Source organism: Trachypithecus francoisi, unplaced genomic scaffold (genome assembly GCF_009764315.1).
Source record: "Trachypithecus francoisi isolate TF-2019V2 unplaced genomic scaffold, Tfra_2.0 Lachesis_group5, whole genome shotgun sequence".
NCBI lineage: Eukaryota > Metazoa > Chordata > Mammalia > Primates > Cercopithecidae > Trachypithecus > Trachypithecus francoisi.
The window spans coordinates 28,106,559-28,342,956 of record NW_022681470.1 but is presented as its reverse complement, the minus strand read 5'-3'; the positions used below and the strand labels follow the sequence as shown (position 1 = coordinate 28,342,956).

At 40.6% G+C, this 236,398-nt stretch overlaps 1 protein-coding gene, 1 long non-coding RNA gene, 3 other non-coding genes and 1 pseudogene across 19 annotated transcripts; 3 read left to right on the top strand and 3 right to left on the bottom strand.

The window, feature by feature from the left end:
* Positions 1-4,288: 4,288 nt before the first annotated feature.
* On the bottom strand, positions 4,289-110,651 carry PRRC2C (proline rich coiled-coil 2C). Of its 15 annotated transcripts, XM_033198270.1 has the most exons (36): positions 110,421-110,651; positions 86,195-86,362; positions 85,227-85,404; positions 83,755-83,864; positions 82,306-82,431; positions 80,008-80,231; positions 75,509-75,591; positions 74,402-74,535; positions 74,233-74,320; positions 72,799-72,943; positions 69,988-70,041; positions 65,214-65,826; positions 61,630-61,799; positions 60,951-61,200; positions 59,750-59,960; positions 55,051-57,300; positions 51,846-52,054; positions 47,482-47,636; positions 40,451-41,348; positions 37,490-37,575; positions 32,101-32,289; positions 31,679-31,930; positions 30,173-30,265; positions 27,067-27,168; positions 22,967-23,168; positions 20,457-20,660; positions 18,656-18,768; positions 18,155-18,291; positions 13,922-14,153; positions 13,567-13,689; positions 10,689-10,907; positions 10,156-10,259; positions 9,401-9,527; positions 8,276-8,512; positions 6,692-6,744; positions 4,289-6,236 (listed from the first exon to the last, which is right to left on the bottom strand). In XM_033198270.1, exons 2-36 carry the CDS (start codon positions 86,304-86,306, stop codon positions 6,164-6,166), a joined length of 8,556 nt encoding a protein of 2,851 aa, XP_033054161.1. In that variant the 5' UTR covers positions 86,307-86,362; positions 110,421-110,651; the 3' UTR covers positions 4,289-6,163. The 15 variants fall into 15 exon arrangements, with proteins under 15 accessions (XP_033054161.1, XP_033054153.1, XP_033054167.1 ...); XM_033198262.1 differs by lacking the exon at positions 6,692-6,744 and having other exon boundaries at positions 110,421-110,650; XM_033198276.1 differs by lacking the exon at positions 8,276-8,512 and having other exon boundaries at positions 110,421-110,650.
* Positions 77,907-78,010, top strand: LOC117076997. Its single transcript, XR_004434599.1, has one exon. It is a non-coding gene; the product is annotated as a U6 spliceosomal RNA (small nuclear RNA).
* Positions 110,652-113,860: 3,209 nt separating the features above from the next.
* LOC117077091 lies at positions 113,861-113,963 on the bottom strand. Its single transcript, XR_004434675.1, has one exon. It is a non-coding gene; the product is annotated as a small nucleolar RNA U13 (small nucleolar RNA).
* A 51,769-nt stretch (positions 113,964-165,732) lies between these two features.
* Positions 165,733-170,884, top strand: LOC117076136. The gene is made up of 3 exons (XR_004434253.1): positions 165,733-165,776; positions 168,295-168,468; positions 170,528-170,884. It is a non-coding gene; the product is annotated as an uncharacterized LOC117076136 (long non-coding RNA).
* A 3,632-nt stretch (positions 170,885-174,516) lies between these two features.
* LOC117076971 lies at positions 174,517-174,623 on the top strand. The gene has a single exon (XR_004434579.1). It is a non-coding gene; the product is annotated as a U6 spliceosomal RNA (small nuclear RNA).
* A 25,270-nt stretch (positions 174,624-199,893) lies between these two features.
* Positions 199,894-201,597, bottom strand: LOC117074044 (annotated as a pseudogene).
* Positions 201,598-236,398: the final 34,801 nt, after the last annotated feature.

Below are 236,398 nucleotides of genomic sequence, written 5' to 3'. Positions count from 1 at the left end.
CAATACTGTGTCTCAGGGAATAGTGAGGCCTGAGAAGAGGGAGAGAGGGAACAGCCTGTTTGTGGGGCAATCAGAACACGTGCATTTATGTTCACCATCTTATGGGTGTGGTTCATGAGGCTCCAAAACAATTACACTAGTAACGTTCAAGATCCCGGATCACCATAACTTGATAATTTAAGTCTGAAATAATTTTGAGTTATTAAATGTGACACAGACAGGAAATGAGCACACATTGTTAGAAAAATAGCACTAATGAACTTGCTCAACATGGGGTTGCCACAAACCTTCAATTTTTTTTGAAGAAAAAACCCTGCAGTATCTGCAAAGTGCAGTAAAACGAGGTATGTCTGTAACTTCAAGTACAGTGCTTTCACAACAGTGTAGCTTAGTAAAGAGCTTATGCTTAAGAATTAGACTGTCTGGACCAAAAATCCCTGCCTCCTCTGCTTACTGTTATCATTGGGCAGGCTACCACACCTCATTCTCTGCATGTGTAAATAATATTACCTACCTTATAAAGGTGGGGGGTGGAGGGAGCAAGTGGGTGATATTTATGTGTAATTTCCAGTTTTTCCCTGTAAAGTTCTAAACTGGAGATACAATTCTGATAACCGAGTCATGTAACAGGAAACTTTATAGCACCCATTCATATTCCCAGGTTATAGAAAGCTAAGGCCCAATCAGTCTCCTCAATGGGTATCACTACCAGCTTCTACGAAGAGTGTGGTTTTTACTCCAAGTACAACCTTCTTTGCAGCTTCTCATACTAGAGAGGGTGTCTCCTCCCCGGAACCAATAAACCTTATTCATATCGGTAATTAAAAAAAAAAAATAGCCACTGAATCCTTTAGCCAAGCAAAATTTTAAAGTGGAATTGCTTCTGTTTAATAGTGTGTACTTCTAATCTGAAAACCACTGCCCTAAGTAAACCAGATTTTATCAGTTCCACAGAACTGTCTGAAATTAACTATTTCGCCTCTTGACAAATCTAACCCTGGAGGGCCAGAATGCATCTCTGTCCCTCTATACCATCCTTGAACTTAAGACTTATTCACCTGGAACCACAGGCTCTGCTTATTGAAATTCCCTCTGTTCTCCACTGAACATTAGTGCATTTTTCAGCTCAGATAAGGAAATTATTGAATTGCTTTCTTTGCTCATATACCAGTAAGACCCAAATTTACATGCAATTCTACTTATTAAATATTAGCTAGTATGTGAAGAAATGGTGAGAAGGCCAGATTGGGACTAAAAACTTCTGGAAGATTTTAATCATATTTAGAAGGTTAAGTAGTACAAGCAAATAGATTAGGGGGGAAAACTCAGACTGAAGATGGGGTTTGAGGCATCCATGAAATAAGGGCTAGGTATCTATCAGTGATGAAAACCTGAAAGGCCTCAAAGCTACCACATGTATCTCCACTCACACCCCGGACTGTGTTAAGAAACTGTCCTCAATATTCCCAGCACCTGACACATACAGAGTTAATACTTGACTCCCTGCCTGATTATACCAGAGACTCACCTCTTGCTTAAACTCTCTGTCTCAGGTAAGTTTTCCTTTTCCGGTAGCACATTATTCCTTTCTGTTGAGGGAAGTTTTTAAAAAAATAATTACATTACATTATGAAGTAAATTTGTGGCTCCTAACCAAACTCTATTTAAGCACTTCCAAGGTAACACATGCTGACTGATGACTATTAGCTAGTAGGTAGTTTAGTTGTCAATATTACTTGATTTCTACAATTTTTACTGTTAAAAACTGTGGTCAAATTAAGGGTATGAGCAAAGCTGGAAAACTGAGGGAAGGTATCTGTGAGAGTTCAAGGGAATTCTCTATTCAGATTTCTTTAAGACAAAACTGAAAACTATAGATGATGCATATGTAATAGAATCTAGGCAGCAGACATCTCAAAGAAATGGTGTAGACCTTCCTCTAAAAAAAGCAATCAAAGTATCTAGACTCTGTGACTTTCCACTTTAACTGACCAACCACCAATTCTAGTTCCACTTCTAAAGCACCTACAAAATAATTAGGTCTGTCAAACTATGATATAGTTTTATATTTATTCATAAGATGGAAAAAAGTTGCAGGGGAATGTGAAGTTAGTACTGAAAACGGTAAGCATCTATGAAATATGCTGCAATGGCAACATGAAAAATCACTTTACTTGTTAGAAGAGACACACTTAAATAGCTTCTGACTCATTCTACCTTCTGTATCTTGCCTCTGGCCAAGAGTCTGTTGGAACTTTATAAACGATACCCTCCTCTCATTCCCCAACCCTCCTCCCCCAATCACTCTTCTATCATAAACACAATGTTATTAACTAGGGGCAAGGACCTGGACTCCCCTTACCTTCTACCAGGGCAGCTCAAGGGACAGAGAATGTTCAGAAGTTTATGTGACCAAATATCTACAGTCAACCATTAACTGCAACACCTTTTGGGTTATTCTGTCACATGTCAGAGAAGCCAGAGACAAAACTGCATGGCCAAACTGCAGAGAGACATTAATATACATTATCTTACCTTCATTCGATATGCTTTTGGTGCCATTTTTCCACCACAGGTTCTAGCAAAGTACCCAAGGTATTAGTGATATTTTAACAGTTAATACAACCAAATAGCACATGCCTGCTGGTTTGCAAGTGGGGGTAATGCAAGCTGTATAGCTGGTCACCTACTAAGTCTTAAAATTTAGGAGGATTAAACTGAAAAACTAGAATATGAAAAATACCAACAATGGCAGTGACTTGGTAAGGCAAGTATTTGATTCCCATTCTTACCTATCATACCTCTTCCCACAATTCTCTGCAATAAACCACAGCTTTTAATTTAGAGCATATCTTGAGAAAAACCCTAGACTGAAAACTTGGATCAAGGCAGAGCCTATTAATAAGTATCAGATCTGGTGCAGTGGCTCACACCTGTAACCCCAGCACTTTGGGAGGCTGAGGCAGGTGGATTGCTTGAGGTCAGGAGTTCAAGACCAGCCTGGGCAACATGGAGAAACCCTGTTTCTACCCAAGACAAAACCATCAAAACTTGAGTATCTTATGTTTAAGAACTGCAGTATCCATGATTTAGAAAGGCACATGTGTCATTAGTGACTGAATAACTAGTTTTCTTAAAGCTGGGTCTGGAAGCAACACGTTCTGAACATGGGATTTTAGGATAAGTACTACAATCCCTCAGTACTTCACTTCATAAATTGAGTAAATGATAGAACAAATGCCCTATAGCCTTTTAGGGCAGGTGATGATGTTCATAAGCATGCCAACAAAGCTATGAAAAATACAAACGTAAATAATACTGAGATCTATTTTTGGTCCTTCAGCTTCTGACCGAAAGATGGTGAAACTCTTTTCGACATCTGGCACTATGCATCAAGACAACTTATTTCTCCTTGACATCTGCTTCGGCCTCCCAAGCAGCTGGGACTACAGGTATGCGCCACTATGCCCATCTAATTTTTGTACTTTTAGTAGAGACAGGGCTTCACCATATTGGCCAGGCTGGTCTTGAACTCCTGACCTCAGGTGATCCGCCCACGTCAGCCTCCGAAAGGGCTGGGATTACAGGCATGAGCCACCACACCCAGTGGATAGATTTGTTTTCAATGAGTTTGGCTACCTCAGAACAGGAGCCATGACTATCTGCCACTGACAATAGTTACTTTAGTTGAATAATTTTCAGAGTTCTTCAAAGCGAGAAATCAAGGCTTTGGATGATAATCCTTTTCTAGAGTATAATGTACTTTTTTTGAGACAGAGTTTCACTCTTTCGCCCAGGCTGGAGTGAAGTGGCATGATCTCGGTTCACTGCAACCTCCGACTCCTGCCCTGGGTTTGAGCAATTCTCCTGTCTCGCTTCCCAAGTAGTTGATATTATAGGAACCTGCCACCAGGCCCAGCTGAATTTGTATTTTTAGTAGAGATGGGGTTTTGCCATGTTGGCCAGGCTGCTCTCAAATTCCTGACCTCAGGTGATCCACCTGCCTTGGCCTCCCAAAGTGTTACGATTACAGGCATGAGCCACTGCTCCCGGCCGTAAAATGTACTTTTTGTTTTTTTGTATTTTTAGTAGAGATGGGGTTTCACCATGTTGCCCATGCTGGTCTCGTACTCCTGAGATCAGGCAATTCACCCACCTCGGCCTCCCAAAGTGCTAGGATTACAGGCGTTTGAGTCACTGCGACTGGCCGGTACTCTTGACCACTATTTTTAATACATGACAAACCCTCTTGCTTTGGATTTTAGGAAATGATTAGAGGTTCCAAGAATCATTATTTAGAGAATACTTTATTAGTTTCTGTAATCAAACCCATGTAGATAAGACCTTACATATTTAATACAGTGCGTTACCCCTGTACAAATGGAAAAAATTAAGTTTAACGTTTCTAGACCAATATGGCTGTTAATTTCTGTACAATGCCAACTCAACACAGTAAACTGGGATACTTTTTCCAAAGTTGACAGCACAGCTAAAGTTTCCAAAAATTCAAATTATATATATATATGTATATATATATATTTATATAAAAAGACCAATAGCAGTATGTTATGCATCAATAGCAGCAACAGCTTTTCCAGGTTCTGCAGTCATCTGAATAAAATTATAGAGACATCCAGCACACTCCATTTAAAAAAAAGGGGGGGGGGTAAAAAACAAAACCCCAGAAAATTGCAAAGTTCTGTTACTGTTGTGGTACCTGGCACCATTTTTTAAAATTAGCTTCTGAATCATCATCTGGAAATAAAACATTCTAGAATAACATCATTAAAAACAGCTCTGATAAAGCACGGTCACTACTACGTATCATAAAGCAGGTACAAGATATTTTACATTCACAGAGGTATGATACAGTACTGTCCTATATCTATAATACTAGAGGATACAATTAAAAAGGCATTATTTGAGACTTGATTCTACTTTTCCAGCAGAGGGCCCAAAGGATGGCATGACACAGCTCTGTAAAGAAATGCACCTTCTTAGGATTTCCTTTAATTAGTGGCACAGTTCTAGGTACTCACTATTCTTCATGAACACCAGCTAAAAACTGGTTTAACAAAAAAAAAAAAAAAAAAAAAAAAAAAAGGAAAAAAAGAAAAAAACCCCAGAACCATGGGATTCATACAAAGGTGACTGAGTGGGGCAAGGAAGACTCAACCTAACTAGCATTTTACCAAATCTGTCATGTTTGAATGGTTAGAGCTCCATGGAAGAAAGGAGATGCTAAGTAGCGCTTCAAAGCTTCGGACCACAACCAAAACACAGCATCATTTCAAACAGAAGCAGTAGCCAAACACTGCTCACTATGATATGGTTCAAGGATGGTGACATCAATATTTACTCATCTGCTCATTCATCCAGGAAGAAGGGGAGATCAGTTACTACTGTACTTTGATTGTGTTCAACTCAATCACCATGTTATAAAAATAGCAAGCTGCCATAATAAAAAATAAGGCTCCTCTATCCAGCACCAGTTATCTTCAGTTCTTCACCTCCAAGCCTACAAATGCCATAACCATATCCAAAGAACATAAGGGAGCAAAAAAACCGCATCTGATGTATTAGCTGGGACCATCACACTGTTCAGGCTGAGCTATTCCTCTGCCGTGTTATTTTCCTTATATTTTTGGTGTTTCATCTAATCATAAGGATTTTTAGGTCTAAATTATATGCACTCAAAAAAATGGGTGCATATATTTATATATAAATTCTGACTGAAGATGCGCGGCCATCAACCGAGTACATGTTATATAGTAGGTACAAGCTTGCAAAGCCTCATTTTTACTGGTACAGCAGCTATGTGTCAGTGTAAATTGCTCCTATGTCCCTTGTATATCTCCAAGCTCTGAACAGGATAATGTCACAGACCATTTTGCCCCTTTGGCTGCTGGCATCATCTGACTTAATTCTCCATGTTTTCCCTCCCCCCACCCCCAATCCCCTGCAATAAACCATAGCCTTTAAGATTTTGTTTCTTCGGTTTTGATCGCCTGAGGTTTGATTGGTCCAGTTCTAACAGGTTTGGTGGCTATGGAGGGTGCAGGGGGTGGCTTTTCTTCTACTTTTTCCTGACAGACACCAGGAGGGTCGGTCAGTGTTTCAGGAGGTTTACTTGAATCACTGTCCACTTTCTGGGCTTTGCCTCCTATCTGTTTGCTCTGTTGCTGTTCAGAGAAGAACCGTTGCGTGGACTGAAGAACCTCTGCTCTCTGCTTTGCCTTAAAAAATAAGAAAGAACAACTGAAAATACTGCAGCATTACCAAAGCCTGTCAAATCAATCTTGGTTCAAATTCTTTTACCAATCACAAATCAGATTTCCCCACACTGGTATGGCCAAAGCCAAAAGTACCTCATTGATCTTTGAGCTTTTAATGCATAGATTTCTTCCTATTTTTGAAATATTCCATGTGATTAAAAAAAAAAAAAAAAAAAAAAAGGAAACCACAGGACCACCTCCCACCACCTTTTCAAGGTTTGCCCTCTCATAAAATAATAAAATATAAATTGCTGCTGATTTGTATCTTTTCTGGAACAATAAGCTTATTGATATTAAATTTTATTTAGGGAACCTGCTTGCAAATCTGAAAACATACATGTAACACTTAAAACTTCTAGTTATCAATATGTGGTCTACAATAAAATGAAAAGGAAGCACTTATATTGTGGCATTACCAACACCTAGGACCAAATGTCTTGTGGCTGAGTCCTCTTCCCACAGCTCTCTTCTGCAGGGGAAGAGCATCAGAAATTAGTAACTACAACTTCACTTGATCACTAAGTTCTGATAGCTCCTACCACATTCTGAGCTGGTAAATAATTTCTTAGTTTTGACTATGTGCCCCCAAAAATATACTTACGTCCATCTGTAAATTTTACCACTGTAACATTCACAATTAAAACTTAAGTTTCCATTCTTCTTGCATATAAAAAAAAAAATGCTTCATGTTCTACAGGTAACCTGTACTATCCAAAGATCTGAAGCAATTTTCAAGAAGCTTGTACCCTTTCCCATCCCATTACGATTATAAAGCTCTAATGTTATTTCCAACATGGGAATATGTGAAAATCAAGAGCCAAGGAGCCAGAAGCAGAACTGGAATCCAAGGCCAAATAACTTCCGAAGATTTTTACTCACACTGGTATTTCTAATTATAACAAACAGATGGAAATCCTAGGCATACAGCCTTAATAAAAGTAGATAATTATTTAATAAAAGTTTTGCTGCTGGGTAGTCTTTAAATTTGATTACTCAGGATCAGAAACACTAGGGATGTCGCCCCAGAAACTTCAATCAATCCATCAATCAAATTTTCGAATAGGATTATCATAAACATGTTTCTAATTCAGAGTAAAGCATTACTATGCACATTTCCCTGTTTGAAAGCGGTAAGCTTTTCTTTGTTCTAGTCTGATCTCATGACATATAGTGACAAAACAGGCAAAATTACTAAGATCCCTGAAAGTCAAGCCTAAAGTAAATATAGAAATAAATGGATTCAACTGGCTGTACTGGCAGACATGTAAGGTTTATGCTACAAAACTGTCCCCACACAGACTCCTAAAGGCACTCTTTCTGCATTAGCAAACCCCATGTTTATCAGTGCCTTTCATCATGAAGGATCCCAAAGTGCTTTTCTGAGTTCTTCATCTAAAACTGCACACTCCACTGTGGAATACAGCCACCTCATGTGGTAGGCCAAAAAGGGTATGAAAACAGTTTGAGAAGAAAACTGTACTTTGATGACTCATAATGGAAAAAATACCAAGACAGGTAACACATCTTACCCATTCCAGAGTTTTCATATAACCATGATTTATATTTTAAGCTGCTGGGAGGAGGAGAGTCAGGGGAAAGGGGGGAAGAAAATTAAAAAAAAAAAGAAAAAGAAAATGGGGAAGTCTATAATAATTCATATTACTTCTTTGCTATTCCAAAAAAAATTTTGCATCTAAACTCAGATCTCCCTCAAATATTTATCTGATAACAATTCATTTGGCCACAGTTTAAGACATTAATTCATTTCCTGACTACAGTTGCAAAAAAAAGAAAAAGAAACAAAAAGAAAAAAAACATGAAAGGAATGGGAATGGGGCAAAAAAAAAGAAAAAAAAGGGGGGAAATGAATAAAAGTAGTTAGCTTGGTTAAGTCTGCTAAGACAATGAATGCCTGGATATACAGTTATGGGTCCAGAGGCATTTTAAGACATGGTTCAGAGACAGATTCTTGATCTGTTGGCTGTTAACACTGTACTAACCTTCATGTCTTGTTCAGCCTTCAACGCAGCCTGGGCCTGATTACCTCTGACTCCAGATAGTGATCCACAAGGACCCCTGGCTACATGTGGCAAACGAGCATGGCTCATGAGGCCTGTGGTCAGCGGAGGAGGCATCTGACTGGCCAGTGCCATTGGTGGCCTCTGAACAGGCGCTGGGAAGGTGTTAGTATGTGGGGCTCTTACCAATGGAGGGACCAGGTTAGGCTGAGAGAGAATCTGAGTGAAAAAAACAAAACATACAACATTGAACTGTTAAAAAAAAAAAAAAAAAAAACCAAAAAAAAAAAACCAAAAAAAAAAAACTGCCAACTAGACCAGGTTGGCTCACCCCAGAGTAAATGTGTGCCCATCCTACCAGTGAAAGGAAGTGTATGGATTGTGCCACTTCATTAACAAGCACAAAGAATAAACAGGCCATGCTTGGAGAGTTTAACAGAAAAATTAGGCAAAGCATGCTATGGCACTTCAGTAGGTCCTAGCATCTCAGTTGTAAATTCTGAAGGGGGGATAAAGACTTTTAATTAGGCTATCTTTTTAAAAGGTACAGTTACAGAAAAGGCACACACCTGTAACAAATGTAATCTGAAGATAAATAAAATCAATACTAATTCAACAAATGTTAATTTCTCAGGAACCAGTTCTAGTTTGTGAGAGTTCTTAGTCCTTTTATATGATCAGCAAGGGGAAGAGAAGCCAGTATTTTTATACATATATTAAAATATCTTCTTGGAAATTTTATCTCAATTGCACATAAATATCTTAAAAACAAAAACCAACTTTAAACCTAGAAAACTTCAAGCACTGGGACCCTTCGCTGAAAAGTCAACTCCTTAAAAAGTTAAAAGGAAAAGGACTCAAATTATCAGAGCTGTGTGGGGAATCTTAAAACTATTTCTCTTGTCTGCTTTAGAACTAAACAATTACTATGTCTGGCTACAAATCGCAGACTATCTTTATAAAATAAATTTATTGTTAAATTCAGAAATTATTTTTTATTAAAAACTGTACTTCTTAACTGGCTAACATAAGGCAAGATCACAATTTATCCAGATTAGCAACTATTTTTAAGTAAATAATACTCATTTCTTAATTACATCTGCCCACCTGGGGTGCAAACTGTGTAGGAAATGGTTGTGTCATTCTCACAGTGGCAGGGGCTGACTGGAACTGCTTCTGGTAGACAATACTGTTCATTTTGCTGGACTGGCTGTTCGGACTTGTAGAAGTAGCCCTTAGGAAGAAGCCGTTACTAGTCAGTATAGTAATACCAAGTAATTAATGCTGTTAGATTTTTGCAAACACTGTTCTTAGTATTTTCATCATACTTGGTAGTTGGTAAAAATTTACTGTGATGAGTTACCAAACATTCTGGTAGAAGAGAGACACTGGAGGAGCAGAGGTAAGAAAGGATACCAGTTACCAGTTAAGACTGCCTGGTTCGAAACCAGCTTGGACAATATTTTTTTAAAAATTAGCCAGGTTTGGTGGCACGTGTATGTAGTCCCAGCTACTCAGGAGGCTGAGGCAGGAGGATTGCTTGAGCCCAGGTGTTAGACGTTGCAGTGAGCTATAATCATGCCACTGCACTCTAGCCTGGGTAACAGAGTGAGGCTCTGTCTCAAAAAACATAAAAGAAAAAAAGATTTGCTCTGTAACAAAAGAATTTACTTAAAATATAGTACAATAAACACATTTCAAATAATTTAAAAGCTTAATATTTTAGACAAAACTATCAAAAAGAATATCTTAATAATTCCTTTTCTGCTTGGAAAAGGGATTATGTCACACAGGACTGATAAGTATTTAACAAATAGTGACCAAATTGGAATTTCATAAGCAAATTTAAATGCCCATTTTACCGGAAGGGACTAGATGTTGGTGTGGTGCTTCTACCAGCGATTGGAGGTGTGCCTGGTTTTATATCAATGCCACTTCCAAAGGCTTTTAGTTCCATTTCAGACATCTGAGGAAAAGCATAAAATAAACTTAACATTTCTTTAATTCCATAAGCTAAGTGCTGTGTTTACATGTCCTATATGTGAAGACGTAATCTAGGAAAGGGCAAAAAACCTTAGTACAAAACTCCTATAGTTAGGCTTCAAGTATTATGGAATTATCAGACCAAAGAGACTTGTAATAAAATAAGCCTAAGAGACACTATAAATCCAATTCTTCCAATAAATTTGGGAATTCTTTGTTATTAGGTAAAAACTAGATGGGGCCAAACACATTAAAAGTAAACAGATAAAATGTAAATACACTGGGGTTTGAGATTTGTTCTGCAGGGTAGTAAAAACTGACACATTTTAGTTTTTTAGATAACACAAATGTATAGATCTGAACACACTACCTTAAATTCTCAAATAACCTGTGCAAATGTCTCTTTACTTACTTTTCCTGTGGTTGCAATCATGCTATGCTGTGTTCCAGCAGGAATTAATCCTCTGAAAGGCTGGCTTACTTGTGCAGGACGACTCAGACTCTGAGCCTGTGCTTGGGGAGTGGTATGCTGTAACGGGGGCTGAAGAGTCTGAGGCAAAGCAATCAGAGGTTGCCCTGTAGATCCAAAATTAGGCAAGGAAAGCTGGGATCCTGGTAAAGGTACTGTAACCTAGAAAATAAGTAAAGAGAAACTGAAGCAATTTGTTTCTGTTTACTACAGACATATCCATACAACCATACACAACTCTTCAAATACTTCTGAGTAAGATTTAAAATAGAACACAGTGGCTGGGTGCGGTGGCTCATGTCTGTAATCCCAGCACTTTGGAAGGCCAAGGTGGGGGCAGATCACGAGGTCAAGAGATCGAGACCATCCTGGCCAACATGGTAAAACCCCGTCTCCACTAAAAAAAAAACAAAACAAAAATTAGCTGGGCGTGGTGGCGTGTACCCGTAGTCCCAGCTACTTGGGAGGCTGAGGCATGAGAATTGCTTGAACCCAGGAGGCGGAGGTTGCAGTGAGCCGAGATCACACCACTGCACTCCAGACTGGCGACAGAGCAAGACTCTGTCTCAAAATATAAAAAATAAAATAAAATAAAATAAATAAATATAACACATCCATCTACTAATATATTTCACATATTTCTTTTGCTTAGTGACTACAAGTTGAGTATCTCTAATCTGAAAATCAAATCCAAAATGCTCTAAAGCTTTCTGAGAGGCTGATATGACACCACAAGTAGAGAATCTGACACCAAGTCTGGGCACGGTGGCTCACGCCTATAATCCCAGCACTTTGGGAGGCCAAGGTGGGTGGATCACTTGAGGTCAGGAGTTTGAGACCAGCCTGGTCAACATGGGGAAACCCTGTTTCTATAAAAATAAACAAATAAATAAATACAAAAATTAGCCAGGCATGGTGGTGGGCGCCTGTAATCCCAGCTACTCGGGAGGCTGAGGCATGAGAATCGCTTGAACCCAGGAGGTGGAGGTTGCAGTGAGCTGAGATTGTACCACTGCACTCCAGGCTGGGTAAGGGAGACTCCGTCTCAAAAAAAAAAAAAAAAAAAAAAAAAATAATTCAACACCCCACCTCATGTGACAGATCAGTCGAAGTGTGGTCAGAACTTTGTTTCATGCACAAAGTTACTTAAAATGTTGCTTAAAATTACCTTCAGGTTATACGTACAAAGCATATATGAAACAAAGGAATTTCATGTTTAGACAGGCCCCACACCCCAAGACACCTCATTATGTATACACAAACATTTAAAAAAAAAAAAAAAATCTGAAATCCGAAACACTCCTGGTCCCAAGCATTTAGGTAAGAGACACTCAACCCTCAACCACATCTCCATTCTTCTATTAAAGGTACAACATAGTTTAGTTAATGCTACTTGTAGTGAAGAAAATAGAAAGTGAAAGAATTAGAACTATCTTTGAATTTATCCACAAGACATGTCAAATAATCACAAAGTACATGGGGACATAATATAAGGAGTATTCACAAGTTTCCAAACAGATATTTTACATAATGTTTTCAAGGCTGGTCAAAATGAGCTACGAGAAGAACAAGAATCTCTGTTTTCATATAAACACTGTATTTAATATGAATGTCAATAAGATATTCACGAATTATCACTCCCTAAAATAGCAAACAAAAACAGTTATAAGAAAATGACTAATGACTTGTTCCCCCACCAGCCCTCCACCACTTTTGAAGAATAAGCTAATGAAATTATTAGAGGAGTTTTAAACGCACCATACACTTTTCACTGAAAATTATTATTGCATTCATACACTTAAGTATTTGCCATTTATACTCGATCACACTCTGCCACACTGTTGTATGTATGCTAACCTGTCAGATGGGTCTTTGGGAGGCTTCTCCCTAGCACTAATGGGTAAGCCACCTAAATCACACTTATAGGTAACTATATTCTGGACAATGGTTTTCAAAATTTTATATTCATGGAATCCTTTGTTAAAATAGAATAAATAATTACACGGAAACCTAGCAGCCAAGTGTGGTGGCTCAAGCCTGTAATCCCAATACTTTGGAAGGCCGAGGCAGGTGGATTGCTTGAGCCCAGGAGTTCAAGATCAGCCTGGGGCAACATGGCAAAACCCGGTCTCTACAAAAAATACGAAGAAAAATTAGCCAGGCATGATGGCACTGAGGTGCGAGGATTGCTTGAGCCTGGGAAGCTGGGCTGCAATGAGCCATGATCACACCCACTCTGGTGTGGGTGACAGAAAAAAATAAAACCCCCCAAAACAACAAAAAACCTAGAAGATGTAAAAATACAGGAATGACTGAAGTAGGGGGTGATGGTGGTGAGAAGAGGGGTGTCATGAACCTGAAACCCCTTCTACGTGAACCCAATGGAATTCTTTTTTTTTTTTTTTGAGGCGGAGTCTCGCTTTGCAGCCCAGGCTGGAGTGCAGTGGCCGGATCTCAGCTCATTGCAAGCTCCGCCTCCCGGGTTCACGCCATTCTCCTGCCTCAGCCTCCCGAGTAGCTGGGACTACAGGCGCCACATCGCCCGGCTAGTTTTTTGTATTTTTAGTAGAGACGGGGTTTCACCGTGTTAGCCAGGATGGTCTCGATCTCCTGACCTCATGATCCGCCCGTCTCGGCCTCCCAAAGTGCTGGGATTACAAGCTTGAGCCATCGCGCCCGGCCGACCCAATGGAATTCTTTATGACATCTCAGTGAACAGTTTAAAGACCACTCCTCCATCTTTCCTTCATGGTTCAATTTAAATTCCCAAACAATCACAAAAGCCATAAAAATAATAATAAAGAAAATTGAGGAAATTTACCATGCCATAGTTTACCTGCTGGAGAGCACTTGGTGACTGGGCAGTGTTATAAAAATTTGTCTGACCAGGCTGTTGTACTTGTCCAGAATAAAGATTTGAAGCCTGGGTAAGATTTGCTCTAGCCTAGAAAAAATTTTTTAAGAAAACATGAGTAAAACTGAAAAAAATTTCAAATTCAGAGACGGAGATTATGACTTCAAAGCAATGTCTAGCAACTTTCAGTATTAGATAAAATGAAAGGACTTTGTTTTTCTCATTGCATCTTTTAACATGTTTTCTTTTAAAAATGTTTCCTTAAAATGATCCGCGGCATAGGAATACAATGAGTGTGCACTGTTCTAGTCCCCTGACTTACCTGGAGAAGATGTGTGTCAATCAGCTGGGAACCTCCTAGTCCTGATGCCTGCCCCAGTTGATGTTCATACAATATGGGAATAGGCTGGGTATTTGATGTTTGCTGAAAGGCAAGACCAGATTGCGCCTTGGCAAGTTCTTGGTGTTGGACAGTTGGAAAGTTGTGAATAGCAGTCCCAGAAAGGACCACAGATGGCTGGGATAAACTGCTTTGCATAAAAGCTGGCTGAGATCTACGTAAGGATTAAAGAGAAAATAGTGTTAGAATCTCATCTGGAATCTGAAAATCTTAACAATGCAAATCCCAAATGACCCAATACAGTCATGTGCTGCATGACATTTCAGTCAATAGGCCACATATATATTGATGGTCCCGTAAGATTACAAGGAAGCTGAAAAATTCCTATCACCTAGTGACATTATAGCTGTTTTAACATCATAGAACATATGACTCAATTGTTTTTGCTGGTGCTAGTATTAAATATAAACAAACCTACTACAGTCATGTAACAGTTCAGTACATAGTTATATACAGTACATAATATCTGATACTGATAAAAAGAATTATGTTACTAGTTTATGTATTTACTATACATTTTGTTACTTTAGAGTGTACTCTTTCTACTTAAAACAAAAAACTATAAAACAACCTCAGGTAGATCCTTTAGCGGGTATTCCAGAAGAAAGCATTGTTAACATAGGACATGATAGCTCCGTGTGTGCTACTGCCCCTGAAGACTTCCCAGTGGGACAGGATGTGGAGGCAGATGAGAGTATATTGATGATCCTAGCCCTGTGTGGGCCTAGCCTAATGTGTGTTTGCATCTTAGTTTTTAACAAAAAAGTTAAAAAATTAAAAAAAAAAATTTAAAAAACAGAAAAACATTAACAAAAGAAAAGGCCAGACTTGGTGGTTCATGCTCACAATTCTCAGCACTTCAGGAGGCTGAGGTGAAAGGACTGCTTGAGGCCAGGAGTTTAGACCAGCCTGGGCAAGAGAACAAGACCTCATCTCTACAAAAAAATAAAAAATTAGGTGGGAACGGTAGCAAGTGCCTGTAGTCCTAGCTACTTGGGAAACTGAGGCTGGACAATGGCGTGAGCTCAGGAGTTCGAGGTAGTGAGCTGTATGTGTCACTGCACTCCAGCCTGGGTGATACAGACCTTGTCTCAAGAAACAAACAAAAAAACAAAACAAAAAAAAAGAAAATATTTCTGTGCTGATGTACAATGTGTTCGTGTTGTAAGCTAAATGTTATTACAAGAGTCAAAAAATTACAGTAAGTTGAGGTTAATTTATTAAAGAAAAATTTATTTTTACAAATATAGTGTACCCACAGTGTACAGTGTTTATAGACTCCACAGTAGTGTACAGTAATATCACTCGCCACTCACTCACTGACTCACCTAGAGCAACTTTCAGTCCTGCAAGCCCCATTCATGATAAGTGCGCTATACATGGTAAGTACCATTTTTAATCTTGTATGCTATCTTTTTATTGTACTTTTTCTGTTTAGATTGTTTAGATTTCTATGTTTAGACACAAATATTTACCACTGTGTTACAACTGCCTACAAAATACTAAGTACAGTAAAATGCTGCATGCATTTATAGCCTAATTAGACACAATAGGCTGTACTCTATAGCCTAAGTGTGTAGCTGCAGGTTATACCACCTAGGTTCCTGTAAGTACATTCTATGATGTTTGAAAAAGGATGTATACTTCAGAATGTTTCCCCATCACTGACACTTGGCTGCATTCTAATTAGCTCAGAAATCAAGAAAAGAGGCAGAGAATACAGACTGTGTCTAAAGCAACTTATTTCAAGATTTAAAGCCCTGTATACAAGGAAGCTTCACGTGTAAAAGTCCTGTGAAAAGGCCTGTTCTCCCTGAGAAGTGGATGGCTCTCTCCTTTTGAATAGTGAGAATAATTCTCTTTTTGTGTTCAACACAAAGTTGAGAACAAAATCTCTTTTTCTCTTTGGCAACTTTCTAATTTATAGCACCAATAGCCCCAACTTTTCTTATTTGTATTTCATTACTTCCCCACATATATTTTTAATATAAATGGCCTAGCCTCAAGATCTTTATGGAATAAAGCACAGTAGTAGCTCACGTCAGAATTACCCACAAAGATCAAGCAAGCAAACAAACAAGAACACAAAACAAAATCAAACCAAGCCAAAACACACCCCCCAAAACAATACCATAATGCCAGAATCTAACTCCAGACTTCCCTATCATCTCTGAGATGGATGCCTCCAGTCTACACTTTCAAGATGCAGAGATAAAGAATAAGCAACTAAATCAAAAGTAGTGGGTTAAAGAACATTATGCTTTGTTGTTTTGTTAAAACTGACCTATGTGGCAGGAACAAAATCCACTAAGAAAGAATGCTAGTCTAGGATCACAGCAATCTTCACAATATCTACTTACAATTTATGTTTCAAACACAAGGTAAGAAAATATGAATATACTGCTATCAACTGTCCTGTCTTTGTAGAAACCAATTCAGAGACTCCCTAATAAATACTATGCTGATTAGGTTAAGGAACAAGCAAGGAATGTTTAGGGATAAAGTAATGGCTTGCGAAATCTAAACCCATACTTTCCAATATGGTAGCCACTTGCCACAATTACATATGTGTCTTACATTATATTTCTATTGACCAGGTCTGGTCTTAAAAAGTCTGTCTTCTAAGACAATTAGTGAAATGGGGATTACAAATATAGTACATTGCTACTCCACCTCCCATGGCCTGCGGAAGACATTACTAATTAATCACTGTACTCCTTTTCACAGTACTGAAAAGTGGTTGTAAACTTTTCAACAGTGTTTCAAGTAGCCAATACAATTAAAAGGAGACTGGCTTCTGAGGTTAAATCTAGCTGCTATGCCTATGTCAGAAATTTTCAAGTTTTATTTTTAATATAAATTCCAAGATAATCCCAAATACAAGACTTCCTTTAGCTTCTAGTTGGGGCAAATAGTTTTACTTCTAATTGGAGAAAATAACGAAACCACCTGAGAGTAAGATGAGGCGGGAAGACCTACAACAGCTATATAGGTAACGACACAGGTGTATTAAATTTTACTAAAGTATCTTTAATCAAGTAAAAATAAAAGCCACATTTATGAGGTTTACTAATGACTCAGCTCTGTTAAGAAAGTTTCATTAGCTGAACCTGGTAGGAGTATCATTATGGTAATATAAAACATACTGTATTAACTGATGACAAGTTTAATCTGTAAAGTATGGAAATTCTATCTGAACCCACTTCTGAAAACAAATTCCTAAAAACAAATGCACAGACTTCCTAAACCAAGTGTCCTGAATGTAACTTATTTTTCTTTCTGATGATTTAAGGACACCATTAAGAGTATGGATGACAGCTATGCCATGATGCACTGCTCCTACTATCTGACTCTTACTCTCACTCTTCTTCCCTCATTAAATTGGAAACCAGAGACACTGAGGGTTGAATCCAGGCTCTGCCACTTTATGTATAACCTTAGGTTAAAACAAAACAAAACAAAACAAAAAACCCTCACCCTCTTCAAGTCCTAACATCCACATGTTAAATGAGGATGACTTACCTTCACACAGGTGGCTGTGTGAAGACTAAATGTAGTTAATATATGTGAAAGGCTGAATAGCTATCACACATAAGGAAAGTTCAATAAAAATCAGTTTTCATTATTTCCCTAATTGCAAAGGTAACTTACAGTGCATCTGAGTGAATTTTTGGAAAAAATGCTTTCTTCACTACATAGCATATTTGTCACCATTACTTCCATGCTTTGATATTCTACCTCTCTCTGTTCTGTTATATTCCACCCTGTCCTACACCCCCTAACACAATGTAGTTAACTGCCATGCCTCAGCTCGTACATAGAGGAGATTCAGATATATATAGTTGGTAGCCAGATGGCACACAGATTTTTAGGTTCTTTAAGCAGCTATTTTCTGTAATTTCTAACAGTTTTGGGGCTGCTGTTGTTCACTACTTCAAAAGGTTTTGAAGCCTGGCTTTCTTTAATAAGGTATGGTTGAAATTACCAGAGGCTGAGGTTCATGACATATAATCAACATGCTCAACTAGCCAATGTGGTTTATAGCAGAGTCACCCTAGGTTTTTTTGGGAAGGAACAGTTGTGGATTAAGGCAAGGAGGATCAGTAGTTACAATGTTTTCAATATCACTACAAAAGTAACTTTTAAAGCATTTACCTATATGGTTGAAGTGAAGAGCTGAACAATTCCTGAGCCTGGGAAACAGCAGGTCCAGCCCCCAAACTCAGTTGGGCTTGATGCTGCCCTTGCAGTGGTGCATAAATAGGGATTGGAATCTGCTGAACTGAAGTTGGCTGCAATGCATTGAAAAAGTATGTAAACATATTATATATCAACATCATACAAATAAATCATTAACACTGGAATATAAAAATTTGAGACATGAAAAGAGTAAGATGAATACTATATATCAGCTCCATTTTAAAACAAAACTGAATGTAAACATCTAAATTTCCCTTTCAACCCACTACTTATTCTACATTGTTAATATTAAGCTCTGGTAAATTTGGGGAAATTTTTAAATTTTGCTTATAGAATATCAAGGTAATCATGGGTAGCTTGTAATTTCAGAGTTTATTATTTATGTTCCAAGGTAACTATTATGACCACAGAAACGCGAAGGAACAAATATAGGATGGAAGAAGTCTTTGATATTACCTGAGAGAGACCTGGTTGGAAACCCTGTTGTTGAGCCAACGATGGTGGAGCCAATCGTGCATGTTGGGTATTAAATAAATGACTTGTGTCCATATAGAAGGCTGGGATTTGAGCTGTAGACCGTCAGGAAAAACAAGCAGTAATAAGTGTCCTAATTTCAGAATTTTCCAAACAGTAAATAAAAACCCAGTTTTGTAGCAGAGTCCAAATTAAGTGCACCCTCTGAAAATTAATACAGCCATGGAAAAACTAAAAATGTGACAAGAGGCAAATATGAAAAGATGGAAAACTTCTAGTAGACAGGTAACTAGTACTTGTGAAGGCATGAAAAAAATTTATATACTGCCAGTGGGGTATAGATACTCAGATTTTGTCAGTAGTAAAATTTCACATAATCTACTAAAATTGAAAACGAATCTACCCATTGAACCGGCAATTCTACTCCAATTTTAAACCTACCTACTAGAATCTAGCAAAATATTTAGAGGATTGACATTTAATTTTAAAAGTTTGGTATAAATTCTAAACACATTTCTATGTATGATACATACTACTTTGTGACTTGCTGTTTTTTTTTTTTTTTTTTTTTTTAAACAGTCTCGCTCTGTCACCCAGGCTGAAGTGCAGTGGCACGACTGATCCCAGCTCACTGCAACCTCCACCTCCTGGGTTCAGGTGATTCTTGTGCCTCAGCCACCTGAGCAGCTGGGTGTGTGCCGCCACGCCCAACTAATTTTTGTATTTTTAGTAGAGATGTGGTCTCACCATGTTGGCCAGGTGGCTCTTCAACTGCCGGCCTCAAGTGATCTGCCTGCCTCAGCCTCCCAAAGTGCTGGGATTATAGGCATGAGCCATGGTGCCTGGTTGACTTGCTGTTTTTATATAGTAGTATGTTCTGCAGAACTCCACATATTATAATGACGAGACAGGGTCTCACTCTGCCAGGCTGGAGTGCGGTGGCATGATTATCACCTGGGCTCAAATGATTCTCTCACCTCAGCCTCCCAAATAGCGGGAACTACAGGCATGTGCCACCACATCCAGCTAATGTTTAAAATTTTTTTGTAGACGTGGGGTCTCACTATGTTGCTCAGGTTGGTCTTGAACTCTAGGGTCAAGCAATCCTTCTGCCTTGGCCTCTTGAAGTGCTGGGATTATAGGTATGAGCCACCACATCCAGCCTATATATTGTTTTTAACTTGTCATTATTAGAAATAATACTGCAATGAATATCCTCACTTAACCTCTGATAGGTTAAGTGTATCCATATGAGATTCCTAGCTAAGAAACTGTTACTACAGTACGTATGTACACTTATATTTTCCAAGACACTTTTAAAAAGAATTACAGTCAATTTAGGCTGGGAGAGGTGGCTCATGCCTATAATTCCAGCACTTTGGGAGGCTGAGGAAGGAGGATCACTTGAGCTCAGGAGTTTGAGGCCAGCCTGGGCAACATGGTAAAAAAACGCTGTCTAGACCAAAAATGCAAAACAAACAAACAAATTAGTTGGGCATGGTGGTGTGCTCCTGTGGTCCCAGCTACTTGGGAGGCTGAGGTGACAGGATCACTTGAGCATGGGAGATGGAGGTGGCAGTGAGTCAAGACTGTGCCACTGCAATCCAGCCTGGGCAACAGAGCCAGACATCATCTCAAAAAAAAAAAAAAATACGCGAATTTAAATATTTACAGCAATGTACTTTAAGAGCCTTATGCTTAGCTGAAAGGTTAAGAAGAGATAAAAATAAGCATTACAGTCTTCAATTTCTAAATTCCTTATATTCAAGCCTAAAAACATTACCTGCTGCAGACTGAGACACATAAACTTGTGGACTCTGTTGTTGCTGGGCAATAAGGGAAGGCATACAGCTTAACTGTGAAAAATGACTTGCAGAAGGCAGGCTGCTTGTCTGCAACTGCTGAGGTTTCACTTTACAAATATTTGGAGGGTCTGATGTGGTTGTAGATTTTGTGCTCAAAGAAGAGGTAGTGTATGTACCAGCTCCTATATTTGGGGAAGCAGAAAAAGGGGAAAACAGAACATATTTAAAAGTGTTGCTATTGCTCACAGTACTAACCAGAAACTGCAAAATTAATGTTTCTACCTATCACGTACTTATATACTGCTTCAGGCCAAAAGTAGATGAGGTAGCTTACAAAACGAAAGAGTAATTATCACCAAATGCAAATATGACTAGAAAATATGGAACAATAAACAATAGAAAATTAAAACAAGAAACAAAATACAAAATTCATAAAATGAGGCCGAGAGCCTATATAACTGTTATAGTTTGGCCAGAAACGATTTGTTTTTTAAACATCACAAAGAAGAGTAGGATATATAATCAAGAGCTTCATACACTTATGACCATAGATACAAGGACACAAAAGGGAAAAGTGCTATACCTTAGAAATAATTATGACTATACATGGGCCTTTAGAGATCTCAACTGGTCCTAAAATGCCACATATACTTAAGGCTGGATTTCTCTCTCCTGCAAAAACTGGCCCATGTTGAGGGCAGGAGTATAAGACCAGCCTGGGGAACACTGTAAGATCCCGTCTCTGCACAAAATTAAAAAATTAGCTGGGCATGGTAGTGCCTGTAGTCCCAGCTACTCGGGAGGCTGAGATGGAAGGACTGCTTGAGCCCAGGAGTTTGAGGTTGCAGTGAACAGTGATGACATCACCGCACTCCAGCCTGAGTGACAGAGCAAGACATCATCTCTTAAAACAAAAAAATACAACTCCAAAAACAACCAAAAAAACAAACAAAAACAAAACAAAACCACCTGGTAGATAGTAGTATCTTTAAAACAAATGAAATAAACTACTTAGTAAGTAAACAGAATTATAAAACTTAGATGTTAGGGTCCATTAGTTTTATTGATTAATGAGCTATTATGACTGTATTACTGACCCAAAATGTCAATACTGGTATTTGTACATGTAATATGTACAAATGTACATAGTAATGTACAGTTATCATTATCTTCAGATGATGCTCCACCTGAGAGTGGACCAAAATTCAAGTGCTTCTATCCTTCTAGTAATTATCTACCAGTAGGATGACTAGGCAACAAGGGCCTTGTTTAAAACATTATCCTAGTCAAGCATAGTGTAGGAAATCTAGACCTGGGGAAACAAGTTAGTTGGGTTCCAAAGAAAGAACTAGGAACCATTATTTCCAGACCTTCCTACCACACTCTCCTGTTTCCTTTACACCACCTTCACTAACCCCTCCATCTCCAAGTAGACTGGGGCTCAAGCTAGTCTAGTAAGCATAAGGGAAGATGCCTTGGCAAACGAGTGGTGGAGGAATGCTAGGAAGGGTTTTAAAGTGAAAAGAGATATAGTTGGAACACAGTTTGATTTAAAATTTTAATGCAGCGTAGAATCACGGGAGTTTGTGTTAACACATACTTCTGATTACAGACAATATCAAAATAACTTGTATAACCTTAAGACCAGCTTTTTGGTAACTAAAAATAGCACGGTGGGTTGGAATACTGAAAAGCAATATTGAATGAGAACAAGTCAAATTAATTTATATCACTGGAAAGGAGCTTCCTACTGCTTTGGAAGCAGATAATACTGATAAATTAATACTTGAAATTAAATTTTATTTTTTCAACAGAAGAATCTTGGTTCTACATATGGTAAAAGGAAAAGGGTGTACTTTCTAGAGTCAAGCATTTTGGAAACATCCGTGTTTCTTTAAGAACTGTAAGGCCTCCAAATAATGAAGTTCAGTGAAAAGATTATGCAATAGTAAAAAATTTAAGAAAATCTAAGGAAAAACAGCAAGAAAAGCACCTTCTAACTTTGGGCACCAATGGACTCTCCTAAAAAACAAAATAAAACAAAAACCAAACCAAACTAAAGCCAAATCCAATGGATTACATCACTCAAATAGCAGAGGCTGAAAATTCTCCAGCCCTAACTCTTTACCAGAAAACATGTTATCCCAACAGGTTTAGGCCAATAGCACCTTCAAATTAGATACAGATTGTGAAACATTTTAAAAAGGTGTGATTCTCTGTTATTTTTGAGCTGATCTAGTTAGTTGTATATACATAAAAAATGGCAATCAAAAGGTGAACTTCCTAGAAAAATTTAGAGGAAAATGACACTTTAAAAAGCAATTACTGGCCAGGCGTTGTGGCTCATGCCTGTAATCCCAGCACTTTGGGAGGCTGAGGTGGGAATACTGAATACTACTTTTTTGGGAGAGCTGGATAAACAAGAAAAGACCATAAAAACTGTTAAATAATGTAAGATATTTAAAGAAAGAGTACAAAAATGTTCTACCTGATAGTGATGTTGTAGGAGTGACTGAAGCAACAGGAATCTGGGGCATAGATGCACTTGAGAACGAATTATAATTAGCAGTGCTTGGTGCACTGGCACTACTGCTGACTCCAGTTGCAATTGGAGGTGCTGTGGAAGTTACTGGAGACCCCTTTTCCCTTACATTTGGAGAATTCTCCCATGCCTTGCGTGCAGACTCCATCTGCAATAAAATGGACATTTCTTATAGTAAAAAAATGATGTTAATACACAAAATACGTACTTATATACATGTATCAGTATTTAAGTGCCAAATATAATCTTTCAAAAACCACACACACACAAAGATATTTAAAGAAAATCTAAGACTCTAAGACCCTAGGGATTTCAGACTTTCCATCTGCCTCTTTATCTTTGCTCCATTACTCAAATTGGGAGTGTGAGAGTGGGGCTTAATTATATTTCTACAGAGAACTTGTTGATGGTTTTAGAAAACAAGTCAGTGTACTTTAAAGTCACAGCTCCTGTATCATTTAAACATGAGCCCCTATCCCTACCAGTGAATAATGAAAGGCCCTTCCCAGTAAATATCCATTTTCTCCATTCTTTCTTTTTACTCCAATGCTTCTTAAATGGCAAATGGCAGGCACCTTTTGGTTGGCTGCTTCATGCTCACAGTGTTTTAAAAGGCGAGGTAACAAGATAGGTTTTAGATTTGGGTGCACTAGAAACGCTTGTGTTTCACATCCAGATCTCAAGCATTTCATGTACCAGATGTAACCATTTGCATTTATGACCCCTGGTTTCAGGTGTCTTTTCTTCTCCTAGTTTCTTAAAGGGCAGAAAATGGCCTTATTTCAATCTAGAGCAGCACTATTCAGTAGTTTTCAACAGATACATATGTAAGTGCAGATCAAATATGTAATTTTAAATTTTCTACTAGCCACATTCAAAAAAGTAAATACAGAGATTATATATTTATTTTGAAAACATTTAACCCAATATTTATAATATTATAACTAAAACACTAATGAACACAAAATTGAGATATTTTATAAATTTTTTATATTAAAATTTCAGATGCAGTATATATCCAACATAATCTGTAAGATCCAGCTGCAATGACTTACGTGAGAGGAACTTTTTCAAGTTACATATTTAATACCACTTTGTGGGTCCTTAAAGTATCAGTTTCTAAAATTTTATTTTGGTTATAAGAATTTTGAGAAATAGAGGCTGGGTGTGGTGGCTCACGCCTGTAATCCCAGCACTTTGAGAGGCCGAGGCGGGTGGATCATGAGGTCAGGAGTTTAAGACCAATCTGGCCAACATAATAAAACCCCGTCTCTACTAAAAATACAAAAAAAATTAGCTGGGCGTGGTGGTGTGCGCCTATAATCCCAGCTACTCAGGAGGCTGAGGCAGGAGAATTGTGTGAACCCAGGAGGCGGAGGTTGCAGTGAGCTGAGATCGTGCCACTGCACTCTAGCCTGGGCGACAGAAAGAGGCTCCATCTCAAAAAAAAAAAAAAAAAAAGAATTTTGAGAAATAGTACATAATTTACCCTGCCTTCCTTTAAAAACACACTATTCATAATTTAACCTTTTCTTAAGACTAATTGTTATCATTGGATATTTAAAATTTAGAACACTTTTATATTTGAGAAAAATCTAAAATCTTTTTTCTCAAAATCACCTGGTTGATTTCAAATGTGTTTTATTTTAAAACAAAAGTCTTGGGGGAATTTAGGAAGTAAGCTATAACATAATTTACCTGGACCATCTGACATTTTGTGGTTTAGGGCAAGTTGACAGAGTACAAGGTCTTTCATGCCAATTTTGTTTTACTAAGAACATATAAATTAAGTTATAGCTAATCAAACTTACATAACATATAGGCCACATGTATGTATACAGGCCACAGTTTGACTTGATTCCATTCCTTAAGCAGAAAGATAATTTAAAGTTTTTATTTTTGGAAATTCAGTGAAACTAAAAGTACAATTAGTTAACTATACTCACTTTTTCATATTCTGTCAATGATGTCCATAAAAACTTAACATCGTCAATAGGTTCTTGGAAACTGTGACTTTAAGCACAACAATGTATAGTCAATATTTTTTCTCATAAACTTTAGAACAAGTGGCACTGAACCAAATGATGCTATTCTATGGATCCATTGTACACTGTTTGGCTTAAAGTTGCAGTTTCCATGAACCCACTGATAATAAGTAAGAATTTACTGTGTAATATAACTTTTCTATGCTGTATATATTACTACAATAAAAAGGACATGGCAGAGGAAGTAAAAAATAAAGAAATCAGAGGTTTTAAGCTAATGCAATTTGATTTAAATTTAATTCTCAGTGTATATATTTCTTCTTGGAATGTTAAAAACATGAGTGAAAGGCAAAGTTGAATAGGTATTCTAAAGAAATAAATACTGGCTTAAAAATAATTAAAGATGACACTATATTTGCTTATGTGAAATTAGATTATTACCTTGCTAGTATAATGACAAAAACCATATAAGTAAGACTAAATAAGGAACGCAGATTGAGACAATCATTCAAGCCAAAAGACAACAGAAAAGGCTGAACAGGAATTGGAAGTAAACAGTAAAGACTAGGCAAAGACAGGGATGGCACAAAGCAGAAGCTGTTGTCTTATAAAATTTTATGACCTCAAACTTATATTTGTTAAGCCTCTTACAAAGAAGTTGGGCAGAGAGGGGAGAAGATAAGGGGACAAAAGTAGTATGCGTCCAAAATGAATACTAGCCACATTGTAAAATAACAAAGTTCCTGTGACCCCAACAGAAGACCATCAAAGAGATTGTCAACCAGTGCAACATCAGGAAGCCCTACCATATTAGAGATTAAGAACTTGCCTGGATTATGAACAAAGAACACCAATGAGATAAATAGACTTAAAAAAATCTTCCCTTGGCCAGGTGTGGTGGTTCACACCTGTGATTCCAATACTTTGGGAGGCTGAGGCAGGTGGATCGCTGGAGCCCAGAGTTCAAGACCAACCTGGGCAATATGGCGAAACCCCATCTCTATTAAAAAAAATTTTTTTTTTAATTAAACAAAACCTCCTTTAATTCCATGTTTGCACTTTTTTTTTTTTTTTTTTTTTTTGAGACGGAGTCTGGCTCTGTTACCCGGGCTGGAGTGCAGTGGCCGGATCTCAGCTCACTGTAAGCTCCGCCTCCTGGGTTCCCTCCATTCTCTTGCCTCAGCCTCCGGAGTAGCTGGGACTACAGGCGCCCGCCACCTCGCCCGGCTAGTTTTTTGTATTTTTTTTAGTAGAGACGGGGTTTCACCGTGTTAGCCAGGATGGTTTCGATCTCCTGACCTCGTGATCCGCCCGTCTCGGCCTCCCAAAGTGCTGGGATTACAGGCTTGAGCCACCGCGCCCGGCCTCCATGTTTGCACTTTTTTAAACGACTGACTACTCCAAAGATGAACTGATTTAAAACACTCTCAAACAACACAACTGTAAAAAATCATTAACATAGCTCAAAATTACAATAGATTAAAAAAAGGCCAAAACATTTTGACATCAAAAAGTGCTGAATCTCTTTTGCCCTCTTATTATCCAAAAAATATCAACTGAAAATCTTCTGATGTCAATTATAAAGCATACGTGTTAATTATCTTCCCATAAAATAATCATACAATGTTCATTCAATTCACACATAACTTACAGGGAAGACAAACAACATTCTTACTATTATCAGTACTTAATATTTTGGTAACAATCATAAAAACATGAAATTATAAGATTGCATTTTTTGTATACAAACCCATATATCCAAAAATTATTAAGATATCTGGGAGGAACTTAACACAAACATGGAAAAATACTCTCCTATATTTTTAAGAAAAAATTCACAAGCATAATAGGTCTCATTTTAAATATGAGGATATCACATCACCACTTAGTGGTATCAGAAGCTAATAAAACTTTAAGGTATAATTTGACAGCACTCTAATTCCTCAGCTTAGTATTGTTGCTTACCACATAAATCTAGTAAAAATACCACATGAATATTGTTAACTTATGTACCCTTGCATGCAACAAGTAAGGACTCTTAGAGATGGATGTTGTACATACCTTGAAGGTGAGGCTGAAAGTAGTGGGAGGAACTGAAGTTAGGCTGGAGCTCTGTTGTATAGTCTCTCTCTTAGGGAGGGGAAGGGTGTTAGGCAGGGGCACCTGAAAAGGTAGGCAACACATATCACAATCTAACTATGTGTCTACTATGACAGCCCCATTAAAGACAATGTTAAGGTGTTCTAAGGGTAGTGTTTAATTTTCATCAGAGCTAACAGAAATATGTGATTACTTAAGAGTCACATTGTGTTTATAGTAGTTGGTAATTAAGGATATCTAAGATAAAACTTCTGAAGGGAAATTATTATCTGTCTTTTCATACGTAAATTGGCAGAGTCTGCACCAGATATAAGGTGTATACTCAGAAGGCAGTGCTTCTCATGTTTTAATATGTACATAAATCACCTAAGGATGCTGATAAAATGCAGATTTTGATTCAATTGGTCTATGCTAAGGCCTGAAATGCTGGGTTTCAAACAAGTTGCCAGGTGATGCTGATGCTGCTGGTCTACAGGCTGCATAGCAAAGCTCTAAAGAATGAAACCTTCACCCTATCTACAGGCTCCAACCAAAAGTATTTAACATGACAGCAAAAATAGAAAACATTAATCTCTTTCCTGCAATATAAACTTTTTTATAACAAGATTCAAGAACAAAAGTAATCTTGGGAAGAAAGTATGGACTATTAGCACCACCTCATTATAACAAAACTGTTCTGCTATAGTAATAAAATTATGGCAAATATTGTTAGAAACTCTAAGATATTAGAAACTCACTGCCTTTATCTCCGGATCTTAGGACTTTATTATATATTACGTTTTGGATGGTTCATTCAGTTGTTCAGTAAAAATAACTGGGATACTTGAGAGTTTTAAGATAATTACTTTGTGATACTATGGACTACCTAATGAAGATTCTTTCACACATGTTGAAAGCAGCTGTGCTATGATAATCCAAAATGCCACCTGCATTTAATCTTCAAGACATTCAAGATACAAGATGACTGTACTATTAATACTACTAACCAATATGTATCAGGTAAGACCATAAAAAAAGTGTATTAAGCCCCAATAAGAGAAATAAGCCATTTTCAAGTATAATTTAAAAAGACAAAAGTTCTATGTACAAAATGGAACCCCTAAACAGACAAGTGAAAGAAAAAAGGACATCTCAAGAGGTCCTAAATTTTTTCCCATGTAGGACATTTGTTTTTAACTCGACATTGAGCTCAGAATCACCAACACACTTGACACAAGTAAGCAACACTGTGAAATCCTTTGAAACTGATGACCATTTATAATGCTCCCTGACCCAAACTGATCTTTCTGCGTTCAAATATACCCTGGCTACACTGCTAACAATTGCATGCAGACTATTCACCTATATATGAGACTAGGTCTCTTGCCTCCAGTAGTTATCAGTATAGAAGTCGCTCAATTAATTAGCCTTATAGATCACACAGAAATCATCAAAATGCTCATCTGGATATTTTCAGTGAATTTAAGGGTTCTGAGAATAGTAATTTTTTCTTCCTTATTCATATTTTGTAAATCATTTTCAGAGGGTAGTTTGGCAAAAAGCATCATATACTTTAAAAACTAATATCGTAGAAATATTCTATATATTTTTAAAAATGAGAAAAGACACAAAGTATAATTAAACTTTATTGAGATTTTACTGATTGAATATTTCATAATCTAGACAGTGACATCACAGCACTTAAACTGAAAGGAAGTCTTTTCTTCCTTCCCAAGTCTTCTATTATTTTTCACAGGAGGTATAAGGAGTCAAAAAAAGAAAAGAAAAAAAAAAAAAAATATATATATATATATATGTGTGTATATATATATATATTTAAACCACTCTCATTTTAAAAAGTCGGGGGTGGGTGGGGTGGGGAGGAAAGTTGAACAAATCACATTAATCAGCTCCTAGAGAGCTCTCAACACCAAGAAAAAATGTGTGACTCACTCCTTTCTACTCCTTTTCTCAGCTACATATTTAGTACAGTCCTTCAGCTGAACTACAAAAATTGGATCAAGTGACCCCTAACGCAGCTCACCTTTCTAAAATTCCATATACTTGATGCTAGAGGGAAGAATAGAAAGCATAGAAAAAAAGAAAGAAGATAATAAAGATTTTTGTACTCAAAATGATAGTTAAAGCTCTTTGTGACAGACCTTTAAATAGTTATCTGTAAAGGATTTTTTTTAAAAAGGATGATCAACATTTTAGTCTGATAGCCTTTGCTTATTATAAAAGGTGATATTTAAAACAGAGAGCGCTAACCAAATTTCTATCACACCTGCTCTCCAAAATAAGGACCATGCAAGTAACCTTTAAAACGTTCTTCTAAATAAATGACACTGTACAACTATGGCAAGCTACCTAATGTTTCTGGGCTAACAATTTTTCATCTGTCAGTCAGTGAACTAAGCAAAATGATGAACTGTACAGACTTTTAAACACAACCTTGAATTATATTAGTAACATGGTTGCTCTAGAAAACTAGGTCCTAAGTTACAACATGACTTAACATCACCTTATATTAGAGCATCTCAGAGTGTTTGGTGTACTTATGTATACAATACATTATAGCTCAATCTACACAACAGGAATGTTAACACATTGGTATTTTTTCTTTTTTAAAGACATACTTGATTCTTTGGGAATTCTATAGTTGTCTTTTAATTCTAATTTTAGTCATCTCAAATAAGTTAAGTTTCACTTAATTATAAAAAGGTTTTATGTAAGAAAACAAAATCACCAACCATTCATGTTGAATTTGTAAAATGTGAGAGCTAAAACAACTTCTTACCAATACCAGGTTAATAAGATTAGTATTTATATGAAACCAAGCCCGCGTACCCCAAACCTTCATCTTAAATGGAAAGCAGATGGCTTTCAGAGGAAAAATAAAAAAACTCAGCTTTGATTACTTTTACTAATTATATTACAGCGCTCCTACAAACAAATTTACTACCAACTCTTTCCCTGAGCTAAATATTGATCACTACACTACAGTAAATGAAACATGAAATAATGTACTAGATTATAATAGCCAGGTTCCAATCCAAACTTGCCACATCTCAAACTGATTACTTACATTATTAACCAAAGTATCCTCCATCTTTGTGTTATTAGTAGCCACAGTGTTAGGCAGAGAAGAAGAGGGTGTAGTATAGTCTGTTACAGACTCCTGCGAAGTAGTAATAGAAAAAGAAAATACATTTTAAACTGAATTAATTGCTCACTTTTTTTTTTTTTTTTGAGTCTCGCTATCATGCGGGCTGAGTATAGTGGCATGATCTCAGCTCACTGCAACCTCTGCCTTCCAGGCTCAAGTGATTCTCGTGCCTCAGTCACTGAAGTAGCTGGGATTACAGGCATGAGCCACCATGCCTAGTTAATTTTTGTATTTTTAGTAGAGATGGGGTTTTGCCATGTTGGCCAGGCTGGTCTCGAACTCCTGGTCTCAAGTGATCTGCCTGCCTCAGTCCACCAAAGTGCAGAGATTACTGGCATGAGCCACCACACCTGGCCAAATTGCTCACTTTCTAATGATAGCCTAATAGTTGTAAAGTTGTTCTGGAAGAAAGCAGAAGACAGCAGACTTTAAGACTCAACTCATTCAATTAATTAACTAACAATGGAAAAATACGACACAGACTCACCACCAAAATGACAGCATTTCAACTACTGCTGCATTCTTGTACATTTAGTACTAGGAGACTCTGTCAATAGTACCAAATATTTATTTCTGTGGGTTATTAAAATAACCTTTTATGTGTTTCCCATGTTCATTCTATAGCTCACTATCAATTACCAAGATCTTAGTTGTTGTAATTACTTAGGTTTTAGGGTATACTCCTTGTTTCCTGTCACAAATCTCATTTTGAAATATGGCAGAGTAGGACCACATAAGCTATTATTTATATGATTTCAGTTGCATGGCAATTAAAAAGAGAATAATATTCAGATAATATAAAAAATTGCATGTAACTTTTTTCTCAGTGAGTTTATGTCCCAGAGTCAACATAAAATGGCAGATAGGTTTGCTATTCCCACAAGTGTCAGTTCCCATAGTTAATCAACATATCTTGTCTTAATGAGTATTTTTAGATACACGTTTCATTCAATGTGGCCCCTAAATGTGAGTTAACAGCCTCTAGTGCTCAACCAAAGAAACGGTTATCTGTTCTAACTATGAAAGAAAACTGACTATACTGGAGTTACTAAAAGTCTGCCTTATTTCCTGACTTTAGAATGTCACCAGTGGGCAAGATAAAGCTCCACGGTAATTCTATTTACATTAAAAGTCATATAGAGCCATCTTTCAAAGCATTCCGATTTTGTGTAGATGTTTTTCACTTTAAACTACTCAAATAGTCCAGAATTTAGAGTAAGTTTCCTCAAAAAGAAATATAATTTGCTATAAAGAATTTCTTTAGATTACATATGCATACTAGGAAATAAAATCTTCTTTGTAGAAATAACCTCTAGAGTTATATGCCTCAGCAGGGAAAATAAAAAGCAGACTGTTGCTGTTCTTCTCATTCATTTTAGACATGGTTTGCATCTACTGAACTGGAAATCCCTACATGTGGCTTACCTTTGCATTAGTACCATATTCTGCAGATGATACCGAGATCATTGTTCCTATTTCAGCAGACATTTCTGAGACTGCTTTAGTTTCCTTTGTTGTGACAGGATCTGTGCCTCTGACTGTAGCTGCGCTTGGTTTCTCTTGTCCTTCTGGCTCCACCTGTTGGGCATCTTTTACTTTTCTATTTTTTAATGAACGTTCCTTTCCAATGGGACCAGGTTTATGTTCTTTGTTTTCTACTGGACTCAAATCTGGAAGCTAAAGTCAAACGTTTATGATAAAACTATGTTTATGATAAATGAATATCTTTCATCATTGCATCATGATCAAAGATATTCATTAAAACTAAGTTCAATTTTAAAACTATTATTTGCTCTTCATGTTATTGGCTTTCATAAAATTTTATCTGGATTATAAAGTATATTTACCTTCTGGGCTTTGATAGGTCCTGCCCGTGGCTGCTTCTGCCGCTGTTCTTTAGGTTCAGGTATCTTGTCAGCAGATTTTTCCAAAAGCACAGGAACAACTTCATTTTCATTTCCATTTGAAGCTGGAGCACCAAACTGAATTGTATCAGCTCCAATTTCAAGTCCACTTTCTTGACCATTCTTCGCTCCCTAGTAAAAGAATATTTTAAAACTTGCTTGCAAAGCATAGTTCAGATGTGACCGATTTATGAAGTACTATATAGTTTAAGTACAATAGAAGGTTTAAGGCAATCTACATATTAACTGAGATTGACATTAATTATATTTTAGGAGAATTTTCTCTTAACTGTTGTTTATCTGAACAACTGATAAATGAAACTCGCATAAGACTGAAGTTTTTAAAGTCCTGGCTCTCCTGAGTGTGATCATGGGCAAAGCACAGCTTCAAGCTGTTTCCTCATTTAAAACAATCGTAAAAGCAACACACAAAGACACCACTACCAACAAACAGATGAATGAACTGGAAATAAAAGACAGTAGTTAAGTGTCACCTGCTTCTCAGAAGTCTGCTTTGAAAATGAAATTTAAGAAATATAATACAAACTTTGTGATTGGTAACGTAGAGCACACATCTAAGCAACAATCCACCAATTAAACAGTTAATTTGGGCCGGGCATGGTGGCTCACACCTGCAATCCCAGCACTTTGCGAGGCCGAGGTGGGTAGATCATGAGGTCAGGAGTTTGAGACCAGCCTGACCAACATGGTGAAACTCCGTATCTACTAAACACAAAAATTAGCTGGGCGTGGTGACATGCGCCTGTAATTGCAGCTACTCAGAAGGCTGATGCAGGAGAATCACCTGAACCCGGGAGGTGCAAGTTGCAGTGAGCCTAGGTTGTGCCACTGCAATTCAGCCTGGGTGACAAAGCGAGACCTGTCTCAAAAACAAACAAACAAACAAACAAAAAACCCCAGCTAATTTGTTGAGCACCTTCTTTGTGCTAATCAGATGTGCTAATCAGTCTACCTGCACAATTTGCATTCTAGCAGGGAAAGCAAATAAAGAACTAAAAAGTCAGATAAGCAATATGCAAAAAGGGTTAAGAGACCAGCTACTAGACTGGTAGACAGAGAAAGCCCCTGAGGAGGACACACTGACATTGAATCTAGAAGACAAGATCAGTGGAAAGAGTTTAGGGAGACCACATACCTAGGGTAAACGTCAAGAACAAAAAAAAAGTCAGTGAGGCTGAAGCATAGCAGGTATGGGGAACAGTTGTAGCAGACAGACAAGCAGGAGGTTAGGTGACCTAGGGCTTTGCTACAATTAATCTTTTCATGAAAAGACAAAAAAACAAAACAAAACTAGTGTCAAAATTCAACTAAAGCTTCTTTTAATAATTGAATCACTACTCCATGTCATTTTTGGCATTCCCAAACCTAGCATGGTCAATTACTACATAAGGTTAATGTTGTATCTACCAGGATACAATGTCAAGAGTATGAACAAGGCATGTAATTCAGATTTATTTTTAATATCTAAATAGTCACCTTCAAATACAGTCATGTGCCATAATGATGATGTTTAGCTAACGATGGACCACATATACAAGGGTGGTTCCATAAGATTATAATATCGTATTTTTACTGTACCTTTTTCTATGCTTAGAAACACAAATACTTACCATTGTGTTACAACTGCCTACAATATTCAGTATAGTAATAAGCTGTATAGGTTTGCAGCCTAGGAGCCATAAGCTATACCATCCAGGTTTTGTGTAAGTAGACTCTATGATGTTCACACAATGACCCATTTCTCAGGATGTATCTGTGTTGTTAAGCAATGCATGAATGTATTGGAAAATACTGATGTAAATTAGAATAAAAATTTCTTTGCTTTAGTCAATGTTGAAATTCTACAGTCAGTTAAGTGTACAGTTGGAAAAGAAAATGATGCAGTAAGTAGATTGTGAAGGTTATTAACTGTATGTACAAAAATGTTAAGAACTTGTACATATTGAGTAGAAAAACAGAAAAATAACTGTCAAGTTAATGACTATTAGAGAATGTTATATCCCTTGAAACGAAAGTGTTTATGAAAAATACATAATACAAAGAATGATAAAAGTTTAGACAATATTACAATATCAAGTCTTTGTAAGGCTAGTTGGTGTAACTAACATTGATAACTTTAAGTAAAATAATCATTAAGAGCTCTATTTCACCAGAATAATCCAAGAAAAAGTCCTTTAGGGAATTCTTTCCATCCTATGAAATATCAACTTTGCTAATACAAAATTTTATCATGAGGAAAAACTCCAAAATAATGTATGACATTCACAAAATATCATCTTCTATACAGAAAACATAAAGAACATAAAGACAATGAAGAAAAAAGTATGAGAGAAAAATGAGACACCACTAAAATATTTTGCTCCACCACTGACTGAAGGTAAGTGTAAACACCCAATTCATCACTGTAAACTTGTAGAATGCCTGCAAGAAAAATCTTGCAGTTGGGAAACAATCTTCCACTCTGTACTTCATACCAGCATGAAAAATCCTGAAATGCTCTCTATGACTAATCATAATGCTAATACCAACAGGCAGAAGAAAAAGTACTAAAGTGAAACTCTTAAATATTGAATGCAGTGACTCTTGAGCTGTACAGAGTTCCCTGAAGAATCTGTAACATCAAAACAGATGATGAAGTCTATTCTAGACCTACTAAGTCAGAAAACTGGAGTGGAGACAGAAGTAGCAGGAAGACTTCTTTAACAACAACAAAAAATCTTTTAGCACCTATAGGCTATACAAAAATTAAAATAAAAAAATTAAAATCTCAACTATATTTTCTTCTACTGCCCTATTTTTTTCTGTACTCCTTTATAGCAAAATGACATTCATATACAGTTGGCTCTCCTTATTTGCAGGTTCCATATCTGTGGATTCAACCCAGTATGGATGGAAAATATTCAGAAAAAAATAATAAATGGTTGTGTCAGTACAAGAACAGACTGTTCTTTCTTGTCATTATTCCCTAAATAATATAGTGTAACAACAATTTACATAGCATTTACATTGTATTAGGTATATAATTAATCTAGAGATGATTTAAAGTACACAGGGAGGTTGTGAATAGGTTATATGAAAATACTGCTTCATTTTATATGAGACTTGAGCATCCCTGGGTTTTGGTTTTTATGGTGGTGAAAACCAATCTCCATAGATATGGAGAGAAAATGGTACTCATCTTTCCTTTCATTTTCTCTTAAACTCACTCTTTCATCCAGGCTTTCATCCCTACTACTCTACCAATAATGTTCTTATCAAAGTCATCAGTGACCATCATATAACTCCAACTATCAATTGAACACCTACATTAATTGACCTGCCAGTAGCCATCTGACACACTTACTCTATTCCTTCTTTGAACTTATCTTTCACTTGCCTTTTAGGATACTTCTCTAATCACTTAGCTTCTCTAATTCCTACATTTCCTGGAGTCAGAAAGCCCCAAGACTTAATTTTTGATTCTCTTTCCTAACTACTCTCATTCTCCCTTGGTAACCTTATACAATTCTATCACTTTAAACATCATCTATATGCTAACGATTTCAAATTTGTTATCTTCAAACCAGATGAACTCTTCTGAACTACAGACTCATATCCAACTACCTGACATTTCCACTAAGAGGTATAATAAGCATCTTAACTCTAACATGTCAAAAACTGAACTTCTTATCTTCACCCCGAACCAGATCCATTTAGAACGTTCCAATCTCAGTTACTGAAAATTCTAATTATTTCCTACTGTTCAACCCCAAAATTTTGGAGCTAACTTTGACTCCTCTGTCCCTTCTCATACCCCATTTAACATTTTAGTGAATCTTGTCAGCTCAATCTTTAAAATACTCAGAAACCAACTATTTCTCATGACCTTTCATGCCACTTCCCAGGTTTTAAGCTATCATCATTTGATTATTGTAATATCCTAACTTCTACTCTTGCCACCTATGGATTATTTTTCACAGACCACCCAGAATAATTTTAGAAGTCAGATCCTGTCACTCCTTGCTCAACACCCTCCAATGTCTTCCTACCACTTCCAAAGGCCCTGCAGGATCCACCTGCTACTCAGGTGTGACCTCCAACTTCATCTATTCTCTTTCCATCTCTTACTTCACTCCAGCCATATGAACTTCCCTGAACTTCCTCAAACAAACCAAGTGTGCTGCTGTCTCATGGCATTCGTATTTGCTATGATCTGAACTTGGTATCTCTTTTCCTAGGACATTCGAATAGCATGCTCTCTTATCTCCTTCAAATCTTTAACTCAAGCATTATCTAAGTAGGCTTTTGTGGTCACCCTATATTAAACTGTCTTTGTGAACCTTGGAAAATTCCTTATGTACCTTCCCTGCTTTGTTTTTCTCCACAGTGCTGATCACCATCAAACACACAATATGTTTTTTTATTAGTGCTTTCTCCTCACAGGACAATGGAAGTTCCATGAGGGTAGGGCTTTTTGACTGTTTTTAGTCCCAGTTTTGTAAGCCCACAGGTTAGAACACTACCAAGAATAGTGTGAGTGCTTAATAAATTTTCGTTCAATGAATGAATGAAGAATCACTGACCCCTAATAGTCATTTACCAGTATCACATTTGAGAAATTATGTCAGAATAACAATCTGCTATAAAGTTTCTAAATACTTATACTACTTAGGTCTCAAGATAGAAATACGGGAGAAAAGTCCAGAAAACAATAACTGCACTTTTATTTTCTGTATCATTAAGATCTTTCTTGAGATTAAATTGAAAACAAGTGTTTAATGTCTAAAAGTGACACACCTTATAAATGTAAAGATGTAGCAGCCAAAGTATCACTTGGGAAATTGTTAGAAATTTATTCAAACCTCAACCCAGACCTAATAAGTCATGAACTATGGGCATGGGGCTCAGGAATCTTAAGTTTTAATTGCTCTCCAGGTTAATTCTGAGGCATGCTATAAGTTTTGTTTTGCTTTCCAGATGGGGTCTTGCTCTATCACCTAGGCTGGAGTACAGTGGCACAGTTATGACTTTACTGCAGCCTTGACCTCCCAGGCTCAAGTGATAGTCCAACCTCAGCTCCAGAGTAGCTGAGACTACAAGCACATGCTACCACAACCGGCTATTTTTTGTTTTGTATGTAGAGACAGAGTTTTCCTACATTGCCCAGGTGGGTCTCACTATGTTGCCCTGGCTGGTCTCAAACTCCTGGACTCAAGCAATCCTCTCACCATGCTAGGATTACAGGTATCAGCCACCACACCCGGCCACAATGAAGTGTTAGGGAAAACCCAGCACACTGACCCCACCAATGCTGTTAAAAGCCTATTCCTACCTCCGATGAAGCAGCTGATCCAAACGATGTTAAGGGCTTATTCCATGCACTGACTGAAGGTGGCTGTGGTGGACTAATGGGACCTACTGGAAAGAAGAAACCATAGGAAACACGATTAAGATTTAGAGTCTAATAATCTCTAACCCATTTAACCCTTTCCTTAATCTCCTATTGTTTGGCTATTACTAGCCAGGCAATAAAACAATCACTTTTCAAATCACACTTACAAAGATTATGTATCAATATACAGGCATACCTCAGAAACATTGCAGGTTCAGTTCCACACCACTACAATAAAGCAAGTACTGCAATAAAGCAAGTCACACTAATTTTCTGGTTTCCTAGTGCATATCAAAAGTTCTGTTTACATTATACTAGTCTAATATGTAACAGTATCATGTCTTTAAAAAGGTACATACCTTAATTTAAAAAAAAAAACCACCACTAAAAAAGAAGCTACTCATCATCTTAGTCTTTGAATCGTAATTTTTTTGCTGGTGGTCTTGCCAGTGGAGATGTCGATGGCTGCTAACTAACCAGGATGGTGTTTGCTGAAAGCTAGCATGGCTATGGCAATGACTTAAAATAAGACAACAATGAAGTCTGTAACATTGACTATTCCTTTCATGAATGACTTCTCCGTAGCATGTGATACTGTTTACCCATATGGTAGAACTTTCAAAACTGGAGGCAATAGTCTCAAATCCTATTGCTGTTTAATCAACTAAGTTTATGTAATATTCTAGATCCTTTGCTGTCATTTCAACAATGTTCACAGCATCTTCACCAGGAGATTTCGTCACAAGAAACGACTTTCTTTGCGTCAGAGTTATTTCCTCCACTGATGTCTTGAATTCCTCCAAGTCATCCGTGAGAGTTACAATCAATTTCTTCCAAACTCCTATTAATGTTGATATCCTGAAATCCTTCCACGAATCACTAATGTTCTCAAAGGAGTCTAGAACGGTAAATCCTTTCCACATGGTTTTCAAATTTCTTTGCCCAGATCTATCAGAGGAATCACTGTCTATGGAAGCTATAGCCTTAGAAAATTATTTCTTAAATAACAAGACTTGAAAGTCTAAATGCTCCTTGATCCATGGGCTGCAGAATGGATGCCATGTTGGAAGGCATGAAAACAACATAAATCTTCCTGTATTACCTTCATCACAATTCTAGGGTGTCCAGATGCCCTGTCAACAAGCTTATATTTTGAAGGAAAGCTTTTGAGCATTTTCCCCCCTGAGCAGTAGGTCTCAACAATGGGCTTAAAAATAATAGGTATGGGCTGGGCATGGTGGCTCATACCTGTAATTCCAGCACTTTGGGAGGCCGAGGTGGGTGGATCAACCTGAAGTCAGGGGTTCGAGACCAACCTGGCCAACATGACAAAATCCTGTCTCTACGAAAAATACAAAATTAGCCAGGCAGGGTGACGTGTGCCTGTAGTCCCAGATACTCAGGAGGCTGAGGCAGGGGAAACTGCTTGAACCCAGGAGGTGGAGGCTGCAGTGAGCCGAGATCGCGCCACTGCACTGCACTCCAGCTTAGGTGACAAGAGTGAAACTCTGTCTCAAAAAAAAAAAAAAAAAATTAGGTATGCCATTTTGTAAACAGATGTGATGTCACCTAGGCTTTGTTGTTCCATTTCTAGAATACAGGCAGAGTAGATTTAGTATAATTTTTAAGGGCTCTAGGATTTCAAACATGGTAAATGAGCACTGGCTTCAGCTTCAAGTCACCAGATAAATTAGCCCTTAACAAGAGGTCAGCCTGTCCTTTTAAGCCAGGCATTGACTTCTCCTCTCTAGTCATGAAAGGCCTAGATGGCATCTTCTTCCAATAGAATGCTGCTTCATCTACATTAAAAATTTATTATTTAATGTAGCCTCCTTCATCAATTATCTCAGTTTTGGATCTTCTGGATAACTTGCTGCTTTACCTTGTGCTTTAATGTGATAGAGGTGGCTGCTTTCCTTAACTTCCTGAACGAACCTCTGCTAGGTTCAAACTTTTCTTTGGCAGCTTCCTCACCTCTCTCAGGCATCACAGAATTGAACAGAGATGGGGGTCTTGCTTCGGATTAGGCTTTGGGTTAAGGGAATGGTGTGGCTGGACTGACCTGCTACCCAGACCACTAAAACTCTGTATCAGCAATAAGAATGTTTTACTTTCTTATCATTAGTATTGATTACTGAAGTAGCACTTTTCTTTTGACCTATCGTGGCTTTCACCATGCCTTCTTCACTGAGCTTAATCATTTCCAGCTTTTGATTTAAAGTCAGACGTACATGACTCTTCCATCCACTTGAATACTTAGAAGCCACTAGAGGGTTATTAATTGGCCTAATTTCAATACTGCTGTGTTCTTAAAGAATGGGGAGGTCCAGGAGAGGTAGAGACCAGGGTACAGCTGGTCAATGGAGTGGTCAGAACACACAAAACACTTATCAATTAAGTTCACCATCTTATTTGGGTGTTCACGGTACCCTGAAACAACTACAATATCAAAGATAACCGACCACCATAACAGATAAATGATGAAAAATTTGACATAGTCCAAGAACGACCAAAACATGACACAGAACATGAAATGAGCACATGCTGTTGGAAAAATGACACCAGAAGACTTGCTTGACACAGTTACCATGAACTTTTAATTTTTAAAAATGCAGTGTCCACAAAGTGTAATCAAATGAGGTATGCATGTACAAGTCTCCCCCAAACATTGCCTATTATTTTCTCATCAACACAAAATTATTTCCGTAAAATATAATATGCTTGTTAAACATGCTTGAAACAAACATTTTAAGAAAGTTAAGAGAGGATTACTATTACTTTTTCCTACAATAAAAAAATGAGATGGCTAGAAAACACTTAATGAGTATATAAATAAAATTGAAAAGAAACCTCAGTATTCCCATGCCATTCCCCACCCCTCTCTTCTCTTTTGTAACTTACATTTCTTAGAGATATCATTCAGCACAGCTGGTGGGGCCACCTTGTTATCCCATAATTCAGCTGTCAGAGTGCCATGTGACTGTGGGGTCTGGATGGATTTTCCTGAGGCTACGTAATCTGTGCCATTAGGTGTTTGAGCTGAAGGCAGCCTAATTGACGGTGGTGGCTGTTTTGAAGGCTGTGATGGAGTCTGTAGTGGATTCTGGACTGGTTTGTGGGTCTGTGCTTGAGTCTGGGCTGGAGCAGGTGGAGCGGAAGTTGGGGCTGCGACTGGGGTGGTGGCTGGGGCTGGGGCTGAGGCAGGGACAAGTGGGACTGAGGCAGTTGGGGCTGAGGCTGGGATAGTTGGTGCTGTGATGACCGGGGCAGCTGGGGAAGAGGCTGCTGGGGCTGGTGTTGGAGCTGAAGTTGGTGCTAGGGCTGAAGCAAGAATGGGAATTGAGGCTGAGGCAAGAATGGGGACAGAAGCTGGGGTTGAAACTGAGGCAAGGATGGGGGTTGGAGCTGGGGCTGAGGCTGGAACTGAAGAAGAGGTTATAGCTACAGCTGAAGTAGAGGCTGGAACTGAAGCTGAGACTGAGGCTGAGGCTGAAACTGGAGCTAAGGGTGAGGCTGGAACTGGAGCTGAGGTTGAGGCCAGAACTGGAGCTAAAGTTGAGGACGGAACTGGAGCTGAGGTTGAGGCTAGAACTGGAGTTAAGGTTGCTGGAACTGCAGCTGAGGTTGAGGCTGGAACTGAAGCTGAGGTTGAAGGTGGAAGTGGAGCCGAAGCTAGAGGTGGAACTGAGGCTGAAGACTGTGCTTGCTGGATTCCTGTAGCCTGTTTTTTGGCAAATCTTGGAGGAAGCTTAGAAGTCTGGCTTCTTCCTTTTTCATTTGCATTCTTTTTGTTCCAGACCTTAAAAAATTAACAGGGATAATTTTTGTCAAAAATGCGGCTGAAAGCAACAGTTCATAAATGTAACTTTTAACAAAACTAACTTCCACTAACTTGGCTGCTTTACTTTGCACAATAGGTACTCAAACTACAAAATGTCAGCGTTGCTAATAAGATTTTAAATGATGAGAAGCCAAGATGATATTGAGACAAAAGACAAATAGGTATTGTACATTCTCGACATACAAGTACACAATTCTGAAATTCAAGAACTAAGAAAGTTTGCAGTAAATTCATTTGGCAACAAACCTTAACTAAGCTAACAAAATGCGACTTATAGTCTTAACTCATATATTTGCCACAGACATTAATTTGGGCAGTGTGGCTGTTATGATACAGGGGAGATGCACTACTATTTTACCTTCCTAAATAAATGACTTCTGAAAATTTGGTTCCAAGGGTTATATGCAATTAAACGAATAATTTATCTTGATTCACACTGTGTATTTAAATGAACTAATATAGATTACAACAGATACTTTTGTAGTCCAGGAATCCAAAATCTACTGGTTCGTGACATTTGTGTTCATTAGCTTTCCAAGATAATTTAAAATCAACTCAACTTTGCCTTGGGGCAAATAAGGTATCCCTAGTATACAATATGTTGTTAAAGTAAAGATGGTCTTGAGGAAGCAGCAGTTGCCATTCCAAGATGGTCAAATAGGAAAGGCTCCGGTCTTCAGCTAGCAGTATGATCAATGCAGAAGATGGGTGATTTCTGCATTTCCAACTGAGATACCTGGTTCATCTCACTGGGTCTGGTTAGACAGTGGGTGCAGTCCAAGGATGGTAAGCCAAAGCAGGGCAGGGCATCACCTCACTCGGGAAGCACAAGGGGTCGCGGGATTTCCCCTTCCTAGTCAAGGGAAGCCATGACAGACTGTACTTGGAAAATTGGGACTCCCGCCCTAATACTGCACTTTCCCAATGGTCCTAGAAAACGGCAAACCAGGAGATATCCCGTGCCTGGCTCAGTGGGTCCCACGCCCACGAAGCCTTGCTCACTGCTAGGGCAGCAGTCCAAGATCAAAGTGCGAGGTGGTAGCTAGGCTGGGGGAGGGGTGTCCGCCATTGCTGAGGCTTGAGTAGGTAAACACAGCGGCCGGGAAACTTGAACTGGGGAAGCCCACCTGCATTTCAACCAGGTCTGCCTGCCTCTGTAGACCCCACCTCTGGGGGTAGGGCATAGCTGAATAAAAGGCAGCAGAAACTTCTGCAAACTTAAATGTCCCTGTCTGACTGCTCTGGAGAGAGCAGTGGTTCTCCCAGCATGGTGTTTCAGCTCTGAGAACAGACAGACTGCCTCCTCAAGTGGGTCCCTGACTCCCGTGTAGCCTAACTGGGAGACACCTCCCAGTAGGGGCTAACACCTCACACAGCCAGGTGCCCCTGAGACAAAGCTTTCAGAGGAAGGATCAGGCAGCAATATTTGCTGTCCTGCAATATTTGCTATTCTGCAGCCTCTGCTGGTGATACCCAGGCAAACAGGGTCTGGAGTGGACCTCCATCAAACTCCAACAGACCTGCAGCTGAGGGACCTGGCTGTTGCAAGGAAAACTAACAAACAGAAAGGAATAGCATCAACATCAACAAAAAGGACATCCATACCAAAACCCCATCTGTAGGTCACCATCATCAAAGACGAAAGGTAGATAAAACCACAAAGATGGGGAGAAACCAGAGCAGAAAAGCTGAAAATTCTAAAAAGCAGAGCGCCTCTTCTGCAAAGGATCGCAGCTCCTTGCCAGCAATGGAACAAAGCTGGATGGAGAATGACTTTGACGAACTGACAGAAGTAGGCTTCAGAAGGTTGGTAATAACAAACTTCTTTGGGCTAACGTAGGATGTTCAAACCCATCGCAAGGAAGCTAAAACCCTTGAAAAAAGATTAGACGAATGGCTAACTACAATAAACTGCGTAGAGGAGAACTTAAATGACCTGATGGAGCTGAAAACCATAGCACGAGAACTACGTGACACATGCCCAAGCTTCAGTAGCTGATTCGACTGAGTGGAAGAAAGGGTATCAGTGACTGAAGATCAAATTAAAGAAATGAAGCGAGAAGAAAAGTTTAGAGAAAAAAAGAGTGAAAAGAAACGAACAAAGTTTCTTACAAGAGACATTTAAAGCAGCGTGTAGAGGGAAATTTATAGCAACAAAGTTTCGAGGAAAGATGGGACTATGTGAAAAGACCAAATCTACGTTTGACTGGTGTACCTGAAAGTGATGGTGTACCTGAAAGTGATGGGGAAAATGGAACCAAGTTGGAAAACACTTTTAAGATATTATACAGGAGAACTACCCCAACCTAGCAAGGCAGGCCAACATTCAAATTCAGGAAATACAGAGAACACTACAAAGATACTCCTCGAGAAGAGCAACCCCAAGACACATAATAGTCAGATTCACCAAGGTTGAAATGAATGAGAAAATGTTAAGGGCAGCCAGAGAGAAAGGACGGGTTACCCTCAAAGGGAAGCCCATCAGACTAACAGGAGATCTCTCGGCAGAAACTCCACAAGCCAGAAGAGCGGAAGCCAATATTCAACATTCTTAAAGAAAAGAATTTTCAACTCAGAATTTCACATCCAGCCAAACTAAGCTTCATAAGTGAAGAAGAAATAAAATCCTTTACAGACAAGCAAATGCTGAGAGACTTTGTCACAATCAGGCCTGCCTTACAAGAGACATTTAAAGCAGCATGTAGAGGGAAATTTATAGCACCAAATGCCCACAAGAGAAAGTAGGAAAGATCTAAAATTGACACCCCAACATCACAATTAAAAGAACTAGAAAAGCGAGAGCAAACAAATTCAAAGTTAGCAGAAGGCAAGAAATAACTAAGATCAGAGCAGAACTGAAGGAGATAGAGACAAAAAAAAAACCCTTCAAAAAAAAAATCAATGAATCCAGGAGCTGGTTTTTTGAAATGATTAACAAAATTGATAGACTGCTAGCAAGACTAATAAAGAAGAAAAGAGCGAAGAATCAAACAGACACAATAAAAATTGATGAAGGGGATATCACCGCCTATCCCACGGAAATACAAACTACCATCAGAGAATACTATAAACACCTCTACGCAAACTAGAAACTCTAGAAGAAATGGATACATTCCTGGACACGTACACCCTCCGAAGACTAAACCGGGAAGAATCTGAAACCCTGAATAGACCAATAACAGGCTCTGAAATTGAGGCAATAATTAATAGCCTACCAACCAAAAAAAAACTCCAGGACCAGATGGATTCAGAGCTGAATTCTACCAGAGGTACAAAAAGGAGTTGGTACCATTCCTTCTGAAACTATTCCAATCAATAGAAAAAGAGGGAATCCTCCCTAACTCATTTTATAAGGCCAGCATCATCCTGATACCAAAGCCTGGTAGAGACACAACAAAAAAATACAATTTTAGACCAATATCCCTGATGAACATCGTGTGAAAATCCTCAATAAAATACTTGTCAACCAAATCCAGCAGCACATCAAAAAGCTTATCTAACAAGATCAAGTTGGCTTCATTCCTGGGATGCAAGACTGGTTCAACACACGCAAATCAATAAACGTAATTTATCACATAAACAGAAGCAAAGACAAAAACCACATTATCTCAATAAATGCAGAAAAGGCCTTCAACAAAATTCAACAGCCCTTCATGCCAAAAACTTTCAATAAACTAGGTATTGACGGAATGTATCTTAAAATGATAATAGCTATTTATGACAAACCCACAGCCAGTATCATACTAAATAGGCAAAAAACTGGAAGCATTCCCTTTGAAAACTGGCACAAGACAGGGATGCCCCCTCTCTCTACTCCTATTCAACACAGTGTTGGAAGTTCTGGCTGGGGCAATCAGGCAGGAGAAAGAAATAAAGGGTATTCATTTAGGAAAACAGGAAATCAAACTGTCCCTCTTTGCGGATGACATGATTGTATATTTAGAAAACCCCATCGTCTCAGCCCCAAATCTCCTTAAGCTGATAAGCACCTTCAGCAAAGTCTCAGGATACAAAAGCAATGTGCAAAAATCACAAGCATTCCTATACACCAATAACAGACAAAGAGAGCCAAATCATGAGTGAACTCCCATTCACAATTGCTTCAAAGAAAAAAATACCTAGGAATCCAACTTAACAAGGGATGTGAAGGACGTCTTCAAGAAGAACTAGAAACCACTGTTCAACGAAATAAAAGAGGACACAAACAAATGGAAGAACATTCCATGTTCACGGATAGGAAGAATCAGTATCATGAAAATGGCCATATTGCCCAAGGTAATTTATAGATTCAAAGCCATCTCTATCAAGCTACCAATGTCTTTCTTCACAGAATTGGAAAAAACTACTTTAAAGTTCATACAGAACCAAAAAAGAGCCCACATTGCCAAGACAATCCTAAGCAAAAAAACAAAGCTGGAGGCATCACGCTACCTGACTTCAAACTATACTACAAGGCTACAGTAACCAAAACAGCATGGTACTGGTACCAAAACAGAGATACAGACCAACGGAACAGAACGGAGGCCTCAGAAATAATACCACACATCTACAACCATCTGATCTTTGACAAACCTGACAAAAACAAGAAACGGGAAAACGATTCCCTATTTAATAAATGGTGCTGGGAAAACTGGCTAGCCATATGTAGAAAGCTGAAACTGGATCCCTTCCTTACAACTTATGCAAAAATTAATTCAAGATGGATTAAAGACTTAAATGCTAAACCTAAAACTGTAAAAACCCTAGAAGAAAACCTAGGCAATACTATTCAGGACAAATGCATGGGCAAAGACTTCATGACTAAAACACCAAAAGCAATGGCAACAAAAGCCAAAACAGACAAATGGGATCTAATTAAACTAAAGGGCTTCTGCACAGCAAAAGAAACTACCAGCAGCGTTAACAGGCAACCTACAGAATGGGAGACAATTTTCGTAATCTACCCATCTGACAAAGGGCTAATATCCAGAATCTACAAAGAACTTAAATACATTTACTAGAAAAACAAACAACCCCATCAGAAGTGGGCAAAGGATATGAACAGACATTTCTCAAAAGAAGACATTTATGCAGCCAACAGAGACATGAAAAAATGCTCATCATCACCGGCCATCAGAGAAATGCAAATCAAAACCACAATGAGATACCAATTCACACCAGTTAGAATGGCAATCATTAAAAAGTCAGGAAATAACAGGTGTTGGAGAGGATGTGGAGAAATAGGAACACTTTTACACTGTTGGTGGGAGTATAAACTAGTTCAACCACTGTGGAAGACAGTGTGGTGATTCCTCAAGGATCTAGAACTAGAAATATCATTTGACCCAGCTATCCCATTACTGGGGATATACCCAAAGGATTAGAAACCATGCTGCTATAAAGACACATGCACATGTATGTTTACTGCAGCACTATTCACAATAGCAAAGACTTGGAACCAACTCAAATGTCCATCAATGATAGACTGGATTAAGAGAATGTGGCACATATACACCATGGAATACCATCCAGCCATAAAAAAGGATGAGTTCATGTCCTTTGTAGGGACATGGATGAAGCTGGAAACCATCATTCTGAGCAAACTATCGCAAGGACAGAAAACCAAACACTGCACGTTCTCACTCACAGGTGGGGACTGAACAATGAGAACACTTGGACACAGGGGGGAACATCACACACCGGGGCCTGTTGTGGGATGCAGGAGGAGGGAGGGATGGCATTAGGAGAAATACCTAATGTAAATGATGAGTTAATAGGTGCAGCAACACCAGCATGGCACATGAATACATATGTAACAAACCTGCACCCTGTGCACATGTACCCTAGAACTTAAAGTATAAAAAAAAAAAGAAAAAAAAGATGGTCTTTGATATAAGTCAAAATACAAGGAGCTGCAGTCCTTATATTTTATTTAAAATTTCCTTTGATTCCAGTCAAAATGATTTAAAGTTGGGAAGATGATGTCACTCTTAACACCTGAATAATGAATACAGTCTTGACTTTACAAGTAGATAAAAACCTTGAACATTTGCTGATACACTTTGGGCAACAAATCTAAATAACTAGCAACAAGTTGAAACCAGATTTAAACCTGTATGACTTGTTCTTCCTTCTTTCGGCGTTCTTCATCCTGTAAACGTTTTTGTTGTTTTTTGGATACCACTTCAGTAAAACCATCATCATTCAAATTTGACTGGGGATCTTCAATTACTGTTACTTCAGGATGATCATCAATTATAACAACACCTGTGGGTGTGGAAAAGGATTTAAGATATTTTCTGTTTTTCAAATGTTTCCCACCCTATAGCATGGCCACTCATTGTAAAGATTTGAAAAGATTTCATACACTTAAAGTTAAAAATAAAAATCCTAAAACTGGCCAGGTGCAGTGGCTCACGTCTGTAATCCCAGCACTTTTGGAGGCCAAGATGGGCATACTGCTTGAGGCCAGAAGTTCAAGACCAGTGTGGCCAACATGACAAAACCCTCTCTCTACTAAAAATACCAAAATTAGACGGGTGTGGTGGTATACACCTGTAGTCCCAGATACTTGGGAGGCTGAAGCACAAGAATCATTTGAACCTGGGAGGTGGAGGGTGCAATGAGCTGAGACCATAAATGCCACTGCATTCCAGCCTGAGTGACAGAGTGCGACTCTGTCCAAAAAATCCTAAAAATATCTGTTTTAAACATAGATCTTTTTTTTTCCTTAAGTAATATAGTGGTAATGCCTTAAGAAAAAAAATCAAAATTTTCCTATGAACTAACCTCTATCTCTTAGCCTTAAAAGAGATTTGAACCTAGGCATTCTGAATCTTAACTGCTACTTTATAATGCTTTAAAAGATCTACAAAACATTCTACCTCATTTGCATCTAACCATTCTAAGAGGTGGCTGTTACTATTATTTCTCTTTTTCAAAAAATGAAATAAACTGGCTTAGTGCTTCAGCATATTGGGAGGCCGAAGTGGGAGGATCATGTGAGGCCAACAGTTTCACACCAGCCTGGGCAACATGGGGAGACCCTGTCTCTACTTTAAAAACAAACATATAAATAAATAAATAATGTTTTAAAAAATGAAATAAACTGATTTAAGGTAAGATGACCGGCCTAGTTGGTCTTATGACTCTTAATGTCTCTGTTTTATGTAGACCCTTGTCTACAGCGTGGAGTTTTTAAAAATAAATGTGTTATGGGCAACGCAGTAAAACCCTGTCTCTAGAAAAAATGTAAAAATTAGCTAGGTGCACGCCTGTGGTCCCAGCTACTCGGGAGTCTGAGGTAGGAGAATGACTTCAGTTGGAGGGGTTGAGACGGCAGGGAGCTGAGACCACGCCACCGCACTCCACCCTGGGAGAGCGAGACCCTGTCTCAATCAATTAATCAATCAATTAAAATAAATAAATGTGTAAGCTGTGTGTAAATGTAAGATGGCATAGGTGAACACATACCAGAATCATCTAGGTGATGAATAACTCAAGATCATTTTTCAACCTATTTTCCCACTAACCATTACTTTGTCTATCTTAAAATTATCCTATATCCCAGTCAGTATGTGAAATATAAATCCATCAAATAATATTTCCAAGAAAAATTAAATTACTTCAGGTAATGTAATTTTTTATTATAGGTATAATGTCTGAACAATAACTGTAAGTATCAAAACAGAGTGAAGCAATTTAAAGAAATTATTTAATTTTCAAACAATATACAATATTTTAATTGGAAATTACACATACAATAAAATACTTTTCTTGGAAACAATAAGTATACAATTCAGGATGGTGATAACTTGTTAGGTACAGCAACAAGGAAGGTGATAACTTGTTAGGTATAGCAACAAAGGTATGATCAGGGAAGTGGTCACAGAGAAACTATCTACAAACAATTCTAAAATAGTTAAAACTTAGCATTAACATACACTGAGAGATGAAATGAAAAATGACTACTGGCTTTCACTCCTTAGAAACTGGCTGGGCATGGTGGCTCACACCTGTAATCCCAGCACTTTGGGAGGCCGAGGAAGGCAGATCACATGAGGTCAGGAGTTCAAGGCTAGCCTGGCCAACATGGTAAAACCCTGTTTCTACTAAAAATACAAAAAAAATTAGCTGGGCATAGTGGCACGCGCCTGTAGTCCCAACTATTCAGAAGGCTGAGGTAGGAGAATCGCTTGAACCTGGGAGGCAGAGGTTGCAGTGAGCCGAGATCATGCCACTGTACTCCATCTTGGGTGACAGGGCGAGACGTTACTGTTACTCCATTTTTCTAATAGAAACTTGATTTCAGGCAGGCATGGTGGTTCATGCCTTTAATCCCGGCACTTTGGAAGGCCAACGTGGGCAGATCACTTGAGGTCAGAAGTTTGAGAGCAGCCTGATCAACATGGCGAAACCCTCTACTAAAGCCTCTACCAAAAATACAAAAAATTAGCTGGGCATGGTGGCACGTGCCTGTAATCCTAACTATTAAGGAGGCTGAGGCAGGAGAATCATCTGAACTGGGGAGGTGGACGTTGCAGTGAGCTGAGATTATGCCACTGTATTCCAGCCTGGGCCACAGAGTAAGACTGCCTCAAAAAAAAAAAAAAAAAAAAAAGGAAACTTGATTTCAAAAGAAAAAAAAACCCCAGTTGATTCTGATTTATAAGACAAGTCTACTTGTTTTTAAAATCCTTTTAAAAATCATTAACTCTGTAAAATGAAGCATATTCTCATTTCAATGAAATGTCTAAGTCAAACATTTCAAAGGATGTCATGCACACATTACTTCAGACTGATGGAAAGACCTCATCATAATTCTAATATCATCTCAGTGTTTCACTTACACTAAAATGTGTGTGCATAAAGCCTATCTTATTATTTCAACTTCCTTATTTCACCCAACTACATGTTAGCATTTATCGAAAATTTGAACACTACATTTCAGTTTCCAGTGCCCTCTTCTTTTTACCATTTTAGGTTAGGCATATTACTTAAAAACAATGTTACCAGGAAAAAGAACTAAAGGCGACTAACTCTTAAAGATAACTTTAATGAGTTGAAGTGAACAGCTTATTTTCTATCACCACTTCAGAAATATAGTTTTTATCTGTTTTTGTTATGTCTTTTTTGCTTTTTTTTTTTTAACAGGCATGCACCACCATGCCTGGCTAATTTTGTATTTTTTGTAGAGACGAGGTTTCTCCATGTTGGTCAGGCTGGTCTCAAACTCCTGACCTCAGGTGATCCACCCACCTCGGCCTCCCAAAGTGCTGGGATGACAGCCCTGAGCCACTGCGCTGGGCCTAGTGGCTCACGCCTGTCATCCCAGCACTTTGGGAGGCCAAGGCGGGCGGATGGCTTAAGCTCAGGAGTTCGAGACCACCCTGGACAACACGGCGAAAACCCATTTCTTTAACAACAAAAAATTAGCTGGACATGGTGGCTCATGCCTGTAGTCCCAGCTACTGGGGAAGCTGAGGCTGGGGAATTGCTTGAGTCTGGGATGCAGATGTTGTAGTGAGCCGATATTGTGTCACTGCACACCAGCCTGGGCAACAGAGTAAGAATCTGTCTCATAACAAACAAACAAATGAAGAATGTGCATTGCTCACTAATTTCCAGGTAATGCTGATGATGTGGGGACCACGCTTTGAGAACCACTGGTCAAAAAATAATGTTCATGAGCTGTGCTCAAATCAGGGCTTAATATGTACAAATAACCATTAGGCAGATGAAAGAAAAACCTCATCTACATCTCTCATACTAGAATAACTGCAACTAACCCAACTTTCCTATTACTACTACTATTACTACTATCTGAGCTATCTGGTCTTAACTTAGTAAATATCTCGATTTTATTCAGTATTTCCAGTTTCATCCAAATGAATGGCAAATAGTACATTTTACATGTACAAATGTCTATACACAGATACTCCTTGTCTGTTTCCTCATCTAGTATTTTCTTGTTGCTTGTATTATCCTTCACATTTGATCCTCTATTACTTCATGGCTTTCCCAGTTATCCAGTGACACTGCCTCTTGTCCTATTATTTTGTATTTGTCGTATCTTAGACACTAATTTTACCAAGGACATAATTCACCGAGTTTAACATTTAATTTCTTTTGTTTTTAATCATACATCTATACCAATATAACTAAGAATCAAATTTCTGTGCTTTCTCAAATCTGGCAAACTAGAGTGTTTACTTAATTTTCTTCCTCTTTTTTGGAAGAACAGTGCAATGCTATTGGATTATTTTTAACAAAAATCTTATTAAGCATTCAAGGCTACACTAAAAGCTGGAGTTATTTTAGTTTAAGTTCAATCACTTAGTGTTTCATAATCAGCCACTATGTATACCTTGAATGTCCAACTCTTTCCTTCTTGGAAAACTTCTTTAATTGTGGCATCTACATTTTAAAATGTAACAAATAAATAAATAAATAAAATGAAAGAAACCTAAGACATACTTGCATAATTGTTGAGATCAAACTGTGACAGAGCATCCACTTTCTCTTTAGGTTTTTTAGGACCTGGTTTGGGGTCTTCTCTTTTTTTCCCAGTAGAATCTTTGGAGTTCTTTTGTCCTGTACCATTAGGTACTCCTTCCTGATGGTGTGCAGAGCTGCCATTGACAAGGTCAACCCCAGTTGTGCCTGCAGGCTGGTCATCAAATGGCCTACAAAAAGATGACTTGAGGTATTACTATTTCCACCTATCTGAACAAAAGAAAAATGCTCTTATTGGCAGTTTCTAAAGTTCATTCTAAGATGAAACACTGCTGGGATAGAAAACTCTAACTGTAACCAAACAAGCATTAGTGACTTTTGTTGAATACAACCTTACTAAAACCAGGTTTCCCAAGAAAGTAGATTAGCTCCCTAGAGTTCTTTCCAGCAATTAAATTCTAGAATTCTAATTATACCAGAAGTTCTTAGAGAGTCTATTTGTCTATCATATTATAAATGAGCTAATTAACACTGTTTATAGCAGAACATTTCTGTGATCCAAGCAAATTCAAAGTATTCACAAATGGATGCCCTCTAAAAGTGGGCAGCATATGAAAATAAAAATTTTTAAAAAGCATTCTATATTTACAACTATGTAGATTTAAAAAATAATCAGATTTACACATTGATATAATTATTTTAAAAACCTTAATATAGAAATAATTCACTTCACAAACCAAATGTATCCCCTACAGTTCTTATTTCCTAAAAGAATAATTTCAGGTTGATTTTTTAAAATTTCCAAGTGAAAAGGATCATGGGAAATGGGTTTACTAATACATTTTCATCCTGGCCTATAGTATTACTCAAGATAAAAGCTTACCATGTCCCTGGCCATAACCTCAAACATTTTAAGAATGAGTTCATTTCTTCTACATGGTGCTCTTATAAAACATTTAATTATAATCGTCACTGCCATTTCTATAGATTCAAAGTTGTTGCTATCTATCTAGGTGGCACAAAAATCTTGCTACTTAGTTGAGATTTACATGGCACAAAAATCATATCAAAATTTTCTTTGAGTATTGTTACTTAAAATTCTAATTGTTTGGTTATAGGAAATAAACTATTCTATTTATTTTGGTTATGTTGATTATCCTGGAATTTTAAGGGAATGTTCAAATTCCAAGTAAAAACTTCCTCTAAATTATCTGGAACAGCAAAAATATCTTCTCTAATGCTGTGGTTTGAACGTATCCCTCAAAAGTTCATGTGTGGGGCCGGCACTCTGGGAGGCTGAAGTGGGCAGATCACCTGAGGTCAGAAGTTCGAGACCAGCCTAGCAAACATGGTGAAACCCTGTCTCTTCTAAAAATAAAAAATTTAGCTGGGCATGGTAGTGCACGCCTGTAATCCCAGCCACTAGAGAGGCTGAGCCAGGAGAAATGCTTGAACCCAGGGGGGTGGAGGTTGCAGTGAGTCGAGATTGTGCCACTGTACTCCAGCCTGGGTGACAGTGAGACTCCATCCCCCACCTGCCCCATCAGAAAAAAAAAAAGAAAAGAAAAGAAAAGAAAAGAAAAGGTTCATGTGTTGGAAACTTGGTCCCTAATGCCAGTGCAGCAGTGGTGAGCGGTGAGAACTCTGGGAGGTGATTATGTCATGAGGGCTCTGCCCTTCTGAATGGATTGATCCTTAACAGGTTAATGAATGGGTTATCAAGGGAGTTGGTTAGTTATCATGAATGAGTCTGTTATAAAAGCCAGTTCTGCCATCTCTTGTGAGCCCCCTCACCATGTGATAAGCATGGTGTCTTGGGACTCTGCAGAGTCTCTACCAACAAGAAGGCCCTCACAAGATGTGGTCCCCTCAACCTTGGACTTTGCAGCCAACAGATTTGCAAGAAATACATTTCTTTTCTTTATAAATTACCCAGTCTCAGGTATTTAGTTATATCAACAGAAAATAGACAAATATACCTTACGAGTATAGTAACCTGAAATGCTAAGTATGTAAAACTAAGGAACTCAGATTAATACCATACAGTCCAAATAAATTCTTAAATTCTTATCAGCTCAGGCTGCAAACCTGGCAATTGCTCTAAAAGCAGGGCACACATAATAATGCTTACTTACTGTATACCAGGTATTAAGTGCATCACAAGTATCATCTTAGTATCTTCACACATTAAGTGCTACTATTTTCTCCCCATTTTATTGGTGAGGATGCAAAGGGGAAGCAACTAGAAAGTATCAGAGCCTAGATTTGAACCTAGGCATTCTGAATCTTAACTGCTACTTTATAATGCTTTCTAATACTAAAGAAATCAATACTAGCTTACTATAACCAACATCTTTTTTTTTTTTTTGAGACAGAGTCTCACTCTGTGGCCCAGGCTGGAGTGCAGTGGCACGATCTTGGTTCACTGCAAGCTCCGCCTCCTGCCACCATGCCTGGCTAATTTTTTGTATTTTTAGTAGAGAGGGGGTTTCACCGTGTTAGCTAGGATAGTCTCAATCTCCTGACCTTGTGTGAGGACCTCGCGCTTCGGCCTCCTAAGTGCTGGGATTACAGGTATGAGCCACCGTGCCCAGCCCAACATCTTAATACTTAAAAAAACAGGCCAAGTTTAGCTTACTTGAGAAAAATTCTTCTTTAAAAAAATCCATTGCCATGGCAATTATGTTACTGGTGTCCTTGGCAGTAGAACAAGGATTTGCTTTCTGGGCCTCTCTATAGATGATTGTTGATTATAGATTTGCAACTCAAGATAAGAATACAATTTATCCTTAAGGTTCAACACTAATTCTCAAGAAACCAGTATAGAGTGATAAAGTATATGGTTATAACATTAATTTAAACCTCAAAGGACACCTGTGTAGCACTAGAGGTTTATAAGGAGAAACTGAGAAAGAAGGGAGGGTTACTCATCAGATACTTACCAAATAAGGACACTGTACATGTCCCTCCCTAGATGCGTACATTTTCCCAAAGCTACAAGTTTCCAAGAGGACTCTTCTGGAAAATGTAACTTAGCAGGCAAAGACTCCTAAGACACCTTAGCCTCTCTTCTTTAAGCACCCTTACACTTTGAGAACAGAGAATAAAGCGTTTGGGAAGAACAATGTTTTTTGGTCCTTTATCTAGACTGGCTCTTCAACCAAGAACTCTACTTTTAGCTTCTTTAAAGGTACAGAAGCAACTATATTTAAAACAAAGTACTCACCCTCTCTTCCCACTTTTTGATGGTGGACCACTTCTCCTTTCATTTCTAGGACCTGAGAAATTCCTTCCTGATTTGGGTGGACCATTGTTGCCACGTCGATTCTGACGATCTACTGGTCTCTGACTTGAAAAACTTCTCTTTGCAATTTCCCTCTTTGGAGGTAAAACATTCTCTCCAACCTTTACAACTGTTTGTGCATTCAAGTCAGCATTTTTTTTTTCATCCCTCTCTCGCCTCTCATTGAAATCACTGCTTTCAGAAGCTGTTTCCCATTCTTCATTTGCCTGATCTGAAGAGTTCTGATTAGATAAATCTGGTGTCTTATTCCCCGAAATATCCCCAATCGTATTAACTGGTTCTTGAGCCACATTATTAACTGTGCCATTTGTGGGCACTGCTACCACCTCATTTGATTTTGAAGCAGCCTCCCTCTCTCTTAGCCGTCTAAATCGAGGTGGTTTGTCTTGCCTTGGTGGTCGGGTAGGACGCTGCCTTCGAGGCCTTTCTCTAGCTGGGTCAAATTTTCGCTCAAATTTTGGGGGTCGTTTATCTGCTGCTATAGGAATAAACTGTTCGTGTCTTCTTGGTGGCTCTCCATCTTCTGGTTTAGGAACTTCTGACTGCCTTGGGTTCCACTGATTGTCCCGATAAGCTGGTCTTCGTAAAGTGGAAGGGCGTGATGGACGGCCTCCAGGATCCCTCCCACCACGCCTGAATGTTCCCCCTCTGCCTCTCCTTGTAGGCTCTCCTTTAGGAAGAAAGCCTGGTTTAGATTTATCATCATCCCTTACATAAGGCTTTTCTAGCAGTCTATTATCTATTCGAACATGATTATCAGGCTTGAAAGAAGACTGCGGCTTTATAGGTTTTTTGTTTTCAGGCCGTTCCTCTCTTTTGGGAAGTTTGCCTTTACTTAAACTATCCTTGTCACTTGCACTTTCATGAATTTCACTGTCTGTGTCAGTCTCTGAACCCCGCTGTCGTCGTCTTTTGGGGACAACTTCAAAATCGGAGCTCTCACTCCGTGTTTCACTTTCTTCTCGCTGTCTGAGAGGCCCTGAGGGTACATGTTCTGCTCTTGGCTTATTGTCTCTATACTGAGGATAATCTCGAGTATGTCCCCTACCACCCCTGCCACGCCCTCCATAAGAACCTCTATAGCTTCGACCTCTGGAGTAATATTCACCTCGGCCTCGACCTCTGTATCCTTGATCTGGAAACCAATCTCTATCTCTAGCTTCTTTCCAGTAGGTCCTGGGAGGCAAAGTTGATTCTTTTTTAACTGCTGGTCTTGAATCTGGTCGAGGCCTCTCTATAACAAGGTCTTTGCTGATGACTTTCTCAGGTTGTTTTTCTTCTTTGACTATTGGTGCTGCCACAGGCTGTTGGTTTACAGTCTTAACTGCAGGCTCTACCTGAACAGTACTCACAGGTTCCAGAGACTTCTCAGCATCCTGAGATGGTTTTTGAGCCAAAGTTGCAGTTTCTGTTGAAGGAAATTTCTCTGCTTCTGGTTGAATTGGTGGTGGAACTGACTGTGGCTGAATCAGTGCTGGTGGCTGAGGTGGTGGTGGGGGAGGAGGAAGATCCTTCTTTTCAGGCTTTACAACTACTTTTTCAGTCATCTTTTCGGTCTTTTCTCCTTCTTTCTCCTTCCTCTGTTCCCGTTCCTCTTTCATATCTCTAAGTACAGGTTTTTTAATGGGACCTGATCTTCTCACAGGTCTATCATTACCTTCTTCCCTTCTGTTGGAGCTTGGTCGTGGGCCCCAACGAGTTTCTGATTTAGATTTATATACTTTTTCAGGTTTTGGTCCTTCAGAAGATCGCATAAAGCCTTCCTTTTTTGGTTTCTCCTCTGGCCTTTCTGTTGGTTCTTTTGAATCAATGCATCTGCTGGTTACTTTAGCAATGCCTGCAGATGGTTCACTTCTCTGCTCATCTGGTTTTTGCATATGGTTAGATCCATGGGAAACACTCCTTTTCCGGGAAGGCTGACTTTCTACAGCTGAAATCCGCTCCTCTTGTGGAGTGGGTAAGGTCTTTTGATCATGTGCTTCAAAACAAGCAGATTGATTATTTGCATCAGTATGGTGAGGTCTAACATCTTCCACAGATCTGCTTAAAAACTTTTGTACTTCTGCCTCACTTGATTCTCTGACAAAGTCTGCCTTTGGATGGGCCTCTAATTGATTATGTTCTACAGAATAAGCAGCAGTAATCTGTTCCTGGTCCAACGCAGCTTCAGACCTATGATGATAAGAATTCAAAGGTATAACCAACAAAGCAATCTTTCCCACATGAAGTATATAGCAAAATAATACCTCTAAAACAGAAAGCAAGGACTCTTAACCATAATGAGAATCTTTCTCTCACTATGTAAAAAGTTTAGAGGAGAATTACTCACAATAGCCAAGAGGTGGAAATAGCCTAAATATCCAATAGCTGAATGGATAAAGAAAATGTGGTGCACACATACAACAGAATATTATACAGGGATAAAAAAGAAGGAAATAGTGTCATATGCTACAACATGGATAAACCCTGAGGACATTATGCTTAAGTAAAGTCAGTCAGTCAGGACAAATACTTTACATGAGGAACGTGAAGTAATCAACCTCATCAAAGCAGAAACCATAATGGTGGCTGCCAGGGGCTAGGAGTAGGGAGAAATAGGAAATATAGGTATAGATATAATATAGGAAATACAGGTAAAGGTAAAAATAGGAAATAGGTATAAAGTTTCAGTCATGCAAGATAAAAAAAAGTTCTGGAGATCTGCTGTATAACATTGTGTTTACAGTTAACTACATGGTACTATATAATTAAATTTTTGTTAAGAGGATAGATCTAACGTTCTAAGTGGTTTCTACCACAAACACAAATGGGGCTGGGTGTGGTGGCTCATGCCTGTCATCCCAATCCTCACTTTGGAAGGCTGAGTTGGGCAGATCACCTAAGGTAGCGAGTTTGAGACCAGCCTGACCAACACGGAGAAACCACGTCTCTACTAAAGATACAGAATCAGCTGGGCGTGGTGGCACATGCCTGTAATCCCAGCTACTCAGGAGGCTGAGGCAGGAGAATCGCTTGAACCCGGGAGGCTGAGGCTGTGGTGAGCTGAGATGGTGCCACTGCACTCCAGCCTGGGCAACAAAAGTGAAACTCCGCTTCAAAAAAAAAAAAAAAATAAAAAATAAAAAAATAAAAAAATAAAGGGCCTGGAGTAGTGGCTCATGCCTGTAATCCTTGCACTCTGGGAGGCAGGAGCATCACTTGAGTCCAGGAGTTTGAGACCAGTCAGGGCAACATGACAAAACCCTGTCTCTACAAAAAATACAAAAATTAGCCTGGTACGGTACTACATGCCTGTAGTCCCAGCTACTCAGGAGGCTGAGGTGGGAAGATCACTTGAGCCTGGGAGGTCAAGGCTGCAGTGAGCTGTGATTATATCACGGCACTCCAGCCTGGCTGACAGAGCGAGACCCTTCTCAAAAAATAAAAATAAAAAATAGAAATAAATAAATGAAGTTCATTCCTTAAGGAAAAACAAAGTTAAGACCATGCTGATGTGAATTTCTAATCCATCAAGACTAGTAATTTCCACATAGAATGAAAGAGTACACTAGAGTAAGCTTATCTGTCCCAATTAATTACAAATAATTATAAAACATTACAAAAAAACACACCCCATTAAAGGGCAGGAAGTTCTAACTGGATGGCTATAAATTATTACAGTCATCACCAATTGTGTGCCATTTCAAAGTCAACTTTGTATATTATTATATTTCTCATCTTGGCCTTAAAAATGTTCCCTAAAATACTGTTAAAATGGAAAAATTACATCTAGCTAGATTATATAAGCATTGTAGATACACTTAAATTTCTTTACACCTACTCTACAATAAAGACATCCCAAATGGCTGCACACGATGGTTCACGCCTGTAATCCCAGCACTTTGGAAGGTCAAGGCAGGCAGACTGCTTGAGCCTAGGAGTTCAAGACCAGCCTGGGCAACATGGCAAAACCCCATCTCTATAAAAAATACAAAGATTATCATGAGGTCAGGAGATCGAGACCATCCTGGTTAACATGGTGAAACCCCGTCTCTACTAAAAATACAAAAAATTAGCCGGGCGTGGTAGTGGCCGTCTGTAGTCCCAGCTACTCGGGAGGCTGAGGCAGGAGAATGGCGTGAACCTGGGAGGCAGAGCTTGCAGTGAGCTGAGATCGCACCACTGCACTCCAGCCTGGGAGACAGAGCAAGACTCTGTCTCAAAACAAAAAACAAAAACAAAGATTAGCGCGGTGTGGTGGTGTACGCCTGTAGTCCCAGCTACTCAGGAAGCTGAGGTGAGCTGATCACTTGAGTTGGGAGGCGAAGGCTGAAGTGAGCCAAGATCACACCACCGCACTCCAGCCTGAGAAACAGAGCAAGTTCCTATCTCAAAAAAGAACCTACCAATTTCAACATCTAATACTAAATTACAGCATACAATTGAGTACAAAACCAGGTTACAAAATGCCCTAATGAATACGGAGAATATGTCCAAAGAGTAAGTGTAGTATGCTAAATTAAATAGAAGGAAACCAGATTTATGCTTCAGTCCTAAATTGGAATGATCTTCAGAAACACTACACAGTTTTCCTTTTACCAAAATATTCTGTATAGTCTATTAAATTGAAATAATTTATTACCTTACATCCTCAGGCTCTTCTGCTGCTTTGGGAGTAGTTGCTTGTTGAGGCTCAGCATGAGGATAGGGATCTGACCCCCACAGCATACGAGGCTCAGAAAGGGAAATTGCGTGATCTCTTGCAGATCGAGCTATATGCTCAAATGACTCAGAACTGTTTGGTGACCCTTCCATCTGGTCTCTTCTCATTAACGGTTTAGGAGGAATCATTCCTATAACAAAAGTTCAGAAAAAGGTGAAATGAGGCTTTTGAAAAATAAAAGAAATAAAACCATGATAGACATATCAGATTACTAATTGTTACATGGAATTCTCCATATTAAAAGCATTTTTTTCCTGAGTAAAAGATTGGTGGAAATTACATAAGGGTTGTTCTGTGAATGAGATTTTATCACTGCTGTTAAATAAAAATTGCATTTAAGAACTGAGGAAGCAAAATCAGCAAAATCACAATAGCAGCTTCAAAAGTATAGCAGTTATACTTCAAAAGAAATAAAATATTATGCATATAAAAATCAGACACCAAGTATTGTGACTCTGGATGTCAATACAAACATCACGAAAATTATACCATAACTTCCAGAGAAAATTCTTTCCTAAATTCCATTAACCTACCTTAGTTGGTCAATATTCTACAAAATATGCCACTTAAATTTCCAAATACCAGTATAAATTTAAAAATCATGATTTGTGGTCAGCTTATCATCCCTAAATTTTCCTCTGTAACATTCTGGTAATAGATTATCTAGATTTATTCTGATGGATTCCATAAAAGACTATTAATTCACTTTTTTTTCCCCCTCTAACCTATAAGGAAATCCAAGTGTTAGGTTGGTAAATGATGGAAGAGGAACTTGAAAAAGAACATATATAACATATGGACAAAATTCAAATGCCGAAAACACTTTAAAGAAGAAAAACAATGTAGCCAATAACAATATACTGTTAATAAGACATAATTATTTCCATCTGAAGTTTTAAATAATACTCACAAAACAGAAATGAACTAGTATTTTGTTCTTGCCACATAAGCAATACGAGTGTCAGATATTTAATTACTTGATGCTGAAAGTTACATAATTTTGATTAAAAATCTAGAGGTTTAAGTTTTTCCTAGATTACAACTCTCAAAGGAACTGAAACTCAAAGTAGGGGAAAAAATATTTTGATCCTGTAAAACTATAAATGCAAATTCAACTGACCAGGATGAATGGGTGGAATATCCATAGCAGGTCTGCCTGACATCATTCGAGGATCCATGTAGGACTGCATCATGAGCCACCTTGGATCAAAACCCATAGAAGCCAAATGCTGAGGATGAGGCTGCATAGGCTGATAAAGAGGTCTGTGTGGTGGAGGAGGGACAGTACTACTGGATGGTTGTGAAGGAACAGTCTGTGGAAGTACACCTTGCTGTTGCTGCTGCTGCCACTGCTGCTGTTTCATCTGTTCCTGAAAAAGTAAGATCCCATATCTTGAGATTTTAGTTCCACATGACAAATTAATCTAATCAATCACATCACAAAATAATGACCTGTTTTGAATCCTTGAAGGAAAAGTAAGAGTTCAAAAGATATTTAACAGTTAGAGTTGGCAAGACAAAAGACTGAAAGATGAACTGTAACATTTTACCTTATACTCAAGCACTGTATAATCTATCTCCTAGAAATGGAAGATGGTGTCTATAAATGAGGCAGAAGATCAAAAGGAATGACACAGAAGGTCAAGGTAAAACCCATATTAACTTTTATTTACAAAGAAAAATAATTTCAAGGGAACTTTGTGTCCTTTATGCATTATAAGTTTTATGTCTAATTTCCCAGATTATTGCATAATAATTATTTCAATCAGACATACATGATAAAATATTTTTATCATTACCTGCTGCCGCTGGAATCGTGGAGGTAAAGACTTCTGAAACTGTTTGAAATAGCCAGATAATACAGCCGGCCGAGGTTGAGACCCTGATTCTGGTTCTGTTTCATGCACCACTGGTGTGGCTTCCTTTTCACTGCGATTGCTGTCTTGTCTAGTGAAAACGGGTTCCTCCTCTGCTCAAAGAAAAGGTGAAAGGTATTCATCTACGACACTTACCAAACACATAGTTTTTACACAGACTGACGTATAATAAAAGTTAATGAGTCACTTTGGGAGGCCAAGACGGGTGGATCACGAGGTGAGGAGATCGAGACCATCCTGGCTAACACGGTGAAACCCCGTCTCTACTAAAAAAAAAAAAAAATACAAAAAACTAGCGGGGTGAGGTGGTGGGCGCCTGTAGTCCCAGCTACTGGGGAGGCTGAGGCAGGAGAATGGCGTAAACCCGAGAGGCGGAGCCTGCAGTGAGCTAGGATCCGGTCACTGAACTCCAGCCTGGGCGACAGAGCGAGACTCCGTCTCCAAAAAAAAAAAAAAAGTTAATGAGGAAGAAAATATCCTTGGCCGGGCGCGGTGGCTCAAGCCTGTAATCCCAGCACTTTGGGAGGCCGAGACGGGCGGATCACGAGGTCAGGAGATCGAGACCATCCTGGCTAATACGGTGAAACCCCGTCTCTACTAAAAAAATACAAAAAACTAGCCGGGCGACAAGGCGGGTGCCTGTAGTCCCAGCTATTCGGGAGGCTGAGACAGGAGAATGGCGTGAACCCGGGAGGCGGAGCTTGCAGTGAGCTGAGATCTGGCCACTGCACTCCAGCCTGGGCGGCAGAGCAAGACTCCGTCTCAAAAAAAAAAAGAAAATATCCTCCACACTCTAAAACATTATTTTCTACTTTAACATTGGTAGTTATCAATGAGGTAACATTAGATTATCAAAACCTTAGATTTCCCAAAAGCTGCATTCTTAGAGATGGAGAGCAGAGATCCAAATGCTTCATCATATAAAATCTAGGTTTGATTTTTTTTTAAATAATGAAACATTTCCAACTCTACCTATTTTTTGTTTCAATAAACATCAATGTAATTGTCAGTATTTACTGGTAGTTCATTAAAATCTACATGAAAACACAAATGGCCTACAAACACTTAAAAAGACAGCATGTTGGTTTATTTAGTTATTTATTAGATAAAGGGACTATAATCTATAAGGAAAACTAATGAGTTTAGTTATTTATTGGATAAAGGGACTATTATCTATAAGGAAAAACTAATGAGTTTAAGTCTGAAGACAACAGAGTGACCACCAGTTATCTTCAAACATAATTCATTCTAGAATGTCATTTGTCACAATTACAAAGCCATGCTTATTACAAATTCTTTTATCAAATGACTAGTAATGAATTTAAAATGGAAGATTATCTCCCAATGTAAAAGCATGCTGTTAAGAATCACAAATAACATTTTTATTGCTCGGATTATATTCAATATTAAGAATGTTGTAAAAGAGTGAGCAGGTCATGGTGGTGCACGACTGTAGTAACAGTTACTCAGGAGGCTGAGGTGAGAGGACCACTTGAGCCCGGGAATTTGAGACCAGCCTGGGCAACACAGTAAAAAAAAAAAGAATGTTGAAAGGGAAAATAATACACTAGAGGAAAAAGAGCTACATAGGCACTGACTTTAAAATCACATGTGTCTTGAGAACATCTCAGAGAGCATTAAAACAAACAAAAAAATTGTATGTGTCTAGTATCAGAATTGAGGGGGAAAAAAAATCACATGGGTATATTTCACTGTTAAACCAAGCTAAAATTAGCTTGCCATGAGAATATATAAAATGTGAATGAAAATTAAAGCACAAATAAAACTTATTAAACTATGATAATGTTTTCCTTTCTCTTGTGAACACTTTATTTCACTATTTTGGTGTTACGAGCAATCTTCATAAGTACTTATGTAACATAAGCCCACTATCAATAGCAGAGTTTCTCTACATTGATTACTACGAAAAAAATCTGAAATCTTAAAGTCTTAACAAATGATCCATGCAGGCCTTATTTCATAAAAAAAATTAAAGATAAAATACTCATACTCTTACAGTTACATTAAGAGCCAAGTTTGAAGGTAACCCTGCATATAAATAAAAACTTTATTTTTAAAAACACATTATTATTTTAAGCAGCAGTGCCTTGTAGAAAAGAGCATGAGAGGTCAGGTTAGAAAACTTATAATATTTCCACATCAGAAAATACACTGAAATAAAACTGCATTTCTATTTTAATTCAAGTCGTTCATTAAAACTAAACTTTAGGTCAGGCGCGGTGGCTCACGTCTATAATCCCAGTACTTTGAGAGGCCGAGGCAGGTGGATCATAAGGTCAGGAGATCGAGACTATTCTGGCCAACATGGTGAAGTCCCGTCCCTACTAAAAATACAAAAATTAGCTGGTTGCAGTGAAACGCGCCTGTAGTCCCAGCTACTCGGGAGGCTGGGGCGGGAAAATGGCTTGAACCCGGGAGGCAGAGTTTGCAGTGAGCTGAGATTCCACCATTGCACTCCAGCCTGGAGACAGAGTGAGACTCTGTCTCAAAAAGCAACAACAACAAAACAACAAAAAAGGCCGGGCGTGGTGGCTCAAGCCTGTAATCCCAGCACTTTGGGAGGCTGAGACGGGCGGATCACGAGGTCAGGAGATCGAGACCATCCTGGCTAACACTGTGAAACCCCGTCTCTACTAAAAAATAAAAAAAAAAAAAAACTAGCCGGGCGAGGTGGCGGACGCCTGTAGTCCCAGCTACTCGGGAGGCTGAGGCAGGAGAATGGCGTGAACCCGGGAGGTGGAGCTTGCAGTGAGCTGAGATCTGGCCACTGCACTCCAGCCCTGGCGACAGAGTGAGACTCCGTCTCAAAAAAAAAAACAAAAAAAAAAACAAAAAAAAAAACAAAACAACAAAAAAAACCCTGAACTTTAACTTTGCTAAGACTTTATACTACATTTGAATGCCATTAATCAGTCTACAAGCCAACTTGGAGAAGAACAAAAAAGCTGATTAGATCTAGAAAAAGAATTTTATTTTAAAGTATAATTACTCTAGGAAACTACAGTTTAATAGCATATCAACTACACCATGGAAGCTTGCATGTTTAAACTGATTAAACAGCAAACCTGAAATTATGAGCTAGGTGCAGTCATTTAATGATGATAATCCAACATTCTCATTAAGCTCTATGCCAGTTCAGTTTTAGAGGTATTCATGCACGTGAACAAATGAGATTTTGTTTAGTTAAATGTCCTGGAGTCAGAAAAAAGCAGGTGGAGAATCAGTACATGTGACTAGGAAGTCAATACAATTCTGCAGATAAAACAGAAATGAAGCCCATCTAATAACTGAGAAACACTTCAGGGATATCTGTTCATACACAGAATTAGAAAACATGGCTCTAGCCCATATTTTCTACTGGAAATGGTATCATAAAACAATCATTTTTATTTTGATGACATATATTTAAAATATACAACCCCCAAACTGTAACCAACAAAAAGCTTTGTAAAGTTTATAAAAGAGAATGAAGAAGACTATCAAACCTTTATTAGAGTTGTTTTCACTTTCTTGTTTCTCTATCATGGGCTCCAAATTAGGTTCTCTGGGTTCAATTTTCTCCTCTAATTTCTCCCTTTCCTTCTCCAGCTCACATTCCTTTTCTTGTTCTTTCATCTTTTGTAGTTCTTTTTCCTTTTCTTTCTGCCGTTCTAGTTCTTTTTCTTGCTTTCTTTCTTTCTCCATTTCTCTTTGTTTTTCCTGCTCCTTCTCCAGCTCTTTCTCCTTTTCCTGCTGTCTCTCCCTCTCTTTTTCCCTCTCCTTCTCTCGTTCCTGTTCTTGTTCTTTTTCAAGTTCTTTCTCATGCTCCCGTTCTTTTTCTCGCTCCCTTTCCCTAATTTCCTCTGGAGATGGTTGTTTTTCCAGGATGCCAAGCTTCTCATCCAATCGTTTCAGTTTCTCTGCACAAGCCGCTTTCCTCTGTTCTTCCATTCTTCGCTCTTCCTCTTCACGCCGTTTACGAGCACGTTCTACTGCTGCAGAAATTTCTGACTGTTGTCTTCGTCTCTGCTTCCATATTTCATCTTCATCAGCTACTTGCTGCTTAGAGGGAAAGGGGCCTGGTCTTCCAGGTACTGCCTGTCGATCTGGAGGTGGATGCTGAAACATTAAGGTATCAGATGAGTATGACAACTCTATTTCTGACTAACATTGGGTATCAGGCATGGAGAAGGAAAAACCCCACAAAAGTATCAGAAATTTCTCTGATGAACATACACATTAAAATGAAAACACGTAAGATGGGAAATATATTACATCTAGATAATTCACCAAACTAAGACCAGATTAATCCAGCTCTCCAATGTTTACTGGGTATGTACCTATTTACTGTGCCAGACATTGTTGCTCATTCAGTATTTGTTGAATAAAATTAGAAGCACAACAGTGAATCTCAAAATCTAGTTAGAGACAAAGGAAATTTAGCATGAATGCGTTAGAAGCAGCTGCCACAGCTGGAATGCCTAAGAGAGAGAAATGAAGGTATTAAATATCCAAAATGATGGCATGTTAGCTCTGAGAAAATTAAGATACAGCTATAGGTAAAAAGCACAAAGCCAAAGAAGCAAGGTGAAGAAGACAGTAGACAGTGCTGTAGTGATATCCCAAAGGAGAAGAAATTCCTACAAATTAGTCTGGGTGAAGAAAAGTTCTATCTTTAGACTGAAAGATCCAGAAAAGCTATCTAGAACCCGGAGTGGAGAATGGGAGGATCACCTGAAAGATCCAAGTTTCAATGACTGAATTTTCATTAATGTGTTATAAAACAAACACAGGTTTTAAAATCACTGCTTGCAACAATGCAAAAACAATAAAAGTAATAAAAAAATTTCTTTAACATACTGATTTTAAAAGCTACTAGGGTGAAGAAATCTTAAAAGCCGTATGTAACCCAGCTGGAATGCTTACAAAAAGATTAAACAATGATACAACGAAAACACTTGACTGAATGTCTCTTTAAATGAATGCAGACTACCATGTACTAATAGTGCTATCACATGCAAACTACTTCAGCTCTCTGGTGCTGAGTTTCTTCATCCACAGCTCAGAGATAAGCTGAAAAACCAAATATATAAGTACCTAATTTACACAATTCACTTCATAGAAGTAAAATTTACTTAAAACGTGCTGCACATATTTTAAGTGTATAGTCTGATGAGTTTGGACAAATGATACACCTGTGTAATCACTGCTCCAATGCAGACACAGCATTTCCATCACTCCTCTGCCTCCCCCTGTGGCCCCAAGCACCCCAACTCTAACCTTGTATAGTTTTGTTTGTCCTAGAATTTCCTATAGATGTATAAAATTATACTTTCTTTTGTGCTAGCTTCTTTTGCTAAGTATAATGACACTGAGGTTATTTTATGTATGAGTAGTTTGCTCCATCTTACTGCTGGATAGTATTCCATTGTGGGCATGTTGTTTCATGTATGATAGACATGTGGGTTGCTTCCAGTTTTTAAACTATGAATAAAACAGCTATGAACATTCATGCATAAGTCTTTGCATAAATGAACATTTTCATGGCTGTTGGATAAACAGCTAGAAGTGGAAATCCTGTGTCATATGGTAAATATATATTTCATTTACAAGAAACTGCCAAACTGTTTTCCAAAGTGGTTATAAGGTTTTCCAATAGATGAGGTTGCCAGCTGCTCTGTACATCCTTGCCAACACATGGTGTCATCAGTCTTTAATTTTGGCAGTGTAGTAAAATCTCAGTGGTTTTAACTTGCATTTCCCTAATAACAAAAGATACTGAGTAACTTTCCATGGGCACATTGGGCATTCTTACATTTTCTTTTGAGAAATAAATGTTCAAGTCTTTTTGTTTAACTACTTGAGTTGTAAGATATTAAAAAAAAAAAAAAATACGGCCCAGGCTGGACATGGTGGCTCACATCTGTAATCCCAGCACTTCGGGAGGCCAAAGCAGGAGGATTGCTTGAGCTCAGGAGTTCAAGACTAGCCTGGGCAACACGGCGAAACCCTATCTCTACAAAAATATAAAAAAATAGCCGGGCACAGAGGCGCATGCCTGTGGTCCCAGCTACTTGGTAGGCTGAGGCAGGAGGATCGCTTGAGCCCAGGAGGTTTAGGCTGCAATGAGCTGAGATCGTGTTCCAGCCTGGGGAACAGAGCACGACCCTGTTGCAAAAAAAAAAAAAGCTTAGATACAAGTCCTTCGTCAGATGTATTAGGAATATTTTTTTCTGTAACACATCTTTGCATTCTTTGGGAAATGTTCTTCAAAGTCCAACTGACCAACTGTTTTTCCTTTCTAATTCGTGGCCAAGGTCTTATTTATCAAAGAAAACTTTGTCAGCTCCAAGTTTATGAACACTTGATCTTCTATACTTTTTTCTACATGTTTTAGTTTCAGCTTCTGTGTATGCAGAAATGTTATAAAGAGCTTTCAGTGGTTATGAGGAGAGGGACTGCTGGAAATGATGGTGATGGTTGTGATACGTGCAGATATCCCAGTAGGGTGATTAGAGAAGGTCTGGAGATCCTGATCATAACAAGGATTTCAGGAGGAGAAAATCTACTTGTAAGAAAGAACAAGTAAAGAAGTCAGGAAGAGCAATGTGTATGTGGTGAGAACAGCAGATGAAATTAGAAAAGTAGACAGGGATCTGAAAGATCATGAGAAGGACCTGAACAAGGAGAAATGGACCTAATACATAGTTTTAAAAAGACAACAACTACTACAGGAGAATATGGGATGAAGGTAGCAAGTGAGCAGGCAGCATAAGGGGCAAGCAGTATCTGTCAAGAACCCATTCCAATAGTTCAAAGGAAATGTAAGAGGTGGTAGCAAGCAGTCAGTGTATATTTTGAAGGTAGAGGTGACATTTTGCTGATAAAGCTAGATGTAGGGTAAAAAAAGAGTTAAGAGTAACTTCTCAGTTTCAGCCTTAGTAAATATGTGAATAATAATGCCATTACCTGCAATAGGAAAGACAGGAGAAGCAGCACTGTGGATATGTAGGGTAAGTGGGGGTGTGTGTTATGGTTTGGACATATTTGAGCTGTTTACTAGAGATCCAAGTGGAGATGTTGAGTTGATTGTTGAATATATGACTCTTAAAAGTCAGGGCAAAGCTTTTCGGCCTAAATGTACATTTGAATGCCATCAGCTCATAGAAGACATTCCCAAGGAAAAGGATACAGATTTTTAAAACAGACTGAGAACAAGACTTAGTTCTCCAACACTCGAAGTGTAGGAGGCCCAGAAGGAATACAAAGCAAAGAAAAACAAAATAGTGAGGTGTCTCAGATGCAAGTAGGAAAAAAAGTGTTTTAAGGATAGGCCAGGGATGGTGGCTCAAGTCTGTAATTCCAGCACTTTGGGAGGTCAAGGTGGATGGCTTGAGTCTAGGAGTTCGAGACCAGCCTGGACATGAAGGCGAGACCCTGTCTCTGCAAAAAATTAGCCCGGTGTGGTGGTGTGCACCTGTAGCCCCAGCTGCTGGGGAGGTGAGAGGACCCCTTGAGCCCAGGAGTCCAGGTGGCAGTGAGCTATGATTACACCACTGCACTGCAACCTGGGCCACAAAGCAAGACCCTGTCTCTAAAAATATATGCATATACACAAGAGGGATGGAGTAATCAACTATGTCAATGACTCAGCTGAGATTTAAATGAGATGAAGACAAGAAAACTGAATTTGTCAAGATGGAAGTCATCATTGACTCTGATAATAATAGTTTCAAAGGTAGAGTGGGAAAAGAAAGCATGCCTGGACAGGGCTAATGAGAGAATGAGCAGCAAAAGACGGTAAGTATAAATAGCTCACTACAATAATTTCACTGATGGAGAACAGAGAAATAGGATAGACACTGCAATGGGATGGAAGGTAGTGGGATGGAGTAATGTTAACAGAGAGGTTTTTGTGAAGTTGTTTTTCTGAAAAGATGAGAGAGAACATAATCAAAAGTGGAAAAGGATACAAGGAACAAAGTAAAAAAGTGTCCTTAGTAGCAAAAACAATAGGAAGAAAAAGTATACAGACAGTGAAATGGAAAAAAAAAATTTATCTCCTAGGTACTTCTTATTTTCTTAGTGAAACTTGGAGCATGCTTATCAACTGAGAATGAAAATGAAAAGGATGAAGAGTAAGACATGTAAGAGTCACAAGGTAAAAAGTAACTGTTTCATAAAAGTTTTAAATACAAAATTTGGTGTCTTTCCACCAAAACAAAAGAGAAGGTCAAATAAAACATATAATCCATAAACAAGCATTTAGTTAAATTTTACCTGCTGTGCAAGCAACTTTGGAGGTGGTGGCAGATGTGAAGATGTTCCACGTTCCTATTATAAAGAAGAAAGAATTACTACTATTATTTTGGAGACAGGCTTGCTCTGTCGCCCATGCTGGAATGCAGTGGCATGATCTCGGCTCGCTGCAACCTCTGTCTCCCAGCACCAAGCAATTCTCATGCCTCAGCCTGCTAAATACCTGGGATTACAGGCGTGTGCCAACACGACCGGGTAATTTTGCATTTTTAGTAGAGACAGGGTTTTGCCGTTTTTAGCCAGGCTGGTCTCGAACTCCTGACCTCAAATGATCTGCCTGCCTCAGCCTCCCGAAGTGCTGGGATTACAAGTGTGAGCCATTGCACCAGCCTGAAAGAATAACTTAAAAATAAACATATAAAAAAAAATATATCGGCCAGGTGCGGTGATTCATGCCTGTAATCCCAGCACTTTGCGAGGCCAAGGCAGGCGGATCGCCTGAGGTCAGGAGTTCAAGATCAGCCTGGCCAACATGGCAAAACCCTGTCTCTACTAAAAATACAAACACTAGCCAGGTGTGGTGGTGGGCGCCTGTAACCCCAGCTACTCTGGAGGCTGAGACAGGAGAATTGCTTGAACCTGAGAGGTGGAGGTTGCAGTAAGCGAAGATCGTGCCACTGCATTCCAGCCTGGGTGACAGAGCAAGACTCTGTCTCAAAAAAGCAAAGAAAAAGGAAAAATATATCTATTGGAAATATTTCAGTAGGGTGTGGTAGTTCACGCCTGTAAGCCTAGCACTCTGGGAGGCCAAGGCGGGTGGATCACAAGGTTAGGAGTTACACACCAGCCTGGCCAACATGGTGAAACCCGTCTCTACTAAAAATACAAAAATTAGCCAGGCATGGTGGTGGGCACCTGTAATCCCAGCTACTTGGAAGGCTGAGACAGAAGAATTGCTTGAACCTGAGAGGCAGAGGTTGCAGTGAGCCGAGATCATGTCACTGCATTACAGCCTGGGAGTCAGATCAAGACTCCATCTCAAAAAAAAAAAAGAAAGAAATATTTCTGAATGTGCTTATTTTCTCAATATCGCAAGATTCCTAAACATCTCTCTCCTTCTCTATTTTTAAATGAAAGCCTATCACTCATTACCAGATTACTTTTTATGGAATCACTCTGCTATTTCAACAAGGTTAGAATCTCAAATGCACTTTACAACAAAAATTTTAGCCAGGCATGGTGGCTCACGCCTGTAATCCCAGCACTTTGAAAGGCTGAGGCCAGTGGGTCATTTGAGGCCAGGAGTTCAAAATCAGCCTGGCCAACATGGTGAAACCTCTTCCCTACTAAAAATACAAAAATTAGCCGGGTGTGGTGGCACACCACTGTAGTCCCAGCTAGTCGGGAGGCTGAGGCACAAGAATCTCTTGAGCCCACGAGGTGGAGGTTGCAGTGAGCCAAGATCGCACAACTCCACTCCAGCCTGGGTGAAACAGCAAAGCTCTGTCTCAAGAGGGAAAAAAAGAATTTTAGTCTAACTGTTCTGGAATTCTGATCCAGAAAATCTGACTGGGGAGAGCTATACCTCTAATTACTAAATTTTATTTATGTAAGCTCAATTCGTTTCTAGTGGCAAACTAAAAATATGAGATCTTAAAATCTAAAACATAATGGAACAAAATATATGAAACATTCACTTGCTAATATACATAACACTGTCACAAAAAAAGTCAAAGACATATTCCATCTATTCCTCTATTCTTTCACGAAAAATTCTCATTCCCCATTATGCCAGTAAGTAAAAAGTCACACAAAACATTTTATTAAAATGTTATTTTAAAAATTATTCTTTTTCAGTTTTCATAAATTTATTCTTCAATGGATCATCAACGCCTTAAGATTAAAACCCTCATATAGCATACATTTTTAAGAAGTGGTTCTTATATAGTCTACCTCTCTCCCATATCAAACTACTTAGAATTTCTTGAATGTGCCATGTTTTCTCATACTTCTCTACATGTGTTTCCACTGCTTATAATAGCTATATTCCCTTTGTATACTGGCTAAATCATGCTTAAGAATTAGCTCAAGTACTTAGTCTTCTGCAGCCTTCTACCTTAAATGAATTCTCGAAGAATTTATTTTGTACCCTCTATGATTATGCCACTTAGTCAGACTTCTTATTGACTTTTTTTCCTGTCAAAGAAACTGTTAGCTACCTCCTTTTAGCCCTCAGAAGGGACAAGTTCCTCCATCTATTTTGTATGAATCCAACAAATACATGCTAACTATACTGATTCCTTAATAAAGAGATAAGCGGACTCCCCTGAAAGTAGCCATTTTTATTCCCAGTTTATAATGCAGCTTTTGCAACCGTTTACCATCTCAGAGGTAGGTTCAAATAACTGTTGCACACATATTTCCCTTCATTCACAATGTTCTTCAAAATAATTCAGACTTTAGATGTCCCTACTCACTGTGTGATTTCCCTACAGATAGTGTACCATTCATACAAAAAGAATGACTAGTATTTAAGTATTCAGTAAACTGTAAAGCACTTCAGCAATGCTTATTTTATTTTAGGAAAATGTCATCCCTACACTTTGCTATGACTGAGCTGTATCATAAAGGGTGATGCTTTAGTTTTCACTTGATAATTTTAGCTACTGTACTGATAATTCTGGTTAAATGCAATAAAAATTATGATAGATTCAAGACTATTCAAGAAAAAATACACAGTTCCCTTTTCCTAAGTCCCATTCCACTCGGTGATAAGACTAATTATTCAAGATAATCCTTGAAATAACAAGGATCTCCATGAGTCCAACAAACCTGATTAAATGAAGGTCCTTTCCCAAAGGGAACTTTTGCTACTGATGGTTGGGCAGGTATTTGAGAAGATGATTTAGCATTGGAAACTTCATCTGTTTCTTTTTTGTTTTCATTGTTTTCAGAGGCTTTTGAACCTTGATCCTCACTGAAAAATCAAAATGCAGAAGAAATAAAGTGGACCAACTGTATCATAAGTACATACATTTTTTTTTTGCAATTAAAAAAAATTATTTTGGTATGGTTTCCGGGGGGGAATGTATTAAGGAATGAGATGAGTGTGTGACCTACTAGTGCTAATTTCTTCTTTCAATAAATATATACTATGAAAGTGCAATACAGTAGTTGTCAAATCTCTAAACACACATGTCAGGCATATATCCTGGCAAAAGAACATAATCACATAATTTCCTATCTCCTCTATGTAAGAAATATAATCCAAATATAACTGGGTAATATTGGAATTATTATTTAACTGCATTCTAATTTATCCTGATTTAATAAAAAGATAAACTACAGTATTTTTTCAAAGCCACAGCAAATCACAGGTATCTCTTAAATGACCATAAAACGATTGTTTGTCACAATGCCATAACTGAAAAATTTATACTAAATGTGCTTACAAACTTCCATATATTTTAAAAGCCCAACATTTATGATATATAACCCGTATGTTCCTGACTGGTGCTCCAATATTCCAGAATGAAAGAAAAAGAAATAAAAAACTCCCCATTTTCTAAGGCCCTAATGCAGTTCACTAAAGTTTAAGAAATCGAGGACCTGAAGCATCTGTAGTTACCCAGGGAATTATTCTCCATTTTATAAATATGGATCAGGCCAAGCAAGTAACAGTTTGTTCCTAATACCAATTCTCAAAAGATCTCCAAACCAGGTGCCAGTACCTAAATATCTTTTTTTTTTTTGAGATACAGTCTTACTCTGTCACCCAGACTGGAGTGCAGTGGCATGATCTCAGCTCAATGCAACCTCCACCTCCCAGATTCAAGTGGTTCTCCTGCCTCAGCCTCCTGAGTAGCTGGGATTATAGGCATGCGCCACAACACCTGGATAATTTTTGTATTTTTGGTAGAGACAGGGTTTCACCATGTTGGCCAAGCTGGTCTCGAGCTCCTGACCTCAAGTGATCGGCCTGCCTTAGACTCCCAAAGTGCTGGGATTACAGACATGAGCCACTGCACTCGGCCCTAAAAGTTTTTAAATCAACTTTCTTGAGACGTAACACATTTTAATTAACTGATTAGCTGTATACTGTATTAATCTAGCTCATTAATCACCCTCTATTTAGTAAAACTTCTGAGAATATATAAATTCTATAAATAACAAACAATTGTCTATTAATAAAGCCTCTCTGCATAAGTAGTTAATATTGTATCAACAAATTTCATACTGTTATTAGTAAAGCATACCACAACTTACCTGTTATTCTCTTTAGGACTGTTACTTCCTTGTTCATCATCATCACTGAAATTCAGTTGCTCTGTATAATCTACTTCCATCTGAGCACCTATTAAATTAAAGAAAACTCAAGACTGGCTGCTTGAAAGCATCTAACAATTTAAAGCACTTAATTAATTTTGCCTCTTACCTGCCCAACCCTCATCAGCTTCAGCATCTAGGTTATCAAATTTATCAAGCTCCTTCAGTTCTGATGCACTAAGAATGGATGGGCGTTCAGGCTCTGAGGCCCATGAAGGAGGTGGGCCTCTTCCTCTGAGGCCTCTAATGAAAGGCAGGTCATGGAAAAGACACAAAAGTTTATGATACTAAACTGGGAGAATACTAAAAGATTGGAATTTAGTTCATTTCGACATTAGTGTTTTCTACACCAAGACACATAATATGTTCTGCATTGACGTGTATGAAAAAATTAATATTAATACGTAATTATAGGATAATATGTAACTCTTAAGTAACAGCTGACACAGTTTTTAAGAACTCTCAAACATTTAAGATAAAACAAATATATGCTAAAGGATAACAATATAAATAAAACTAACTTCAAAACACATAATTTTGAGGAAAATAATTAAAGAGGATGATCAAGTCTCACATAATAAGCAAAAAAAAAAGGGGGGGGGAGTCCATAATATGAAAGGCAGAGGAGAAAAACAAGTGTCATCAATTTTAGGACCATGGTTTTCAGTTTTCTTTCTTTTCTTTCTTTTTTTTTTTTTTGAGACAGAGTCTCGCTCTGTCGCCCAGGCTAGAGTGCAGTGGCACAATCTCGGCTCACTGCAACCTCTGCCTCCCAGGTTCAAGCAATTCTCCTGCCTCAGCCTCCCGAGTAGCTGGGATTACAGGTGCACGCCACCATGTCCGGCCAATTTATTTATTTTTTTTAGTAGAAACAGGGTTTCACCATGCTGGCCAGGCTGGCCTTGAACTCCTGACCTCCTGTGATCCACCCACCTTGGCCTCCCAAAGTGCTGGGATTACAGGGTTGAGCCACTGTGCCCGGCATGGTTTTCAGTTTTCAAAATCCTATGTAAATTAATTTAAATGTTTAAAAGAATGAATTATTTCTGGTCTGTCTTATAAGAGTTAGCCAATTATTTATTAATGACAACTGTACTGTGAGGACAGGAAAACGATCAATTATACAACTCAAAATCACACAATCCACTCCACCTTTAAGAAATCTTAACAAGCATATATACATTCCTTATAGACTTTAATCATTTAATAGCCTTACTTGTTTCCTTCAGATAAAGAAGGTGGGAATCTCATGGGACCATGTAGGGGAGGATATGTCATCCTTGGATACTGTTGAAACATCTGAATGAAGGAAACAAAAAATTTTGATAAATTTAGCAACCCAGTTATTTTTAAAAATTATATATATATACACACACACACACATATATATAAAAATCTGAGCCTAGGCCTGAAGTTATAATTTATAGAAACAATGATTAAAATGAATAAAACTATTAATAACTGTTACCTGCTAGCATAGATCATCATTCATCCTCAACAGCAACCCATTTCCAAGGCCATCGCCTCTACCAACTCTTTACAAATAGAATAACTAGAGCACATCATATGAAAGACTTCTGCATTATATTGATAAAAGTACATTAAAGTAATTGTATCAACAAGATATGTACACATTAAAGTAACTGTATCGAGATATGTAATGTAAAATTGCATTAAAGTAACTGTATCAATAAGATATAAATTACATTAAAGTAAATGCATCAACAGGATATATACACACATGTACCCCAGCAAACAGCAAAGTGAAAATATTTGAAAAGCAGATGCTGTAGGCCTTCCTCCACAAGCAGGAGTAGAATAATTAGACGCAGATTTGTGGATAAGGAGGATAACATCAGTCCCCAGCCCCAGCACCTCAAAAAGAAAAAAGTAGGGGTAGCAGGGGTAGGGAAGAAGAACTCAGTTCAGATAAAATTAAGGGACAGTCCACGATCCAAGGAACTGAGTTGGAAAAGGGGGATAGAGAGCTATCCGGAAATTTTCTACGGATATGGCATAGGTGAATTCTCAATCAAATTACTGCACAAATGATCATTATAAACAGTCCCAAACAGGTCCAGATATTGTTCTCTGTAGGAACTTGGCTCTGGGAAACTAAAGAGAAGACATAAGATAGATTCTGAGAACAAATAACACCAAGGGATTCATCCTATGATTTTGAAGGGAGGGAGTGTCAAAGAATAGCTTAGTCATTTACTATTTGCTTATATCCAAGTAAAATGATGTAAATAATATGAAATTATATTACTGTAAAAACATAATTTATATCCTAAAATAGAAGACTAGTTTTTCTAAAAAGACAGTAGTAACTATGTGTTAGATAAGAAAATTACCTTATATTTGAAGCAAGGATGTTTATATGATTATGCTGTCTAAAGATGAAATTTCTCAGCCAGGTGCAGTGGCTCACACCTGCAATCCCAGCACTTTGGGAGGCCGAGGTGGGTGGATCACTAGGTCAGGAGATAGAGATCATCCTGGCTAACATGGTGAAACCCTGTCTCTACTAAAAACACAAAAAAACTAGCTGGGTGTGGTGGGTGCGCCTGTAATCCCAGTTACTCAGGACGCTGAGACACGAGAATCACTTGACCCCAGGAGGCAGAGGTTGCAGTGAGCTGAGAGCACCACTGCACTCCAGCCTGGCGCCAGAGTGAGACTTCGTCTTTAAAAAAAAAAAAAAGAAAGAAGAAGAAGAAGAAGAAGAAATTTCTCTTAAGTCAGGTTGAAGCAATGTTAATTAAGCCAAGCAACAGCTGAAACTCAGCTGGGGAAACTTTGAGGGATACTCTGGAGAATTTTCAGCAGCATCACACTTCTATACTGAAGTTAATAAAGACACTACTGGAGGCATATGTTCATAGCTAAAGCTGCATTAAATCCTTCATCTGGTCATTCCAGGCATAATTTCATGTGGTCTTAAATGCTTAAAGTCTAGGAATTTGCCAGAAAATTCATTATAGAAATAAATTTTAAATTCTCAGTATATAGTAGTGATATTTAAATGTTTTTGTTAATTAGCAGAACACATTATTCAAACATAATCGCTGATGAAAGTGGGAATGATGCCCACTTGGTCTCCCCTCTTTCCTATCCTACCCTCTCACCTGAAAGTTCAGGGATCTTTGGTAGCACAAATTGAAAATGATTAGAAAAAAAGTAATTTTTTTCCTACCCATTTCTAATGGGTATAAATCATTTTTCAAGGCCAGGTCAGCATACTCCTAAACTTCTCTTAGGAAAACATTTAACGGTCAGGCACGGTGGCTGACACCTGTAATCCCAGCACTTTGGGAAGCCAAGGAGGTAGATGACCTGAAGTCAGGAGATCAAGAGTAGCCCAGTTAACATGGTGACACCCTGTCTCTACTAAAAATACAAAAATTAGCTGGGTGTGGTGGCGTGCCCCTGTAATCCCAGCTACTTGGAAGGTTGAGGCAGGAGAATCACTTGAACCTGGGAGGTGGAGGCTGCAGCGAGCCGAGATGGTGCCACTGCACTCCAGCCTGGGCATCAGAGCAAAAAACATTTAACAAGTAATTGTATTTAATCATTCATTTCCCTCTGTTAGTCTAGAATGATTAAAAATAGTAATGTATATGCTCACTTTGGCAGCAAAATTGGAAAAATATAGAGAAGATCAGCACAGTCCCTGCATAAAAATAGCATGCAAATTTATGAAGCATTCCATATTTTTAAATAACACCACCAATATGAAGGAATGGAAAGTATGATGGATATTTAGGATTCAAATATTAGGAGTTATACAACAAACTAAATAAATATGACCTAGATTTTTGTTTCCTATGAGAGTAATGAGTCTCCTGGAAAATTAAATGTATGTATCCAGGCACATCTGACTTGCTTTACAACTTTACATTGGGCTGAAAGTAAACAAATAACGAGGACACCAAATCTAACTAATAATTTAGAAAATGTGGCAGGAGGGCAGGGGTGGGTGTAAGAGTATGTATTAAATGAAACTAAAGATAGAATCAACAAAATCCAAAATCTGAAGAACTTTACAGGTTAACAAATTAAAACAGATAAGTACTAAAGGAAACAAGAGATGGAGATACCTGTAGGTAACAAGATTCTTAAAAGAAATATGAAACAATCTCAAGGAATGGATGTTGCCTGGATCCTAATTATGAGACAATTACTGGAACACTAACATATTTGAGAATATCAAGGAATTAGTTTTCCTTTTAGGTACGATAACAGCATTGCAAACTTTCTCCCCAAGTCTTTATCCTTTAAAATAGAACTTAAAATATTTACTGATGAAGTATCTTGGATTTGCTTTCGTAATCCAAAGTGGTAGGAAAAGAGCAGGCATGGTGACTCACACCTGTAATCCCAGCACTTCGGGAGGCTGAGGTGGGTGGATCACTTGAGGTTAGGAGTTCAAGACTAGCCTTGCCAACATGGCAAAACTGTCTCTACTAAAAATACAAAAATGAGCCAGGTATGGTGGTAGGCAGCTATAATCCCAGTTACTTAAGGAGGCTAAGGCAGGAGAATTGCTTGAATCTAGGAGGCAGAGGTTGCAGTGAGCCGAGATCATGCCACTGCACTATAGCCTGGGTGACAGAGTGAGACTCCGTTTCCAAAAAGAAAAGTGGTAGGAAAAGAGGCAGATTCATTCCACTGTTATCTTTATTTTTGCAGATGTTTAAAATTTTCCATTAAAAAAAGTTTAAAGGCCAGGTGAGGTGGCTCATGTCTGTAATCCCAACACTCTGAAGGGCCAAAGTGGGCAGACCACTTGAGGCCTGGAATTCAAAATCAGCCTTGCCAACATGGCAAAACCCCAACTCTACTTAAAAACAAAACAAAACAAAAAACAAACAAACAAAAAAACAGGCGTGGTGGCACATGCCTGTAATTCCAGCTACTCGGGAGGCTGAGGCACAAGAACTGCTTGAACCCAGGGGGCAGAGGTTGCAGTGAGCTGAGATCATACCACTGCACTCCAGCCTGGGCAAAAGGGCAAGACTCTGTCTCCAAAAAAACAAAACCAAAAAAAGTTTGAAAAAAATATTAAAAGTACACAAATAAAAACTTTGAAACTACAGCAAGTGTTCTTTATCTTTTTTTCCATGAACCACCCCTTTGGCAGTCTGATGAATCCTATGGACTTCCTCTCAGGAAAACATTTTAAATGCATAATGTAAAATACAAAAATATTGCAAAGAAAAACAATTATATTAAACAGAATTTTAGTGTAATTGTTCTCTGTATTTACAAAATAAATCTGTAGTATGGTAATGTATGTGCTGCTTTATTAGATCATTATCTACGGGTCTAATAATTATTTTGAAGTAATGTTGAATGTAATGTGATATGAAAATATCTACAATCTCTGTTAATAATAAAGACACTGCTGATAGTCCTGTGATTTGTTTCCTATATGGTACAACTACACTTACCCAAATAAAACAGCTAGGTGGTTTTGCTAAGAAACACTGCTTGGTAACCAGTTTCCCGGATAGCCCAAACGATCTCTATCTTCTGGTATTTACACCACGTGTAGTCCCTTCTCACAATATACCATACAATAAAAGAAAATGCTAATTTTTAGTTAGATGTTAACGAAAATAAAGACCTAAACTTTTCCCTGTAACAATTCGTTCCTCGGACCCCAGATCAAAAGCCTCCTGTTTGACTGGTTGTTCATTTAACAATACTCACATAAGGAGGCATCATAGCTCTATACTGGGAAGCGAGAGCAGCCTGCTGTCCATTCAGTTTAGCCTGTGGAGGACCACAAGCTATCCTCTTTTCCACCACTTTGAGGATATCATTTTGCTCTGATGTTCCAGCTATGCTTTCATCCTGGCCAGGGAGCTTTTCATCTTGATCAGATGATGAAGGTGAGCCAGCAGCCTTACCACCATCTCTCCAACAAGCAACATCTAGTATGAAGGCAGAGAAAAAAGGAAAAAGATAAAAATCTGAAAATGGAACAAAGTGAAACCAAACCAGGCACATTTCAGGAAAATGAAAGCAAGTAAGCAGAGTGAAAGAGCAGGAAAAGTCTAATCCAGGTCCTACTAATGCTTTCAAGGTGTTTGGGTAGTAGCGGCTTCCAAAGTGGAGAGGATGTACCTCAGAGGGTGTCACCACAAGCAAATACTGGGGTGGGAGAAGAAAATATTAGAACTTCTCTATGAGGCTTTAGCAATATTTGGTATAGAGATTAAAATCACTGCTCTCCCTATATCAGATGGCCATGTTTCGGAGTGACACACCTGAGGTTTCCTGAGGGAAAGAAGATGGGACTTCTACAATCTGTAAGGGTTGACAGTGATATTCTATTTGTCTGTTTCCAGTATATCATTGCTAGTTACAGGTGCCCCCAAGTGAACGGACTGCATGAAATTATCTGGTGTAACTACACTTAACCAAATAAAACAGCTAGGTGGTTTTGCTAGGAAACATTGCATGGTAACCAGTCTCCTGGATAGCCCAAATTATCTTTATCTTCTGGTATTTACACCATGTGTAGTCTCTTCTCACAATATAGCAGGATTGGTCTGTGTAACCTGTAGAATATGGCAGAAGTGATAGCATGTCCCTTTCCAGATTAAGTTATTAAAGACTGTGGGCTTCTGTCTTGGGTGGAGGATGTCTGTCTCTCATCATTTATTCTGCAGAAGCCATGTCATAAGCAGCCCCACTAAGAGACCATGAAAGTAAAGAGCCAATAGCTACACCAGTTTGGAAGTATAGCCCCAGTCAAGTCATCTTCAGACAGCTTAACTGCAGCTTTGAGAGGGAGTCCCTTGGCCAGAACCTCAAGCTAAGTTGATCCTGGATTCCTGACCTTAAGATCCAGTGGGATATCATAAGTATAGTTCAGTTTGTTGTTTTACATTGCTAAATTTGTTATGCAGCAATAAATAACTGGTGAAAATTCAACTGAACAAGAAAATAGAGGAGTTGGCACATCTATTTCTAATACAAATGCACCAACCACATTATGATGCTTGAAAAATAAAATTTAGATTTATTCAGATCTGATAAGAGCCAAAAAATGTGAAATATATCATATTATTAGAAATACGGAATTTGTGCCAGGCACAGTGGCTCACGCCTGTAATCCCAGCACTCTGGGAGGCCGAGGCAGGTGGATCACGTGGTCAGGAGATCGAGACCATCCTGGCTAACACGGCAAAAACCCCGTCTCTACTAAAAATATAAAAATTAGCCGGGCGTGGTGGAGGGCGCCTGTAGTCCCAGCTACTCGGGAGGCTGAGGCAGGAGAATGGCGTGAACCCGGGAGGCGGGGCTCACAGTCAGCCGAGATCGCGCCACTGCACTCCAGCCTGGGTAACAAAAGCAAGACTCCGTCTCAAAAAAAACAAAAACAAAACAAAACAAAACAAAAAAACAGAAATATGGAATTTGTAAACACTTCTGTCATAGATGAACCTCTCCATGTAAAACAAGGTCCTTTAAGATACTTGGTAATGACAATATGAAGCTATTACAATTAAGACGACATTTAAAAATCCCTCTAATATTTTATACTTCTATTTTTAGTTTTTGCTTTGTAATGTACATAAACTATCCCTCACTATCCAAAATTACTTGTTTCCTCAGTTTGAGCTCAGAAAGTGAGAAATCACCAAATATTAATACAGTAGTAAGTAAATAGTTATATATTAGGGAAGCTTGCTCAAAAACGTACTAATATAAAAAAGTCCAAATATTGATATACATGAAAGTCACCTGGACATCTTGTTAAAATGTAGATTTTGATTTAGTAAGTTGGATGCAAGGCCCAAGATTACACATTTCTAACATGTTCTCAAGTTATGTTGATACTGTCGCTGCAAAAATCACACCTGAGTAGCAAGTGACCATAGTACTAAGTCTGCCTTTTCAAACTAGGCAAATCATACATACAACAGCAAGCAGGAGGTTGTATTGCAAGATAATATACAAATATGATCTCACTTTGTATTAAAGAGAAAGTACTCTTACTTGGTGGGCGTAAACTGGGTCCAGGTCCATAGTTGTCATCATTTGTTTCTTTTTCTTTTTTTTCCTGATCCCCAGCTGCCTGCAGGCTGGGAAATTCTTGCTGAAACTGACTATTCACTTGGATTCCTATAGATTTAAAAAAAAAAAAAAAAAATTAAAGGTAACTTTTATACTGAAGATAATACAAGCCACCCTTCCAGGATAGAGCTCTCTGCCTCCTTCTCATAAATTATTCCACATTTCAGTGATGACTGTTCATAGCCATAAAACTTTAAAATTCATCTAGATTCCTTTGAAAAGCTAATGATCAGCCATGAGGAGATGAAAGTCTAAGACAGTAATCTTCCAGCACCATTCCAGAGGACTCATTTAAGATGACCATGCAAGTGAAGAGCTTCTCTTGTTTCTCTTTCATTACAACTCCTTACATTTTCAATACCCATCAAATTCCTTTGCTAAGAATTCTCAGAATTCGTTCAAATCGTATTACTGAAATAGTGTTTGATGAATAAAGGCTCCAAGCTCAAGATGAGGCTAAAATGCCTTTATTTAATTTACTGCTTCATTTACTTTACTTTGATTTAATTTACAGCTGAGATGATTGCACCTCACTATTCACCCAACTTCCTATCTACCTATTTTTTAAAATTAAAAGAATTAGTTTTATTAGCTTGAGGTCCCAGATCGGTTCTTCCATAGAATGTTTTATAGACAGTCCCTGTTGTGAAAGTAGGAAAACTAAATTCTGTTGGGGATTCCATCATTCCTTGGGGAAAAGGGTAATATTACAGCAGTGGTACTTTATGGCTACTTTCTAGCTCTTCTCTCAGGAAATCGTGGCAGCATGTCGGAAACAGGAGAAGTTGGGGACACAGTTGAAAAATGAGTATGGTTTCTAACAATCTATGCAATGGCTGGATACTTTGAAGGTACAAGCTTTGCTTGGATATGCAGAGGTAAAGATAAAATAATGTGGGGCAGAGGGTATCTTAAAGATTCCTTTTCTTTTTTTTTTTTGAGACGGAGTCTCGCTCTGTCACCCAGGCTGGAGTGCAGTGGCCGGATCTCAGCTCACTGCAAGCTCCGCCTCCCAGGTTTTGTATTTTTTAGTAGAGACGGGGTTTCACAGTATTAGCCAGGATGGTCTCGATCTCCTGACCTCGTGATCCACCCGTCTCAGCCTCCCAAAGTGCTGGGATTACAGGCTTGAGCCACCGCGCCCGGCAAGACTCCTTTTCTTAACCAGTATCATTCACTCGTGCATGGCTCTTGACACTGGAATTTAGCTAGCCCAAGAGATTTTTTTAAAAAACCTTTTTAAGAGCCTCGAAAGTATATCCTTTAACAATGCTTTATGGCTCTACCAAAACATAGTTCACACTTTATCTCCTGCATGGCTGTTCAGTAACTATCAAGCCTAGGCAGTTTCCCCAACTAATGTCCACTTACCATCTCCTTGCCCACCTTGCTTGTTACTGGCCCATGATTTGGGAGCAGGTGCTACTTCTGGGGGAGCTGCAACCCCAGGTTTTGGCTGTGCTGGTGGCACTTCTGGTGTTCTTAAAAAAAAATATGAATCCATTATTTCAGATACTGTACGTTTAAATAAAATCAATATTATATTTAAGGTAAATCTGTGTACAAATTATTTTGGCTATATGTTTATTCATTGGTAAATCTCCTATAAATGTTTTCTCTCTGCAACATTCCTTTAAATGATTTATGGCTATTTTTATCCCCTTTCATCTCTGCCTTTGAATAACCCAATGAGATGAGCTTTGCTTGTTTTCCATTTTGTTTAAAAACACACACACACACACACACACACACACACACACACTTTTAATGGAACATAGTTACCAAATATCTGCTTTGAAGAAGTGAACACTTATAATTAAAAATAGCAATATAAACATACATACAGTCTGGAATGGTGAAATTAGCTGAGGGCTAAAGCTAAGCAAACTCTCCACCTGGAAGTCAACAGGATCACCACTGTACTTATTACTGTTATTCAAAGAGGTAACAGCAATATGCCTAATACATTCACGTGAGTAAAAGGTATTTTGAAAGGCTGTACAGTTTTATTCAATTCTTGTAATGAGGTAATGCTTAAAAATAAGAAAGTAGTTAAGAGGCTCACAAAATGCAATATATTTCTGGTACACTCATACCTATAACTGATTCAATACTATAAAATAATTTTACTACAGCTAACAAGCATAAGTATTTGATAAATTTCTACAGAAGTAGTCACATTTACTATACAAATCTCCCCAGGCAGGAGTACAGAATTTTGATAAGAGACAAGCAAGAAAACATCAAGTATCCAATGGCTTATCTTATTTTTTAAAATTACCACTATTTAGGCTTGGTCATTCAATTAGCTAAGAGCCTGGCAAAATCTTTGACACACAGAAGTCTAAATAGTTGTTGAAAGAACGATGACTAAGACGGACACTATTAATTCTATCCTAGCTTTCTTGCTAGAGTATATACAAATTATTACTTGAGCACCTATGAAACATCAGGCAATTTCAATGCCAGAGATACACAGTAAATTGGCAGACAGACATCCTTAGTATCATGAAATTTAGGTATCAGAGTCAACTCTTAATCATATTGGAAAGTGATTGGAATACCGGAGTTGGTGGTAGTAAGAGAAGGGGGAGCCTAATAAAGGCTATGACATAAGCAAGGTTGTGATTTGCAATTCTGTCATCTGTTCTACCCTGACAAATAGAAATACTTTTAATAGGGAAAATTAACCAAAAGTTACTATAGTAAAAAGACTTTAAAGAGTATAAAATATGTAATATGTAATACAGACAGCATAACACTTAGTAAATAGCAGGTACTCAAACATAAGTTCCCTACAACGAAAGGGGAAGGGTTTCATTCTTTAACAGACTTTGACTCACTTTTCTTCTTCATGTTGCTCTTGTTTTGATGCCCACCCTGTGCCATCTTTAGGTACAATATTTACATTAGGATCATTGCCTTTGTTTTCTGCTTTAAGACTCGGGAGGTTAGCAGGTGGAGGCATACGCCGTGAAATACCGACTTTTCCAAGACTCTGTAATCCATGCCGAGCTGCAACTAAAGATCAATAACATCAACTTTCTTAGAACATCTATTTTATTACCCACATTATTCCTCAAACAATATAGAAAAATAGGAATTAATGCAATCCCTGAATGATTTTCATTCATGTATTTTAAGATAATAAGTTTAAAACTAAGCTACACCTGCAACACAATTTAGTGTCGAAATCAAGCCATTTAACAGCATTTAACAGATTCCTTAAAAATTCTAACAATGCAATTCAACACACTACAGAAAACACTGATAATGCTGATATTTTTTCAGAGAATCTATTTCAAACTCAAAACTTAGAAAGTTAGAGAATAAATGTATTGACTTTATGTTTATAAAGAATACTGTTAATATGCCATGCATGATTTTCTGTTTTCATTATACTCACTAGGTCACAGTATCTAACACACACACACACACGCACACACACACACACGAAACATAGGACTTTCTCTAGTCTATAACTAAAAAGATAATAAATTCCCACTAATATATAGGTCTGTGCCTATCAATCTCATTGACTGAGTTTCCCCTTTAGAGCCATACAGTTCTTTTTTCCTGCTGACAACAGAGAAAAACAAAAATATTTTTAAAGGGCTCTATGAAAGTATAAATTTTCCATTACAAGATGTTTATCACATATCCTCTGAAAAACGTGTGCATGCATAAAAAGGCAAATGTAAATAGGGTGGTATTAACTTGGGTACATTCTAGTTTCTCATAGCAGCATGTGTAGCACTTATAGTAATCTACAAACCACGAAAAACATTAAGTGTCACTTGATTTTACTCACCTGTGGTTTTCTGTGTTTCTAATGATTTCCCCTTGTAAGTATTAAATAAACTGAGTGTTGCATACTTTTTCCCATCCTTTGCTTTTGTGCTCTGGCCTGACTTCTCCGACATTTCGGTGGAAACTCATCGAGTCCAAAACCTCCTGCCACACCCCTTAAAACCCCAGTCTGTAAGATGTACATAAGAAAGAAAAACAAAGATGAAAAACTCAGTAAATTCAAATGTTCACAGAAATTCAGAAAAAACTTCCCATATCAATAATTTCATAGAACTTTTTAATACTGTCAAATTCCAATAACCAATACACAACAAAATTGATCATAATAAGCTATCATACACTTGTGAAATATATCAGTTATATATGGTTTATAACTGCTTAACTCTATTATAGAGAATAAGGGTTACAATTCCATGCTGACATGAATAGTTCAAACACAGTGAGCCTATTGAGACTATCTTAAAAAGACATATTATCCATTTTAATATGCTTGAAATGACTGACATCAACCTTTGCACATGGAATCCAAATGACAGGAGGACATCTTCATTCCCCTACATATTACATTCCTAAATCATCAGGCAATATGTGCCCAACAAAGCTCTATTAATTTAACAGATTAGAACAGAAACAACATTCTATGTTCTCTTCATTTTATAAAAGGTAAAACATCTCACAAACACAAGCTACATAAAAATAACCTATTTCATCGCTGTGGACTAAATATTCAAAAAACAGTATGCCTTTTTTTCAAAGCATATATAAAGTTCCCTTACATATGAGAAGTTGTAGAAATAAATAATATTTTCATAAGCATTCAAATACAAAGAGAATCCTCATCTTTAGAGCTAATGTACCCTCATCTTGGTGATACACCCTAACTTAGATTACTAATAAATAGGAGAAAAAGACAAATTATGTCTCATACTATTTCCCTTCAATTTAATGAAGTTGTAGACACATATCAAACTAAGGGCTGTTTTTGTTTTTGAGGGGTTGGTGTAGCAGTAGGGTAGAAGATGGCTAATTCTACAATAGAAACAATCAATCGCTAAAAACATTGAAAACTGAAACACGGGAGCCAAAGATAGTATAGAATAGGTATACCACGCAGAAAGCATCAAAATAACGCCTATATCTACTTTACTTTTATAAATTTCGTTTCATCTGTTAGTTTTATATTTGTCAATTACAGAATCAGCAGAGACGTCATTTTATATGCATGTAAAATGCCACCCAACATTTGTATAGTTTCATAAAATTTATCAGGCATTCTCACATCTATTAACTCATTTCAGTCTAACAACTTTATGATGTAGCTACTATCTTTTTACACATACAGACTAAATTAGATTGAATTTGAAACTAGGGTGTCGGGTTCAATCCATTACACTGTGCTGCCTCCTCCCACATAACTATGTAGATAACCATTTCGCTTTCCATGTATACATTTACAATAAACCACCCTTCCTTGAGACAACTGGCAACCTGAAAAAAGACTGACCTGCAACCAAAAGGACTACACTAATACAATTTGCCACTACATGTAGAAGAACGTATACAATTAATTATACCCCAAGAGCACTAATGATGATGATGATGATGTTGTGAAAAGAGAATGTACTACCAAAATCTATCCTATTGGCAAATTTACCAGTAACATGTACAAAGATATAGAAAGAATATTCATCTACAGTGACAAAAGAGGACAGTAAATATTCACTACCTGACAAAATTAAAATTCAAAGAGCTGTTTCATCAGGTGAAAAAAAAAGGAACTGATGTATCAAGAAAAACAGTCAACTTGCTCAAGTTATTTAACTAAGGATCCTCAAATCTTGGACTTTTCTGAATACCATTACTACTCAAGCAACACTCTTGGTGGCGACCCTTTCTGTATGTTAGAGAGAAAGCAACATCATGAGAAAAGAACTCCTTAAACTTTCCAGGAGCAAATCTCCAAACCAACCTGTATCTAACATCCAATCTTTCCTTCCTACACCTACTGCTACTGTGGTTCACAGAACCATGTTTCTGGCCAGGTGCGATGGCTCACGCCTATAATCCCAGCACTTTGGGAGGCTGAGGCAGGCGGCTCACCTGAGGTCAGGAGTTCAAGACCAGCCTGGCTAACATGGTGAAACCCTGTCTCTACCAAAAATACAAAAATTAGCCAGGCATGGTGGCAGGCGCCTGTAATCCTAGCTACTTGGGAGGCTGAGGCAGGAGAATCACTTGAACCTAGGAGATGGAGGTTGCAGTGAGCCGAGATCATGAGTACAGCCTGGGTGACAAACTGAGACTCCGTCTCCAAAAAAAAAAAAAAAAAGGAACGACGTTTCTGAGACGTGATTCTACAGAAACCATGTTTCTCTAGAAATAGGATAAAAATGAAAATTCTCAGGTCCCAACCCAGACCTACTGAATCAAACTCTGAGGAAGGGGCCCAGCACTCTTTACAGCAAGTCTTCCAGATTGATTCTCAGACTTACAAAAATGTTAAGACCTACTGACTTATTATAAGCAGATATATTCTAAGCAGTGATTCTCAACTCTTGCTGTATACAAATCTGGAGGCAGGGGGGCAACTGGGCATCAACTTTTTTTAAAAAAAAATTCTTCGGGTGATTCTAACTGAAAGTAGTTTGAGAACCACTGCAATACTAAAAACGCAAAAAATTAGCCAAGCATGGTGGCGGGTGCCTGTAGTCCCAGCTACTCACGAGGCTGAGGCAGGAGAATGGTTTGAACCTGGGACGCGGAGCTTGCAGTAAGCAGAGATCGCGCCACTGCACTCCAGCCTGGGCAACAGAGCAAGACTCTGTCTCCCCACCCCCCCAAAAAAAAAGAAAAAAAATTAAATTGATGGTCAGTGTAGACAATAATCAACACTTGACAAAATGTAAATATGCTATAAGAACTCAACAAATCAAAGAAGCCCAAAGAGTAAAGCTATGAACAGACAATTCACTAGAGAAATATTAGTGAGCAAGCGTATTAAAATGTCCAATGTTACAATTAAACAAAAATCAAAATAAAATGCCAAGTTTAGCTTTTCCATATTCTTACAAAGGAAAACAAAGTAGTAATACACAATTTAACCACAGGGTTATAGAATATCCGATTTAACTCTAGCCATCACAGAGCACTCAAGCTTAAAAGAATCATAAAATGAACCTTAACTTCCCTACTTAAAGACAATACCAATCCTTCTCAATAACACGTTAAACCAATTAAATACCAGGACCAAGTTTGATTTATCCCTAGAATGCAAGACTGGTTTAAAATATGCAAATCGGCCGGGCGCGGTGGCTCAAGCCTGTAATCCCAGCACTTTGGAAGGCCGAGACGGGCGGATCACGAGGTCAGGAGATCGAGAGCATCCTGGCTAACACAGTGAAATCCCGTCTCTACTAAAAATACAAAAAACTAGCCGGGCGAGGTGGCGGCGCCTGTAGTCCCAGCTACTCGGGAGGCTGAGGCAGGAGAATGGCGTCAACCCGGGAGGCGGAGCTTGCAGTGAGCTGAGATCTGGCCACTGCACTCCAGCCTGGGTGACAGAGTGAGACTCCGTCTCAAAAAAAAAAAAAAAAAAAAAAAAAATATATATATATATATGCAAATCGATGGGATATACCACAGTTTAACAGAATGAAAAGTAAAAACCAAATGATCATCTCAATAAATGCAGACAACCGTGTGACAAAGTTTAACATCCTTTCACGATAAAAACTCGCAACAAAATAGGTACAGAAGAAAATTCCTCAACATAATAAAGGTCATTTACAAAAATCCCACAGCTAACATCATAATCAATGGGAAAAACCTGAAGGCTTTTTCCTGCAATCTAGCACACAGTTAGAATGTCCACTTTTACCATTTCTATTCAACACAGCGTTGGAAGGACTAGCAACAACAATCAGACCAAAAAAAGGAATAAAAGGCATCACAAATCAGAAAGAAAGTAAAACTATCCCTGTTTGCAGATGACATGATCTTTTAAGTTGAAAACTCTAAAATTTCACAAAAACTGTTGAAACTAATAAATGAACTCAGTAAAGCAACAGGATACAAAATCAACATACAAAAATCAGTTGCATTTCTTTTCACCAATAACAACCTAGCTGAAAAGGAAATCAAGAAAACGATCCCATTTACTAGAGCATCAAAAAGAATAAAGTACTTAGGAGTAAATCTAACCAAGGGAGCAAAATACCTGTACACTGAAAACTATAATTGATACAAGAAACTGAAGACACAAATAAATGTAAAGATAGCCCACATTCACAGATTGGAAGAATTAATATTATTAACAAGGCAGCAAAGAAAGACCTGAGAGGATCAGAGGGGAACAGTGCCTAAAGTTCATAAAGGGCTGGGAATAGTACCTGTTTCACAAACAACACTAAAAAGATGACATGACATGTTTCACCAGGCATTAGGTAGAGTTGTTCTTTTTTTGGAGACAGAGTCTCACTCTGTTGCCCCGGCTACTTAAGTACAGTAGTGCGATCTCAGCTCACTGCAACCTCTGTCTTCTGGGTTCAAGTGATCCTCCTGCTTCTGCCACCCAAGTAGTTGGGATTACAGATGTCTGCCACCATGCCCAGCTAATTTTTGTATTTTTAGTAGAGATGGGATTTCACCATGTTGGCCAGGGTGGTTTCGAACTCCTGACCTCAGGTAATCCACTGTCCTCGGCCTCCCAAAGTGCTGGGATTACAGATGTGAGCCACTACACCCAGCCCAGGTAGAGTACTGAGCACAGCTTTGCCTCCAGCAGTGGGTGAAAATTACCCTCAGGTAAATACTGCTCCGATCTTGTCTAACAAATCTTTTCTTCTTTTTATGTTAAATAAATGAGATGGGATCTCACTACGTTGCCCAAGCTGGTCTCAAGTGATCCTCCCAACTCGGTTCTTCCCAGTAGGTGGGATTACAGGCATGTGCCACCACGTCTGGCTTGTCTAACAAACCTTAAAGCTACACTTGAAAAGATCAAATGGTTTCCCAGTAACTTAACTGAATCCCAGAATCAAGTGGGGTTGGGGTGCGGGGAATCAAGCAAGTGAAACCAACCCAGTCTTGACTATTGATGTTAGAATTAGTGGACAAGAATGTTAAGTTATTTTTCTTATGTCACCTTGTCTAAGAAAAAGCTACTTTATAACTGTATTCTATATGTTCGACAAGCTAAAGATTGAATACAAACAGACATAAAAGACATCAAAACGTAGAGAAAAAAATTCACCAATTGGTATTACTAGCATTTTAGACACTGCCAAAGGTAAGAATACTACAGGTTGCAATCCTTTATGAAAAAGAAAACTCCCCTTTCCAAATTAAACATTAAACACACACATACACACGCATGTGCACGCACACACACACACACACACACACACAGGAAAAAAATAGTGAATCTGAAGCCATCAATAGAAGCTATCCAATGGGAAAGATAAAGTGAAAAAAGCTTAAAAAAAAAAAGGACCTTAAGTGAACCTTAAGACAACTTCCAAAAGCCTAATCTATGTGTAATTGGTGTTACACATAGAGGGGCTTGACAAACTGAAAAAATAATGGCCAAAATGGTACAAATTTGATGAAAACTGTAAACCCAGACCCAAGAGACTCAACAAAGCCCAAGTCTAAGAAGCATGAAGAACCCACACCAATATCATAATCAAAGTATTCAAAACCAGTGATAAAATCTTAAAAGTAATAAGAGAAAATAGTTACTTTACATATAGAGAAACTGAGTAACAGCAGAATCCTCATGGGAAAAGGTGCAAGCAGTAGAGCTACATGCTTAAAGTACTGAAAGAAAAAATAAAAACAGAATTCTACATGCAACAAAACATCTTTCAAAAATAAAAACAAAATTGGCTGGGCAAGGTGGCTCATGTCTGTAATTCCAGCACTCTGGGAGGCTGAGGTGGATGGATCACTTAAAGTCAGGAGTTCGAGACCAGTCTAGCCAAAATGGTGAAACCCTGGCTCTACTTTTCACCAGTGTCATCATAGTGTGTACTTACAAATGTAGGTGGCATAGCCTACTGAACACTGAGGCTATATGGTATAGCCTATTGCTCCTAGACTTCAAACCTGCACAGCATGTTACTATACTGAATATTGTAGGCAACGGTAACAAAAGGTGAAATATTTGTATATCGAAACATGTCTAAACATAGAAAGCGTACAGTAAAATATGGTATTATAATCTTATGAGGTCACTGTCATATATGCGGCCCACTGTTGACTGAAACATCATTATGTAGTGTATGATGTGGATGCAGAAAAAGCAACTGACAAAAACCAACCCAGTCCTTATTTGAAAAACAGAAGCAAAACAAAAATCCTCAATAAATAGGAATAGAAGGGAACAGTCAAAAGTTTGAATATGCTTGCCCTTCTGTTCCTTTCAATGAAGAGAAATGAGGCAAGGATATCTACTCTCTCTTAACACTTCTGTTCGACACTATACTAAAAGTTCCAGCCAGCAAAATAGGAAACAACAAAAAAAATCAAATTGGAAGGGATAAAGTAAAATTGTCTCTAATAGTTAGCACTGTACGATCACCTATATAGAAAATCTGATGATATCTTAAAAAAACCTACTAGATGGGAGCTTACAAGAGCATGTAAGATCAACACACAAAATTCAATTGTATTTCTATTCAGCATTAAACAATTAGAAACAGAAATTATATATAGTTGCCATTTGTAATAGCAATAAAAAATGAAATACGGTCAGGTGCGGTGGCTTACGCCTGTAATCCCAGCACTTTGGGAGGCCGAGGCAGGTGGATCACCTGAGGTTGGGAGTTTGAAACCAGCCTGACCAACATGGAGAAACCCTGTCTCTACTAAAAATACAAAAATTAGCCAGGCGTGGTGGAGCGTGTGTAATCCCAGCTGCTCAGGAGGCTGAGGGAGGAGAATCGCTTGAATCTGGGAGGCAGAGGTTGCAGTGAACAGAGATCATGCCATTGCACTCCAGCCTGGGCGACAAGAGCGAAACTCTGCCTCAAAAAAAAAAAAAAAAAAAAAAAAAAAGGAAAGAAAAGAAAAAAGAAATACTTAGGGATACATCTGACAAAAGATATGTAAGACTTACACACTGAATACTACAAAACATTATTTAAAAAGCTACATAAACATGGCATAAGAACATATGCCATGTTCTTGGATCACAAGACCCAATATTAAGATGTCAATTATTTTCAAATTTATCTACAAATTCAAAGCAATCCCAAACAAAACCTCAGAATAAATTTATTGGAGGAAAAAAGTTGTCAAGCTGATTCTAAAATTTATAAAGAAATGGTCTGCCTCTAGAATAGCACCACCACCCCCACCCCCACTCCCACCCCGCCAGCTTTGAAAAGAATGAAATTGAAAGGTGAATACTACTTGCTTTCAAGACTTAAGGCACAGCAATGAAGACAGTGTGGTACTGGTGTAAAAATAAGACAAATAGATCAGTAGAGCAGAATAGAGTCTAGAAATATAAATATATATAAGCATTTGATTGTTGACAAATGCAAAGAAATTCAGTGGATAAAGGACAGTCTTCCCAAAAATGATACTGGAGCAATTATATGTACATAATATTAAAAAACACTGATTCATACCTCACACCATATATGAAACTCAACTGAAAAATGAACCATAGACAAAATGTAAAACTTGAAACTGTAAAACTTCCAGAGAAAATACAGGAGAAAACCTTTGTGACACTGGGTTAGATAAGGATTTCTTAGATACAACACCAAAAGTAAACTCTATAAAAAATTAAATTTATAAACTGGACTTTTGCTTTTTGAAAGATACTGTTGAGAAATAAAGGACAAGCTAGAGTCTGGAAAAAAAACTGTCAAATCATAAATCTGACAAAGAACTTTTATTAAGAATATATACAAAACTCTCACAACAACCCACTCAGTTTTTAAAAAGAGGCAGGAGATTTGAAGAGACACTTCACCAGAAATATACAAATGGCAGGTAAGCAAATGAATATACTCAGTGATATGGTTTGGCTGTGTCCCCAACCAAATCTCATCTTGAATTGTAGCTCCCACAATTCCCACATGTCATGGGAGGGGACCCGGTGGAGGGTAACTGAATCATGGGGGTGGGTTTTTCCCGTGCTGTTCTTGTGATAGTGAATAATTCTAAAGAAATCTGATGGTTTTATAAAGGGAAGTTTCCATGTAAGAAGTGGCTTTGCTTCTCCTTCTGCCATGATTATGAGGTCTCCCCAGCCATGTGGAACTGTGAGTCAATTAGTCTTGGGTATGTCTTTGGCAGTGTGAGAACAAACTAATACACTCAGCATCATTTGTATTTGGGAAATGCAAATTTGAACCAAAATAAAATACCTCCACACAATTAATACAATTGCTAAAACTATAGAATGATTATATGAGGTTTTGGCAAGAATATGGAAGAACTGGAAATGAAAATAGCACAATCACTTTGAAAAACAATTTGGCAGTTTCTTTTCTTTTCTTTTTTTTTTTTTTGAGATGGAGTCTCACTCTGTTGCTCAGGCTGGAGTGCAGTGGCGCGATATTGGCTCACAGCAACCTCCGCCTCCCGGGTTCAAGCGATTCTCCTGCCTCAGCCTCCCAAGTAGCTGGGACTACAGGCATGTGCCACCATGCCTGGCTAATTTTTGTATTTTTAGTAGAGATGGGGTTTTGCCATGTCGGCTAGGCTGGTCTTGAACTCCTGACCTCAGGTGATTCACGTGCCTCAGCCTCCCAAAGTGCTGGGATTACAGGGGTGAACCACCATGCCCGGCCTACAAACACATTTACATGAACATTCACTGATCATGTCTCAGGGAGACAGGCAGGAGATGAAATCAGAGTAGGCAAAAGTTACATTTTGCAGAGCCTTGGATTAGAAGTGTTATCCCTGAGTTTATTCCAAATGCCACAAAAAAAGCTGGGTATGGTGGTGTATGCCTGGAGTCCCAACTACTGAGAAGGCGGGGTGGGATTATTACTTGAGTCCAAAAGTCAAGTCCAGCCTGGGCAATACCAGCAAGACCCCATCTCTCATTTGAAACAAAAAAACAAAAAAGGTTTTAAGGCCAAGAAAACCCACTGAAGGAAAAAGCTAGTAAAAAAAATCTCAATTGCTGAGTAGGCACAGATGCACTCAGCATAACCACATTTAAGTAACAAAATGGTACAATTTACATAATTAGTAATCCCAAAACCCTTGAAACAGCAAGCTCAGTAGCATTCATCTTCAGCTTGCCAGCTCTGATTTCAAAACCCATCTACACAGTTATAGAGGATATCAAAAGAAGTATATCCTCTACCTATATCATTTTTAATTTTGAAAAGCTTTTTTATTACTTTTACAATGTTAATACTTTTTATATTACTGTCCTACTTGCCATGTATCTAAAACTCTCAATCATTAAGGGCAGAGGATCAGCCTGTAAAAACAAAACCTTCTGAATAACATACCTTTCTTTCTCTGTTTAGGGAAGAGAAAATCATCTTTTAAATTCAAGGGTCTATGACCAACTAAGCAATGCTGGTAAGAAACCAGCATTTTTCACTGTAATTAGATATATCAAAACAGGTACACCTCAGCTAGGAGTGGTGGCTCACATCTGTAATGCCAGCACTTTGGGAGGCCAAGGCATGCAGATCACTTGAGCTCAGGAATTTGAGACCAGCCTGGGCAACATGATAAAACTCTGTTTCTACAAAAAATACAAAAATTAACAGGGCGTTGTGGTGGGCACCTGTAGTCCCAGCTATTCAGGAGGCTGAGGCAGGGAGGACTGCTTTGAGTTCAGGAGGTCAAAGCTATAGTGAGCCCTGTTCACACAGTAGCTCATGACTGTAATCCCAGCACTTTGGGAGGCCAAGTCAGGAGGATCACTTGAGCCCAGGAGTTCAAGACCAGACTGAACTGGTAGTGAGACCCTGTCTCTACAAAAATAAATAAATTAGCTGGGTATGGTGGCACACACCTGTAGTCCCAGCTACTCAGGAGGCTGAGGTGGGAGGACTGCTGGAGCACAGGAAGGCTTCAGTGAACCATGATAGCGCCACTGCACCCTACCCTGGGCCAAGAGAGTGAGACCCTGTCTCAAAAAAACAAAACAAGACATGTGCATCTGTATTTTCCATATTTTGAACAGCAAATATTACCTTGTAACAGTTTTGTTTTTGTGGGGAAGAACAAAAAGTACTGAAATGAAAGAAGAAGTTTAGGAGGAAAAAAAAAGGAAGCCAGGTCTTTTAAAGCAGACTGTTTCCAAAAGGTCTAAAAGAAATTTGGAAGGCAACAGTTTATTATAATATATACATTAACCTTTTAAAATCAAAGAATGACACTTAACAGTGATAACAAAAGGACGTTTTGCATGAAAGGATAGCTATCATAGATTGAAACTCTGTGGAGATAACCTGGGCAACACAGTGAGATTGTCTCTAACAAAACAACTAAAAAGTAGCCAGCATGGTGGCGCGCACCCATAGTCCAAGTTACTTAAGAGGCTGAGGTGGGAGGATAGCCTGAGCAGAAGTTCAAGGCTGCAGTGAGCTGTGATTGCACTAGTCCACTCAAGCCTGGGTGACACAGCAAGATTTTGTCTCTAAAAATAAAAAAACTTAAATTAAAAAAAAAAAAGAGAAAATCTGGAGGAAAAAATCTAAGTGGTTTCCACATTTGTTAAAGAGATTAGCTATGGTCTCTCAAATTCCTTTGGTACTCAAAACTATAAGATTCTAGTTTTAATAAAGAAAACCTTAATTTTAAGTAATACTGAAAATTTAGTATATTTGGAAAAATAACCCCCATACTTCAGCAAATTGCAATTTGCTAAATTCAATTAAATGACATAACTTTCTTTCTGGACACAATGGGTTTCTAAATATCCAAACTGCTTACCATTCTTTCCTCATTATTCTCATGATGAGTTCAGTTCCCCTGGAAAATACAGTGTCCCCCAGACTTAAGTAGTTAACATTAAAAATAAACTACAACAATTTCCAGAGAAGTATACTCTAAAAGTGTTTTACAGAACATTTGTAAATCAAGAAATAATGTGTATTAACTAATTGATAATAGTCAAGTATCACATATAAATATAAAAGGTAAATAGCTTCTGTATAAACCATTTTCTCTGGTTTCCATGACTATGACAGCTTTCAATCTCGTTACTTTTTTTCTGTCTCTTCTTGCCATCGCTCCCTTTTCTTTTTTGTCTTTTTTTGAGTCTCACTTTGTCGCCCAGGCTGGACTGCAGTGGCATGATCTTGGCTTACTGAAACCTCTGCCTCCTGGGTTCAAGCGATTCTCCTGCCTCAGGTGCCAGAGTAGCTGGGATTACAGGTGTCTGCCACCATGCCCGGCTAATTTTTGTATTTTTAGTAGAGACAGGGTTCATCATGTTGGCCAGGCTGGTCTAGAACTCCCGACCTCAAGTGACCCACCTGCCTCGGCCTCCTGAGTAGTAATCCCAAAGTGCTGAGATTACAGGCATAAGCCACGGTGCCCAGCCCATCTCTCCCTTTTCTATTAGTAAGTGCTTTCTCCTTTGGCCATCTCATCTGCTGTTCACTGCTTCAAATATTTTCAGTAAGGACAATTCCCAAAACTTTCCTTCAAGCTACAATCTTTAGATACACAGTTTTAATGGTCTACAAAACATCACTTAAATTTCTTGTCGGAACTTCAAACTCAAAATGATTAGTTCCACTATTCGATCACACAAATATTTACCATATATCTACCATATATCACGCACTGCTAGGAACAGATGAACAAGAGACATGCTTTCTTCATCCACTGAGTGGAGGTAGAATTTAGAAATTTGAGGAGGCTGGAAAAGGTTTGAAAAGCAAATGGGAGAATGTGAAAGACAGCCAAGACATTGGCAAGAAGCACTGAAAGACTAGTAGGGCTGAGTGTCATGGCTCACGCCTATAATCCCAGCACTTTGGGAGGCCAAGGAGGGAGGAATGATCAGCCTGTGCAACTTAGTGAGAGATCTTGGTCTCTATGCAAAATGAACAATTGGCCGGGTATGGTAGAGTACGTCTATAGTCCCAGTCCCAGCTACTCAGGAGGCTGAGGTGGAAGGGCCATTTGAACCAGGAGTTCAAGGCTGCAGTGAGCGATGATCGCAACTGTTGGGCAACAAAGCAAGACACAGTCTCCCCTTCAAAAACAGAAAAAAAGCCTAGTAGAAGCTGGGGAGCAGGGGTAAACAGTATTCCCAAGTTTGTGCAGTTATGATTCTCTTCAATGTCCAGTAGGACATCTAGGGAGTCGGGAGTGGTAGAAAGCACAAAAGTAGCTGGACTGAATCAGAGATTAGAGTTGCACCAGTAATTAGTAAACCAGTAAAGAAAAGCAAGGTGAATGAAGATATTGCCAGAATTTCTGGAGTAATGTTTTACTGAAGTCTAATCCAGATAGTAAAAGAAAGTGGTTTGAATGCCTATGTTTCTTCCAAATTTCATGTTGAAACTTAACCCCCAATGCAACACTATTAAGAGGTGGGGTCTTTAGGAGGTGATTAGGCATGTGGGCTCTGCCCTCATGGATGTGATGTATGCCTTATGAAAGGGCTGGAGGGGAACCAGCTATGCACTTCTGTCACCTGAGGACATGAACAAGATGCCATCTTGGAGGCCGAGATCCTGCCTGTCAGTACCTTGATCTTGGACTTTTCAGCCTCCAATACCAACAGAAATTAATTTCTGTTATTTATAAGTTACCCAGTCCCAGGCATTTTGTTACAGCAGCATGAATGGACTAAGAGAGGAAGTCAGAAGAGAATGAGGAGGAGAGCAGAAATGACTGGTGATTTCAGTAAGGTTGACTAAAAGCTCTAGCCATAAAATAGTAATTACTGGCAGGGCATAGTGGCTCATGCCTGTAATTCCAGAACTTTTGGAAGCAGAGGCAGAAAGATGGCTTGACCTCACGAGTTCAAGACCAGCTTGGGCAACACAGCAAGACTTTGTCTTTTCTTAAAAAAGAAAAAAAAAAGAAAAAAAGAAAAATTGGCCGGGTATGGTGGCTCCTGCCTGTAGTCCCAGCTACTCAGCAGGCCAAAATGGGAGGATCACAGGAGCCTAGGAGGTTGAGGCTACATTGAGCCATGATTATGCCACTGCACTGCAGCCTGGGTGACAGAGGGAGACCTTGTATCCCCCCACAGCCCCACCAAAATCTGAGCTCTAAAGACATAGTATAACATAAAAATACCAGATTAGGGCCAGGTGCAGTGGCTTACACCTGTAACTCCAGCTCTTTGAAAGGCGAAGGTGGGAGGATCACTTGAGTCCAGGAGTTCAACTCCAACCTGGGCAACATGGTGGGGCCTCATCTCTACAAAAAATAAAAGTTAGCCAGGCCTGGTGGCACATGCCTGTAGTCCCAGATGCTCAGGAGACTGAGGCAGGAGGCTTGAGACTAGGAGGTTGAGGCCACAGTGAGCCATGACTGTGCCAGTGTATTACTGCCTCGGCAACAGGCTAAGACCTTGTCTCAAAATAAATAAATAAAAATAAAAATAAATACCAGATTAGGACTAAGAAGGTATATAAAGCCTAAATCACTGAAAATTACCAATGAAGAAGCAATCTTAGCGAAGTAAAGATTTGCTCAAAACACACAGAGCTGGAAAGTGGTAGAGTCAAGATTAAATCCAGGCTGACTTCAAAGCCAGTGCCCAACACAATCTCATTATTTAAAAAATCAGGATTGAACTTTCATTTTAAGAAATTAACAAGCCGGATGTGGTGGCTCATGCCTGTAATCCCAGCACTTTGAGAGGCTGAGGTGGGTGGATCACGAGGTCAGAAGATCAAGACCATCCTGGCTAACATGATGAAACCCTGTCTCTATTAAAAATACAAAAAAAATTAGCTGCGTGTGGTGGCGGGTGCCTGTAGTCCCAGCTACTTGGGAGGCTGAGGCAGGAGAATGACGTGAATCTGGGAGGCAGAGGTTGCAGTGAGCCGATATTGAGCCACTGCACTCTAGCCTGGGTAAGACTCCGGCTCAAAAAAAAAAAGAAATTAACAAGCTGAAATATAAAACAATAAAAGTCACTTAAGAGACCCTAAATGATTCATGTTTTCATTATCAAATGTACTGCATTACAATATAGAATAAGATACCAAAGATAAAACACAATAGCAACAAAACACAGCAATATCTCTATTAACAAACGTACTGGTGGGGCATGGTGGCTCATGCTTGTAATCCCAGCACTCTGGGAGCCAGAGGTGGGAGGATGGCTTGAGCACTGGAGTTTGAGACCAGCCTGAGCAACATGGAGAGACCTTGTTCCTATCAGAAAAACAGCCAGGTGTGGTGGCACATGCCTGTGGTCCCAGCTACTCAGGAGATTGAAGCAGGAGGATCACTTGAGCCTGAGAGGTTGAGGCTACAGTGAGCCAATGATTGCACTACTGCACTCTAGCCTGGGTAACAGAGTGAGACCTTGTCAAAACAAAAAACAAAACACACACACACACACACACACACACACACGCGCGCACGCTCCAAATGTATCGATTTGTTGCTAGAAATGTCATTTTGTAGTACAAGTAATAATAAGAGCTTGTGAAATAAATTTAAGGTTTCTGGTGATGACAGGGTTTAGACAGCAGACATTAAAAACCAAGCACACAGAGTGTGTGTGTGTGCCTATGTGCATACTATATAGAAAATAATAAGGTAAATATGGTAAAATATTAACAAGTGGGGAATCTGAATGAAGGAATATGGGAATTCTTTGTACTATTTCTGTAACTTGTAAAAAACAAAACAATCAGGCCAGGTGTGGTGGCTCACGTCTGTAATCTTAGCACTCTGAGAGGCCAAGGCAGGTGGATCACTTGAGGTCAGGACTTCAGGACCAGCCTGGCCAACATGGCAAAATCCCATCTCTACTAAAAATACAAAAATTAGCTGGGGGTAGAGGCATACACCTGTAGTCTCAGCTACTAGGGAGGCTGAGGCAGGAGAATCGCTTGCACCTGGGAGGCAGGGAGGGACCCCCCGCAAAAAAAAAAAAAGGGGGGGGCATAAGAACCAATGCTCTACAAATCATAAAGAGGGTAGGGGTGCTGATGGACTGATGGGTGTCCCCTGACATTCATATGTTGAAGCCCTAAATCCCCTGGGCTGATATTTGGAGATGGGGCCTTGGGGAGGTAATTAGATTTAGATGAGGTTTTGTGGGCCATGAGGTATTTCTTATAAAAAGAGATACCAGAGCTTGCTCTCTTCTCCATTAGAGAATACAGTCAGAAGGTGGCTGTGAGCAATCTAGGAAGAGCCCTCACCAGAACTACCTGTCAGAAATATTATAAAGATAATTCTTACTTTGAGTAAGAAGTTGAATTGGCCACTTACAAGGTCTCTTCCATTTCTAGTAGTTAAAATGAACTAGCAATTCTGAGGTCAAATATTTTAAGAGTACATTTGCCACTATAATAGTAAAGCTAAGAATACCACCATATGTTGAATTCTTTTACTACAAATAGCAGTTCAGCAAAAACATCCAAAATGGTCATTTTTAAAAAAACAAAGTGTAATATAAATAAATCTGTTGGAGTTCTAATTAGGATAGTGGAAGGGCTCAGACTGTTCCTGGAACCTGAAACATGTGAATTAAGTTTCCGGAGCAGGATAAAGCCTTATCAGAACAGAAATGTAGCTATCAAATTTTCTGTACTAAAAACTGCTATCCTTAAAAATTATAGCTGTCTGTCTACTGATTACTTAATGAGGTGATTGCCAGGGCATTCTTTTTAACAACTTACGTATTTTAAAATTGTTAAAATTACACAACCGTTTCTCTTAAAACTGTTTTTGTTTAAATTCTAGCTCTAATATTTAGTAGCTAGGTGACCACTGGCAAATTACTTAATCTCAACAAATTTTTACTTCCTTACCTGGGTGGGCTATAATATCTACTCCAACACTATTATAAGATTTAATTAACAAAGTGTGTATAAAGCTCTTAGAATATTGTAAAGCCCATAACAAAAGCTTATTTAGTGGTAATCAATATTTGCAAAACTAATATATTAAAAAGAAAAACCCAAACATAGGTAATTTCTTCTCTTTTTTTTTTGAGACAGAGTCTTGCTCTGTTGCCCAGGCTAGAGTGCAGTGGCAGGATCTCTGCCTCCCAGGTTCAAGCAATTCTCCTGCCTCAGCCTCCTGAGTAGCTGGGGTTACAGACGCCTGCCACCATAACTGGCTAATTTTTTTATTTTTAGTAGAGATGGGGTTTCACCATGTTGGCCAGGCTGGTCCCAAATTCCTGACCTCAAGTAATCCACGCACCTTGGCCTCCCAAAGTGCTGGGATTACAGGGTGAGCCATCGCTTCAGGCCCAAAGCACAGATAGTTTCTTAGTCAACCTTTATGTATTGTTTTTCTTTTCAAGAGTTTTAGTCTATCACCCATGCTGGAGTGCAGCAGTGCCATCACTGCAACCCTGAACTTGAGCTCAAGTGATCCTTCTACCTCACCCTCCTGAGGAGATAGGACTACAGGCACATGCCACCCCATCCAATTAACTGAACTTTATTTTTTGCAAGGCCAAAGTATGTTGAATGTTATGGGATTGAAAGAGAAGTATTTGCTCCAAGATGCTCACCTAGCATCATGAATTACAGTTAATCTTTCGGATGACCAAAGGGTTGCCTTTAAAAGTTAGAATATTAATTTTAAATTTATTAAGTGTAGAGAATTGGTTAACATCCCTCCATATCATTGGCTCTCTTCTTCTACCACGGAAATATCCAATCTTAAAACATGTAAACCTATTTCCTTCCTTCTTTCTCTCCTTCCTTCCCTTATTATTTTATTTTATTTTATTTTTTAAATTCCCCAGTCGGGCATGGGGACTCATGCCTGTAATCCCAGCACTTTGGGATAGCAAAGCAGGTGGATCATTTGAGGTCAGGAGTTCAGGACCAGCCTGGCCAACACAGTGAAACCCCATCTCTACTAAAAATACAAAAAGTAGCCAGGCATGCTCGTACACACTTGTAATCCCAGCTATTCAGGAGGCTGAGGCAGGAGAATTGCTAGAACCCGGGAGGCAGAGCTTGCAGTGAGCCGAGATCGCGCCACTGCACTCCAGCCTGGGCGACCGAGAGAGACTCTGTCTTAAAATAAATAAATATATAAATAAATAAAAATTTCCCTACCTCCTTGCTTTTGATAAGAAACAGGGTCACCTTAAATGTTGTCCAGACTGGAGTGCAGTGGCTATCCCACTATTGCTCAGCATGGGAGTTTTAACCTGCTCTGTTGCCAACCTGGACCAGTTCACCCCTCCTCAGGCAACCTGTTAGTCCCCTACTCCCAGGACACCCTATTGATGCTGAATTTAGTGCAGACACTCAATCCATATGTAGCACATAGTGTGCTACCCTCCAAAACTCCCGGGCTCAAGAGATCCTTCCACCTCAGCCTTCCAAGTAGCTGAGACTACAGGCACATGCCACCACATCCAATTCCTTTTTCTTTCTCCTTCTTTCATTCTTTCTATGTTCAAGTTTGTCATAAATATAACAGTATAATCAAAGTATTTTTTCTTTCTGATCAGAAAACAAATCAATCAGCATGCGTAGGCCATTCTTGGCTTTTTCCATCCCCCTTTAATAGTTATTGCTTCAAGAGAATTTCCCTGTCTCCCAAATGCCAGAAGACTCTAGTTCTACAGTTGGGAGATGTTTTATCTTTCCATATTCTGTATCCTAGTTGTGGTGGGGACTACAAAAATCCGTATGTACTAAAACTTATAGAACTGTACACCACAAATCAAATTTCTAAATATAAACTTAAAATTCACCTGTCTAAAGCCTCCTTTGTTTTCAATGTCCTCTTTCTGGTTTCAAAATAAAATTCCTCTGTTCCATTTTCCTAACCTTCAGAAGTAACTGTGTACCTTCCCTACTGTGCTTCTTCAATTAAGAGCTATAAAATTTATATAGCTTTAATTGTAAAACCTAACATTAAAAAGTTACTTATAGATCAAACTACTTGCCACATGACCAAAAATCTAAATTTTAATTTAAACCCCCAAATTACAAAGTTTTTGGGTAAGATTAAATTGTGTTAAGTATTGTTTTACTCTTATCGCTCCTCTTTGAAATTATCAGATAAACTATGATATTTAGTATAGTTTCTTGGTTAATAAAAATATTTAATAAACTACAATACATATCTTTAAATAAAGTACACTGGATAAATTAGAATTCTGTGCTTGCCCAACCACCTAACCCATCTTAGCAAAAAGTTCGAAGTTTTTTTGTTCCTTAGTGACCATTTCTCCAATTTCCCAATTGTTTTTGATGTTGTTCTAAATGTATCCTTAATATGTCTCCTTAAGAAGTCTTTCAGAGCATCCATTGGTCTCCATAGGGCCTTTATGTAACTAGGAAAAATACATCCTTCTGGGGAAATACAGACACTTTTGGCAAGGAGCCGATGCCTTGGAGAGAGAAGTGGAGGCAGTTTCCTCTGGGAGGCCTAAGCTAGGACACAGGACTCTGTAAGCAGAACACAGGCTGACTTGTTGCTTCCTTCAGTCCGTCTTTGGGCAGTACACAAGCTGCACAACCATATATAGCAGCCCTGTACCTTCAGATTGTTCACTGGCAAACGGGGAAGAAAAAAATGAATTATTAACTTGGATACCCATTCTCCAACCACATACATGCATCCATCTCTTATCCTTCAGATTCAAGATTTATTAAGAAGGGATCTTCCAACCTCATAGGGAACCTATCCTCCCTTTATCTTTAATTTTCCCTTTTCATGGTTCTCTTTTCTGCTTTAAATATGGTCAAGACTCATGTCTTGATATTGTGTAATAGTAAAGAATATTAAATTCAGAAGATATATAGAAATACAGTACAGTCCTCTGAGATAGGGGAAATGGATATTATCCTTGTATCACAAACCAATATATTTAAAACTTAAGCCAGGTTAACTTGCCCCAAAATTAACAGCTGGCACAAAGTGACAAAAAGGACTAAACCTAGGTTTAAAACAATTAGTCCAGAGTCCACTTTGAGTATTCAATATATCTAAAAATCAAGATATTTTTTTCCTCCTACCCCTTTAACCTTTCACCTTTGTAACTTGACCTAGATTATTTTAAGGTCACCAAGGATCTCACAGCCAAATCCAAAGACTACGTGTCAAATATTTTTCTGAACTCTGCTACATTTAGCTCTAATAATCCTGTTTTTAGATTATTCTCTTCTGCCCCGATTTCTATAGTGGCTTCCTTATTTTGTCTTGTTCTTCCCTTGCCATAGACTGTCCTAGACATCCTATTACATTTCTCTATCTAAATAAACCTACTCCTTTGCAGTTTATTATGAAAGTGGTTGTCTCAAATATGTAGTTAAGACTCTAATTCATATCTCTATTCCTGTAATGCTGCCATTTCCTATTTTATCAATCTATTCCATTCTAGGCTTTTGACCTTCATTAACTGAAACTGTGGCCTGATCCTATCCAGTATTCATTTCTTATAGGAGTAATGTCCCAAAGGGTGGAATACAAACTGTGGCCTGATCCTATCCAGTATTCATTTCTTATAGGAGTAATGTCCCAAAGGGTGGAATACAAAGACTGGTAGTATATTGGATGATTTTAAGTGATCCACAGAAAATTACGTAAAATCATGTTTATTTTAAAATACACTGGGGGGAAGCTAACGCCAAATAATCATAAAAATTTTCTTTTAAACGGCCAGATGCGGGGGCTCATGCCTGTAATCCCAGCACTTTGGGAGGCCGAGGTGGGCGGATCACGAGGTCAGGAGTTCGAGATGAGCCTGACAACATGGTGAAACCCCATCTCTACTAAAAATACAAAAATTAGCCAGGCGTGGTGGCGGGCGCCTGTAATCCCAGCTATTCAGGAAGCTGAGGTAGGAGAATCACTTGAACCCGGAAGGGAGAGGTTGCGGTGAGCCAAGACAGCGTCACTGCATTCCAGCCTGGGCAACAGAGTGAGATTCCATCTAAAAAAGAAAAAGAAAATTTCTTTTAAATTCATTCAATTAAAAGACAGTGAATTGAGTTGAAGAAAAATATTAAGTAACAGGCAGGTGGTTTGAGACGAAGCAGAAACTGTGAACGATTTAAGTTTGGAAAACACTGGCCAGTAGGAAACCCATGTAGTTGAGTGAGGCACTGAAGCTCTGGATCAATAATTCACATGCCATTTCTACCACTTAGAAGCTAAGTAACTTTGAGCAAATTACTTAAATCTCCTCCTTTTAGGCTTTCTGCAGTATGGATTTAAATAGATCATTCACAAAATAGTCTTAGTTTAGTACATGGCATAGTAAGTGCTCAAGAAATAATAATCACAATTATTCTTGATTTTTCTTAGCCATCACTGTTTCACTTATAATCAACTAGGCACTCAATCTGTACTATCAGTAATTTTCTGCACCAAATTTCCCTTACCTTCTTATACACCTTTTTAATCTCCTAGCATGAATCCAAAGATTACAAGATAACTTTTAACATTAATCCTGAAGGCTGTGAACACCTTGGAAGTGGACCAAATGCCATATTGCTCTGATTCACTGGGCCTTACAAAATTAAAAGAATATTTAATCTTTGTTGAATAAGCTAAAAATTTTAAAAATCAGATGTAAATAAATCTCACAATGCATGCTATGTAACACAAACTCTTTGAAGGTTACCTGTGATACTATTCTTAGAGGTAAAGGAAAAAAACCTGACAGCATTTTCTTTCGCTCCAAAAAGATATTTATCAGTTAATCTTGTGGGTCTATTCTTTTGTGTTTCTGACCCTCATTCATTCAATAACATATAAACTCTAGGTATACGCTAACCACCATACAAGGTGATGAGGACATGGAAACAGTCTAGTAGAGGAAAACAAACTGATATCAGAACACAGAAAATAGAAAAATTACTAGGTACTATGTATTGCTATGTAGTATGCTACATACAAAATATCCAGTAGTTTCTTTAAATACCAGACGTGCTCCACAAATGATATCCCATCTTCCCTTAATGTTGAGGACAAAGCAGCACCACACCGGGGTGAGTATATCACACTGACTATACTTCACATAATAATTTCATTGCAATCTTTTGTTCAGACTCTTAGATATCAGCCAATCATGTCCGCCAATCAGACAAAAATTTCCTGTTGAAACTAAGTAACAGCCCTTGTTTGACTGGATTTGCCAGCAAATACAAGTAGTCACAGGCCCCAAAACATGCTTTCTGATAACTTGGAGGAAAATAAGGACTAGAAGTGTAACTGGCAATGCTGGGAGCAATGGTAGGCACTTCTAGTCCCAGCTACTTGAGAGGCTGAGGCAGGAGAATCTCTTGAGCCCAGGAGTTAGAGGTCAGCCAGGGCAACAGAGTTAGACCTGTCTCTTAAATAGAAAATTTACTAAAGTTATCCTCTCTCTACAGAACGCATTTATCCACAAAGGTGTTCTGGCTGATGCATCAATGAGATTAGCCAGGAATTTAAAATGTTGTGACTCAGAAAACTAACATAGTAACTCTCAGACTTGTAAGCAACAATTAACATAGACTGAGATAAGCTTTCATTGTGTTGTCCTATTCATAAGGTGACAAAATCACGCTTTACCGAAGTGAAAGTATGTAATAACTCAGACACAACTTTTGTATCTCCTTCACTGTAAGAATACAATTCTGTACTAACTTATGCAACATTTCACCAATCATCAATCCTTGTCATTTACAAATATGACATAAATAGCATCCAAAACACAAGTTACCTTATTTAACAAACTGAAGCAGTGTTTAGGGGTGACACTTGGAGGGAGACAGGGATATAATATAATCTTCAAAGACACTTTATCAGTAAAGAGTGTGGGGTGGGGGTAAGAAGAAGACAGGGGACTGGAATGAGCCAGAACTTCTGCATTTTCAGCTATGAACAAGATACTCATCCCAAGGATATTTACTGTAGAGCATAAAGAAATCGCTAAGAAGCAAAATCCTGCATATAAATAGATATATTAGGGATAAGGGGAGGTGAAATTTTCTTATGTACCTAAAGAAATATACACATCACCCTGAGAATATACAGATTATTTATTGCTTGGAAGAGAGTATTTTCTTCTACCAATATCCTACCATTCTCCCCCCATTATTAGTTGACCTTTTACGATGTACTAAGCATAGTAATAAGTCCTTTACATACATTATCCATTATCTTTTTTTACTCCTATAATAAGCCTTTGAGGGAAGTCCTATTATCATCACCATTTTACAGATGAGGGAGTATTCTACCAATAATACGTCAGATGCTCAAATTTAAAAATTATATCTATGACATAGTAGAGTTAGTTTTAAGTTATCTCTAAGCACTCAAATAGAAAAGGGCGCAAAAAAATTAGCCTCTACCCCACCTCCAAAGTGGATATAATCCATTTTTACAACCTGCAACACTTTAACCTTAGCATGCAACAATGTTCATATACTAGTGAAGCTAAAGAAAAACTACCAGTTAATAATGCTTTATTTTATTTAGTTACTACAGTTTATAATTTACAAGGCAGGCTGAAGGTTTAGAGCATCCCCTTTGGGTTCAGACAGTATGGAATTGAACCTACACAATACTACCAATAACCGCTGTGACCTTGGTCAGACTACTCTCTCAGATTTCATTTCCTCATCTGTAAAATGGGGATGATCATAATACCATTTCCCTCAAAGGTCTGTTGTGGGGATTAAAAAAAAAAATGTATGAAAAGGGCTTATTACTGTGCTCAGTGTATAGCAAAGGGTCACCTAATGGAGAACAGCCACACATAAGCTAAGCAGAGCAAACAAAATCACTTAAAAAGGCTATATTCTGAAAATCCATTTACAGAAAAGGAGAGAAATACTATTTGACTACACGCTAAAGACAAAATTCAAATTCAATCTATTCCTAATTTTTTAGGGGATCAACGCATTTGGGGTGAGCCAGAAAAGATGCTGCAGTGCATCTGTGACACACACCTAAAAATGGCTCCAGTCAAAGCAGCATCTTAATTACCAATATGGGAGGTGAAATCTAGTTTTGAAAAATGCTGGGGTTAGGCTTGTTAGGTGCTTAATATCACCGTATTATTTTTATTTGCTGGAGTAAGCTATTAAGTACTCAACAATCAAAAATCCTCCGATTTTTCTGGTGCATTCCAAATGAAAATCTTACAGCAGAGCCGCCTACTGTACAATTCTAAGTACTCTAACGAGGTATGAATATGAACCCAGGCTGAAGACCAGCCAATGCGGAAATCCGGGTAGCTTTATAAGTCAGCAAAGATCAGGCATGTCAGACCCTCAAAAGATCCCAAATAATGTCAAAACACACATACATCCCTTTAAATTAAAGGTATTCCTCTCATGCAAAGGCAGGAAGCCTCTATCAACGTTTCCATTGGCCCCATGCCCTTTTCTTCAGTCCTAAAACGGGGCCTTTACCCTAACACCACCAATACCAACGCTATCTCAAAGACAGGGAGCTACCGAGATTTACCACGCAAGTTAGAGGATGGAGCGGCCTAGAGTGTGAAAAGACTACCCAAATCCTCCTCTGGAGTTGGGCAGCACTTCCCTAGCGGAAGTAGGGTTGGTCTTGATTCCCCGAAGAGCCTCTCATCTCATCAGGTCTTTAATCCAGACCCTCCTATACATTGCTCATTGCAAGTCCCACCCTCACTACACAGGAAGAGGTAGAGAGTGAAGGCCCCGGCTGAGTCCTTCAGTTGTTTGGGGGAACACATACCCTACACTTAAAAAAAAAAAAAAAAGAAGACTGCACGTCCGCCAGTCCAGGAAGACGGAAAAACCCTTCGCTTACCCGGCAACATGCGTAATCCCCTCGCAGGGCCAGGAATGGGGTCTGGGTGGTAGCAAAACAGACCGGTCCAGAACTCCCGCTGCAGACCACATGGGGCGGGTCTGACTCCGGTTTCCCGCTCCCCAAGCTGGAGGCCGACTTCCCCAGACACAGAGATGATGGTAACCAAAGAGGAGATGCCCGGACCCAAGGCCCTCTCCACGCGGCCCCCTAGCCTCCGGGCGCCAAGGTCTGGGTGCGCTCCCACGCCCCAGGCCGCACGCTAGCCGTTCCCGAAGGGCCCTCTTTGATCGCGGCCCCCACACCCTCGCTTTCCTTACCGGTCAGGGTGAGTGTCAAGTTTGCGCACTTCTAGGGTCTCCGCCGATCTTTGATCGAAAGAAGGGGGAGGGAAAGCTGGGGTTAAAGGGGTGGCCGGAAGGGCCACCGGACTGGAAAAGCCGAAGCTGCGAATGGACAAACCGCCAAAGCACTTTCGCAGCTTCCCGTGAGGGAGCGAGCGAGCGAGAAAAAGAAGCAAGATGGCGGCTAGCCAGCCCCTACGTAATACGTCATGGCGCTGAGTACGTAGGGCAAATCTCCGCAAGACCACGCTCCTGCGCAGAGACGGCCGGATCACGTGAGGCCTCCGTGGCGACCTGATCCCGGCAGAGGGTGCTGGCGCTTCCTGCTGGACGGAGGGAGTTTCTGCAATCAGAATTATCTTTTCAGGACAAAGCTTCGACCTGAGACCTTACCAAGAAGTCTTAAATTGAGCACATTTACAAGATGATAATAAGCCTCAGTTAAATGAGCACTCTTATGTCTGGTGGGTGGATGTGTAAATGGTTGAATCAGCATTTTGCCAGTATGTTCTCAGTGAATTTGGGGGCAAGCTGAGAAGTCTTGGTGTATTGAAAAGTTATCACAGAGAGTGAAAGTAAAACTAATGTGAGGAACAGAGTAACATGGGCTACTGAGAGCACTTTTTAAGTTCCTGATTATGGATGTGAAATAAGCCATTCAGTTTATTTATATGATCTCTGCAGCACAGTGTTCAGCTCCTTTGAATAGCAGAGTTCACCCATGCTGGCTTTTACCGCAAGTGTAACATAGGCAGATGCGTGTATCTGGAAGTGGGAGATTATAATGATGATAATATTATGTCAGAACAGGTGGTGAATGTTTAGTAAATGATATCTTTTGTCCTCTTTGTGAACTACCTATGACTTATTTAAAATTCAAGGATTTCTTACCACTTCTGGTCTGAACGATCTTCCCCGCCAGTAGCTAGTGTATGTCCATGGAATTGTCACTGTAGCAATGTTAAAATAAATGAAATAATAAACAGAGGTAAATTATGAACACCTCCCTCCCCACTGATTTAATTTGAAGTAGAAAAGTCTGGACTTGCTTGGTGGTTCATGCCTGTAATACTAATACTTTGGTAGGTCAAGGCAAAAGGATTGCTTGAGACCAGGAGTTCAAGACCAATCTGAGCAACATGGCGAGACCCTACCTCTGCGAAAAAAATTAAAAAGTAAAAAAGCTAGCTAGGCATAGTAGCACATGCTTGTAGTCCTAGCTACTTGGACTCGGGAGGCTGAGGTAAAAGGATCACTTGAGCACAGGAGGTTGAAGCTGCCGTGAGACTCTTTCTCAAAAATATTAAAAAGAAGAAAAGAAAAAGTTTTTCTTATTGATATAGGGTCATTGCCAGGGGAAAGCCCACTGATCATCCACAAGAGGACAAGGAAGCATTACTTTAGTGAATTTCTACAATCTTCTAGGATCTGGTCTACAGTGCCTGGTCACAAAAAACATCTTTCTTTGTTTTTTGGAGGCAGGGTCTCACTTTGCTACCCAGCCTGGAGTGTAATGGCATGATCACAGCTCACCGAAGCCTCAACCTCCCAGGCTCAAGCAATCCTCCTGTCTCAGCCTCCCGAGTAGTTGGGACTACAGGTGCTTGCCACCACACCTGGCGTTGTTTTTTTTTTTTTTTTCCCAGTAGAGACGAGGTCTTGCTATGTTGATTGGGCTGGGTTCGAACTCCTGAGCTCAAGCAAGCCTCCCGCATTGGCCTCCCAAAGTGCTAGAATTACAGGCATGAGCCACCACGCCCAGCCAAAACATCTGTCTTGAGCAATGGAGAACAACTTCCGCAATCAGATGAATTTAAATTAACCAAGGTCATAAGACTGACATGTATTAAGTTATTAATTTCCAAGAGCTTTAATTTATATGCTTGAACACTCACAACTGCAAAGCCAATACTTTTTTTTCTTTCTTTTTTTTTTTACTTTTTGCCAGAAAGAGAATGTCTCCAGTGTTCCAGCATAGACCCAAGGTGTTGTCTTTTCTTGAGTACATTTTCTCATTCTCTTCCCTTCCTCCCCCGTCCCTTCCCCTCCCCTCCCCTCCCCCCCCTTCCTTCCTTCCTTCCTTGCCTGACTGCCTGCCTTCCTTCTTTCCTTCTCTCTCTCTCTCTCTTTCTTTCTCTCTCTCTCTCTTTCTTTCTTTCTTTGTTTGAGATGGAGTCTCACTCTGTTGCCCAGGTGGCGTGATCTTGGCTCACTGCAACCTTCACCTCCGAGGTTCAAGTGATTCTCTTGCCTCAGCCTCCCGAGTAGTTGGGATTACACAAAGGCGCCACCATGCCAGGCTAATTTTTGTATTTTTAGTAGAAACGGGGTTTCGCCATGTTGGCCAGGCTGGTCTCAAACTCCTGACCGCATGTGATTTGCCTGCCTCAGCCTCCCAAAGTGCTGGGATTACAGGTGTGAGCCACTGTGTCTGGCCCCCCTGAGAGCATTTTCTGTGTAGCCAAACCTATTCAGACAACCAAGGTATCATCAGAAGGTTGCTTGATGAACACCTATTCTGAACAAGTGGAGTTATATGTATAGACTTTTCTTAATTCATCTATCTTCACAATAGGACAATTTTGTTCCGAAAATAGAAGTTCTCAATTTCCAATGGCTGCACTGATCTCCAATATGGTGGGGACATCCTGCTGAGCTGTTGATTTGTACTCTTTCTCTCCTTAGCAGCACTTGGATGGCCACTGGCCCTAAAGTGCCCCCGTACGTCACTTTCTCTGTTTCCATGGCTACCCAAACCGCTTAGCAATATTATTTCAAGAAAAATCAAGTTACAGTTAAATCAAACCAGTGTATGTTTTAAAGGTGGCTTTGCTTATTTCTGCTCCTAGCTATGTATGTGATCTTAAAGTTTAACTTTTAGAGAGCAGTCTTACTGCCTTTGTTTCCAATTTATTGGGGAAAATGTGACTGAAGTCTCCTTGTACTGGTACAATATCCAAAGCCAACTAATACTCTTGTATAGTTTACTTTGACTTGGATTATTTGCACTTCTCCTGACACTCCACCCTTGTAGACAAATTTGTTATAACAAAAATGTCTTCATGACAGATGGAATGAAAACTTCTCATTTAATTTACAACGCTTCTATTTAAACAATCATTTTAGGGTAACATTATCAAATTTCCAATTGGTGGTGTGGAATTAGGCAAACTAGTTTCTTACTGAAAACAAATTCAGTCTCCAAACAGTATGACCTATTTTCTTTGTGATTGCCCAGCCTTATTTGCTAATTATTTTATTGAGTTTCTACCCTTCTCACTGTGATTGATTCCATAATCCTGTAGGCACTGACATTTTATGGTAATTAAAAACAAAATGATCATAAAAGTATCATACTTTATTAGTAGCAATTTTCCTTTTTTCTCTCTTCTTTGTTTAAAATTTTTAAATTTTCACATCGGATGGGGAATGGACCACGTCATAACAAGGTTTGAGGGTGGCACATCTCATACATGCATGTGAACACCGAATCATCACGCTTATGAACTACAAAAGGATCAGCAGTTGTGTTTCTTAAGTGTTTAGGTGCATTTGACAATTTTGTTTTCTTTTTATCAATGATCCAGCAAATCATATTTAGTTAAAAACTGTGAAACCTGATAAGCCTGGTGTAAGGAAAACCAGAATCCCCAAATACTGCATGAAAATGTAATCTCAGTTTATAAACATCAACAGATGTTGTACATATGCTAATAAAGATAAGAAAAATATTGCTAGTGCTTCAACAAATCACCTTTGGGGGGTCTGGAAAAAACAAAAACTAAGAAAAAAATGGGCCAGGCGTGGTGGCTCTCGCCTATAATCCCTGTACTTTGGGAGGCCGAGGCAGGCAGATCACCTGAGGTCAGGAGATTGAGACCATCCTGGCTAACACAGTGAGACCCCCATCTCTACTAAAAATAAAAAAAATTAGCCGGGCGTGGTGGCACACGCCTGTAGTCCCAGCTACTCGGGAGGCTGAGGCAGGAGAATTGCTTAAACCTGGGAGGCGGAGGTTGCAGTGAGCCGAGATCCTGCAACTGCGCTCCAGCCTGGGCAACAGAGCGAAACTCCATTCCCCCTGCCCCCCAGAAAAAAGGCCTTTGGCCAACTTGTGAGGGGCTAGATATTAAATACATGATAATATTTATATTATACATTATATATAAAATTTTACATTATATAAAAAAGGATTTTTTTTTTTTTTTGGGAGACAGGGTCTCACTCTGTCACTCAGGCTGGAGTGCAGTGGCGTGATCTTGGCTCACTGCAACCCCCGCCTCCCGGGTTCAAGCCGTTCTCCTGCCCCAGCCTCCCGAGTAGCTGGGACTACAGGTGCATGCTGCCACACCCAGGTGATTTATTTATTTATTTATTTAATTTTATTTTAGAGACGGGGTTTTACCGTGTTCCCCAGGCTGGTTTTGAACTCCTGAGCTCAGGCAATCCACCTGCCTCAGCCTCCCAAAGTGCTAGGATTACAGGCATGAGCCAGTGCGCCAGACCAAATAGCATAAATATTTTATTTTATTTTATTATTTTTTTTTTGAGATGGAGTCTCACTCTTGTCACCCAGGCTGGAGTGCAGTGGTGTGATCTCAGCTCACTGCAACCTCTGTCTCCTGGGTTCAAGCAATTCTCCTACCTCAGCCTCCCGAGTAGCTGGAATTACAGGTGCCCACCACCACACCCAACTAATTTTTGCATTTTTAATAGAGATGGGGTTTCACCACATTGGCCAGGCTGGTCTCGAACTCCTAAACTCAGGTGATCCACCCATCTCAGCCTCCCAAAGTGCTGGGATTACAAGCGTGAGCCACTGCGCCCGGCTGATAAATATTTTAATTACCAGTCTGTTTATTGTCTTAGCAAACTCTTTTTATGATTGAATAAAGGGGACAGTTTGGCTAAAAGTTGTATTTATTTCTTATGTCATAAATTAATGGAGTCTGGATTACCTGGCATTTACTGTCCACCAAAAATTTTCCAAGAGTTTTCTTAGCTGACAGGAGAAACTAAGTTTTTACAGCTATGGATTCCAAGTCCAGAGGGTGCTGTGTTGTTAATAAGCACAGAATCACGGAGCTGCAGGCAGAAGGGAGGGAAAGAAGGGAGAGACAGAGATAACAGACTTTGCTGGCTCCCACTTTTGCCTTAGGCTGTAAGTTCACCTGAGTCAGGAAATGAGTAGCAATAAAAGGCACCAATTCTAAGGGGAAGATCACAAAGGGAAAGGGGTCACAACACAGGCAGAACCGGAAAAGTTTACAAAAGGAAAATAGCCAGGTGGTAATTAAAGATACAGAAAATTGTAAATTCTTAATTTTTTAGGCCAAAAAGCAAATCCTTGAGATATTACTAATGAATATGAATACAGTGCTCAATAATTATTTCTAAAATTATAACTCTGTCTGGGGCTTGTAGCATTTCTTACAGTATACGAAACTTTTTATGTATCTGCTGCCCAACCAATTGGGTATATGTATAAATAAAACTATCCGATTTCAAATATTTTATTGCTTCATAGTAATTAAGAGAAGATTGATAGTACATTTTTTGGTTACTGTTGGGATTAGGTGTTTTGAATAATTTTTAGGTTTGTGGTAGAAGAGAGAATTTCATGCTACAATGTCACCAGTAGCTTGTACCTAGTTTGGTTATTTGTTTTGTTTGTTTCTCTTTCTCTTCTCTATTCTTATGTCTGCTGGGGTTAATTAAATGATTATTTCAGAAATATTTCTATGAGTTGCTGAGAGTCTCAGTGAGGTAATTGCTTCAAATGGGAATTAGTGCAATACTCTGGAGATTGGACCATTGTTAACTTCATAGGGCACAGTCTTGATAGAAGAGAGAGAGGGGAATAGTGATTGAAAGAGAATTGAGAAAAGGTATCTCAAAGTATTTAACAGCCTTGGTGAATTGCAGTGAAATGAAACTCTTCATTTCAATATTCCATAAAAAACATAAAACAATATTCCCTATTACCTATGTATTAGCCAGGCGTGTGCCCATAATCTCAGCTACTTGAGAGGCTGAGGCTGGAGGATCTCTTGAGCCCAGGCATTTGAGGCTGCAATGAGCTATAATCTTGCCACTGCTTTCCAGCCTGGACAACAGAGCAAAACTCTGTCTAAAAAAAAAAAAAGGCATGATATATCAGGCTACAGAAGACATAAAAATGAATAAAACAGTTCAAATTCCTGTTCTCAGGAGATTCTATTCAAGTGGGATGAGAGTGGGGTGAAATTATAAGTAATTATGATTAAAAGTGACAAGTCCTCCAGAGGAACAGAACCAATAGGATGTGTAGGCCAACAGACTGGAGACCCAGGGAAGAGACAAAGTTGTAGTTTAACTCAAAAGGCTGCCATACTTAAGAATTCGTTTGCGGGAGGTCAGTCTTTGTTCTATTAGGCCTTCACCTGATTGTATGAGGCCCACCCACATTATGGAGGTCAAAATACATCCATTTACAGTTAATATAATCACCTCCCCACCCCCTCCCACAAAACAAAAACACTTTTATAGGCTGGATGAAGTGGCTTATGCCTGTAATCCCGGCACTTTGGGAGGCCAAGGCAGGTGGATCACTTGAGGTTAGGAGTTTGAGACCACACTGGCCAACATGCTGAAACCTCAGCTCTACTAAAAATACAAAACTTAGCCAGGTGTGGTGGCACGTGCCTGTAATCCCACCTACTTGGGAAGCTGACACAGGAGAATTGCTTGAACCTGGGAGGTGGTGGTTGCAGTGAGCCGAGATCGGGCCACCACACTCTACCCTGGGTGACAAAGAGAGACTCTGTCTCCAAAGCAAAGCAAAACAAAACAAAACAAAACACCACTTTTATGGAAACATTTCAGGAAAATGTTTGACCAAATATTGACATAGTAGCCCAGCCAAGTTGACAAAGAAAAATAACCATCACAGGTGATAAATTCTCTGATGAGAGAATTAAAAGTGCCATGTGAGTCTAAAGGAAGGCACCTAACCCAGATTTCCAGGGATGGTGGGGGTCAGGGAATGTAGCCATAATAGATCGGTTGCAAGTCAATATGCAGGGTTGCAGCAGAGAAAGATTTAATTATATGGCCGTGAGGAGTTTAGGGCTTGGGTTTTTAAGGGTTTCAGAGTGGACTGAAGTGTAGAGATAGTTGATGGGTTGAAGAGTGCAGAGTGAAGTCATGGGGCAGGAGATGAAGAAGCCGTATTCTCGTGCTTACTAGGCTGCTCTGTGGAGATCTTTAAACTACTTGGTGTCAGCTGTTCTGTTTGAAATTCAGGATCTGTTTAAGCAGTTCTTTTTTTTTTTGAGATAGAGTCTCGCTCTTACTCGCTCTTATTGCCCAGGCTGGAGTGCAATGGTGAGATCCCAGCTCACTGCAACCTCTGCCTCCCGGGTTCAAGTGATTCTCGTGCCTCAGCCTCCCAAGTAGCTGAGATTACAGGCGCCCGCCACCACATCTGGCTAATTTTTGTATTTTTAGTAGAGCCGAGGTTTTACCATGTTGGCCAGGCTAGTCTCAAATTCCTGACCTCAGGTGATCCGCCCACCTTAGCCTCCCAAAGTGCTGGGACTACATGCGTGTGCAGCCGCGTCCGGCCTTAAGCGGTTCTTAAAAGCCTAATGATTCTAATGTTAGAAATCCTATCAGTAGGAAATATCGAGGTGCAAATGGTCAGTATCTAGTGTTATGCGACTTTCACTTACAAGGAAGTGGGTCATGGTGCAGCCTGATTAATGCTTATAACTACATTTCTGCCCAGAATTCATCCCCAACAGTTTATAGGAATTAGATACACATATGAATATATGTTATGAGTGAGGGCGTGTTCTGTCTGTGTGTGTGTGTGCAGATATGACAGGAAGTGATGGGGCAAGCTGTGGGGAAAGGGAGGCAGTTAACTTGCATATAGTGAAGGGTGAAGAATGTTTCAGGCAGAGAGACCACTGTATGGAAAGATCCCAAAAGCCAAATGGAACATGGCATGTTTGAGGATTTTAAAAAGCAGCTTGATAGCTCTGTTGTTCCTAAAGTAAAAGGGAAGAGGTGGAGGGGGTGGGGGGAAGGTGAAAAAGGGGGCAAAAAAGCAAAACTTCAGAGATGATCAGAGACCAGACTGCAAAAAGTCATGTAAACTGAGTTTGTATGACTGAGGGCAATAGGAGCCAATGATTAGATTTAAACTGGGATATTACATAGTCTAGATAAAATGTGTAAATTTTATTGATATCACATAGGAAATACAGCTTAATGTATATTATTCCTTAGTGACTTTTTCCTTCAACAAGTATTAATTGAGTGTAAACTATGCACCAGTGATTGTGCTAGCTGCTGGAGCTATAAATTATTAGTGTTTGAAACCTTTCTTTAGCTGAAATGTGAAGAATGGTTTGCCTGGCACAGGAGCAGCTGTGTTAGGGGCTATAATGATAATCCAAGGAGTAGTGAGAGGAGGCTTTAATCCTGCAGTAGAGGTTGAGAGAAGTAGGCAGGGCTGTATTGTTTCCTCGGATTGTTTTTGCTTCCACAGAAACTCCATCATTATTCTCTTAAGAAACTAGGGATTTATTCTTGCAATGGTATGATTTCAGAAGGCAAGCATTCTAAAATCCATTTGTGACCATTAAATGTAAAATGTATTTATTTTTGTCATCCAGGCTACAATGCAGTGGCTGATCACAGCTCACTGCAGCTTCAACTGCCAAGGCTCATGAGATTCTCCTGCCTCAGCCTCCCAAGAAGCTGGGACTACAGATGTGTACCACCTTGCCCAGCTAATCTTTTCTTTTCTTTTCTTTTCTTTTCTCTTCTTTCTTTCTTCCCCCCTCCCTCCCTCCCTCCCTCCTTCCTTCCTTTTTCTTTCTTTCTTTTCTTTTCTTTCTTTCTTTTTTTTTGTAAAGATGGGGGTCTCACTATGTTGCTTAGGCTGGTCTCAGACTCCTGGGCTCAAGGGATCCTCCTGCCTTGACCTCCCAGAGTGCTGGTATTACAGGCATGTGTCTAGCTGCAAATTTAAAATTTTATTAACAAACTAGTATAGCACTTGACTGATGGTTGTGGTTTTTTTGTTTGTTTGTTTGGGATTTTTATTTTATTTTATTTTGAGACAAGGTCTTACTCTGCTTTCCAGGCTGGAGTGCTGTAGCACGATCTTGGCTCACTGCAACCTCTACCTCCTGGGTTCAATTGATTTCCTGCCTCAACCTCCCAAGTAGCTAGGATTACAGGAATGCACCACCATACCTAGCTAATTTTCGTAATTTTAGTAGAGATGGGGTTTTGCCATATTGGCCAGGCTTGTTTTGAACTCCTGGCCTCAAGAGATCTTCCCACCTTGGCGTCCCAAAGTGCTGGGATTACAGGAGTGAGCCACCATGCCTCCCTTGTATTTTTAAAATATGTAAAGTTTTTACCCATTTGAGAAATAAGGGTTCTGTGTCTCAGTGAGAGAACCACCAACAACGGTGGACACTGAGATGTGCTGCCCGGTCCCTCTTGGGGAAGGAATGACTTATTTTAGAGTTCTTGGGAGTGCTGGGTGAGAATGGCCCTCTTTGAGACTGAGCCTTCTTTTGAGATTGCCTCAGCTAATGAGAACTGCCTTGCCCAAGGTCACAACTCTTTTCAGAGGTGTCCACCATCTAAATGACTGATTGGTATGAGGGTACAAAGATCTGGGCCTTTTATCTCATCTGAGGACCATTCTGAAGGGACATTTCAGTTTCAGAACTCCATGTACTGTTGGCAAAGGCCTTCATTGGGACTTATCATAGATCAACTGCTCAGTCTGTCTGATTCTGCTTCTCTCTCCTCCTTTCCCCTGGTGGTCCCTAAAGCATACTAGTTAGTGTTCTGCATGCTAATTTGACTGTTACCCCAAGAAAGCCAGCCTGCAATACCATCATCTATCCAGTTTGCTCAAGCCAGAAATCAGGGAAATCCACCAGATATCATTCTCTCCTTTATTCTGAAAATCCACTATATCTAATCAATTGCCAAGCCATTACTTTTTTCCCGATTCCAGTTGCCACCATTGTAATCCAAGTCACCACCATATGTCATTGAAATAAACTTTTTTTTTTTTTTTTGAGACGGAGTCCCGCTCTGTTACCCAGGCTGGAGTGCAGTGGCCGGATCTCAGCTCACTGCAAGCTCCGCCTCCCGGGCTTACGTCATTCTCCTGCCTCAGCCTCCCGAGTAGCTGGGACTACAGGTGCCCGCCACCTCTCCTGGCTAGTTTTTTTGTATTTTTTTAGTAGAGTCGGGGTTTCACCGTTTTAGCCAGGATGGTCTCGATTTCCTGACCTCGTGATCCGCGCGTCTCGGCCTCCCAAAGTGATGGGATTACAGGCTTGAGCCACCGCGCCCGGCCCACTTAAGTAAACTATTAAGGTCACTGCTATTTTGTTTTCCTGTCTTTACATTTGTCTTTATCAAAGTGACTTATTTTTTCTTGTAATTTTATTATGCTGAATAGATTTGTTGAGGTATATATGACATCCAGTATGCTGTGTATATTTAAAGTATACAGGTCAGCTTGGTGTGGCAGTGCATGCCTGTAGTTCCAGCTACTCAGGAGACCAAGGTGGGAGGATCATTTGAGCCCAGATGTTTCAGACCAGCCTTGGCAACATAGCAAAAACCTCATCTCAATTTAAAAAAATAAATTAATTAAAAATTAAAGTATATAAGTTGATACATGTTGACATTTTAGTGTGTCCCTTACCCATCTTTCCAGCTCCCCCTGGCAGGGTTCTCTTTTTTTCATCCAGGCAGGACTGGACCTTAAAACCGAGTTCTGTGATGCCTTGTTTCTCATGCCTCAGGGCCTTTGCCTGTGCTCCTTCCTCTGTTTCTACTCCTCATTTTCATCTGCTTTTATCCCTGCGTTTGCATCATCTTAAATTTTCTCCAGACCTGATGATAATGAATATTTAAATGTAATATGTATTTAATATATATGTTTAAAGTAATTGCTAAGTAATGTTTATTGAGCGCTTACTTTTTGTTAGGTTTTTTTGCTTTTAACATTTTATCTGGTAAGCCTCACAAAACTTACGATTTGCATGATTTCCCTTATTTTGCAGATAATAAACTGTTCCTTCTCCTAGATCATGAAACTAGAAAGTAGAGTTGTGGCCGGGCACGGTGGCTCATACCTGTAATCCCAGCACTTTGGGAGGCCGAGGCGGGCAGATCACGAGGTCAGGAGATTGAGACCATCCTGGCTAACACAGTGAAACCCCGTCTCTACTAAAAAAGACAAAAAAAATTAGCCAGGCGTGGTGGTGGGCACCTGTAGTCCCAGTTACTCTTGGGAGGCTGAGGCAGGAGAATGGCGTGAACCTAGGAGGTGGAGCCTGCAGTGAGCCAAGATCGCACCACTGCACTCCAGCCTGGGCGACAGAGCGAGACTCTGTCTCAAAAAAAAAAAAAGAAAGTAGAGTTGCTGGATTTAGGATTCAGCTACTTGCTGAATCCTTAGACCTGCCAAAGACTCTCTCCTTTTGCCAAAACTCTAATCAGCCTCCTCTGAGTCCTCTGCTTGAATAAACCTCTCTAGGTTTCCCTCTCTGTCCTCATAGAATCCAGTTTGAACAAAAATCCCACTAAATCAATTTAGTGAAAAATTCCCCGCCATTGGTATCTCATTACCCCCATATCTTACCACTCTAGGCTAACCTCAGCAATAATCCTATGAAGTTGATTTAGCCAGAAATCCCCTTATCTTTGATGTTCCCTCTAAGTAATTTTCCAACCACTGACTCCCATCTCATTACTTGTTACACATTTCCCTTGTTTTTTTGGAGTCAGAGTTGAGTCTAATCTCCTTCCCCCACTGCAAGACCTCATTACATTCGTTTCTATAGCCATTGCCATGGCCCTCCTCCAATAAAGTCAGCTTTACTGTCTTTAACAAGTGTCAGAATAATTTTTTCTTTAACAGACCAAGATAAGTTACTGGTTACAGGCTACTGTGTAACATCGTGCAGTTTTCCTTCATAACACTCATTGCTGTGACTATTAAATGTCTGCCATGTGTGATCTATATCTACATCAGGGCCTAGTGCACAGTAAAGGCATACTTTATATTTCTTGGGTAGATATTGAATGGATAGTAACTTCCATTGCACTTGCAGGTATAATAGGTTAGTAACAATAGCTTGGGTTCTGCCCCGACCCGCAGGACAGTCGAACGGGCCCTGGAAGGGGGAGTGGGAATGGAGGAGACAAAAAAACACAAGAAATGGAGACAAGACAAATAGCCTGATCAAGTCTCGTTTATTGAATGCAGGGTCATGCCTTATATAGGCTGGCAGGGGAAGAGGTTGGGCCAGGGCGGTGACGGGGGGCCGGGTCGTCTCAAATTACAATTGCGCATGCGCCGTGGGTTTGTAATTTTCCCGGGCGCGGGATCGCGCCTGCGCCCTAGGCTGCATATCTTCCTGGGCGGGAAAATGTTTGCTTGGGCGCGGGAAAGGTTGGCGCGCGCGGGAACAGTTTAGGCGCACTCGGGAAAAATTTAGGCGCGCGCGGGAAAAGCTTTGGGCGCGCGCGGGAAGGGTCCGCAATAAAGAACCCGGAAATGTGCCGTCTTGTCTCTGCTTTGCGGAGATCAAGCAACAGAGGTCGGCTAATTCCGGGCCTCATGGCTCCAGACAGGGTTCTGAGCCAGGGAAGTTCAAATTCAAACTGTGCCAATATATAACCTTTAGCTGGTATTTTACCTCTTGAGGCTTTGTGGGATTTTTTTTTTCTTTTTTTTTAACCTGTGAGAGAGAGATAATAATATACCCCCCTCTACACCTCTTACAGAATTGCTCCAAGGAATGAATTAAATGATGTCAACAAAAGTTCTTAGCATAGGATATGACACATTTTTTCCTCTTTCCAACATTACATGTAAAAAGTATCCAAGGGCAGTGATATGGTTTGGCTATGTCCCCTCCCAAATTTCATCTTGAATTGTAACTCCCATAATCCCCATGTGTTGTGGGAGAGATCTGGTGGGAGGTAATTGACTCATGGGGGTGGGTTTTTCCCGTGCTGTTCTCGTGAGTGCATACGTTTTGGAAATCTGATGATTTTGTAAAGGGCAATTCCCCTGCATACTCTCTCTTGCCTGCTGCCATGTAAGACGTGGCATTGATCCTCCTTGCCTTCTGCCATGATTGTGAGGCCTCCCCAGCCATGTGGAACTGTGAGTCCATTAAACCTCTTTTTCTTTATAAATTACCCAGTCTTGGGTATGTCTTTATTAATAGTGTGAAAACGGACTAATATATGCAGGTATCAAAGTTTATAATTATTTTGTATCCTCTGCTATGCCTAGCATATACAAAGTAAACAGTACATAGCAAGATAAAATTTTTATTTATTTTTTTCTTTAGACACAGGATCTTGCTCTGTCACCCAGGCTGGAGTGTAGTGGTACAATCATAGCTCACTGCAGTCCCAACGCCTGGGGTCAAATGATCCTCCTGTCTCAGCCTCTCAAGTAACTGGGATTACAGGCACAAACTAGGGCACCTGGCCCTCAGCACCTTAACATTTTAATGAGTTTATTTAAACATTCAGTGATTCACAAATGAAGCAGCACTGGATCACAAGTGATTCAGGGCTCCACTGAGGGAACATGAGGAAATTTTTATAAGGTGCTCACACAAGCAAGACAAATAAAATATTTGGTTAAAGAGAAAAGTCCCTAATTAGAGGTTAGAGTTGGCAGTTTATTATTGTTAATGTCTCTAACGGTTAGCTTGTGTTTTTTTTTCTTTTTGAAACAGGGTCTCACTCTGTTGCTGAGGCTGGAGGGCAGTGGCACAATCACAGCTCACTCTCTGCCCAGCCTCCCAAGCTCAAGAGATTCTCCCACCTTAGCCTCCTGAATAGATGGGACTATAGTTGCATGCTCACGATGCCCAGTGAGACGGGGTTTCACCATGTTGCCCAGGCTGGTCTCAAACTCCTGACCTCAAGCAAATGCACTCACCTTGGCCTCCCAAAGTGCTGAGATTATAGGCATGAGCCACCACACCCAGCCAGTTTGTGGTTTCTGATTGGTTAAGCTTATACTTTGTTTTACTGTATACACTGAGTGGGCTTTTGGTTTGCTTATGTAGGAACCCAAGGCACTGCAGCCTTCTCAGCCTGATGGCTTTCCAATTAATTATTTTAGCAATATATTGAATGCCAGTAGGCATTTCTGTGGACTGGGATTTAGGATTCAATTTCCTTACTTTACAAATCAGGAAATAAATAAGGCAAAGCTTTCTTTTTTTTTTTTTTGTTTTTTAGTTAGTTTGTTTTTGAGACAGTTTCGCTCTTGTTGCTCAGGTTGGAGTGCAATGGCACAATCTCAGTTCACAGCAACTTCAGCCTCCCTGGTTCAAGTGATTTTCCTGCCTCAACCTCCTGAGTAGCTGGGATTATAGGAATGCAACCACCATGCCCAGCTAATTTTGTATTTTTAGTAGAGATGGGGTTTCTCTGTGTTGGTCAGGCTGGTCTTGAACTCCCAACCTCAGGTGATCTGCCCACCTCAGCCTCCCAAAGTGCTGGGATTAGCCTCCCAAAGTGTTGGGATTACAGGCGTTAGCCACACGCTCAGCAGCTTGTTTTTTGAGGTAGGGTCCTGCTGGCTGCTCAGGAGTGAAACGGAATAAGGCAACGCAGATCAGAGTTGAGCCAGCATCTATATGGCCAAATGATGTAAGAAGCAAGATACTTAGAAGACTCATAGACCAATAGGCCTCGGGTGTGGTCAGAGCTCACAGAGTTGCTCATTTCCACAGTGTTTTAAATACATTTTTATTTATTTATTTTTGTTTTTGAGACAGAGTCTCGCTCTGTCCCCCAGGCTGGAGTGCAGTGGCACGATCTCGTCTCACTGCAACCTCCACCTCAAGGGTTCACGCGATTCTCATGCCTCTGCCTCCCTAGTAACTGAGACTGTAGGTGCCCACCACCATGCCCAGCTAATTTTTGTATTTTTAGTAGGGACAGGGTTTCACTATGTTGGCCAGGCTGGTCTCAAACTCCTGACCTAAGTGATCCGCCCGTCTCAGCCTCCAAAGTGCTGGGATTATAGGTGTAAACCACCAATCCCGGTGCATTTCCAGTTTTGATTCATCTGTTTATTTACTCATTCATTGAACATTTATATACAACTACTATATGTGTGAGCTGCTCTAGGTACCCTGGGCAGTAATTCTCACATGCTGTTGGTATTGGTCAACAGAAAAACATCTGAGGAACTGTTAAGATAACAGATTCTTGAGTCCTACTCTCTGAAGTTCCTGATAAAGGGTAATCCTGGGGACTGGTGTTTTTTTTAAAAAAAAACTCTTCATGTGATTCCGATACACTCTTCTGAGGGAGCAAACATAATGAAGGCATTGTTTCTATTCACAAAGATGAATGGGAGAAGAATAAACATAACTTATAAGGAAAACTGCATCAAGGTACAGTAGTTTTTTTGTTTTTTGCTCTGGTTAATATGAATTTATTTGCCCATATTATCCTTCCTGCAAAACATAGCCTAAAACTTCAGGGGAGGTTCATGTGTTGTTACTTTATTCATGCGACTGTTGTTGGGAGTGAAAGTGTGCTGGTAGAAAACTATGTGGGCTGATATTTTGTGTTTTTATATATGCTGGTATGTAATTAGAACACATGTGATAAGTAAACTCTACATAGCTCTGGTAAATTTCACGCTAGAAAAGGGTGCAAATAGAATTTTCTTTTCTTTTTTTTCTATGTATTTAGGTCTAGGACAACAGTAGAATTTTCTGGAGAGGTATGACATCCTTACCAAGTAGGGTGTTCGTCCAAAAAAAAAAAAAACCAACACTTCACTAATATATAAACAGGAAGTATTGATAAGTGCCTTTCTATCAATTTCCAGAAAATGTCCCCATCATCGCTCATCCTGTGGACAGTCCTGGAAGTTATGAATGGGGATAATGTAGGGATGCTGTATGTCTCCACCCTACAAGCACAAATTCAGCGTGAACACTGAATATGAATATATAAATGTACATATTTGGGACAGCAGGTAATGTACTGAATGCAGATTAAAAAATGTGTAAGAAAAAGCTTTTCAGTCTGGGCAACATGAGGACACTTTGTACAAAAAAATTAAAAATTAGCCAGATGTGGTGGTGTGTGCTGTGGTCCTGGCTGCGCAGGAGGCTGAAGTGGGAGGATAGCTTGAGCATGGGAGATCAAGGCTGCAGTGAGCTATGACCACACCACTGCATTCCAGCCTGGGCAACAGAGCAAGACACTGTCTCAAATAAATAAATAAATAAATAGAAAGAAAAGAAAAGTGAAAGCTTTTTTTCCCTACTCAGTTCCAGGATGCGGGATAATGCATATCCATTACATTTTACATAATCTGAAATTCAATACTTGCTATGTTGGAAAATTTTAGTTTCAATATTAATTTGAATCAACAAATACTGTTGAGCATCTTTTATGTGTGAAAGAATCTTTCTAAACATTTTAGTGAAAATAAAATACTGGTACTTAAGAGTTTACTCAGAGCCACATTTTTTTTTTTTTTTTTTGAGGCGGAGTCTAGCTCTGTCACCCATGCTGGAGTGCAGTGTCGCTATCTCAGCTCACTGCAACCTCCGCCTCCTGGGTTCAAGTGATTCTTCTGCCTCAGCCTCCTGAGTAGCTGGGATTACAGGCATACGCCACCACGCCTGGCTAATTTTGTATTTTTAGTAGAAACGGGGTTTCACCATGTTGGTCAGGCTGGTCTCAAATTCTCAACCTCAGGTGATCGGCCCGCCTTGGCCTCCCAAAGTGCTGGAATTACAGGCGTGAGCCACCGTGCCCTGGCCCTGGGCCACGTGTTTTATAGGCTATCTCAAAATTGCCATTATTAGTATCTGCTTTTAGTATGGAGGGTAATGTCATCTGTGACCCAATGGTCATTTATGTTTTGTGATTTTTACATTTTTTTTTTAGGTGTGAGGTTTTTTTGCTTTTTTTTTTTGAGACAGGGTTTTGCTGTTGCTGCTCAGGCTGAAGTGCAATGGAGCGATCTCCGCTCACTGAAGCCTCTGCTCCAACGGCTTCAAGAGATTCTTCTCCCTCAGGCTGCCGAGTGGCTGGGATTATAGGTGCCCACCACCATGGCCTGGCTAATTTTTTTGTATTTTTAGTAGAGACAGTGTTTCACCATGTTGCCCGGACTGGTCTTGACCTCCTGGTCTCAGGTGATCCACCCACCTTGGTCTCCCAAAGTGCTGGGATTACAGCCATGAGCCACTGTGCCTGGCCTAGGTGTGAGTTATCTTAAGGGTGTTTTGTACTGTCTCTATGTGGGAGATAATTGAGTCATAGGACAGACTATTAACACAGGCCTTTCCAAATGACTAAGTGTCTCATGCAAAGTTATGGACACAGGCTTTGACAACCATCCTGCTTTAGCTTTAAATTTATCTTTTGGTCAAAATTTTTCATGATGGATCTAAAATATTTTTCTTTTTAAAAATGTGTGATTAAATATGTTAAACTGATGTTGAGTTAAAACATCAGGAAGAAACAGATAACTAAAAATAACAGGATATGATTAATGGTTTTGATTCATAGGGCTATTTTTAACCTCTTCTGGAGTCTGAGTGCCCAGATTTATATTTGCAGAGCAATATGAGAAAAAATAAGATTGCAATTTTAATTTTGAAAGTTTTCCCCTTTTTAAAATTCTTAGTCTCATTGAAAAGCTATCACTTGAAAACTTGATCCATTTATGAATACTCTGATAAAATTAAGTTTCTCTTGGACTAGATCTTAGCCTAGCTAAGGATTTCTTGTTAATGTTATGGGCTATGACAAAGTTATTGTGATTATGTTGTTTAAAAAATTCTCATCTCTTAGAGATACTTGTAGAAATATTTATAAGTAAAAATGATGCAAAAGGCCAGGTGTGGTGGCTCATACCTGTAATTCTAGCACTTTGGAAGGCCAAGTCAGGCGGATATTGCCTGATCCCAGGAGTTCAAGACCAGCCCAGGAAGGCCGGGCGCGGTGGCTCAAGCCTGTAATCCCAGCACTTTGGGAGGCCGAGACGGGTGGATCACGAGGTCAGGAGATCGAGACCATCCTGGCTAACACCGTGAAACCCCGTCTTTACTAAAAAAATACAAAAAACTAGCTGGGCGTGGTGGCGGGCGCCTGTAGTCCCAGCTACTTGGGAGGCTGAGGCAGGAGAATGGCGTAAACACGGGAGGCAGAGCTTGCAGTGAGCTGAGATCTGGCCACTGCACTCTAGCCTGGGCGATAGAGCCAGACTCCGTCTCAAAAAAAAAAAAAAGACCAGCCCAGGTAACATGACAAAACCTTGTCTCTACAAAAAATACAAAAAGTTATCCAGGTGTGGTGGTGTGTGCCTGTAGCCCCAGCTACCTGTGGCTGAGATGGGCGGATCACCTGAGCCTAGGAGTTTGAGGCTGCAGTGAGCCATGATCACACCACTGCTCTCCAGACTGGGCAGCACAGTTAGATCCTGTCTCAAAAAAAAAAAAAAAGGATTGGGCATGGTGGCTCACACCTTATCCCAGAACTTTGGGAGGCTGAGGCAGGCAGATCACTTGAGGCCAGGAGTTCTAGACCAGCCTGGCCAACATGGTGAAACACCATCTCTACAAAAAAATTATAAAAATCAGCTGCATGTGGTGGTGCATGCCTGTAATCCCAGCTACTCGGGAGGCTGAGGCATGAGAATCACTAGAACCTGGGAGGTGGAGGTTGCAGTGAGCCGAGATCGCATACCTGTACTCCAACCTGGGTGACAGTGAGACTGTGTCTTGAAAACAAAAAGAATCATGCAAAATCTTGGTTTTGCTTTAAAAATATTCCACCACTAGCTAGGGGTGGTGGTACACGCCTGTAATTCCAGTTACTCGGGGGGCTGAGGCATGAGAATCGTTTGAACTCGGGAGGCGGAGGCTGCAGTGAGCCAAGATCACATAACTGCACTCCAGCCTGGGTGACAGAGTGAGACTGTCTCAAACAAACAAACAGTATATGTATTCCACCATCTTCTCTGTAGGCCTAAATCTGAATTTACAAAAAAACAAAAAATTAAAAATTAAAAAAAAAATACCGTCTTGATTAGTATGGTGGTGAGTTAATAAAAATAAAAAAAATTAACATAAAAAAATGAAAGAAAAATATTCCACTATAAAACAAAGCAAAATGAAAAAGAATGTAGGGGAATGCATTTGTAATAAGAATGGCAGAATATTGACAACTGTTTATTTTTTATTTATTTATTTATTTATTTTTGAGATGGAGTCTCGCTCTGTCGCCCAGGCTGGAGTGCAGTGGCGCGATCTGGGCTCACTGCAAGCTCTGCCTCCCGGGTTCACGCCATTCTCCTGCCTCAGCCTCCCGAGTAGCTGGGACTACAGGCGCCTGCCACTGTGCCCGGCTAATTTTTTTTTTTTTGTATTTTTAGTAGAGACGGGGTTTCACCGTGTTCGCCAGGATGGTCTCGATCTCCTGACCTCGTGATCCGCCCACCTCAGCCTCCCAAAGTGCTGGGATTACAGGCGTGAGCCACCGTGCCCGGCCTATAACTGTTTAAAGTGGTGATAGGGATTCATTATATTCTCTCATTTTACGAATTAAAAAGATTTCCACAATAAAATATTCTTTAAAAGGGTTTTCTCCAGGATATATTCTACATCATATTTTTACTTCACCCTCTTTTAGAAATCTTTCTTTTGGCAAACCTTCTGTCTTAGTCAGCTTGGGTTCACCCTCTTTTAGAAATCTTTCTTTTGGCAAACCTTCTGTCTTAGTCAGCTTGCGTTGCTATAACAAAATACCATAGACTGTGTGGTTAAACAACAGACATTTATTTCTCACAGTTCTGGAGGCTGGGAAGTCCATGATCAAGGTGCTGGCCAGTTTGGTTTCTGGTGAGGGCTCTCTTTCTGGCTTGCAATGGCCATCTTCTTGCTGGATCCTCACATGCTGGACAGAAAAAGAGAGAGAGAGCACGCTTGATTTGGTATCTCTTATAAGAGCACTAATTGCATCATGGGGACTCCACACTCACGACATCAACCAAACCTAATTACTTCCCAAAGGCCTCACCTCCTTTTTTTTTTTTTTTTTTTTGAGACGGAGTCTCTCTCTGTCGCCCAGGCTGGAGTGCAGTGGCCAGATCTCAGCTCACTGCAAGCTCCGCCTCCCGGGCGGGTTGCCGCCATTCTCCTGCCTCAGCCTCCGGAGTAGCTGGGACTACAGGCGCCCGCCACCGCGCCCGGCTAGTTTTTTGTATTTTTTTAGTAGAGACGGGGTTTCACCGTATTAGCCAGGATGGTCTCGATCTCCTGACCTCGTGATCCGCCCGTCTCGGCCTCCCAAAGTGCTGGGATTACAGGCTTGAGCCACCGCGCCCGGCCGTAGGCCTCACCTCCTAATACCATCACATCATGGGTTAACTCTTCAACATATGAATTTTGGGAAGACATAAACATTCAGTGCATAACACCTTTTCCCTGAAGCACATTGAGAATATAAATGATGATAATGACACTATTCATTCTTTGTTCATGAACATAAATTCATCACCTTTTTTATCAAATAATGTGTGCTTGGTGCAATTGCTGCTGAGGTAAGGGGATTCAAAAGGACCCTGTGATCTGGTCACTAGGAGCAGACCACATTTCTGATCTTCAGTTTCCTATGGTAAAATGAGCAAACTGGATTGGATGAGCTCGACAGTCTTCCAGTTCTGTGTCCTTGAGCATAGCTTCATGGAAATAAGGACCACAATTATACCTTGGTTAGAACAATTAGACTTTAAAAACATATGCACTTAATGGCAAGTGACTTTGAACCCCATACCCATTCCTTCATATGATAATAGAATACTCTTCATAGCACTCCTTCTCCTGCCAAGCGTCTGCTACTTTTGTTACAGTAGGTAGTCAGACATGACTAGGACAGGAGAGGGTAATGCCCCTACCAGTAATGTCAAGTGACCATCAAGTGATGGTCAGGTAGTTGTTAAACTGTCTCTATAAAATAATAATTGGTCTCAGCTGGTGCCAGGGAAAGGCGGTCTCCCAATAAATAAACACCTGAAGCTGGTGACCAGCAACTTCCCTGTAAGATTTCAGGAGTTAGGCAAGTGGGCTCAAGCATGTGCCCTAAGAAGCAAAATGGCAGAGTTTAACTGGCACATGACCTCCTTCTAGGAACACTTAGCTGGTAAGGGAAGAATGCCTCAGGTCAACATGTGTACAATTTCAGTAAACATACTGTGCATGTGGCCCCTCCAAAGGGCTGGCAGGCCACTGTGCATGCGGACAGCTCACCTCAAGGGAAGGATCAGGGGAGAAGTAACAGAAGACCCCAAGTCAAAAGTCACACCATGCACTTGAATCTCACAAGTTGTCTGCTTGGCCCTCTTCCAAGGGTACTTTACTTCCTTTGGTTCCTGCTTTAAAGCTTTCTAATAAACTTTCACTCCTGCTCTAAAACTTGCCTTGGTTCCTCCCTCTACCTTATGTCACTTGGATGAATTCTTTCCTCCGTCGAGGCAAGAATTGAGGTTGCTTCAAACTCATATGGATTTGCCACTGCTCACATACTTTGGTGCTGCATGAATATGTTCCTTAGTGCTAACATTGTCTCTCCTGGTGCTAGTTTATTTCCAAGAATAATCTAGAGTTTTCAGCCAAATAGTCACATTCAAGAACCACCCCACAGTTTTTGTGATACTTAAATGAATGTTTGAAATCTGCTGGCAATAATATTTATTTGTTGTAAAAGATGACCTAGTTGTTGCCAATTTATGCTCTTGCTTCCAGTATTTATGACATTATAAAATATCTTATATGACATTATAAAATATTAATCAAAACTGTTGGTAATTTAACTCACCCAGCTTTTTTAAAAAATGAGAGTTAATTCAGTTTCAGACTTAATATGACTATTTTCCTCAGCTACAAAAAAGTGAAATCAGGAACATGCTAACAGAATAAGCCAAACATAGTTTGGTATTCAGGTATTAGAACATTGGGAAGACTTAAAACTTCCATTTTGACATCCTATTTTAAAAAAGGAAAATATGGCTGGGCATAGTGGCTCATGCCTGTAATCTCAGCACTTTGAGAGGAAGAAGCAGGAGAATCAATTGAGGCCAGAAGTTCAAGATCAGCCTGGGCAACACAGTGAGACCCTGTTTCTACAAAAAAAATACAAAAATTATCTGGGCATGGTGATGTGCACCTGTAGCACCAGCTACTCAGGAGGCTGAGGAGGGAGGATTGCTCGAGCTCAGGAGGTGAAAGCTGCAGTGAGCCGAGATCTTACAACTGCACTCCAGCCTAGTCGATAGAACAAGAGGGTAAATTGGCCCCCTATTACACAAAATCATCTTTTATTTGAAGCTCTTTACACTAAATCATAGTTGTAATCACTTTTTTGTTGTGTTGGTTGTTGTTAGTATTATGATTTAGGTATAACAAATACCTCTATTAAATATTATCCAAATAGTATCTTACTCAGGGAGGCTGAGAGATTTATTTTGCAGTCAACCTGACTAAGTGTGTCTTTTCAAAATCTTTTCTCTGGAACTGGGGGTATAGAATGTAACTGTATGCCTTAGTTAACATTTTTTATTGGCAGAGGGATGGGGATGGGTGGACTGAAACAAAATGAGATAAATTGGAAACTTCCTTTTTCTTTTACTTTACAAATAAAATAAAACATCTTGGGTGTGTTGTTTTTTCAGCTCCTTCACTCATTCTTTCCTTCTCCTTTTCTTCCTTCCTTACATATTTATTGGGCTCTTTCTCTCTGTTAACTCTTAGGGATTTAGAGACATGGAGATGGGGAGCTAGAGGAGAAGTTCTGACATGTCAGTCATAAAGTCCTAAATCTAGGACAGACCTATACAACACTGTCTTTCCAATCCATGGACCATAGCTTTGATTCTACTTGCAGTTCTAGAACTGTGTTTTCAATTTTTTTTTTTTTTTTTTTTTTTGAGACAGAGTCTTGCTCTGTCACCCAGGCTGGAGTGCAGTGGCATGATCTTGGCTCACTGCAACCACTGCCTCCTGGGTTCAGGTGATTCGTCTGCCTCAGTCTTCTGGGTAGCTGGGATTACAGATGTGTGCTACCATGCCCAGCTAATTTTTGTATTTTTAGTAGAGACAAGATTTCACCATGTTGGCCAGGCTTGTCTCGAACTCCTGAACTCAGGTGATCTACCTGCCTCGGCCTCCCAAAGTGCTGGGATTACAGGCGTGCACCACCATGCCCAGCCTCTAATGATTAATTGGTCATTTTTTTCTATCATTTGTTAACAATTGCTCTTGAGCTTTGTGTGCATTTCTCATTAAACTCTCCTAGGAAACCCTTATAAGACAGGTAGTCTGGCCATTTTGCAGGTGAGGAGATGGAGGTTTATTATTTTTCTTCTATTACTTTTATTTTTTTTTTTTAAGACAGGTCTTGCTCTGTTGCCCAGGCTACAGTTCAGTGGCATGATCACAGCTCACTGCAGCCTCAACCTCCAGGGCTCAAGTGATTCTCCCACCTCAGCCTCCCAAGTAGCTGTAACTACAGGCGTGTGCCATCACCCCTGGCTAATTTTTGTATTTTTTGTAGAGATGGGGTTTCAACATGTTGCCCAGTCTGGTCTCAAATTCTTGAGCTCATGTGATTTGCCCAACTAGGCTTCCCGAACACTGGGATTAGAGGCGTGTGCCACCGTGGCTGGCCCATTCATGTTTTTTTTTTTTTTTTTTTTTTTTTTTTTTTATGACCAGCTCTCATGACAGGTGCTTTTTAAAAACTACCTTATCACACTGTGTATACCAGGATCCCCAAATGTCTGCAGGAGGTGAAAGTCCAGTGCAGACTGTGGATGTCTGGGTGAATTTGTGCTACATTAAAGTGGCAGAAGCTATTGATTGGCTCTATGCAACTGAGGCTAGGCAGAAATGCAGTTTTGGTGTTATAGTGGTTCTGATCTTTTTGAAAGAAGCCAAATAGAAGTTTTTTGGGGTGAAATCTTCCAGTCGTGAAGTGATGGCATTTAATTACACACACAGTTATAAATAACGTGCGAGGCCGGGCGCGGTGGCTCAAGCCTGTAATCCCAGCACTTTGGGAGGCCGAGACGGGCGGATCACGAGGTCAGGAGATCGAGACCATCCTGGCTAACACAGTGAAACCCCGTCTCTACTAAAAATACAAAAAAAAAAAAAAAAACTAGCCGGGCGAGGTGGCGGGCGCCTGTAGTCCCAGCTACTCGGGAGGCTGAGGCAGGAGAATGGCGTAAACCCGGGAGGCGGAGCTTGCAGTGAGCTGAGATCCGGCCACTGCACTCCAGTCCGGGAGACAGAGCGAGACTCCGCCTCAAAAAATAAATAAATAAATAAATAAATAAAAAATAAATAAATAAATAAATAAATAACGTGCGATCCAAACAAAACATGTCTGCCGACACCTCAATCTCAACACTTCTACAACTGCAAGGGCTTCAATTATGCAAATGTTGGCACTCCTTAATTTGTTTTCTCTATAATCTTTCTCTAATTCTTTTGAATTCTATATTTCACTTTTCTTATGCTCCTTCAAATTTCATCCTTATTCTTATTGGATTTATATTTTTTTCCTGTACTTTTAGTTCACATGTTACCTCCTACTATTTCTCATCATTTCTTCCCAGAGTTATTTTCTTTTTCTTTTTCTTTTCTTTCCTTTTGTTTTTTTTTTAATTTTTATTTTTTCATTTTGAGACAGGGTCTCACTGTCCCCCAGGCTGGAGTGTAGTGGTGGGATCTCGGCTCACTGCAACCTCCGCCTTCTGGGTTCAAGCTATTCTCCTGCCTCAGCCTCCCAAGTAGCTGGGACTACAGGCGCCCGCCACTGCGCCCCGCTGATGTTTGTGTTTTTAGTAGAGACGGTTTCACCATGTTGGCCAGGCTGCTCTCGAACTCCTGACTTCAGGTGATCCGCCCGCCTCCGCCTCTTAATGTGCTGGGAGTAGGTGTGAGCTACTGCGCCCAGCTAGTTCTTTTCTGTCTTGTCTTGTCTTGTTTGTCTTCCTTCCTTCCTTCCTTCTTTCCCTGCCTTGTTCCTCTCCTCCCCTCCTTCCTTCCTTCCCTGCCTTGTTCCTCCCCTCCCCTCCTCTCCCTTTCTTTCCTTTTTCTTTCTTCTCTGTAGTCCAGGCTGGAGGGCAGTGGTGGGATCATAGTTCACTGCAGCCTCAAACTCCCCATACTCAAACGATCCTCCCACTTCAGCCTCTTGAGTAGCTGGGACTACAGGCACGTGACATCACACCTGGCTAATCTTTGTATTTTTTGTAGAGACAATAGGGTTTCACCATGTTGCCCAGGCTAGTCTCAAACTCCTGGGATCAAGCAACTTACCCACCTCAGCCTCCCAAAGCGCTGGGATTACAGGTGTGAGCCATTGTGGACAGCCTCATCTGTTTTTTGATAGCTATTATTCTCCTGGTTAGTATGATTTGTTCATTGGTAACTTTGTAATTTTTTTTCAGTTTTTCTTTTCTTTTTTTTTTTTTTTGAGACACAGTCTCACTCTGTCACCTGGACTGGAGCACAGTGGCCCGATCTCAGCTCACTGCAACCTCCACCTCCCAGTTTCAAGTGATTCTAATGTCTCAACCTCCCAAGTAGCTGGGACTAAAGGCGCCCACCACCACACCCGGCAAATTTTTTGTATTTTTAGTAGAGATGGGGCTTCACCATGTTTGCCAGGCTGGTCTCAAACCCCTGACCTCAGGTGATCCGCCCACCTCAGCCTCCCAAAGTGTTGGGATAATAGGCGTGAGCCACCAGCCTGGCCCACAATTTTTCTTTTGGTATGCTTGTATCAATGCTGTCAGTGCCAGATTTTTTTTGTTTTTTATTGCCTAACAATGAATGAGTTAGATTGTCTTCTTTTTACTTTTTTTTTTTTTTGAGAGAGTCTCACTCAGTTACCCAGGCTGGAGGGCAGTGGCATGAACACAGTTCATTACAGCTTCAACTTCCTGGGCCTGAGTAATCCTCTTGCCTCAGTCTCTGGTATAGCTGGGACCAAAGATGCATGCCACTACGCCTGGCTAATTTTTAAATTTTTTTGTAGAGACAGGGTCACACCTTCTTGCCCAGGCTGATCTCAAACTCCTGAGCTCACGCAGTTCTCTTGCCTCAGACTCCCAAAGTGCTGGAATTACAAGCATGAGCCACCGTACCTGCCCGACTTAGATTTCCATTAATCTAACTATGTGTAAGAGATTATTGCATAGCAAAAGAGGTGAGACAGGGTAACCTTTGAGACTTTACAACCCAAAGGTTCTCTGCAGCAAAAATACACCAGTCCTATCTGTTTGAATTATCTGTGTAATTCTTTAGGTAGTCCTTACACGCCTACTTCTCTGGATCACGCAATGTCCAGGAGGGCTTCTGCTAAGAGCCTTGCTTACCCCACTTCCCATAACCCTTTTCACAAAGAAGTGATATTGCCTTCGAACTGCAGACTGGGCCCCTCGCTTTCAGAAAGTGACCCCCACCCCGGTATTTCCTGAGCTTGAATAAAAAGAACCTCTCCTCACCCTTCAAATTTCTTCTCTCCATTTTCTGTCATATGGCTTTTGCCCATTCTCAGCTGTTTTTGGCTGCCCTAATAGGTGTTTTGGAGTCTGCAGATTTTATCTATTTTATCCTAGTCTCACTGAAAATGGAGTGTTTTGGCCAGGTGCGGTGGCTCACACCTGTATTCCCAGCAATTTGGGAGGCCGAGGCGGGCAGATCACCTGAGGTCAGGAGTTCAAGACCAGCCTGGCCAACATGGTGAACCCCCGCCCCCTACGAAAAATACAAAAATTAGCAGGGCATGGTGGTGCATGCCTGTAATCCCAGTTACTCGGAAGGCTGAGGTGGGAGAATTGCTTCAACCTGGCGGGGCGGAGGTTGTAGAGAGCCAAGATTACACTACTTCCCTCCAGCCTGGGTGCCAGAGTGAGACTCTGTCTCAAAAAAAAAAAAAAAAAAAGAAAAGAAAATGGAGTGTTTTATGTATTTGTTTCTGTAATTGTGATAAAATATATATAACATAAAATCTACCTTTTTTTTTTTTTTCCTGGGAGACAGTGGAGACAATCTTACTCATTGCACCCCCCACCTCCTGGACTCAAGCCATCCTCCCACCTTAACCTCCCCAATAGCTGGGAGCTGGGACGACAGGTGTGCACGTCTGTGCCCAGTTAATTTTTTTTTCTTAATTTTTTGTAGAGAAGGGATTTCACTACATTGCCAAGGCTGGTTTCGAACTTTGGGGCTCAAGCAATTCACCTGCCTCAGTCTCTCAAAAAGAGCTGGGATTACGGGTGTTAGCCACCATGTCCAGCCAAAATCTTCTCTTTTAACCATTTATTTTTAAGATGGGTCTTAGGCCGGGTGTGGTGGCTCATACCTGTAATCCCAGCACTTTGGGAGGCCAAGACAGGTGGATTGTTTGAGTTCATGAGTTTGAGAACAGCCTGAGCAACATGGTGAAACCCTGTCTCCACAAAAAATACAAAAATTAGCTGGGCATGGTGGGGTGCACCTGTAGTCCCAGCTACTCAGGAGGCTGAGGTGCGAGGATGGCTTAAACCTGGGAGGCGGAGGTTGCAGTGTGCTTAGATCAGACCACTGCAATCCAGCCTCAGTGACAGAGCCAGACCTTGTCTCTAAATAAATAAATAAAGATGGGTCTTGCTATGTTGCCCAGGCTGGTGTCAAACTCCTGGCCCCAAGTGATTCTCTCACCTCAGCCAGCCAAAAGTGCTGCGGTTAGAGATGTGAGCCACTATGTCTGGCCTTAACCATTTTAAAGTGTGCAGTTCAGTGGCATTAAGTATATTTATGTCATCTGGGTTTTTTGGATCTAGGATCTTGCTTTGTCACCCAGGCTGGAGTGCAATGGCACAATCACAGCTCACTGCAGCCTCAACCTCCCAGGCTCTAGCAATCCTCCTACTTCAGTCTCCTGAGGAGCTGGAACTTTATTTTTTGTAGAGACAAGTTCTCGCTATGTTGCCCTGGCTGGTCTTGAATGCCTGGGCTCCATCGATCCTCCCACCTCAGCCTTTCACAGTGCTGGGAATACAAGCATGAGCTATTGTGCTGGCAATATATCCATATCATTGTACAATCACTATCACCGTCTAACTCCAGAACTTTTTCATCATCCCATACTGAAACTCTACCCATTAAACACCAACCCGTTCCCTCCACCTCCAGTCCCTGGCAACCACCATTCTACCTTCTGTCTCTATGAATTTGACTACCCTAGGTACCTCATATAAGTAGAATCATACAATATTTTTCCTTTTGTGTCTGGCCTATTTTTATTTTACTTAGCACAATGTCTTTCTAGTTTATCCATCTTGAAAAATGTATCAGAATGCCATTCCTTTTTAAGGTTGAATAATATTCCATCGTATGCATATACTATATTTTGTTTTATTCGTCTGTTGCTGAATATATGAAGTGATATTGTTAGCTTTCTTTCCATGTAAACATTCATCTTGTGGGTTGCTTTCATCTTGTGGCTATTGTGGATAATACTGCTATAAACATTGGTGTAGAAATTGTGCATCTGTTTTTGTGTTTTATTGTCGTTTTTCATGTTGCTTTGAATGCTTTTCAGGAGGTTCAGGATGCTGATTCAGCTATAGTTATTTGGGTAGTTCTTTTGGAAGCTGCATTTCAAAATAAATATTTTAGATGATTCTCAGGATTAGGCAAGTTTGGAAAGCACTTCCTACCTTTTCTATCTGAATAAAATCAGGTCAAAATAACATCAGAGATAGTCTGTCACAAGAAAAGAAGCACCGAGAAATCTGGGTAAGGTTTTGGGCAGGAGAGGCACTGATGATAGCAAGAGGGAGGTTTGGTGCTTTGAGCAGGTTAAATACATACAAACCAATTGTTCTACTAAGCACCATCTGTCAGAGCTGGTCCTGCTTCTGTGAATCACTATGCAAGCAGAGAGGATGAAATAGATGGGCTAAAATTGCCTAATTCCCTTTCTGGGTTGACTGTATCTTAGGAAAATCCCCATTTGGCTCTGCTTTCAAGAATGACAAGCTTAGCTCAGCACTTCTGTGCATCTGCTGATGCTCATATTTTGAACTGGGGGATAACCCAATCTATGTCAAAGTAACTATTGATTCTTGGTTTTAACATAGTAGTTTAACAATCTCTAAAGTTGTCCAAGGGTAGTCAGCTAGTCTAAACTCATCTCTTGTGGTGTCTTAGAGTTTTATCAAAGGAATAATGTAAGATACCCAAGGAATAACTTTCATGACACAAGCCAACTGTAGTCATGGGAATATTTTGAGGCAATTTGTTAGTGAACTTCTGTTTAATCTCCATAAAGCAAAGCTACAGTGAGTCAGAGAAAAGCTGTTTGGGATTTTGTGGCAGACAAAGATACACTCAGGTGGCTTTCTAGAGGGAGAAAAAGGAAACATTTGGCTAGTTGCTGGCACATTTTTATTTGTTAAGCAAATATTTATTTAACTCCTGTCATATAATAGATACAATGGATAAAGCAGAGAAAAAGATTTTTTCAAAAAAAGTCCCTGAGGTTATTGCACTTTCATTCTGTGGGGGAAGCAGATAATTACAAAGTGAACAAATATAAATATATTTTCAAACAGCAGAGTACAAAGCATCAAGTTGACCTAACTAAATACTTACTAGTAACTAATTAAGTTTCTTGCAAGGTTCCTTCAGATTGCTAGGGCCAATAGTTTATTTCAATTACAATTTTATCTAAAAATACATAATTTAAAAACAAATCTTCCTGACACTCAATTACTTTGCAAAGTAAGGTATTCATCTTTTTTCTAAAGACTGAGAAAAGAGCCTGTAATCCCAGCACTTTGGGAGGCTAAGGCAGGTGGATCACCTGAGGTCAGGAGTTCAAGACCAGCCTGGGCAACATAGTGAAACCCTGTCTCTACTAAAAATACAAAAAATTACCTGAGCATGGTGGAGGGCACCTGTAATCCCAGCTACTTGGGAGGCTAAGGCAGGAGAATCACTTGAACTCAGGAGGCAGAGGTTGCAGTGAGCCGAGATCACACCATTGCACTTCAACCTGGGCAACAAGAGTGAAACTCCGCCTCTCAAAAAAAAAAAAAAAAAAAAAAAAAGACTGAAAAACTGTGAATGCCTACATGGAAAGAGAGCTAACAATGTTACTTAATCATATGGCTAAATGCAAACCGGCTAGTATGGATTCTAAGTACCATGACTTTTCAGATAAGAACCAAGATTTTTCATGGTTTTAGGGCCTGATAGTTTGGAAACTTTTGTATGCCCAAACAGGTTTTAAACATCTCCCACAATTTCTTAAATTGGCTTATCCACTTGTTCACTTGCTTTAGTGTTGCATCCGTTAGAAGAGAGTGGGAGGTGAGAGGAGGATAATGTTATTATGTGCTGCTCCCTGTAGGCTGTTTGTATATAAAAATGGCATGCTGGAATTGTTAGAATGGTGCTTGTATCTAACTGGGGAAAGCAGTGGTTGACTTTTTTGTTCAGTAAAGTGTAGAAAGAAAGATTCCCAGATGTTAGAGTCCTTCATTATGTATACTGTTGCCTGGAAAACCATGATGCTCTTCTTGGATCTGACATACCCTTTGAGGAATGAAATATTGATCACTCTGGCTCTATTTGAGCAGGCTAAGGATTTGAATGCGTTTCACTTTTGCTGGACAGTTCTGCACAAATAAGGTACAACTTTCCCAAAATATTTACATTGAAAAAGTGACTGGCTGTTTCAGTTGCAGATTTGGATAATTATCATATATTGTAATTACACATGTCATATGTAATATATACAAAGAATACATAAAGTATAAAGTATATATATATGAGAGGGGAGGGAAATGTTAAAGCAAGTGGGCCAAATGGGTAGAAAATAAACAACTGATGAATTTAGATAAAAAGTATATTAGAATTTCTTGGACAGGCGCGGTGGCTCATACCTGTAACACCAGTACTTTGAGAGGCAGAGGCAGGCGGATAGCTTGAGCTCAGGAGGTTTAGACCAGTTTGGGCAACATGGTGAAACCCCATCTCTAACAAAAATACAAAAATTAGCTTGGTGTGGTGGCGGGTGCCTGTAGTCTCAGCTACTTAGGAGGCTGAGGTGGGAGTATAGCTTGAGCTCAGGAGGCGGAGGTTGAGTCAAGATTGTGCCACTGCACACCAGCGTGGGCAACAGAGCCAGAATTTGTCTCAAAAAAAAAAAAGAAAAGAAAAAGAAAAAAACAAGTATATTAGAATTTCTTGACCTAGTCTTGCAAATTTTCTGTTAAGTTTGAGTTATATTAAAATAAAATGTTAAACAATTTCCTGTCTTGGTGGAACTTACCTTTGTGTTTAGGTGGCTGGGTGGGGTGGGATGTGGGGAGAATTGCAATGTTTTTTTCTGTTTAATTTAAAAACTTTATTTTTTATTTTTATTTTTATTTTTGAGATGGAGTCCCGCTCTGTTGCCCGGGCTGGAGTGCAGTGGCTGGATCTCAGCTTACTGCAAGCTCCACCTCCCAGGTTTACGCCTTTCTCCTGCCTCAGCCTCCCGAGTAGCTGGGACTACAGGTGCCCACCACCTCGCCTGGCTAGTTTTTTGTATTTTTTTAGTAGAGACGGGGTTTCACCATGTTAGCCAGGATGGTCTCGATCTCCTGACCTCGTGATCCCAAAGTGCTGGGATTACAGGCTTGAGCCACCGCGCCCGGCCTAAAAACTTTATTTTTTAGAAAAGTTTTAAGTTTACAAAAAAATTTAAAAACCCCACTAAGCAGAAAGTACAGTTTCCACATACACCCCTCCTTAACACAGTTTCCCATATTATTAAACATCTTATATTAGTATGATACATTAGCTGCATTGATGAACCAATATTGACACATTAGTATTATTAGTAACTTAAACTCCATGGTTTGCATTATAGTTCACTCTTGTGTTGTATAGTTTTATGGGTTTTGTCAAATGCATATTATTATTTACCACCATTACAGTATTGTACAGAATAATTTCACTGCTTTCAAAATCCCTTCTTTGTCACCTATAAATCTCTTCTTATACTTTAACCCCTGACAGCCACTAATCTTTTTACTATTTCTACAGTTTCGCCTTTTCCAGAATGTCACATAGTTGGGATCCTACATGTATGGCCCTTCAGACTGATTTCTTTCATTTAGAAATATGCATTTTCCTCTATGTCTTTTTGTGGCGTGATAGCGCCTTTCTTTTTTCAACGAATACTATTCCATTGTATGGATGTACCTTGGTTTCTTTATCCATACACATGTTGAAGGATATCTTGGTTGCTTCCATTTTTTTTTTGGGAGGGACAATTATGAATAAAGCTACTATATACATTTATGTACAGGTTTAAGTGTGAAAGTAAGTTTTCAATTCATTCGGATAAATACCTAGGAGTGCAATTACTGATCATAAGGTAAGTTTGTGTTTAGCTTTGTGAGAAATTGCCAAACTTCCTACTGAAGTGGCTGTGCCATTTTGCATTCCTACCATCAATGGTTGAAAATTCCTGTTGTTCCACATTCTTACTAGCATTTACGATTATCAGGTTTTTGGATTTTAGCTATTCCAATAGGTGTGTCACTGCATTTCATTATTGTTTTACTCTGCAATTCCTTGATAACATACAATATAGAGCATCTTTTCATGTGCTGATTTACCATTTTTATTTCTTCATTGGTGAGATTATCTGCTCACCTGCTTTGTTCACATTGTTCAGATCTTTTGTCTGCTAGAAGGTTGCAATTTTAAATAGTGTGGCCAGGGAAGGTCTCACAGAGACTTTTGAATAAAGATCTGAAAGAAGTGAGGGAAGAAGTTGTTTAGAACTGTAGGGAAAAAACATTCCAGGCAGAGGGAAAACATCTGCAAAGGACCTGAGTCCGGAGCGTGCTTGGTATATTCTAGGGTAACAGGTGGCCAGCGTGGCATGAGGGACTGGCCAGAAGGAAAGTATTAGGAGATAAGGCCAGAGGCACTGGGCTCAAGCTTATGTGGCCTTGTGGACCATTAGGCCTTTGCTTTTATCCCGAGTGAAGTAGGAGACCAGAGGATCTTAAGCAGAAATTGATGTCATCAGACTTATGTTTAATAGTATATTCCTATTGCTTCATTAAAAATGGGCCAGGCCGGGCATAGTGGCTCACACCTGTAATCCTAGCACTTTGGGAGGCCGAGGCGAGTGGATCACCTGAAGTTAGGAGTTCGAGACTCGCCTGGCCAACATGGTGAAACCCTGTCTCTACTAAAAATACAAAAATTAGCCAGTTGTGGTGGCACAAGCCTATAATCCCAGCTACTCCAGAGGCTGAGGCAGGAGAACGTCTTGAACCCAGGAGGCAGAGGTCACAGTAAGCTGAGATCGCGCCATTGCACTCCAGCCCAGGTGACAAGAGCGAAACTCTGTATAAAAACAAACAAATAAACAAACAAACAACAACAAAAAATAGAAAGAAAAGAAAAGAAAATAGACCAAAGGCAGGATGATACAAAGGCAAAGAGAGTGGTTAGGAGGCTGTTGCAGTAATTAGGCTATAGGTGATGGTGACTATGCCCAGAGGGGCATTGATGGAAAAGATGAGAAATGATTTAATTCTGGGTATATTTGGAAGATGAGGGATTGGATGATGGGTGGGAGAGAAACAAAGGAATCAAAGATAGCTCCAAATTTGTTCTGTTTAATTTTTTTCCCATAAGCAACTGAAAGAATAATATTGATTATGCTCTAGTATCACAGGCCTATATAAGGCCTTCTTTTTTCTCTTTATTCCTGATGCCCATTCTCATTTTTTCTGTCTCTCTCACAGGCATCACCAGTATGCTTGGAAATTATGTATTGCTTAGAGTGTTTTAAATTTTCACTGGTACTTTGATACAGATTTTGTTTTGTTTCCTACATTTTCCCACTTGACACTATGTCTTCAAGAGTTAGCTAGATAGCTGAGTGTATGTCTGGTCCATTAATTCTCAACACTGCCCAGTTTTCAATTGAATACATATATCACATGTGATGGAGTTCTGTCCCTGCCTATCATGTCCCAGGTTTTTCCAAGCTCCTGCTGCTACAAACAGTGCTGAGACACACATTCTCATATCTGTTCCCATTAATACCTGTGTGCAAGTTTCCTTGGAGTGAGATTTCTGGAACATATTAAGTTGCATAAATACTGGCAAGTCACTTTCCAGTATGGCTTCCTCAGTTTACAGTCCAAGGTTACCCCATCCTCCCAATTCTTATGAATTCTTGGTATTACTAAGTCTTTACATTTCTGTGAAGTGGTATCTTACTGTTATTTTAACTTGAATTTTTTTCTCACTAGAGAGTTTGAGGATCTTTTAATAGATACACCAGACATTCAGATTCCTTCTTCTGTGATTTGCCTATTTTATCCTTCGTCTAGTGTATTAGGCTGTTCTTGCATTGCTATAAATAAATACCTGAGACTGGGTAATTTATAAAGAAAAGAAGTTTAATTGGCTAATGTTTCTGCAGGCTCTACAGGAAGCATAACAAAGGCATCCATTTCTGGGGAGGCCTCAGGAAGCTTTAGGTCATGGTGGAAGGTGAAAAGGGAGCAGGCATCTCACATGGTGGGATCAGGAGCAAGAGAGACAGGGAGGTGCCACACACTTTTAAATGACCAGATCTTGTGAGAACTCAGTTGCTATCATGGGGACGGCACCAAGAGGATGGTGCTAAACCGTTCACGAGAAATCTGACCCCATGATCCCATCACTTCCTGCCAGGCCCCACCTCCAACACTGGGGATTACGTTTCATGGGCATGGATGCACATCCAAATTCTATCATCTAGTTTTCTACTGGACTTTATGTCTTTTGCTTCTTGATTTACAGAATTTCTGTGTATACTCTAAGTAACAGTTCCTGAGTTGTATAGGTGGCAAATATACTCTTCTAGGCTATCAATTGTCCCCTAACTTTATTTATGATAGTCTTCTTTGAAAAGAAACTGTGGTGTTTTTGTTTTTGTATTTAAATCCACAAATTTTCCCCTTTATGGTAAGATTTTCAGAACTTTCTTACTAATAACTCCATTTCAAAGTCACAAAGATATTCTTCTATACCTTCCTTATCTTCACTGATTTCCATTTCAGATGAAAGGAATTCGTTACAGTTAACATTTGTATATGGTATGAGGCAGGAATACAACTGGGTTTTTCTCCATTTACCAGCTCTCCCAACGTCATTCACTAAAAACAAAACAAAACAAAATCTATCCTTCTTTCTCCATTGATTAAAGATGCCATTTCTATGATATATGAAGTTTCAATATGCACATGGGTTTGTTTTGGGACTCCCTATTTTGTTCTACTGATCTATTTGTTATTTTTGTTTGTTTGTTTTTTGAGATGGAGTTTTGCTCCTGTCACCCAGGCTGGAGTGCAGGCTGGAGTTGTCCAGGCTGGAGTCACTACATGTGGCTAATTTTTGTATTTTTAGTAGAGACGGGGTTTCACCATGTTGGCCAGGCTGGTCTCGAACTCCTGACCTCAGGTGATCCACCCACCTCGGCCTCCCATAATGCTGGGATTACAGACATGAGCCATGGCGCCCGGCCTATCTGTTCTTGTGCGAGTATTAAATTATTTTTATTTCTGTGAATGTGATTTGTCTTAATATTTGGTAGAAAAAAGTCCTCTATCTTTGCTCTTCTTTTTCAAAATGAGTTTAGCTATTTGTGTCTTAGCTATTCTTTGTTCATTTCAGAATCAATTTGTCACATTCCCCTCAAAATCCAGCTAGAGTCCTAGAGAGTGGGCTGTCCAGCTTCCAAGTGGGAACGTTCATAGTGCCATTGATGAGAGATTAAATATGGGTGATGTTGAGAAAGGCAGAAGACTTTTGTTCAGAAGTGTGCCTCAGTGCCACACAGGTCCAATCTTCATGGTCTCTTTGGAAAACAGATGAGTTCACTGGATTCTCTCTCACAAACATTAGTAAGAAAAAAGGCATCACCAGGGGAGAAGAGACACTGATGAACTATTCGGAGATTCTCCCGAAGTCTATCTCTGGGACAAAAATGATCTTCACAGGCATTAAGAAGGAAACAGAAAGGACAGACTTGATAGCTTATCTCAAAAAGCTCCTAATAAGTAGTAATTGGCCACTGCCTTATTACAAAGCAGAAATGTCTCATAACTTTTTTTTTCTTTTAAGAGATAGGGTCTTACTCTGTTGCCTAGGCTGGAGTGCAATGGCACAACCATGGCTCACTGCAGCCTCAAATTCCTGGGCTCAAACAATCTTCGCACCTCAAGCCTCCTGAGTAGTTGGGACTACAGGTATATGCCAACACACCTGGCTAATCTTTAATTTTTAATTTTTTGTAGTGACAAGGGCTTGCTAAGTTGTGCAGGCTGGTCTTCAACTCCTGGCCTCAAGCAATCCTCTCACTTTGGCCTCCCAAAGTGCTGAGATTATAGGTATGAGCCACTGTGACCAGCCTCACGACTTTTTAAATGTGTGTCATAATTTAATTGATCTCATACACCAGAATTCAGATCATTAATGACTGACAGAATATTTTTGTTGGACAGTTCTGATTTAACTAAGTCTGGCTTATGGTTAAATGAATACAATTGTTTCTTGAATTTTGAGAGTAATTCCAATTCAGTAAATGCTCTCACTGTTTCCTCTTCTAAAGATAAGTTTGGACTTGATTAGTAATGTTAAACTTTTCACAAAGATGGAGAATGCCATCACAAAGTCAATTAGAAATTGGTTTTATGTTTTGATTTATCTAGTTATATAAATGAATATATGAATATATTTAAATACTGGGGAAATCCCTTTACTGTCTCAGAACCAAGCAAGAATTACCTGTGTTTTAATTTGTGTTCATTAGCCTGTTAAGGGCAAGGGCTGAAGATAAGGTAGCAATGTCTGCCTTATATTTTTGGTCTTAATTATGTCAATCTGATTAGAATTCCTGGTATCCAAAATGCTATTTTTCTTTTCTTTCTTTCTTTTTCTTTTTTATTTTCTCAAGACAGGGTCTCGCTTTGTCTCCCAGACAGGAGTGCAGTGGTATGATAAACAGCTCACTGCAGGCTCAACCTCCCAGGCTCAAGCCATCGTCCCACCTCAGCCCCCTGAGTTGCTGGAACTAGAGGCAGGCACCACCATGCCAGGTTGGTTTTTGAAGAATTTTATGTAGAGACTGAGTCTCACTTTGTGGCCCAGGCTTGTTTGAAACTCCTAGGCTCAAGCAATCCTACTACCTTGGCCTCCCAAAGGGCTGAAATTACAGGAATGAGCCACTGTGCCCTACCTAAAATTCTACTTTTCAATTATTGAAAGGCATTTTAGTGTAGTTTATGTGTAACACCAAATAAAGAACATTAATCACTTATAAGAAGTTCAGGCCAGGTATGGTGGTTCGCACCTGTAATCCCAGCACTTTGGGAGGCCAATCACAAGGTCAGGAGATCGAGACCATCCTAACACGGTGAAACCCCGTCTCTACTAAAAAGTACAAAAAAACTAGCCAGGTGAGGTGGTGGGCGCCTGTAGTCCCAGCTACTCTGGAGGCTGAGGCAGGAGAATGGCATAAACCCGGGAGGTGGAGCTTGCAGTGAGCTGAGATCCGGCCACTGCACTCCAGCTGGGGCGACAGAGCAAGACTCCGTCTCAAAAAAAAAAAAAAAAAAAAATTAGCTGGATGTGGTGGTGCACACCTGTGATCCTAGCTACTCAGGAGGCTGAGGCAGGGGAATTGCTTGAACCAAGGAGGCAGAGGTTACAGTGAGCCGAGGTCGTGCCACTGCACTCTAGCCTGGTGACAGAGTGAGACACTGTCTCAAAAAAAAAAAAGGAAGTTCAGGTGGAATTTTGACTGAAAATGTGTTATACATTGTTATTTTTAGAAGAGCCTACAGATTTCTACTGTAAAGCTATTTTATTTTTCCTTTTCTTTTTAAATTATTATTTTTAAACAGAGATGGGGGTCTTGCTATGTTGACCAGGCTGGTCTCGAACTCCTGGCCTCAAGCAATCCTCCCATCTCAGCTTCCCAAAGTGCTGGAATTACAGATGTGAGCCACTGCGTCCAACCTGTTAAACTATTTTATACATATAGTATAGCTACATTTTTTCAACTTCTTTTGTCTTTAAGAGTTTTTTTTTTTAATTTAAATTTTTATTTTTGAGGCAGGGTCTCACTCTGTCACTCAGGCTGGAGTGCAGTGGCGAGATCTCGGCTCACTCACCCTCTGCCTCCTGGGTTCAAGTGATTCTCCTGCCTCTCCCATGTAGCTGGGATTACAGGCATGCACCACCACACTCAGCTACTTTTTGTGTTTTTAGTAGAGACGGGGTTTCATCATGTTGGACAGGCTGGTCTCAAACTCCCGGCCTCAAGTAATTTGACAGCCTCGGCCTTCCAAAGTGCTGGGATTACAGGCATGACCCACCGTGCCTAGCCTTTTGTCTTTAATAGGGTTTTAAGGGTATTTTTAGGGCTCTTCACTGTGAAAATTATTAGAGTTATATTTAAAGATACATTTATGGCTGAGAGCAATGGCTCACGCCTGTAATCCCAGCACTTTGGGAGGGCGAGGTGGGTGGATCACGAGGTCAGGAGATCAAGACCATCCTGGCTAACACGGTGAAACCCCATCTCTAGTAAAAACACAAAAAATTAGCCAGGTGTGGTGGCAGGCACCTGTAGTCCGGCTATTCAGGGGGCTGAGGCAGGAGAATGACTTGAACCCGGGAGGCAGAGGTTGCAGCACTCCACGCTGGGTGACAGAGCAAGACTCTGTTTCAGAAAAAAAAATAGTAATAATAATAATAAAGATACATTTACAAAGGTGTAAGGAATATTTGGAAATTGTCTACATGTCTACTAATAGAGGAATGGTTAAATAAATAGAAAACAAACTGATGTATGCATTTGCAGAAAATCACATTTAAATCATACTTTCAAAGAATATTTATGACATGAGAAAATATTGTTATACTGTTACATCATTACTTGATGAGATTACAGGGATTTAAACAGTCTTTATTATAATTTGTAGGATATGTCCCAAGTTTTCTGAAATAAACATGATTTATTTTTACAATTTTTTTTTTTTTTTTTTTGGAGACGAGTCTCTCTTGCCCAGGCTGGAGTGCAGTGGCGCAATCTTGGCTCCCATGGCAACCTCCGCCTGCTGGGTTCAAGCGATTCTCCTGCCTAAGCCTCTTGAGTAGCTGGGATTACAGGCAGGTGCCACCACACCCAGCTAATTTTTGTATTTTTAGTAGAGACAGGGTTTCACCATGTTGGCCAGGCTGGTATCAAACCCCTGACCTCATAATCTGCCTGCCTTGGCCTCCCAAAGTGCTGGAACTACAGGTGTGAGCCACCATGCCTGGCCATAATTTTTTCCTTTAAAGAAGTTGTTGGAAGCAAATTAAGTTTTGTATTTGTCATCTGAATCTATTACAGGAATATTGGGAAAACTATTTCTGACTCATCTGATGAGCTCATCAAGCAATAAACAATAACTCACATGTAAATTTTCTAGCTTGACTTCCTGCCTCCTCCATCTGCTGGGACTCCTTACAGTTTGTTAGGCCACCTGACTCAACTAAGTATAAGTACATGAAATTTCACACATTCATTTTTTTCATGTTACAAATATTTAATAATCTGCTGCTATGTTCCAAGTACTCTACTAAATCCATTAAAGATAAAGGAATCACTTAAATTGTCTCAGTCCTAACAGGGCTTAGTTCAGTTGGTCCTCTGTTTCTATGAATTCCAGATCTGTGGATTTAACCAACCATGAGACAAAAATATTTAAAAAAAAAAAAAAGAAAAAAGAGAAAAAAAACGGTTGTGTCTGTACTGAGCTTGTATAGACTTTTTTCTTGCCACTATTTCCTAGACAATGTAGTGTTACAACTATTTACATACTATTCACATTGCACTGGGTACTATAAGTAACCATAAGATGATTTAAAGTATACAGAAGGATATGCAAATACTATACCACTTTATTTTATTTTATTTTATTTTATTTTATTTTATTTTATTTTGAGACGGAGTTTTGCTCTTGCTGCCCAGGCTGGAGTGCAAAGGCGTGATCTTGGCTCACTGCAACCTCCACCTCCTGGGTTCAAGCAATTCTCCTGTCTCAGCCTCCCGAGTAGTTGGGATTACAGGTGCATGCCACCACGCCCGGCGAATTTTTGTATTTTTAGTAGAGATGGGGGTTTCATCATATTGGTCAGGCTGGTCTCGAACTCCTGACCTTCAGGTGATCCACTTGCCTCAGCCTTCCGAAGTGCTGGGATTACAGGCGTGAGCTACCATGCCTGGCCGACTATACCATTTTATATGACGGACTTGAACACTGATATGGTTTGGCTCTGCGTCCCCACCAAAATCTCATCTTGAATTGTATTCCCATAATTCCCATGTGTTGTGGGAGGCACCTGGTGGGAGATAATTTGAATCATGGGGACAGTTTCCCCCATACCATTCTCATGGTAGTGAATAAGTCTCATGAGATCTAATGGTTTTATCATAGGTTTTGCATCTTCCTCATTCCATATTGTTCTCATGGTAGTGAATAAGTCTCACGAGATCTGATGGTTTTATCATGGTTTTTGTATCTTCCTTATTTTTCTCTTGCTGCTACCATGTAAGAAGTGCCTTTTACCTCCCACCATGGTTCTGAGGCCTCCCTAGCCATGTGGAACTGTAAGTTCAATTAAACCTCTTTTTCTACCCAGTCTTGGGTTTGTCTTTATCCGTGGCATGAAAACGGACTAATACAAACATCAATGGATTTTGGTATGGATGTTCAAGTCCCTCATATAAAATGAGGTCCAGAAACCAATCCCCCGTGGATACCAGGGGATAACTCTGTGACACATAAAGAGTCAGGATTTGGCTGTCAAGTTCAACCATGCCAACTCTCAATATTTCTGTGCTCCAGCCACCCCAGATTATTCCCCCTACTTTCATCATGCTGTGTCCTCACTTGGAATTCCTTTGTCTTTTTATCCACCCATAAAAATGCTACTTATTAGCTGAGTACGGTGGTGCACACCTGTCGTCCCAGATACTCAGTAGGCTAAGGCAGAAAAATCTCTTGAGCTCAGCAATTCAAGGCAAACCTGGGCAACATAGTGAGACCCCCAGCTCTGAAAAAAAAAAAAAGCAATATATTTCTTACAGTTTTGTGAGAACTTCTCTGATTCTCCTATTTCCTCTAACATCCCATGAGCACTTCAGATGTAGCTCTAACTTGGCACATTCTTCACGCTGCTTTGTTTTTGTCAGTCACTTTTTTTCCAAAAGCAAAGATGATGGCATGACTGCTGTCTGCATTAAATACTGCAATTATGATCTTAGTGAACAGGAAAAATGGAAATTCAAGCACCTATATTTTCAAACAACACACTCCACACAATACTTTTTTTTTTTTTTTGGAGATGGAGTATCGCTCTGTCACCAGGCTGGAGTGCAGTGGTGTGGTCTCGGCTCACTGCAACCTCCGCCTCCTGGGTTCAAGTGATTCTCCTGCCTCAGTCTCCCAAGTAGCTGGGATTACAGGCATGCGCCACCACGCCCAGCTAATTTTTGTATTTTCAGTAGAGATGGGGTTTCACCATGTTGTTCAGGCTGGTCTTGAACTCCTGACCTCACGATCCGCCCTCCTCGGCCTCCCAAAGTGCTGGGATTACAGGCGTGAGCCACTGCGCCCAGCCCACACAATACTTTTACCATTGCTATATTGGTCAGTAGATGGAAAAACTGAACATTGGGGAAAATTGTCCCGGCAATCTTGGGCAAGTACAGGACCCTGTTGGTGATAGACTACTGTACCTGTTTAAAAGTTTCTATCAAAGAGACTTGGTTTCATTGAGGCTGAGGGGTGATTTACAGAGACTTTAGGAAATTAACAGACCACAGTAATTTAGAAACCAAACGACAGAAACCAGCAGAAGACGAGCAAACAGGACCCAATAGTGTCCCTGAGGGCTCTGTCCACTTGGATAAATTGTATCTTATTCTTATTTCCACGGGTTACCTTTCAATCACCAAGCTTTGCTCTATAGGACTGTGTTCCCCTGAGGAGGCACCTCTTTCTACTTTGCACAGAGAGGCTGAATAGGTTCCAGCTGCCCCTGTAAGCAGAACAGGTTTCATTCCTTTTCCCAGACTCACCCATCAGCTCACTCTTCTTCCGTGATGAGGAGTGGGCAAGGGGATTATGGGGAGGCAGGCAGTGTTCCTTCTATATTTCTCCTCCCTGGGCTGTGCAGTTAAAATCCTTTCCACCTTTCTTTACTACATGAAGAATTTCCTATGTGGAATTCCCACCTGTAATCATCTTATGTAGTTCTGACAACCACTCGGTGGTATTCTTACTCTCATTTTATAAACACATGGTAAATTATGCTGAGAAAATGGAGCCAGCAAGAATTTTCTAACCATTTTGGAATTTTGGATGAAATGAGAAAAAGTTTGAGGTGCAAAGTCGAGGCCTGTTTTTGAAGGAGAGACTTGACCTTGTTTAGAGGACAGTAGTTCTCAAACTTGAGTATGTATCAGAATCACCTGGAGAGCTTGTTAGGCCTTAGTCTGCTTGGCTGCAGGCCCAGAGTTTCTGATTCACTAGATCCGGGGTGGGGCAGGAAAATTTGCCTTTCTAACACATTCCCACATGATGCTGATGCTGTTGAGACCTCACTCTGAGAATCTGTTATAGGCCAGGTTAAGGGAGGCAAAATACGGCTGACTGCCTGTTTTTGTATCACTCCTGAACTAAGAATGGATTTTACATCTTAAAAACAATATTTTGTTCATGTGAAATATGAAATTCAAATTTCATTGTCCATAACGTTTTATTGGAACACAGCCACACATTTATTATATATTGTCTATTGTTTTCACGTTATAACAGCAGAGTTGAATAGTTGTGACAGAGATGGTAAGGCCTACTAATACAGTTTGGATATTTGTCTCTTCCAAATCTCATGTTGAAATATAATTCCTGTGTTGGAGGTGGGGCCTGATGGGAGGTGACTGGATAATGGAGGATCCTTCATGAATGGTTTAGCACCATCCTTTTGGTGATAAGTTAGCTCTTACTCAGTTAGTTCACTTGAAATGTGGTTGTTTAGGCTGAGCGCGGTGGCTCACGCCTGTAATCCCAGCACTTTGGGAGGCCGAGATGGGCGGATCACCTGAGGTCAGGAGTTCGAGACCAGCCTGGTCACATGGTGAAACCTTGTCTCTACAAAAAATACAAAAATTAGCCGGGCATGGTGGTGCATGCCTGTAATCCCAGCTACTTGGGAGGCTGAGGCAGGAGAGTTGCTTAAACCTGGGAGGTAGAGGTTACAGTGAACCGAGATCGTGCCAATGCACTCCAGCCTGGATGACAGAGCAGGACTCCATCTCATCTCAAAAAAAAAAAAAAAAAAGAAATGTGGTTGTTTAAAAGATTGTGACAGACTGGGCACAATGGCTCATGCCTGTAATCCTAGTACTGTGGGAGGCTGAGGTAGAAGGATTGCTTGAGCCCAAAAGTTTGAGACTAACCTGGGGCAATATGGTAAGACCCCATCTCTACAAAAAAAGGAAAAAAGATCAAAAACATTTGCTGGATGTGGTGGCTCAAGCCTGTCGTTCCAGCTACTCAGAGAGGTAGAAGGATGGCTTGAGCACAGGAGGTCGAGGCTGCAGTGAACCCCGATGGCACCACTGTATTCCAGCCTGGGTGACAGAGTGAGACTGCGTCTCCAAATAAATAAATAAAATAAAAAAGTGTGACACCTCACCTCCCCTTCACTCTCCTGCTCCCACTCTCGCCATGAGACATGCCTGCTCCAGCTTTGCCTTCCACCATAAGTAAGAGCTCCCTGAGGCTTTACCAGAAGCACAATGCTTGTTGTACAGCCTGCAGAACTGTGAACCAATTAAAGCTCTTTCATTTTTCAGTTACCCAGCCTCAGGAAATTTCTTTATAGTGACAAAACAATGTCTTTATAGTGGCAAAAATTTCTTTATTGCAAAATCAACCTGACACACCTACAAAGCCTAAAATATTAACTATGTGGTACTTCACAGAAAAAGTTTGACATCCCCCTGGGCTAAGGTAATGCAGGAGAGAGATGGCTAAGTGAAGGGGCGGCATTCTTTGTGGGGCAACAGGGAATGCAGTTAAGAAAGAGGAATGTCTTATTCTCTAAAATTGGAGAGAAATTGGTGAGAATTAGGGAGAATCTAGGTAAAATTACAGGTATGTGGCTTGGTTGAAATTTGATGAAGGTCACTTGATAGAAGTGAAAAAGGGTGGGGAGTTGATAAAATTGGCTAAGGTTTAGATTAATCTTTAAAGTGGAATAGGAGGAATTGCTAAAAGACCTCACTGAAGTTGAGGGCTGTTAATTTTTAGTGGTATATTTGCATAATGAGTATCATTTTATTCAATTGTGCTTATTGTCCCAATGTAAGAGTAGAGAATGCAGTTGTGGAATTGACCCAGAATTTAAAGATAGGTATGCCTTGGAATCAAGGCTGTTCATGAAAAATTGTGCATGTGATCCACCACATAAGAGTATCCTGGGTTCGGAAGGAAAAGAGGTTGGGAGAAGATTGGGAGAAATGAAAGAATAAGAAATAGAAGAACTGTCTTGTGAGAGTCAAAAGGACTGTCTAGTGGGTGCTTGAAAGATGAGAGTCCTAGTAGGAGGATGAGTTATTATAGTTTGGAATATAATTAATGGGTTAATAAAGTAATTCCAGATGATGACAAGGTTCAGAAATAATCACAAGAATGAGTAGCTGAATGAAGGAGAAACAGTAATTATTGAAGTTGCAGGCATCAAGAAACTAGGAAACTAGAGTGTTAGAAGGGTTATCCACTGGACATTGAAAACTGCCAAGTATTCCAAGAATGCGAGCATGTAAAATAAACAGATGTCAGGAAAGAATAACTCTCAAAAGGGCAGTGACACTTCAAGGAGAGTGAAGACCTGGAAGTGCTATTAGGAGTGAGGAAAATCTTAACCTCACTTACCCACCTTTGGTATATCGGGTGGGGAAAAGGCCAACCACATTAACGAGGCTGTAGGGGAAATGTTCTTGAGCCAAAGCTGAGTCTTAATCATGACTAGGAATTGAGGTAGTATTCTACGAATTTGGGATGCTAAGAGGGTACAGGTATGGGAGGGAAGGAATAATAAAGCAATATAGGAAGGAGGGTATTGGGAAAAATATGTTTTTGTTCCTGGTCATTTATGCCAACTCTGTGATAGCTAGTGTGATTGAATAATTATAATGGCCCCATGTGGGATGGCCCTAAGTCTCAAGATGTTAGATGGTGAGGTCTGGATGCTGAGGCTGGTGCATTAAAGGACTTAGATTGCGAATTGTGGACCTTATCTCTTAGGAGTTTTAGGCTGATGCAGGCTGAAGCCTAGTAAGTGAGGATTTCATAGTGAAGAATGTCCTTAATTACTCACTTGACAAATGATTATTAAATAACTAGTTATGTTTCAGGCAATGTAAGATACTTAATGAACACAGAAATGAATTAAAGGCAGGATTGCTGTCTTTGTGTATGTAAAAAGTTTAGTGCAAGAGTATGATAATTGAACATAATGTAATATTAACTTTTTTGTTTTTTTTTCTGTTAAAATTTACTTATTTATTCATTTATTTATTAATTTTTGAGACAGGGTCTCACTTTGTCACCCAGGCTGGAGTGTGGTGGCACGATCTCAGCTCACTGCAGCCTTGACCTCCCAGGCTCAAACCACCCTCTTGCCTCGACCTCTAGAATAGCTGAGACCACAGGGGTGCACCACCACACCCAGCTAATTTTTGTATTTTTTGTAGAGACAGGATGGGGTTTGGCCGTGCGATCTGCCTGCCTCGGTCTCCAAGAGTGTTGAGATTACAGGTGTGAGCCACTGTTCCTGGCAAAATTTACTTTTTAATATAATTTTATATTATTTGCCTGCACTGTGAAAAACAGCAGACAGAGCAATGTATAATTAAAAGTATAGTGGAGGGACACGTGTGGGTTAATGGCAGAAGTACACACTCCATTTGAGATAAAGGAAAGCTTGCTGATTGAGGTCTTCATTGAAACTCAAGAGATGATTTGGATTTAGGCCAAGCTGGGTAGAGTAGAGGTGCTGAGAGTTCAGGAGGAGGAAATGGGAGATTGTAAGCAAAATGAAAGTGCAAATGTCTAGAGTTTTAAAGGAATGAGCATGTTTACAAATTGTTTAGAATGTTGGGTTGGAATGGTTTATGGCCGGAAGAGTTCAGAAATGAGACAGGTGCTCTGAAAGCCAAGTTTGGTCTTTTTTCATGAGGGTGTTGGTGAGTCACTGAGAATTTTTAAGCCAGGAAATGACATGATGAAATTACTTTTTTTTTCCTTTTTTTTTTTTTTTTGAGGCAGAGTCTTTCTGTATCACCCAGACTGGAGTGCAGTGGCATAATCTCGGCTCACTGTAACCTCCACCTCCTGGGTTCAAGCAATTCTCGTTCTTCAGCCTCCAGAGTAACTGGGAATACAGGTGCATGCCACCATGCTTGGCCAATTTTTGTATTTTCGCTAGAGACGGAGTTTCACCTGTTGACCAGGCTGGTCTCGAACTCCCCGCCTCAAGTGATCCACGCACCTCGGCCTTCTAAATTTCTGGGATTACAGGTGTGAGCCACTGTGCCTGGCCCAAAGTTATCATTTAAGAAAGTTTATTTTGGCTGGGCATGCCTATAATTATATATATATATATATATATATATATAGGCCCATGCCTATAATTCCAGTGCTTTCGGAGGCTGAGGCAGGCAGATCACTTGAGGCCAGGAGTTCGAGACCCACCTGGGCAACATGGTGAAACCTTGTCTCTACTAAAAATACAAAAATCAGTCAGGCGGGGTGCCACATGCCTGTAATCCTAGCTACTGAGAAGGCTGAGGCATGAGAATCACTTGAGCCTGGGAGCTCTAGGCTGCAGTGAGCTGAGATATTGCTACCGCACTACAGTCTGGGAGACAGAGCAAGACTCTGTCTCAATAAAGAAAAGAAAGAAAGAAAGTTCCTTTTGGTGGCAGTATGGAGAATGAACGGAAACAAACACTGCCCTCCCTAATTACTCACAATACAATACTTGGCACTTTAATTGTAGCACTTCTCAAGCCCTCTTTTATATCAAAGATGTTTGTGTAAACTGTCTTCCCTACTAGTTTATGAGCTCTCAGGTGCCAGACAGCCTATTTTATTCAAAGGCATAATATCTCCTCTCATTACTTAAGATTTTCTTGAATCTACTAGATCATCAGTAAGTGCTCGTGTGAATATCAATATACTCTTTTATAGACAGTAATCTTTTACATTTAATTATTTCCCTCTTCCTCAGGCCCTGATTCACTCTTCCCTAGAGTGAGAAATCAACGTCATTTCTTCTATATATGGTACCCAAAATCAGGATTGACATTTTGACAAAATACATTTTTCTTTAATTTTGAATTTTTGTATATATCAAGTCTGCAAAAAATAAGTTACATTTGGTTATATGTTTTTGTTTTCATCCAAAAGAGGAAGATTATATAAAACTGGGACTGCTTTGGGAAGCGTAAGATGCATGATTTCTATGCTTTTGTACATCAGGGACTTGGAGAGAACATGATGAGGTCACCTGCTTTGTGAGCTGAGGCGGTGTGATCTGCGTTCCCCAAGTCTGAATCATGTTGAATAAACTGATCGTTAACTTTCCAGACTATAATCCTTAGAGAGCAAATTTGGAATACAGAGTGGTCAGCAGTCTTAACACTCCTTTTCCTGACTCATCTGAATAGTCAAATAGGAGAGAATAGAAATATATATTGCTCTGCATGGGTTATTTTTTAATTTATTTTATTATTATTATTTTTTTTGACGGAGTCTCGCTCTGTCACCCAGGCTGGAGTGCAGTGGTGCGATCTTGGCTCACTGCAACCTCTGCCTCCTGGGTTCAAGCGATTCTCATGCCTCAGCCTCCCAAGTACCAGGGATTACAGGCATGTGTCACCACACCTGGCTAATTTGTATTTTTAGTAGAGATGGGGTTTCACCATGTTAGTCAGGCTGGTCTCGAATTACAGGTGTGAGCCACTGCACCCGGCCTCTGCATGGGTTCGAGTCCTACATGCCTTCTCAATTCAGAAAACCTGTTCTCAGACTTCTGAGGTGTTATCACTAGGGATTTCCTAGACTGACTGAATCACCGATTATCGAAAGCAATATTAGGCCTGAACAATGATATTGCTGATATTGAGCCTTGCACCTGCAAAATACTCAGGGTTTTTATGGTATAAAATGTACCCTAGAAGCCCAGATAAAATGATACTTTGACCTCAAAGACTTCCTCTGTTTCTCCTGTGGGACATTCCAGACAGCCTTATCCCCTCTGCCTCTAGTCCGTCTCTAACATCACTCGCCATGGATTTCTGAGTTTTCTAGTTTTCTGTGTCTTATTTTTTCTATCAGACTATCAGCTCTAGGAGGCCACAGCCTCAGTCACATTTGCATTTGTATCTGTAGGGGCCAAGGGAAAACTTGTCCTTAGCCCTTTGACGTTTCTCTGAAGCTGGGCACTTTGGGTGGCCAAGGCAGGAGGATCGCTTGAGGCCAGGAGTTTGAGGCCAGCCTGGGCAATATAGTGAGACATCATCTCTACAAAAATTTAAAAAAATTAGCCAAGTATGGAGGCACATGCCTATAGTCCTTGCTGCTAGGGAGGCTGAGGTGGGGGAACTGATGGAGGTTGCAGTGAGCTGAGATCTAGCCACTGCTATCCAGCCTGGGAGGCAGAGTGAGATCCTATCAAAAAAGGAAAGAAAAGAAAGAAAGAAGGAAAAAGAGAGAGAGAAGAAAAAAAAAAAAAGAAAAAATACCATGAAGTTTTCTGAAAAGCAACTGACAAAAGGTAGATTAATAGGATAAAAGCCCACAAAATCTATTAATGTGCTGGGCACAGGGGGAGAATCACATGGTGATCACCCAACAACTCAGCGGTACAGAAGCTTCTATACCCTGTTTCATGGGTTCGGGGGAGGGATGGAGGAATGAATAGGCCCAATGCTCAGACTGTGGTTCTCTTTGGGAGCTGACTGGGAGTAACTCCAAAGTTGAGGGGGCAGAACAAAGGTTTTATTATTATTATGTAGATAAAGCCCCTCAGGTAATCTCTTGAAGTTGCCCTCAGAAAAAGAGATGAAAATTCTGTCTGGACATGATGAAGACTCCTGGTCTCTTCTACTCTCTGGTGGTTGATCTTTCCTGGTTATTTCATGAGATTTTCTAGGGAGGGAGTCTTAAAACAGTTTCATTTCTTTTGGAAAGATGCTTTCTTAATCAAATAAGGAAATTCCCGAGTGATTCCCTCCTGGTGGCTTGGAAAAGAGGATGAGAGAGACCAGGGGTCGGGGAGAAGTCAGAGAGCGATTTTGGTTCTGAGACCTATTCTTTTTTTTTTTTTTTTGAGGCGGAGTCTCGCTCTGTCGCCCGGACTGGAGTGCAGTGGCCAGATTTCAGCTCACTGCAAGCTCCGCCTCCCGGGTTTCCGCCATTCTCCTGCCTCAGCCTCCCGAGTAGCTGGGACTACAGGCGCCCGCCACCTCGCCCGGCTAGTTTTTGTATTTTTAGTAGAGACGGGGTTTCACCGTGTTAGCCAGGATGGTCTCGATCTCCTGACCTCGTGATCCGCCCGTCTCGGCCTCCCAAAGTGCTGGGATTACAGGCTTGAGCCACCGCGCCCGGCCAACCTATTCTGATGAAATGGATAGGAGGCAAGGAAATACTGGATAGAAGAGGGCAGCCCCAGCGAGGGCCCCAACCTCAAGCCTGGAACTTCTGCCCAAAGTGAGAACATGCATTCTTGTTTTCCCACTTTAATGTTGCTTTTTGGCCCGCCCGCCCTGATCTTGTACACATAAAAACCCCAGGCTCTACTGGCAGAGCAACAGAGCGGAACAGCAGAGAAGGAGAGAAGAGAAGAAGCAGCTGGACATTGGAGAGAAGCAGCTTGACTTCAGAGGGACAACTTGACAGCAGGACTTTGGCGAAGAGTTCAGCTGGGGATGGAACTGAGCTGGCCGAACTCCAAGGGAAGACTACCTTCTCACTCCATCCTTCTCACTCCATCCCATTTCCAGCTGCCCATCCTGCTGGAAGTCACTTTCATAGGCAATAAAATCCCCCACATTTACCATCTTCAATTTGTTCATGTGACCTGATTCTTCTGCATGCCGAACAAGAGCTCAGTATACAGAGGGCTGTCACACTCAGCTGTTAAACACTTAAGCCATTTGTAGACAGCAGAGTTAAAAGAGCACACTGTGACATGCACCCTCTGAGGCTCTAGGGGTTGCAGGTACACCCAAGATGCTGCCAGGGGCCACATGGGGTTCCGCTCCTGTTGGCTCCCAGAAGCACTTATCTTGGCCCCTGCACCTGCCCACCCGCATGCTCCCCCTCCCACGAGGGGTTGAGAGCTGTGGGCTGAGTAAATGAGCCACCCCCTTCATGAGTCCTGCAAAGGGGTCAAGGGAACTATCCCATTTCACTGAGGCCTTTCAATTTTCAAAAGCACTCAGCAAGCCAATGGCCATATTTTGGGGAATGGTTTTCTGCCCCCCAACATATCCCTCGATGTACTCGGTATGGTGCTGTGTATGTGTCTGTGTGTTGAGTATTTGCTAAACATAAATTTAACTGAATTTACCTTTATATGGTTAGGCAAATAAGATCAATTATAAACTAATATAAAGTTTGTGAAAAACTTTAGCTCCATTTTATCCTTATTTTAGGAGACAACCCTGCCTCCCACCCCCTCAGTTAGCTATGCTAAAGACTGGCCTTGGCCAAAGAAAAAGAAAAAAATTGAAATTGGAAAGTAAAAGTTGCTAGTGATAAGAGGTAATAAAGAAGTAGAAATAGATCCAGAAGACCCAGAAAGCTCTTTCTAGAGCAAGAAAAGGAGGTAAACGGAACTCACACTGTATCTCAAGCCATGTTCAAGTGGTTAAGAAAGGGGAATACAGAACATGTATCTGCACAGTTCTGAGGATGTTTTAATAGTGGCACTGGAGAAGGTACGAGCCCCAAATACCTGAGACAGGACTCAGTTAATTTAGAAAGTTTATTTTGCCATGGTTGAGGACCCGCACCCATGACACAGCCTCAGGAGGTCCCGACAACATGTGCCCAAGGTGGTCAGAGCACAGCTTGATTTTATACATTTAGGAAGACATGAGACATCAATCAACATATATAAGATGAACATTGGTTTGGTCCAGAGAGGCGGGACGACTCAAAGCAAAGGTGGGACAACTTGAAGTGGAGACGGGGGGCTTCCAGGTCATAGGTAGATAAGAGACAAATAGTCGCATTCTTTTGAGTTTCTTATTAGCCTCTCCAAAGGAGGCTATTAGATATGCGTTTATCTCAGGGAGCAGAGGGGTGACTTTGAATAGAATGGGAGGCAGATTTGCCCTAAGCAGTTCCCAGCTTGATTTTTTCCCTTTAGCTTAGTGATTTTGGGGCCCTAAGATTTATTTTCCTTTTACAAAGGCAAGTCAACCTAGGGGCAGTTCTCTTCCCCGCCTCAGTGTGTACCTCCTAAAAGGCCCATTCCTTGGAGAGGTTTCTCAGTGAGAGCAGTGTGGAGCCAGAGGCAGGAGAGGGCAGAGGTACCAAATGTAGGAAAACTACTGTGTGTGATATAATCCCTCTCCAGTTTTTCAGTAAACTTACTAAATTTACAAAATCACAAGGGTGACTACATTTTTGGAGAAAACGGGCTAAATGTAGAATGTTATGTATGGGTTAAGGAAATAGACTAATAAGGGGTTGTGATCATTACAGTTTTAGCAAGATCCCCAGAGGAGAGTTGCTGATGCTACTTGGGAATGCATCTGTCCCCGGAGGCTGGAAGATCAACTGAAGGAGGGAGAAATGTTGTTTACCCCAATGTTGCATGAGAAGGGGTCAAGGAGATTTAGGGTGGGTTTCTTGGGATCTCAGGAAGGGGGAAGGAAATGGATTCTCTGGGTATAAAGTCAAAAACAAACTGTTTTACCTCTTTACTCTCACATATCACAAAACTGTTCTGTGACCAGCTATGTGGAGATTTTCTGTATTAGAAATAAGTGCTTGGCGTAGCCAAAAGAAACCAGCACTTAGACAGAAAATTTCTCAGCAAGGCAGCTTCACTTCTGCAGAAGGGTGCTGCTTGTGCCTGATGCATTTGCAAGAGCACACTGAACAAAGGAGGGAAGGAGCTTTTAACCCTAACGTGGTTCCTGTTTCTGTGTCCTTCCCCTATTGACTGGGGTTGGATGCACAGTCTAAGCTGATCCCAACTGACTGAGACTTAAACCTTCTCAAATAAGGTAAATGCATGATTTGCTAAGAGAAAAAGGGGGGAAGAAGGGAGTAGGGTTGATTTAAAGCTTTTACAGCTTATGACCAGGAAGTTGAGGCTTTGAAGAGGAACTTAGTTGTCCCAACATTCTGCATACACCAAACAATTTTCCAGCAGACACCAACTATGTGTGCTCTAATTCAATTCAATCCTGATGTTATCTGCCTGGAATTAGTGTCAGATCCCACAGGTTAAGGGGTCAGTGCTACAAGACTGTCCCCCCTTCAGATGTCAATTGCAAGTCCCAGATTGTTACCTGTACTTCTGACTGACTGGCTATGGTTCGAGGTTCCAGCTGGGCATGGTGGCTCATGCCTGTAATCCCAGCACTTTTGGAGGCCTAAGTGGGAGGATTACTTGAACCCAGCAGTTCAAGACCAGCCTGGGCAATAGGGCAACAGGTCTTTTGTGAGACCACATCTCTACAACAACAACAGAAAAATAAAATAAAATAAACTTTCTGGGTGTGGTGGCCCATACCTGTATACTTAAGTACTCCAGAGGCTGAAGTGGGAGAACTGCTTGAGCCCAGGAGGTTGAGGCTGCAGTGAGCTGAGATAGCACCACTGCCCTCCAGCCTGGGCAACAGAGCCAGACCCTATCTCAATCAATCAATCAATCAGTTAGTCGGGGTTCCCGTATCTCCTTTCCTTGGATTCCGTTAATTTGGTAGGGTGGCTCACAGAACTCAGGGAATATTTTACTTACATTTTCCAATTATAAGGGATAATAGGAAGCATACAGATGAACAGCCAGATGAAGAGATGGATAGGATAAAGTATGAGGTTGTAGATCTTCCATCCCCTCTCTGGCACAACACCCTCCTTCCCAGTACTTCCAAGTGTTCAGCAACCTGGAAGCTTATTGCATCTCACTCGGTCTTTCCAGTGACTGACCCCATCCTGAGGCTATCTAGGGGCTCCACCCTAAGGTCACCTCATTAGCACAAACTCAGCTGTGAGCCAAAGGGCTTATTAAGAGTAACAAAAGAAACTTCGATCACTTAGAAAATTCCAAGAGTTTTAGGCGTTCTGTACAAAAGACAAATATTATAACAAAAGATGCTTTTGTCACCCTTAACACTAAGGAAACTAGAATAATTTAGGAGCTCTGTGTCAGGAAGCTGGAATGAAAGCCAAAAACAATAGACAGTTGGTCTTTTGTATTCATGAGTTCCGCATCCACAGATTCAACCAACCACTGATCAAAAATACTCCATAGAAATTTGTGTCTGTACCGAACATGTACAGACTTTTTTTGTCTTGTTATTATTCCCTAAACAATGCAGTATAACAACTATTTACATAGCGTTTACTTGTATTGGGTGTTATCAGTAATCTAGGTATGATTTAAAGTATACGGAAGTTCGTCCTGGCTGTTTCTGGGGAAAAAGAATATACAGTATATACATCCTCTGCGGAGGATGTGTATAGGTTATATCCAAATATTATGCCATTTTATGTAAGAGTCTTGAGCATCTGCTGGCTTTAGTGTCCACTATTGGGTCCTGGAACCAATTCCGCATGGATAACCGGAGACAACTGTATTGCTTTTCTTTTTTTAAAAAATTAAGAAAAAAAATTATTGCAAGCCCACAACTAACTTCATAATTGTAATTATTTTCTTTTCTTTTTTTTTTTAGAGGTTGGGTCTTGCAATGTTGCCCAGGCTAGTCTTGAACTCCTGGCCTCAAGCAATCATCCTGCCTCAGCCTCCTCAGTTGTTGGAAATATGGGCATGAGCCATCACGCCTGGCCCAACAACAGTATTTCTTATTGCACACTGGGGCTGGAACAGGCTGGGACTTCTGAGACCTCTGAGAAACAGCTCAGGCTCTGCCTAAAAAATGGGGGTGAGGCAAGCTGATTGCTGGGTACCAGCAGCAATGACAGAGACAGATTGGAAGGGAGCAGATCTTAGGAGTGCAGAAGGTTTATTGGAAAGAAAAAATGAAGTTAAAAAAATAATAATAATAAAAGAAAGAAGCAGATCTACCTGGGTAGGGCTGCTCACAAGAAGCCAGGCTGTTGTGAAGCAGTATGGTGAGGCTTGGGTGAGTGATGACTGGAGTGTACAGATGGGTCAGGAGGTGGCAGCCATTTGTAGTGACCGGGAAGCTGAAAGACAAGGTTGGGAGGATACCCAAGTATCTGTGAGCTACCTCACCCCTTAAAGATTCTCCTTTCTTTGAGGAGAAAATAAGATCTAAGTTAGAAATACCCAGAATGTGGATGTAGTGGGTGTGGGGCAGGGGCTGGGGTTGGTAAAAACAATAGAAACCCTGTATTCCTAGCTGTTTCCACAGGCTGTCCTGGCCCAGGGAAAATAAACTGTTACACTAGCGGTTCCCAGCCCCGGAGCTGTGGACCAGTACCAGTCTGGCCTGTTAGGAACCAGGCTGCACCACAGGAGGTGAACAGCTGGCAAGTGAGCATTACTGCCTGAGCTCTGCCTCCTCTCAGATCAGTGGCAGCCTTAGATTCTCATAGGAGCACAAACCCTATTGTGAACTGCACATGCAGGGGATCTAGGTTGTGCACTCCTTATGAGAATCTAATGCCTGATGATCTGAGGGGGAACAGTTTCATCCAGAAACCATTTCTGCCCCCTGCCCCTGCCCACCCCTGCCCCACCCTGTTAGCAGTGGAAGAGATCAGAGTTACCCCGAGTTACCAGCAGGTGTCCATACAGGTCTACAGCAACTTTAGTCCTTGCCTCCTCAGAAGGAAGAACTCAACTGAGGAGCATAAAGCAGAAAGAGACCGAGGTAAGTTCCAGAGCAGGAATGGAAGTTTATTTAAAAACGCTTTAAGGCAGGAAATAAAGAAAAGAACCCTCGGAAGAGATCCAAGTGGGTGCCTGAAGGTCAAAGAGAGAAAAAGAATATCAAGTCCCCATTTAACCATGATCTTAGGATTTTATTTTATTTTTATTTTTTTATCTTTGAGACGGAGTCTTGCTCTGTCGCCCGGGCTGGAGTGCAGGGGCCGGATCTCAGCTCACTGCAAGCTCCGCCTCCCGGGTTTACGCCATTCTCCTGCCTCAGCCTCCCGAGTAGCTGGGACTACAGGCGCCGCCACCTCGCCCGGCTAGTTTTTTGTATTTTTTAGTAGAGACGGGGTTTTACCGTGTTAGCCAGGATGGTCTCAAACTCCTGACCTCGTGATCCGCCCGTCTCGGCCTTCCAAAGTGCTGGGATTACAGGCTTGAGCCACCGCGCCCGGCCTGATCTTAGGATTTTAAAGGCTCACCTCTTTCCCAAGTTTCTTTCCTTAGGGTGGGCTTTCCGCATGTGCAGTGCTTTCCTTACTCTTTGGGACTGAGCACACACAGGGTGTTTAGGGAGCTATACACATGCTCATCTGAGGTTTTTTTCCTTTTTCCGGTGGCGTGTGTCCCTGGAACATCATACTTTCCCATTTTGTCTCTCTGTCTCTCTCTTTTTTTTTTTTTTTTTGAGACAGGGTCTCACTCTGTTGCCCAGGCTGGAGTGCAGTGGCATGATCTCAGCTCACTGCAACCTCTGCCTCCTGGGTTCAAGTGATTCTCCTGCCTCAGCCTCCTGAGTAGCTGGGACTACAGGGACAGTGCCACCACGCCCGGCTAATTTTTGTATTTTTTAGTAGAGATGGGCTTTCACCATACTGGTCAGGCTGATCTCTAACTTCTGACCTTGTGATCTGCCTGCCTCGGCCTCCCAAAGTGCTGGGATTACAGGTGCGAGCCACCGTGCCTAGCCTGCTATTTTGTCTCTTAACACGCATGCCCCAGAAGCTGCTTCTCCATGAGGTCTGCATTCAATGAACACTTTTAATGTTAACAGGTGTGGACCATTAGGAGATTGTCTCTCCTGGCTGCCTAATTATCATTTTTAGAGAAGCAACGTGATAATTGCTGAACCATCACTTGACATTCCTGGTGGGTGGGGGACAGCCCTCTCCTGCCCTGCTCATGCCTGTATAACTACACGCCCAGCCCCAGCTGAGGAAATATTGTCTTTCATGAAACTGGTCCCCGGTGCCAAAAAGATTGGGGACTGCTGTGTTACACCATCTGAAGTTAACTATGATGAAGGGAACTATGGTTATTTTTTAAATATTGTAACTAGCTTGAATTTTATCATGGCCAGTAGAACAATAGAATATTTGTGTTCCACTCTCTTGCATGTGAGAGGGGAGAGAGTAAGTTATGTATCTAGCTTCTAGAATTATGATTTTAGTACTAACAATAGTCAATATTTATTGAGTAGGTACTATGTGCCAGGCATCACATTTGAGTATCCTGACAACCCTCAAATAGGTTCTCCTGTCATCATTTTACAGACGAGAAACTGATATTCTGAAAGGTTTATTAACAGCTTGGAAGTGGCCAGATTAAGATTCCAACTCTGCTCTATGCATCTGTGAAGCCTGTGCTCCTGACTGCTGGGCTATGTTGCTTTGTCTGTGCTTGAACAATAAGGGATCCTATCTGTGCATGTCCTGACCTAGGCGAGCTTTAGGTATGTAAGGCACTCTGACTTGGGAGACAGGTTTTCACTAGCTTCTTGAGGTCATAAAGAGGAGAGGCTGGAACTGACTCAACAGAGGCCCTATCCAGCTTTGTCCTGAGGGGATCAGGTTCCTCTGGGAATGCGGAATAGGCAAGGAGGAGAAAATGTGAGGGCTTTGAGAGGAAAGAATAAGAAAATCCCAGACTGTAACTTGTGAGCAAGGGTTTGTCCTTCCTGCCAGCAGCGTTCTCATAAATCCATCTCTCTCTAAGGACTACATTTATTCATCATGTCAGACTCCCTCTCCCATTAATTCATTCCAAAATAATGATCACTGTTATTGGGTGAAATGGGAATGCATTAAAGGGTGTAAAAAGGGGAGTTTAAGACTTTACATTTTAAAATGATTACTCCAGCAGGCTGGGGGTAAAGTAGCTCAAGTTTTTTCTATAACCAACTTTTTTCCCATCCTCTGTAATTCAGGGGTAAGGGGAGAGAGGAAAGAAGAAAGTTCAATACCTCCCCTCTTTCACTATCCCCTAAAGTTCCAAAATGTTTCTCTCCCTGCTCACTTCAGCAACTTACTTGGCCCATTCTGGAATCCCAGCCAAATTTACCTTCTCTCTGCCCCATTAGGGCTCCTTAGCATCTTAACAGAAGGCTTAATGCAAAGAGGGTCTTGCACTTGTCCTAATATTGAGACAGATCAGGGACGGAACTTGGTCCCTCCACCCCCGTTAATACATAATTTTCCTCTTTTTCTGTCCTACTTGCTGACCCGGGGACCTTGAAGAAAGGAAGATAAGCAGCATCCCATCATCTTACTCAAGGCGCCATACCCACTGATCTCAGGACTTTGAAGAAACTAAGATAAGCAGTATCCCACCCTAAGTCTTAGTCAAGGAAGTCAACTCTATCATCCACACAAATACAAGACCAGAAGAATGATGATCTTTACACTGTAGAGGTGCCTCATTATTACACTAAAATCTCCACCCAGGGAAGGGCTTATTTGCCATTTTTTGATCACGTGATGTATGTACTAAAATGATTTCACACTGTGTCTGCACACCCTGTACTCTACCCCACACATGTCATGACGTTTGCTTACCTCGTGCTTATTCACATCACCCTTCTTAAAACACCAGAAAGACCTGTCCTTGGGGAGCCAGCTGGACAACTCCTCACTCCAGTGCTCTTTCCCTTGTGTTTGAGCATAAGCCCCTAACAAAGCTGTGTTTGGGAAACTTGCTTGGCCTCCCATCAATTTCTATTGCATGGGAGGCTGAAAACCTATGGTCCCTAACACTGTGTCACTAATATCCTGTACGGGCAGGCTTTTTGGTTTTATTTTGTTTTTGAGACAGGGTCTTGCTTTGTTGCTCAGGCTGGAGTGCAGTGGTGTGATCATAGCTCACTGTAATCTTGAACTCCTGGGCTCAAGTGATCCTCCCACCTGATTTTTTATTTTTATTTATTTTTTGAGATAGAGTTTCACTCTTGTCGCCCAGGCTGCAGTGCAATGGCGCGATCTCAGCTCACTGCAACCTCCGCCTCCTGGGTTCAAGCAATTCTCCTGCCTCAGCCTCCCAGTAGCTGGGATTACAGATGCCTGCCACTACGCCCGGAATTTTTGTAATTTTAGTAGAGATGGGGTTTCACCACGTTGGCCAGGATGGTCTCAAACTCCTGAACTTTGGTGATCTGCCTGCCTCGGCCTTCCAAAGTACTGGGATTACAGGCTTGAGTCACTGCGCCAGGCCTGATCCTTCTTCCTCTAGATTCCCAAGTAGCTGAGACTACAAGCACGCACAACCATGCCTGGCTAATTTTTAAATTTTCTGTAGAGATGGAGTCTTGCTATGTTTATCAGGCTGGTCTTGATCTCCTGTCTTCAACCGATCTCCCGCTTTGGCTTCCCAAAGAACTAGGATTACAGGCGTGACACACCACACCCAGACTGGATTCAAAGACTTTCTGATTTGCGATTGGTTAAAGAGGTTAAGCTTTGTACAAAAATTTGAGATCAGCAGAAAAGAATATTAGCTCTGACTTGTGGGTGTGACCTCCTTCAGGCCCTTCAGGAAGAGATTCAGAAGAACAGCCATCAGAGTTCAGTCCTCCATTCCCCCTTAGTTGAGCTCTATGTGCCAGTAGATCCATTTGGTGAGGATCTGGGTCTCCAACAATTCAGGGACATATTTTAAGGTGTGATCTTTAGTTTCTATAGAGAACAAAACATCTGACTCTAACTTCCTTGGCTATTGATTTATTTATTTTTTAATTTTTATTTTTGAGACGGAGTTTCACTCTTGTTGCCCAGGCTGGAGTGCAGTGGCACTATCTCGGCTCACTGCAACCTCTGCCTTCCGGTTTCTTTTTTTTTTTTTTTTTTTTTTTTTTTTGAGGCGGAGTCTCGCTCTGTCGCCCCGGCTGGAGTGCAGTGGCCGGATCTCAGCTCACTGCAAGCTCCGCCTCCCGGTTTACGCCATTCTCCTGCCTCAGCCTCCGAGTAGCTGGGACTACAGGCGCCGCCACCTCGCCGCTAGTTTTTGTATTTTTAGTAGAGACGGGGTTTCACCGTGTTAGCCAGGAGGGTCTCGATCTCCTGACCTCATGATCCGCCCGTCTCGGCCTCCCAAAGTGCTGGGATTACAGGCTTGAGCCACCGCGCCCGGCCTAACCTTCCGGTTTCAAGCAATTCTCCTGCCTCAGCCTCCAAACAAGCTGTTCATTTACTTCTCAAGGCTAGCTAGGTGTCTGGAATTTCCCTGGAAGGAACTCAAGATTTTCCTTCATTTCCATGCTGAGGGAGAGGGGAGGGGACCGGGGGGTGAGGGGAGTGGACCCACAGGCTTCAAAGAGGGGTCTCTGTTCTGTCTCAGTTTTACCCATAGCTGTTGGAAGTTTTTTGTTTTGGAGGGGGGTCGGGGGTAGGGTGGTGGTGGAGATGTTTCTCTCTCTCTCTTGCTTTTTAAAATGAAGTCACAATCTCTTGCCCATCTGTCTTATTGATGACTCTTCAGGATGGACACAGTAATGACAGAGACAGGAGGCAGCCAAGAGTCTCCCAGTGAAACCCCTCCTTCAAGCCTAAAGCAGTCTGAAGGCTGAAAAACCAGACTGCTGGTTTGGATGAAGCCTGCCTTTTCCCAGCCAATTCTGAATAATGCCCACCTGCGCACTGGGAGGACTGGGTGAAGTCTCAGGAAGTTCGCGCTATTTGCAGTGGTGAAGATCCTGGCCTCTCCTGTTCTGTGTGGTGACCTGGGATTCAATCTTTGAGGGGAAAACCTGCTAGAAGGACTCTCAGTTTGCTGGAGTTCCTGTTTCTCTCTCTCTCTCTTTTTTTTCCTTTTCACTCAATAAACCCTGCCCTACTAACCTTACAGTGTGTCCCTGTGCCTAAATTATCCTGGTCATGTGACAAGAACCTGTTTTTTTCTACAACAGTAACAATGATAGCTAGTACACACGTCCTTACTTCATGTACTGCTCTGCACTGCTGCAAGCACTTTAGTCATTTAGTCCTTATTACATCCTTCTGAAGAACGTACTGTTATTACTCCAATTTACAGATAAAGAAACATGATTCTGCTGAGAGAGGGAAAACAAACGAACACAAAAACCAGAAGCACAGAATGGTTAAACCACTTGTCTGAGGCCCACAGCTAATAAATACCCTTAAACAGTATGCATAACTTACAAAGAATGTTTTGGAGCAATTTTAGAGCACCAAAACATCAATGTCCATTTATCTTAAGGTGAGTTTAGTTTTGTGCAACTCTACATTGCTTTAACTATCTGGATGGAGCCATTTCACTATTTCCTTTTATGGAAAACAGCATAAACAAATAGAAGACTCAGGAGTTCTTTAGTCACATAAGAACAGACCATGCCAAAGTGAAACACTGTGTTAAAATACCAGATGAGCGTGAACATTATGCAACATTTTCAGAAATTGAGTGTTCTACAAAGACACTGACTTGTTACCAGTCTTATCACCTATAGGTGTGTCTCTGGCCCTTGTTATTGTAATTATTTCCTGTTTTGCTTTTGTTCCCACTCACCTGAAATGAGTCACTCAGATAACTCAGAAATTTGGCTTTAAGCCAGAAAGCTCTAAGTAGGAATGAAAGGAACTGAAATCTGAACAAACTATTGAAAGGAGATCCACTGCTGAAACTTCAAATTTAGTTCCAAGGAGAGATAAATAACGAAATAGTGTTAAAATAATCCATTGCTATACTGTTAGAGCAATCCTACACTGGATTCTCTCCCACCAAGCACACACAGAGGTTTGTTAGAATAACCACCACAGGACCAGCGTGGTGGCTCACTTCTGTAATTCCAGCACTTCCGGTTGTTACCAGGCGGGCCTTGCTCCCAGAGCTCCCAGGACGGTGGTGGGCTGCTTCCAAAATGGTGGCAAGCCTTGCGTTCTCTGACCTGGGATTCTTGGCCTCACGGATTCCAAGGAATGGAATCTTGGGCCATGCGGTGAGTGTTATAGCTCTATTAGAAGCCGTGGGTCACGGAAGAGAACAGTGCAACCCAGTGACGAGTGTTCAGCTCAATTAGGATGAAGCCGGGCTCTTAGCTGTGCAGGAACAATGGCAAGTCTTTAGCCCGATTGTGAGTGGCAATGGGCACCTCGCCAGATCAGGAGCACAGCGGACACCTTGCCAGACCCTGAGGGATGGAAGTCAGCGGGGATCTGCGACCGGTGGCAAACAGCAGTGGTGGAAGGCGAGGGAAAGCTCAGCTCCAGCAGTGTTGGACCAGAAGAGTGCAGTTTCAGGATAGAGCGAAAGCTCCCACTCAAAGGGCGGGGACCCAAAGAGGGTAGCCATTGCCATCTGGAATGCCTGGGTTTACATCCTGATCATTGTCCCTCTCGCTGTGCTCTCAGGCGATAGATGATTGGTTATTTCTTTACCTCCTGTTTTTGCTTAATAAGCATTTTAGTGAGCTCTCTTTACTACTTGATTGGTTGGGTGTGAGCTAAGTTGCAAGTCCCATGTTTAAAGGTGGATGTGGTCACCTTCCCAGCCAGGCGTAGGAATTCTTAGTTGGCGTAGGAAATCCAGCTAGTCCTGTCTCTCAGGGAGACTGAGGAAGGTGTATCACTTGAGGTCAGGAGTTCAAGACCAACCTGGCCAACATGGTGAAACCCTGTTGCTACTAAAAATACAAAAATTAACTGGGTGTGGTAGCATGTGCCTGTAGTCCCAGCTACTCGGGAGAGTGAGGCACGAGAATTACCTGAACTCAGGAGGCAGAGGTTGTAGCAGTGTGCCGAGATTTCACCACTGCACTCCGACCTGGGTGACAGAGTGAGACCCTATTTTGGAAAAAATAAAATAATAATAATAATAAAATCACCACCACAGTACTGATACTGATTTTGTGATGGGTTACAACAAAATCACTCAATCTTTCTGCTTCCTTTTGTTCCTGGATCAAACTGAGGGCCAGGCTGCTATTTATCGTGGCCCAATAATGAGATGCAGATGAACTAGGGAGGAAGACAGTTATTTCTGTAATTGATTACAGGGAGAAGGCCTGGAAATTATCACTAGACCAACTCAAAATTACAAAGTTTTTCAGAGCTTATATAACTTCTAAGCTATATGTTTTTGTGTAAGTGTGCATTCATCTAAAGACATTAACTTCTTTTAATCTATAACTAAGGTCTGGGTCCTGGAGACCTTCTTCTGGAGCCTCAGTAAGTTTACTTAATCTAAATGGGTCCAAGTGCCAAGTGTTGGGGTGATTGCACTTATCTTGTCTCCTGCTAAATCACAGAGGTTTGGGGAGTTCCTTCAGATTTCCAATAAACTTGTTTGTGGAGGCCTGGAGAGTTTCTTCAGACTCCCAGTAAAATTTGTGCAATCCTAAATGGGCCCTGTTAAGAATTCTTTCGTTATTTTGTCATACTTTAAGGCTAAGGAAAGGCCTAAGCAAAACTCATGATGGGCTTTTGTTATATTGCAGCCATTTGTACAAGGGCACTAGCTTTTAATATTTAACTTAACCAGTCAGTCAGTACTAAAACAGTTGTTATGTAGGCCTGCCACACTGTTGCAGAGATGTGATAGAGCCAGACTAATGCCACTTATGCAAATCACCAATTTTAACTTGATTATATAACTCTAGAGCTGTAATGAAAAGGCTTTCATAGGTCATCTAAGTAAATGGTAATTTTTTTTCCATTTTACCGGTAGATTCTTATTTTTATTTGTTTCTTTTCTAAAGTTGATTAATTATTATTATTTTTTATTTTTAGAAGCAATGTCTTGGTCTGTTGTCCAGGCTGTTATGCAGCAGCAGGATCATAACTCACTGCAGCCTTGAATGCCTGAGCTCAAGGGATCCTCCTGCATCAGCCTCCTGGGTAGCTGGAACTACAGGTACATGCCACCATGCCTGGATAATTATTTTATTTTATCTTTTTTTGTAGAGACAGGGTCTTGCTTATTTGCCCAGGCTGGTAATTCATTTTCTAATTGACAAATAACAAATTGTATATGTTTATGGTGTACAACGTGATGTTTTGATATATGAATAATTATGGAATGATTAAATCAAGTGAATTGACATATTGATCATCTCACATACATAAATGTGTGAAGATAACATTTAAAATCTACTCTCTAGCAATTTTCAAATATATTCTACCCTATTATTAACTATAGCTATCATGTTGCACAATAGATCTCCACAACTTATTACTCCTAACATCAACTTTGTATCTTTTGACCAACATCTACCCATTTCCTCCTCCTCCCCAGTCACCTCCATTCCCGGCCCTGGTAAACACTGCATACCAAAAATAAAATTCTAAACCCTCTAGCTGACTGATGGGTCCTCCCCTTTGCCCAGGGCATTCCAAAGTTATCCTGAAAAACTAGTTCAGGCCATAATGGGGAGTGGGGATCAGGCATACCTCATTATGCCCTGGGCAGCTGACCAGCATTAACATCAATACAGAGCCCTTAAGACTGATAAAATAGTGCTTGCTTTGGCAGCACATATAGTACACTTGGAATGACACAGGGAAGATTAGCATGGCCCTTGTGCAAAGATGACATGCAAATTCATGAAGCATTCCATAAAAAAAGACTGACAGAACAGAGTCTTTAAGTCTGATAAGAAACATTTACAATCTATTCTCTCTGAAGCCTGCTACCTGGAGGCTTCATCTGCATGATTAAAATCTTGGTCTCCACAACCACTTACCATAACCCAGACATTTCTTTCTATTGATTCCAGGTCTTTAGATAATAACTCTTTCGGCCGGGCGCGGTGGCTCAAGCCTGTAATCCCAGCACTTTGGGAGGCCGAGACGGGCGGATCACGAGGTCAGGAGATCGAGACCATCCTGGCTAACACGGTGAAACCCCGTCTCTACTAAAAATACAAAAACTAGCCGGGCGAGGTGGCGGGCGCCTGTAGTCCCAGCTACTTGGGAGGCTGAGGCAGGAGAATGGCGTAAACCCGGGAGGCGGAGCTTGCAGTGAGCTGAGATCCGGCCACTGCACTCCAGTCCGGGCGACAAAGCGAGACTCCGCCTCAAAAAAAAAAAAAAAAAAAAAAAAAAAAAAAAAACTCTTTCAACCAACTGCCAATAAGAAAATCTTTGAATCTGCGTGTGATCTGGAAGCCCCCCACCTCCTTCTAGTTGTCCTGCCTTTCCAGACTGAAGCAATGTACATCTTATATGCATTGATTGATGTTCCATGTCTCCCTAAAATGTATAAAACCAAGCTATAGCCCTACCACCTTGGGCATATGTTCTCAGGATCTCCTGGTACTGTCACAGACCATTGCTTATTTGCCCAGGCTGGTAATTCATTTTCTAATTGACAAATAACAATTGAGTCTCACTCAAATTTGGCTTAGAATAAATGTCTTCAAATGTTTTACAGAGCTCAACTCTTTTTGTTGATGCTACCACTCTACTCCGTTTCCATGAGTTTGATTTTTTAATCCCAGCACACTGGAAGGCCAAAGCAGGAGGATCACTTTAGTCCACACGTTTGAGACCAATCTGGGCAACATAGTGAGGCCCTGTCTTTACAAAAAATTTTGAAAAAACTAGCCTGATGTGGTGGTGCCTGCCTGTAGTTCCAGCTACTTAGGAGGCTGAGATGGGAGGATTGCTTGAGCCCAGGATTTCAAGGGTACCATAAGCCACAGTCATGCCACTGCACTACAGCCTGGGTGACAAAGTGAGACCCTGTCTTTCCAAAACAAAACAAGAAACAGGGAGGTCCCAAGATGTCTGAATAGGAACAGCTCCAGTCTACAGCCCCAAGTGTGAGCGACACACAAGATGGGTGATTTCTGCATTTGCAACTGAGGTACTGGGTTCATCTCACTGGGGCTTGTTGGACAGTGGGTGCAGCCCATGGAGCAGGGTGGGGTATCGCCTCACCCGGGAAGCACAAGGGGTTGGGGAATTCCTTTCCTAACAAAGAGAAGCCATGACAGACAGTACCTGGAAAATCGGGACACTCCCACCCTAATACCGTGCTTTTCCAATGGTCTTAGCAAATGGCACACTAGGAGGTTATATCCTGTGCCTGGCTCAGACACTCTCACTCCCACGGAGCCTCGCTCACTGCTAGCACAGCAGTCTGAGACCGAACTGCAAGGCGGCAGCGAGGCTGGGGGAGGGGGTGTCCACCATTGCTCAGGCTTGAGTGAGTAAACAAAGTCGCTGGGAAGCTCGAACTGGGTGGAGCCCACTGCAGCTCAAGGAGGCCTGCTTGCCTCTGTAGACTCCATCTCTGGGGGCAGAGCATAGCTGAATAAAAGACAGCAGAAACTTCAGCAGACTTAAACGTCCCTGTCTGACAGCTTTGAAGAGAGTAGTGGTTCTCCCAGCATGGAGTTTGAGATCTGAGAATAGACAGACTGCCTCTTCAAGTGGGTCCCTGATCCCCAAGTAGCCTAAAAGGGAGACACATCCTAGAGGGGCCGACTGACACCTCATACAGCTGGGTGCCTCTCTCAGACGAAACTTCCAGAGGAAGGATCAGGCAGCAACATTTGCTGTTCTGCAATATTTACTGTTCTGCAGCCTCCACTGGTGATACCCTGGCAACCAGGGTCTGGAGTGGACCTCCAGCAAACTCCAACAGACCTGCAGCTGAGGGTCCCGACTGTTAGAAGGAAAACGAACAATCAGAAAGGACATCCACACCAAAACCCCATCTGTACATCACTGTCTTCAAAGACCAAAGGTAAATAAAATCACAAAGATGGGGAGAAACCAGAGCAGAAAAGCTGAAAATTCTAAAAATCAGAGCGCCTCTTCTCCTCCAAAGGAATGCAGCTCCTCACCAGCAATGGAACAAAGCTGGACAGAGAATGACTTTGACGAGTTGAGAGAAGGCTTCAGATAATCGGTAATAACAAACTTCTCCGAGCTAAAGGAAGACGTTCACACCCATCGCAAAGAAGCAGGCAGGCCTTGAGCTGTGGTGGGCTCCAGCCAGTTCTAGCTTCCTGGTTGCTTTGTTTACCTACTCAAGCTTCAGCAATGGCAGGCGCCCCTCCCCCAGTCTAGCTGCCACCTTGCAGTTCAATCTCAGACAGCTGTGCTAGCAATGAGTGAGGCTCCGTGGGCGTGGAACCCTCCGAGCTGGGTGCGGAATATAATCTCCTGGTGTGCCGTTTTCTAAGACCATTGGAAAAGCGCAGTATTAGGGTGGGAATGACCCAATTTTCTGGGTGTCATCTGTCACTGCTTTGCTTGGCTAGGAAAGGGAATTACCTGACCCCTTGCACTTCCTGGGTGAGGCAATACCTCGCCCTGCTTTGGCTCTTGCTCCGTGCACTGCACCCACTGTCTGTGAGTGCCCCAGTGAGATGAACCTGGTACCTCAGTTGGAAATGCAGAAATCACCCTTCTTCTGCTTTGCTCACACTGGGAGCTGTAGACTGAGCTGTTCCTATTTGGCCATCTTGGAACCACACCTGTCATTTTTTTTAATGTAGTTTCTTTTTTTTTTTTTTTTTTTTTGAGACGGAGTCTCGCTCTGTCGCCCAGGCTGGAGTGCAGTGGCCGGATCTCAGCTCACTGCAAGCTCCGCCTCCCGGGTTTACGCCATTCTCCCGCCTCAGCCTCCCGAGTAGCTGGGACTACAGGCGCCCACCACCTCGCCCGGCTAGTTTTTTGTAATTTTTTGTAGAGACGGGGTTTCACCGTGTTAGCCAGGATGGTCTCGATCTCCTGACCTCGTGATCCGCCCGTCTCGGCCTCCCAAAGTGCTGGGATTACAGGCTTGAGCCACCGCGCCCGGCCTAATGTAGTTTCTTAGTTTGGCTTTGGTATCAGGGTAATGCTGGCCTTGTAAAATGTATTTGGAAGTCTTCCTTTCTCTTCAGGTTTTTGGAAGAGATTGAGAAGGATTGGCATTAGTTCTTTAAATGTCTGGTAGAATTCAGCAGTGAAGCTAACAGGTCCTAGGCTTTTCTTTGGTGGGAGACTTTATTACTGATTCACCCTCTTTACTCATTGATCTATTCAGATTTCCTATTTCTTCATAATTCAATCTGGGGAAGTTGTACGTTTCTAGGACTTTATCCATTTCCTCTAGGGTATCCAATTTATTGGCATATAATTGTTCATATTAGTCTCTTAACAACCCACTGTGTCTCGACAGTATCAGTTCTAATGTCTCATCTTTCATTTCTGATTTGATTTGAATCTTTTTTTTAGTCTTGCTAAAGGTTTGTTGATTTTGCTTGTCTTTTAACAAAATCAACTCAGTTTTCTTGATTCTATTATTTTTCTAGTCTCTATTTCATTTATTTTTGCCCGGATCTTATTCCCTTCTGAGAGACAGGACTAGCTGGATTTCCTAGGTCGACTAAGAATTCCTAAGCCTAGTTGGGGAAGGTGACCACAGCCACCTTTAAACACTGGGCTTGTAACTCAGCTCACTAAAATAGCAATTAGGCTAAAAGCAGGAGGTAAAGCAATAGTCAATCATCTATCGCCTGAGAGCACAGGGGGAGGGACAATGATTGGGCATTTGAGCTGGATTGGGCAACACCCTTTGGGTCCCCTCCTGTTGTATGGGAGCTCTGTTTTCACTCTATTAAATCTTGCAACTGCACACTCTTCTTGTCCGTGTTTGTTCTGGCTCGAGCTGAGCTTTCACTTGCCGTCCACCACTGCTGAACTCTGCCATCACAGACCCACCATTGACTTCCACCCCTCAGGATCTGGCAGGGTGTCCGCTGTGCTTCTGATCCAGTGAGGCACCTATTGCCGCTCTTGATGGGATTAGAGGCTTGCCATTATTCTTGCATGGCTAAGTGCCCAAGTTCATCCTAATCGAGCTGAACACTAGTTGCTGGGTTCCATGGTTCTCGTCCGTGACCCATGACTTCTTTTTTTTTTTTTTTTTTTTTGAGGCGGAGTCTCGCTCTGTCGCCCGGACTGGAGTGCAGTGGCCAGATCTCAGCTCACTGCAAGCTCCGCCTCCCGGGTTCACGCCATTCTCCTGCCTCAGCCTCCCGAGTAGCTGGGACTACAGGCGCCCGCCACCTCGCCCGGCTAGTTTTTGTATTTTTAGTAGAGACGGGGTTTCACCGTGTTAGCCAGGATGGTCTCGATCTCCTGACCTCGTGATCCGCCCGTCTCGGCCTCCCAAAGTGCTGGGATTACAGGCTTGAGCCACCGCGCCCGGCCGTGACCCATGACTTCTAATAGAGCTATAACACTTTCTGCATGGCCCAAGGTTCCATTCCTTGGAATCTGTGAGGCCAAGAACCCCAGGTCAGAGAACAGAAGGCTTGCCACCATCTTGGGAGTGGCCCACCACCATGTTGGGAGCTCTAAGAGCAAAGACCCACCAGTAACACTTCCTTCTACTAACTTTGGGCTTAATTTGTTCTTCTTTTTCTAGTTCTTTGGGGTGTAATGTTAGGTTGTTTTCTTTTTCTTTTAGATCCTTCTTTTTCAATGTAGACATTTATTGCTATAAATTTTCTTCTTACGGTTGCTTTTGCTGTTATCCCATACATTTTGGTATGTTGTTTTTCCATTTTTGTTTGCCTTAAATTTTTTTAAAATTTCCCTTTTGATTTCTTTTTTGACTCATTGTTTGTCCAGGAGCATGTTGTTTAATTTCCACATATTTTTGAATTTTCCAAAATTCCTCCTGTTGTTGATTTCTAATTTTATATCATTGTGGTTGGAAAAGATACTTGATATAGTTTTAGTCCTCTTAATTTTATTTTTATTTTTTTTGAGATGGAGTCTTGCTCTGTCGCCCAGGCTGGAGTGCCGTGGCGTGATCTTGGCTCACTGTAAGCTCTGCCTCCCGGGTTCACACCATTCTCCTCCCTCAGCCTCCTGAGTAGCTGGGACTACAGGTGCCCACCATCACGCCCGGCAATTTTTTGTATTTTTAGTAGAGATGGAGTTTCACCATGTTAGCCAGGATGGTCTTGATCTCCTGACCTCGTGATCTGCCCGTCTCGGCCTCCCAAAGTGCTGGGATTACAGGTGTGAGCCACCGTGCCCGGCCTAGTCCTCTTTTTAAATAATTATCATATATAAATTATTATACAATACAACTATATGTTATAATTATCTACATGTTATCATTCAACACGTTATATTCTACACACTATATTGCACAGTGTTAATATAATAAATATAACAGGTGATGTATTGTCTGTAATATTAGAGTGAATATAAAGTCCAATATGTTATATTATATATTATTATATTGGCATATAATAACCTTAGGGAGATATGTACAAGATTTTAAATTGGAGCTGGTTCTCCCAGCACTGTATCCCTCTCCCTGGTTTATTTCTTTTCTTTTTTTACAAAAACACGTGTTCTTTTTTTTTCTTTTTGAGATGGAGTCTTACTCTGTTCCACAGACTGGAGTGCAGTGGCTCAATTTTGGCTCACTGCAACCTCTGCTCCTGAGCTCAAGCAATCCTCCTGCCTCAGCCTCCCAAGTAGCTGGGATCACAGAGGCATGCCACCATGCCCAGTTAATGTTTGTATTTCTGGTAGAGATGGGTTTCACCATGTTGCTCAGGCTGGTCTTGAACTCCTGAGCTCAAACCATCCACCTGCCTTGTCCTCCCAAAGTGCTAGGTGTGAACCATCACACCCGGCCAAAAATAAGTGTTCTTTTAATCACTAAAAGCAGGGTATCCATGCAATTTATTCAAAATCGTCAACTTTTTTCTCTTTCTTTCCCTTCTATAGTCCAACATCACATCTATCACCCCTGCTACCACTACCCCTGCCCCCTCCTGCTGCTATTTTCCATTTGCTCTCTGGGTTATTAATGCCAATCTCCTTCTAATATGTGAATTATTCTGAAGAATGTTTTGTGTGCACTTGAGAAGAATATATGTTCTGTTACTGTTGGATGGAGTATTTGTATATGCCTTTTAGGTCCATTTGATCTACAGTATACTCCAAGTTCAATGTTTTCTTTTCTTTCTTTCTTCTTTTTTTAAATTACATGGATAAGTTCTTTATTGGTGATTTCTGAGATTTTGGTGCACCCATCACCTGAGCAGTGTAGACTGTACCCAATGTGTATTCTTTTATTCCTCACCTTTCTCCCACCCTTCTCCCCAAGTCCCCAGAGTCTATTATGTCATTATTCTGCCTTCGTGTCCTCACAGCTCAGCTCCCAATCATAAGTGAGAACATATGATATTAGGTTTCCCATTCCTGAGTTACTTCACTTTTATTGATGGTCTCCAACTTCATCCAGATTGCTGCGAATGCCATTATTTCATTCCTTTTTATAGCTGAGTACTACGCCATGGTGTATATATACCATATTTTCTTTATCCACTGTTGGTGGATTGGGTATTTAGGCTGGTTCCATATTTTTGCAATTTTGAATTGCACTGCTATAAACATGCATGTGCAAGTGTCTTTTTCATATAATGACTTCTTTTCCTCTGAGTAGATACTCAGCAGTAGGATTGCTGGATCAAATGGTAGTTCTAATTTCAGTTCTTTAATGAGGCTCCATACTGTTTTCCATAGTGGTTGTACTAGTTTACATTCCTACCAGCTGTGTAAAAGTGTTCCCTTTCAACCACATCCATGCCAATATCAGTTTTTTTTTTTTTTTTTTTTAGTTTTAAATTATGGCTATTCTTGCAGGAGTAAGGTGGTACCACATTATGGTTTTAGATTCACATTTCTCTGATAATTAGTGATGTTGAGCATTTTTAAAAATATGTTTGTTGGCCATATGCATATCTTCTTTTAAGAATTGTCTTCAGCCAGGCACAGTGGCTCACACCTGTAATCCCAGCACTTTAGGAGGCTGAGGCGGGTGGATTATGACGTCAGGAGTTTGAGACCATCCTAGCTAAAATGGTGAAACCCCATCTCTACTAAAAATACAAACAAAAATTACCTGGGCATGGTGGCACACACCTGTAATCCCAGTTACTCAGGAGGCTGAGGCAGGAGAATCGCTTGAACCCAGGAGGTGTAGGTTGCAGAGAGCCGAAATTGTGCCACTGCACTCCAGCCTGGGCAACAGAGTGAGAATCCGTCTCACAAAAAAAAAAAAAAAAAAAAAAAAGATTGTCCATGTCCTTAGCCCATTTTTTTTTCTTTTCCATTTTTAATTTTATTTATTTATTTATTTTTTTGAGACAGGATCTCTCTCTGTTGCTCAGACTGGAGTGCAGTGGTGTCATCTCAGCTTACTGCTACCTCCACCTCCTGGGTTCAAGAGATCCTCCTATCTCAGCCTCCCAAGTAACTGGGACTACACCCACAAGCCACCACACCCTGCTAATTTATATATTTTTTGTAGGGACAGGGTTTTGCTATGTTGCCTAGGCTTGTCTCAAACTCTTGGGCTTAAGCGATCCACCCACCTTGGCCTCCCAAAGTGCTGGGATTACAGACATGGGCCATTGAGCCCAACCCTTAGCCTACTTTTTGATGGGATTGTTTGTTTTTTTCTTGCTGATTTGCTTGAGTTCCTTGTAAATTCTGAATATTAGTCCTTTGTTGGATGCATAGTTTGTAAATATTTTCTCCCACTCTATGAGCTTTCTGTTTACTCTGCTTATTATTTCTTTTGCTGTGTAGAAGCTTTTTAGTTTAAACAAGTCCCAGCTATTTATCTTTGTTTTTGTTGCATTTGTGTTTGGGTTCTTGGTCATGAACTCTGCCTAGGCCAATGTCTAGAAGGGTTTTTCCAATGTTGTCTTCTAGAATTTTTATGGTTTCATGTTTTAGATTTAGGTCTTTGATTCATCTTGAGTTGAGTTTTGTATAAAGTGAGAGATGAAGATCCAGTTTCAGTCTTCTCTATGTGGCTTACCAATTATCCCAGCACCATTTGTTGAATAGGGTGTCCTTTCTCCACATATGTTTTTGTTTGCTTTGTTGAAGATCAGTTGGCTGTAAGTATTTAGCTTTATTTCTGGGTTCTCTATTCTGTTCCATTTGTCTATTTTCCTGTTTTTATGCCAGTACCATGCTGTTTTGTTAACTATGTTTTGTAGTACAGTTTGAAATTCTTCCAGATTTATTCTTTTTGCTTAGTTTTGCTTTGTCTATGCTGGCTCTTTTTTGGTTCCTTATGAATTTTAGGATTTTTTTTTCTAGTTATGTGAAGAATAATGATGGTATTTTGATGGAAATTGCATTGAATTTGTAGATTGCTTTTAGCACTATTTTCATTTTCACAATATTGATTCTACCCATCCATGAGCATGGGATGTGTTTCCGTTTGTTTGTGTCATCTATGATTTCTTTCAGCAGTGTCTTACAGTTTTTCTTGTAGAGGTCTTTCACCTCCTTGATTAGGTATATTTCTAAGTATTTTATTATTATTAATTTTTGCAGCTATTGTAAAAGGGGTTGAATCCTTGATTTGATTCTCAGCTTGGTTGCTATTGGTGTATAGCAGTGCTGCTTTGTGTACATTGATTTTGTATCTTAAAACTTTACTAAATTCATTTATCTGATCTAGGTGCTTTTTGGATGAGTCTTTAGGGTTTTCTAGGAATATGATCATATTTGACATATTTGTCAAACAGTGACAGTTCAACTTCCTCTTTACTGATTTGGATGCCCTTCATTTCTTTCTCTTGTCTGATTCCTCTGGATAGGTCTTCTAGTACTATGTTGAATAGAAGTGGTGAAAATGAACATCCTTATCTTGTAACAGTTATCAGTGAAAATGCTTTCAACTTTTTCCCATTCAGTACAGTGTTGGCTGTGGGTTTGTCATAGATGGCTTTTATTACCTTAAGGTATCCCTTCTATGTCAATTTTGCTGAGGGTTTTAATCATAAAGGAATGCTAGGTTGTATAAAATGCTTTTCTGTGTCTATTTAAATGATCATATGATTTTTGTTTTAATTCTGTTTATGTGGTGTATTACATTCACTTCTGTATTTAAACCATCCCTGAATCCCTGGTATGAAACTCACTTAATCATGGTACATTATCTTTTTGACATATTGTTGGATTCAGTTAGCTAGTATTTTGTTGGAGATTTTTGCATCTATGTTCATTGGGGATATTGGTCTGTAGTTTTCTTTTTTCTTTTGTCCTTTCGTAATTTTGGTATTAGGGTTATACTGACTTTTTTTTTTTTTTTTTTTTTTTTTTAGATGAGGTCTCGCTCTGTCACCAGGCTGGAGGGCAGTGGAGCGATCTTGGCTCACTGCAACCTCCGACTCCCTGGTTCAAGCAATTCTCCTGCCTCAGCCTCCCAGGTAGCTGGGATTACAGGCATGAGCCACCACACCTGGCTAAATTTTGTATTTTTTAGTAGAGACGGAGTTTCTCCATGTTGACTAGAGTGCTCTTGATCTCCTGACCCTGTGATCCGCTCCCTTAGCCTCCCAAAGTGCTTAGATTACAGGTATGAGCCACCATGCTCAGCTGGTTATAATGGCTTTATAGAATGATTTAGGGAGGATTCCTTCTTTCTCTATCTCTTAGAGTAGTTTCAGTAGGATTGGTACCAATTATTTTTGAATGTCTGATAGAATTCAGCTGTAAATCCATCTGGTCCGGGACATTTTTATTTTGTTGGCAATTTTAAAATTACCATTTCAGTCTTGCTGCTTGTAATTGGTCTGGTCAGAGTTTCTATTTCTTCCTAGTTTAATCTAGGAGGGTTGTATATTTCCAGGAATTTCTCCATCTCCTCTAGGTTTTCTAGTTTGTGAGCATAAAGGTGTTCATAGTAGCCTTGAATGATCTTTTGTATTTCTGCTATATCTGTAATATATCCCATTTTGTTTCTAATTGAGCTTATTTGAATCTTCTCTCTTCTTTTCTTGAGTAATCTTTCTAATGGGCTATCAATTTCATCTTTTCAAAGAACCAGCTTTCTGTTTCATTTATCTCTTGTTTTGTTTGTTTGTTTCAATTGTATTTAGCTCTGCTCTGATCTTTGTTATTTCTTTTCTTCTACTGGATTTGGGTTTGGATTGTTCTTGTTGCTCTAGTTCCTTGAGGTGTGGCCTTTATTTTTTTTATTTTTTATTTTTGAGACGGAGTCTTGCTCTGCCGCCCAGGCTGGAGTGCAGTGGCCGGCTCTCAGCTCACTGCAAGCTCCGCCTCCCGGGTTCACGCCATTCTCCTGTCTCAGCCTCCCGAGTAGGTGGGACTACAGGCGCCCGCCTCGTCGCCCGGCTAGTTTTTTGTATTTTTTAGTAGAGACGGGGTTTCACCATATTAGCCAGGATGGTCTCGATCTCCTGACCTCGTGATCCGCCCGTCTCGGCCTCCCAAAGTGCTGGGATTACAGGCTTGAGCCACCGCGCCCGGCAGAGGTGTGGCCTTTAATTGTCTCCTTGTGGTCTTTCAGACTTTTTGAGGTAAGCATTTAATGCTATAAACTTTCCTCATAGCATTACTCTTGCTGTATTCCTGAGGTTATGATAGGTTTTGTCACTATTATCATTCAGTTCAAATAATTTTTTTTGAGATGGAGTTTCGCTCTGTCATCCAGGCTGGAGTTCAATGGTACAATCTCAGCTCACCACAACCTCCACCTCCCAGGTTCAAGCGATTCTCCTGTCTCAGCCTCCCAAGTAACTGGGATTACAGGTATGCACCACCACGCCTGGCTAATTTTGTATTTTTAATAGAGACAGGGTTTCTCCATGTTAGTCAGGCTGGTCTCAAGTTCCCGACCTCAGGTGATACACCCACTTCAGCCTCCCAAAGTTCTGGGATTACAGACGTGAGCCACCGTGCCCGGCCCAGTTCAAATAATTTTTTAATTTCCATTTTGATTCCATTGTTGACCCAAGGAACGTTCAGGAGCAGATTATTTAATTTACATGTATTTGTATAGTTTTGAGTGTTCCTTTTGGAGTTAATATCCAATTTTTTTTTCACTTTGTTCTGAGAGAGTACTTGATATAATTTCAATTTTGTTAAATTTATTGAGACTTGTGGCCTATCATATTGTCTATCTTGGAGAATGTTCCATGTGCTGAAGAATAGAATGTAAATTCTGAGTTGTTGGGTAGAATGTTCTGTAAATATCTGTTAAGTGGATTTGCTCTAAGGCATAGTTTAAGTTCATTGTTTCTTTGTTGACTTTGCCTTGTTGACTTTCTGTCTAGTGCTGTCAGTAGTGTATTGAAGTCCCCCACTATTATTGTGTTGCCATCTATATCATTTCTTTGGTCTAGTAGTAATTATTATTATTATTATTATTATTATTTGAGACAGTCTAATTCTGTCACCCAGGCTGGAGTGCAGTAGTGCCATCTTGCCTCAATACAACCTTCACCTCTCATGTAGCTGGGATTATAGGCATGCACCACCACACCCAGATAATTTTTCTATTTTTAGTAGAGATAGGGTTTCACCATGTTGGTCAGGCTGATCTCCAACTCCTGGCCTCAAGTGATCTGCCTGCCTCGGCCTCCCAAAGCACTGGGATTACAGGTGTGAGCCACCACACCTAGCCAGTAGTAATTGTTTTATAAATTTGGGAGCTCCAGTGTTAGATGTATATATATTTAGGATTGTCATATTTTCCTGTAGGATTAATCCTATTATAATTATATAATGTTCTCTTTGTCCTTTTTAAACTATCATTACTTTAAAGTCTGTTTTGTCTGATATGAGAATAGCAACTCTGGCTCGATTTTGGTCTCCATTAGCATGGAATATCTTTTTCCACCCCTTTACCTTAAGTCAGTGTGAGCCTTTGTGTGTTAGGCGAGTCATTTGAAGACAGATACTTGGTTGGTGGATTTTGATCCATTTTGCTTTTAAGTGAAACATTTAGGCCATTTACATTCAACATTTCTATTGAGATGTGAGGTATTGTTCTATTCATCATGCTAGTTGTTCTCTGAATACCTTGTTTTGTTTTCACTGTGTTATTGTTTTATAGGCCCTATGAGATTTATGCTTTGAAGAAGATCTATTTTGATATATTTTTCGGTTTTGTTTCAAGACTTAGAACTCCTTTTAGCATTTCTTATAGTGCTGGCTTGGTAGTGGAGAATTATCTCAGCATTTGTCTGAAAAAGAGTTTATCTCTCTTTTGTAGCTTGATACAAAGTTCTTGGCTGATAATTATTTTGTTTAAATAGGCTAAAGATAGGACCTCAGGCAGGATGTGGTGGCTCACGCCTGTAATCCCAGCACTTTGGGAGGCTGAGCGGGGTGGAACACGAGGTCAAGAGATCAAGACCATCCTGGCCAATATGGTGAAACCCCATCTCTACTAAAAATACAAAAATTAGCTGGGCGTGGTGGTGCATGCCTGTAGTCCCAGCTACTTGGGAGGCTGAGGCAGGAGAATTGCTTGAACCTGGAAGGAGGAGGTTACAGTGAGCCAAGATCGTGTCACTGCACTCCAGACTGGACCCAATCCCTCTGGCTTATAGGGTTTCTACTGATAAATCTGCTGTTAATTCAATAGGTTCTCCTTTATGTTTTACCTGATGCTTTCGCCTCACAGCTCTGTAAGATTATTTCATTTGTCTTGACTTTAGATAACCTGGTGATTACGTGCCTAGGTGATGATCTTTTTCTGATGACTTTCCCAATTGTTCTTTGAGTTTCTTGTATTTGAATGTCTAGATCTCTAGCAAGGCCAGGGAAGCTTTTTAAAAATTATTATTCTCTCAAATATGTCTTCCAAACTTTTAGGTTTCTCTTCTTCTTCAGGAACACCAATTATTCTTATGTTTGGTCATTTAACATAATCCCAAATTTCTTGGAAGCTTTGTTCATTTTTTAAAAATTCATTTTTTCTTTGTCTTTGTCTCATTGGGTTAATTTGAAAACCTTGTCTTTGAGCTCTGAAGTTCTTTTTTTTTTTTTTTTTTTTTTTTTTTTTTTGTTGAGACGGAGTCTTGCTCTGTCGCCCAGGCTGGAGTGCAGTGGCCGGATCTCAGCTCACTGCAAGCTCTGCCTCCCGGGTTTACGCCATTCTCCTGCCTCAGCCTCCCGAGTAGCTGGGACTACAGGCGCCCGCCACCTCGCCCGGCTAGTTTTTTGTATTTTTAGTAGAGACGGGGTTTCACTGTGTTTGCCAGGATGGTCTCGATCTCCTGACCTCGTGATCCGCCCGTCTCGGCCTCCCAAAGTGCTGGGATTACAGGCTTGAGCCACCGCGCCCGGCCCTGAAGTTCTTTTTTCTACTTGTTCTAGTCTATTATTGAAACTTTCCAGTGTATTTTGTATTTCTCGAAGTGTGTCTTTCATTTCCAGAAGTTGTGTGTTTTTTTTTATGATATCTATTTTTCTGGAGACTTTTTAATCCATACCTGTACTGTATTTAAAATTTCTTTAAGTTGGTTTTCACCTTTCTGTGGGCGGCAAGCCACCCAGGTGCCAAGGCAAGAGACCGAGGGCACAAGCTGTTCCAGTGTAATAAAGAAAATATATAGAATAAGAATAGTTATACCAAAAATAGATTTTATATATATGATTATCTATGAATATTATTAATCATTAGTTTATAGCATTACTTTTTTTTGTTCTACAATTATAACCTAGGAAAAACCAGGCCATATAGAGATAGGAGCTGAAGGGACATGGTGAAAAGTGACTGGAAGACAAGAGTGTGAGCCCTCTGTCATGCCTGGACAGGGCCACTAGAGGGCTCCTTGGTCTAGCGGTAACGCCAGTGCCTGGGAGGGCACCTGTTACTTAGCAGACCTTGGTCTAGTGGTAGTGCCAGTGCCTGGGAAGGCAGCCGTTACTTAGCAGACCGGGAAAGGGAGTCTCCCTTTCCCCTGGGGGAGTTAAAGAAGACTCTGCTCCACCACCTCTTGTGGAAGGCCTGACATTAGTTAGGCTTGCCTGCAGTCATCCAGAGGCCTAACCTTCTCCCTGTGATGCTGTGCTTCAGCCCTCCTGTTCCTGGTCCACTTTCATGTTCCGTCTTGTACACCTGGCTCTGCCTTCTACATAGCAGTAGCAGAATTAGTGAAAGACTTTAGTACTTTAGAATTAGTGAAAGTCTTTGAAATGCATAGAAGAAGTAATGATGTAAGCTGTCCCCTCTCTCTCTCTGCCTCGGCTACTAAACAGGGAAGGGCCCTCTGTCCGGTGGACACATGACTCGCATGACCTTACCTATCACTGGAGATGGCTCACACTCCTTACCCTGCCCCCTGCCTTGTATCCAATAAATAACAGCGCAGCCAGGCATTCAGGACCACAACCGGTCTCTCAGTCTAGGTGGTCGCAGTTCCTCGGGCCCAGCTGTCTTTGCTTCTATCTCTTTGTCTTGTGTCTTTATTTCTATGATCTCTCATCTCTGCACACGAGGAGAAAAATCCACAGGCCCAGTAGGGCTGGATCCTACACTTTCTCTGGTACCTCCTTGAGTAGCTTAATAATCAACCTTCTGAATTCTTTTTCTGGCAATTCAGAGGTTTCTTCCTGGTTTTGTTCCATTGCTAGAGAGCTAATGTGACTTTTTAGGGGTGTTGAAAACCTTGTTTTTTCATATTACCAGAATTACTTTTCTTGTTTCTTCTCATGTGGGTAGATTATTTCAGGGAAAAGATCTGGAACTCAAGGGCTGCTGTTTAGGTTCTTTTGTTCCACCAGGTGATCCCTTGATGTGGTGTTCTCTCCCTTCCCCTGGGGTGGGGGCTTCCTAAGATTTGGACTGCAGTGATTGTTACTGCTACCCAGCAGAGCTACTGGGCTCTGGGCTAGTATTGGGGATTGTTTGCAAAGAGTCCTGTGATGTGATCTGTCTTTAGGTCTCCCAGCTATGGATACCAGCACCTGCTCCAGTGAAGGTGGCAGGGGAGTGAAGTGGACTCTGCAGGAATCTTTGGTTGTAGTTTTGTTTAGTGCACTGTTTTTCTTGAATGCTGGTAATCCTAGCAGTGAAGCTGTCATGTGGACAGATTCAGGAACCTCTGGTTAGCCATGTTGTAGGCAGTGGAATTAGCTGTTGTTTTCTCCTTCTTTGGAGCAGGGTTGTTTTCTTATGAGTTGCTATAATGGCTTGAGTTGGGTGACCTCCAGCTAGGAAGTGGTACTTTCTTTTTTTTTTTTTTGAGACGGAGTCTCGCTCTGTCACCGGGGCTGGAGTGCAGTGGCCGGATCTCAGCTCACTGCAAGCTCCGCCTCCCGAGTTTACGCCATTCTCCTGCCTCAGCCTCCCCAGTAGCTGGGACTACAGGCGCCCACCACCTCGCCCGGCTAGTTTTTTTTGTATTTTTTTAGTAGAGACGGGGGTTTCACCATGTTAGCCAGGATGGTCTCGATCTCCTGACCTCGTGATCCGCCCGTCTCGGCCTCCCAAAGTGCTGGGATTACAGGCTTGAGCCACCGCGCCCGGCCGGAAGTGGCACTTTCAAAAGAGCACTAGCTGTGGTAGAAGAGGGATATAAGCTTGCCCTATGTTGGTCAGGATAAGTATTCCGGCTTCTCAGGTGATGGGCAGGGCCATAGAGCTCCCAAGAGTTTATGTCTTTTGTCTTCAACCATCGGGACAGGTAGAGCAAAACTATCAGATGGGGGCAGGGTTAGATGAATCTGAGCTCCGACTCTCCTTTGGGGCTTGCTGAGGCCACTGTCCGGTATGGGGGGTGTGGTTCTCAGGCCAATGGAATTATGTTCCCAGGAGGATTATGGCTGCCTCTGCTGTGTCATCCTGGTTGCCAGGGAGATGGGAGAAAGCCAGCAGTGATTGGCCTCCTCCAGCTTCCATGCAGCCAGCAAGGCCAGTCTCATTCCTGCTGTGCCCTGCCAACAGCACCCAGTTTATATTCAGGCAGCTGGCATGCAGGGCTGAGCTCTTGCCCCAGGCTGTAAGCTTCCCTGCTGAGAAGGCTAGCAGGACTTTCAGGTCTTGCCCCTCCCTGTCTGCCTAAACCTTTGGCTGTAGCTTCTGAGCTCCTATCTGCACTTCCTCTTCATACCCTGAATTCTGCTCAGAAAAATTCGTGCTTGGTCAAAATTATTACAAAGTTCAGCTAGAAGCTTCTTTCACCCTTTGACCCTTCCCTAATTCCTCTGGCTGCCTTCCCCAAGGACCTCTATGAGATAAAGTTAGGGGTGGTTTCCTTGAGTTCAAACTGGGGACTGGGAGTGCCTACAAGGCTTTTCCCGATGCTTTTTCTACTTTTTATATTTTGCTCAGCTCCCTAAATCTGTTTTAGCTCTAGGTAAAGTTAAATTCTTCTCCTGTGATCTGGATTTTCAGGTTCCCCAGTGGGGATGTGTGTTTGGAGGCAGGCTTTACCCCCTCTCACATGTTGGGAACTCACAGTTTTTCTACTGTCTCATAGAGTTTGCAACAACAAACTGCTTCTTTCAGAGGGTCTGTGAATTCTTTCAGTTTTCCTGATAGGTTCCTGCAGTGGTTCTTGGAGCAAAATTTCATGATATGAGTCTCTACAAGCTGTTCTGTTCATCCAAGTGGGAGCTGCACATTAGTCCTGTCTCCTATCTGCCATTTTCTTTCTCACTGCACCCTCTTAGGTTTTTTTCCTGATTTTTTTTTTTTTTTTTTTTTTTTCCGAGACAGAGTCTCCCTCTGTCATCCAGGCTGGAGTGCAGTGGCATGATCTTGGCTCACTGCAATCTCCACCTCCCAGGTTCAAGCAATTCTTGTTCCTCAGCCTCCTGAGTAGCTGGGATTACAGGCACCTGCCACCACACCTGGACTTTTAAAAAATTTTTTATTTTTATTTTTATTTTTAGTAGAGACAGGGTTTCACCATGTTGGCCAGACTGGTCTCAAACTTCTTGTTTGGACGAACGGAGGCAGGATGGCGCACTTCCGGGTTCTTCTTCACCAACTTTTCCCACGCGCAGGAAAATGCAGCCGGCGCCCTGGAAGGTGCAGACCAACCGGGCATGCGCCAGGTGACGTCAATCCGAAGAGACTAAGATTTACCTGGTCGCACCTGTGGAACGCCCCCAGCACGCCCGTGCCCCGCCTATTGCCCTCCCACTCCTAGAAAAGCCACTCTCAGCCAGCGTCACGCGCGGACTTCCCAGCCCCGCTCCTGTCGGGATGTCGGGACTGTATCAGGAACCCCGCCCGAGAGCCCCACCGGAGGACTCTGTTGGCCTCCTTTGCCGGAGGCCGACAGACCTCTCCCTACCCACCTTCTTCCCCTGAAGCTAGGTGACCAAAAATAAATTTGCAGTTTTGCTCCTACGCTTGCCTACTCGCTGGTTCTTCTGTGCCCTCTAGGCTGGTCTTTAGAAAAACAAATCACTTCTAACCTCAAGTGATCTGTCTGCCTCAGCCTCCTAGAGTGCTGGAATTACAGGCATGAGCCACTGCCTCTGGACTACATTTTTAAAGACTTCTTTTGTGGCCTAACGTATCTATTCTGGAGTAGGTTCTGTGTGTATACTTGAGAGGAATGTGTATTTTTCTGGGGTTGGATGTGTTGTCATATGTACGTCATTCAGGTCCATTTGATCTAAAGCAAGCTTGTCCAACCCATGGCCTGTGGGCTACGTGCAGCCCAGGATAGCTTTGAATGTGACCCAACACAAATTCATAAACTTTCTTAAAACATTATGAGATTCTTTTTTTCTTTTAGCTTATCAGCTATTGTTAGTGTATTTTATATGTAGCTCAAGACAATTCTTCTTCTTCCAATGTTGCTCAGGGAAGCCATAAGATTGGACACCCATGGTCTAATGTGCAGTTCAAATCCAATGTTTCCTTATTGATTTTTTGTCTGGATGATCTATTCATTATCGAAAATAGGGTATGAAAGTCTCCTACTATTATTGTATTGCAATATATCTTTCTCTTTGGATCTGTTAATATTTGCTTCATATATTTAGGAGCTCCAGTGTTGGGTGTGTATATATTTACAGTTGTTATATCCTTCTCCCTAAATGTCTGAAATAAAATTATCATATCCTTTTGATAACTTGACCCCTTTATCACTATATAATGACAATTTTAATCTAGTTTTTACAGTTTTTTACTTAAGGTCTATTTTGTCTGTTATAAATATTGCCACTCCTCCTCTCTTTTGGTTTCCATTTACATGAAATATCTGTTTCCATCTCTTCGCTTTTAGTCTAAATGTGTCTTTATGATTGAATTGTATAGGCAGCATATGGTTAAACCTTTTTTTTTTTTCTTTTTTTTAACATATTTAGGCATTCTCTGTCTTTTGATTGGAAAATTTAATCCATTTACTTTTTTTTTTTTTTTTTTTGAGACAGAGTTTCACTCTCATTGTCCAGGCTGGAGTGCAATGGCATGATCTTGGCTCACCACAACCTTTGCCTCCTGGGTTCAAGCAATTCTCCTGCCTCAGCCTCCCAAGTAACTGGGATTACAGGTATGTGTCTCCATGCCTGGCTAATTTTGTATTTTTAGTAGAGACGGGGTTTCTCCATGTTGGTCAGGCTGATCTCGAACTCCCAACCTCAGGTGATCCACCTGACTTGGCATCCCAAAGTGCTGGGATTACAGGCGTGAGCCATCGCACCCAGCAATCCATTTACATTTAAAGTAATTGTTGACAGGTAAGAAATTGTGATTGCCATTTTGTTAATTGTTTACTGACTGTTTTATAGTTCCTTTCTTCTAATCTTGCTGGGTTCCTTTGTGATTTGTTGAATTTTTGTAGTGGTATGCTTTGATTTCTTTTTCTTATCTTTTGTGTATCTACTAGAGATTTTTTCTTTGTAGTTACTATGAGGCTTGCATAAAGTATCTTATAGTTATAACATTCTAATTTATGTTAATAACGGCTTAACGTCAAGCACATACAAAAACTGTATACTTTTACTTCTCCCTTATCCCATTTTATGCTATTGTAGTTACACTTTACATCTTTTATAGTGCATTTTCATTAACAGATTATGGTAGCTATATGTTTTTAATTAATTATTTTATTTTTTATAGAGACAGAGTCTTGTTATGTTGTCTAGGCTGGTTTCAAATTCCTGAGCTCAAGTGATCCTCCTACCTCAGCCTCCTGAGTAGCTGGGACAGGTGCATGACACTGCACCTGGCATAGAGTTATTTCAAATACTTTTAATTCCTATTTTTAAACACAACTTTACATGGACTCCTGCTATACACAGCCTGTAATCCAGTTTGGCTGAATTTTCTGCTATCTCCTGAGAAGCATCTTAAGGCACCTGTACCAAACACAGTTTGAGAACCTCTGATCTGGTGTAAATCTCTCATGTACAAATGTGAAGGTTGAGGTTCAGAGAAGGGTAATGACTTTTCTAAAGTTACTCAGATTGTTAGTGGCCAAGTTGTGGCTCTGAACTTGAAAGTTTAGAAAATGGCAATTCCCTTCTTCCAGTTGTCCTGGTCAAAAATCTTGAACTAATCCTTGAGTCTTCTCTTTCCTTCACACCCCAATTCTTGCTGTCCATTATCAACTGCCCTTCAAAAGTACATTCAGAATCAGACAATCTCTCCCTTCTACTGTGCTACAACTTTGATCCCAGTCACCATCATTTCTCTACTGCAATAGCATCCTGAATCATCTCTCTGCTTTTCTCATTTTCCCCCTTCCTCCTTACCTCCCTCACTGGCTTTATTCAACACTGCAACCACAGTGATCCTTTTAAAAATACCATATTTAATTGAATCTAAGATGCCACCAATTTAAGATGCACTATTATCTTTTTAAATTTTTTCAATTTAATTTTTTTATAGAGATGAGGGTCTCGCTATGTTGCCCACGGTGGTCTTGAACTCCTGGGCTCGAGCAATCCTCCTGCTTTGGCCTCCCAAAGTGCTGGGATTACAGGCATGAGCCACTGCACCTGGTCCCACCATTATCTTATATATTACTAAGAAAGAAAGATGCTTCCAGTCGTATGATGATTTATTTTTATTTTATTTATTTATTGTTTCCTGCCCTTAGACATAACATATGATGATTTAAAACTTTTTTAAAGATATATTTTGAGACAGTTTCACTGTGTCATACAGGCTGGAGTGTGCTGGTGCAATCATGGCTCACTGCAGCCTCACCCTTTCAGGCTTATGCAATCCTCCTGCCTCAGCCTCCTGAGTAGCTGAGACTACAGGTGTGCACCACCATGCCTAGCTAATTTTTAATTTTTTTGTTTTTTAGAAATGGGGTCTCACTATGTTGCCCATGCTGGTCTTGAACTTCTGGGCTCAAGCAATCTTCCTGCCTCAGCCCCCCAAAGTGTTGGGATTACAGGCGTGAGCCACTGTGCCTGGCCCATATGATGATTTAATACTTTCCATCACTTACATTTTGTTTTTGGTTAGTAAAAGCTCTTTATTCATTCACTCATGGCAGCCTTGCAGTAGTTACAAAGTAAGATGGAGCAGGTCCTGCCTCTAAGAACTCTAAGCAGATATTTGGGGAGCTCACAGATCATTGTAACACCAATTGCTACTGTGGAAGCTCCAGGCGGGGAGAGGTGTTGATGCGGTTTGGCTGTGTTCCCACCCAAATCTCATCTCAAATTGTAATCTCCACATGTCAAGGGAGGGACCTGTAATCCCCACGTGTCGAGGATGGGAAGTGATTGGATTATGGCGGCCATGTCCCCCATGCCATTCTCCGGACAATGAGTGAGTCTCACGAGATCTTGATGGCTTTAAAAGTGGCAGTATTTCCTGTGCGTACTCTCTCTCCTGCTGTCTTGCTTACCCTTTGCCTTCCACCATTTTTTGTAAATGTCCTGAGGCTGCCTCATCCATGTGGATCTGTGAGTTAATTAAGCCTCTTTCCTTTATAAATTACCTACTCTCACTATTTCTTTACAGCAGTGTGAAAATGGACTAATACAGGTGTCATAGAGATGTTGCGGAAACATCTGGCAGTCTGTGGGGTTGACCTTCGCACAATTTTTGTTTTTGCCTTTGTGCTTTCCTCCAGAAAAGCTTCTCTGCTCTCCTAAGGCTGTTAGATGTCCACCCATGTGCTCCCTCAGCTCCTTCTACTTACCTGTCACTTAATACTGTCTTCGGGTTACCTGCTTACTTGTGTGTTTTCTTCTTAGTATGCTAAGGTATTTGAGGATAAAGATTGTGCCATGGCTTGGTGAAGCTGCTCGCAACTGTAATCCCAGTGCTTTGGGAGGCTGAAGCAGGAGAATCACTTGAGCTTGGGAGTTTGAGATCAGCCTGGGCATCATAGTGAGACCCCATCTCTCCAGAAAGAAAAAAAAGGTGGTGGTGGTATATGTGTGTGTGTGTGTGTGTGTGTGTGTCAGGCCTCTGAGCCCAAACTAAGCCATCACATCCCCTGTGACCTGCACATACACATCCAGATGGCCTGAAGCAACTGAAGAACCACAGGCCGGGCGCGGTGGCTCAAGCCTGTAATCCCAGCACTTTGGGAGGCCGAGACGGGCGGATCACGAGGTCAGGAGATCGAGACCATCCTGGCTAACATGGTGAAACCCCGTCTCTACTAAAAAATACAAAAAACTAGCCGGGCGACATGGCGTGCGCCTGTAGTCCCAGCTGCTTGGGAGGTTGAGGCAGGAGAATGGCCTAAACCCAGGAGGCGGAGCTTGCAGTGAGCTGAGATCCGGCCACTGCACTCCAGCCTGGGCGGCAGAGCGAGACTCCGTCTCAAAAAAAAAAAAAAAAAAAAAAAGAACCACAAAAGGACTGAAAACAGCCTTAACTGATGACATTCCACCATTGTGATTTGTTTCTCCCCCACCCTTGAGAAGGTTCTTTGTAATCTCCCCCATCTTTAAGAAGGTTCTTTGTAGTTCTCCCCACCCTTGAGAATGTACTTTGTGAGATCCACCCCCTGCCAGCAAAACATTGCTCCTAACTCCACTGCCTATCCCAAAACCTATAAGAACTAACGATAATCCCACCACCCTTTGCTGACTCTCTTTTCGGACTCAGCCCACCTGCACCCAGGTGAAATAAACACAGCCTTGTTGTTCACACAAAGCCTGTTTGGTGGTCTCTTCACATGGACGCACATGACAGTGTGTGCCTGTAGTCTCAGCTGAGCATGAGGATTGCTTAAGCCCAGGAGATCGAGGCTGCAGTGAGCTGTAATCACACTGTGGCAGGCCAGGTCCCACTGATGTAGGCCTCCATAACAGCTGTTTCAGCACTGATTGAGGGGTTAAGTTAAATATTGAAAGCTGAAAGAGCTAGTGCCCTTGTACAAAGTCTGGAATGTGACAAAAGCCCACCAAGAGTTTTGCCTAGGCTTTTCTTAGGCCTTAAAGCATGACAGGATAATGAAGGAATTCTTAACAGGACCTGTTCAGGATTAAACAAGTTTTATTGTGGGCCTGAAGAAACTCTCCAGGCCTCCACAAACAAGCTTTATTGGGGACTAAAGTAACTCCCTAAACCTCCATGACTTAGCAGGAGACAAGATAACAGTAATCACCCCAGCACCTGGACCCATTTAGACTAAGTAAATTTACTGAGGCTCCAGAGGAAGGTCTTCAGGACTCAGATCTTAGTTATAGGTTAAAAGAAGTTAATTGCTTATGTCTTTAGGTGAATGCACACTTACAAGTACACATATAGCTTAGAAGGTATATAAGCTTTGGAAAACTTTGTAATTTTGAGTTGGTCTGTGATAATTTCCAGCCCTTCTCCCTGTAATCAGTTACAGAAATAAAAACTCTCTTCTCTCCCAGTTCATCTGCATCTCGTTATTGGGCCATGAGAATAAGCAACCCGACCCTTGGTTTGGTCTGGGAACACCACTACTGGACCTCAGCCTGGGTGACAGAACGAGACTCCGTTTCAAACAAACAAACAAAAATAAATAAAGGGATTGTGCCTCCCTTATTATAGGATCTTTAGGAACTGCAGAAACAGCCTCATTGTCTGGGGTAAATACCAAGGTTCTTGATCTCATGGCCAAGGAAATCAAGGATGCAGACGCATACAGAATGAGATTGGAGCAGGAGTTTAAAAGGTGAGAAAAAAGAACAGCTCTCTGTCACAGAGAGGGGTCCAAACCGATTGCAAGTTGTAGTAAGAATGTCAGGGTTTTTAAAAAATGGGCTAGTGATGGGCGGGGTGCCTGCAGAACCGGTTAGGACCACGTGTGCCATCTGCATAGAGCAGAGTTTCTAATAGTCCCACCCCATTCTTTGATTGTGCAGGCAGGCTCTTAGTTTGTGCTGCTCTGCTGCTGCTTATCTGCGTGTGCTAAAAGGAGAGGGAGAGTTTCTATGCCCGTTCCCAGGCACCTTCTTGCAGCTGCAGGCATCCCCCACCCAGTGCATGCTTCCAGCTTCTCTATCTTAGGCTAAAGAAAGGGAAAGGAATGTGCTTATTAAGGTGCACTGTTTTTACTGGGGCGCATTGTACATTTATGAAGTTTGGTGACAACCAGGAAGCTTCCCACTCTGTGTCCAGGTTGCTTATCTGTGTTTTACAGCCTGATCTTCCAGGCTGCTCTTTGTTACAAGAGAAGTGATTTCTTTGAACTGCATGAGGTTAGAAAGGGAGCAATTTCTGAGCTGCTTTTTGTTAGAAAGTTTTCTGCTGGGAAGTCTCTTCATCCTATTATCTATCTATCTATCTATCTATCTAAATGATTTCTTTCTATCTCCTATATCACTATTATAGTGATGACACGCAACAAATGATAAGTTACTGTTTGTTAAATTAATAAATGTTATATAGGCTGGTTGTATTATCAATCCCTAGGCATTAGAAAAAAGCCTGAGTTCCCCAAAACTTCATTTACTACATATACCAGCAATTATCCTGCCAAACTTAAGAAAAAAACACTGTTTTTTACTCTAAGGGATACCATTATGTAAGATGACCAGCCATCCTGGGAAAATCACTATGATTGGTCATCCTACGCTCATGGTAATAGCACATAAGCCTTTACAATTTTATCGTCACCCCGTGGAGCTTTTATGTCTGCACTTGTATATTTTTAAAGGAGTTCAAAATCAGACTTTGTGCCTCTGCACGTACTTAAAATTTTTTTCTTCTTAAAATTACGTTTTTAAGTTCATGTGATATATATGACAGATTAAGCTACAGTCACCCTTGACTCCCCCAATTTTTTCTTCTACATAATTAATTACTATTTTTAGTTTGCATATATCCTTGTGGTCTTTATCCGTTTATATACATATTTATACAAATAAACTGATGAAAATACACAGTATTATTTTAGGAGTGCTTATTTTAAAAATATATTATGCAAATTGTTTTTTACCTAAAAATTCACTACAGTTCATTTTAATGAGAACTCTATAGAATTTATCACATATAATTAAACATAACTAAATATAAAAGACAATCCAGCCTGGGCAACATGGCAAAACACTGTCTCTACAAAAAATACAAAAGTTAGCTGGACTTGGTGGTGTGTGCCTGTTGTGCCAGCTACACAGGAGGCTGAGGTGGGAGGAGAGCTTGAGGCTGGAAGGTTGAAGCTGCATTGAGCTGTAATCACACCACTGCACTCCAGCCTGGGTGACAGAGTGAGACCCTGTCTGAAAAAAAAAAAAGAACAAACAGTAGTTTTTGTATCAATCTAGTTATTCCTAAGGAATTAATAATAACTCTCTCTCTCTCTTTTTTTTCTCCCTGAGACAGAGTCCCACTCTGTTGTCCAGGATGGAGTACAGTGGCATGATCTCGGCTCACTGCAACCTCCACCTCTGGAGTTCAAGTGATTCTGGTGCCTCCCCGAGTAGCTGGGACTTCAGGCACACGCCTGGCTAATTTTTTGTATTTTTAGTAGAGAGAGGGTTTCACCATGTTGGCCTCGAACTCCTGGGCTCAAGTGATCTGCTCACCTCAGCCTCCAAAAGTGCTGGGATTACAGGTGTGAGCCACCACACCTGCCTTTTTCTTTTCTTTTTTTTTTTCTTTTTGCAAGTTAAAAATATTTATTGCTATTTTAGGCTTCAAATGAGCCCCACAACTCAGGTCCGATGTGTGGTTCAGAAGTTGTCATGGCATAACAGGGTGGTGGACGAATCCAGGCAGCCTGACCTTGAGTCCACCTTATCTTCCTTGGACCCCTGCTCCACAAAGCAGCTGTTGGTGGGGCCAACTCTTTCTCATCTGCCTCATTCACCCTACAGAGCTCCAAGACTGGGGCAGGCAGCCTCCTAATCCCCACAGCTCACATATGAGAGGCTGCCCATACCTCTCCTAGAACTGGAAGAGCCTTCTCCTTAAGATCAGACACAATGGATTTGGCCCTGTGCAGAGAGAAGTGGTGCCACAGGAGTTGTTTTAAGAGGAAAAGGCATGCACTGTCTTAGATCACAGGCTGCAATATGGCCACCCACAAGCTGGCTTTCCCCACTCACATATCTGCTCGGCCCCGTTGGGCTGCACAGTATTTAAGAAAAATAATTACTGGGCACGATGGCTCATGCCCGTAGTCTCAGCACTTTGGGAGGCTGAGGCAGGCGGATCACTATGTCAAGAGATCGTGACCATCCTCACCAACATGGGGAAACCCTGTCTCTACTAAAAATACAAAAATTAGCTGGGCGTGGTGGTGTGTACCTGTAGTCCCAGCTACTCAGGAGGCTGAGGCAGGAGAAGCACTTAAATCTGGGAGGTGGAAGTTGCCGTGAGCTGGGATTGTGCCATTGCACTCCAGCCTGGGTGACAGGGCGAGACTCTGTCTCCAAAAAAAAAAAAAAAAAAACTGTCTAACTCATCCTCCCTTAGGTCAGGGCTGCTTGTCCCAGCCTAAAATGTAAGTGGCACAAAATGGTTTTCAGTGAGGGTAGCTGACTCATTGCAGAAAGGGGCTTGAAGAGGGGCAGAGAGTCAAAATTTGGCCTTGGCAAACATGAGACAAAGGAAAAGGAACCTTCCTCACATCCCTTCATTCTGCTGTGGCTAATGCCATGTTATATTCCCTTTAGAGAGACAGCAATTCTTTTTTTTTTTTTGAGAGGGAGTCTCGCTTTGTTGCCCAGGCTGGAGTGCAGTGGCGCGGTCTTGGCTCACTGCAAGCTCTGCCTCCTGGGTTCAGGCCATTCTCCTGCCTCAGCCTTCCGAGTAGCTGGAACTACAGGCGCCGGCCACCGGTTTCACCTTGTTAGCCAGGATGGGAGAGACAGCAATCTTGATGCAGCTCAGACGCTTTCCTCCACTGCTCAGGATGCTCTCAATGCGGTAGTTTCTGGTGCTGAGTCAGCTGGGCAGCTCCGGGTCAGGCACAGTGAACTCACTCATGGTGAGTAGGTGCCTTCTTTGAAGGGACAGTAGCAAAGAAGCCCATAGGTGTGCAGGGGCTCTGGGCAGGGCTCCCCAGGGGGAATGAAAGTATCAAGCACATCACAGAAGTTTTCATAGGCACAGCTGCCAATCTGTTCCATGCATGAGATCTTGACCCAGAAGCCAGCCACTTCCTTCTCTACAGTTAATTCCACCTTCAGAGGATATTTGGGGGGGACGCTGGTCTTGCCCTCAGCACTGACCATCACGTTCCCAGGAACGAAAAAAAACTGGTCAGCTTCCAGAGACAGGCTTCTGATCACGACAGGATGCTTCCCTTTGTCACAGCTATCCCAGGGAAAGCTACTGATCTGGTTCAGGTGGACGTGGGCAGGGGCTGCTAGGCCTGCCAGAAGCAAGCCCAGGACAATCAGGAGTGGAGCCTCCATCAGGGATTGCACTGTGAAGGGTGAGTCCGCATGGAGTTAATCACCCACACTTTCAATCCTTTAAGTTACAAATCTCAATAAACAAAGTACTGTGAAAAAATTATTCTGGCTTGTGTTGTGATTCTATCTCTTAGCCTAGTGAAAGAGAGACAAAGAGAGCGAGAAGAAAGGAGAAGGGAAACAGAGAAAGGGAATAGTGTGATGGGGTGGGATGACAAGAGGACTTCGATTTATGGTTTCGTCAAGACTGCACACAATGGAGAAGGTCTTTTCTGTAAAAGAAATTAGGAGTGTTGTCACAAAGGGGGAAATACACTAGGCAGTCAAAAATTCCAACTGTCACAGCTTTTAAGCAAAACTTTTTCAGATGTCAAAATAGTCAGCATATGCATAATTCATGTAATTATGATTGTTTTCCTAAAAGGGAGAAGTCACTTTTCTTAGTAGAAAGATGCTTATATATTCAATGCCCCAAGTGGGCCATTTATCTATTCAACATTTATTGAATATTGATCAATATTTATTGAACATTGATCATGTTTCAGTTACTGTTTTAGGTGTGGATGATAGTGGTGAACAGGATATAAACATTGCTGTCATAGAGATCACATTCTAGCGGGTCAAATAGGTGATTTAAAAAAAGGTAGACTCGGCCGGGCGCGGTGGCTCAAGCCTGTAATCCCAGCACTTTGGGAGGCCGAGACGGGCGGATCACGAGGTCAGGAGATCGAGACCATCCTGGCTGACACGGTGAAACCTCGTCTCTACTAAAAAAATACAAAAACTAGCCGGGCGAGGTGGCGGGCGCCTGTAGTCCCAGCTACTCGGGAGGCTGAGGCAGGAGAATGGCGTAAATCCGGGAGGCGGAGCTTGCAGTGAGCTGAGATCCGGCCACTGCACTCCAGCCTGGGCGACAGAGCGAGACTCCACCTCAAAAAAAAAAAAAAAAAAAAAAAAAAAAGTAGACTCACATGAAGATTTCAGGTAATAAATCAAGGTAAAAGGAATGGGGGTATTTTGCTTATGGTGAATGTTCCTTAAAGAGTAAAACTTTTGTATATGAGAATGAGGGGCAAGGATATTTATACCATCTCGGGGCATTGTGATATGTTGAATGTGGAAAAAAAATTACACATGAAGAGGACCCAGGTGTAGAAGTGTACTCAGAGGGATTATTGAGGAGCACACAGAGTAGGAAACACTCAGAGAAGTGTTTGAGGATAGAGGGGGTTTTGTTGATGACATCTGTGAGTTCCATAGGACATAGTAGAGATACTTGTGTGGCTCAGGAAGGACAGAAGATTGGACCAGTGAGGTATGTACAGCGTCCTGTGGGGAGAAAAATCTAGTGATGACCCTAAATTTTGGAACTTGGACTTTTGTGGATGACTGAGGTAAATAGGAAGCAAGCCATGATGGCATTAGCTCCTTAGAAGGTGTGAAGTCAGTTCATTTATAGCCTCTTTCTCTGGCTTGGACTCTTGGGTGGTTTCTAGTGGTAAAGACGTGGGAGGAACTATCTCTCCAGGGGCTCCAAGCAAACAATCCCTGTTCTTCAGACTCCTCCTAATGTTCTTTATAGTACATGATGTCTTGATGCCTTACCATCCTGGTCACCCTCTACTGATTGCATTCAGTCAATCAGTGTCATTGTTAGAAAGTGTCTTTTAGAACAGATTATGATATTCTGAATGTGGTCCCAATAAACAAAGTGTCTGGTGGAAATTTCCTGTTTCTAGGATATTCAAGGCATGTGGAATAATGGTTTCTAATCTGTAGCACTTGCTTGTATTTTAACTCCATTAGGATGGTCCCATCTGGTGGGACTTAAAGTGTGGTCTACTTTATTTTTTAAAGGTCAATTCTCCATTCCCTACAGATTATAAACCTTTAATTCACTAGTTATGACATCTAAAATGCTAGCCAGTATGTTTCCTCCTGGGCAAATTCCAGTTGGGGTATCTCAGGTAAATAGTTTACAGGACAAGCAGGAGAGATTTCGGCACTGCTCTCCCATTATTGACCATGGTCTTACTCGTTTATCACCTTGTGACAAAATCTCTTAGAAGCAACATAAAATTCTTTGCAGCTTTTATTGATTTTTCCTTGACATTTATTTCTGTGGTCAGGAATCTATTCTGAATGTAGCTGTTTAGCTACATATAGCCCTCAGAGCTACTGAAGCTAATGTAAAGCCTGTATCTTAATAGCATCATGAAAATCTAGGTCAGTAGCTATTTAACTTAGCTGAAAATAAAATGTTATGTAATGTAGTCTACACTCTCATATTAAAGCAGCTCTTCCATAATAGCTTGGCATCATAGCTCTCTGAACAAAGTGCATGACCTCCTGCTAAAAAAGACCAGCACACATATGCTGATACCATGTTTTATTATCAGGAACTATTGTCTAATTACTGTACTCTCTTATTGTAAAAAAGGAATGTTGAGGTCAGGTGCAGCAGCTCATACCTGTAATCCCAACACTTTGGGAGGCTGAGGTGGGAAGACTGCTTGAGCCCAGGAGTTCAAGGCCAGCCTGGGCAACATGGCAAGACCCTTGTCTCTACAAAAAATACAAAAATTAGCAAAGGGAGCTGGTGCACACCTATAGTCCCAGCTACTCAGAAGGCTGAGGTGGAAGGATTGCTTGAGCCTAGCTTGAGGCTGCAGTGAGCCATGATCGTTACATTGCACTCCAGTCTGGGCAACATAGTGAGACCCTGTCTCAACAACAACAACAACAACAACACAAAACAATGTCTTAGATGAGCTTTGAAGAATTAAGAGTGGTGGCTCAGGCCTGTAACCCTGGCACCTTGGGAGCACAGGAGGATTGCCTGAGCCTGGGAGTTCAAGATCAGCCTGGGCAACATAGTGACACCTTGTCTCTGCAAAAAACAAATTTAAAAATTAGCCTGGACATGTTGGCTTGCATCTGTAGTTCCAGCTACTCAGGAGGCTGAGGTGGGAGCATTGCTTGAGGCCAGGAGTTTGAGACCAGACTAGGCGAGACAGCAAGACCCTGTCACAACAAAAAATTTAAAAATGAAAGAATTCAGTAATGTGTGTGTATTTATGGAAAGTTAATATATTAAAGTTGGCATTTCCAATCAATGGGGGAATAATGAATTGTTCAACAAATGCTCTTGAGAAAGTAAATTACTATTTAAAGAAAGAAATTTCATTCCTATCTTATAGCATACATAATATAAATTCCAAATAACTTAGAAGTTAATGCATAAGAGGTTAATGCATTTTGTTTCATACTAGATGAAACAAAACAAAGATTATCTTGGTAATTTTCAAAAGGCGAAGACACCTGCAAGGCACCAAACCCAGAAGCTGCAAAGAAATAGATGAACAGATGTGCTGTAATAAAACTCAAAGTGTTTTCATGATGAAAGTTACCAAAAACAAAATAAGAGACAATCTGGGAGAAAATTCATGCAACATAGATAACAGACAAAAATTAATATTGACAAAGCATAAAGAGCTCCTGTAACCATCAATAATAACAATAAAAAAACCAAAAAATAAGAATTGTGGAACTACAAAGGATGACATCAAAATGGTTCATCTACTTAAAAAGTTGCTCAACCACCAAATTAGGGAAATGTGAATCAAAATAGGATTCTGTTTTTCACATTTATTTTTAAGTTATAGAATGAGAGATGAAAATTATATAAAAGAGCTAATAAAAAAGACGTGGATTTAGTGGGGATGTGAAAAAAGCGGCACTGAAAAGCGAAGGAGTGGGGCCGGGCGCGGTGGCTCAAGCCTGTAATCCCAGCACTTTGGGAGGCTGAGACGGGCGGATCACGAGTTCAGGAGATCGAGGCCATCCTGGCTAACACGGTGAAACACCGTCTCTACTAACAAAATACAAAAAACTAGCTGGGCGAGGTGGCAGGCGCCTGTAGTACCAGCCACTTGGGAGGCTGAGGCAGGAGAATGGCGTAAACCTGGGAGGCGGAGCCTGCAGTGAGCTGAGATCCGGCCACGGCACTCCAGCCTGGGCAACACAGCAAGACTCTGTCTCAAAAAAAAAAAAAAAAAAAGCGAAGGAGTATAAATTGTTGTAGCCATTTTGGAGTATAATTTTGTAGTATCTGTCAAAATTTTATCTATTGCTTCAGCAATCCTGCTTCTAGGAATCTAGCCTATAGAATTATTTGCAGACTGGGCATGGTGGCTCATGTCTATAATCCTAGCACTTTGGGAGACCAAGGTGGGTGGATTACCTAAGTCAGGAGTTCGAGATCAGCCTGGCCAACATGACGAAACCCCATCTCTACTAAAAATACAAAAATTAGCTAAATGTGGTGGCAGTCTCCTGTATTTCCAGCTACTCAGGAGGCTGAGGCATGAGAATCGCTTGAACACGAGAGGCGGAGGCTACAGTGAGCCGTGATTGTGCCACTGCACTCCAGCCTGGGTGACATAGTGAGACTGTGTCTCAAAAAAAAAAAAAAAAAAGAATATGTGTGCACATTTGTTTTTGTTTGTTTGTCTCTGAGCATTAGGTCCTTATTTCCATTTCCAGCTAGTCACTGGATAGCTCCATTTGGATGTTGCGCAAAGATCTTAAAACTACATGCCCTCAGTTTTCTTATTTTAAAACTGAACTCTGAACCTTCTGAGTCTCAAATCTGATTTTCATGCCATCTCCCTTATATCCGAAAATGATGTCTCTTCAATCTATTTTCATGCCAGTAAACCAGGAGTATCTTTGAGACCTCCTTTGCATCACATGCCCAATTCATCATTAAGTCCTGTGGATTCCACCTTCAAAATATGTCTGTAATCTGTCAGTTGTTCTCTGCCTTCTCTTGCCCACCTTTTTAATTTTAATTTTTAATTTTTTTTGAGGTGAGGTCTCACACTCACCCAGACTGGAATGCAGTGGTGCAATCACAGCTCAGTATAATCTCCACCTCCTGGGCTCAAGCAATCCTCCCACCTCAGCCTCCCAGTAGCTGGGACCACAGGCACATGCCACCACGCCTGGCTAATTTTTGTATTATTTGTAGAGACGGGGTTTTGCCTTCTTGCCCATGCTGGTCTCAAACTCCTGGACTCAAGAGATCCACCTGCCTTGGCCTCCCAAAGTGTTGGGATTATAGGCGTGAGCCACTGCACCTGGCCTTTACTTCCCCCATTTTCAAACCAACATCTTTTGCCTGTACTAAGGCAGTAGCTTTATAACTTGCATAACCTGCAAACTCATTTCCCCATCTATTCAAATTCCTAAACAGCAATAAAATAAACAGGTGACCCATAGATTAGGAGAATATATTTGTAATCAGGTATCCGATAAAAGAGTAATATCCAGAATAGATAAAGAACTCTTATAACTCAAAATAAGACAAAAATCCCAATCTATAAAATGGCCAAAATATTTGAATAGACACTTCACCAAAGAATATATACATCTGGCAAATGGACACATGAAACAAAAAGATGTTCAATGTTTTTGCTGATTAGGGAAATGTAAACTAAAACCACAGAGGGATACCACCACACACAAACTAGAATGACTAAAATAAAAAAGACAGACAATAAAAAGTGCTGGTAAAGATGTAGAGAAATGGAAAGCCCTATACATTTCTAATGGAAGTGCAAAATGGTGCAGCCACTTGGGAAAACAGTTTGGCAAGTTCTTAAAAAGTTAAGCAGGAGCTTATCATAGGACCTAGCAATTCCACTATTAGGAACCTAGCCAAGAGAAAGAAAGCATATATCCACACAAATACTTGTAGATGAAGTTCACAGTGGTCTTTTGTAATAGCCAGCAATCCAAATGTCCATCCAATGGTGAATGGATAAACAACATGTGTTATATACATACCACCAGATGCTACTCAGCAATAAAAAGAAACAAACTGTTGATACCCACAGTGTAATTGTAATAGGGTCACTGCCCCATGCACACAGCAAGTCAATGCACTGAGACACCAGGTTGCAGCAGAGAAAGAGTTTTAATCATAAGGCTGCTGAACAAGGAGATGGGAGGAAACCTCAAATCCATCTTTTTGAGGAGCTTGGGGGTAGGGTTTTTAAGCGTTTCACAGTGGGCTGAAGTGTGGAGACTGTTGACTGGTCAGAGTGCAGGGTGAAGTCATGGGGGCAGGAGATGAAGAAAGTATTCTCATGCTGACTTGGTTCCTCCTTGGGGTCTTTAATCTGGTTGCTGTCAGCTGTTCCACTGGAATTCAGGATATGCTTAAGCATTTATTAAACAAAAACCTAATGATCCTAATATCAGAAATCCTATCTATAGGAACAACTGGGATGCAAATGGTCAGTTTCTAGTGTCATGTGACTTTTGGTTACAAGAAAGTGGGTCAAAGTGCAACCTGAATAATGCTTAATTATAACAACATTTTTCTCCAGAATTCTTGTTAACCTTGTGAAGACAGCTTCAATAATACTGATGATCCTCAAAAACATTGTGCTAAATAGAACAAGTCAGATGCAAAACTCCACATAGTGTATTTAATTTATATGAAAATTCTGGCTGGCTGGGCACAGTGGCTCATGCCTGTAATCCCAGCACTTTGGGAGGCCAAGGCAGATAGATCACTTGAGGCCAGGAGTTCAAGACCAGGCTGGCCAACATGGTGAAACCCCATCTCTACTGAAAATACAAAAATTAGCTGGGCATAGTGGCCCATGCCTGTAGTCCCAGCTACTGGGAAAGCTGAAGCACGAGAATTGCTTGAACCCAGGAGGCAGAGGTTGCAGTGAGCCGAGATTGTGCCATTGCACTCCAGCCTGAGTGACAGAATTAGATTTTGTCTCAAAAAGGAAAAAAAAAAAAAAAGAAAAGAAAAAAGAAAAAGAAATTTCTAGAAAAGGCAAACTTACTGAGACTGAAATCAGATTAGTGGTTTCCTTGGGCAGTGGGTGGGTACAAACAGGCACAAATGGGCACAAATGAACTTTGGGTGACTGCAGCGATGGTTGCACAAGTGTGTAAATTTACTAAAACTCTTTAAACTGTCTTAAAGTGGGTGATTATTATAAAATCCGTCTGTAGTACTTTTTAAATTTTAGAAACATAAATCAAATCATGTCATCTTTTTGTTTATGATACTTATCTTAGGTACAACCAGAACTCTGTACCATGACCTAATAAGATCTTCATTTATTTGGTTTATTTGGCTTTGACTTCAGAATCCTTCCCTGACCATCTTCTTGCCAACTGATTTCCAGCCCTAAGGGCCTATTTTCAGCAATGTGAAGTACTCTCTTTTTTTCATCTCAGGGAATGCTTACGTGCTATACTTCTGCCTGGAATAGGCCTAATCGTAGACTCTTTATTGGAAGAGCTATTACTCATTCTTTATGTTTCAGTTTAAACCTCACTTTCTCAAAGAGCTCTTCCTTGATACACCCCATTCACAGTTTAAATTAGGTTACTGTCACATGAGTCCATGTGAAGGGAGTTCACCAACAGGCTTTGTGTGAGCAACAAGGCTGTATATTTCACTTAGGTGCAAGTGGGCTGAGTCCAAAAAGAGAGTCAGCAAAGGGAGATGAGGTGGGGCAGTTTTATAGGGTTGGGGTAGATAGTGGAAAATTACAGTTAAAGGGGGTTTTCTCTTGCGGGCAGGGGCGGGGGTCACAAGGTGCAGGGTGTGGAGCTCCTGAGACTCATTGTCCAGGAGAAGGAATGTCACATGGTCAATTGATCAGTTAGGGTGGAGCGGGAGCAAATCACAATGGTGGAATGTCATCAGTTAAGGCAGGAACTGGCTATTTTCACTTCTTTTGTGGTTCTTCAGTTGCTTCAGGCCATCTGGATGTGTATGTGCAGGTCATAGGGGATATGATGGCTTAGCTTGGGCTCAGAGGCCTGACAGCTACTCTGTCATTCTCTCTATTGGACTGTTCCTTCAAAACATTTTTCACAATCTGTAATTATTATTATTATTATTATTATTTTTTGAGACAGAGTGTCACTCTATTACCCAGTCTAGAGTACAGTGGCACAATCTTAGCTCACTGAAACCTCTGCCTCTTGGGGTCAAGCGATCTGCCTGTTTCAGCCTCCTGGAGTAGATGGCACCACAAGTGTGTGCCACCATGCCTGGCTAATTTTTTTGTTGTTGTTGTAGAGATGGGGTTCTGCCATGTTGCCTAGGCTGGTCTCGAACTTCTGAGCTCAAGCAATTCACCCGCCTTGGCCTCTCAAAGTGTGGCATTAGGTGTGAGTCACCGCATCCAGCCATACAATCTGTAATTAAATATTTTGTGATGGCACTTATTTAGTTTCCATCCATGAGAGCAGAAAATATACCTATTTTATATATTCATTTTCAGTAGATATTTCCAACAGTTAGTTGGTCCATACAAAATAAGTAAGCAGGCAAATTCATTTAATTATGCAGGATTACATGCTACAATTAGAATATCTGGAAGAGCCCACCACAAAGTACACTGCTAAGATGAAAATAAAAATACTTCATTGACATTTTTCTCTTTTCCTTTAACCAGTTGTACAATTGGTAACATGAGCTTAGAGAATCGTCTAGGCTAAAAGTATTACAGGCAAGCTCTATGGTATAGAAATTTGGGCTCTCATTGTTGTCTAAATGTTTCCATATACATTGGCAGAATTGATCATCAATGTGTGGAGAGAGAATTCCTCAAGAGACTATATATATGTAGGGAGTCAAATTCTTGCCAAAAGTTCATTTGAGAGGGATAATATTAAGGGAAGATTTCTAAGTGATACGCAGTCCTTCTAGAACATCAAGTACCTGCTTACTTGTACTAGATTATTTTGGTCCCTCCTAGAATTGCTTTTAGTGATTTGAGTTAATCTGTTAATACATAGAACAATATTTTAAGACATACTGTTGTGTAACTTATTTACAGACTGCCGTGTTCTATATCACCCACTGTTCTCAAGAACTCTAGACATGAATATCCAGCTACCTGCTAGGCATCTCCACTTGGATACAGATCCAGGGACAAGAGTAAGCAAGATGACTGAGTTTCAGATTTATACATAGTATCCTTTTCTATTAGAGTTGGTAGGAATGTGTGGCTTACAATTTTCATATATATTTTTCAAGATAGAATCTCACTCTGTAGCCCAGCCTGGAGTGTGGTGGCTAGGCTGCAACCGCCACCTCCCGGGTTCACTGCAGCCACCACCTGCCGGGTTCAAGCAATTCTCCTGCCTCTGCTTCCTGAGTAGCTGGGGATTACAAGTGCCTGCCATCACACCCAGTTAATTGTATTTTCAGTACAGACAGGGTTTCACCATGTTGGCCAGGCTGGTCTTGAACTCCTGACCTCAGGTAATCCATCTGCCTGGCCTCCCAAAGTGCTGGGATTACGGGCATGAGCTTATAATTTCTGTCTCCAACCCTGACTTTTCCCTGAGCTCTGGACTCCTGTATCTATTTATTATACGTGATATTCTCATTAATATTTGTAACAGGCCACTAATGTGCCATGCTTTGAGGCTTGTTTCACTCATGGTGTTGAGAGCTCAGTGAGCCTTTGTATTATTTCTTTGATAATTTTTTTTATTATTATACTTTAAGTTCTAGGGTACATGTGCACAACGTGCAGGTTTGTTACATGTGTATACATGTGCCATGTTGGTGTGCTGCACCTGTTAATTCATCATTTACATTAAGTATATCACCTAATGCTATTCCTCCCCCCTTCCCCAATACCACGACAGGTCCTGGTGTGTGATGTTCCCCACCCTGTGTCCGTGTTCTCATTGTTCATTTCCCACCTATGAGTGAGAACACATGGTGTTTGATTTTCTGTCCTTGCGATAATTTGCTGAGAGTGATGGTTTCCAGCTTCATCCATGTCCCTACAAAGGACACGAACTCATCCTTTTTTATGGCTGCATATTATTCCATGGTGTACATGTGCCACATTTTCTTAATCCAGTCTATCACTGATGGACATTTGGGTTGGTTTCAAGTCTTTATCATTGTGAACAGTGTGGCAATAAACATACATGTGCATGTGTCTTTACAGTAGAATGATTTATAATCCTTTGGGTATGTACCCAGTAATGGGATTGCTGGGTCAAATTGTATTTCTAATTCTAGATCCTTGAGGAATCACTACACTGTCTTCCACAATGGTTGAACTAATTTACACTCCCACCAACAGTGTAAAAGCATTCCTATTTCTCCACATCCTCTCCAGCACCTGTTGTTTCCTGACTTTTTAATGATCGCCATTCTAACTGGTGTGAGATGGTATCTCATTGCGGTTTTGATTTGCATTTCTCTCATGGCCAGTGATGATGAGCCATTTTTCATGTGCCTGTTGGCTGCATCAATGTCTTCTTCTGAGAAGTGTCTGTTCATATCCTTTGCCCGCTATTTCTTTGATAATTTTATCTTGCTTTCTGACTTCTTCTGAGTGTCCTGTTATTCAAATGTTCAATCTTCTAGACAGATATTATAATTTTCTTAGTTTTTTAAAATTGATCACCATTTTACCTTTTGTTTCACTTCATCTTTATCTGAATTTTCATTCCTATTTTTAATTTCTGCAAGCTCTTTCTCGTTCTATTGTTCCTTTTACAATAGTATTCTGTTCTTGTTTTTTGGATGCAATACTACGTTTTGTCTCTCAGAGGACATGGATAACAGTTCTTTTGATGTTAACTTGTGCACTGTTGTTATTTTAATTCAATTTAATTTATTTTTTTTGAGACAGAATCTTGCTCTGTCGCCCAGGCTGGAGTGCAGTGGCACAATCTTGGCTCACTACAACTTCCACCTCCCAGGTTCAAGCAATTCTCCTGCCTCAGCCTCCCAGTAGCTAGGATTACAGGCATACACCACCACACCTGGCTAATTTTTTTTTTTTTGTACTTTTAGTAGAGACGGGGTTTCACCATGTTGGCCAAGCTGGTCTTGAACTCCTCACCTTGTGATCCACCTGCCTTGGCCTCCCAAAGTGTTGGGATTACAGGCGCGAGCCACTGCGCCCGGCAGCTTGTGCATTATTTTTATTTTCTCCAAGTTCTTTTTTCTGTGTTTGTTTTCATCTCTGCCTTCTTTATTAGATGGTTTCCTTAAATGTCTGTTGACGCTTTACCTTCTGCGCATGTTTTAGAGCACAGCACCAAACTATTGATTTGCAGCTCTATATGTTTGTAGAGGACTTTTTAAGTAGTAGGATTTATCGTGAGGTAATCAGGCTGAGAGCCTAACTTTTTTGCTGGGAGTTAGTACCAGGAATTTTTCTCTGGAGCCATTCAGATCTTCCAGGGAAAAAAGACCACTCTTCTGCCCAGCTGTTGGTGGGTGCAGGCAGGGGAAAGCAATTTGGAGCTCATTCAGAGTAGAGACTTTAATCTGGATGTGGTGGTGCACACCTGTAATACCAGCTACTTGGGAGGCTGAGGCAGGAGGATTCCATGAGGCCAGGATTTCAAGACCAGCCACTGCAAAAGAGCAAGATCATATCTCAAAGCAAAACAAAAATAAAACCAGAAGAGATACTCTAAATTTAGAGCTCATCTGGCTATGTCCACTTGTTCCATCCTTTCCCTTTGCTGTACTGGATGTTATTAAATTCTGAGCTTTTCTAGGTTCTGTGGATTCTTATGGTATTTATCTCTATTATGATTTAGGTTGTAAACTTTTTCCACTTTGTTAGTTAGTATACTTCCATCTGCTTTCTGTCTACTGAAAATGTGATGACATTGCTCATCTGCTGTTGTCTTTCATTTTTTGTTTTGGTGGGGTTCCAAAGAGATGAAATAAAAATAATTACCTGTGTTCCACCTGCCATGTTCAACCAGAAATTTTAATAAGATTGATTTTTATTGAACACCCTAGAAAATAATTTAAAATGAATAGGTGGACAGTCTATTTATTTAACCAAGTGTCCTTTCTCCAGTCATTTTTAGAATTCCTTGTTTGGAATCACAAAAGTAAACCAGTTTCATTATGTCAGTTTTTATTTTTAGTTTTTTAATTTGTTTTTTGAGACAGAATCAGTTCAGGCTGAAGTGCAGTGGCTTGATCTTAGCTCACTGCAACCTCTGCCTCCTGGGCCCAAGCCATCCTCCTACCTTAGCTTCCTGAGTAGCTGGAACTACAGGCATGAGCCACCACACCCAGCTAATATTTGTGTTTCTTATAGAGACAGGATTTTGCCGCCTTGCCCAAGCTGGTCTTGAACTCCTGAGCTCAAGCAAAGCTTTCATTTATTTATTTATGTTTTGTTTGTTTTATGTCCCATAAAGCATTCCCACCAAAGCTTTTATTATTAATTGAAATAACATTTCTCAGTTTGTCTTCATATTCTTACTCATGCAAATTGGGGTCTAAGTGATTTCAAATTTTTTTAATTTTTAATTTTTCGAGTTGCTTACTGCAGCTAAGTGATTTTTTTTTTTTTTTTTTTTTTTGTGATACTGTCTCAGTCTATTTCCTAAGCTGGAGTGCAGTAGTGTGATCTTGACTCCCTGGAGTTTCCAACTCCTGAGTTCAAGTGATCCTCTGCCTTAGCCTCCCAAGTAGCTAGAACTATAGGTACACACCACTGTGTCTGGCTAATTAAAAACTTTTTTTTTTTGTAGGGACAGGGTCTTGCTATGTTGCTTAGGCTGGTCTCAAATTCCTGGCCTCAAGTGATCCTCCCATGTTGGCATCCCAAAGTGTTGGAATCACAGTTGTGAGCCACCATGCCTGGCCAGAGTAAGTGATTTTTTTTTTTTTTTTTTTGAGAAGGAGTCTGGCTCTGTCGGGGCTGGAGTGCAGTGGCGGGATCTCAGCTCACTGCAAGCTCCGCCTCCCGGGTTCCCGCCATTCTCCTGCCTCAGCCTCCCGAGTAGCTGGGACTACAGGCGCCCGCCACCTCGCCCGGCTAGTTTTTTGTATTTTTAGTAGAGACGGGGTTTCACCGTGTTAGCCAGGAGGGTCTTGATCTCCTGACCTCGTGATCCGCCCGTCTCGGCCTCCCAAAGTGCTGGGATTACAGCCTTGAGCCACCGCGCCCGGCCCAGAGTAAGTGATTTTTAACTGCTTTCAGAAATCAAATTTATTCTCAAAAGATGATTATTTAGTTCAACTAAAATTCCTTGATGACAGATCTATGCTTTAATGCATTGTTTTACTCCCAGACCGCTGCTTGAGAGGCTCAGGTGTCCTGTATTAGATGCCCCAGAATGCTGTGCTATTGCGGTTGTTTGGTTTTCTGTCTTTCAAGTTGATGGTGTTCTCAAGGACTATTGAAACGGTTTTAATTCTTCCACATGACCTAGGGGCCTCTACCGTTCTGCTTGGAGTTTCTGCCTCTCTCTCCTCTTTTGGTTGTTCCTCTTCTCTGCTTTTGTCTATTACTGCATTTGCCGCGGTCAGGGATCATTACATTTGACCTTTTGAACTGTTGCTCATAGGTACCTGAAAGTTAATTGAGAGTGGTCAAAGGAGGTTAGATTGCTTGGTACAAGTAAAATGAGTTCAAATAAACTCTATGCATATGTAGAGGGGGTATAGTTCTGGTTCTCTCCTGCAGGGTAAATGTTAAGCATTGTGATTACTCTTCCCATAGAGATTCACAATTCAGCTTGAACACTTAGAGTAAGCCCAAATTCACAGAGGTGAATGTATTAGAACATGTATGCATATAGGTGAGCCAAGAAAATGAAAAGAAATGCTTTTGAGCTTCATTTATTTCCTCTTAAGTTATCATATGTATTATTGTTAAAGTAGAAAGTACAAAATATGAAGTTCAGTCTTTTTTTAAAAAAATGATTTCCTAGGCTGGGCGTGGTGACACATGCCTGTAAATCTCAGAACTTTGGGAGGCCGAGTTAGGTGGATCACTTGAGGCCAGGAGTTCAACCCCAGCCTGGCCATCATGGCAAAACCCCGTCCCTACTAAAAAATACAAAAATTAGCAAGGTGTGGTGGCACACACCTACAATCCCAGCTACTCGGGAGGCTGAGGCATGAGAATCACTCGATCCTGGGAGGTGGAGGCTGCAGTGAGCTGGGATCACACCACTGCACTCCAGCCTGGGTGATAGAGAGCGACTCTGTCTCAAAAAGGAAAAAAAGAAAAAAAAGAAAAAAAAAGAGATTTCCCCCTTCCCTTGAAGGGCTTCTTTTTGAGGAGATAAATTTCCAGAAATTGCATAACAGAAGTATCTAACTATAATGCTGACCTTTGAACACATTTTAATATTGTGCAAAAGACTATTATAACTGGTTTATTTTAAATTTCCTTGAACAATCCTGTGAAACATGGTTTGCCTCAAAATGCTTCTTAATATTGCATTATTTCATTTGAATTATAATTTTATGTTTAAATATATGAATTCTACGATAATTTACAGAAGATAAAACGCCTTTAATAATATATATTACTTATATATGTGTGTGTATATATACACACACGTATGTATATATATGTTTTTTATTTATTATACTTTAAGTTCTGGGATACATATGCAGAACATGCAGGTTTGTTACATAGGTATACATGTGCTATGGTGGTTTGCTGCACCCATCAACCCATCATCTACATTAGGTATTTCTCCTAATGCAATCTCTCCCCAGCCCCCTGTCCCATGACAGGCCCGTGTGTGATGTTCCCCTCCTTGTGTCCATGTGTTCTCATTGTTCAACTACTACTTATGAATGAGAACATGTGGTTTGGGTTTCTGTTCCTGTGTTAGTCCCCTGAGAATGATGGTTTCCAACTTCATCCATGTCCCTACAAAGGACATGAACTCATCCTTTTTTATGGCTGCGTGTTATTCCATGGTGTATATGTGCCACATTTTCTTAATCCAGTCTATCATTGATGGACATTTGGGTTGGTTCCAAATCAGTGTGTCAATAAACATATATGTGCATGTGTCTTTATAGCAGAATGATTTATAATCCTTTGGGTATATATCCAGTAATGGGATGGCTGGGTCAAATGGTATTTCTAGTTCTAGATCCTTGAGGAATCACCACACTGTCTTCCACAATGGTTGAACTAATTTACACTCCCACCAACAGTGTAAAAGTGTTCCTATTTCTCCACATCCTCTCCAGCATCTGTTGTTTCCTGACTTTTAAATGATTGCCATTCTAACTGGTGTGAGATGGTATCTCACTGTGGTTTTGATTTGCATTTCTCTAATGACCAGTGATGATGGGCTTTTAAAAAATATGTTTGTTGGCTGCATAAATGCCTTCTTTTGAGAAGTATCTGTCCATATCCTTTGCCCACTTTTCAATGGGGTTGTTTTTTTCTTGTAAATTTGTTTAAGTTCTTTGTAGATTCTGGACATTAGCCCTTTGTCAGATGGATAGATTGGAAAAATTTTCTCCCATTCTGTAGGTTGCCTGTTCACTCTCATGATATTTCTTTTGCTGTGCAGAAGCTCTTTAGTTTAATTAGGTCCCATTTGTCAATTTTGGCTTCTGTTGCCATCGCTTTAGGTGTTTTAGTCATGAAGTCTTTGGCACCATCTCGGCTCACTGAAAGCTCCGCCTCCTGGGTTCAGGCCATTCTCCTGCCTCAGCCTCCCGAGAAGCTGGGACTACAGGTGCCTGCCACCATGCCCAGCTAAGTTTTTGTATTTTTAGTGAGACGGGGTTTTGCATTGTTAGCCAGGATGGTCTCGATGTCCTGACCTCGTGATCTGCCTGCCTCAGCCTCCCAAAGTGCTGGGATTACAGGTATGAGCCACCATCCCTGGCTTCTTCTAGGGTTTTAATGGTTTTAGGTCTTACATTTAAGTCTTTAATCCATCTTCAGTTAATTTTTGTATAAGGTGTAAGGAAGGGGTCCTGTTTCAGTTTTCTGCATATGGCTAGCCAGTTTTCCCAACACCATTTGTTAAATAAGGAATCCTTTCCCCATTGCTTGTTTTTGTCAGGTTTGTCAAAGATCAGATGGTTGTAGATATGTGGTGTTATTTCTGAGGCCTCTGTTCTGTTCCATTGGTCTATATGTTGTTTTGGTACCAGTACCATGCTGTTTTGGTTACTCTAGCCTTATAATAGATTTGAACACAGGTAGCAAAATGCCTTTAGAGTTGTTCTTTTTTGCTTAGGATTGTCTTGACTATATGGGCTCTTTTTTGGTTCCATATGAACTTTAAAGTAGTTTTTTCTAATTCAGTGAAGAAAGTCAATGGTAGCTTGATGGGGATAGAATTGAATCTATAAATTACTTTGGGCAGTATGGCCATTTTCAAAATATTGATTCTTCATGTCCATGAGCATGGAATGTTTTTCCATTTGTTTGTGTCCTCTCTTATTTCCTTGAGCAGTGGTTTATAGTTCTCCTTGAAAAGGTCCTTCACATCCCTTGTAAGTTATATTCCTAGGTATTTTATTCTCTTTGTAGCAATTGTGAATGGGAGTTCACTCATGATTTGACTCTCTGTTTGTCTATTATCGGTGTATAGGAATGCTTGTGAGTTTTGCACATTGATTTTGTATCCTGCAGACTTTGCTGAAGTTTCTTATCAGCTTAAGGAGATTTCAGGCTGAGACAATGCGGTTTTCTAAATATATAATTATGTCATCTGCAAACAGAGACAATTTGACTTCCTTTCTTCCTATTTAAATACCCTTTATTTCTTTCTCTTGCCTGATTGCCCTGGCCAGAACTTCCAATACTATGTTGAACAGGAGTGGTGAGAGAGTGCATCCTTGTCTTGTGCCGGTTTTCACCGAGAAGACTTCCAGCTTTTGCCCATTCAGTATGATACTGGCCGTGGGTTTGTCATAAACAGCTCTTACTATTATAAGATATGTTGCATCAATTTCTAGTTTGTTGAGTTTTTAGCATGAAGGAGTGTTGAATTTTATTGAAGGCATTTTCTGCATCTATTGAGATGATCATGTGGTTTTTGTCATTGGTTCTGTTTATGTGATGGATTATGTTTATTGATTTGTGAATGCTGAACCAGCCTTGCATCCCCGGGATGAAGCTGACTTGATTGTGGTGGATAAGCTTTTTGATGTGCTGCTGGATTCGTTTTCCCAGTATTTTACTGAGGATTTTCACATAGGTGTTCATCAGGTATATTGACCAGAAATTTTCTTTTTTTGTTGTATCTCTGCCAGGTTTTGGTATCAGGATGATGGTGGCCCCATAAAATGAGTTAGGGAGGAGTCCCTCTTTTTCTGTTGTTTGGAATATTTTCAGAAGGCCTGGTGCCATGTCCTCTTTGTACCTCTGGTGGAATTCAGCTGTGAATTCATCTAGTCCTGGGCTTTTTTAGTTGGTGGGCTATTAATTACTGCCTCAATTTCAGAACTTGTTACTTGTCTTTTCAGGGATTCGTCTTCTTCCTGGTTTAGTCTTGGGAGGGTGTATGTGCCCAGGAATTTATCCATTTCTTCCAGATTTTCTAGTTTATTTGCATAGAAATGTTTATAGTGTTCTCTGATGATAGTTTGCATTTCTGTGAAATCAGTAGTGATATCCCCTTTATACTTTTTTATTGTGTCTATTTGATTCTTCTCTCTTTTCTCTTTTATTAGTCTGGCTAGCAGTCTACCTATTTTGTTAATCTTTTCAAAAAACCAGCTCCTGAATTCATTGATTTTTTTTGAAAAGTTTGTCGTGTCTTTATCTCTTTCAATTCTGCTGTGATCTTAGTTATTTATTGTCTTTTGCTAGCTTTTGAGTTTGTTTGCTCTTGCTTCTCTAGTTCTTCTAAGTGTGATGTTAGGATGTTGAGTTTAGATCTTTCCTGCTTTGTTCTGTGGGCATTTAGTGCTATACATTTTCCTCTAAACACTGCTTTAGCTGTGTCCCAGAGATTCTGGTATGTTGTGTCTTTGTTCTCATTGGTTTCAAATAACTTATTTATCTCTGCCTTAATTTTGTTATTTACCCAGTAGTCATTCAGGAGGAGGTTGTTCAGTTTTCATGTAGCTGTGTGGTTTTGAATGAGTTTCTTAATCCTGAGCTCTAATTTGATGGCACTGTGGTCTGAGAGACTGTTATGATTTCCGTTCTTTTGCATTTGCTGAGGAGTGTTTTACTTCAATTATGTGGTCAATTTTAGAATAAGTGCAATGTGGTGCTGAGAAGAATGTATAGCTTGTTGATTTGGGGTAGAGAGTTCTGTAGATGTCTATTAGGCCTGCTTGGTCCAGAGTTGAGTTCAAGTCCTGAATATCCTTGTTAATTTTCTGTCTCGATCTGTCTAATGTTGACAGTGGGGTGTTAAAATCTCCTACTACTATTGTGTGAAAGTCTATGTGTTTTTGTAGGTCTCTAAGAACTTGCTTTATGCATCTAGGTGCTCCTGTATTAGATGAATACATATTTAGGATAGTTAGCTCTTCTTGTTGCATTGATCTCTTTACCATTATCTAATGCCCTTCTTTGTCTTTTTTGAGCTTTGTTGATTTAAAGTCTGTTTTATCAGAGATTAGGATTGCAACCCCTACTTTTTTTGCCTTCCATTTGCTTGGTAAATATTCATCCATCCCTTTATTTTGAGCCTATGTGTGTCTTTGAATGTGAGATGGGTCTCCTGAATACAGCACACTGATGGGTCTTGACTCTTTATCCAATTTGCCAGTCTGTTTCTTTTAGCTGGGGGCATTTAACCCATTTACATTTAAGGTTAATATTGTTATGTGTGAATTTGATCCAGTCATTATGATGCTAGCTGGTTATTTTTCCTGTTAGTTGATGTGGTTTCTTCATAGTGTCAATAGTCTTTACAATTTGGTATGTTTTTGCAGTGGCTGGTACTGGTTGTTCCTTTCCATGTTTAGTGCTTCCTTCAGGAGCTCATGTAAGGCAGACCTGGTAGTGACAATATCTCTCAGCATTTGCTTGTCTGTAAAGGATTTTATTTCTCCTTTGCTTATGAAGTTTAGTTTGGCTGGATATGAAATTCTGAGTTGAAAATTCTTTTCTTTAAGAATGTTGAATATTGGCCCCCACTCTCTTCTGGCTTGTGGGGTTTCTACAGAGAGATCCACTTTTAGTCTGATGGGGTTCCCTTTGTGGGTAACCCAATCTTTTTCTCTGGCTACCCTTAATATTTTTTCCTTCATTTCAACCTTGGTGAATCTGAGGATTATGTGTTTCGGGGTTGCTCTTCTTGAAGAGTATCTTTGTGGTGTTCTCTGTATTTTCTGAATTTGAATGTTGGCCTGTCTTGCTAGGTTGGGGAAGTTCTCCTGGATAATAACCTGAAGAGTGTTTCCCAACTTGATTCTATTCTCCCTGTTACTTTCAGGTACACCAATCAAATGTAGGTTTGTTCTTTTCACGTAGTCCCCTGTTTCTTGGAGGCGTTGTTCATTCCTTTTCATTCTCTTTTCTCTAATTTCGTCTTCATGCTTTATTTCATTAAGTTGATCTTCAGTCTCTGATATTCTTTCTTCCGCTTGATTGATTCAGCTGTTGATGCTTGTGTACGCTTCACGAAGTTCTCGTGCTGTGTTTTCAGCTCCTTCAGGTCATCTATGTTCTTTTCTCAACTGGTTATTCTGGTTAGCAATACCTCTAACATTTTTTCAAGGTTCTTAGCTTCCTTGCATTAGGTTAAAACATGCTCCTTTAGCTTGGAGGAGTTTGTTGTTATCCACCTTCTGAAGTCTACTTCTGTCAATTTATCAAACTCATTCTCTGTCCAGTTTTGTTTCCTTGCTGGTGAGGAGTTTTAATCTTTTGGAGGAGAAGAGGCATTCTGGTTTTTTGGAATTTTCAGCCATTTTGTGCTGGTTTTTCCTCGCTTTGTGGATTTATCTCCCCTTGGTCTTTGATGTTGGTGACCTTCAGATGGGGTTTCTGTGTTTCATTCTCAACCAGGGAGGGGCAAGACTCATAGCTGCTGATCTGAGAGAAACTGTCAGCTTCAGCTTGAACCATGACCCCTTATAAAGGCCCAAGTCCAGGCTCAGGCTGGATTTTCCAATTACTCCTTGCCATAAACTGTACACATGGCAGGTCAGCCTGCTGCACTTGATTGGTCCTTCCCTGTCTGCGAGACCTGATCAGAAATCATTGATTGTCAAGGGTCAAACTAGGTCTAGGATGAGTTTATCTAAGTGAATCTCAGTTTCTCCATTATTAGGATTAAAGGATTCCTGAACTTAAATTCTAAGCTGCATTGTAAGCTTTGATTGGCAGCATATGGCCTGCTGGTCGAACTTTGATAACACTCATGCTAAATGGTTGAAATTGCAAAAATGCCAGAAAGAATTCTGCAGTGTCAGATGAGACATTTGAAAAGTCTCAAGAATACGAAGACTTATCTTTGCCTGCTTACTTAGGTGACTTGAATGCATACCTAACTGACCTCTCATATAAATTAGGTTTTTGAGATGGAGTCTCGCTCTGTCGCCCAGGCTGGAGTACAGTGGCTTGATCTCAGGTCACTGCAACCTCCGCCCCCTGGCTTCAAGCAATTCTCTGCCTCAACCTCCTGAATAGCTGGGATTACAGGTGCCTGCCACCAGGCCCGGCTAATTTTTGTATTTTTAGTAGAGAGAGTGTTTCACCATCTTGACCAGGCTTGTCTTGAACTCCTGACCTTGTGATCCTCCTGCCTCAGGCTCCCAGAGTGCTGAGATTACAGGTGTGAGTCACCTCGCCTGACCCAGGTTCTTAATTAATAGTGATAATACCTTCTTACATTTAAATCAGTTTCATATTTTAAAATCTTCTATCAGAAAAAAATATACCTTTAGATGGGGAGATTCTAATTCTGACCATGGGTAAATATTTGTAGTTAAAAATGAAAATTATTTCTCTGGAAGAGTCAAACTGAGTAAATGTTGATCTTAACCTGTAACTTAAAGAGAAGGCATTAAGTATGAGTAGTGGTAGGAAACGTATGCAGAAGAGAACAAAATTGGTGTGTGGACTGAAGTTCAAAGCAGACTCTGCCAGGTGTGGTGGCTCACGCCTGTAATCCTAGCACTCAGAAAGGCACAGGAGAGAGGATGGCTTGGGCCCAGGAGTCTGAGACCAGCCTGGGCAACATATGGAGACCCTGTATCAAAAAGAAAAAAGATCAAAAAGCAAAAAACAAGGGAGACCCTGGAGAACTCTTAATTACAGAGGCTGATATTTGAGTCATAGCACATAGGTGGTAAGCTTACCTTCAACTGAGGCAGTGGCTGGCACTGGAACATTCAATGCACTGATGGAAATCAGTCTTGAAGAAATTGAGTGACATTTTAGTCCTTGGGACTCAAGTAGGCCGGTGACTTCTATCAGGAAATTTGCCCCTGTGCTGTGGTCCTCCAGCCCATCACGAAATGTTCTACTTTCACGTGGGACTGATTTGAGCAACTTTCTGCATCAGTGTTCAGGGGAGGGCTGAGTACTGGCTAAAAATTTAAGGAAGTACCACATAGACTTTGGAGGACAGCTGGGCGTGATGGCTTGCACCTATAATCCCAGCTACTCAGAGGCGGAGGTGGGAGGATCCCTTGAGCCCAGTAGTCAGAGGCTGCAGTGTGTGCAGTGTGCTATGATTGTACCACTGCACTCCAGTCAGGGAGACAGAGCATGACCCTCTCTAAAAAAGAAAAAGAAAAAGAAAATAGACCCATTTAGCTTCAATTCATGCCCTTTCGTTGGCATCATGCTGCCAGTTACTTTAGAGCAGTAGTTGGCACCAAGCAAGCAGTTCTCCCCAGACTTAATTGACTGTGAAAAATACTATGTCAGAAGAATTCTTGTAAATGATTTACCTATGTCTGGAGTGTAAAAGTGTAATTTTCAGAAGCTAAAATCAACTTTTTTTGCAAACATAGAATGAACACATGTCAAAGATTTAATAATTTTATTAGTCAGAGGAAATGTACTATGGTAAAGCTAATTTTAAGGGTATTTACAGAGAATTAAATAAACAAATGTTAGAATAAATTTTCTAAGTTAGAAACAAAGCTGATTAATGTCTTACCTGGCAGTAAACTCTAACTTTTGGAATGATGTCTTTTACTGGAGAGATTTCATCTGCATCTTTTTCGTTGTTGTTGTTGAGACAGGGTATAGCTCTGCTGCCTAGACCAGAGTGCAGTGTCATGATTACAGCTCACTGCAGCCTCAGCTTCCGGGGCTCAAGTGATCCTCCATTTTAGCCCCCCGGTAGCTGGGACAGCAGACATGCACCACCACACTCTATCAATTTTTAAATTTTCTGTAGAGATGGAGTCTCACTATATTGCCTAGGCTGGTCTCAAACTCCTGGGCTCCAGCAATCCTCTTGCCTTGGCTTCCTAAAGTGTTAGGATTACAGACATGAGCCACAGCACCTGGCCCATTTGCATCTTTATCGGACATAAATCTATAAGTCGATATAACTTCACAAAAGTTAAAGTCCCTAGTTAATAGTAAATAGAAAAGTTCGAAAATGGTAACTTCTCCTAAAAAATAAAACAATCCTTAGAAGGACTGTGTGACCTTTTCTCTAAAAAAAAAAATCTTCAGAATTACATTCATGACCTGATTTTCAGGTTCTTTGTTGTTTTTCTTGAGAAATATGTGCAGCTAACCTCCATTGTAATCTGTAATGTCTGTGATTCTCTAACTTTAGGTGGGTGAAGCAGTGTAATATGTGGTTAAGTGCGGGGACTCCAGAATGAAGACCTGCCTCAGTTTTAATCCTGGTTCCATCCTATAGTAGCTATGACCTTGGGAAAATTATATAACTTATTTTCCTCATCTGTAAAATGAGTATAATAATCATCCTTACCTCATAGGTTGTTGTATTAAATTAGTTATATATAAAGTGCTTAGAACAATGTCTGGCACATGATAAGAACTCTATGTATCATTTGGAAAATCTGTTAAAATATACAGTTTTCAGGATGGACAGGCCAGAAATTCAGGACTCTGCATTTGAAACTACCCACCCAGGTGGTTTTGATGAAGGTAGTTCATGGGCCATATTTGAAGTTACACTGCCGTGTGCTTTCCACCTGTTAGCATTGACTCAGAAAGTGGAGGGGGAGAGGAAGCCTGTAGGAGGAGGAATGGTAGAGTAGTGAATCTACTTACAAGCTGGGAAAAGCAAGGATGGGGAGATGGGGAGAGGCCTGTCTGACCCAGGCATACATGATTCATCAAGGAAGGATTTTAGAGGGACTCAGGGATTCAAAATGCTCAGTGAGCATATCAGTGAGCATGAACTCATGTTTTTCTTTCTCCTCAGTGATCCCCGGTCAGTGGCGAGAGGCAGCATAGGGTGCTAAAGCAAGCACAGGAATTTTCTTTCTTTCTTTTTTTTTTTTTGAGATGGGAAGTTTTGCCTAGGCTGGGGTACAGTGGTACATTCTGAGCTCACTGCAACGTCTGTCTCCCAGGTTCAAGTGATTCTCCTGCCTCAGCCTCCTCAGTGGCTGGGACTCCAGGTGTGTGCCACCATGCCTGGCAATTTTTTTTATTTTTAGTAGAGACAGGATTTTGCCATGTTGGCCAGGCTGGTCTTGAACTCCTGATCTCAAGTGATCTGTCCATGTTGGCCTCCCAAAGTGATGGGATTACAGCCGTGAGCCACCATGACCAGCTAGCCATAGGAATTTTCTTAGAACAAATAACTTGGGACCACACTCTCTAAAGAGATTGATAAGCATATGGAAATTCATGAAGCACATTTATCAGATGGTCACAGAACTTGCTATAGTGAGAGTTGTATGCATTGAAAATGAGGCCCTAAAACTGAGAGAGAAAATTGCAACTATTTAGTATCAGCCATTACTGATTTAGTTAAGACAGAAAATGTGGAAGGGTGTCTCTCACACACACACACACACACACACACGAAGAGCAATTGGAGAGAAAACTCAGTTAAGAGAACAAAGCAAGGAAGCCTGTCTCATCCCTGGTTATGCAGGGACAGACAGTAATAGCATAAGTGCTAATAGTAAAGTGTGACATATTTCTGTGGACAGTTTGGCCATAAGAAGAGTTTAAGAAGTTTTCTTCACTAACTTCATAGTTTTGATGAACTACACTCAATCAATGGGGAAAGATATTCTAATCCTGAGGAAGACTACCCAGTTGCAGCTGGAAATAAATAGATTAGAAAACCTGGATGGGCCAGGATGGAATAAAGGAGTGAAAATGACAGTTACAGACTCCTAAGATCAGCCAAACAAGATATATTTAGAAGTATAAATTATTTGAATATAATAATTTCAATACATAATTATTTGAATATAATAGTGTACAGTTGCGAACCACTTTATGGGCCGGGCGTGGTGACTCATGCCTGTCATCCCAACACTTTGGGAGGCTTAGGTGGGCAGATTGTTTGATCCAGGGAGGTGGAGGTCGGGGTGAGACGAGATCGCACCACTACACTCCAGTCTGGGTGACACAGTGAGACTGGGACTCAAAAAAAGAAAAGGAAACACTTTATGGTGAGAGGCAGATTACTTTAGAGGAATACAAAGACTTTAGGCAGAGTGATACAGAAACAAAGATATAGAAACTTGTCTTAGATTTAAATACTGGTGATAGTAGAAAAAAGTGATATGTATCTCGAGTAATTCACATAAGAGATTTATCATTCACTAGTATTTTTGTACATAGTTTCTCTATTTGCAAAGAAAACAGTTTTCTCTACCCCAGCCTTACACTTTAAACATGGTTTGGTGGAATTCATGCCTTTGGCCAATCGATTACTGATATCTCTGTTATCTAGGCAGAGCAGTGTTCCACAAAGGATTCCACGAAGCTAAGGCAGTGACCAGCACACTTTGGGACCATTTTATAACCACTATGGACTCCACAAAAGGATCTATACTCATTAGAGGGTCAGTTATATACTAGTAACTTGTCAGAGCACCAGAAGGCCAAATAAAGAGGAAAATGTAGAATGGCACCATGCTACTCCAGGAAAAACATTTTAGAGTGCTTCTTTAGAACACATACATATTTTAAGAATTCTGAATCACAGTAAAAATCTTAATTGCAGGAGTTATGTAGAACCTCTAAGTCACATCTTTGCTTTAAAAAGCATATATTATTCAGGCCAGGCATGGTGACTTCATGCTTGTAGAACCAGCACTTTGGGAGGCTGAGGCAGGCGGATCACCTTGAGGTCCGGAGTTTGAGACCAACCTGACCAACACAGCGAAACCCCATCTCTACTAAAAATACAAAAAATTAGCCAGGGCTGAGGGTGCATGCCTGTGATCTCAGCTACTCAGGAGGCTAGGCACAAGAAGCACTTGAAACCAGGAGGTGAAGGTTGCAGTGAGTCGAGATCACACCACTGCACTCCAGCCTGGACAACAGAGTGAAACTGTGTCAAAATAAAAAAAAAAAAAGCATGCATTATTCATTCATTTGTTTATCTGCTTCTTCCTTTAGTAAATAAATAAGACAAGACAAGTTCTTATACTCATAGTGCTGACTGTTAAATTGGAGGATAGAGTAAATAATAAAGAAACACACAGATAACTCGAAATAATACCAAGTACTATGAAGGAAACCAATGCATGCATGCAATGATTGTTCACAAACAAAGGTAGGGTAAAGGGATGGGGAAAGTTCCTGTTTAAAATAGATCATCAAAGAAGACCCCTCTAAGGAGGAGACTTTTAAACTGAGCCCTGAAGGATGAAAAGGAACCTATGACATGTAAAATGAATTAAAGGATAGCTAATATAGGTGAAGAAGAGTAGAAACTGAAGAGGAGACTGGAATGAGATAGGGCCAAATGAAGCAGAACTTTGTAGGACTTGATAACGAACTTGGATTTTATTGGAAGTGCAATGGGAAGATTTTAAGTATGGATGTAATTTGATATGATGGTAAGACTAGAAGTGGGAAGACCTGTTTACAGTCATCTGCATGAGAGGAGCTTGGATTAGGGTAGAACCATATAGTCTTCTGTCAACCTTTACTGCCAACTGATCTCTGTTTCCAACATAGAATCAGTATAGGGAGAATGAGTGAAGTTGTTTACTAATGGACGTTGATAGCACTTTGATGCAGGAAGCTGATAAAGTAGCAAGCCAACAAATAAAAGGGAAGGAATGCAATAGTAAGGGAGTTTTTATGGGGCATGTTGATGATGTACTTGTAAAGAATTATGATTTCAATGGAAAAGCTAGGCAGTGGGAATTAGAGGTACAATTAAGTGTCATATTAATAGTATATAGTGGAGTCTCTGAGAGTCCTTGCTCCCTGAATAACACCTATCTTCCTTGCATGGATTCTAGATAATTTATGAGATAAAACAGACAGTAAAGACTGAGTCAAAAATATTCATTTCATTACTGATAAAGATGAAGCTGGAATGTATGACTTACTAAGCCTCAGAATTAGGAAATTCCTCATCCTGTGCCTGGAGCAGAACTGAGAGTGTGCTCTGTGTGGGCGGGCTCCCTCCACCAGAAAGAGCGTAGAGTTGGTGGGGAGCGTTATTCTCCCCAAATTTACCAGTCAGACAAATCACTGCACATGTCTCGACACAGAAGCAGTGTAAGTAAAGGGATGGAGAGAGGCTCAGGACTATGTTAATGGGGTTCCTTTCTTGGGAAGGATGCATGAGGAGTGGGGAAGAAGTGTGTCTGGGAGCATACAGGATGCAGAGAGAGAAAGGTACATTTCACAGAGAGTTGTAGAGACCATGTGGACCACTCCAACTCTCTACAGACAATATTGAGTGTGTAGGGGAGTGGGAAGTGGGAGGATCAACTACTTTGGACCCTGTTTGGAAAAGTAACAGCTTCATCTTATTCTCTACCCAATAGGTTAGAAGTTTTGGAATGTAAGGATGTTACCTTCAATAAACATAGACTGTCGATTTCTGTTCTTTCCTGCTGATTTAGGAGACCTGACGACTCACTATTTGTTTCCGGAGGTACAGTCATTGGAAATGCTGAAGGCCCCAAAGACCTCTTCCATAGCAGCAGGCATTAGACTGTTCCCAGAATCTACTGACAATTGATCTGGGGGATTTTTTTTTTTTTTTTTTGAAACGAGCCTTGCCCCATCTCTGCCAGGTTGGGGTGTGGTGATGCCATCATTGCACATTGCAGCCAAGGAACTCCTGGACTCAAGTGATCCTCCCACCTCAGTCTCCCCAGTAGCTAGGATTACAGGCATGAGCCACTACACCCAGCTGGAAAAGTTTTAGAAGCCTTGTTGACTTGGGAGAAACTTAATTCAATGAACTGCTTTATTGAGCTGGCTTTAGTCAGGTTGCTTTCTACTCCTGCCTTTGAAGAGTGCATAACCTAAAAGAGATGTAGAAAATAATCACAAAGAGACTTCTTTATCTGGGGATTTATTATCTGAATCTCTAAAGTTATAATACTGTGTAGGAAAGGGAACTCGTCATAATACAAAAATATTCACTAACGAGTGCTTTTCTATTATTTATTTCCTTTATTTTTATTTTATTTTATTTTTATTGTACTTTAAGTTCTAGGATACATGTGCACAACGTGCAAGTTTGTTACATATGTATACATGTGCCATGTTGGTGTGCTGCACCCATTAACTCGTCATTTACATCAGGTATATCTCCTAATGCTGTCCCTCCTCGCTACCCGCATCCCACAACAGGCCCCGGTGTGTGATGTTCCCCTTCCTGTGTCCAAGTGTTCTCATTGTTCAATTCCCCCCTGTGAGTGAGAACGTGCAGTGTTTGGTTTTCTGTACTTGCGATAGTTTGCTGAGAATGAGGGTTTCCAGCTGCATCCATGTCTCTACAAAGGACATGAACTCATTCTTTTTTATGGATGAGTAAATACTGCATAGTATTCCATGGTGTATATGTGCCACATTTTCTTAATCCAGTCTGTCATTGATGGACATTTGGGTTGGCACTGTGCTTGAGAAATTGATCCCCTCAGCCCTCAGACTGGTAAGGCAAGACCATGGGCAGAGTGCCTGGGCAGGAATCTGGGACCTAGAACAGCATTTCGGACAGCAGGTTCTACATTGTCCCCTTTTGGTGACAGCATGGTGTGTGTGTGAGTCCTGCATTTGATATTTCCCTGGGTTGCTTTGAGCTTTGTCAGAAAGGTACTGAACCATCTAGGCATCTACTTTAGCAGGTCTTACAGAGCATGCCATTCCCCACTGTGGACAGAGGTTGTGGACTTGTTGGTGAAGCTGCTATGATAGGTGCCTTGTGGTGATGGTGGTTAGGGTGTTGGAGGTGGCAGGGAGTAGGTAGGGCTTACTGGTAGGTACAACTTCAGTCTGTAAAACTGTCCCTGTAAATTTTGTAAAATTAATCAGGAAGAAGCAAAAATAAACCAAGCTTGCAGCACATTTAGCATTAATCATTAGGTCAGCTTGATCTCTTACCTACTTCCTCATAATTGTCTATTGCCTCAGAATCACGTAGACCTGTCACAAGATGATAGTTCTCCTTAACTGCTCTATAGTTAACAACTTGAGCACTCTGAAATGTTAAGTTTTCCATTTGAGATGTTCTTTTGTGTCCTGCATGCTGATAAAAATACTGACATTAGGCTGGGCATGGTGGCTCATACCTGTAATCCCACCATGGCCAGCCTAATGTTGGCAGTTGTCAGTAGTAGTCCATGGTGTGTGAGAGAGTATGTGTGTGTAACATATATATATATATAGCATTTTTTTTGAGGGCGTGAGGGACAGTGTCTTGCACTGTCACCTAGGCTAGAGTGCAGTGGTACAATCATGACTCACTGCAGCCTCAATCCCCTGGGCTCAAACAGTCCTCCCACCTCAGCCCCCCAAGTAGCTGGTACCACAGGCATCCACCAACATGCCTGGCCAATTTTTATATTTTTTGTAGAGATGGAGTCTTGCCATGTTACCCAGGCTGGTCTTGAACTCTTGAGCTCAAACAGTCCTCCTGCCTCAGCCTCCCAAAGTGCTGAGATGACTGGCATGAGCCATGGTGCCTGGCTTCTGCATTTTCTTTATCCAGCACTTTGGGAGGCAGAAGTGGGAGGATCACTTGAGCCCAGGAGTTCGAGGCCAGCCTGGGCAACATAGTGAGACTCTGTTTCTACAAAAAGCTTAATATAAAATAAACAAAACAAGACAAACAAAAACTATTGATGTTAGCTTGTCTAAAGGACTCCAAGAAGAGGTGACTCACCAAAGAATGCAGTTTCTACATCCTGATGATTTCACCCTCCTTTCCTAACCAATCAATGACCCTAAGGGCCCTTTGCCCTCCACAATTCCCTTAAAATCCCTATCCCAGAACTCCTTGGGGAGATGGATTTGAGGCTCCCTCCTCTCTCCTCACTGAGTCACCTGCGATCATTAAACACTTTATTGCAAACCTTGCTGTCTTGGTGTACTAGTCTGTTACTGCACAGCAGTTATATGAACCTGTTGGTCCTGTAAAAACAGTGACTTGGAATTTCTATCTTCACATATAGTAGTTAATTCTGTGTATCTGTGGCTAAAATGCACTTTTAGTGTATCCAAGCTACCTGCAGGGTGAATGCTCTAAGTTAGCTCCTTTTGCTAATTAGAACTTTGTCTTATTTATTTTCATTTTTAGTTTTTGAGACAGAATCTCACTCTGTTTCCCAAGCTGGAGTGCAATGGATATAAAATGTGGAATCACGCAATGATAGATCACTGTCCCTGACCTTGAACTCCTGAACTCAAGGGATCCTCCTGCCTCAGCCTCCTGAGTACCTGGGACTACAGGCAGATGCCACCACACCTGGCTAATTTTCAAATTTTTTTGTAGAGTTAGTCTTGCTATGTTGACCAAACTGGTCTTGAACTCCTGGCCTCAAGCAATCCTCCCACTTTAACCTCCCAAAGCATTGGGATTACAGGTGCTAGCCAATGTTCATGGCTAAACTTTGTCTTATCCTAAATTACTTGTTTTAAAAACGTTTGATTGGGTTTGAATCAATTCTTATAACACAAAAAACTTTAAATGTTACATTTTTCAATAGGAGAAAAGGAAAAAAAAACACTTGGGATTTAAATATTTCAAGTGCTCTATGATTGTTTTTGAATGACTATGAAATGGTTTTATATTATTTTCATGCCAACTTGCCGAATGTGAAGTGCTTATCATTAAAAAAATCTTAAGCATTAAGTATATAATTTCAAGTGTAAAATATGATAGAAAAAGTTTTGTTTCCAGAAGTTAGCTCAAGTTTTAATTAAAAACTGTGAATATTTATTTGGAAGTATATTATAAATTCTGTAATATTCTTCCTAAAATTTTATATTTATATTTTGCTTCAATAATTTTATTTTAATATATAAAAAGATCAGTTTTTCCTGTGCTCACACAGATAACCACATCCCTTCTAGCTTATCCCAGTGTGAAATACAAGCACTGTCATTTTTCTTTTTTTATTTGTATAAATTTAAGGCATACAAGTGCAATTTTGTTGCATGCATATATTGTTAGTGGTGAAGTCTTGGACTTTCAGTGTAGACATCACTCAAATGAGGTACATTGTACATATTAAGTAATTTCTCATCACCCTCCCTCCCTTCTACGCTCCTCACCCTTCTAAGTCTCCAGTGTCTTTCATTCCACATTTTATATCCATGTTGATATGGTTTGGTTGTGTACCCACCCAAATCTCATCTTGAATTGTAGTTCCCCAAATCCCCACATGTAGTGGAAGGGACTCAGTGGGAGGTAATTGAATCGTGGGAGCAGTTGCGCCCATGCTATTCTTGTAGCAGTGAGTAAGTTCTCACAAGATCTGATGGTTTTATAAAGAGCTTTCCCCTTTGCTCAGCTCTCATTCTTCTCTCTCCTGCCACCATGTGAAGAAGGATGTGTTTGTTGCCATGATTTTAAGTTTCCTGAGGCTTCCTCAGCCATGTGGAACTGTGAGTCAATTAAACCTCTTTCTTTACAAATTACCCAGTCTCAGGCAGTTCTTTATGGCAGGGTGAGAATGTACTAATACACATATGCACACATTATTTAGTTCCCACTTATAAGCGAGAATATGCAGTATTTGACTTTCTGTTTCTGAGTTGTTTCACTTAAGACAATGGCCTTCATTAGAACATGTGGAAAAAAAAGATAATGGCCTCCAGTTCCATTCATGTTGCTTCAAAAGACACGGTTTTATTTTTTTATGACTGAGTAGTATTCCATGATATGTGTATTTACACACACACACACACATATAGACACACACGCACATATAGACACATACACACATACATACACACCCACATATACATATGTACCACATTTTATTTATCCAGTTATCCATTTATGGACACTTAGGTTGGTGAATAGTGCTGCAACAAACATACAAGTGCAGAAATCATTGATATAATAATTTCTTTTCCTATAGGTATATACCTGGTAGTGGGATTGCTGGATCAAATGGTAGTTCTATTTTTAGTTCTTCGTGAAAGCTCCATATTGTTTTTTTTTTTTTTTTGAGATGGAGTTTTGCTCTTGTTGCCCAGGCTAGAGTGCAATGGCATGATCTCAGTTCATTGCAACCTCTGCCTCCCGGGTTCAAGTGATTCTCCTGCCTCGGCCTCCCAAGTAGCTGGGATTACAAGCATGAGCCACCACACCTGGCTAATTTTGTATTTTTAGTAGAGACAGGGCTTCTCTATGTTGGTCAGGTTGGTCTTGAACTCCCGCCCTCAGGTGATCTGCCCACCTTGGCCTCCCAAAGTGCTGGGATTACAGGCATGAGCCACCACGTCCAGCCTCTCCTGTTTTACATAGAGGTTGTACTACTAATTTACCCTTTTCTCCATGTTCTCACCATCTGTCATTTTTTGACTTTTTAATAATAGCTGTTCTGGCTGGTATAAGATGATATCTCACTGTAGTTATAATTTGCCTTTCTCCAAGGATCAGTGATGTTGAACATTTTTTCATATGCTCATTGGCTATTCATATGTCTTCTTTCATTATCATAATCTTCTTTTTTTTGTGAGATGGAATTTTGCAATGTTGCCTATTGGTCTTGAACACCTGAGCTCAAGTGATCCCCCGACCTTGGCCTACCAAAGTGTTGGGATTACAGACATGAGTCACTGTGCCTGGCCCATTACCATAATCTTCTACGTGTCATAATGTGAACAAGATTGGAAAGCACTGTTCTAACATCCCTGACTCAAGCCTACTTACTGATTCGTCTTTCAGAAACAATACCCTTCTGTGAAATATTCATGTGGGTCACATCCTCACTTTATGATGCAAGTTCCAATAAGGACATTTCAAGAGTCATTTCTTTAGAGAAATCTTATCTGAGCATCCTATCTAACTCCCACTACCCTTTGTCTCTTAAACTTACTTTTTCTTCTTAAGACTGATCACTATAAAACATTTTATTGTTCATTTTCTGCCTCTCACACTGGATTATAAATTCCATGAAGTCAAGAATTTTATCTCTTTCTATTTGCTTCTATTTCCTCATGGTCTAGACTAGTGCTTGGAACATATTAGGTGCTCAATAAGTTTTGTCAAGTGAACAAATTAACCGACCACTTAAAAGTTACAGTTTCTCATGCCTGTAATCCTAGCACTGTGGGAGACTGAGGCAGGTAGATGACTTGACCTCAGGAGTTTGAGACCAGCCTGGGAAATATGGTGAAACCTTGTTTCTACAAAAAATGAAAAAATTAGCTGGGCATGGTGGTGCATGCCTATAGTCCCAGCTTGAGCCTGAGAGGTCAAGGCTGCAGTGAGTGGTGATCATGCCACTGCACTCTAGCCTGGGTGACAGAGTAAGACCCTGTCTTCAAAAAAGAAAAAAAAAAAGTTTACTTTTCCTCAAACACATATCCAACAGTACTGTTTGGCAGTACAGTCTACTCTGGATATCATTCCCATAAATGTATTTCATAAATGTGTTTGTGGTCAGTCTCTTATAATTGTCTGACAATGCAGAGCATACAATTCAAATCAATGGCAAAGAGAAGTTACATATTCTGCTGTATTAGTCCACTTTCACATTGTTGGTAAAGACATACCTGAGACTGCAATTTATAAAAGAAAGAGGTTTAATGGACTTATAGTCTCACATGGCAGGGGAGGCCTCACAATCATGGCTGAATGCAAGGAGAAGCAAGTCACATCTTACATGGATGGCAGGGGGCAAAGAGAAAGCTTGTGCAGGGAAACCCTTGTTTTTAAAACCATCAGATCTCGTGAAACTCATTCACCATCATGAGAACAGCACAGGAAAGCTCCACCTCCATAATTCAATCACCTCCCACCAGGTTCCTCCCACAAATGTGGGAATTTTGGGAGTTACAATTCAAGATGAGACTTGGGTGGGGACACAGCCAAACAATATCACCTGCAACTAAAAAGAATGTTGAAGTTGATGAAGTAATACTGGAGAACTGTTAAGCCATTGGCAAGTCTAGATCTTGCCGAGTTAAATCATGTAAGAAATATAAGAATAACATGGAGAGAATTGGCAAGCATAATGACAAGACGGGAAATTCAAAAGAGAATGATGTAAATATAAAAGAATGAAAATTTGAGTTACTTGGCAAAATCAATGAAAACTGTGAATATTTTTTTAAAAAAGGCAATCTTATAATCTTGCTTTGAAAGTCAAATGGGAAGTAAAGAATGTTGTATAAAGTGGAGAATGTTTTATCTTGCTGTAATATAAATTGTCAGACAATTAGGCAGTTGCCATTGGTACATAGTTCCAATTATAATATAACTCAGTTAAATAAACAGTAAAGCAAACTTATTTTTATAATTTCTGGTTTTATTTCTCAAGTTGAAGTTTTGACCAAAAACTAATTTTTTTCCATACTATTTACTATGATGTTTTGATTCTCATTTAAAATGGGTTCACTTACAGGGGACTTTTCCTGGTATCATTTGTTCCTTGAGAACTGAGGTTAAAACAAACCTATTCTAAAGAAAGTTTCTGTTGTGGGCTTTCAGTATTCAGACAGGTGTCTGTTAAGAACTACTGATGGGAAAAAGAAGATTAGCATTATGGTGAGCTCCAAAGAAGTGAATAAGTTCCGGATGGCTTATTCAAACCTACTGAGAACTAAAATGGATGGGCTGAAGAAGAGGGACAAAAAGAACACAAGTAACATCAAAGCAGCACAGTGAAGGGCACTGAATTTCCTCTGCTTTCCCCAGCTTTCACCAGTGAATTGCAATTTTTCCTTTAATTTTTAGTTTTGGTCACATAGCTAGGTTTCCAGTTCCCCCGCAGCAGATGTTTTCATATAAGATTAGGGTCATTTTGGAGAGAATAGTTGCAGTGTTTATAGGGTACTTGTGGTAAGAAGCTAGTTTATTTTACATCTGGCTAATTAGTCTGTGATGCATGGTTGTGTCCTACTGGATTATAGATTAAAAGTCTCTGTAGTCATCTCTGTGAAGACCAATATATCATTAAACATGTCCATTTATCATCAGCAGCAGCAACAATAACAAAAACGATTGTTAACTGGAAAATACTGCCAGAGAATCCAGGGAGAGCAAAGGCCATGCCTCCAGATTACACAACAGGGAATGGGATTTGGCAGTAGTTTCAAGTCCTTTGTTTAATTCAGAGAATAGAAACTGTTCTCTGATTCTGCAGCTATTAATAGTTAACTTACCTTGGACCAAACACCCTGCATTTTCTCATTAATGTTCACAGTAAGGTAGGCACTATTATGACCACTGTTTTCTGGATGAGGACACCAAGGCTTAGAAAGGCTAAGTCACATGGCCAAGACTTCATAGCTAACAAGTTGAGTTCTCATTCTCAAGTTAGTGCTCTTAACCAGTGTACTTGGCTCCTGTGCAAGTACTAGACTGTATAGTTCTATTCTAATTGCCACATGGATTGTCTTTTACAACATTAGCTGTTGGCGGACTGTTCTTGTTTGTTTGCAAGGCTGAGGAAATTTATCATGTTGGC

What these genes read in the sequence shown, in the direction of transcription:
- PRRC2C (XM_033198262.1), bottom strand. Translation starts at nt 86,306, where the DNA reads ATGTCGGAGAAGTCAGGCCAGAGCACAAAAGCAAAGGATGGGAAAAAG. An exon ending in CACGATTCCAGCGGCAGCAG is followed by an intron (nt 61,201 to 61,629) that starts GTAATGATAAAA and finishes TTACTTTTTCAG; the next exon opens with GAACAGATGAAACAGCAGCA. An exon ending in TGATTGCAACCACAGGAAAA is followed by an intron (nt 10,260 to 10,688) that starts GTAAGTAAAGAG and finishes GCTTTTCCTCAG; the next exon opens with ATGTCTGAAATGGAACTAAA.